Below are 288358 nucleotides of genomic sequence, written 5' to 3' on the forward strand. Positions count from 1 at the left end.
CTTGCAGCGTTTCTTAGCATTTTCCCAGAGCTTGAGCACACGCAGGTGGAATAAAGGCTCGAGTATAACCCCCCTGGAGGGGTTTCTAGAGCCTGCTGCCTTCACAGGGGAGCACTCTCTTTTCTTGGCAGTAGGTTTCCGACTGAGCCCCCCTGCAGACTGCCACACGCCAGCAGGGGAGGGTCCTAACCTCTCTGTGCACAAGTTCACAGGCAGATTTTCTTTTCTTCTCTTTTTTGAGGAATTGCATTGCCACAAAGACACTTGTCATGGCTGCACTGTTGATTTGAAAAGAAAACCCCAGAAAGTTGGTATTTTTATGTACACTTGGGAGTGAATATTTCTCTCCCTTTTATTTTTTATTTTGCTATTTAACAATCCCTGTTTGCTTTCCAAATCAGAATTCATGAGGATCCGCTGGAGAGCTTATTCTTAAAAAGCCTTCGTCACATTTTAACGCGTCCCTGTCAGAACCTTACGGCTCACGCGGAAGGGCTGTGGGAGAGAAAGTCCTGGCATCATGGGCTTCATCAAGTTCCTCTCTCATCCGGGGAGGCTGGGCTTACCTCTGGTGCAAAAGCTACGTGGGGAGGCAGGGAGGTGAGAAATCAAAGGTTGGAAAGAAAGAGCTGGGAAGGTAGAAAAAGGAAATGTGAGAACTGATTGGCTCTGGCGTGCTGGTGGGTGTATGAGGTTTTCTTGTTCTTCTCTCTCTCTTTTCCCCGCAGGAAGTGATTTGCAGCGCTCACCGAGCCTTTGTTGAGAAGGGTCTCCGCTCGCAGTGAGTCACGCTTTTGCTGTGAGAGCCCGAGCAGCAGCTGGGCGCTTAGCAGAGGAAACTATGACTTTTGCAAAGCGAGCGCGCCGCCCTCGGCAGCCGGGTCCGGGGTCCGGGCTGCGCGGCCGCGGCGGCTCGGGGCGTTAGCGGTGGGAGGCCGGCGCCCCCTCCCGCACCCCGGACCCCGCCGCCGTCTGGGCCGCCGAGTCCGCTCTGGGGACCGCGGCACGCCTGCTATGCGCGGCATCCCGCGCCCGCGCCCGCACCTGCAGCGCCCGGGCGAATGCGGCGAGCCCACGGAGGGGCATGCTTCCACGCACCAAATACAACCGCTTCAGGAATGACTCGGTGACCTCGGTCGATGACCTTCTGCACAACCTGTCGGTGAGCGGCGGCAGCAAGGTCTCGGCGGCGCGCGCGGCCCCCGCGGCGGCGGCCCCCTACCTGGTGTCCGGAGACGCGCTGCGCAGGGCGCCGGACGATGGCTCCGGCAGCCTGGGTCACCTGCTCCACAAGGTGTCCCACCTGAAACTCGCCAGCTCGGGTCTCCGCGGCCTGTCGGCGGCCAGGGAGCGGGCGGGCGCCCGGCTCTCGGGCAGCTGCAGCGCGCCCAGCCTGGCCGCCCCGGACGGCAGCGCGCCCCCCGGCCCCCGCGCCCCGGCCATGCGCGCCGCCCGGAAGGGTCGGCCCGGGGACGAGCCGCCGCCCCGCGCGCCCCCCGCCAGCGACCAGGTGCTGGGGGCCGGAGTCACCTACGTCGTCAAGGTGGGTGCGGGCGCGGGCCGCCGGGTGGGGAAGCTCGGGTGTGGGTGCGGGCGCGTCCGCTCCGGGTGGGTCGCCTTGCAGGCCGGGAGGTGCGCACTCCTTCGCAGCCAGCTCTCCTGGCAGCGGGCAGCGGGCACCACAAACGCGCCCGCTGCGAATCCGAATCCTTTGGGAGAAGGTTTAAAAACGGTGACTTCACTCTGCCCTGGTTTCCCTTGGCCGCACTTCTCTGGCATAGCTTCACCACCTCGCTTTGCCAAGTGTACGGCCAGTGCCGCTCTGGCATGGGCCCTGTGCCTGGGAACTGTGCGCCAGGCCTACCTAGGACGCGGTGGACACCCTGGGAAGAACTGGGCAGCCCGTGATGAGCATGTCGGTGGCACGGCCTCTGCTGTGCTTGCCCAGGCAGCCGGGGGCTGGTTTCGGCCAGCATCTCCAGCCCCTCGTGGCGCAGGGAATGCTGTCTCGCTTTATATAAGACAGGCTGTACTTTCTCGCCCAGCAGGCTTTTCTTTGGTGTCTGCCCTCCATTACCCCGAAAGGTTTCGGTTGGCAGCAGCAGAAGGAAAATTTGGGACTGCCCACCCCCTCCCCACCCCCACTAGCTTCCAGTTCAACAAATGAGGGGGCTGAGCTGCAGGATCTGGAAAGATTTCCCCTCCAACAAAGAATTATAAGACTGTGTCCGGTGTGGCCTATAAAACCCCTCCCTTCTGCAAGTATTTTGTGATATTTAAGTAACAAATACCCTGCAGGGACCACCTGGCCTGCCCCCCTCTTGCAAAGGGCTGGCCCACATCCGGGCAGCTCTCCAGACCACGGGTGGGGCCGGGGCTGCATTATTTCAGTCTGGTCACCCCAAGGCACCACTTTTTATTTAAAAAGAAACAGAGAAACAAATCTGTCGCCACGGTGCTGCCCACTGAGGCACCCGCAGGCACCTCTGCGTACCGGCAGCAGATTTAGTTTGAAAATTCAACAAATCACAACTGCAAGCAAAATGTTGTATCTTGGTAATTTTGGAACCAAAATGTTAAAAGAAACAGTTAACTGTGTGGATTATCTTTAACTTTCTAAAAAGCACCGAAAAGGAAGGTGATCATTAGTGTTAAAAGTGGGGCCTGAAAAGCTGCTGTTTAATTTTTCTTCATCTACTAGTAGCTCTGCAAATCGGTTAATATATTTTACAAAAGGCACGTAGATCAGCATAAAGTATGCACATCTGGTTGAATTTGTTATAGCAGAAAAGATTTTTCTTGTATTCCTTCTTTAAAATATATAACCAGGAGCCCAAACCAAACCAAACCAAAAACCAAACCAAACAAAGCACCCTGACAGCTTCGAGTTGAAGCAATGATACCGGAATATATTACTTCCAGTTATTAGTATAACTGCTATCTCAAAAAAAAAAAAAAAGCTACAGTTAAAATAGACAAATCAATCAGGCGAAGCTTTCTATACCTGTCATGTTGAATGGAGAGGGTAGTTTTCAAGTGGAGGGAAAATTCTCAAAATTTTACCTTTAAAGTTTTCCTTTAAAAAGAAATCATTAAAAAAAATCATTCATCTTGGCTAAGTGCTTTGCTCTTGCTGTATGAAGAGTGAAAGTGCCCTGCGGGCCCGTTCTGTTGCTGTAGGTTGTGACACCCCAGCAGCAGTTACTGAAACAGGTGGAGAGCTGGGTCTGCTTTGTGGGGCCTCAAGGAAAGGGTTGCAGTGACCTGGGCTGCACTGCACGACTGGGCAGCGCGTGAGTCGTCACCTGGTCGGTCCTCAGCGGGGAACAGTGGAGTCGTGGGGCGAGAGGCTCAGGTTGCCCTGGAGAGCTTTGAAATCCCACAGCAAAGGCCCAACGCGCACATGCCTGACTCATGTGATCCCGTGGCCCTCTGTCGGCGCACATTTCCATAAAACCATGAACATACTTTCTTGAAAAAAATTACAAAACTGAAAAAGAAGGTGCCTTCATTTAGTCCTCTTGCTGATGTGTGAATAGTTTTGTTGGTATCCTTGCTTGTAAAGATCTCTGGTAGATAGAAAGGGGTCATCGTTCAACATCACTGTACATCAGTTGTAAAATCTAAAGGCTTAGGATTTGGGAAAGAACTTATTATTCTTTTTAAAAAATATATTTTTATTGATTTCAGAGAGGAAGGGATAGGGAGAGATAGAAACATCAATGATGACAGAGAATCATTGACTGGGGCCTCCTGCACTGCACGCCCCACACTGGGGATCGAGCCTGCAGCCCAGGCATGTGCCCTTGGGCAGAATGGAACCTGGGACCCTTCAGTCTGAAGGACGGTGCTCTATCCACTGAGCCAAACCAGCCAAGGCTATTCATCTTGATTTAAATTTATTTCTAAATTGAGCAAAACTCCCAAATGATTTTCGGTTTCCTGGAAAATTCATGTGCTGTATAAGCGTAGTTCTCACTTATAGAAATGCCTGCCTACAATTTGACGATATTAAACACAGATTTATTATTCCAAAATATTTCAACTTAATTCAGTAAAGTAGAAACTGTGAAACACGGAGGCCTGGCAGGCTTGGAGCGTCTTTGGAAGAGCAGGTGGTATTCCACTTAGAGAGGCTGTACAGGTTTAAAGTGGACGAGGAAGGTTGGACACACACAGCCTCCAGGTTTGTACCTTTGTACCCCCCCCCCCCCCCGACACTGGCTTTTTCTTTTGGTGACATGAAAGGGAAAGAACAAGAAAATACGGCCTTGACAGGAAAGGAAAATCCAGCCACAAAGAAGAATGAATATTTTCGTTACAATTCCATTTGGGAACTATTTTAAATTTGTACCAGAAAGCTGATAGAACTATGAAGCATTGATCACGCTGCTGCTCACCTTCAAATTCTATTGCCCGAGAATCCAAGCTGGCTAGGGCCCCAAGTGCCCCTGGGGGCTGTGGCTGGTCTTTAGCAGGTTTCAAAGGCAATATTCAGGGGCACCACACACACCACGAACGCACACCCACAGGCACAGAGCAAGCGGCTGAGGAAGGAGAGCAGCTGGGGGTCAGTTCTTAAGGACGGCCACTGGCAGAGGTAAAAAGCTGTCTGAAGACGGGCATGGCTTTGAGGTTCAGCCTTGACCCTGCCTGATGGGAGGCAACACGGTGGGCTGCACAGGGGTGAGCCCTCAGTTCTGGGGGTCCCCAAAAGAAGGGCTTCTCTTTATATCACGTCACACCACAGATGCAAAACAGGGTAAGAAGTGGCCAGACTTAGGACCGACTGGAGTGCTCACGGCAGGAATCCGGAGGCCGTGTGAAAAGCACCAGCGGAGGGAGGGTGGGTCGCGCCAGGTCCACGGCCTGCGGTGCCCGCCTTCACCGACAGCCTCAGTCACGGGCTGTTTCCAGGAGAATTTACCGAAGAGCCGCTGCACTCTTCCTGGTGTGCCGAGTGCCCTTCTTTTGGAACGATGGCCTTGCTCTTACAAGAACTCTTTAAAAGTTATTATTTTTTTTATTTGTGATCTGATGATATTAGGGTGGTATAAATTACTCATTTATTTATAAGTGTTCTATTGCTCTTTATAGATGGTCTTTATAAGCTGCACTTACTCTAAAACTTATTTATTCTTCGTTTGTATTTTTATAGACACTTGCCTCTGTGTCTAGAAAAGTATCTTAAATCTTCTTTTTCTTAGCACTACATTCCTTCCGTGACTGTGAGCAGAGGCCACACTAAACAGTCGTCAGCAAATTATTTCCAAGACAGCCTGCATATAGTGTTATGGTGGGATTGATTAAAATTTATTTTAATTCTAGATTAAAAAATTATTCCTTGATGTAAAGTAGAACTTTAAGAATTGTATTTTTTCTTAAAAGTATTGAAAACTCTCATAATATGGGTGGCTTACATGTAAATATTGTCCAAATGGTTTGAAAATAGTTTAAAATATTCCTTTGCGATTAATAGACAGAATTCTTAATTTGATCTGGAAATATCACACACATACTACACCATACAAACACAGCACACACTTACCACACAATATAAACATACACACATACACACATCACATACCCACAACACACACCATATACATCACACACCATAACATACACACACTACACCTTACCCATAACACACACATACACCATACACACCCCATATATGCGACAGACCATACACATACACACACACCATGCTCCCTGCAACCCTACACTACCCCCCACATACACTCCTTCCACACACACCACACCACACACACAGGAACAACTTGTGATGACTGCACTGTCGCTATTTTCTTTCTTTTCTTTTAAAATATATTTTTATTGATTTCAGAAAAGAAGGGAGAGGGGGAGAGAAACATCAATGATGAGAATCATTGATCGGCTGCCTCCTGCATGCCCCCATGCTAAGGATGGAGCCCTTAACCTGGGCATGTGCCCTGACTGGGAATTGAACCATGACCTCCTGGTTCATAGGTCAACTCTCAATCACTGAACCACACTAGCTGGGTACTATTTTCTTTCATGTTAAAAAATCGCAAATGCCACATTAAAATACCTGATTATATCATCCATTTCTTTTATATTCAAGCTTAAGAGAAAATAATTCTGAAAGATAAGCTGCTGATAAAAGTTAATCCTCTGAAAAGTAAACTTCCTGCTCCTCTCCCTCCCCACTGTGTGGTCTTGGAGCAGATGCCCTGTGTTTGGGGAAGGTCTGATAAAGCCTGGTAGCAGGATCTGGCTGGAGAGGACCACTGGCTGCCTTTCTTGTCTGCTCAAACCCCCTGCACTGACCTCAGTGGACCCAGCAGTGCTGCGAAGAGGTGGGGATTTCTCCTGCAGAGATGAGGACTCAGGGCTCCAGGGACAGCAGCCCCAGGGAATGGGGGTGGGAGCTTCCCTTCTGGCATTTTCTCACATCTCACTTGCCCCGGCTGGAGGTAGCTAGTGCATCTGTGGAGTCTGGCCCTGGGATCTGGGCTCAGCCTGGCCTTGCTGCTGCACAGCTTGTCTGCCAGCCCGCCACCTTGCAGCGGTGTCCGGGGACTCTGGCCCTGATGCCAGGCTCCCGCAGGAAACTAGGCAACTGGGAGCCGGCAGAAGGGAGAGCTGAGGGTGGAGCTGGGCCTCACCTTGTTGTTGGGTCCCCGATGCCCTGGGCAGGATCGGAATCACTGAAACCCTCCGAGCCAAGGCTTTCTGAGAAACATGTTCAGAGCTCGCTGCTTGCATGCTGCCCGCCTGAATCCAGAGCCATCCTGGAGTGTCAGCTGAATGTGTTGTTTCCCAAAGTGGGCACCCTCAAAGGGCCTTCCCTCACTGCCGGCTCCCGAGTAGGCACAAAGAGAAGCAACAGTGTCATTCAAACCCCGAGTATCAAATCCCATTCACGCTGGTTGTTTGGCGTCTAGACCAGGGGTGGGCGAACTTTTTGACTCGAGGGCCACAATGGGTTCTTAAACTGGACCGGAGGGCCGGAACAAAAGCATGGATGGAGTGTTTGTGTGAACTAATATAAATTCAAAGTGAACATCATTCCATAAAAGGGTACGTTCTTTTTTGTTTTGTTTTAGTTTTATTCATTTCAAATGGGCCGGATCTGGCCCGCGGGCCGTAGTTTGCCCACGGCTGGTCTAGACTATGGATGATGTGTTTAATATGATTGCTTTTCGCTTTGCAAATATGAAACATTGCTCATGCCACTTGCCCAAATAAAACCTGCAAGAATCACGGCCCGGTTCTTGCCTGTTGAAGAGCTGGCCCTTAGGCTGTTTCCCAGCGGAAATAGCACGTAACCCAGCTCCCGATGTTTCACCCACAGAGCGACCCCGTGCTCACCTGTTGGGCTAAAGCCATGAAAGCAGGGCCATGCTCTTTGTGTGACGAGCCGGCCCTCAGGGACAGGTCCCCTCCGGCCAGAGGACAGTGTGTGCACACTTGGGACTGCTGGCCGTGGCACGTTGGGTCCTGAAGAGCCTTACCCTGTAGAGCTTGGCAGTCCCCCTCTCATCTCCTTTCCCTTGGTCTCAGCTGGGACCCTCTGAGCTTCCCCAGCAGCAAGCTGCTGCTCAGTCTGTCCCCACAGCCTGTCAGCAGGAAAGGAGCCTGCCTGCCCCGGGGTCCTGGGGGAGGTGTGGGGTTGAACAGGCATCATCCCCAGCATTGAATCCTTCCTATGAGGCGGGAATGGCCAGAGGAACAGCCTTGGGAGGCTGGGCCCCACGCCAGGATGGACCCACACCCCCAACTCTAACCCCGGACACTGCCTGCCCACCTTCTCTTGCTTCGCAGTCCGCATGCTTGCGATGCCACCCGCTGGTTCTTTAGTAAACCTTCCTTTATAAAATGTCAACATTTGTTATGGAGATTTTTCAAACATACATGCAGCATACAAAACATGTCAACATCAAAATCAATGAGAATGGTCTAAGGGGCCTGCAGGCACCCTGCACCCAGCTTCAACGGGGTCGCTTTATGGCCATCAGCACCCTTCTGCACCCCTGCCTCCCCAATGTGTGCAGGGCCATGGGGCCTCCTGCCTCAGTGCTCAGGCAGAACTCAAGTTTTTGATGAATACGTTGCAGATTGGGCTTAATAGCAGTTCCAAATATGGCAGCGCACGCGCAGCGCTCCCAGCAGCTAGGAGTCCTGGGAATGCTGGTAGGAGGCGGAGCACCCTGAGCCAGCGGTGGTGACACTGGGCAGCCTGAGGTGACGGGGTGGGAGCCTCACCCTCCCTCCCGGCCCAGGCGCCCCTCTAGCAACAAGGCCATCCTTTCAGAAGTGGCTGCCCTCCCGAATTACTTTACCGTTAGTGCACTCTCCGGTTCTCCAGAGAAGGGAGCAGAGAAGGGCATCTGCGTAGAAGAGATTTGCTCGGAGGGATTCTCCCATGGTTATGCAGGCGGCTGAGCCTCAGGGTGCAGGCTCAAGACCCAGGAGGAGCCCCTGTTTCCGGTTGAGCCTGGAGTCGGGGAAAGGCCGTATCTCAGCTGGAAGACCATTAGGCAGGAAGAATTCTCGTCCTTGGGGGAAGGTCAGCCTTATTCTATCCAGGCCTTCAGCTGATCGTGTGAGGCTCACCTACATGGGGAGGGTAAGCTGCGCTGCTCAGTCTATTGATTTACCTCATCCTCACAGAAACGAGTCAGGTTTCACCAAATAGTGGGCGTCTCGGGCCCAGCCACGCTGACACAAGACATGAACCTCACAAGTGAATGCACACACTCTTGAAGTCGTATCTAGAGTGACCACCAGCTGACCCCAAACACTTATGGAGATTCAGAGTCCCTGGAATAATGGAGACGAGGGAGAGAAGCTAGGAAACAGCTGGCCTGGAAGAATCTCAGATTGCCTCATCTCTCCTGTGGGCGCCCGATGGAAAACCATTTGAAAATTCCTCAGGTTTACTGTGGGTGGACATTGAATGAGGGCCCAGGGCATGAGACAGATGAACTATGACCCCTGCTCACAAGGAGACACGTGGCGGCCCCCATGCCTCCCGGAATGCAGCCCCACACCTGACCCTGTCACCCAGGTAGGAGCGAGCCCCTGGTGGCCACTGTCTGTGTCCGTGATCCGGAAGCTCAGCCAGGGACACAGGCCAGGATGGAAGACAGGTGTTTCTAGGTTCGGGTGTGTCAGCACTGAAAGGAACAGCCATGAGCTGTTTTTCTAATTTGTAAATAATAACAGTTTACAGATGCAGCTCCCTCGGTTTGAGGTTGCCCTTAGGATTTTAAAAAGGGGTTATGGTGTGTGCGTCTATTTGTTACCTAGAGCAACTTAGGAGGAGCAGTGCAGCTTCCTAGAGATGGAAGCCGCCTGGGCTGGGCCCTCCCAGGAGGCCAGGCTTTGGGTGGACAATCTGTGGTCAGGGGGCCCGGGCCCTGGGCCAGAGGAGCTGGTGCCGAGCACCCTGGCTTCCATGCTGAGAAGCTTCTGTCTGTTGTCCACGTCCACGTGACTGCTGGAAGCTGGGCCCGTTCCGCTTGGTTGCCTCTGGCCCTTCCTGCCCCCTCACCTTCTCCAGCCCTGTCCAGACCACCCTCTGGTTGGAGACACCGCCTTTTAAAGGTTTGCTGTTTGCAAGGCCGTGGTGGCTGTACTGTCTAAAGAACCGAGCTGGAGTTTTCCACTGGAAGTAGCAACCCTGAGACACATAAAACCTTGTTTGTAGAGTCTTATTTATTCACGGGGGAGGGGAAGGTAAGATTCATCAAGTGATGGTCCGGAAGGAAGGTTCTGCCCCATGGCCCCCACTCCCACTCCTGTCTGTGAACCACCTGGGCTAAGGCCCAGGGCTGGGCGCTGGCGAGCGGTTCACCCCTGGCTCTGTGGACAGAAACCGCATGCTTGGCGGCGCTGTGGTGGGAGTAACCACTGCCCCACCTCCTGGCGGGGGAGGGTGTGCAGCAACACGGCGTTAGCTCCTGGAGTGTAGATGACGGTAAAGTGCCACACGGTGGTCAGGGAGTGTTGAAGTTTTAAGTATTTATTACCTTTTTAAAATTAATAATTTATTTTGCTAGACCCCCTCCTTAGGTCTCTTGCACCTTAAACAGCCTCCCTCCACATACCCATTCTTCCCTCTCATACCCCATTCTTCCTCATTCACTTCCTCTCCTTATCCACGCCGACATGCAGCAATTGGCTTTGGATAAATGGACGGTGACTGGGAGAGATTCTTCCATGAGCCCCTAATTATAAAATCTCAACCCCATCCACTCTGCCTCTGCCTGCCCCGCCCGCAGCGCCCGCACTGCTGGCCCACAGCATCTCTCAGGCCCCAGCACCTGTCCTGGAGATGCTTCCCCCTTTGGCTCTGTGCAGCCCTCTCTTCTTCTCACTGCTGGTTCCAGATGGTTTGTGAACAGTCTTACCTCTCCAGGCCCCTACTCATTAATTTACTCCTGTTAATATGCTAATCAGTTATTTCAACTAGTGTTGGTTGAGTTTATCGAGGAGGCCTGTCCCAGGGGTGGGGACAAAGGTGAATTAAGTAGGCATGCTTCCTGCTCTTTTGGCGTCAGTGGAGGAGACAGAGGAGAGGAAAAACTGGGACCACATTGGTGGTGGGATGCGGAAGTCAGGGATGGCTTCTCCAAAGAGCTGCGGAAAGGGAATCCCAAATGACGCATGGGAATGATCCAGGATGATGGGTGGAACAGGTGTGCAGGTGTGTTAGTGAGTGAGTATGTATGTTTGGGTCCATTTCAGGAGGGGGTTGGGAACTGAGAGTGTCCAGCGTGGCTGGCTGGAGTGTATTGCATTAGGGGAAGCTTAATTGCATTAGAGGTCCTAAGAGGGAGGCCAGTGCCAAGCAAATGCAGTGGAAGCCACTGGAAACTTTGGAAAGATTATTCTATCTTCTTCATGGAGAACAGATTGGAAAGTCAGGAAAGAAAATAGAGGCAATTAGGAGACAATTAGGAGGGGTGATGGTGGCTTGGACCAGTGTCATGGCCAAAGGCCAGCGGCTTACATTGAGCCCAGATCCGTATCCCTTACTGTCTGTGCAACACACCCACCCACTGTTTCACGTGCCCTTTTTTTTTTTTTTTTTTCCTGTTCTTCATTTTATTTTTTTTTTATTTTTTTTTAATTAAATCTTTATTGTTCAGATTATTACATTTGTTCCTTTTTTTTCCCCCCATAACTCCCCTCCTCCCAGTTCCCGCCCCACCCTCCGCCCTCACTCCCCACCCACTGTCCTCATCCATAGGTGCACGATTTTTGTCCAGTCTCTTCCCACATCTCCCACACCCCTTTCCCCACCAAGAATAGTCAGTCCATTCCCTTTCTATGTCCCTGATTCTATTATAATCAACAGTTCATTTTGTTCATCAGATTATTTATTCACTTGATTCTTAGATTCACTTGTTGATAGATGCATATTTGTTGTTCATAATTTGTATCTTTACCTTTTTCTTCCTCTTCCTCTTCTTAAAGGATACCTTTCAGCATTTCATATAATCCTGGTTTGGTGGTGATGAACTCCTTTAGCTTTTCCTTATCTGTGAAGCTCTTTATCTGACCTTCAATTCTGAATGATAGCTTTGCTGGATAAAGTAATCTTGGTTGTAGGTTCTTGGTATTCATCACTTTGAATATTTCTTGCCACTCCCTTCTGGCCTGCAAAGTTTCTGTTGAGAAATCAGCTGACAGTCGTATGGGTATTCCCTTGTAGGTAACTGAGTTTCTTTCTCTTGCTGTTTTTAAGATTCTCTCTTTATCTTTTGCTCTTGGCATTTTAATGATGATGTGTCTTGGTGTGGTCCTCTTTGGATTCCTTTTGTTTGGGGTTCTTCGCGCTTCTTGGACCTGTAAGTCCATTTCTTTCACCAGGTGGGGGAAGTTTTCTGTCATTATTTCTTCAAATAGGTTTTCAATATCTTGCTCTCTCTCATCTTCTGGCACCCCTATAATTCTGATGTTGGTACGCTTGAAGCTGTCCCAGAGGCTCCTTACACTATCCTCGCATTTTTGGATTCTTTTTTCATTTTGCTTTTCTGGTTGGATGTTTTTTGCTTCCTCGCATTTCAAATCATTGACTTGATTCTTGCGCTCCTCTGGTCTGCTGTCGGGCGTCTGTATAATGTTCGTTATTTCAGTCCGTGTATGCTTAATTTCTAGTTGGTTCCCCAATATAAGATCGAGGGTCTTATTAGTTTTTGTGTAGAGCTCATTAAGTTTATCGGCAGCTTCTAAACAGTTCTTGAGAGACCTTAAAAGTGTGGTTCTGAACTCTATTTCTTCCATTGACAATTTTGTCCTGTTTCTTTGTCTCCGCATTTTGTTATGCTTCCTTGGTGCACCCCCTAGTGGTCTTTGTTCGCAGTCTTATAGATAAATCTTGATTGTTGTAGCTAATTCCAGGGAGGGTTTGACCTCCAGGCCAAGTGGCTATGAGAATCAGCTGTGTCAGTAGTGAGAGAACTTCTGTCCTCTAGGGAGGTGCTAATCTAGCCTTTGCCTGAGGCTATCCGGCAAATGCCTGTGCGCAGGGCTTGGGGGGGGGGGGGCGGGTCGAACAGGATCAACAGGGTGGGCCAGAGAGAGCAGTTATGGCGGCTCTCAGTCCTGTCCCCAGGGGCTCTGCCTCTCTGAGTCCCAGCACCGGCTGCAAAGCTCGGAGAGAAAGCTGCACTCGCTCTGACCGAAGCCAGACAGACCCGCTTCTGCCGTTTGAGTCTGGGTCCCTAAAGACTCGCCTGGATCTGGTGCTCAGAGTCTGCGACTCCCTCCCGATTGAAAACGCCAACCGCGCCCTCCGCCACCAGCCCGCTTCGCGCACTCCGCACCTCAGAATTTGACTTCAGCACTGCGCCTCCTCTGAGTGTCCGTGTGCGTTTCTCTTTCCTCCTAGTTGTAGGACTTCCACTCAGCCAGCGTTCCTGTGGTTCTGGGTGATGTCCCTTCCGTTTTTTGGTTTCACTTTTGAAGTAGTTGTTCAAAGCAGCAAACTCCGGCGTTAACCTATGCCGCCATCTTGGTTCTCGAATCTCACGTGCCCTTAAGTGAAGCACGTCTCAAAGTGAACTCACGACTTTCTCCCTGCGCCGTCTCTTAGTTCGCGGTGTCACCGTTCACCCACTTCCCACAGCTGGAACTGCAGAGCCATTATATCTCCTTTCCCTAAACCCATCACATCTGCTCAACCACTTAATTCGTTTTTAATCAACAGGGCTTCAAATCTTTCTTTTTTCCTTTTCTCTTGTCCTGATCCATACTTTCATCATTTATGACTGTGATTGTTACAGTAAACTAACTGGTTTTCAGGTGGGAAGGATTCTTCTTTTTAAATTTGAGAAAAGTATTACATGGTTTTACTGAAATGTCACAGTTTCCCCTCAACTCTGCTCCCAATATGTCTAATTTCCTTCCTTTCAGAGATAATCTTCTTCAACCATTTGCTATTTATATTTTCTTTTTCTTCCTTCCTTTTATCTTTTTTTCTCCGTTTTGTTACACAAAGCAAAATGTTCTACATATATTGCTCTGTGCCTTGCTCTTTTCACTTGGAAATCTTTCAAATTAGTACCTACTGTTCTGCTACATTCCTTTTTGGCATTTGCTTAATATTCAAATACTAGAGGCCCAATGCATGAAAATTCATGCAAGAGTAGGCCTTCCTTCCCCCTGGTGCTGGCACCGGCTTCCCTCTGGCACCTGGACTCAGGCTTCCCTCCTCCGGCCGCTGGCAGGAACCCGGAACCCAGGTTAGCTTTCCTCCAGCAGCCCGCAGGCACCCAGGACCCAGCTAGCTTTCCTCCAGCCACCTGCAGGCACCCGGTACCCAGGCTGGCTTCCCTCTGGCCCCGGTTTCGTCAGGAAGGACGTTTGAATGATGTCCAGTCTAATTAGCATATTACCCTTTTATTATTCTAGATATGGATGTGCTAATAGTTTTCAAACAGTTTCCTGTTGTTAGACATGTAGGTAGTTTCCAATTTCTCACAGTTAATAAAATAATGAATATTCTTCTTCATGCATCTTCCCTCTTGGGCACATACTTTGGCCTGTGTGTACAAGTGTGGCTAATATTAACCCTGTTCTTACGGCTTTGGAGGACCTAGAGCACAAAGATAATTTTATTGGTGAAGGTCACCTTTCCACTCCCGGCTACAGAGTGAGGCCTCCCGTGCTCACCCATTGAGGAGGGTATTTACTATGATGCACACTATCATAAGTTAAGAAAAATTCCTGCAACTCTAGTTTTCCAAATTAAAAAAAAAAAAAAAAAGCCTGGAATTGTTGTTGAATTTTTTTCAAGGGTTTTTTTTTTTCTTACATCTAGTAAGATAAATATATATTTTTCATCTTTTTTCTGTGAACGTGGTGAATCATTTGTCGATGTAAAATATGTATCTCATCTTTCTAATGAAAAGCTCTGTGTTGTCTGCTTCACTTTTGGGATGCAATTCAAACTCCTCATTATGAGGTACAAACTTTCCTGGTTTGTACTTCATCCCTGACCCCTCAATCCCCAACACTCCACTGCCTGAAACAACTTGTTCTCCTCCAACCAGTTGCTCCTCTGGCCCTTGCTCAAATCTCCCCTTCCGGGCCCCTCGCTCTGTCCCACCTTAGAAACTGTCAGCTCTCAAGACCAGGATCTGTTCCCTCCTGTCTCTCCCATGAGGGCAAGGTTAGTGGTCACTCCTCAAGGTCTCCATGGCTCTGTGGATTCATCTTTCTTTTCATCAATTCAATTCACACTAAGCGGGAACCTACAAGATGCCCAGCACTGGCGCCCCTGAGGACCCAAGATGAAGTCCGTTGTCCATCTTTTCAAGGCAATCATCCTTCAGAGGGATTGCCTGTGTGTGATAGAAGGCCACGCACTGTGGGAAAGGTGGGCAGCCCTCCTTCCTGAGACTTCCCTGGGGAAAGAGCCTGTGACAAACACTTAAGACGCAAAGCTACAGGGATACAGGTGGCTGTAGGGCACTGGTCAGCAGGGGCCTGTGGGTCTGTTTGTCCAGTATTGGGATTTAAGAACCTAACTCCAAAGAGGCACATTTCAAGCTCTCTTAAGAGCTGCTTGGTAATTGTTGTTTCTGTGACTGGTGTGTACAACGTAGCCCACTCAAAGTCTATAGGCTGCGCCCTAAGCAGTAGCGTCATTAGCAGACCCGTGAATGCTTGTTTTTCTGCCTTTTCTCATTAAAACTAATTACAGGAGAATTTCAGTAAGAAAACTTTGATTTTCAACTTTGAAAATCAACCATGAGTGAACATTATTAGTTAAAATATCGTGTAGCCAGATTTCACCAGGATGTTTCCAAACAGAAAGCCAAGCTCCTGAACACCCCCCTGCCCACCGCTAATTAAAGCCCATAGACATGTGAAATAGGACAGGGAAGGGAATGTAGCAGCAAGTATGTTCTGAGGGCTTCATTGCATGCCTGTCCTCTGGAAGGAATTGTAGATTGTGAAGGAGGTGCAGGGCAATTTTCCAAAAGGAACTTGCAATCCAGTTGAGCAGGTCAAGTTGCTCCCTAGAGAATAATAATAAAAAATGTTCAATAAGGAGGAATGACTGGGTGAGAGATTCGCGGGGGGTGGAGTTATCCGGAAAGGCTTCACAGAGGGGCGGGATATTTTCTGGGTCCTGAAAGACTGTCCAGATTCGAGTGGGTGGAGAGAGAATGTTCAAGGCAGGAGAACCGGAGAGAGAATGTTCAAGGCAGGAGAACCAGAGTGAGAATGGATTTGGAGGTGGGCGTGGGCACGGGGCTAGCCCAGGGGATGGGAAAGACATGCTACAGCAGACCAGCCACAGTCAGAAGGGAGCGCTGTCTGCTGCTGTTGGTCAGTGATATGAGCTATAGCCCCGTAGAGTAGGACTGCTCCTATGTAATGGAGGAGCCAGTCCAGTGCTGGCCCTGGTTGTGCTGTACTTGATGACCACGTGCTGTCTGGCTGAGGCTTGCAGGACTGACCTCTTCCTCACCAGGTGACAGCCCTTGAGGGAGCTGAGATGTGTTTCCCTTAGGCTTCTCCTCTCCAAGCTACACACTGTCACTCTGTCAGCTGTCTTGACTTCACTGCCTCCTGGATTCTCTTACCTGTTTGCATTCTAGTTTGTAAATTGCAATGAAGAGGCTGCCCATGTAAAGATTGTGGTGATGCCCTACCCGGTTCGGCCCAGTGGCTCGTCAGCCTGTAGACTGAAGGGTCCCTGGTTTGCTTCCAGTCAAGGACCCGTACCTCGGTTGCAGCCTCCTCCCCAGCCAGTGCTGTAGTCGGGGCGCATTAGGAGGCAAGCAATCGATGTGTTTCTCTCACATTGATATTTCTCTCTGTCTCTCCCTCTCTCTTCCACTCTCTCTAAAAATCAATGGAAAAATATCCTTGGGTGAGGATTGAAAAAAAAGAAGAAGAAGAATGTGGTGAAGTTGGAGTTCTGGCTTGGGTTGGTGTCTATTCCATTTTTAGAGTTTTGTCCTGTCCTAAGAATAATTTGGGCTTTAGTTCATAAGCCTAAACTATTAAGAGATGCATTCAACTTTGTCTAAAATACAGTTGCTCTTTTTCCAAGAAGGGATGACAGGGATTTCTTTATGGGTTGTTTGTTATGATCTGCAAAGCAGTGTTATTGATGATTTTTAGAATCACAATTCTTTATATCAAAAGGCTCAGTGTAGACTCACCTCCACCACCCATGGCCTCATGGCCTACTGCTGGCCACTCAGCTGTTGTGAGTTTCCAACCATCAGGCTTTGTCAAGCTCAGAGTTGCAATTGAGAAGGCCAGTGAAATTGTAACTGGGAACAATGCTATTAAATATAGTTAATGCCCCAAAATAGAACTGTGGAATGAGTTCTGATGCATTCACACCATGCAGTAATATGCAGCCATTAAAACAGTGAATTAGAGTCTTATTGTGATTGACTGGAATAGATTTTCACAAGACATTGTTGGGTGAGAAGAGCATGAATCAATGTGTGTGAAATATGAACCCATTCTTGTAACCAAAACAAGTGCAGAAATACTTGTAGATAGCCATACTTATAGTTGAAAACATCAACAGCCCACTGTAGGCAATTGATAGGATGTCATGCAGAAAATCAGCAAGGATATACAAACCTGAGAACATAACCAACCAACAGGATCTGGTAGACATACTAGAGTGCTTCATGAAACCACAGTAGAATATACATTCTTATAAAGTGCCCATGGAACTTCCACCAAGATAGACCATATCTTGAGCCATAAAAAAACTAACCAAATGTAAAATATAGCTGACTTTTGAATAACACAACTTTGAGCTGAGTGGGTCCACTTAATGTGAATTTTTTCAATAAATACTGTAAATGTATTACTTCTTCCTTATGATTTTCTTAGTAACATTTTCTTTTCTCTAGCTTACTTTGTTGTAAGAATAGAGTAAATAATACATATAGCATGCAAAATATGTGTAATCAACTGTTTATGTTATGGGCAAGGCTTTCTGTTCAACAGTAGGCTATTAAAATTTTGGGGAGTCAAAAGGTACATACAAATTTTCAAATGCTTAGGGGTTGATCCCTAATGCCTGTATTGTTCAAGGGTCAACTATAATTGAAATTACACAGAGTGTATTCTTTGACTACAATGTATTCAAATTAGAAATCAATAAGGAAGGACAACAGGAAAAGCTCCAAATAGTTGGAAATTAAACAACATGCCTATAAATATTGCATGGGACAAAGGAGACATTTCAAATGAATTCAAAGATACATAGAATTGAATGAAAATGAGGCTACGGCATATCAAAATACAGGGTGGGGGCAAAAGTTGGTTTACAGTTGTGAGTATGTGAAACACAGGGTTTACTCTTGTATTATTATTTATTAATTATTGTATTATTTTAATATGAACAACTGTAAACCTACTTTTGCCCAACCCTGTATGTGGGATGCAGCTAGCTAGAACGATGCTGAGAGGGAAATTTATAGCCCAAATGCTTATACTGGGAAAGAGGAAAGTTCTCTAACCAATAATCTGTTAATTTCAAGACACTAAAAAAAGAACAAAATAAAACCAAAGCAGTCAGCTGGAGAGAAATAACAAAAATAAAAGCAGAAATCAATGACATGAAACACAAAAAATTACTAGGGAAAAAAATCAATGAAGCAAAAATCAAATTTTCTGAAAAAAATATCAATAAGATGGAGAAACCAGCAAGACTGACAGAGATAAAAAGAGAGACGATACAAATCACCAATAGCAGGAATGAAACAGACGCCCATCGCAACAGATCCTGGAGCCAGGACAAGGCCTCTGAGGCAGGCTGGCCCTCTCAGTCATTCCAGTCTAGACTGCGGCTGAGGGCTGCTTCTTAACAGTGAGGAAAGCGAGGCAGGTTCCCGGCAAAGGGTTCTGACTGGTGCAAAGTGAAGCATCTAGATGCAGTCTGGACCAATCCATGGAGGCCTGCCACTGAGACTGGGGCCCGGACCCAGTGAGTCTGCAGGGAAAAAGGCGGCTGGCCTGGGACATTGCTGTTGGCACTAAGCCCGCGAGAGGTTCAGCTGCACAGAGGTTGGCTTAGCTCCATTTTGTCCCACAATTTATTAATTCTCTCAGAGGGTGAAGAGAACCAGTGCTTGAGCGGAGAGAATGCATTTCCTAAGACCGACAAGCTAGCCTTGTGTCAGAGTGAGGATGAGAGCGTGCATGGTGACACATTCGAACAATAGGTCAGCTTGGCCTTATTCACATGTTAGCTGGAGCGTGGCTTCAGCTGTAATACCACTGTGTATTTTTGGAAGATTTCTTTCCTTTTTCCCTTTGGCTTTGAATAACAGATGTGGCCTATTACATTGCTGTGATTTTCAGATGAAACGAAGCACAGTGGTTTGCTTTTAGCCAAACCCCGTTCATACTTCCTCTCTCTGACTCAGCTTCCTCGTGGTAAATGAGGCAGATGACACATGCCACAGGCAAACGCTTCTAAAGGCATCCTCGCTCTTTTGACCAGAGCCTGTATGGCATTTGTATCAATACAGTTTCACTGCTGTGAGATGAAAGGTTAAGAGGGAGCTGTCGCGCTGAGGAAACTTACACAGAGGGTTCAGATGTGACCAAATGGCTATATTCTTCCCTGTATGTCAGTTGAAAAAAACCTGACAAAGGAAGTAGGAAACTGAAAGTGGGTGCCATCTCTTTCAGTACCCAGCCCGTTTATTCCCACAAGGCCCATGGCATCCCCTCCTTGCATCCCTTTGTGCCCACTGCACTGGAAACACACTTCTGGCTGCACTCAGGTTCTCTGGACATGTGGACAACTTGACTTAACTCTTAATCTTCCACTTCTTCCGGGTGTGCCTGTTGTGTGGGAGTGCACCTGAACATCCAGTCCCCTGTCTAAAACAGGGGTGATTACAGCACCGCCCTTACGGCGTCATCAGAAGGGGTGAAGTGAATGAACATTTATAGGGCAATTGGCGCCGTGGCTGGCTGGCGCAGACCCGTACTGAAGGGTCACTCTTTGCACCATCGCGGCCCTATTGTTCAATCGAGAGCTCACCTCTCCAAAGTTCCATGAGGCAGGGCCGCCCTCCACCTCAGGCAAAGAGGTTGATTATTCATTTGCTTTATTCAAAAATGAGTACTCTCACATCAAAGATTGTGACTCCAACTCTGTGTCATGACTTGTGTGAGTCTGCTCCGGGAGACGTGCTGGAGCAGCGCCATCTTCGTGCCGCTGAGGTGGGCGTGAGTTTCGGGGCTGTAGCAGGAACAGCATGGGCCTGTCATGGAGGGTGAATGACAAGGTACGTACCAGCAACTGGTTTGAAGCCTTTTGGGAGGGAGAAGCATGGATACTGGACACAGACCTTGTTGGGGTGGAAGGTGTCTATGTGGCCACCGCCTCCAGTGTCAGTATCAAAGTTCACAGGTATTAATAGAGTTTTCCAGAGATGCCCTTATACGGAAGGGAAGCTGAGATGTTATAGGACTTCAGACAACATTTATCATAATGCAGGTTATTCTGGCAGGTTGATTAATAGTGATTTTAATTTTTTGATGTTTTTATTTTCTAAATTTTTGTATATATTTTTTTTATTGGAGAAAATATTTGCAAATCATATATCTGATAAAGGACTGCATCTAGAGTATATAAAAACTAGGACAACTTAATAACAAAGAGAAAAATAGGCCAATTAAAAATGAGCAAAGGATTAGAATGGGCATTTCTCCCAAAAAGACATACAGATTGCCAGTAATCACATGAAAAGATGCTCACATCTTTAGTCACTAGGGAAATGCACAATGAGATATCGGCTCACACCCACTAGAGTAGATAAAACAAAAAAGACAATAACAGGTGCTGTTCATGAGGATGTGAAGGAACTGCATCTTACACGTTGCTGATGGGAATGTAAAATGGAAAGAAGTTCCTCAAAATGTTAAACAGGGAGTTACCACATGACCCAGAAATTCCACTCCTAGGTGTATACTCACAAGAACGGAAAGCATCTGTCCACACAAAAACTTGTGCTTGAATGGTCATGGCCGCATTCTTCATAGAAGCTCCAAAGGGGAAACAACTCCAATGTCCGTCAGCTGCCAGCTGGATAAACAGCATGTAGCATATCTGCACAACGGAACAGTACTCAGCTATAAAAAGAGAGAAATAGTGCCCCGTGCTGCAGCGGGGATGACCGTGGAAAACATTATGCTGGGTGACAGAAGCCAGCCACAGAAGGACACAGAGTGCATGACTTCATTCTAGTCAATGTCCAGAATTGGCAATTAGAGTCAGAATGTAGGTTGCCAGGAGCTGAAGGTGGGGAGAAAATGGGGAGTGATTGCTAATGGGTTCTTGTCCGGGTTTATTTTTGGGATGATGTAAATGTTCTGGAATTAAATTGTCCTGATGGTTGTATAATGTTGTGAATGTACTAAAAATGACTGACATACACTTTAAAAGGATGAATTTTTATGGCATGTGAATCATATCTCAATAAAAAATAATTACAAAAATGTAGTATCAACACTAATAAAAGAGAAAAATGGTAATTGGCATACGAGCTACCCTTTTCATTGGCTAATCAGGGCTATATGCAAATTAACTGCCAACTAAGATTGGCAGTTAACTGCCAACTAAGATTGGCAGTTAACTGCCAACAAGATGGCGGTTAATTTGCATATGTAGGCACAATGCAGGGAGGCGAAAGGGAAAGCAGGAAGAAGCCCCCTGCCACTGACAGTGATCAGAAACCCAGGGGGGAGCTAAGAGCTGGGGGGCAGGGCAAAGGCGGCCCCAGGGTGTCAGGCTTGAGCGGGGGGTGGAGCAAGCGATCAGAGGGAGATGGGGGTCCCCTGCCCAGGCATGATTCCTGGGCCAGAGGCCTCAGGCCTGGGCGGGGGCCAGAGCCAGTGATCGGGGGGAGATGGGGGTCCCCTGTCCAAGCCTGACACCTCTGGCAGAGGCGTCAGGCCTGGGCAAGGGGCCGATCAGGCGATCGGAGGGTGATGGGGGTCTACGCCTCTGGCCGAGGCATCAGGCCTGAGCAAGGGGCAGAGCCAACAATTGGAGGGGTCTGGGGGTCCCCTGCCCAGGCCTGATGCATGGGCCAGAGGCATCAGGCCTGGGCTGGGGGCAGAACCAGTGATGGGGGGAAATGAGGGTCCCCTGCCCAGGCCTGACGCCTCTGTCAGAGGCGTCAGGCTGGGCAAGGGGTCGATCCTGCGATTGGAAGGTGATGGGGGTCAACGCCTGAGGCTCCCAGTATGTGAGAGGGGGCAGGCTGAGATGAGGGACACTCCCCCCACACACACACACCCAGTGCACGAATTTCGTGCACCAGGCCCCTAGTGTTACATAAAATGAACTGGAGGTAAGTGGAGACTTGACTTTAGCGAGAACCTGAATGTAAGCAGCACCTGTGCAGGTGACCAAGGAGGGAAGTGTTCTGGTATCAGGAGCAGGTCTTAGGGCGGGGAGTGGAGGGACCATGCATTGTCTTATCCTATGTAATAAAAGGCTAATATGCAAATCCACTGAACAGCAGAACAACCAGTTGCTATGATGTGCACTGACCACCAAGGGGCAGATGCTCAACGCAGGAGCCGCCTCCAGCCCGCAGGCCCCCATCACCTGTCAGCCAACCTCTTTGTCCCTTCCCCCAGCTGGCAGATTCCGATCTCTGGATGGGGAATGGGGAACCCGGGGTGGGTGGCAGTGGACATGGGCAGTGCCAGGCCAAGGCCCCCATTCTGCCAGTCACCCCACACACAGAGGGCGACCGGCGTTGGGGGAAGGGGCTGGTGAACAGGCAGGAACTTCCAACCTCTCAGTCCCTCCCCCTGGCTGGCAGGCTCTGATAGCCCAATGGCGAATGGGAACTGGGGGATGGGTGGTGGCGGGGGGTGGGGCTGGCTGCTGGCAGTCAGAGAAGATGGCCCTAATTGCAGGCCAGGCCTGGAGGCTGTACCTGTGCACGAATTTCATGTTCTGGGCCTCTAGTAACAAAATAAATGGAAATCATATCCTGCGCATTTGGCAAAGAGCAAGTACAAGTTTTGTTAGAAGCCAGATGGAGCTATGTATGTAGCTCAGGAATGTGTTGTCGATGGACAGTGCATATTAACTGCATTAATTATGCGGTGTGATGCCGCTTGTATAAACTCCATGCTGTCTCCCATTCTGCAGGGGGTGTGGGGGCAGAGACTCAAAAAGAGCCCTCAACTGGCTGACATGCACACAGGTGGCCAGCACGTGGGTCTGTAACCTGGGCCGTAGGGGTGCAGAGCCTGCTTTTGTCCAGCTATCAAGCAGGATGCAGAAACAAATGCAAGTTCTACAGGGCTTTGCCATTTGCCAGCCAGGGAAAGTGACACGTGTTTTTCATGCTTTTAAAAGAACAGGAGAAATTTGAGGTTAGCGGATTTCCTTGTTCACTTTTATATGTGAGTCCTTGGCATAGAGTCACTAAGTAGATGTTGATTGTGTAAGTATGGTCTACTCTGCTTAACAGTCATGGGCCGGGTAACATTGAGATTTAGAGTTAGGTCGTTCTCTTATAGAATGTACTAGAGGCCCAGTGCACAAAAATTTGTGCACTCGGCGGGGAGAGGGGGTCCCTCAGCCTGGCCTGTGCCCTCTCGCAGTCTGGGATCCCTCGGGAGATAACGACCTGCTGGCTTAGGCCCGCTCCCAGGTGGCAGAGGGCAGGCCCAATCCCTAGGTGCAGCCCCTGGTCGGGCTCAGAGCAGGGCTGATTGGGGAGTTGGGGCGCCGCCCCCTGTCACACACAGAGCAGGGTCGATCAGGGGGTTGGGGAGCTCCCCCCTGTCACACACAGAGCAGGGCTGATCAGGGGGTTGAGGAGCTCCCCCCATCACTCACAGAGTAGGGCCGATAGGGGAGTTGGGGCACCGCCCCCTGTCACACACAGAGCAGGGCGGATCAGGGGGTTGGGGTGCTGCCACTGTCACACTCAGGGCAGGGCTGATGGGGAGGTTATGGCTCTACCCCGTCACACACAGAGCAGGGCCCGTGGGGGGCAGGGGGGGGGGATTGGGGCGCCGCACCTTGTCATACACAGAGCAGGGCCGATCAGGGGGGTTTAGTTGCTGCCCCCTGTCACGCTGATCCCGGTGCCAGGAGGCCTCGCTGCTCCGCTGATCCCGGTGCTGGGAGGCATATTACCCTTTTACTATATAGCATAGAGGCCTGGTGCATGGGTGGGGGCTGGCTGGTTTGCCCTGAAAGGTGTCCTGGATCAGGGTGGGGGTCCCCACTGGGGTGCCTGGCCAGCCTGGGTGAGGGGATGATGGCTGTTTGCAGCTGGTCACACACCCTTCAGGGTGGGGGTCCCCACTGGGGTGCCTGGCCAGCCTGGGTGAGGGGCTGAAGGCCGTTTTCAGGCTGACAGGTGACTGAAGCTCCCAACCGCTCCTTTTTCCCTTTTTTTTTCATTCTGGGCCAGCTTTAGCTCTGAGGCTCGGCTCCAGCTATGAGACTTCCACTGCTGAAAGCAGGTTTCTGGCCTTTGTTTACCCTTCTGTATTTGAAACAATGTTGCAGTCCTGCTGGCTGAAGCCTGGGGTCTTGTTTAGCTTCTATTTTTGTAACATAGTTGCTTAGAGTGCAGCTGAGAGGCCGGCAAGGCAGGCGGGGAAGCTTTGGCTTCCTCCATCACTGAAGCAAGCAAGCCTCATGTTAGTTTCCAGCTGCCTGGCTGCCGGCCGCCATCTTGGCTGTCAGTTAATTTGCATATCTCGCTGATTAGCCAATGGGAAGGGTAGCGGTCATACGCCAATTACCATCTTTCTGTTTTATTAGATAGGATAGCCATCTTAAAATTGTATTAATCATTGGGAAACTCAAAGCATGTGATTCAATTTGGAAAATGACAACTTACTGATCTTTTGCACCTGTAGCTCTAATTGAAAGCTACCCGTGTCCATTTTTGGGTTACTATAGATGGGGAAAATTGGCACCCAGGTAGACTGAGAGAAATGTTGACATTTACAGTCTACTTTTCTCCTTCTCAAATTTAAAAAACTTATTTTGAAATAATTGCAGACATATTTGCTATAAAAATAAGGCACTTTGTATACCTTCTTTCCATTGCCAGGGCTAAGCCTTTTTTTTCACTGTCCTTTCACTGCAAATCCATGCTCTTTACTCACTTGGATTAATATAGCTGAGCGGAAAGACCTAACAGAGAAATATCTAAGTTCTAGAATAATTTCAGGAAAACAGTCAGAGAATGTTCAAGCATATTACATATCACAAATCAGTGCAAACTGGTGTTAATAAGTGAAATGAAAGTTAATGAAAAATTAACTTCTCAGGGGAGGTTTCTGTCATTATTTCTTCCAACAGGTTCTCTATCCCTTGCTCACATTCTTCTTCCTCCAGTTTCTTTATGATGTGGACGTTGTTTCATTTCACGTTGTCCCAAAGTTCTCTTAAACTGTCCTCAGGCTTTTTAAGTATCTTTTATTTTTGCTGCTCTGATTGAGTGTTTTTTTTCTACTTTATCTTCTAATTCACTTATTGATCTTCTGCTTCATTGAGCCTGCTTTTATTTTTTTCCAGCATATTCTTGATGTCAGATATAGTATTCTTCATTTCTGCCTGTTTTTTATTCATTATATCTATACATCTTTTTCATACTGATGTAGCTTTCACTAAGTTCCTTATAGTTCCCTCTATGTTCCTGGAAGTTATTTTTAGGTTTCTTTATCATACTTAATGATATAGTTATCATTAAGTTCCATGAACATCTTTATAACCCAGTGATGGCGAACCTATGACACGCGTGTCAGAGGTGACACGCGAACTCATTTTTTTGGTTGATTTTTCTTTGTTAAATGGCATTTTTATTTTTTTATTTTTAATTAAATGTTTATTGTTCAGATTATTACAGTTGTTCCTCTCTTTCCCCCTATAGCTCCCCTCCATCTGGTTCCCACCCCACCCTCTGCCCTCACACCCCCAATGTCCTCATCCATAGGTGCACGATTTTTGTTCAGTCTCTTCCCGCTTCCCCCACACCCCTTTCCCCCCTGATTCTATTATAATAACCAGTTCATTCTGTTCATCAGATTATTTATTCACTTGATTCTTAGATTCACTTGTTGATAGATGTGCATTTGTTGTTGATAATTTGTATCTTTACCTTTTTCTTCTTCTTCCTCTTCTTAAAGGATGCCTTTCAGCATTTCATATAATACTCGTTTGGTGGTGATGAACTCCTTTAGGTTTTTCTTATCTGTGAAGCTCTTTATCTGACCTTCAATTCTGAATGATAGCTTTGCTGGATAAAGTAATCTTGGTTGTAGATTCTTGGCATTCATCACTTTGAATATTTCTTGCCACTCCCTTCTGGCCTGCAAAGTTTCTGTTGAGAAATCAGCTGACAGTTGTATGGGTACTCCCTTGTAGGTAACTGACTGTCTTTCTCTTGCCGCTTTTAAGAGTCTCTGTTTGTCTTTTGCTCTTGGCATTTTAATTATGATGTGTCTTGGTGTGGTCCTCTTTGGATTCCTTTTGTTTGGGGTTCTCCGCGCTTCCTGGACTTGTAAGTCTCTTTCTTTCACCAGGTAGGGGAAGTTTTCTGTCATTATTTCCTCAAATAGGTTTTCAATATCTTGCTCTCTCTCATCTTCTGGCACCCCTATAATTCTGATGTTGGTACGCTTGAAGCTGTCCCAGAGGCTCCTTACACTATTTTTGTATTCTTTTTTCATTTTGCTTTTCTGGTTGGGTGTTTTTTGCTTCTTCATATTTCAAATCTTTGACTTGATTCTTCGTATTTCAAATCTTTGACTTGAGTCTGCTGTTGGGAGTCTGTATAATATTCTTTATTTCAGTCAGTGTATGCTTAATTTCTAGTTGGTCCTTTATCACAACATCGAGGGTCTCACTAGATTTCTTGAGGGTCTCATTAAGTTTATCGGCGGTTTCTTGAAAATTCTTGAAAAACCTTAAAAGTGTGGTTTTGAACTCTATATCCAGTAGTTTGCTTTCCTCCATTTCTGTCATTTGTGTCCTGTTTCTTTGTCTCCGCATTTTTTTTATGCTTCGCTGTGTCGATAGAGGGGCTTTCTGTGCTAGGTGTCCTATAGGGCCCAGTGGCTCAGCCTCCCCAATTACCTGAGGTAGACACTCTTGGTGCACCCCCTTGTGGTCTTTGTGCACAGTCTTGTTGTAGTTAAGCCTTGATTGTTGTAGGTTACACTGGGAGGGATTGACCTCCAGGCCAATTGGCTATGAGAATCAGCTGTGTCTGTAGTGGGAGAACTTCTGTGCTGGAGACACCCATCCGGGGCAAGACTTGCTTCAGTGGGGCTTTGGTGCTCACTGAGTCTGCCCCCTGAGTTTGTCCTTTATGAATCTGAGGAGCTGCAATCTGGATGGTCCCACTCTGACCACCGGGCACACTGGCTCCTGGATCTCTAAGGAGGTGCTAATCTAGCCTCTGCCTGAGGCTATCCAGCAGGAGCCAACTGTGACACAATGCAAGTTGCCCTGGGGCCTTGGGCCAGTTGCAGTTTGTTAGGTAATTATCAGATTGCAAAGGGCCAGGCCTTTCATATGCAAAAGCCTCCATGCACGGCTTGGGCGGGGTGGGGACCCAGGGGATCAACAGGGCGGAGCGAGCAGTTATGGCTGCTCTCAGTCCAGCCCTGCTTCTCAGTGTCCCGGCAATCGCTGCAAGCACCCCCGAGAGAAAGCTGCCTTCAAGTTCCGACTGATGCCAGACAGTCCAGTTTCTCCCGTATGAGTCTGGGTCCCCAGAGACTCACCTGGAACTGGAGCTCAGAGCTTGAGACTCCCTCCCAATTGAAAAAGACAACTGTGTCCTCAGCTGCCAGCCCTCTCCGCACGCGCCTCTGTACCTCTGTATTTTACTTCCGCACCACACCTCCTCTGAGTCTCGCTATGCTTTTCTCTTTCCTTCTAGTTGTAGAATTTCCACTCATCCAGCCTTCCTGTGGTTCTGGATGATGTCCATTCCATCTTTTAGTTGTATTTTTGAAGTGGTTGTGCGAGGCAGCAATCTCCGGTGTTTACCTATGCCGCCATCTTGGTTTCTCCTGTTAAGTGGCATTTAAATATATAAAAAAATATCAAAAATATAAGTCTTTGTTTTACTATGGTTTCAAATATCAAAAAATTTCTATATGTGACACGGCACCAGAATTAAGTTAGGGTTTTTCAAAATGTTGACAGGCCAAGCTCAAAAGGTTCGCCATCACTGTTATAACCATTACTCTGAATTCTATGTCTGATAATTTGTTTTCCTCCATCTCATCTAGTTCTTTTTCTTATGATTCCTTCTTTCTTTTAATTTGGGGATTGTTTCTCTTAGTAAATGTACTGGGGCACGGAAGTGTGATTTCATTGCACTACTGAGCTGTGTACTCTAGGCATGTCCCTTTTATGGGTTATTTAGACTCTCCTGCTGTGATTGGGGCATGTATATATTTTAAATTGTGTTTAAGTGTACATAACATAAAATGTACCATTTTAACTATTTTTAAGTGTACAGTTCAGTAACATTAAGTGCATTCACATTGTTGTGTCTAGTTCTTTCTTAAGTAATTGAATACTCCTGTCCTAACTCCAAAACTTCTAGAATTTTCTCATTATTGTTGTTTTGACATTACACCAAGACATGGGAGTTTCCCTGTTCATTTGTTTCTTTTTTGCCTTTTTATTGAATTTATTAGGGTGGCATTGGTTGACAAAACCTACAAGTTTCAGGTGCACAGTTTTACAATACATCATCTGTACACTGTACTGTGTGTTCACCACCCCAGTCAATGTTCATTCATTCTTTTGATCTTGTTTAGTTTAGCGCTTGGTGGGACATCTCAAAGGAGGGTTTGGGTCTTCAGTTCTGGGTAAGTTTTCTCTGTTACATCTTCTCTGTATTCTTACATCTGCTTTAAATCCAGTAGGTGTTGAAATGTCTGGATCCATCTTCCATGTCTCTTATATTTTCGTTTACTCTTCCCAGCTCTTTGAACTTTTGTGCTGCTGGTGTTTGGTGTGGTGAGTTTCCCAGTGTCCACTTGCTCCTTCCACACATATTTCAGGAAGTGTGCCAAACTCTTTTGTGTAATCACTTTTCCTGTAAATGGTTGGTTCAGGAACCATGATGAAGCCAAAACAAGGCATCCTCTTGGCAATATCCTCTTGGAGCTTGGTGCTTCCCAGGGCTCCATGTCCTCCCTCCACTGTGCTCATTGCGCATGGTGTGTGGGACTTCCTTATTCTGTCCTATTTCGATCAGCATTCCTCTTTCAGGGATCCTTAACGTGGCTGGTCCACTGACATGCCTCTTCTCCTGTTTCCCACTGCAATTAGGGATTTATTCTTCTACCACCCCTAGGGAGTTGAGTGGAAGGGGAGGGTGCTCTGTGCATGTAGACCGAATCTTTATTAGTTTTTAAGCAAAAAATTTTTTTTTCCTCAATCATAATAGAAATGTATTTCTTTCTTACTTTCCTTGGCTTAGTTAACCCTACTTGCATTTTGGGTGGATGCCCACTGTTAGGGAAAGGATATGTCCTCACCAGCCTTTGTGCCCAATAAATGGAGTGAGAGCTCTCCCAACCTAGGGAGTTGAGTGATATTCAGAGCTCAGCTCAGGTTCACACCAGGAAGTCCCTGACTCACACAGACACTTCATTGAGACAGAGGGAGTTTGTTATATAATCCTAAAAACATTTCCAAAGCAGGGAGTTCTCATAAACTTTGGTAAATACACAAAGTATAGTTTCAGGCTTCACAGGATGAATTTATGTTATATTTAAAAATCAATAAGGATATATGTAAAAAATGGCAACAAACAAACCCACCTTAATTCTACCACACAAAGATAGCTCTGGAAGCAGTTGATCAAAGTTAAGAGTTAGGGTCTTATCTGTCATGGTCTGGATTAAAATCCTGGCTCCTCCCATGACACTGTAAGCTTAGCATTCTACCTCTCCAAGGCACTGGTTCTCCAAGTGTGGCCTCTGACCAGACCACAGCATCAGTCATCCCCCCACCTCCACCTACCGAATCAGAAACTCTGGGGCAGGAGTCAGGGCGTGGGGTTTAACAAGCTCTCCAGGTGCTTCTAGTTTGAGAACCACTGCTTTAAGCAAGGATTGTTTTGTTTGCCCTTTAGCTATTTAATTATTTGTAATTGCATAAGTAATACATGGATACATTCCTACTGTAAAAAATTGACAACTGAAGACATACATATATAGAGTATCAGATTCCCTCCCAGTGTCTCATGCAGTTACCAAGTGGTGCCTGTACTTACAGACCTTTTTTCTGTGCATATACATGGACATATGTGCCACGAGAAAGATGTCGGTTTGTGCGTTTCTCTTTCTTGGTTTTGACATAAATGGTATCATAGTATGCATATTTCTTTAAGTTAGCTTTATTATTATTACTAGGGGCCCGGTGCACGAAATTCGTGCACTGGGTGTGTGTGTGGGGGGGAGTGTCCCTCAGCCCAGCCTGCCCCCTCTCACATACTGGGAGCCCTCAGGCGTTGACCCCCATCACCCTCCAATCACAGGATCGGCCCCTTGCCCAGGCCTGATGCCTCTGGCCTAGGCGTCCGGCCCGGGCAGCGGGGACCCGCAGCTGCAGCGGCCCCACGATCGTGGGCTTCGCTTTAGGCCCAGGCAAGGGACCCCTAGCTCCTGGGACTGCCAGCTTCGACCGTGCCCAGCTCCCATTGCTGGCTCCACCCCTGCTTCCTGCTATCACTGGCCAGGGCGGCAAAGGCACCTGATTCTCCGATCATGGCTGCCCCCCAGCTCTTAGCTCCCCCCTGGGTTTCTGATCACTGTCAGTGGCAGGGTGCTTCTTCCTGCTTTCCCTTTCACCTCCCTGCATTGTGCCTACATATGCAAATTAACCGCCATCTTGTTGGCAGTTAACTGCCAATCTTAGTTGGCAGTTAATTTGCATATAGCCCTGATTAGCCAATGAAAAGGGTAGCTCGTATGCCAATTACCATTTTTCTCTTTTATTAGTGTTGATTATTTTTCTTGCTTTGGAGGGTTTTAAAAAAAAGAGATCTATCTTTTTCTTTTTAATTGTTGCTTGGATCAACCACAATTTATTTAACTTCTATTTCATACAAACAACCACAGTGAAAATCTTTACACGTGTCCTTTCATAAGATGTGTGAGAATCTCCCTGGAGTAATTTCCCAGAGAGAAATGTTTGGTCGGAAGAGAAGAGTGCACATTGAAATTTGGAGCCATTCTCTGAGACGGTTGTGTCAACTATGGTTCCACCAATAGTAAATAAGAAAGTACTGTTTCATCTCACTTCCACCAACACTGATGCCATTAAACTTTTTCAATTTCTGCCAATTCTGTTTCTTATGGTGGCTTTTAATTGTGTAGCTTTGATTGCTAATGAAGTTGAGCACATCTTCATATGTTTGGTGGCACCTGAGTATCTTCAGGGAAGTTCCTCCTCATACTCAGCCTCAGTTTCCACATGCAGAATGGAGCTGGTCACAGAACTGCTACAGGGGGCCAGGGTAAGGACTCCCACCCAATATGGTCATCCCAGTCCAGCACAGTGAGTGCTGAACAAGTGTTCGCTTTTACTACCATTTGAAATACTTGGTTATCATGGATGATCTTACATCCTTTCCTCCAATAGTTATATAGTCTTCACAAATAAGTAATGATGACATAGTCTGCCGGGGCTGACCAGCAGACCCTGAGTGACGGATGAACAGATTATTCTGACACACGTTTCTGTGAAAGAGAAAGCTAAGGGGCTGTTTCACTTTAGGAACAAAGCAGCCTTGATTGCCCACCTCCTTAGGCTTTTATTGTCCTAACAGCTTGAACTAAAATGAATCTCTAGATACAATCAGCAGGGCAAGTATCCTTGAGAAAGCACATGCTTCTACAAGGTCAGGTCTTTAAAGACTAAACATAGAGATTCTAGCAAAACACCCGGGGGATCGGACTTGTTTGGAAAAGTCAAGGTAGGGGCTGCTGCCTTCGGCAAGGTCCCCCCCAGAAGCCTCCGACCTTTCAGAGAATCCTCCTCACAGACATTCCAACCCAGTCCCATGCTTCCCCACAATAGTCCATTTGGTGGCTTGACCACACTGAGCACTGTCCCCTGAGGGGTGTATGGTTTGTTTTTATGTGGTTATAAATAGCAGCTGATGAGCATCTTTGTTCATGAAACTGTTTATTAGCGGTAATTGGGGTCCATGCCTATGTTATCATTTCAGAAGTGAAGTTTCTGGAGTAAAGGAACTGTTTTGAGACTTACTATGTATAGCTAAGCTATTTTCTGTGTAGTCATACACATTTTTACAATAATACTTTTATTATAAGAGTAATGCATTTACCCTTATTGCACTTTTCCTTTATCACACACACACAAGCACAAATGCGTATTGAATCAGGCAGAGGAAACATAAAGAAAAAGTAGGAATATTTAGGTGATTATTATTTTAAATGAAAGTTAATATTGCCCTGCCTTTTTTCCCCCCAATGAACCTTACTATTTCTCAGGTTCATGGAATTCCAAGCTATATCCTGTCTTTCTTTAAATAAGACCCTTTGGGATGGATTCCCATTGTCGTGAAGAGCAAATGCTAGGGTTCAAAACACCTCCAGCATCCGCAAGGCCCCAGCAAGGGCCTGGCGCTGCTCAGACAGTCCCCGGGTTGTCAGTGGACCGAGGGCTCAGGGCTGCCTCTCTTTCCCTGAAGAGCGAGGATGGGTCTGAGGACTGTTTTGCAGTCCACGAAGCACACGGGCACACTGTCCTCCGTCCCAGAGGTCCGAGCAGAGCGGGTTCATTTTGACACCTGGCGCCAGCTCAGGTCTAGTGAGTGCGCCAGCCTCTCAGGCTTCCTCGCTCTCCTGCCTTTGAGTCCTAAATACCAGACAATTTTCTGTGGTTCTTGGACCCGGGCCTCTCTGTCCCTAACCTGCTGGACCCCATGTGGATCTTCTGCAGTTCTGGCCCCAACAGTATGTCTCCCTCTCCAACCTCCTTCTCCATGGAGACCCCTGGTAGAAGGACAGGAACGCTGCCAGGACAGTTCTGGTGTCACCTGCAGGCCACTCTCGGTCATGCTCCCAGTGGCTCCTGGTCTTCCGACCTCTGAGATGGCAGCTTGAGGTGGAGGGTGCCCACCTGTGACTAATCTTCCCCCGCGTGTGTTTGGGCTTCTTGCCCTGTCCTTTCATTTGCAGCTGCTCAGGCCCACAGTTGCAGAGAAAGTCTTTCTCAAGACTCCCTTTCAGAATAACGGCTCTTGTCTTCGCTCTGTGGGAGTTATCACTCTTTTCTTATGCATCGGAGGAGCAACATTTCTTCTTTATTTTCCTCAAGCTCTGGATAAACAGAGCTTTTTTTCAGGCTTTTTGTAAGTTGCAGCTCTTTTTGTGATGGCCCTGACTTCTTGCCTACGCACCCCACAGTTTCTTTGAATCCCAGAACAAGCCAGCTCAGTGTGTGCTCTCGGTGCATGCTCACTGCTGTCACAGGAACTCTGCCTCCACCCCTCGGGGTTTTGCATTTAACATTTGTCATTCAGAAAGCTAATTTTATTCTGCGTTCTTGAGTTTTCATTTGTATGAAAAGTGCTGTTTCCCTACGTTCCTGTGCTTCCCAAAGAAAACCTTCAGAAACTTGGTTGGAATGGTTTTAATTTAATATCACGAACTTGGGTTTCACAAAGTCCGCTTACCAATGGTATGCCATAATTTTCCTAAGATTTGGGATGTGTTGTTTTTTTTTTAAAAAATATATTTTTTTAATTGACTTTAGAGAAGAAGGGAGAGTGAGAGATAGACACATCTATGATGAGAGAGAATCATTGATTGGCTGCCTCCTGCACACCCCCCCACTGGGGATCGAGCCCGCAACCCGGGTGTGTGCCCTGACCTCCTGGTTCATAGGTCAACGCTCAACCACTGAGCCATGCCAGCCAGACAGATTTGGGAGCTGTGTGTCCAGGGATTATCACGGGAAACAGGAGGAGCCAAAAGCCATAAAGTTCTGGGACTCTCAAGGCCACCTAGAGTTTGAAGAAATAAAACCTGGTGAAATGTGTGTCCTTTTTAGCTAAGTGTGAACTGTAGCTGAGCCCTTAGCCATGTGTGTGGAGTTGCCCCTAGGAGCCTGGACTGGAGTGTTCAAATAAGCATGTTACTAGTATCTCAAGCCACGTGGAGGCCAGGAGCTGTGCGAGGTACTTCACAGGTGGGTTTTATTATCACAGCAAATCCAGGAAGTATATGTGGTCATCCCATTCAAGGAAAGCTAGGCTCTGGGAGATTTGAGTTAAAAATTATTGAAAATCAAGGTTACTACTATTAGATGGGATAACTGTTATTGAACTAAAGAGGTCTGTTGGGCTGCCGACATCAAAGCCCAATCAGACACAACAGGAGTTTGAGGCAAGGAAAGTGAAGGTTTATTTAAGGAAATGGTGCCAAACCTGGAGGCACAGGTGAGCTGTTGCTCTAATACCTGGCTCCCCTGTGACTTTTGGGGGCAGGGAAATCATCAATCACCCCATTTATGGACCATGCTCGAAAATCAGAGGCCTGACACACCGTAATTCCAAGTGAACGTTAGAAGGTGCCTGTGATAGTCACTGAGGGCAGAAATCACTAGGGTCAACTGTCAAAAAATTGTCTTAACTCCCTCTGGCTGGGAAGGAGAGGGACGGAGGGCCAGGGAACCATTACTGTGCCACTCTCAGGAGCTGCACTGCTTGTCACTCCTGAATAGCAGTTCCAGCAAAGTCCCAGGACTGCGACTCGCGGGCCGGGCTGGGTCACACACCATCCTTGACCCATAGCTGAGGCGGGGATGGAATTCAAAGAAGCTCAATGAGGAGCAGCCCGCTTGGGAGGCGTGCTTGGTCTCCGTGACCACCTCGCTCTCCACTGTGTCCTCAGAACACGGTCCTCCCAGAGGATCGAGGATGGCGGTGCCAGGGGCCTGGGAATTAGAGCCACCAGATATTGACCCGCTTTGTGATCAATTCTGCATCAGTGTGGACGTCGATGTTATTAAGTATGGTCTTCTGTGTAGGAAATACTTTATTTTAAAATTATTTTGTAGTTGTATAAGTGAAAATGAACACGTTCTTGTTATAACTGTTTAGAAATATGGGGGCATTCAGAGATAACACTCCTTTCTCACCACCCCTCCTTCCACTGCTCCTCCCAACAACACCTGCACTGTTGTTCTTCTCTGTGTTTCCAGTGGTGGACCCAGTGGCCTGGGCTTTCTCACACTCACACCCTTGGGGGCCCCTTCCTTTGAGTTTGGACTGACACTGTGACTTGCTTGAACAATAAAGTGTGGAGGAAGTAGTAGTATTTTTGGAGACTCTAAACTTAAATTACTTAAAAAGTGGCTGCAGCCCTAGCTGATTTGGCTCAGTGGATAGAGCGTTGAACTGTGGACCAAAGGGTCCCGGGTTCAATTCTGGTCAAGGGAATGTTCCTTGGTTGCATGCTCCTCTCTGGCCGGGCCCTGGTCGGGGCACGTGCAGGAGGCAACCAATCGATGTGTCTCTCTCCCATTGATGTTTCTCTTTGTCTTTCCTTCTCTCTCCCACTCTCCCTAAAAATCAATGGAAAAATATCCTCGGGTGAGGATTAACAGAAAAAAAAGTGGCTATGGATGTGCCCAAGTATGTAACCATGCATTTACTGCTAAACGTCTGAGGAGGGGGTTCAAGTTTCCCCTCTATAAAGGCAACTAAGTAGTGAATATTTTACACGTACAGTTTCATGCACTTATGTAGGATAAAGTCCTACAAACACCATCCCTGAGTCAAAGGGCAAGCAGGTTTTCCATACCCACAGATAATTCCAAGTAACCTTACTGGAGGTTTCACCAAATTACACTCTCTATGAGATGAAACAGAGTCCAATTTTCCTGCTTCCTCACCCAAGATGACCATTCTGCTGGGTGAAAAGCTGCATCTCTTCCTGGCATTTGTTTTAATTTCCCTGATTACTGCTCTTCCTACCTTTCTTCCACTGTGAATCCCCTGCTTGTATTCTTTGCCCTTTTTTCCCTATTGAGCTGATGACTTGCTTACTTGATTGCATTTTCCCAGTCTTTCCCTTGCCTTTCCATGTTATGTATGGCATGTTATTTACACACATGTTTTAACCAGTATGGAAGCTCTATGTGGAAGTTTCCTACACATGTTCATTTTCATGAGCTCATTATGGCCTTTGAGTTTTAGGTCTTGTCACAGAATGTTATTCTCTATTTTCTTGTAATGCTTCTAATTTTGTTCTTAGCTCTAGCTCTTGAATCATTTTGGGATTTATTTTTGTGCACAGTACACGGTGCACATGTTGGTGAGGACATGGCACTTATACAGCACACTGTGCCACACACACGCAGCCACGTACAGCGGGCTGGCAGGGCTGCAGCGAGGCGTTCTTTTCCTAAGGGACAGCCACTCCTTCCCTTACATGTACCGACTGGCTTGTCTTTCCTTCAGTGATTCCCACAGATTGTTCGCCCTTTTCTTCTGGGTCCATTGCAGTCCCTCTATCCCCATGTGAATATCACATCACTTTCACCAGTTCCTTTTCATTTTTATCTTCTTCGCGAATTTATTCGTGTTCTCAAGGATCTTCTTTCATGACATAAACTTTGGAGTTAAATGAATAAGGTCTGAGGTGAAAAATCCCATTGGTACTTTCATTGGCATCATAATAAAATTATAGATTAAGCCCTCGCCCGTTTGCCTCAGTGGATAGAGCGTTGGCCTGTGGACCAAAGGGTCCCGGGTTCGATTCCAATCAAAGGCACGTACCTGGGTTGCAGGCTCCTCTCCAGCCTGGTCCCTGGTCAGGGCTCCTGCAGGAGGCAACCAAATGCTGTGTTTCTCTCACATCGATGTTTCTCTCTGTCTTTCCCTCTCTCTTCCTCTCTCTCTAAAAGTCAATGGGAAAATATCCTCGGGTGAGGATTAACAAAAAAACAAAAACAAAAATTGTAGATTAATTTGGGGAGAATTGGTATGTTTTTAATATCAAATCATTCAACACAGTAACTACAGTATGTCTTGCCATATATGCAGGTTTTCTCTTATTATTTCACCCTTCATTAAGGTTTTTCTTCAGCTTGGTCGTGCACATTTCTTACATTTATTTAGTATTTTTTCTTTCTTGTGATTTTACCTGAGATTCCCGCCCACCCCCATTGTCCCCTGTTTCCTCGGCCAGCACGCGAGCACGCGATGAGCATGTGCTGTTTTGTTTTCCTGGTTTTATCCTGCCGTGTCGTTTAGCACCTGTTCTAACCGTGAGGGAGCAGAGACCTTCACTGGCAGCCGGACTCACTCATGTGATGACTGAGGTGTTCGCACCTATTACTGATGTTTCACTTTATATTCTCCCTTTGTCTCTCCCTTGTGCATTTCCTGTTTTCCCCTTCTTGCTGCCTGGACTGCTTAGTTTGGAAGTCAGTCATTCTATTCTTATTGTTACAGTGGTTTATAATTTTTACACACATATGTAAACTTACACTGTTTTACTACCAGTTCTGGACCTACCTCCACAAAACACAATAGCTTTGTCCGAGTCGGTTTAGCTCCGTGGATAGAGCGTTGGCCTGTAGTCTGAAGGGCCCAGGGTTCGATTCTGGTCAAGGGCATGTGCCTGGGTTTTGGGCTTGATCCTCAGCGTGGGGCATGCAGGAGGCAGCCAATTAATGATTCTCTCTCATCATTGATGTTTCTATCTCTCTCCCTCTCCCTTCCTCTCTGAAGTCAATAAAAATACATTAAAAAAACAACAATAAACACCCCCCCCCCACAATAGCCTCTAATATGCTCCCCTCTCCTCTCCGGTCTGTCGTTCATATCTGTCCCCTGCTAGCCACGCTGGGGTCTTCTGAGGTTGAATCCCCATCATTGTAAAAAAACATACTTAGAGTTCTGCATCAATAATTCTCAAGGCATAAGGCGCACCTGTAACGTTTGTTGGTTCTTTCCTTATCACTGTTTCTCTGAGCCCACACTCTCCTTTCTTTCTGTATTCATTCCCCCCTCCCCCCTCCCCCGCAATGATTCTTTCAGAGGGTGTCTGTGGGTGGTTAACTTTCCGAGGCCTCCCTTCTCCCTCCCACTGGAATGCTAGTACAGGTGGAACTAAGCTTTTTGGCTCCACACTTGTCTTCTTGAGACTTTCAATAACGTTGTCTTCGTGTGCTTGGAGCTGAAGGGAACTTCCTGTGTAGGCAGCCCTTTCCCCTGCTCTTCCTGGAATACCTTCAGGATGTTTCTCTCTTGATCCTTTTGTGCTGTTTCCATCATGTCCAAAAGTACACCGTTTTTCTTATTCCTTCTGGTCGCCTTAAAAATATAAACACTAAACATTTTATTGTTTTCATTCTTGAATATTTCTTTCCCCTGTATTTCCCCCCTCCCCTGCCCCCCTGGAATTCCCTTGAGGCAGATGCAGGAATTTTCTTTTTCTTTTTTTAAAATATATTTTTATTGATTTCAGAGAAGAAGGGAGAGGGAGAGAAAGAGAGAGAGAGAGAAACATCAATGATGAGAGACAATCATTGATCAGCTGCCTCCTGCACGCCCCCTACTGGGGATCGAGGCAGCAACCCGGGCATGTGCCCTTGACCAGAATCAAACCCAAGACCCTTCAGTCTGCAGGTCAGTGCTCTAGCCACTGAGCCAAAACGGCTAGGGCTGCATTTTCTTTTATATTTCAGTCCCATTGGTGCTGGAGCTCCATTGTCCAAGCTTATATAATTCTTCGTTTTGTAAATGTCTGGAGCCCATTGATTGAGTTTTCTATTTATATCTTAAGTCAATTCCTTCTCTCTCTGCTAGGAAAAACCAGGTAAACACAGGGCAGAAAAATCAAACTGTCATTTCTAGTGGCAACCGAAACTTTAAAAAAATTCCTTGGAATGTATGGAAGAAGAAAAATATATGCTATTTATATTACTAAAGACCACAAGTCTTGTTAAAGGCAACGGGTAATGTTTGAAATGGAAACAACGCTTCTGTTCATGGGTAAAAAATAAACAGCAAACCTGAGTTCTTTGCAAGGTAGCATGGGGTTTTATTGGGAATCCAGTGTTTGAGGGGTGGAGACTTCACAAAGTGATTTTAAAGTTCTTAAGTCAAAACACATACAGAAGACACAGGAGTTGACGAATGAAGTTGACAGAACAGAGTTCAGGTGCAGAAGCGGGAATGCGTCAGTCCAGGAGGACATGGACGGGTTATGAAACCAGTGGTGTGGCAGTAGTCATACCCATTTGGACACTGACAAGCTAACTTATGCCATATTCTATAGACAAACTCCAAACAGATTAAAAAGCAAAATGCAAAATATTAAATTCTTAAATAAGGGAATACATAAATGAATAATTAATAAATATTGTTAAAATAAAAGATATTGTAAGAATCTGGGGATAGGAAGACCTTCTTAAGCAAGACAGGGCATGCCAAAGCCATACAGAAAGTGGGAGACATGTGGTTGCAGTAATTACTACAATATTACTGTGGAACAATCTGTGTTAGGGGAAATGTAGAAGCCATAAAAGAAAACTAATTCAATGGAAGATTAACATGCCTTTAATCTATAAGAAAGAGATGAATAATCTAATAGAAAGCTAGGCCAAAAATATGAGCAGTCACTTAACAGAAAAGGAAGTGCAAATGGCAATACACAAGTGAGAAAATTTACATAACTTTATTAGATATCAGGAAAGTGCCAAAACAAAAAGAGAAATACTTTTGCCTCTGACAGCCAAAGATTCAAAATATTGATGCTGTACAGTGTTATGAAGGATCGAGAAATAAACATGCTTAGATATTGGTGGCGAGAGTACAAGTTGCTGCAGACCCTTGGGAGGGTAATTTAACTACACCCTCGGTGGTGGTGATCATGTACCTCCTTGAAGTTGGTCATGGTCTTCATATACCTCTGTGACGGCCATGGCGGTTGTATTCCCACAACTCAGCGACAGTAGTGGAGGTATTGGCTTGGCTGTGACAGTAGTGGTGGTGGTAATTAAATAACTCGGAGAAGTGAGTCTACACAGAGCTCTGCTACATTAGTCATGGGATTCAGCCAATGTTGTGTTGGTGGTGGTGGAGGTGGTCACATATCACAAAATTCTGTAATGTTGTCTGTGGTGGGACTCACAATTTTCTGTGACTGGTATGGTCATAACCAGATAACTCCACAAAGTCGGCCGTGCTAGTCAAATAATTCTGCAAAGTTGGTGATGATGGCATTCACATGACTGCAATGATTGAGATGGTAAGGTTCATCCAATTCTGCAGTGTTGGGATGGCATTTGTTGTTCTGTGAAGTGGGTGCCGGTGGTCTTCACATCACTGTGGTGATGGCCTTCACGTCACTGTGGTGATGGTCTGCACATCACTACGGTGGTGTGGTGGTGAGGTTTTTCACATAATGAGATAGTGTGGTGGTGATGGCATTGAAATGGTGCTATGATATTGGTTGTGGTATTTGCATAACCACGTGGTGTTCATTGTAGTAGTTATATAACTCAGTGGTCATTCTGGTGAGAGTGTTTTTATAACCAGGTCTTTGGCTATCTATCCACTTATAGCTAGTGATGTAGCTATGACACAACTATACTTCTTTGGTCATTAATTCACTCTGTAATATTGCTGGTGGTGGTATTCACATAACTCTGAGTGTTGTGACAGTGTTGGATGTGGCAATCTCATAACTGCAAAGTGGTCATGGTGTCTCATAGCCCTGTCACATAGGTAGTGTAAGCATATAAGCATACAAATAATCTGCAGCTGAGGTACTGCATTCACTTACCTTCATGACATTGTTTTTGGTGTTATTCCCATCATTCTGTGAGGCTGGTCATGACATTCACATACCACCATGATGGTGGTAGAGTTGGTATTCAAATAACTGTGTGATGGATGTTGTGTATTCACATGACATTGTAATATTGGAGGTTGTGTTCACAGATGCAATGAAATTTATCATGGTATTCCTATAACCCTGCGACATTAGTTTGTCATGGTGCTGCCATAATTGTATAACATTGGTGGTGCTATTCACATATCTTTTGACAGTGGTGAAGGTCAACTCAGATAATGCTGTGGCTTGGTCATGGTACCAGCAGTCTTCAGAGATACGACAAGTTCGGTTCCAGACCACCACAATCAAGCAAATACTGCAGTAAAGTGACTCACATGAATCTTTTGGTTTCCCAGTGTGTATAAAAGTTATGTTTACACTATACTGTAGTCTATTAAGTGTGCAATAGCATTATGTCTAAAAGAACAAGGTATATACCTTAACCAAAAAAAACTTTATTGCTAAAAATGCTAGCCATCATCCATGCCTTTAGTGAATCTTATTCTTTTTGCTGATGGAGGGTCTTGACTCAGTGTTGATGAAAACACAATTAAAACATAGCACAATAAAATGAGGTATGCTTGCATTTACACAGTTCTATAATGGTGGTGGCATTGGTGTTAACACGTCACTGCAAGGTGGTGGTATTCACCTAAATCTGTAACTTTGGTTAGGATAGTCACATAAGTCTGGCTTGTTAGGGTTATGGTATTCACAAAACTCTGCAATGGAGGTGGAAGCATTTGCATGACTATGATGGCAACCATAGTGCTAAACATACCTTTGTGACATTGGGGGTAGTATTCTCCTAGACCTGCCAGGACACTGGTGATATTCAACTAGCTCCACTTGGCTGTTGTGCTGGTCTTCACATAATTGATGGTGTTGGGTATACTAATCCTGTAACTCTGCAGTTTGTCACGATCTTCACATAACTCAGCGATGGTGGTAGCGGTATTCATATAACTCAGCAGTACTGGTGTGGTCTCCACACAGCTGTGCAAGGGTGAGCGTGGTGTTCACAACTATGAGGTTATTGGTTTTGGTCACATAACTCTGTAATGTTGTTGGTGGTATTCATATGCCTCTTCAATATGCACTGATCATACTCTCATACATGTGATATGGTATAGGTGGTGTATTCAAATGACTCTGAGATGGTGGGTGTGGTGGCACTCACATAATTCTATGATGGTCGTGGTATTTATATTTACATAATTCTGCAGTGGTGGTGTTGGGACACATAAAACAAGGCAATGCTATTCGTGTTATTCACGTAACTGTTATGATCATCGTGGTTTTCCCAGAACTGTGTGATATTGGTAGATTTGATGTTACATAGCTCTGCAATTTTGGTCATGGTAGTCACAAAACTATGAAGCTATAGGTGGCATTCAGATAATTTTGTGACAAACATGGTGGTATTAATATAACCCTGTGGTGTTGGTGACCATGGTACTCAAATATCACTGTTGCTAGTAGTAATTGCATAACTGTGACATTGTTCACGGCATTCACATTACTCTGTGGTGGTGGTATTCAATAATTCTGCAACCTGGGTCATAGTTTTCAATAGCTCTGTGATGGTGGTCGCAGTAGTCTGATAATCTGAAGTGATTGTTGTCACATTCAAACACTTGTGATGGTGGTCATGGAGCATTCCCCTGGGTTTGCAACTGTGGGTGTAAAATTTGCATAACTCTCCAAGGTGACGATGATAGTATTCGCATATCGTTGAGAGGCGGTGATGTAGCTATGACACAACTATGCTCCTCTGGTCACTAATTGCCTCACTTTGTAATATTGCTGGTGGTGGTATTCACATAACTCTGGGTGTTGTCACAGTGTTGGGTATGGCAATCTCATAACTGCAAAGTGGGTCATGGCCTTCATATATCTTAGTGATAGTGGTATCCACATAACTGTAACAGCACCTGTGGCATTCACATAACCTACACGATTGCTCATAGTTTTCATATGGCTTGTGATAGCATCACGCTACTTATATAACTCTGCCATGTTGTTCATGGTAGCCATGTAATTCTGCATGTGGAAGTGGTATTTACATGTCTGTGACTTTGGTGGTAGTGGTAATCATAGCCCTGTGACAATGGTCCTGGTGTTCAGGAGTCTGTGATGTTGGCCACTGTTGGCGGTCATCTAATTCAGTTATCTCTGCGACATTGGCCATGGTATCCTCATACTGTGATGGTGGTTATGGTATGTGAATAACTCTGTGATGTGATGGTGGAAGTTTCACGTGCCTATGCAATGGTTGGAGTAAAAACCGCATTTTATGGGCAGAGAGACTTAGGTTTAGAGAATTTTTGCTTAAAGTTACATAATAAGATATTATGGACCCAAGCTCAAATTCAGGTTTTCTGAATAGTTCAAATGCAGCCTTTTCTGTATTCCACCATGAATTCTCTTCCTGCTGAGTCTAAATTTAAAAGCATTGATATAAAACATCTGTATCTTCAAACTCTCCATGGACTTTGGAAGCTAAATATTATATCTCTACCATTCTAGTTGTTTATCTTTAGCCTTAGTTGTGTCCATATATTCATACACACACGCACGTGCTCACGCACATCCTCACCCCCCCCCACATTTTCATGTGTGAAACATAAAATAATTAACTAGAAATGTAGATGTGAAAATTAACCTTCTAAAAATTTATGTCAAATAATGCAGAAAAGAGCTTTCTGGTAAACCAAAGTAAAGCATCTTTGAAGATAATATAGTTTATTCATAGAATCCAAAATATATTTTTTTAAATAAAGAAATTTAATATTGGCAAAAAATGTCAGTATTTTAGTTTTTTTTTTGTTCTTTCTTTAGAAATTATAAACTTCTACAAGCCTTGTAAAGGACTAGAAATATGATATTGAGATGTTGGCGTCTGGGTGGTTACAGGACAGATATATGTTTAAACAATCAGTGAATTATCTGTTTAAGATTTCTGTATTTTATGGCATATAAGTTGCACCTGAACAAGAGTTTAAAAATGTATTTCCAAATTCTAGTAAAGTGACAATATTACAGATTTCAGAAAAGTTGAGTGTAGTGCCAATCTAAGCATTCAGCATAGTTTCTTAAGAGTTGTTACAATTATAGAAACAGGATAAAGTATCACCACGAATATAAAGTTAAATGTGATTAGGAAATGTGTATGGCTTCCAGAAATGCCCTTGATGTTATTTGGGGTGTCTCTTCATCTCAGGTCCCAGGGCTCATGATTTACATTTTTTCCCCTTGCAGTACTTGGGGTGCATTGAAGTTCTACGCTCAATGAGGTCTCTTGACTTCAGTACAAGAACACAAATTACCAGGTAAGCCCTTTTGAAAACGGACCCCTGTGATTTTACTTAGGAAAGGAATGTTTTCAGAGGGTACCAGCCTAGAAATGTCCAAAGGGAAATGTTGCCCCTTGAGTGCTGGTGACAGGGAGGAGTCAGGACCCCTGTGTTTCAAGACTTGATCCATATTTGTGGCATGTGTCTCTTCACCTGGCACCCTGAAAGACACGCCCCACTTCCAAGTGTTTTTTATAATTAAGCTGCAGACAAATGGAGTGTTTATGTTTGTTTCTTTAATAAATGAAACTCTAATACCAGATTGCTATTTTATTTGTTGAACTGTGTTCTTTTTAAAAAGAAAATCAAGATGTCAGGAGACAATTTTCAACAGTATACACAGAAAATAAAATGCATGGAATTGGTAATAGTAATATTAATGGGAGTAGTAGTTCTTTCAAGGTGTCAGTGACTTTGGACAGGTTTATATATTCTCCATCATCAACTAGACTGTAAACTTCCTGAGGGCCAGTTCTGTTTTTATAAAATCTGTAGCCTAATACAATTTATACATTTAGAAAAATGCCAATTCAAGTCATCTCGAACAGGAGAACCGGAAAGCTAGGAATGAGGCTGTTAAAAAGCTGTTTGGATTGCTTTGGCAGTTGTGAAATTATTTAATCTAAATTGTGGTCTCAGAAAATGCCTCATATTTATTCCATTATTCCTCTAATCACTGTGTGTATCTCTTTGGTTTAAGAAAGTCTAAAGATTGAGAATCAGAAAGAAATTATTTGTAGAATTAGCTGTTAAATATGGACACCTCAATTCTGTGTTTTAAGCACCACAAGATATATCTTCTTCCTCAATGAGGAAATTCATGTTCAAAATATTTGTCTTTTCTCTAAAGCTACTCAGGACACATGTACATAGTGGGAACACACCAACATTCATAATTTACACAGAGGGAAGAACCCATCTCCACATATTTGTAGAAAATAGTTTATGAAAATTGCCAAGGCTGAAGAGTGGTATTTTGAAGTGACAGCATTTAAAGGAAAAGTTTGAACGTTTACTTAGTTAATCATCCTGCCTACGACAAGGCATGCTCTGTGCAGCATCTGTGGGCAGAGCACTTGGCCACATGCCTGGGGTAATACTGGAACCCATGACACTGTTCAACTTCTCCTGTGTGGTGGCAGTTGTTTTAAAAGAGAATTTTCAACTAATTCCCTTTATAGATACTAGAACTTCTGAGATGACTCATGTCATTTCAATTCTCCTGATACATTCATTGAGCATTTACTGCTGACTGTGTATGTGCAGTGTGATGGCCAATGTGGGTTGTCCTGCTTTACTGTGCCTTCCAGTTTGGGGGGAAAGATGTATATGCAAATGGCTGAGGGGCCTGTGAGGGGCACAGCCACAGACTGCTCCTTGGGAGGGGTGGTGGGTAGGGGTCAGGTGAACAATCCCAGTGTTCTCCTGGATGAGGGTCTTAGCACTCTTTGAGGTAGAATCCAAATGGGTAGAAGTGAAAATAGCATTGTAGAAGGAAGCCATGGAACAGACCTCCAGTCCCATTTTGTTTAGACTTTAACAAAGATGCAGCAGTGTAATGGGCTGAGTAGAGTGCCATTCTTGGACACATGAAAGTTGGTGTTGAATTCTGGTTGTACCAGAATTGCTTTGTGTTTCTTAGACTTTGTGAAAAGTATTTTTTTCTTTTTTCCTTTTTTTACTTGTAACCCAAGGATATTTTTTCCATTGACTGTTTTATAGAGAGTGGAGGGGAGGGAAGTGGGGTAGGGGGGCGCTGGAGAGAGAGAAACATTGATGTGAGAGAGACACATCGATTGGTTGCCTCCGGCTTGCACCCCAACTGGGGGCGAGGATTGAGCCTATAATGGAGGGATGTGTGCTTGACTGGGAATCAAATATGAGGCCCTTTGGGTGACAAGCCGACCCTCTAAGCACTTAGCAAAACTTGCCAGGGCTCTTACCTCATTTTTATTACATGACCTTAGTTAATAGCTGGAGACTATTCATAGGAAACAATATGACAAATCAATGTCAGAAAGAAGCCTTTGCATCCAGGAGAAGAATACCCAGCAATATTTTCTAGATATGGTACATGGTGGAGCTTTTAAGGCCTCCTGGTAACGGAGTGTTAAACATGCCTAGGATTAAACTCTATCACTGTGGTTTATCCCATATAATAAAGGCATTCTTGAAAGGTTGTAGGGTAATATACCATTATAATTAAGTTATATTATATAGGTTCTAGGAAAACCTGTTTCCAAAATTTTTAACCATACCTTTCATAAAAAAATACATTTATAAACAAATAACCAATCTCTACTCATCTGTTCCATTATTTCAAGTTTTGTATATGTGTCTTTTGAAGGTTCTGACAGCTGAACCAAGTGTCCTTTTGTCGGTTCAGTGTAGTTTTATGCTCTGAGTTCAGATTGATTGTAATGCTTGCAACAGCATCACTCATGGATTACTGATCTCTCACAAGTAGATAACTTTAAAAACTACCCTGGAGCTGCCATTGTTGTATGCTTAGTCTTGGCTGTGGCTATTAAATGCCTTGCACCCTAACACTTTGGGTAAAGGAACTTGATAATTTGTTCACACTAATGGTGCCTGCTCTGTGGAGTCAGCCTGTATGTGGAGTCCAGCTCTACCAGTTTCTACCTCAATAACTGTTGTAAGAAACAGGACAGTTTCTACATCTGGTGCACACAGGACAGGGCCTGGCAAAGAGGCAGCCTTGTTTAAGTGTTTGCTCTGTCTCATTGCCTGAGCTTGTATTCAGCACAGTGAGTGCAAGACCTCAGTGTTCAAAGAAGGGAGTGTTTGTGAGCATGAGAGCAACTGAGGTCATATAGATGGTAGCCTCAGCAGCTGCTGCTTTTCTGGGTCAGCCTGTTGGTGGGGTACAGAGAGGAGCTGAGAGATGTATTTGTGAAAGTCTGCCTAGGGGACAGAGATGCACTCCTGAAGAAGAAATAGCTTCTGAAAAAGGAGATAGCTTCCCAACATGCCCTTGGTTGTGAAACCCAGTATGGCCTTACCCACTAATGGGTCCCCTGTCCAGTATGGCTTTGGAATGTGGTATAGAGTACTTCTCCACACCTTGTAGATTTGCAGTGACATTGCTCTATTGCAAGCTATCATAAACCCCACTGCCAAGATCCGTGAATCTTGGCTATTCTAGTGCTTCTCAGACTTGCTCCTCTGGCTGATGGAAACTGCTCTCCTTTCTCCTCACCACCAGCACCACTTCATAGACTGTGAAAATCCCTTAGAAACAGCTATTCTCCTGCCTGGATTTCACACCATGCTGTGCAGTCCCTGAGAGAAGGGGAGGGAGGGTCTTAGGTTAGCGTTGCTGAGGGTGGTGGCCCCAAGGAGAGAGGAAACAGTTCCCCAGTGGGGGAACAGTCAGACACCTCTGCTTTCACCTGAATTAGGTCATGGATTTCATCATGATGCTGTATGGCCAACAGCATTGGAAAACCACTGCTCGTGTCTGGCCTGAGCCTGACCATCAGATGATCACACCACAAATCTCTGTGAGAAGTCCTGCCATGTGACTACTCTCAACTCCAATTGGGGGATGAGTTAAATGGTATTTCCAGGAAGAGGACTCGGGGGAGACCATGCTATCTGACCCGTTGGCCCCCCTGTGCAGTGATACAAAGCCCCCAACATGCTCTTGGCCACCCGCACAGCTTACCTTCTTTGTCCTTTCCTTTGATTTCCTCATCTGCTCATTTTAATTTTATTTATTGTGTTACATTTTACCTATTATTGGAAGTCATCCTAAGCCATTTTTAGGACACAGAAGGCTATAGGTAGATACACAATTAAGTCCAGAGCACTCAGCGAGGTGGTCTTTCTCCAACAGTTAATGCAAACCGCTGGCATGTATTTCAGGTTCTGCAGGACTCCCGCTGACCCCCTGCACCACTTGGGCTAGCCAGATGCTGGCCACTCCTGCTTTCCACCAGGGTTGTGCAGAACGTGGACTTAGCGTGTGTGGCTTTGCTACACTGTCAGGGTGAGCTCGGCTAGCTGCCCGGGGCCCAACATAAACCCACTTTCCCAAATTGTAGAGAGTGAACAGTTGACTGTAGTTTAGGTACTTTTGTTTTTCTTATTTTAAAAGTTGTCATAGTTTCAACGGGCCCTGAAGACCCTGGCTGGGCCTGGCCTTCATCAGCACTGCCCGGGGGTGGTCCACTCCCCAGCAGGGCACTTGGCCTACCACTCCCGGGATTCCGCTGCAGGAGCCAGGTGTTTTGGAAATTCTCCAGGAACATGCATAAAATCCCTTTAGTTTGAAAACTAAAATCAAAACCTGTAAAAGGTAAACATCTTTCTTTTGGAACGTACTTCCCTTTTCTCCTTCTTCAGCGAATTGACGGGGCCTCTGGCGGCAGTTTCAGGTGTCGCCTGTGTGTTGAGGTTCAGAGTGGCCGTCCACGCCTCTCAGGACTCAGCACAGGGCGGAGGGTGCGGGACACAGGACCGGCCACCAGCGGAGGGAGCGGGCTGAGCGCGGACGCCCGCCGCTGAGTTCTGGCTGGTGTTGCTCCCAGGGGACGGTTAGAAGGCGGATGTGTAACCGCGCGGTGTTGGTCTGACACTGACGGGTGGTGGGAAGCTACAGGCACAGCCTCGGGGACGTGAGGGAAAAGGAGCAGAGGCTGCGCCAGGCCCGCGGGGTGGCCTCCAGCTTCCTGCGCACAGACGGACCCTTTCAGCCCTAAGGAGGCCGCCAGCCGCCGCAGCCCGCGCTCTCCTCTCCCAGCGACCTGGAAACTTGGCTGCGCTGCTCCAGTCTCTTCTGGCCTCCAACATCCATACATGCTCTGGAAAAGGTCCAGGTAAAACGGCACCCTCTCCAGCTCCATCGTGCCCGGGACACCTTCCCCGCGAGCATCCCTCAGCCCGCGTTTCCCTCGCGCAGGGAGGCCTCCCGGGACAGAGTGCCCGGCTGGACCGCCTGTGCGCCCCCCCCCCCCCCCGCCCCCAGCCGGTTTCACCATCCGCCCAGCACGCCCATCACATGCCACATCATCACCAGGTCGCGGGGGGCTGCAGCAGCGCGCACGGTGCTGCGTGGGAAAGGCCGCGCTAACGAGTTGTCTGTGTTGTTCATAGAGGCTCCCACCCTCAGGGCAGCCGGGCCTGCAGAGAAGGCGGAGGACGCGCGGAGGGCAGGTAAGGCCCTGGCTGGGGAGAACTCGGGGCCCGCAACACTACCTGCCTGGTGGGATGACGGAAGGCGGCGGGGGGTGGGAGGGTGGGGGGGTGGGGAGTGGGGGTATCTTCTGTTCAGGTGTGGGCGCATTGTTTCTTCTTGGAGAACGTGAACTCAGGCGCGCACCCCAGGGGCCGGGCTCTGGGTCTGTGGCTTCCGCACTTTGCAAGCCCAGAGGAGGGCGGCGGAAGCGCCCACGTTTGAAAACCATCACTTCGGGGGTGGGATGTGGCGGCTCCCTCTTTCCACGGCTCCACCTGACGTCCCAGAATTCCTTGCTCACTACAGACAAACACTTCTCTGCCGACATGAGTTCAGCTGCCAGAGAAAGAGCAAATCTGTAAAACCCTTCCCTGAGGCTCCTGATCAGAACCCACAAGGAGTGAGCGCCTGCCCCCCAGCGCCTCCGGCAGCGCAGGCTGGCTAGCCCGTGAGTGTCGGCCGCGGCTCCTTCTCAATTCACCTGTTCTGGGCGCAGTCGCAGCCTGCGCCTCTGCAGCTTTGGATAAAGCAGGCTCGGCCCTTCAGCTTCATTTCTACATTGTTACTTGGGTTTCAACACCAACCAGAATAGTTCCGTATCTCTTCCATCGGTGATTGCGTGCCAGAATGCGCTAGACAGAGGGGTGCATGCGTTACAGGTACCCAGGGGGCTACGACCCTGGAGAGAGGCCCGGAGTCAGTTCAGTGCTGGTGAAAGGTACCACAGGAACCTGGGGCAGGTGAGCCTGGGAGGACTTCCTGGGAGAAGGAGCAGCTAAGCCCAGGGCAGATGCCTCCTCCAGCCGCATGGTAGACGGAAGGAAACAAGACTGAGGCAGTGACCTTCACTTGGGCTACCAGGGGCGTCTGGAATGTGGGCAGACGCTCCTGACGACCCCTCAGTTGTGTCCCCCCCCCCTCCATCCCCCCCGGCTCTACCTCTCCGACTGCGCAGTATTTCTGATGCGCACTGAGGGTGGCAGGCGAGCCCGACATGGCGAGGGACACAGGCACAGGCTGCACCACCTGAGGTCTGGCCCCAGCGGTGCCTTGCGGACACGGGTGGGGGAATGGGGGGTGGGGGTGGGGGTGGGGGTTTGTGGCGTGCAGTCTGCTTCCCCAGGGCTTCACAGGGCGGAACAGGGAGCAGGGCAAGGGCTCCCAGCAGGTCTCCCACCCCCGAGGGACTTAGTCCTTGTAGGATGTGCCGCAGAGTTCTCCTGTGGAGGGTAGGGATGACCCTGGACCACCTCCCACCAAGTTAAATTCAATGGCGGAGCCCCACACTTCGGGGTGCCCTGAGCAGGCTGAGGGTGCTGGAGAAGCCTGCTTCACAGACGTGGAGGCCAGGCTCGGGCCCTGGAGGCAGCACGGCCACTTTTCCAGGCACCACCCATGCAGCTCGGAGTAGAGATGACAGATGGCTGAAGGCACGCAGCACCAGCCCTGGGCACCTGGGCCAGTGTAGCTGCCGGGGAGTTTTCAGTTGAGGCCCCCATGCAGCTGTTCTGGTCCAGACTTTGGGTAGCAGACTCCCGACCGCTCATAGCAGAGCTTATGTACACGGGGTGGGGCTCCTAACATAACAGGCTAGTGAAGGGGTCCCGGGTGCCAGCCCAGCACTTCCTCTTACCACACATCCCACCCACTCCTGCCCTCCCTGGGGTGGGGTCCTCACCCACCGAAGAGAGATGAAGCCCCCACTTGAAGCCTGTTGAGAGTTTTGGGAATGAGACCTGCCAAGTGCTGGGGCAGCACCTGGCACACAGTAGGTGTTCAGCAAATCTGCATAGGGTTGTTATCATGAATTTAATTGTGCAGTTTACTTTTTCCAAATATTTGTATAGGATAATGGTAATCGCTGACTGACATTATTACAATATCAATCAATTTGATCCAGGGTGTTTTTTTTCTAGCTGAAAAGAAAATTGGTTTGGTTACGTGTATATAATGGAATATTACTTGGCCACAAGAGAGTACAAAATCTTCCCATTTGCAGCAGCATGGATGGACCTAGAGGGTATTATGCTATGTGAAATAAATCAGAGAAAGACAAATACCACATGATTTGACTTATACGTGAAGTCTGAAGAACAATATAAATGAACAAACAAAACCAAAACAGACTCATAGATATGGAGAACAGACTGATGGTTGCTAGAGGAGCAACTGGGTGACTCAGTGAAAATGGTGAAGGAATTGAGCACAGATTAGTAATTACAAAATAGTTATGGGGATGTAAAATACAGCCTAGGAAGTATAGTCAATATACTGTAATGACTAGGTATGGTGCTAGTGGGTACTGGAAATATCAGGAGGAATACTTCGTAAAGCATATGACAGTGGTTCTCAACCTTTCTAATGACATGACCTTTTAATACAGTTTCTCATGTTGTGGTGACCCCCAATTTCATTGTTACAAATTGAACATAATTAAAGCATAGTGATTAGTCACAAAAACAATATGTAATTATATATATGTTTTCTCCGATCGTCTTAGGTGACCCCTGTGAAAGGGTCGTTTGACCCCCAAAGGGGTCACGACCCACAGGTTGAGGACCGCTGGCATATGATTATCTAACCACTTGAAACTAATACAAAATAATATTAAAAGTAATCTGTAATTGAAGAATAAAATAAAATAAATTAGTACCAAATAAAAAAAGAAAGATTGGTTTGATGCAACACACTAAAGTTACTGAAGAGGATAAAATATTTGGTAATGTGGCATTAATTTTCACTTGAGCCAATGTTGTCCAGTATTCTATGCTCCTGCTTTGCCAATTGCTAATATAATAATAACATTCATATTTAACACTTACTATGTTCTAGGCATTCATTAAACATGTCATTCATCCATTTATTCATTCGCATATTTATTGATTGCATACCATGTCTAGACACGGTTTAGATCTTAGGACAAGATACTAAACAACAGCTTGCCTCCTGTTGTGGGAGGGAGAGAGAAAATGAATACGGACATATACAAAAGGAGGATGTTGAGGTGAACCATATGAGCTTTCACTTTTGTAGTTGAAAATGATCAGCTGTTGGTAATTGCATAATAACTTGAGACAGTGATGCGAGTGTGTGGGGTCTTTCCTAGGGAGCCTGGGAGGCAGACTGTGGAGATGAGGAAACTGAGGATTGAAATGCTTATGCCAACTGAGACCTCGTGGCCAGGAAGTGGCAGGGCTGAGAACCGGCTGCATGGGGAGTCTGCGAGCTCAAACAGCCCTGCCCTGCTGCCCGAGGAAGGCCTGCGTCCTTCAGAAAGCACCCACATACACTGGGGAGGGAACCCCCTTAATCCCCCGGTGCCCTTCCTGACCACGGTGGGACGTTGGCCTTGAGCCCTGTGCAGAGGGAACGAAAGCAAACCCAGGGTCTGCTGAGGTGCTTGCCATCTGGTGGGGATAAGTGGGGAGACACACTCCCCCGAAAGGGTCAGGTACAGGCGGGTGGCCCTGCACACCGTGCTGCTCCCATCCTGTCCGTCGGGGATACTCACCTGCGTTTCAGCAACTCATCATTGAATTTCACCAAATAGAAGAGGAAATGTAATAAAAGTGCTCTTAACAAGACGTTGCATATGAATAGTTTTAGAAAGGACGAGAGGCCTTATCACTTCAACTAGCTGGAAGTGAGAGGGTGAGCTAGAGTCCGGAGAGGTGGGGTGGGGAGGGGTGCGATTGTGGGGTGAGAGGACAGATGTGATGAGGAAGAATGGGCTGAGTGGAAGTGGGGTGAAGTGGGGTGGGCTGGGGTGAGGCGGAGGGCTGGGAGGAAGGATGAGGTGCCATCTTTCTCGCCATGAGGTCTGGAACAGATCTGCCTTCCTTTTCTCGCCTCAACCATCAGAATAAACCAGTCCGATTCTCCTTGCTCTCCCCACCTGGTAAATGCAGACATTGGTCTACTTCTTTGTTTTCCCTTTCGTCTCAAGCACTGGTTAACATTATGTCAGGGTGGCCCATCATCCTAATTTTCTGACCAGCTGGTTACGGAGACCAGGTGCAAGGTACATGGCTGTCTCTACCGGAGAGGCATTTAATGCCCGAGGGCATGCCAACTTCCAACTACGGGGCCTGTTCCTGGGAATCGGGTGAGGATATCGTTCTAGTGACAGTCTCCTCGGCAGGATTGTCAGGGTCAGTGGGTATGCGTGGCTGGACAGTAGGCCCAGGGCCTGGCAAGGGCTTGGGCAGCCAGTTGGCAGCACAGGTGAGCTGGGATCTGGTAGGATGAGTGGCAAGAAAGGGCGAGGGGGCGGGATGAGTTCAGATGGCATTGAAATGCAGGGGAAGGGGTTGGACACAATGTCTAAGTTGTAGCAGAGTGAGTCAAGGAGTTTGTAGAGCCTTACATGCAAACCCTCAAGACTGGCTTGTTTATTTGGTTGTTTACTTGCTTCTTTGGCAGCCTATGAAGCTGGCTCTATCTCCTGGTGGAACTGTCCGGTTGGTTAAGAGATCTCACTCTGAAGGCCAAGGGGACAGGAAACACACTAATTGCCATGTCTTTGTCCTGGGCAGACTCTGCCGCAGGGGGTTGGGCAAAGACCCTGCTAGTACCTGTGCATGATGGCAGCAGGAGCAGAAGGCCTTTGTCGCCTCTCTTTCATATCGCAACAGAAGAAAGGACTTCTCACCTCACCTGAGCTCCACCCTAGCATGCATTCCGCTAAGAGCCCATCAGGCTGGGCAGGAGGGGCACGGGCTGTGTTCCTTCAGTGCTCTGACCTGGGGCAGGGTCCCCAAAGATTTAATACGCACACAGACCATCTCATATTCTAGAGCTGTGGCTCTTCTACTTGGGCATTCATCAGCATCACCCGGAGAGCTGGTCACAGGTGGCTGGCCCAGCCCAGAGGTTCTGAATCAGTGGGTCTGGGGTGAGGGTGAGAATTTTTATTTCTAACAAGTTTTCAAGGGCCACTGATGTTGCCTGTCCATGTGCCACTCTGAGGAGCAGTGTTCCAGAAGTTGTACTTTAAACGTCTGAATCATGTGCAGCTACATCTATGAAAAGTAGCTTTGAAAAAAAAAAAAAGCTTTGAAAAGTAGCCCATTAATTTCTTCAAGTGATCCTACTCATCCAAAAAATTTAAAAATGGAGAGTGTGGATGACTTAGTGGCTTTAAATGGTTTAAATAGAATCCATAAGGCGAACACGTGGCACTCGCTCCCTACTTTCCTTAAGGACCATCTGGCAGGGCGTGCATTTGTAATCCTCCTGCCAGAAGCACGTTGGTGTGAGAAGGTACCTCTCTGATTGCTCCTTTTCTGTCTCCTGTTCTCCCCCTCCCCCAGATACATCATTTCATAAGGATCTCTTTGTCCTTGCAGAGGGCAGCCTAGTGTTCAGATAGTCTGGGCTTCTGCTAGGCTGAACAGCTTTCCAGCTGTGTGACCTTGTATAAGTGACTTCAGTTCTCTGTGTTTCAGTTTCCCCATCTTTAAAAAGGGAGTTATAGTGGCACCTCTTTCCCTCCTTCATAGGGCTGAGAAGTAATTGAGTTAATATTGGAAAAGCACTTTAAGGTGCTGTCTACCACATGGGAGGGCTCAAGACATAGTAGCTGATAGTTATTTCTATTTTTATTATATCCTGCCCTAGAGATTGGGAACCGTAAGACCACATTGTTGGAATTGCTCTGCAGGCTTTTACCACATTATACATTGTCTTAGACTTTTAAAGTGTTCGTAATCTCTTGCTTTAAGTAACACTTCCGAGTGTGTACGTCACAAACCTGTATCTGTGCCTTTGCATCTTTGCGTAAATTCAGCCCTGTGTTCACAGCAGCCGACTGGGCCTGTGTCTCCTTGCAGATGCTCAGTCAGTTGCCAAATCCTAAGCGACCTTCCTCAGCTCTCTGTTCCATTCCCCGCCCACCAGTCTCACCTCCAGGACCATAGTCAGGTCCAGCTCACATTGCCTTGTATGCTTGTCATAACATCAATGCACGCATCTCCCAAACTCGACACCGTGAAGTCATTCTTACCTCATTTTTCTCCCTTGTTCAGTTTCCAGGGCCTGTTGCTTTTCTTTTGGAAACCTTCCATGTAACTTCCCTCTTTTCTTTCAGTCTCTCTCTCCTTTCACTCCCCTTGTACCTGCTAATCAGTTAATGTACCTGAAACATATTACTCTCCATTCAGCTTCATTATTTGTCCATTACCAGCAGACTACAATGAAAAAATTATTATTCAATGATCTGCTTGATCTGCCTCAGATACCTTTCCAATATCCTATATAATAAAAGGCCAGCAACCATAACGGCGTAACAATCAGAACGACCGATCAGTCCCTCCCCCCAGCCTGCAGGCTCCAATTGCTGGATGGCGAATGGGGAACCAGGGGGAACTGGGGTGGGTGGCGGCAGGGCGGGACTGGGGACTGGCAAGCAGGTGGAAGGCAGACCTCTTGGTCCCTCCCCCCAGCCCGCAGGCTCCGATCGTTGGATGGCGAACGGGAACCAGGGGGAACCGGGGTGGGTGGTGGCGGGGTGGGACTGGGGACTGACGAGTGGGCGGAAGAAGGCCCTGATCTCAGGCTAGGCCTAGGGACCCTACCCACACCTACACACTCCCCATTCTCCTGTCCCACTGTCCACAACTCATGGCCAAATATTCAGCCACAGAAATATTTGCTTTTGCCCTGAACTATAAGACTACTTTGTCTGAATTTCTCTGCAGGCTTTTACCACATTATACATTGTATTAGACTTTTAAAGACACAGGCTGAATTTCATCTACTTTAAAATACCATCTACTCAAAATATTTCATCCTATATAATAAAAGGCTAATATGCAAATTGACCGAATGGCAGAATGACTGGTCGTTATGACACGCCGCACTGACCACCAGGGGGCAAACACTCAATGCAGGAGCTGTGTGCTCCCACAGGGGGAGCACTGCTCAGCCAGAAGCCAGACAAATGGCTGGCAAGCACAGCGCTGGTGGCGGGAGCCTCTCCCTCCTCCGTGGCAGCGCTAGGGTTGTCCGACTGATGGCTTAGTTGTCAGTTGGACATCCCCTGAGGGCTCCCAGACTGCAAGAGGGTGCAGGCCAGGCTGAGGGACCCCCCCATGAGTTCATGAATGTCATGTACCAGGCCTCTAGTTATTTTATAAACAGTAAAAAATGAACTGCCTATTAAAATATGACACAATACTTTAATATCACTTAGAATCAGTTTTTTTTTTGTTAATTCTCACCTGAGGATATTTATTCCATTGATTTTTAGAGAGCATGGAAGGGAGGGAGGGGCAGAGAGAGAGAGACATCAATGTGAGAGAGACACATGGATTTGTTGCCTCCCCCTGGCCCTTGGTGAACCTGTGACCCAGATATGTGCCCTTGACCAGGAATTGAACCCAAGACCTTTTGGTGAGCAGGTTGATGCTCTAACGACTGAGCCACAATGGCCAGGGCAGAATCAGTTTTTATATATTGATAAAGCTATTTTGGAACTCTGCAGACAGATTCATATCATTTTTAACATTTGTACTTCTGTTAAAAGGGAAATATAAGCAATATGAGAAAGATGTTCTTAAAAATGTATTCTAATTGAGAATCTGAAAATAGTGAATCATTTAAAAAATATTTTTATTGATTTCAGAGAGAAAGGGAGAGGGATAGAGAAATAGAAACATCATTGATGAGAGAGAATCATTGATTGGCTGCCTCCTGCATGCCCCCTACTGGGTGGGATTGAGCCCAAAACCCAGGCATGTGTCCTTGGCTGGAATTGAACCTGGGACCCTTTAGTCCACAGGCTGATGCTCTATCCACTGAGCCAAACCAGCTAGGGTGTGAATCATTTCTTGACTCAAAATCATTGCTATCTATGTTTTCCCCTAAGTTTTATTATCCTTTAGGCCATTTCAAGAGCATTGGATATCAATGAAATTGGAATCAGAAAGAGAATAGAGAAAATCTTTGAAACCCAAAGGTGTTTTTTATAAAAAGATCACTAAAATTGGTAAACTGCAAGTTAGACTAATCAATAAAACAGAGAGAAAATTCAAATTACCAATTACAAGAATGAAGGAGGGGACATTAGTACATATACTACAGATGCTGAAAGGATAATAGAAGAATATTTTGAAAAATTTTATGCCAATACATTGGATAACTTAGATGAAATGTATAACTAAGATGAAATTTCTTGAAAGATAGAACTATCAAAGTGGCTTTAAAACATTATATACATATATAATGGGAGGATATTAAAAATGGGGATTCTACACTGACACACCGCCAGTTTGGTACTGGAATTACAACTAAAATACAAAAAAAAAAAAAAAAAAAAAAAAAAAAAAAAAAAAAAAAAAAAGCCCCACCCAAAAACCATCCTGAAAAATCAATTGAATACTAGTTGGAGAGGACCATGATAACCAAGAACAGAAAGTGGAGACTGCATAGAGATTGGTAGGAAGTATGGAGTGAAAGGGCTGGCCAAGCTCTCAAAAACAGCAGCTGAAGTTCTGGAGAGATAGCTCAGTTGTGGGGGTTTGCTACTGAAAACTCTGGAGTCCAAATCCCAACTGAGCCCCCTAGCTGAGAGCACCGGAACTGAGAAAGGTGCCCACATAACTTCAGGTTGTGAAAAGCAGAAGGATTGCTGTCTACCAGGGAGAGGTGGCAGGAAATGCAGACACCATCTTAAAGGGCCAACACAAAATTTTGTGTGCAGCCACTCACCTTGGGCTCCAGTAGAGGGAGGGCAGAATGGACTAGAGCTATGTGAGCAGAAGCCATAGTTGGGGGCTCTGTGGTTAGAACTAAGAAGGCAGACACCCCAGTTTCTTGCGCTGAATCATTTCCTCAAACTGCAGAGGACATCTTTCTCAGGAAGACCTTTGCTACCTAGGCAGTTTTTCCCTGCACGGGGAGGGAGCAGTTGCCCCACTCTATTGATAAATGCCTTGTCCCATTCTGTGGAGTTTTGGAGGCCCTTTAAGAGACTGAGAATAACAATTAGCCTCTAGACATAATCAAATACCCCACCCTGTTGAAAAACCTCATCCCCCACCTGTGGGCAAAAGCCCGAGACTACTGATTGAATACAATCAGTCCACAGGCAGAGGCAGGTCTCTGGAGAATTTGAGTCTTTGCCTGATCTAATTACTCAGAAATAGCCTTTGCCACTGTCCTGCACTAGAGACTGGGAGGTGTAGCAGATCTACCTAACACATAGTCACAACCCAACCGGCAGCTAAAATAGGGAGACAAAAAAAACCCCCCAAAATGAAAAAATAAGATAATTCTCCAGAAAAAAGAGCTAAATGAAATAGAGGTAAGAAATTTATTAGATAGAGTTCAGAATAATGATGGCAAAGATGTTCAACAGCATGAGAAAAGATATAGTAATTGTGAAGAATGTCTTAGCGCTAATAAAGAACACAGTGGAAGGAATACACAGCAGATTAGGGGATGCCAAGGATCGGATCAGTGAATTAGAAGACAGGATAGAAAATAATCACTCAGAAAAATTCACTCAATCAGAGAACCAAAAAGAAAAAACAATTTAAAAGCAGTAGGACAGCTTAAGGGAGCTGGGGGACAACATGAAATGTAACAATATTCACATAATAGGTGTGACAGAAGGAGCAGAAAGTGAGCAAAGGGTTAGAGAATATGTTTGAAGAAATAATAGCAGAAAACTCCCCTAACCTGGTGAAGGAAAAAGTCACACAAGTCCAGGAAACACAGAGAGTCCCAAGGAAGAAAAACTCAAACAGGCCCATGCCCAGACACATCATAATTAAAATGCCAAAAATTAAAGACAAAGAGAATCTTAAAGACAGCAAGAGAAAAGCATTTTCTTACCTACAAAGGAGCTCCCATAAGGCTGCCAGCCGATTTCTTATCAGAAACTCTACAGGCCAGAAGGGAATGGCATGAAGTATTTAAGGTAATGAAAAACAAGGATCTGAAACCAAGATTACTATATCCAGGAAGGCTGTCATTCTAAATAGATGGTGAAATAAAGAGCTCCCCAGACAAAAAAGGCTAAAGGAGTTTATCACCACCAAACCAGCACTGCAAGAAATGCTAAAGGGACTGCTGTAATGAGAAGTAGAGAGTGAAATGTAGGCATACAGAATTAAAATGACAAATAACTACCTGTCAATAATAACCTTAAATGTTAATAGATTAAATGCTCTAATCAAAAGACATAGGGTAGCTGAATGGATACAAAAACATGACCCAAATATATGCTGTCTACAAGAGTCTCACCTCAGAACAAAAGAATCACACAGAATGAGAGAGAAGGGATGGGAAAAAATTTCCCATGTAAATGGAAATGAAAAAAAAGCTGGGGTGGCAATACTCATATCTGACAAAATAAACTTCAAAATGAAGGCCATCACAAGAGACAACAAAACTCTTTACATAATGTTAAAGGGATCAATCCAACAAGAGGAGATAACTCTGGTAAACATATATGCACCCAGTATAGAAGCACCTAAATATATAAAAAAATTATAGAGAACTTTAAGGGAGAGATTAACAACAATACAGTAATAGTAGGGGACTTTAACACCCCACTGACTTCACTGGATAGTTCTTTCAGACAAAAAATTAACGAGGGAACAGTGACTCTAAATGACACACTGGATCAGATGGACTTAGTGGACATATATAGAACATTTCACCCCAAAGCTGCAGAATATACATTCTTCTCAAGTCCACATGGGTCATTCTCAAAGATAGACCATATGTTAGGACACAAAACAAGTCTCTAAAGGTCAAGAAGATTGCAATCATATCAAGCATCTCATAGCACAGTGGAATGAAATTAGAAATCAACTACAGTAAAAACACCCCAAAGCATTCAAACCCATGGAGGCTAAATTGCATGTTATCAATGAGATCAAGAAAGAAATAAAAAACTTCCTGGAAACAAATGAAAACGAACACACAACAACCCAAAATCTCTGGGACACAGCAAAAGCAGTCCTGAGAGGGAAGTTGATAGCACTACAGGCCTATCTCAAAAAAAATATATATATTAATAAACTATTTAAACCTACAACTTAAGGGATTAGAAAAAGAACAACCAGAAAGGCCCAGAGTAAGTAGAAGTGAGGAAATAGTAAGGATTACAGCAGAAATAAATGACATAGAGAGTATAAATAAATAAATACAAAAAAAATCAATGAAATCAAGAGCTGGTTCTTTGAAAAGATAAACAAGATTGATGGACCATTAGCCAGATTCATCAAGAAACAAAGAGAGAGAATCCAAATTAAAAAAATCAGAAACAGCCCTAACCGGTTTGGCTCAGTGGGTAGAGTGTTGGCCTGCGGACTGAAAGGTCCCAGGTTCGATTCCGGTCAAGGGCATGTACCTTGGTTGAGGGCACATCCCCAGTAGGAAGTGTGCAGGAGGCAGCTGATCGATGTTTCTCTTTCATTGATGTTTCTAACTCTCTATCCCTCTCCCTTCCTCTCTGTAAAAAATCAATAAAAAAAAATAAAAAAATCAGAAACAAAAGGGGAGAAGTAACCACTGACACCACAGAAATACAAAGGATTATAAGAAAATACCATGAACAACTATATACCAACAAGCTGGACAATGTGTATAAAATGGAAAAATTCCTAGAAAAATACAATCTCCAAAAACTGAATCAGGAAGAACCCCAAAACCTGAATAGACCAATAACAACTGATGAAATAGAAGCAGTAATTAAAACTCCCATCAAACAAAATTCCTGGTACAGATGGCTTCACAAGTGAGTTTTACCAAACATTCAAGGAAGAACTAACACCTATATCACTCAAACTATTCCAAAACATCCAAAGAGGAAGGAACACTTCCAAGCTCTTTTTATAAGGCCAACATTATCCTAATTCCAAAACCAGATAAAGATGTCAGGGTTCTTGTTCCGGCATCTAGAAGGGTTCAGCAATCTGGAAAAGGGGCTGTGTATAACTTAAAGAGTCCAGAGACTAAGTCTAATTTTGAAAGGCATTTGGGGGTCAGAGGAGCTTAGCTAAAAGGAACTAAGATCTCCTAGTCTCAGGACCCCATGCTTTTTATTAACACAAATTGTCCTGAGGCAAGGTGGAGATATACATTTCAAAGGGTCAGGGTTTTGTATACAGAGGCATTCTCAGATTGGAAGAATTAGCCTATGGCTGTTTAGGTGTTTGGCCAGTAGGAGGCAATAACCTATAGATTAAGATGCCCTGAGCTGTCTGGCAGCAAGATATCACTTTAATGTATCCTATTCAGGTTTGGGGAATGCCATTTGCCACTCCAAATGATTCAGCCCTGCTGAACATGCTGGAATTGGCTTCTGGGATAAAGAAACTACAAAGAAAGAGAATTACAGGCCAATATCCCTGATGACCATAGATGCTAAAATCCTCAACAAAATGTTAATATATTGGATCCAGCAACATATTAAAAAGATAATACACCACAACCAAGTGGGATTTATTCTAGGGATGCAAGGCTGGTACAATATTTGCAAATCAGTATACGTGGCATATCATATAAACAAATTGAAAGACAAAAAAAATCACATTTTCATATCAATAGATACAGAAAAAGCATTGGACATCATCCAACACCCTTTATTTTTAATGAAAAACCTCAGCAAAGTGGGAATATAGGGGGCATATCTCAACATGGTAAAGGTCATATATGACAAACTTATAGTGAACGTCATAATCAATGGGCAAAAATTAAAACCATTTGCCCTAAGAACAGGAACAAGACAGGGATGCCTGCTTTCACCACTCTTATTTAGTATGGAAAATAGTATGGAGTTTCCTCAAAAAATGAAATATGGAACTGCCATTTGACCCAGTGATTTCACTTCTAGGAATATATCCTAAGAAATCCGGAACACCAACTAGAAAGAATGTGTGGACCCCTGTGTTCATAGCAGCACAATCTACAATAGCTAAGATCTGTCTGATCTCCTAGCCACAGAGATCAGACAAGAAGAAGAAATGAAAGGCATCCAAATTGGAAAGGAGGAAGTAAAACTCTCATTATTCACAAATGACATAATATTGTACATAGAAAACCCTAAACTCCACCCAAAACCTACTATATTTAATAAATGAATTCGGCAATGTAGCAGGATACAAAATAAACACCCAGAAATTGGTGGCTTTTTTATACACCAATAATGAATTCTCAGAAAGAGAAACTAAGAAAACAATCCCATTTATTATTGCAACAAAAAAAATTAAGATTCTTAGGAATAAACTTAACCAAGGAGGTAAAAGGCGTGTACTTGGAAAACTACAGGATGTTGAAAAAATGAGAGAGAGGAAGATATAAACAAGTGAAAGACTATACCGTGCTCATGGATTGGTAGAATTAACATCCTTAAAATGTCCATACTGCCCAAAGCAACCTACAGATTCAATGCCATCCCTATTAAAATACCAATAGCATATTTCACAGACCTAGAACAAATACTCAAAAATTTATATGGAACCACAAAAGACCCCGAATAGCCACAGCAATCTTGAGAAAGAAGAACAGTTGGAGGAATCACAATACCAGATATCACTTATACTACAAAGCCACTGTACTCAAAATAGCCTGGTACTGGCACAAGAACAGGCATATAGATCAATGAAATAGAACAAAGACCCTAGAAATTGACCCAAGCCATTACACTCAATTAATATTTGACAAAGGAGGCTAGGACATACAATGGAGTCAAGAGAGTATCTTTGAAACAAAGCCTTTAAATGGTGTTGGGAAAATTGGACAAGTACATGCAAAAAATGAAACTAGATCACCAACATACCATACACAAGAATAAACTCAAACCTGATAAAAGACTTAAATGTAAGTTGGGGAACCATAAAAATCTTAGAATGTCAGAAATATCTTGTAGCAATATGTTTACAGATTCATCTAGGGCAAAGGAAACTCAGGAGAAATGAAAAAATGAGACTACATGAAAATAAAAAGATTCTGTACAGCAAAAAACAAACAAACAAAACCTATCAAAAAATAAAAAGGGAGCCCACTGTATGGGAGAACATATTTGGCAATGATATGTCTGATAAACGGTTAACACATTGTTTGCGGGTAGTTTTTATCGTGCGCTAACAGGTGGCGCGGGCCATTTTTGCTAATTTTTTGCGCAAATGGCAACGTTCAGTAAAATTACGATAACTTTAGTTTACGTATTTATACGTTACCCGCATTCTACCGCTAGTCTATAAAAAACATATTAATATGTGTCCCGCGCTCTACTACACTGGTAGAACGTATAAATACGTAAAACGTGTAAACACGTTTCCTGCATACAATGTGTTAATATCCAAAATATATAAGGATCTCATACAACTTAACAAAAGGAAGACAAACAATCCAATTAAAAAATGGACAAAGGACCTAAAGAGACACTTCTCCAAAGTGGACATCCAGATGGCCAAGAGACAGATGAAAACATGCTCCAAGCCATGATCATCAGAGAGATGCAAATTACAATGACAATGAAGCCCAGAGCGTCTATGCAGGAGGTGTTGAGCCAAGTTGTCTGGTAAACTTGGGTTTGTGTTTCCTTGAGAGCCCTCTGTGAGGCATCTCAGGCCCACGAGGGTGACAGGCAGCCCTTGGATGAGTCCTGCATGGAGCTTGTGGCCTGGCACACAGTAGGTGCTCAATCAATGTTTGTTGAAATCTTAAATTTTCAAGAATCCAGGGAAATGACTAAAAATGAAGCATCAGAAAAAGCAAATTGCTAATAGTGACAGCCTGGAACTAATAATAAAGCAGATAAACTCCACGTGGAGAAGTGATATTAAATAACTTGCACTTCTTTCCACCTGAGGGCCTTTTCTAAGGAAACTGGTGCAGCTGCACCTGCTGCGCAGCCTGGAAGCCACTCATTTCAGAAGACTTGGCATCCTCTGTGTGAGTAGCATGTTTGAGTGTAATGACCTTTCTCTTCACATTTTTATTTACTATTTACAACCTGGAAAAATAAACACTCGTTGGATAAATTTAAGATTAGCAGCTTATAACCCCTTTGAAACAAAGCCTTTAAGCACTGGGAAGTAAATTCAATTAGCCTTTCTGGAAGTCCCTGTAATTTATTTCAATGCGCTTTAATACCTAAAATATCAGACAAGAGAGAGGCGTATCACTGAACAGCGAGTCAGGCCCTGCCTCTGCCTCCAGGCAGTGTGGTCTGTGGCTGGTGGTGTTTCAGGAGAAGGAACCCTTTTTCCCCGTGTTGCCTGCTGGTCCCCTGGGCCTGCTGGGGTCCTTTCTCTGCGGCATCCCCTCAGGATCCAGGGTCCCTGCAGCGCCCGCCCCCCCCTGGTGAGCCCTAGCCTCACCTGTGCACCTGGGCCCTCCTGTGAGGCTCTGCTCACTCCTCTCGTGCTCTCTTCTGTTTCAGCAAGCAATCACTTCCTCAGGCCCGACTCTAGCAGGACCAGCCTGGCATAGGTGACTGCCAGACCCCTTGTCCCACCTCCATTCTCCCCCAGGAAGGCGGCAGGCAGGTGGCTCCCGGGGGGGTTGGTTTTCAGATCCCACGAGGGGAGGGGCGTCTGCAGTGCCAGCAAACCCTCCCTGCTGCCTCTGTCCTCGGCCGCTCCTGGACCCCTCAGGATCTGCAGGACGGCCGGGGCCACTGGCGGTGGGGTGGGGTGTTGGCACTGCAGCCTGAGGGCTAGTGCTCCCTCAGTGTGTACTGGGGGGCGGGCAGGCACTTCAGCAATTTTAACCCGAGCCCACCTTCCTTAGACACCTTTCCCTGTGTAAATGGAGCATCCATGGGCTGCTCCTGGGGGACACCTACAACTGTCACTGCTGGTGGCTGGGGGCTGCGGATGGGTCCTGGATGGGAGACAAGAAAAGCCTCTGGCTCAGGGTTCCTCAGCCTGGCCGTCATTGGCACTTGGGCTGGGTCTCGCTTTGCTGTGGGGGCTGTTCTGTGTGTTTTAGGGCCTTCAGCAGCCCCCGAATCTCTGCCCCCCAGAGGGCCCCTGCAGCATGTGACGGCCAAAACTGTCTGCAGACTTCCCCATGTCCCTGGGTGAGCACCGCTGCTCCGCACCGATCTACACGCCTGAAGACGGAATGCCACGTCACTGTGAAAGCCATATGGAATGCCCACTAGAGAAAGTCTAGAAAACAAAGTACAAACGAAGATGGGAGGTTTTCCCTTAATTTTTCACATATTTGCCATCACACTTTATGCAAAGTTTTGGGTCCTCCATTTGTTCTTAAATGTAACGTTAAGTAATCAGATTCATATATTGATTTAATGTTATGTGCGTATATTATCTCGAGGCCACTCCCCTGCAACCTATGAATCTCACAGGAAGTGAGCGGGGTCTTCCCACGTGGCGGGAGATGAGTCAGGCATAGACCTCGCCGGCGGGGATGGGGTAGGGCTCACAGTGTCTGGACCGCAGGGGTGGGAGTCATCTCCTGCCCACTTACCAGCAGGCAGCATTGTTATGTTCGGCTAAATTCTCATTGTTATCTGAATGTGACTCATCTGTAGTCAACATTAGTGCACGCGGCAGAGGGGAGCCTCTGGAACGTACGTGCACGCGGCAGAGCAGAGCGGGTCCTCTGTCTGGAACCTGCGTGCACGCGCCAGAGCAGAGCGGGTCCTCTGTCTGGAACCTGCGTGCACGCGCCAGAGCTGGGCGGGTCCTCTGGAATGCATGCGCCCTAAATATGTTACTTTCTATTTCTTAGCTGTGGCTTGTTTACCTCTGAGGCGGGCTTCCTGGCATGTGGCTAGACGCCCACAAAGCCTTTTAATAACTGCAGAGCGCAGGTTGTGCTGGGGAGGTCCCATGAGAATCTCATTGTCATCCAGGTTTGAAGGCCCTGGCTCAGTTATTTTTAGCCTCAGGCAGGGATTCTGCCATGGGGCATAATAATGCATCGAAAAATGATTCATTTGACAGGGACTACTGTAGGGTTAATTCTCAGAATAAAGGGAGAGATGAAAGGCCGTGTGAGTCGGGCGGTGGTCCGTGGTTCACCATGGGGAGACACCCGCAGGCTGCTGCAGGCCTGACTGTGCAGCGTGGGTGTGGGGGGGCGGGGCCTCACTGCGCAGCGTGGGTGTGGGGGGTGCAGGCTGCTGCGGGCCTGAGTGCGCAGCGTGGGTGTGGGGTGCAGGCTGCTGCGGGCCTGAGTGCGCAGCGTGGGTGTGGGGTGCAGGCTGCTGCGGGCCTGAGTGTGCAGCGTGGGTGTGGGGGGGCGAGGCCTCACTGCGCAGCGTGGGTGTGGGGTGCAGGCTGCTGCGGGCCTGAGTGTGCAGCGTGGGTGTGGGGGGGCGAGGCCTCACTGCGCAGCGTGGGTGTGGGGTGCAGGCTGCTGCGGGCCTGAGTGTGCAGCGTGGGTGTGGGGGGCGAGGCCTCACTGCGCAGCGTGGGTGTGGGGTGCAGGCTGCTGCGGGCCTGAGTGCGCAGCGTGGGTGTGGGGTGCAGGCTGCTGCGGGCCTGAGTGTGCAGCGTGGGTGTGGGGTGCAGGCTGCTGCGGGCCTGAGTGCGCAGCGTGGGTGAGGGGCACGGGCAGCGATGGATGGTTTTTCTTAAATTATGATTTGGCTTCTACTTCAATTGCTACTTTTTTATTGTGGTAAAATATACATAACATTTACCATTTTAGCGTACAGTTCAGTGGTAGTACCTTGTCATGCAGCCATCGGCACCCTCTATCCCCAGAACTGTTTATCTTCCCAACTGAAACTCTGTCTCCTTAAACACGAGCTCCCCCCACCCCCACCCCCACTCCCGGCTGCGGCCCCCCCCCCCCCCCCCCCCCCCCGCGCTGCGGCCCCCCCGCCGCTCTGCGGCCTGTGAATTGGGTTGTTCCGGGAAAGAGGAATCAGAAATATTGGACTTTTGTGACTGGCTCATGTCATTTAGCCGGATCCCTCCAGGCGCATCCCGGGCCTGCCAGGCGCCCCTCGGTTCCCCAGGCCGTCCTGTTGTGCGTGCGCAGCCGCATTTCATTTGTCCGTCCCGCTGGGCTAGGACGCCGGTTGTTCCACCTTCTCTCTTCCAGATCCTGGGGCGTTGCTGGGTCAGAGGGTGGTTCTCGCTTTCCTTTTCCGAGGGACCACTGCGCCGTTTCCCACGCATCTGCACATTTCACATTCCCGCCAGCAGTGGGCAGGGCTTCTCGTTTCCCCCAGCCTCGCCTACAGCGCCCTTTAAAAACATATTGGCCGTCCTTTAACAGCCCCGGGCATGAGCGAGATGCTGTCTCCTTGCTGCTAACAGGAACGACCACTTGCACTTGCGTTGTGCTTTGCTTTTTTATCCCAAGGTCCCTTTGAATGTGAGTTCACACATGACTTTCTTGGAGGTCGGGGGGTTCCAATGTGGCTTTAATGCTGGGTTCCAGTCTGAGCTTGTCCTTCTTTCAGCACACAGGACTGTATGCTGCAAACTAGACCCACTCCCCACCCTCACCTCCGAGCTCTGTGGCCTCCGACAGGCTCCTGAACCTCTGGTTTGAACACTAAAATGGCATCGTAATGATTCCTACCCTAGAAAAGATGAACTGCCGCAAAGTCATGGAGCAGGGCCAGGAACTCAGCAAGCACTCCGTGAACATTCGCTGTGGCTCTTACTCCCCTTACAGTCTTCCTGCCTCATTCTTCCTGCCTCAGGCTTCCTGCCTCGGCAATGACCCGCCAGCTCACCCGCAGAGCCACTGTCTTCAAATGGTGTGCACTCTGCTGGGAAATGCCTCGTGGGGCCAGCCTTCCTCCCATCCCAACTCGGTCCTTCCCAGGGCTCCTCACCACAGGGCTCACTCTCACCTCAGACCCCTAAGAATTTGATTTGCCCAGCAACCTTCCCCCACTAGCCTCTCCTTAAACACACCACGTTCCTGTCCCCAGGCCATGCTTGTCCGCTTTTGTCCAGCTTCAGAAGTCACAACGGCTCAATGGCTCGTAATGACAGACAGATGCCCCTGCCTCCTGCTGGCTGGCTTTCTGGCTTAGCTGTGCTCTTGTTTTTGTGTTTTCAGGTGCGTTTGTTGAGGTCTGACACCCCTGGGGAGTGACAGGTCTCCAGCGCGCAGCTCGCTGTGATCGCACACATGCACACCGAGAGGGGGCAGCTCTAGGCCCCAGGTGGCCCCCTGTGCCCCCCCAAGCCAGCAGCCACCTCACATGCTCACAGCGGGAGGACAGGTGGGCCCCTGTGCCCCACCAAGCCAGCAGCCACCTCACACGCTCACAGCGGGAGGACAGGACGCCCCCTGTGCCCTCCCAAGCCAGCAGCCACCTCACACGCTCACAGCGGGAGGACAGGGCGCCCCCTGTGCCCTCCCAAGCCAGCAGCCACCTCACACGCTCACAGCGGGAGGACAGGACGCCCCCTGTGCCCTCCCAAGCCAGCAGCCACCTCACACGCTCACAGAGGGAGGACAGGGCGCCCCCTGTGCCCTCCCAAGCCAGCAGCCACCTCACACGCTCACAGAGGGAGGACAGGACGCACCTGTGCCTGCCGTTCGTTCCTCTCCCTCAGGGTCGTGCCTGCGCAGTCCCTCTGCTGCTCCCTGTCCGGGAGCCTGCCCTCCGCACTGCTGAGTGGCGCCCAGGCTGCCGACACCACGGAGCTCCGCACGGTGTGGTGTGCGGCTCTCTCTCGTGGGCGTGGATGGGTCAGAGGGAGGCTGTTTCCTGTTTGATTACAGATGTTTTGTGCGCGTAAACTATACATTCCCCCAGCTTCAGCGACGTCTGTTACATGCACAGGACGCGCGCGTTTTAGGTGTACAGTGTGACGGCTGGTGGCAATTGTACGCCGTCATTTAATTGCCACCACAAAGAAGACAGAATATTTCTATACGCCTCCCATCCCCCAAATTCCCTGTGTCTTTCACAGGACACAGCGGTCCCCAGATCTGTCCCGGGCAACCGCGCTCCTTTCTGGCACTATAGTTTGGCCTTTTCTAGGATTTCACGTAAACAGACTCCTGCAGAAGGAGGCCTTGGGGTCAGCACGTGCTGGAAGGTCACCACGGCGTGTGGGTCTTCGCCAGGAGGGCTGCGCAGTGGCACAGAACTTTGGAAAACAGCTGGACAGCTTTTTAAAATAAAGTTAAATATAAGTGTTCCATATAGTCCAGCAATAAAAACTATGTCCCAGCCTGTCAAAGTTCACAGCAGCAGTATTCACAGGAGACCCAAGAAACACCCAAGCGCCAACCAGCCCGTGCGCAGAGAAACGAGTTCCGGTGTGTGTCTGCTGGCAGTGCCCCTCCGCATAAAACAGGGATGATTACTGGCACGTGTGACAACTTGACTAACTTTTTGTTCTATTTTTTCTTTGTAAAAATTTAATTAAAACAACAGACAAGTCAAACAACATAGAAATATAGAAAGAAAAGATAAAGCTTCTTCCTGGTTCAGTCACAATTATTTGGAGTGAGGGAACAGGTACCACATCTTTTTTAGCATTTATACACACACACACACACACACACACACATTACACAATACATGCACACACACCACCCATACACACACCACATATACCACACACACACACACACACACACTATATACCAAACACTCTGCACACCACACACACCACCCATATACCACACACACACACACACACACACACACACACACACACACACGTACCATATACCAAACACCATACACAGCACACACACAGAACTTCCTCTTTTTGTTAAACCAGGAATGCCACCACACCCACTACCTCCCCATGTGACCTCTTTGTGAACAGATTAGTAGATTGGGGTCTAGCTTTTTAATTTTTATAGCTGCAAGCCATACGGCTATATGATAATTTAGCCAACTGTGCCCACTTTTGTTTTGTTTTGCTGGGCTGAGCTGTGCTGCGGGGACACACGGCCTCTGTGCTCCCATGTGGAGCTATGGGAGGACGAGGGCCATGTGCAGCCCCCGTTGCGGGATGCGCACAGGTGGCTCTCAAGCCCTCGGTGGGAAGGACTCGCACAGCATGAAGGCGCCTGGGAGCCTTGGCGGCTCTGCCAGCGGGCTGCTGCGGGCGGCCTCCCACGCTCGCCCTGTTCGAGTGACTGGCAACGCTGCCTTCCTCACAGCCTTGCCGCACTGGGCCTAATGTTGTTCATTTTAGCTAATTTTATGGTCAGAACAATGTTGCTGTGGTTTTCCTCCGAGGATTTGTGCACCAGGAAGGTGGCACCTGGTAACATAGTTTTGTGGCTGATGTCATTCCTTTTAATGAATTACCTGTTTGCATCACCTGCCCATTTTTCTATTGGGCTTTCCTTATTTTCTTATCAATCTGTGGGAGTTTTTGCATATTTGATATGTGCTAAAATATTTTACAATACAATTAAATTTTTTTATTAGAGTACATCTGTCAGTGGTTCCTTTATGACTTGTCTTGAATTTCTCCCTCACTCTGAGATTAAACTAATGATTTTCTAATATTTTTATTTACTTTACTTCTGACTTTTGGGTTCTTTTCACATATAACAAGAGAGCCACCTCACCCACTGCGAGGTCCCTGTGCACGTGGCCCTCGTGGCCTGTGCAGCCCGGGCGGGTCTGCTCCTGTGGCGTTAGCTGTGGCTTCTGGTCCAGGCCGTGTTGCAATCAGGTGCTTTTTCTTGTTGTTCAAAAAAATTTCTTCACAAGTTTTGAACTTTCTTTGTTTTCTAATAACACTAGAGGCCCGGTGCACAAAAATTTGTGCACTCAGAGGGGAAGGGGGGGTCCCTCAGCCTGGCCTGTGCCCTCTCGCAGTCTGGGACCCCTCGGGAGATAACGCCCTGCTGGCTTAGGCCTGCTCCCGGGTGGCAGAGGGCAGGCCCAATCCCTAGGTGCAGCCCCTGGTTGGACTCAAGCAGGGCCGATTGGGGAGTTGGGGCGCTGGCCCCTGTCATGCACAGAGCAGGGCCCATCAGGGGGGTTGGGGCTCCTTACCCTGTCACGCACAGAGTAGGGTTGATCAGGGGGTTGGGAAGTTCCCCGCTGTCACGCACAGAGCAGGACCCATCAGGGGGTTGAGGAGCTCCCCCCTGTCACTCACAGAGTAGGGCCGATAGGGGAGTTGGTGCACTGCCCCCTGTCACACACAGAGCAGGGCGGATCAGGGGGTTGGGGCGCCGCCCTCTATCACCCACAGAGCAGGGCCGATCGTGGGGTTGGGGCGCCGCCACTGTCACACTCAGGGCAGGGCCGATGGGGTGGTTATGGCTCTACCCCATCACACACAGAGCAGGGCCGGTGGGGGAAGGGGGGTTGGGGCGCCGCCTTCTATCACCCACAGAGCAGGGCCGATCAGGGGGTTGGGGCGCCGCCACTCTCACACTCAGGGCAGGGCCGATGGGGAGGTTATGGCTCTACCCTGTCGCACACAGAGCAGGGCCCGTCGGGGGGAGGGGTGTTGGGGCGCTGCACCCTGTCACACACAGAGCAGGGCCGATCAGGGGCTTGGGGAGCGCCCCCCCCGTATCAGGCACAGAGCAGGGCTGATCAGGAGGTTGGGGCGCCTTCCCCTGTCACGAACAGAGCAGGGCGGATAGGGAGGTTGTGGCCCCGCCTCCTGTCACACACAGAGCCGCAGGGTGATCAGGGGGTTTGGGTGCTGCCCCCGTCACGCTGATCCCGGTGCCAGGAGGCCTCTCAGTTCCTCTGATCCTGGTGCTGGGAGGCATATTACCCTTTTACTATATAGGATAGAGGCCTGGTGCACGTGTGGGGGCCAGCTGGTTTGCCCTGAAGGGTGTCCTGGATCAGGGTGGGGGTCCTCACTGGGGTGCCTGGCCAGCCTGGGTGAGGGGATGATGGCTGTTTGCAGCTGGTCACACACCCTTCAGGGTGGGGGTCCCCACTGGGGTGCCTGGCCAGTCTGGGTGAGGGGCTGAGGGCTGTTTTCAGGCTGGCAGGTGACTGAAGCTCCCAACTGCTTCTTTTTTTCTGTTTTCTTTTTTCTTTTATTTTATTCTGGGCCAGCTTTAGCTCTGAGGCTCCAGCTCTTAGGCCTCCGCTGCTGAAAGCAGGTATCTGGTTTGTTTCAGTTCTATAATTGAAACAATGTATAACTCCAGCTCTGAGATCCCGGCTCACTGAAAGCAGGTTTCTGGGGTTTTGTTTAGCTACTATATTTATTACAATGTTTCAAACTACAGGCTCAGAGACCGGCAAGGCAGGCGGGGAACGTTGGAGTCCTCCCTCATTGAAGCAAGCAAGCCTCATGTTCGCTTCCAGCTGCCTAGCTGCCGGCTGCCATCTTGGCTGGCAGTTAATTTGCATATCGCCCTGATTAGCCAATGAGAAGGGTAGCAGTCGTATGCTAATTACCATGTTTCTCTTTTATTAGATAGGATAGTGCTCAGTGCAAAAAGATCTTAGGATTACAGTTATCAAATTAATTTAACGCTTTTGGGAGAACTGACGTTTGACAGTGCTAGGTCTTTATATGCGGCACATGGCAGAGTTTCCGTGCATTCGGCTCTTGCTCGTGTCCTTCCTTGTCATGTTAGTCTGTCCTCACGCAGGCCCTGCCGCTCGTCACGCTGCATCCAGGTGTTGCCCCGTTTTGGCCGTGATGCACATGGGGCTCCCCCCTTAACCCACCATCTTCATTCTACGTGCTCGCTGCTGTCAGAGGGGAAAGATCCTTGTCTCTCTCCATCACCAAACCCTCATGTTAGTTCCCAGTCTTTTTTTCCGTATGTCACTTCAACAATGTAATCTCTCCCAGCGTCCAGGGCCCCACCCATGTGGGGTTCCTCTTGCCTGTTTCTTTGGTTCCCTGTTATGGGTCCTGCTCTGGGTCACCCTTCTGTCCTCAGTAGCTGCCCCTTTCCCCCAGGTACCTGCTGGTCCACTCAGGAGGGAGCCTGAGTGGAGTCGCCCAAACTACCAGGGCTCAGGTGTGCTCAGGGGCGATGACTGCTCCTTCCGACCCTGCACCTTGAAGGCCCGAGATCCTGCCTTCCTCTTGTTACTGGATGGAGTCTGACCCAAGCAGGTCTGCCTCGGCTGGCCGGTAATGTGTGGGCACTTGAGTTTGTGCAGGAAAGATTTCACAGCTGGAGTCCAAGAGATTCCGAGAGGACGTTTACTAAAGCTGGGACAGTGAAACAGGGAGGGCTTAAGGTGAAGAAGCAGCAGGAGAGGGGCTAGGCAGGGCTGCTCTGGCTTTTTAGAAATGTTGTAGGAAAGAAGTGAGCCACGCTGGGCTGCATGGACTCACTGGGAAGTGAGGGTCACAGTGACAGCGTGAGCCTGGGCGGGCTGCTTTAGCTCACTGGGAAGTCAGAGAAAAAGGGGGCCTTGGAGACAGGATCAGGGGGTGAACCTGGGATGGGCTGGCGCTGCCTGCTGCTCCTGTTCCCCTGGTTGCAAGTCTGGTGGAGACCCTTCGAGTTTAGGAGAAAGGGAGTAGAGAGACATGTCTAAGAGAGAAAGGCGTGGGCATGCTATAGAGAGAGTGCCCCGTGGGCGGGTCCTTTGTCTTGAGGCTTTTTATCTCTTTAGCCAGCAGGAGTCCTGGGGGAGGTCTCAGGGGAGGGTCTTAACAGAATATTCGTTAGCTTTGTAGGTGTGTCTTGCAATATGCTGATTCATCGAAATGTGCCTATAGAGGGGTCAGGTTAGCTTCCTTTTTAAAGAACATTATTGAAGAGGGACTGGAACAGTTTGGAGTGTGTAAACCATTTGCTCCTCAGTATCCTTGGTTAGGGAAGATAAAACCTTGTGATTCATTAGCTGACTATAAATTACTCAAATCATCTGCCCTTGTTTAATTATTTTGTCTCAGTTTCCCTCATTCCACTCGCCAAGGGATTTCTTTAGCTTCTTACTATCCCGCCTCTAGCTGAGGCCTCTGCAGCGTGAACCTCCCATCACTCAGCTGGCCTCCCTTCTGGCGCTCACTGGCTGCATGGCACTGAGCCACTGGTGGAGGTGGCTCTTCTCTTTGTCCCCCTGCCCACAGGGTCAGGGCTGCTGGGCACATACTCAGCCCCCAGAAAGGGCAGGGCCGGCCCAGGCTGACCCCACTGGCTTTGTGGTCTTGGTAACTGGATGGGTGTCCCTGTGCCTCCTGAGGAGGGCGAATGGACAGGACACCGTAAGTGCTCACCTGCCTCACAACATCTGAGTGACATCCTGGTCTCATGGGCCAGGCCTAACCCTTCTCACCGGCGCTGGGCGCCCAGCCGTCAGCGTGTTTATAGGACTGTGTGTGGGTCCGATGAGGGGCTGGGCAGATTTTGAAGGCAGGCAGGGGCGTGGATCATTCTCGTGAGAGGTGACGGCAGCTCTGGGACTGTGCCCGGCGTCACCCAGCAGCCCCGGGCGGCCAGCCCGCAGGACGTGCTGCCCCTGATCGTATGGGCTTTGGTGATGGGGCAAGATCTCACCCTGCAGCTGGGCCCCTCCTTCCGGGGTGATGTCTCCTTGCTCACGGGGGTGATGGCAGAGGCGGCCCCCTTGTCACCATGTGCCTGGATGGCTTTGGGCCTGGGAGTCTAATTCTAATTTGACTCCACTAATGTGGTGCGATTCTGGGAAGAGTTCAGAACCTTCTCTGAGTTTAATTTCTTTGATCTTAGTTTGTTTTTCCCAAACGGGAAGGAATGGCACCTGCAACTCAGGATGGGATGCTGGCGCAGGGAGAGGAGGGTCCCGGGTGGAGAAGACTCACAGTGGGGGTCACGGTGCCTCACCGTGTGTGTGTGTGTGTGTGTGTGTGTGTGTGTGTGTGTGTGTGTGAGAGAGAGAGAGAGAGAGAGGGGCAGATCCCCTCCTACGCGCAGAGTCTGTTCTCAGGAGCCCCGAGACCTCCCCAGGCCCCTCTGGCGCTGCCCTGAACTCCAGGGCTACCTTTCCTCACAGCACCCACCTGAGCGCGCTCTTCGCAGGCGCATCAGTGACTTCTGATGCTTCCCTCTTGCCCTTTCTCCTCCCCAAACTCAGTCGGAGCGACTCTGCTTTCACATCCCACAGAAGCCCATAGGCAGGGGCAGTGGGTCAGGCCTGAGGGCTGAGAGGGGCCTGCCTCCCGCAATTGCTGCAGACAGAGCAGCTCACTAACTGGGGGGGGGGGGGGGGGGGCGGGGAACACTCTGTTCTGGCTCAGTAAGCACCGCCACAGCCCCCAGGACGCTGGGAAGCAGCATGGCAACCAGCAGGAATCACCTTCTCTCTTGCCTTGCAGCTGTTCGCGCAGAAGGCACTTCATGCAGGACCTGTGCCTCCGCCTCCGCCTCCACCTCTGCCCGCCCTCAGGCTGCTGTCCAGCTGCACCCGCCATGGCCCAGCCTCAGGAATGCTGCCTGCTCGGCTCCCTCCTTGCGGGGCGACTTCTGTTTGTTCCAGCAGCCTGTCGCTGCCCTTCTGACAGACGGTGTAGCAGCTTGTTGCCGGATAGTAAACACATTTTTGAAGAAACAACCTCTTGTGTCCACGGAGCATTTATTTCTAGGAGTGTGCACTTTGGGGTCCTGTATTCGACGTTGCTCGTCTTATAGGGTTAGTTTATATAATAATCTGCAGTGTCTTACTGTCAATGACATGGTGACAGGGAGGACATTTCTGGACCAGTCAAGTGGACCCCTGGCTCCCCTGCCCCTCCTCTGACTGCTGGGCTCCGGGGCGCCTCCTGGTGACCCCCAGCCCCCCGCCAGCAGCCCTGAAGGGGGAGCTCCTGAGGGGCCCCAGAGCCTGGGCTCCATGCAGTTTCCGCAGGGCCTGAGTTTTGCACTAAGTCAGGCCGAGCGCAGAGCAACACCTGCCGCGGGCGCTCTCCTTCCTTGGCGTCTGCTGGGCTGGCCGACAGCCTTTCCCTGTGCTCGCCTCTCTCCAATCCTCCTTGATTGGAAATAGGACAGTTAGTTTTAACTCTGGCTTCACCTCTGACTTGCTGAGGTTTGTGCTAGCAGTGAGCATGTCTGGAACCATGTGTCCGTGTGTGGCCGGGGGTGCTTGGCAGGAACCCGATGGCTGTGAGGGGCCAGGGTCATCCTGGCAGCCTCTTAGCACAGTCTCTTGCACATAAGAATACAAAAAAGCTGTTAATACAAATCCAAAAGTGGGCTTTTCAACGGCTTATGTTCACACATGGATCTGCTTATTTTCCTATAATTTTCTAGAGACCATATGTTTTTTGGGACCATATGTCTGTAAACGAATGAGATGACGGTCAATGTGAACATGTATCGTGTCTGGAGCCAGAATTAGCTCCCAAGACTTCACATTCTCTTTCTCCCCCTCCTTCTGACTTTCTCTCTCTCTCTGTTTATATGAGCCCACATGTAAACGTAGAGAAGTCTCTCACATCCATATGGATGTAATTGTATATAATCTATCCAGTTCATATGCCTCCATTAATTAAGGCCCCTTTTTCAGTTCTGAGGGCAGGTGTGTGCTTGTTGCTTGGAATATTGAGGATGAAAGCTTGGGTGGTGATTTTGCGTTCCCCATGCCAAGCACTAAGAATGCTGGGAGCTCGGTGGAGTCATAGAGGATCTCATTTCAGTTTTTCACAGAGATCCCATAACACAGGTGTGCTTGCTAACCCACAGGCTGGGCTCAGCGTGCATAGGGAATCTCTTTGCCAGTTTCTTACTGTTTTCTTTTTTTAATGAACTTATATGATACTGTATAATAATGAGTATTCATTGACAGCGACTGTGTCTGTGTGTCTGGGGGCATCTTGCAGACACTGAGACTGCGTGTGGTGGTGGACTGGGTGACTGTGACACTGAGGCTGTGTGTGACGGTGGACTGGGTGACTGTGACACTGAGGCTGTGTGGTGGTGGTGGACTGGGTGACTGTGACACTGAGGCTGTGTGTGACGGTGGACTGGGTGACTGTGACACTGAGGCTGTGTGTGACGGTGGACTGGGTGACTGTGACACTGAGGCTGTGTGGTGGTGGTGGACTGGGTGACTGTGACACTGAGGCTGTGTGTGGTGGTGGCCTTAGTGACTGTGACACTGAGGCTGTGTGTGGTGGTGGACTGGGTGACTGTGACACTGAGGCTGTGTGTGACGGTGGACTGGGTGACTGTGACACTGAGGCTGTGTGTGATGGTGGACTGGGTGACTGTGACACTGAGGCTGTATGGTGGTGGTGGACTGGGTGACTGTGACACTGAGGCTGTGTGGTGGTGGTGGACTGGGTGACTGTGACACTGAGGCTGTGTGGTGGTGGTGGACTGGGTGACTGTGACACTGAGGCTGTGTGTGACGGTGGACTGGGTGACTGTGACACTGAGGCTGTGTGTGACGGTGGACTGGGTGACTGTGACACTGAGGCTGTGTGGTGGTGGTGGACTGGGTGACTGTGACACTGGGGCTGTGTGTGACAGTGACCTGGGTGACTGTGACACTGAGGCTGTGTGTGATGGTAACCGTGACACTGACAATGAATTTGGGGTGTCAGTGGTGTGTGGGCATTGTCTGTAAAATCCTGGTATTCTGGGGGATAAAGACAAGTGGGCATTTGGAGGTCTGACACCTCCCCCGGCTGGGAGGGGATGGAGGTCACCGCAGAGTGAAATGGGACGGAAGTCCCAGGGGGCCTGGCTCCACATCCCTGAGCGCTATCCGGGCACCTAGGGCTGGGAGGCGCGAGGGCCGTGGGCATCTATGTTGCTGCTATTGTCCAGCAGGGAAGGTGTAACAGGAGGAGGGTGGGAGTTGTGGAGGGGATGTCTTAGGTGAGAGTCCTGTGCCTGTGATCCCTACCCCCAACTCAGACAGAGTGGGGTGTTCAGGAGATCACCCACACTTTGGCATGTCACCCAGGGCCGGGGGCCCAGTGGACCGATGCTCTTACACAGGCATTGAAGTGAAGTCTGAAGCAGAAGTGGATGTGTTTGTGGAGAAATTGCCTCCTGCCCACAGCCAGGCAAAGATGCTAGGGGCAGGGGCAGCCTGTGTGGGCCAGGAGCCCATTGGGCCCCAGGAGGGCTTTCTGCTGGAGATTGGGGCTGTGTCAGCAGCTACAGGCTGGGGCTCCCCCAAAGGTGGCCACTGCGAGGGAGAAGATGTGTGGCATAGCCCCCCCCCCCCCGAATCTGCAGGGGGCGGGGTCTTCAAAGAAGCAAGGAGAATGCCTGTGAGAGAAGTCGCTGCCAACCTCAGCCCTGGCCAGAGGGCCAGCCCCAGGCTGGCGGTGTCCTGCCTGTGCCCTGACTTCTCCCTGGGCACCCCACTCCCACCCCGGCAAAGTGTCAGCAGCTGCAGCCAGAGGGTGGGAGGCCCTCGCTTCTTGGGCCCCTGCAGGCTCCCGCCCAGCTGCTCTGAAGGGGGGACGGGGCATCTACACTGAACACAGGAAGATGGAGAAGGTTGTCAGTGGCTGAGGACGTTTCCTGGTCTGAAAGTGAATGGACTGGATTAGCTGGGACTCTCCACAGTTTAGAGGCCGAGCCACAGAGAAGGCCAGGCACTGGCCGAGGGCGGCCGGAGGGCAGAGGACGGCAGAGGCGCCTGGGGCCAGGAAGCCATGATGGGAGCGGGGACAAGGACAGAGATGGCCCATTTATTTGGTGCCGTGGAGGCTGTTGGTGAGTTTGCAGGGGCAGCTAGTGGGAATTAGAGCTGGTGTGGAGGGGAGTGGAGAGGGCGGAGAGCATCATCAACATCTCGGAGCTGGTGGTCCATTTTGTGGAGGGGCCGTCATGTCTAGGAATGGCCTGTGATATGATGGACGCTGGTCGCTCCCCGTCAGGTCAGCTGGACACTTGCTGCAGTCAGTGGAGGTGCGCACGCATCGCAGGTTCATTTGCAGGTGCACTTAGAGGGTGTGCAGGAGGCAGAGCTGCTGGCCCCGGGACTGCATTTTTCATTTTGCTCGGATTTGACCGATCTGCCCCCGTGGAGACTGCGCCGAATTACCTCCTCACCAGTGCAGAGTCCTGATACTTGGCTGAGAAACAGGAATTTTAGTGTAGGCTTTTTTCACTCAAAGATTTAAAAAATGTCCTCCTCGTTTTCATTTAGTACTTTTGCAGTTTCATTACAAATAAATGAAATTTGTGATCTATGTGTAATTTATTTGCATATAAGGCACAAGATGGGAACCCAGTTGTTTCCCTGGGATAGCTGCCAAGCCACTCAAATGTCCCTCCCTGGGCAACTCTTCCCCCTCCTGACAGGCGTCACCACATTTATTACTGTTGGGGAGGAAAGACATTTTTGCTTTGCCCTCCTAGGTTTTCTGGCTTAGGCTCTGCAAATCAGACAAAAGACAGATGAGCAAGAGAAAGACAAACGATGGATTAATGCATAATGCATGCCGTGCCCATGCAGGCAGGGAAACTTGGTGATGAGCAGCTACAAAAGTGTTTAGAACTTAGGCTTCTAAACCATCTTAACCAAAGAGCAGTCAATCCATTCAGAAGAGACAGGACGGAGGAAGAGAGTTTGGGAGCCCGGGGCAGCCCCTGTGGGAGGGTAAGCTCCTGCTATGCAGGAACTAATGGAAGCTGAGGGCTGGTAGGTTTCTCAGGCAGATCCCTCTGCTGGTCTCAGGGCTGGTCAGGGCTGGAGTTGTCTCCAGTGACTAACTTCTGTTCTTCCTGGGCGTGAAGGGCGGGGCCGCCTTTACAAATGTATGTCCTGCTTTTAGGCAAATAGAGGAGGACAGAGGGCTTTTCCGGAGTCTGCTTCTTCTCAGTTGCCTTCAGCTTAAAATAATCTTTATGCCAAAGAGGCCTATTTGAGGGTGACTGTTCTGATCCTCTTCACTACGTGTATCTCTCCTCTTTGTTTGTTCATAAAGTTGATCGCAGTTTGCTGTTCTATGTGTTTGTTTGTTGCCCCTCCCCTACTCACTCTAATCTCATGAGTGCAGAAATCACCCAGATGTTCTTTTTTAATAGCTTGATTCTGTAAAGTGTGTGTGTGTCTGTGTGTGTGTGTGTGTGTGTGTGTGTGTGTGTGTGTGTGTAGATCAGGTTGGTAGGAGTGAGATGGATGATTAGGGAGAAAGATGATGCTACGACTTGAAAGATTCCAGTTCAAAAATCCTACATTCCAATGAGAAAGTTATGAAAGGCGAACGGTACTGGCTGTAATGGTGAGAATTTTGGCTGAATAGAGGAAGATGCTGATGTTATGAGAAAGTGGGCTCAGCATTTGGGATTACTTCCAGATAACCATGAAGGTGCCAAATGTTTCATTTTCCTATTACCTTGCTCTGAGCTCATGGTTTGGCTTACTGAAATGGGAATGCACTGAACAGAATGCTAAGAAGCAATCGCTATTATTAAAAACAGGGCAAAATTGCTACCTGAGACTCACATTGGGATTAAATGGAAGGACACAAAGCTAAATAGTTATTGCTAAATGAACAAATTGAAATAGAATGCTCACCAAAATGCAGAGTACTAAACAGTAAGGAGGGTCGATGAGAATTGTGACATTTAAAATTAGACCTTGGAGTTAAGTTACTAATTTCATTCATGTAACTATTGCAATTACTTTAAAAAATATTTTTATTGATTTCAGAGAGGAAGGGAGAGAAAGAGAGAGAAACCTATCTCTATTGACCTTCCTCAGGAGGCATGTGCCCTGACTGGGAATCAAACTGTGACTTCCTGGTTCATTGGTCAGTGCTCAACCTCTGAGCCACACCAGCTGGGCTAAGTATTGCAATTATAATAGTCATGTTACATTTCTATTTCAAATAGAAATAGTTACCATCAGCCTGATTAAAATGATAATCACACACACATACTATCATATGAACATTAGTAACAAATTTATGCCAATGAGAAAGGAGGACATTTTTCTGAAAAGCAGCTTGATTTGCAAACCTCTTTGGGGCTTCTGAAGGCTGCCTCTCAAGGGGATCCTAGGACTTTCCCGAGTCCATGAGCCCTGAGAACTTTCCGGAATTTTTCATGCTGCACATTTTTAAAAAAAATATATTTTATTGATTTTTTACAGAGAGGAAAGGAGAGAGACAGAGAGTTAGAACCATCGATCAGCTGCCTCCTGCACATCTCCTACTGGGGATGTGCCCACAACCCAAGTACATGCCCTTGGCCGGAATCGAACCTGGGACCTTTCAGTCCGCAGGCCTACACTCTATCCACTAAGCCAAACCAGTTTGGGCTCCATGCTGCACATTTTAAAGACAAAAGATTGAGTCTCTAACTCTGCCCTGAAGTGCTTGCCTGCCCTGTGGGGGGCTTGTTGCTAGAACATGCTCATCGTTTGCAGTGCCTTCCCCACAACCCTATTCTTAAGGCTCACTGTTCCACCTCCCTCTCCCAGACACATTAGCAGTGCAAGCTCTGCGTGGCCTCACTAGAGTGGACCACAGCACAGGTTAGCTGTCATCCAACTGGCTTCCCCCTCGGACCTCCAGGTCTGTGGGTGGAGAAGGAAATCCGATGCCTGCTGGGGAATTTAAGAAATGACTATGGAAGACTTTCCTCCATAAAACGCGTTTCCAGCTGCTGGGGCCAGCAGAGAATCCGCTGCTTTGTTTAGCTACATATATCACTTAATGTACCAAGTACAGTGCGGGGACACATCCAGTTTTAAAGGAACAAAACAGGTACCATGTAGATGCTGGGGTTCGTGCAGTTGTTTAAGAGAGACTTCAGTAGGAATGTGCTTTTAGAAAGTACTTAGGATGGTCATTTTGATGGAACCACAGCAAGAATATTATTATAAAATAAATGACTACATATAAACATCCAAGTCATTTATTTATTTTAAATGGACTTTTTGCGAGTCATGGTGATTTCATTGTCTACAGTTTCCATGGTCTCTGACCTTTTAGAATAGCACTTCTTTCTCCGCTCTCTACAATAAATTCAATGGCAAATGTGAAGCTTATCTTCGTGGTCTCTCACCTAATTTGACAAGGCTGTATTTCTCTTAAAAGCAATGCATTGTGATGGCAATTCTGTTTCCAGATGAGAGAAAATAGTTCCAAGACGTGCTCAGCTGAGAAGCTTGTGGATGTTTCTGAGGACCCACTGTCTTCTCCACCATTCAGCGCATCTCCGATCCCGTCGTGTACCTTGTCCAGGGTTCTCTGACTAATTTGTCCTTCCTCACGTGGGAGCTGGGAGGCTGACCAGCCTCTCTCTGGCTCTTGACATCAGCAGATCTCCCATTATTATCTCTGAGGCTGAGTCACAACGTTGAGCTTTGTTTGCTCTCAAGTGGCTATGCAGCCACATCCTCCTGGCCTGAGGCCCCGCCTCCAGCATGCGGTCTGTAGCTGCCTCCTTCTGGGCTCATGTGTGCACTTTCCCCTCTGCTTCTGCCCCATATGGCCCTGGGGTCAGACCCCCTGCAGCCTGTCCTCCTGTCAGGCCCCTCCCCCCAGGACCTAGGACACTCACTGACTCCTTCAGGACAGTGCCTGGCACATAGGAGCTGCTCCATAAATGCCTGCTCCATGGCACTGACCTGCACGGAACCTCATTTCTGGCTCATTTATATACCCCTGGAGTTCCTCTCCTTCAAACCCCTTCAGATTATATGATTTACTAACTACAGAGCTGTTGCTAAATAAAAAACATGGGGGATAAAAGTTTTTCTGAAATAAAGGGTTTGTTGAGCTGTATTCTAGCCAGGAAAAGGACCAGGTCCTGGAGCAAGCAGCCTGAGCCGCCAGCGGCGGGTGGCCGGGAAGATGAGCGTGTGTGCCCTGGGATTCATGGGTCTCATGTACAGTGAGTGTGGAGAGGGAGATGTCACTTATTTGGAAAGAACTTACTTTGGCTACAGATAAAGGGGGTGGGAGGAAGGAAGTGGGGCGCAGAGTCCTCTGGATGGGTGTGGGCGGGGGCGGTGGGGTCTGGTCATCGCCGTTCTCGCCAGATAAGAGCCGAAATAGTCACCAAGGTTGACCCAAAGCTTCAGCACATTCAGGAATGTGAGCGCTTCAGCTGGGTTGGCCTGAGGCTGTTAACCGATTAGCCTCTTACCTCTCTCTCCCACCCTGCGCTGCTGCTGCTGCTGCTGCTGCTGCGATGGATGCAGGACATCTGCGGGTCTCTCTCCTGTCACGGGGAGGGGAGGGACACTCCGAGGACCGCGTGTCCTCGAATCCCTTCTGACTCACTCGGAGGGGAGGCCCTTGCTCGGGGACAGCGCTTGGTAGCAGTGGGCCCTGGGCCATCCCCATGAGCGCAACCTCCGGGAGAGTCCATTGCAGGGAACCCCGTCCCCGACACGGAATCTGAACCCAACATAAAAACAAACAGAAACTAAAGCTATGAGCGCATTGACATGTGCATCGCACGTTAGGAGGCAAGCCCCGTGACAGCACGGGAGCCCGAGGGGCAGGGCCGTCCCCTGGGGCACCTGCAGGGCTGGGCTGGGCGGGCCTGGCCGCCCTGTGAACGCTCTCTCCCTGTCCTCGCAGGGAAGCCATCAGCCGCGTGTGTGAAGCCGTCCCGGGCGCCAAGGGAGCCTTCAGGAAGAGAAAGGTACCGTCCTCAGCGCTGCGTCTGCCCGCCTCTCCCTCCTCTGTCCCCTCGCAGCTCCCTCACACACATGGCTCAGGCCTCTCTGCCCAGGGCCTAGCGCTCAGCACTGTTTTTGTTTGTTTGTGTTTTTGCCCAGGGAGAACCAAAAGGTACCCCTGTTGAAAGGGCTCTTGTCACTTTAAAAACAGAAAGAGCTTAGGTCCCCGCTCTGCCACGCGGTTGACGAGATCAGTTAGCTGCTGCTGCCAACCCAGGCGCCACACCCTGGTTCCTCGCTGTGGCCTCAACGGACAGACAGAGATGGCAACAGCCGCGTAGAACAGCCCGCCTTCTCCCAAGCTTCGGGTCACCCATTCACTCCATGGCACCGCTCTTGTGGCAGACCCCTCAGCGCTGGGCTGGCGCAAGTTCAACAACGACTCTCAGGCCTGGGGGACCGAGAAGCACCAAGTTGGTGGCGTTGCCAGTTTTTGTGGCCATTTTCAAGCTCTAACATGACACCCTAAAAGGGAGCTGGGAAGAGGGGTGCAGACACCATTATACAGTCTCCACGCAGTTCACACAGGCACACCGGACGCAGACAACCTGAACTGCAGGGGTAACAGCTGATGCAGCAAAAAGTAGGAAGTGATGAGTTTTGAGTATTTATTGTTTTTTAAATGTAATGTATTTAATTGCAAGTTTACATAATTAATTTTTAATAGCAGCTGTTTTTAATGGCCAGCTCATAATATTCCTAAACATTTGATCATTGTCGCTCATTCACGAGCATGAGTGGCTCTAGAACGCCGCTGCATGTCCCCATTATACAGAAATAAAAACTGAGGCACTGAGAGGAGAGCCCATGAGGCCAGCAGGTGGTGGAGCCAAGCTCCAGCCCGACTACTTCGCTCTAGGGGCTGTGTGTTCAACCCCTGTACTCGACCTTTTCATCTTGAGGTGTTTGGACCAAAAGAAAAAACAACTGGATTAAGAGAAAGCTCAGAAAAACTCTGAACTTAAGTGCCTAGTAAACACAGAATACCCGCCATCAGGACCTGTCTGCACCTGGCCTGAATGTGGGGGCGCCCCTCTGTGTATCTCTGAGTCTGTCCTGATGCAGGCGGGCGGGCGGGGGGGCGGAGGGCGCGGGGGTGGGGGGGAGGGAGCAGACTGGTGCTTGCCTCTGCTGCTCCTCGGGCTGTGAGTTGCTTGTGTCTTTGTAGCTTGGGGACATTGGTGACCAAAAGGGCAACCGAGTGTCAGAGACAGAACTTTGGATGAAGGCGCAGATGTGCTGGCCTGTGTTCTGGTCATCCCACAGGGGACTTGGGAAGCAAGATGCCCCCAGAATCTTGAATATGGGAACTAGGAGGGTGTCTGAGAACAGCCAGGTGGCGCCTGAGCGGCAAGTCTTGGGGTCCCTCTTGGTTCTCTGGGTGCAGGTGATGGAAACAAAGCCGACTTCTAGGCTCCGCGCCAGGCTCTGAATCAGGGCCTGGCAGCTCTGCCTTTCACTAGCTCAGGCAGGGGATTCACATGGGGGCCAGCCTGGTTAAGAACTAGGTTGGTTGGGATATCGAAGCGGGTGAGCTCTAATCTGAAGAGGAAGGTTGGGGGGTTAGCAATGGACAAGTGTTGGTGGTGCCCACGCAGGGACCCAGGAGGAGGTGCCTGGCTGAAGCATGCAGCCGCGGTCCCTGTGCCAAGAGCAATTATGGTCTGATGGGTACACCTGTTGGAGCCGAAAGGAGTCTGTCACTCCTCCGTGGTGCCCCAGACCCGTGTGTTCTGACTGGACCAGAGGATGTGCCGGCTAGAGCATTCATGCTCCAGTCCTCCAGCAATGAGCACTCTCACGGCTCAATGGGATTGCTCATGACCCCCGAGTGAACCCACTTATTCTGGCCTGACTAACATGGCTCCTGGTGGATGAAGCTGGTTTCTGAGTGCAAAGCTGCAGGCCCTGGCCTGCGGCCCTTTCCCCAGGCTTCCAAGTCACTCTCTCAGAAGCATCCCAACATGAGCTGCCCAGGACCCTGACCCCACCTTTCCCTCATCTCAGTGTGTGCATAGATGTTCATAATCCCCACACACTGCGCATTCTAGAATCTTTGTGTTAGTGTCAGACGCGCCCCCCACTCCCCCGCCAGCTTATTCGAAGCACAATTTTCTTCACGTGCCTAATGAGGGTAGGAGATGGAGGTTTGGGGGTGTGGCAAATAGGAACAACAGAGAGGCCCCAGCAGTGAGGCCTCCAGTCACTCAAATCGAAACTAAAGCTGCTTGATTTCACAGCCTCCAAGCAAAATGCTGTCCAGCATCTTGGGCAAGAGCAACCTCCAGTTCGCGGGGATGAGCATCTCCCTCACCATATCCACCGCCAGCCTGAACCTGCGGACCTCCGACTCAAAACAGGTCTGTTGGGGGGCTCAGGCCCCTGCCCCGCTCAGGGCCCCCCACACAATGGGTGTTCCACGGGCTCCCCACTTCCAGCTTTACCAGGTCTGTGTGGTGCACATTGTGTAAAACCTTCACACACTTCAAACTTTGATTGGCTACATGAAGGGTCACCAACAGGGTGACAGATGGCATTGGCTCTTTAATTCTCCCATAAATCACCTCTGCTTGAGGACAGTGCATGAAGCCATTGATTTACTTACAATGTAGAAAGGAGGTGTGGGTATGTGCAAACGTCTCCCCTTAATGTCCTTGCCCCATTTTGTTTTCTCTTACACCATATTCCACTGGTTCCACAGCCCACATTTTATTATCTATTCTAATAAAAAGGTCATATGCTAATTAGACTGGGTCAGCTGGACATCTTCTGGTTGTCCGGTCCTCCTTCCAGACAAAGCCCCAGTGGTGGGGGCTGAGGCAGAGGTGGTTAGGGGCGATCAGGCTGGCAGGCAGAGGCAGTTAAGGGTGATCAGGCAGGCAGGCGGGTGAGCGGTTAGGAGCCAGCAGTCCTGGATTACAAGAGGGATGTCCCCCGAGGGGTCCCGGATTGGAGAGGGTGCAGGCCAGTCTGAGAGACCTTCCCACCCCATGCACAAATTTTGTGCACTGGGCCTCTAGTCTGAAATGAATGGCATGTTGTGGTTTAACATTATTTTTTTTTCTTAGCCAGTCATTATTTTGGAGCCTCTCACATTTGATAGTGTCTAAGGGTTCATGTGATGTGGTGTATTCATGTCTTCCCAGTGTGCAAGGAGTGTGTTGCTGATGGAGGCAGCACAGCAGGGATGTTTATGGAGGCGAATTCTGTTCAGGATGGTTGCATTTCTCTGCAGAGTTTCTTTCAGGTTCCTCGAGTCCTTAGCTCCTTCAGCTAGAAAAATGGTTATATGAGATCATTACATGACCTGCTTGGTCATTCCCTGAAGATCTTAGTGTCAATGTTGCTGGTGGAGATGAGGTACCTGCGGTGTCTCGAGAAAAACGGTTCAGTGATCAAGCATTGGGAGGGTGAGGTATCGGGGTAGGAATAAGACTGCCCCAGGTCCCAGTGCCCCCCACCCCCGGGCCCACCGTGGAAGAAGTCCAGCCTTGTCTGCCTCCAGCCCAGAAGCAAGGCCAGGGCCCAGAAACTGCGGCATCGGTTCCGTCCATGCAAAGCTTAGCCCACCTCAGTCTGTCCCCATTCAACTGGCCAAGTCTCCTCGCTGGGGTGCACCGCAGCTGGTCGCACTGCAGCAGCGCTGTGCTGGCGCCCGCAGGCTTGCTCTGAGGCCGTCCTTGGAGCCCTGATGCTGCCGGGCCCACATGGCTGCTGCTCGCAAACGGACAGGTGAATGAATGCACGAGGCCTTGGTTAAGCTTGATTAGATCACCTGGGCTTGGGCAGGGGCCAGTCCTCTTCTAAGCTAACCAGTCAATAGCCCAATCCTCCCAGGCTTGCGCTGGGCCCTCTCCACAACCAATCACTTTCCTAGATCTTCTGGGTTCTGTTCCCTTATCCAATCCGATCCTTTTCCCAGGCTTGGCTCCACCCCTCATGGCCACCATCTTAGTTCCTACTGTGCATGCCTCACAGTACACGCTCCTCCTCCCGTGCCCGCTTGGCTTCTGCTGGGTGTGCACTGAGCAAAGTGCTTTCTCCTTTACTGTTTTCTCTCTTTCATCCTGGGTAGTGGCTGCCTGTTGGGGGGTGGGGAAGCCTGCTTCAGGGGGTTAAGTCCCCTGGGGAGCTGGGAACATTACATTGTCCTAGTAAGTGAGGTTTAATGTCTCACTCAGCTCCCGTTGATGAGGCTCAGTACCTTATTTCCTTTGCTCCCTACCTTTATTAATACTAACTAGTGACCGGTGCATAGTTTCGTGCACATCGTGCACATTGAAAGGAAATTAGAATGTGGCTGGAGGGGCAAGACTGGGTGAGGTAGGCCAGACATGCCCTGGAGCCAACCTCCTGCAGTCCCTCCCCGGCGTCTGCAGAGTGAGCGGGGTCCCTCTGGCAGGTGGGGTCCCTCGGCCTGGCCTGCGGAGATTGGGACTAAACCAGCTCTCCAACATCCCGGATTGCAAGAGGGCGCAGGCCAGGCCGAGGGACCCCACTGGTGCATGATCAGGGCTGGGGAGGGACTGTGGGAGGGCCCAGGCCAAGTCCCGATCAGCCGGACCCCAGCAGCAAGCTAACCTACTGGTCAGAGCACCTGCCCCCTGGTGGTCAGTGCACGTCATAGAGACTGGTTGAATGGTCGAACAGTCAGACATTTAGCATATTAGGCTTTTATTATATAGGACTAGCCACCTATACTAACATCAAGGCTGTCTGTATTTGACCCGATTTAGAGCTTGCCAAGGGAAAATGCCTCTTCCCCAGGGATGCTTGCAGAAAAAAAATTAGAGGGAACTGTTTAACATCATGGCCCAAATGTGTATACAAGTAGCCGCCCTGGATACCAGCAGGTGGAAATGCTGCAAACCATGAGTCCCTTCACCCGCTGTGCTCAGCCTGGGCCCCATGCTGTCAGTGTGAGCTGGAGACCAGGTGTCTCCACACTGCAGACTCTGGGCCACCCCAGTCTATGGGGACCATGGCAGCAGGGCACCAGGATACCTAGGGCACCTTTAGGTCGCTACACATATTCTTATGTATGAATTTTCAAATTCCCCAGGTAAGCAAGCAGCATTTCCAGCTCCATATTTTCTTCTACCCTACATACCCCACCCGAGATGCTGAAATAAATTCTAGATCCAGAATAGAAGCAAGAGGCAATGTCTGGGCCTTGTTTTGACACAGTGGGTGCCGCTTCTCACTCTATTCCTGGAGTGCTGGATGAGCCTTTTCTTTTCTCATAGGCACTTCTGAGGGATGGGTGAACCTTCATTTAAGTGGATTAAGTAGCTTGAACAGGCTCAGACTCTTTCTGGAGCTGCCTCCAGGCTGAGCACCCACTGTGGCTAATGAGGGTTGGTCCCCTCAGCTCTGCTCTCAGATGCCCACATCCACTCTTATCCTATGTGGCTGTTGCACCTTTCGTTTCTAGGAACCCTGGGCCTCAATTCTGCGGGATCTCACCTCCTAATTCTCCTTTTACTTAATTCCCCACCTCACAATACAGAGAAGCAAACTCAGAGCAGAAAGCATGAGGCCGTCATGGTTGGCCCTCTCCATCCTGGGAGAGGGGCTGGTTGGGTGTGCCAGCTCTCATTGGCCTGCCCTTGGTTTAGGTGGGTGGGAGTGAGTCCTGAGGGTTGCCGGTACGGACTTCAGAAGCATGAGCTGAGGAAGGTCTGCTGGGAGCTGAAGCTTGCATCCCTCTGGCTCTCCCTCCGGCCAAGTTCAGGGCCTCGCTGGAGCAAACTGAGAGCAAGCTGAGAGGACACTCCCTCCCAATGCAGAGAGAGCAAGAGGCAGTGCCCGCTCCCCTCTGCAGAGCTCTCAAGGAGAAGAAAAAGATGATACAGCCTTAGAGCAAAAATGCATGCTTTCAGTTAGTTAGCTCTCCTCTTCAATTCTCTTAGCCAACGGGATAGCATGCACTCACACATAATGGTTAGGCACTGCGCTGACCGAATATGATTTCTATTTTCCCCTCAATCTTAGTGCCCACTTTGATTTCCAAACCCCAGTTTGTTAAGAAGATTAAGCTAGTAAAAATTAAATAAGCAAAAGTTAAATAAGCAAAATGTAATTTTAGAAGTTGTAGCTTTATCATCATTTGGGGGTTACTGTGTCCTCATTGCTCCCCGGAGCCCTCCACCCCTGGACTCCAGGCAGGATTCCGGAGAGCTGCAAAAGCCAACTAGTAGTTTGATCCCCCTGGGCTTGGGCACAGGCTACAGAGCTGGACTCATGTTTTTATTTGTTTACAGTTTACCTTTGAACAGTGCCTGGGTTAGGGGAGCCGCCCCTATGCAGTCAAAAATCTGTGGTTAACTTTTGACTCTCCCTCAAATGTAAGCACTATATGCTCCGATTTTTCTAGATCCTGAGTAGTATTGCGTGTCCTGAAAACTGAAGTAGGCATTTAAAAATATTTTATCTTACACTTCATTTATGGTTCTGCTTCGGTTTTATAGGAGCATGGCTGGAAAAATCCCAGGACGGTAGGATTACAGCTCTGTAAGCTCTGACTGCCTGCCCGCCAGGGCCTGAGGGGGCCCAGCAGAAATAAACCTGATTATGATGGGAGGGAGGATTGTTCCCACCCCCAGGAATTTCCTTCAATGTCATTACATTGTCTTTAAAAAGATAAAAGTAGCGTGGAAGACTTATATTTTAAATTCAGTGCAGCTTCTAATTTACTCAGCGTCCGCTAAATTCCACTGTACCCTGCAGTCTATAATGCTAATGGAAATTTCCCATTTAAAGATGAACTTGGAATGTCTTTGCTGGCTCTTAAATTGATAAATTACAAGAGTGCCTGAAAGGGCGCCAATTTTGATCTTGGATGAGGACTTCGCAATGTATGCGCACATGATGTAAATGGGCTGAACTGGGGCAGACACACTTCCCTCCACTACAGCTACGAGTCTACACTGAGGACCCCACGTGTCCTTGGGAACTGACACTGCACAGCTGAATGTTTTGGTGTGTGGGTGAGACATTTTCCTTCTCAAAGACGCATGGTCGCGAAGACCCTCTGTGTTCGGCCACGGCCCTGGCCATTACTGGCTGTGGTACTTTGAGAAACCACTTGGCCCCTCTGGGCCGCAGACTCCCCATCTGTGAAATGGGCTTCAGTAGCTCCTTCCGGGGTACCGTGGAGCTTATAGGAGCTCATTTTGGCAAAGCTGCTAGATGAGCAGCGGACGTGCTGCGCTATTGCTTTTCTAGTAGTTATGTTCATTGGGGAACAGCGTTACCGAGTTTTGGGAAGCCTTGCTGATTCGTACTGCCTGTCAACGGTTGGTTTTCCAAGACGTGGGAAGAGCACTGATGGCACGTCTCGTTTCTTGTCTTGGGCCTGACAGATTATAGCGAATCACCACATGCAGTCCATCTCCTTCGCCTCTGGGGGTGACCCGGTAAGTGCCCTTGGCGTTGTTTTCTCTTCGTCTTGCTGAGAGTGGCTGGGAAGGGGCCCTGCTTCCGAGGTGCGCTTCTTAGGGTGCTATCAAGAAAGCTTAAACTTTCACTTCGTTAGCCAAGCACCATTGACAACCCTTGAGGCACTGGTTTTCTTACCAGTAAGAGGTAATGAGAGTCGCCACGTGTCAGCCTCACGACTGTCTGCCCTGCTTGGTTCCTGTTTCTCCACTGGGCCTCCACCAGGTCCTCTGTTTTTAAATATAAGTCTACTTGAAGGCTATGAATTTACTTAGTCTAGTTCAGGGGTGGGCAACCTTTTTGTGAGTGTGTGCCAAAACCAGCAAAATCTCTGACTCAAAATTCTTCTGCATGCCAACCCTAATTTTTTGAGAACACGTTACGCCTACTTGATATCTCTTAAGGTGTACGTATGTGAAGAACCTTGAAGAAATTATAAAATTCATTCAAGCGACAAAAACACAGTATATGATGATGAAAAATACATTTATTTTTTAGTGTATACATGTACACTGATAGTCCGATAGAAAACTTAATGACTCCACTTGATATTATCAGTGGGACTTTTGCTGCTGCATCACTGATGACAGAGATTTTACATCAGGTTTATATTTCATGACCTTTAGAGAGATGCACGAGCTACTACTTTCATCCGTCAGGCTACTCCTATTATGAGACTTAACAAAATTCATCACTGAGAACAAAGATTCACAAGCGCATGTGGATGAAACCAAAACACTGGTCGGATCTAGGCAGGCAGGGAGAGTTAAGGCAGAGGCATAGAAATTGCTCTTCCCCTCTCTCGTCAATCCATGTCTATGGTATTTAAGATAACTTGTTATGTAAAATTATTTATTTATCTAAGATGCATCTACACTGAATTTATCTAAAAAATAAAAAATGTCAATATTAAGAAAAAAATTGTAAATGGAAGATTATAAGAGCGGTTTCGCGTGCCAGCAAAAGTTACTGGCATGGCATGTTTGGCACGCGTGTCAGGGGTTGCCCACCCCTGGTCTAGTTTGTTCATAAATATTTGAAATTGGCATTTTTTTCCTCCAAATCTAACACTGTAGCCCAGCTGTGGGCAAACTACGGCCTGCGGGCCGGATCCGGCCCGTTTGAAATGAATAAAACTAAAAAAAAAAAAAAGACCGTACCCTTTTATGTAATGATGTTTACTTTGAATTTATATTAGTTCACACAAACACTCCATCCATGCTTTTGTTCCGGACCTCCGGTCCAGTTTAAGAACCCATTGTGGCCCTTGAGTCAAAAAGTTTGCCCACCCCTGCTGTAGCCTCTTAATGGTTTGTTTAGCCAACAGGGAAGGAGTTGCAGAGACCAAGAGGGAGACAGGATAAAATGTCCTGTTTTTGCATCATTTATTTTATGAAGAAGGTGCAATAACAAGGGGTTTGCTCCCCACGTGTGGTCAGGAATGTGACGCTCCGGTGTTAGCGGTCACTGTCAGTGTCAGGAGAGGCAGGACGCAGGGCCACGCCTGCACACTCACTGCCGTCACCGTTCACCGTGGACCGTCCAGCCCTTTGAAGAAGCCCGGGCAGGAATGGGCCACGAGGAGGGAGGTGCAGAGGGAGCCGGTAGAAAACACACACAGCCCCGCCAGCAGTGAGCGGGGAAAGGCTCCCCAAATGTTCTCACTTACTTTTCATTGGTCTGCTTAAAGTTATCACTCCAGGGAAACATCTAAAAATTAGGACAAAAGAGTGAGCTTTTCTTGGAGCTAAGTTTAATCAATTAAATTGTTCAATATCCTGGGAAGATGTCCTTTTGCTGTTAAAATTGTTTTATAATAAAAGAATGGTGGCTTATAGCGGTATTTTTGCTATAATTGTTGTTTTGTATTATTTTGTCCAATTATCAGTAGGCAATGCTCAGATTTTAAATAAAATTTACTGGCCCAAGGTCGCCTGAGTAATTGGTGGATATATTACTCCTGATCCAAGACAGGGAATTCTTCCCAGCCCATGTTTACCGGACAGCCCTGTCCTCCCAGCCCCTTCCCCCTGGGCAGCCTGACTGCTGAACTGCTGCTGGCACATGGACAGCCGAAGCAAGGGAGTGCTTTCCACTGCTGGCTCCAGTCTCTGCGTCTGCAAAGGGCGTGTGATCACGGTGGAGTGTCTTCCTACAGGGGAACCGGCACCCCCCCCCCCCCCAGCTCCTGCAGCACCTGGGGGCATCACACATGCATCAGCATTGCTTTGTGTTTTACTATAAAGTATGTTTAGAAGGTGACGTCTTCCATAGTCGAACCCACCATTGGTGCACTCTTGAGGGTCATGCCCCAAGGTGCATGCGCACCTGCTCTCTGCCTGCACGGCCGGCCCGCATCCGCACTGATGCCTGCACCTGTGCTGTGTCTGGCTCTCCTGAACTGCCAGTGGCCTTCTACTGGGTTGCCGCATGTGACGCTTGGAACCACAGCTTCTTAAATTTGGCAGTTGGCCCAGTTTGAAACATAAAAGGCAGAAACGCTGCCACCTGCACTGACAGTCCTCTCCGGAGCCCGTCTCAGTCCTCATCCCGCGATGATGGAGCAACCGGGAAGCCAAACACATTGTCCTGTGTGGGAACCAGTGTATCCCTAGGGTGCACATAGGCCTGTGAGCTTTCCTCAGCTTCCCCATCACTTCTTCCTCGGAAAGGGAAGCCTTCAGGGACCCTTAAAGTAATTCATACGCTTTTATGTTCTTGCTGATTTTTTCTGTCAGACAGACCGAGAGAGAAACATCTATCAGAAAAAATCGGCAAGAACATGAAAGAGTATGAATTACTTTCCACTGCCCCTGTAACCAGTCCAAGTATACATCACATTGTCCATGAATTCCATACCAACTTGGTTGATAGTTATTACAGTTGGTGGGTGTTTTAAACAAACCCAAAAGTTCTAGGCTCTAGTCATTGTTCTGTTGCCACGTGTATATCTACTAATTGCTCTGTGCCTCAGTTTACCAGGTTAGAAAGTAATATTTTGAAATGTTAAATAAGACAAGTTGGAAAACACTGTTAATCCCTCCAAGAAAAAAGGGTACACATGCATTATAATCTACATGATTAGCAGTGTTAAAAGACCACGAAAGAATGAATGCCGGCCAGGCTCAGAGACTCTCGGCGAGTGAGAGCAGAGATGGTAAACTCTGAACACGTTCTGGGCCCACCTCTGGGACTCCATGTGCTCACGGTGTGATGTCAGGAACATTGTTTTGAACAGTCATACACCCCCCCCCCCCCGCTGTGCTACAGAAATAGTATTGGATCAGGAAAGCTATGTCCTGGCTTGACCACTGGCCATCGGAGTGACAGGGACACCTCACATCTGAGCAGACTTTCTCAGGTTGGAATAAGAATTTCAAAAGAAGAATTTTCTTGTGTATTCCACTAGTGTTGACTCAAATTAAGTTTGTTACCCAAATATGTACAAAAATAAAATATAGACTCCCATGCTATACATTTTATTTCTTGTTAATCCTCACTTGAGCGTATTTTTCCATTGATTTTTAGTGAGAGAGAGTGCAAGGGAGGGGGACAGACAGAGAGAAACATTGATGTGAGAGAGACCTATCGATTGGTTGCCTCCTGCACACGACCAACCAGGGCTGGGATCTAGCCTGCAACTGAGGTACATGCTCTTGACAGGGATTCACAGGCTGATGCTCTATCCATTGAGCCAAACTGGCGAGTGCAATGTTATACTTTTTATTGAACTGCAAACCCCAATCAAACTGGGGAGATTACTAACAAACACAGGAAAAGCCAATAGCGTTAATTTACTGTGATGGCTAACGTTTTGCTGACACGAAGTCTCTGCTCTCAGCGTGAAGCCAGACCGGCCACTGTGGCCCCTCAGAATCTTGAGGTCGGCATCTCTCCTCAGTGCCAGAGACTCAGTTCTCCCACTAATTTCTTCCACTCAAGCAAACCCTTACTGGCACATCCTTGTGTATAAATGTGACAGTAATTTGCTTCGGGGGGGCAACGGCATCTAGTCTTTATGATTAGATGATGTCCTTTCCTACCTAATTTTTTAAGAATGTGGTACCCATGATGTTGGAAACCCAACTGAAAATCTTGGCACTAAAACTGCATGCCACACATGATGCCCTGGTGATCATCCAGATGATCCCGAATATTCTTATATTAACTTGACGATTATCATGGGAATGAAAATACAAAATTAAAAGGAAATTCTGGTGACGTCTCAAATGCAGGGGGAGATACCTGCCCAGCCCTAGGTTTCGTGGATCTCAGTTTGAGAAACATGAGTGCTCCCTGAGGAGCCTCCTGACAGTGACTCTCCTGGATCCAGGAACAGGGTCTCTGACTGCAAGCGACAAGCCTTATTTTTGCCAATGGCTTCAGAGTCTTACCAGGTCTTCCTAATGGAAATGACCGGAAGCAGGTGGACTGGTTTGACTGTCTCTTACTCCCTTCCCCAGGTCAGTCTGTGAATATACCGATGGCCAGTGCTCTGAGTGGGAAGAGCACACGGCTGAGCTGGGCTGCACACGGGAGAAGGGCCCTGGTGCCACAGCCCATTGCTGGGGGAGCTCTTCTCCCCTGCATGGTCGTACTGTGTCATTGTGAGCTCTGGGGCAAGGGTATGAGGCAATGTCTTCACCACCCACCACCCTGCAGGGAGTGCTCCATAGCCTTGTACGCCCACCCGCAGGCATGCTCCCTCTGCCACCCCCTCACTGAGGGTTTCCGGGAGCCCCATGGAAAGAGAAGGACCTAACAGTGAAGGCGCTCACCACAGACTCTCCCAGCTGCTAACACCAGGGCCCTGAGCCATGCCGTGCAGCTCTGTGGAGCAGGAGCCCTGGGGAGTTGTCTGCACCAATGGTGGGAGCTGTCTTTCTGCACCGATGGTGGGAGCTGTCTGTACTAATGGGACAGACCTTTCCAGGCCCCCCACCCCTGCAGAGAAGTCTCCTCTGCTTGCATGAAATGAGAGGATTATTGGTCCCTGTGACTGTTTAGAAACTAAAATCCACGTGGCCACCAGGGCCCACTGCTGAGGCTGTAGAGTCTGTGCCCTGCTTAAATGGGAGGTAGGCAAGGAGGCACAGGTTTCATGCGTAGGGATCCAGCTCATATATTCGAAACAATTAAAATGACTACTTATAGAGAGAACCAAGATGGTGGCATAGGTAAGCACCTATACTTGCTGCCTCTCACAACCACATCAAAATTACAACTAAAAGGCAGAACAACGACCCCCCAGAACCACAGGAAGGCTGGCTGAGTGGACGTTCCACAACCAGAGGTGAAGAAAGCGCACTGAGACCGGTAAGAGGTGTGGAGGCGCGAAAAGTGCCGGCACCTGGATGCGCTGCCTTTTTAATAGGGAGGGAGATACAAGCTCCCGCTTGCTCTGAACTCCAGTTCCGGGCGAGACTCTGGGGACTCAGACAGGGAGAAACTGGACTGTCTGGCATCGGGACAGGAACGCGAGGGCGGCTTTCTCTCAGAGGTGCTCAAAGCGATCGTTGTTCCTGCATAGAAGTGCAGGACGCAGACCTGGGGACCTCTCCAGTGCAGGGCTGACTGTCTGCCATTGCTGTTTGCTCTGCCCTGGTGATTCCCAGAGACCCTGCCCCACCCAATTTACAACCCCACCCAAGCTGTGCGCATCGGCTTTTGCATATGAATGGCCTGTCCTTACTCTGCCTAAAACCTGTCAAACTCCAGCTGGGTCAGAGAGCCCCAGAGCTTCCAAAAGGAGGCCCAAGGCCTGGCAGCAACAGCCTGCCTTGCTTCCCAGCTGGGCACCTCCAAACCCCATACAAAGAGGAGGAATCTGCAGATCTCTCTGTAGCTCCTGCTGGGCGGCCCTCCTTGGAGATCCAAGGGCCAGTGTACCCAGTGGTCAGAGTGAGACCATCCAGATTACAACTCTTCACATCCATAAGAGACATACTCAAGGGGCAGACTCAGTGAGCACCAAAGCCCCACTAAGCAAGTCCTGCTCCATAAGGGTGTCTCCTGTGCAACTGATCTTCTGGTATAGACACAGCTGGTCATCATAGCCAATTGATCTGGAGGTCATATCCTCCTAGTGATACCAACAGCAATCAAGGGTTAACTACAACAAGACTGTGCAAACAGCCCACAAAGGGGTGCACCAAGAGCATCCACCTCAGGTGACTGGGGAGGCTGAGCCACTGGGCCCTATAGGACATCTACCACACAAAGCCACTCTATCAATTCAAGGAGACTCAGCAGCTACCCAGTACATAGAAACAAACACAGGGAAGCAACCAAAATGTGGAGACAAAGAAACAAGTCACAAATGAAAGAAATGGATGGAAGCAAAATACTGGATATAGAGTTAACCACGGTTATAAGGTTACTCAAGAATCTTCTAGAAACATCCAAGAAATTTAGTGAGAACCTCAAGGATATGAAAAAGGACCAATCAGAAATTAAGTATACACTGACTGAAATAAAAAATAATATACAGAGATTCAACAGCAGACCAGAGGATCCCAGAATCAAGTAAAAGATTTGAAATATGAAGGAGCAAAAAACACCCAACTGGAAAAGCAAAAAGAAAAAAGAATCCAAAAATACAAAGATAGTGTAAGGAACCTCTGGGACAACTTCAAGCGTATCAACATCCGAATTATGGGGGTGCCAGAAGAAGAGAGAGAGCAAGATATTGAAAACCTATTAAAAGAAATAATGACAGAAAACTTCCCCTACCTGGTGAAAGAAATAGACTTACAAGTCCAGGAAGCACAGAGAACCCCAAACAAGCAGAATCCAAAGAGGACCACACCAAGACACATCATAATTAAAATGCCAAGGGCAAAAGACAAAGAGAGAATCTTAAAAGACAAAGAGAGAATCTTAAAAGCAGCAAGAGCAAAACAGTTAGTTACCTACAAGGGAGTACCCATACAACTATCATCTGATTTCTCAACAGAAACTATGCAGGCCAGAAGGGAGTGGCAAGAAATATTCAAAGTGATGAATAGCAAGAACCTACAACCAAGATTACTCTACCCAGCAAAGCTATCATTTAGAATTGAAGGACAGATAAAGAGCTTCACAGACAAGAAAAAGCTAAAGGAGTTCATCACCACCAAACCAGCATTATATGAAATGCTGAGAGGTAGTCTCGAAGAAGAAAAAGGTAAAGAGAAAAAATTATGAACAACAAAGTGACAACAAATACATATCTATCAACAAGTGAACCTAAAAATCAAATGAATAAAAAACCTGATGAACAGAACAGACTGGTGAAGGTAATAGAATCAGGGGTATGGAAAGGGAGCAGACTGACAATTCTCAGGGGGAAGGGGAAGTGGGGGGTGAGGGAAGAGACTGGACAAAGAGCTTACCTATGAACGAGGTCAGTGGGGGGTGGGGGAGGCCTGGAGTGGGGTGGGAACCGGGTGGAGGGGAGCTAGGGGGGGATAAAAGAGGAACATCTATAATAATCTGAATAATAAAGATTTTTTAAAAAATAAATGACTACTTATGCCCCCCCAAAAAAGAACCATGGAGCACCGCCTGCTGAGTGTCCCCTACCAGCAGCTCTCAGGGAGGCCCAGGCCAGCGGCAGCAGCAGCACCTGCGGACTTGCCAAAAGCACACTTTGTGGCCTCCCCTCGGGCCCAGCGCATGGAAGCCCTGGGCGGGACTGTGCAGTCTGTGTTCCAGCCCCGCAAGGGCTCTGACACCAGCTCCAATGACAGGGGGAAAATAAACATTTGCTGAGTACCCACGAGTATGTAAGATTTGCATAAGGCCCTTGATCACAAAATCAGTAAGTGGCCTATCTGAACCTTAAACTGTCAGATGCTGATGCCATTGAGAAATAGGAAAGTTTTGGAGTTGAACAACACTGTCACCAGGGGGTGTCATATCCCACAGTGGAGAGCAGGTAGGAGAGTGCAGGGCCCTGAGGCACTCAGCTTCCTGTTGGGGAGGAGTTCGGGGACAGCTGGTGCTTACACAGGCGAAGGGGCACTTGGCACGGGGTGGTCATGGTAACAGAGCTGCGGGCGCTGTCGGACTGGAGGTAGAGGCTCGCTGAGCAGACAGAGCTGATGGAGTGCTCTCAGCCTCGGTTCACATTGGGATCATCCGGGCAGCTTTCAAACATCCCCATCCCCAGGCCTCACGCCCAATTCATAAATCAGGTTTCCTGGGAGCTGAGACTGTTCTTAAAGCTCCTCAGTGATCCGCGCCCTCCCCCACCCGAATCTGCAATTCACCAGGTGCCCGTGATCCCCGCCCTGCCAAGGTGCGGTGTGAGAAAGGCAGCCCGGGGCCTGTTTGGCCGGCATGTCGCCCTGAGCTGGTCTGTGCACGGTAGTGACGTGGATGTCTGATTTTTTTGACAGGACACAACGGACTACGTTGCGTACGTAGCGAAGGACCCTGTTAACCGCAGAGGTAAGCAATGCCTGACCCTTGGCATCTCCTCAGACACACAGGCTCGACCCGGAGGTTCACACAGACGTGCCCCTCAGCTCAGCCCTTTCGCCGTGAGCCAGCGCACCTCGCACTGCTCATGGTCATTGAGGGTCGCAGGCGGCGATGCGCGCGGCACACCTGGCTGGGCCTGTGAGCTCCAAACGCACACCTGCATCGGCCAGCGTGCTCGCGGCACCTGCCCCCCAGGCTGCTGCCCTCAGACCTTGAAAGTGGCCCCGTTGCGCACAGAAGACTACAGATCAGCCGCCCGGGCGGGCTGAGCTCCGTGTCCTCTGCCGAGTCTCCCAGGAGCCGGGTGCTGCCCCGCACAGGGCCGGTGTCCAGGCTTAGGTCTGTCACCCCCTGCCCCTCGGAGCTGCCCCGGTGGGGTGTGGGGCCCGAGGCATTCCAGCGCTTTCTCTCCTCACGGGCCCCTACTCCTAGACTCTCCTTGCACACCACCACCCCGATTTACCACTAAAACCAAGCCCCACTCACCGAGGCTCACAAGCCTGGGGGTGGGCTGACGAAGGGTGCCTCCCTGAAATACCAGGCGGCCACTGGTTCGCCAGCAACTCCAATGCCGACCTCCCCCCACCATCACCAGAGGCGTCGACACAGCACAAAGCGATGCTTCCCTCGCCCACCCACTGGCTGCCTCTCTCCCACCCAGCACCCGGTACCGACGTTTTTCTAGTGGGCAGCAGTTTATTCAGGTACTTACACACATACTTTCTTCTTTTTACATTTCAATACAAATGAGATCTTAGCATTCCGTTTTCAAGCCAGCCTAGAGAGACCAGGCTACCCGGTGCAGGACGCGGCTTCACCGCCATCTGCCCTCAGGTCTATGGAGCCCCGGGGCTGCGTTTCCTGTGGCCCCAATGAGGCGTGTGCAGGGGAAAGGCCGGGTGATTGACGCATCAGTGCACCTTGCAAATGACCACGCAGACTGGCGGGACGTTTGCGGTGCCTTGTAAGTGAGTGAGGGCGCTTTCCATTGGAGACTTTCCCAGCCCTGGGCTGGAAAGCAGTGGTTGGTGGGGCGGCCTTTTCTGTCTTGGGAATGAAGGTGCGATCTTACAGAGTGTTGGCTGTCATTCTTCTCCAGGTATGTTGGGGCTCCCCTAGAAGCTGGCATTGGGGTGTCTGGGGGTTCATAGATGAGGCGTTCTAATGCAGATAACATCCTCTAATCGCCACATTGTCACTCCTAACCCAGAGCCAGGATAAGGACAAAGATTTCAGGGACAAGAGGGTCTGGGTGAGTTGAGGACTGTCCCCAGCCCCCCTTGCTAACATGCTGTGGCTGACCACGTCTGAACTGAAGCAGCCCTTACGTAACGGGTCTGAGGAGAGATGCCAAGGGCCTTACATAACATGCACGTGACTGTCTGAGAGGGCAGGCTAGGGCAGCTCAGCGCCAGCTCCTCTGCCCAGGTGGAGGCCGTGTTCTTGGTTTGCTGGGGCTGCTGTACAAATGCCACAAGCCAGGAGCCTCACAGCAACAGGACCCCTGTCTCCCAGCTCCGGAGGCGGAACTCTGAGGTCAGCTGCCGACCTGGAGGCTGCAGGGCAGAGTCCTTCCTGCCTCTTCCAGCTTCCAGGCGGGTGCCTGACCCCTGGGCACGCGAGTGTCTCCCCATGCCCTCAGCCCTCGCGTGGCCAGAGCCTGAATGTGCCTCTGGCTTCCCGGGGCCACCTCACAGGGACCAGATGTGCTGGGTCAGACCCACCCGTCCAGCTGACCTCGCCCTAGCTAGTCAGTCTGCAGCAGCCCTGTTTCCGATGAAGGGCACATCTCTCACTGAGGACACTAACCCATGACAGAAGCCAACTCTTCAACAACCCCGAAGTCCCACGAGGTCGGGAAGGGGAGGGGCAGACTGCATCTCCCTGGCACAGAATTCCATTTCCACCCAGGGTTAACGGTTGTTGAAGTCAACTTTGATCAGTCCTATGCGCTTCTGACGTCCTCAGGGACCCCTCGGTCAGTGGCTCTCAGTGAGCTACACTTTAGAGCAGGAGTGGGCAAACTTTTTGACTCGAGGGCCACAATGTGTTCTTAAACTGGACCGGAGGGCCGGAACAAAAGCATGGATGGAGTGTTTGTGTGAACTAATATAAATTCAAAGTAAACATCATTACATAAAAGGGGTACGGTCTTTTTTTTTTTTTTAGTTTTATTCATTTCAAACGATCTGGCCCGCGGGCCCTAGTTTGCCCACGGCTGCTTTAGAGTCACGTAGGGGAGCTTTGGCAGCTCAGGGCTCAGGCCTCCAAGAGCCAGCCCTCCAGGGAGCCTTTTCACAGCCCTCCAGGTGGCCCCACGCACCGTGGCAGGAACCAGGCTCCGGAGGGAGGGGCTGGGCCCAGTGCAGTTGGACTTGGGGCCATGGAAGTGTGCAGGCTGCTGTCTGGTTTCAGAGCCACACCCAGGAGTGCCTTCGCCCACAGGGCCTTTTCAGTCATGGAAATCAGATTCCACTCCACATCCCATGGGCGCTGTGCCCGGCTCCCCCAGGGGCAGTGTGCAGTGCCAGTGAGGCAGATACTGGCCCTGCGCACGGCAGTGCTGGGGCACCCTGTCACGGGGCCCTTTGAGATACCTGGTGGGGGACACACACTCCTTCCTGCCAATTACTATCACCTGTCACTTCAGATTAAGTGTCAGGATCCCACAGGGCTCAGCCGGCCGACTCTCCTGCTCCATGTGGCGTTAGTGGCGGCACGGGGTGGACTTGGGCTGGTGGCTGGCCTGGTCCAGAGGGTCCAAGTTTACTTCGCTTCCACGCCTGACACCTTGTAGGGATGACCAGACGGCCAAGGTGTCTGAGCCTTTCCTTCCCCAGGGAGCGCAGGACTTCTCACCTGGCAGCTTTCGGCTCTGAGACACCAAAGGGGAAGCTTCCAGGTCTCTGAAAGGCCAGGCACAGCCCCAGTCCGGCCACGTGTACTGTCAGCAGCCACAGCTCCGGTCCAGGGAGGGCCCAGACCCACCCTCCGCGGGAGTTTGCAGCCTTCCCTGCACCAGGGCTCTGTCCCCACAGCAGGCACAGCCTCGGTGCAGGGAGGGGCTCACGGTTTCGCCATGAACATGATCTCGGAGCATGCTTTGCCTCAGCTCATGTGTCCAGCCCAGTTACCCCCTTCTAGTGAGGAGCTGCTGTTCTCCGCCCCCCACCCCCCACCCACCCCCCGGGCCAGGCAGCGAGGTTAATGCAGCAAGAATGGCCTCTGCTGCCGTAACCGGTTTGGCTCAGTGGATAGAGCATCGGCCTGCGGACTGAAGGGTCCCGGGTTCGATTCTGGTCAAAGGCATGTACCTTGGTTGCGGGCACATCCCCAGTGGGGGGTGTGCCGGAGGCAGCTGATTGATGTTTCTCTCTCATAGATGTTTCTAACTCTCTATCCCTCTTCCTTCCTCTCTGTAAAAAATCAATAAAATATATTGAAAAAAAAAAAGAATGGCCTCTGCCATTCGGAGTCAGATTAGCAAGATATGCTGGGAGTAAATAGTAAATGTCTTGTCTGGGCTCTTAGATAGCTCACTCTCCAGCAGAGCCCCCGTGGATGTGCCGGCGTGGTCCCGTGGCTGCAGGCACAGCTCCTCAAGGCGGGCAGGTGTTAATACACATCTGGGTCCTAGAAAGTCTTCTGTCAAAATCCCTCAGAGTTGGGTCAGAGTTTCCATGATGATTCCTGCCTATGCATTTTTGCATGTCTTTGGGTTTAGCTAGAAGTTATTTACAGTGAGAACCTGGTGTCAAGAATCCATGCTTCTGTAGTTAACCTGGTGGAAGGCGAAAGACCTCTGACCCACGCCATCGAGTTGTATGGGAACCTTGGTGGCGCATGGGGATGCTGCCTCCAGTGGCCATGCCTGCCCACTCCCTGCTTCTCTAACAGCAGGGGACTGTTTCAACAGAGTTCGGGCTGCTCTAGCCTTGGGCAGTGGTAGGGCCCAGGAGGTGACTTCCCGGGAAAGGCCTACATGCTCTGATGTCACCGGGGGCAAACAGCACAGCACCTGCTCTAACTCCCACTCCTGCGTAGACAAGACCTCACCTGCACGGGGTGGCGGGGTGGGAGAGGGGGAGCGACGGTGTGTTCGTTGTTTTTAAGCTGGGAGGAGGTGGGTTTCCTGTGAGTGCACATTTAGGCTGCTCCACACTTGGCTGTTGTCAACAGCGACTGTACAAACAAGCCGGGCCCTGGGCTTTCGACATCCTGTGCCAGACACTCTGAATGCCCGTCCCGCTGGGCTCTGGCTGAGAGCCGGCGCCGGCGCACTCCGCACGCAGAAGTCTCACAGCCCCACACACCGACACGCCACAGGTCTGCCTTTCCTCCCTCCACGTGGTGCTAGTCTCATCACCGTGCACAGGGCCCGAGCGAGCTCAGTCCTGCTCTCACCTGTCTCATTCCCCACCACTCCCGCCCGCCTCCAGCTCCTCAGACTGCTGGCTCTTCCTTGAACAGCAAGACAGCACCTGCCTCAGGGCCTTGGCACCTGCTGGGCCCTTGCCTTTGACTTTCTTACCCCAGAGGGTCACATGGTCCCCTTCCGGTCTGTATTCTGGTTTTCCAAAGGACGGCCAGCCACTCCGGTGGCTGCTGCCGATGTTGGGGGTGGGGTGCGGGGCTGGAAATTGGGGTGTGGGGGGGACCAGCTGTCTTTCCCTCACCAGCCTCGGCTCCTCCTTCCCTTCAGCTGGAAAGACATGGACGTTCCTGTCAGCCGGCCGGTAACTGGCACCCTAACAGCTGTGTCACAGGCGCTGCTTGTGCCCACGTGGGCGGATACTTAAAAGCTAATCTCAATGGTCAATAACAAAAATACAGCTGGGACGTGGTCTCCTGGGACCATCCCTTGTCAGGCCTAGTTGTCCGAGGACTGCATGGCAGCCACAGCGCAGGGCAGCCCCTTTCCTCCTGGCGCTCGGTGGGATGCCACGGGCAGTCACTACCTCGAGAGCAAAGGCGGGGCCTTCTCTTGCCTTTCCCCACGCGACCCTCCTTTCTCTGAAGGTTCCACTGGATGTGCCGCAGCCGGGTCACAGGACAGTGTGTCCTGGAGGGATGGCGGGCTCCTGTCACAAGGGATTGATTTTTAATTTTAGCGAGAACAGGCTGTTGAGGAATGCATCCGATGGCGGCCCTGGGGTTCAGCTGCAGGTGGAGCCCCGGGACACATTAAGAAGGACACACGCACCCCCTGACCCCTTTCCTCACTGGGGCTGACGGTTCCACCCTCAGGAGGGCTGCTGGGCAGGGGCTGGCGCTCCGTGTGCCTCTAACGGGCCTGCGCGCTGCTCCCACAGCCTGCCACATCCTGGAGTGCTGCGACGGGCTGGCCCAGGACGTCATCGGCGCCATCGGACAAGCCTTTGAGCTCCGGTTCAAGCAGTATTTGCGCTGTCCTTCCAAGGTCCCTGCCCTCCACGACCGGTGAGTAGTGCTGCTCTTTGCAGTGGCCTTGCTGCAATGTAGCCCCTTTCCTCCCTGAAAACAAAGCTCTCAACAGGAGAAAACCACGCCGGCTCCCCGAGGTGCGCTCTCCGCGAGGCAGGGCTTCCTGGGCTCCGAGACACCCGGGCGCGGGGGGCGGGGCGTGGGGTGCGGCGCGGAGGAAGCTGGCAGATGGAAGCGGACACACGGGCGATGCTCTGAAGGTTTAGAAAAACATTTTTTTCTGGAAACTATAGTGATAGTAGCCAAGGTTACAAAAAAGCATTGTAATACGTTTTTGCTCTGCTTCTGGTGCAACCATGTGAGGTTTCCCCATGCCACCTCCTCTGGGCGCACCCTCAGGCTCTGCATGTCCACTGTCCGTGGCATCGTGGTCCAGCAGCCTCCTGCCCAGAGGCTCTCTGTGAGGCCCCGTGCCTGGAATGACCAGTGTCAGTCGGCTGTACTGGCCTTTGCAGCTCGGAAACTCAATGTGGCCCTGGTCAAGTTCTTTACCCAGTCTGGGTCTCTTCATGTGGATATGTATTTCTCTGTAAAATAAGAAGAATAGTGCCTTGGCAGTACTATTATTTTAAGTGTTAAATATAATAGTAAATGTGAACAGGAATTGTGAGAGATTTAATTTATTATAAAAAACTAGAGGCCCAGTACAAGACATTCGTGCACTGAAGGCGGAGGGGAGGTTCCCTTCAGCCTGGCCTGTGCCCTTTCACAGTCCGGGAGCCCTCGGGGGATGTCCAACTGATGGCTTAGGTCAGCCGTGGGCAAACTACGGCCCGCGGGCCGGATCCGGCCCGTTTGAAATGAATAAAACTAAAAAAAAAAAAAGACCGTACCCTTTAATGTAATGATGTTTACTTTGAATTGATATTAGTTCACACAAACACTCCATCCATGCTTTTGTTCCGGCCCTCCGGTCCAGTTTAAGAACCCATTGTGGCCCTCGAGTCAGAAAGTTTGCCCACCTCTGGCTTAAGTCCACGCGGGACTAAGCCATCAGTTGGACATCCTAGTGCTGCCGCAGAGGTGGGAGAGGCTCCCGCCACCACCGCTGCGCTAGCCAGCCGTCAGCCCGGCTTTTGGCTGAGTGGCGCTCCCCCTGTGTGAGCACACTGACCACCAGGGGGCAGCTCCTGCATTGAGTGTCTGCCCCCTGGTGGTCAATGCGCATCATAGCAACTGGTCATTCTGCTGTTTGGTCGATTTGCATATTAGCCTTTTATTATATAGGACTAGAGGCCCGGTGCACAAAAATTTGTGCACTCGGGGGGGTGGGAGGGGGTCCCTCAGCCCGGCCTGTGCCCTCTCACAGTCTGGGACCCCTCAGGGGATGACAACCTGCTGGCTTAGGCCTGCTCCCCAGGGGATTGGGTCTAAGATGGCAATCAGACATCCCTCTGGCAGCCTGGCAGCCCTCAGGGGATGCCCACTTGTCAGCAGGGAGCAGACATAAGCTGCAGTTGGACATCCTTAGTGCTGCTGAGGAGGCAGGAGAGGCTCCCCGCCACCACCACTATACTGGCAGCATCAGCCTGGCTTGTGGCTGAGCAGAGCTCCTCCCATGTAAGAGCACCCTGACCACCAGGGGGCAGCTCCTGCATTAAGCGTCTGCCCCCTGGTGGTCAGTGTGTGTCATAGTGACCAGTCATTCCCAGTCCTTCTGCTGTTAGGGTCAGTTTGCATATTACCCTTTTACTATATAGGATAGAGGCCTGGTACACGGGTGGGGGCCGGCTGGTTTGCCCTGAATGGTGTCCCGGATCAGGGTGGGGATCCCGCTTGGGTTCCTAGCCAGCCTGGATGATGGGATGATGGCTGTTTGCAGCTGGTCACACCCCCTTCAGGGTGGAGGTCCCACTTGGGTGCCTGGCCAGCCTGGATGAGGGGATGATGGCTGTTTGCAGCTGGTCACACCCCCTTCAGGGTGGGGGCCCCCACTGGGGTGCCTGGCCAGTCTGGATGAGGGGCTGAGGGCCGTTTTCAGGCTGGCAGGTGACTGAAGCTCCCAGCCTCTCCTTATTTTCTTTTTTTTTTATTCCGGAATTTATTTACCTCCTATGGCTGTCACTGGAACTGAGAGCCGGCTTTAGCTCTGTGGCTCGGCTCCAGCTCTGAGACCTCGGCTGCTGAAAGCAGGTATCTGGGTTTGTTTGGGTTCTATAATTGTAACACTGTTGCGGTCCTGCTAGCTCCAGCTCTGACAGCTGAAAGCAGGTTTCTGGGGTTTATTTAACTTCTGTAATTCAACATTGTTTCTTAGACTGCAGCTTAGAGGCCGGCAGCAGCAGGCAGGGAACGTTGGCTTCCTCCTTCACTGGAGAAAGCAAGCCTCCTGTTCACTTCAGCTGCCTGGCTGCCAGCCGCCATCTTAGTTGGGTTAATTTGCATATCTTGCTGATTAGCCAATGGGAAGGGTGTCGGGGTTATGGTCAATTTGCATGTTTCTCTTTTATTAGATAGGATGTTCAGGATTGACCATTGAATACCTTTAGGACATAAGGATATTCCATGCAGCATAAAAAAAGGTAACCCAGGGCATAGTGGTCACTCGGTAGGCTGTCCTTACCGACCTTTCATACTGAAGGCCTATCTATCACCGTGGTGTGTTCACTGCCAGTAAAACTTTGCTTTGTTTCTCCCAAGTCTACTTTGCATGCCTTTTCCAACTCCTGCAGCCACATTCGGGACTTAGTCATGGAGGCGGTGTCCCCTTGCCTTCATTCTTTTGAAGATTTTTGTCATCTCTATGAAGCTTTCACCTTTTTCGAAAGAGACTTTTAATTTTTTTCTCCCATCCACTGGAACATTTCTCTAAGACGTTCCTTTTGGAGGTGCCTGTGAAGGCCCCACTTTCCCCATTGCCAGAAGCTCTCACAAGCTCAGGCGAGCTGCATGTGTAAGGAGAGTTAGAGTGAGAAAGTGACAGGGCCCCAGGGCAGATGGCCTTGCAGGGAACGAATGAACAAACTTTCAGATTCTATATATAATGGGATATAGTCATTACAAAGAATACATTGGCATATGTGTTATTATCAGAAAAGAATGGCAGAATTTTTTAATGGAGTGAAAAAAATATGAACCATTTATGAAAAACTTAAAGACACAAACAGTTCTATACAGTTTATGTATAAATGCATGTATATAAAAACATGCAGAAATATTACACCAACTCTAGGACATGCAAGGATGGAGTGGGCGTGGAGTGGGTTTTCACCTGGTCCAGTGCATTTCCTCCCTACCATTTCATAAAGAAAAGGTACCAATATACAAAAATAATGTGCAGTGAACACCTTTATGCCCATCATCTAGCTTCCTCATGAACATTTTACTGTTAGTTTCACATATCTATTCATCCAAAGTCAGTTTGACAAATTTTTTTCCCTCTGAAAAAAAAAGGAAGCAAATACAGCAACATGTTCACGCTGTTTCGTTTCAGTGGTGGATGTGTAAGTATCTTTTACATTAATTATAATTTTCTGTACTTTTGAAATGTTATGTAAAAGTCAAATAAACACTATTTAAACAATGTGTATAAAAATGGGTGCTCGGAGTTGACTGAACTACCATGCTTCCCTGGGAAAAAACATAAGGCATGAAGTCCCATATGTGTTTCTATATATTAAAGTTTAAAGAAATTTAATTTTGTGCTACCATCCTCTGTTTCCTCATGTGGATATGTATTACCATCTGGTGTTCTTTCATTTCAGCCTGAAGTACTTCCTTTCATATTAATTGCAGGGCAGACCTAGTAGTGATGAATTTTTCAGTTTTTGTTTATCTGGAAATGTCTTATTTCTTGTTTCATTTTGGAAGGGTAGTTTTACTGGACATAGAGTAGTTGGTAGACAGTCTTTTTCCTTCAGTACTTGAATATACCACCCCACTGCTTACTGGCTTTCATTGTTTCTGAGAATAAAGTCAGCTGTGAATATTATTGAAGATCCTTTGTCCAAAATCTGAGTTTCCGCAGGGGCAATTTCTACCGATTGCTTTTAATCCTTGTGTTTCTTTGCATGTCTCATAAAATGTTTGTTGTTGAAGCTAGAGATTTTAAATAATATAATGTGCTAACTCTGCAAATCAGATTTCTCCCCTCCTCAGGATTTGTTGCTGCTTTTTTAGTGGTTGTTCTTTTCTAAACTTTTCTAAACTAAATCCATAACTCTGTACTCTTTGTCAGATATGGCCACTGACAACTCTGTTCAGTTCAATTATTAGGAAACTAATGATTAGAGATTTCCTTAAATTCCTAGAACTCTTTGAGTGTGGGGGCACCCTTTCAACATTCAGCTAGGCAGTTGGCAATTCCGCCGTAACTTTCACTTCCTGTTTGCACATAGCTTCAAGGTAAGCCAGAGCTGAGTCTAGGGCCTTTTGTAATCATTCCTGAGGAGGCATACATCCTTGGATAAGAACAGAGTCCTAAGAATACACGTGGCCTTCTAGATTCCCGGAAACATGTTGAAATTTATCAAAGTTCTTACAGACATTCTATTTTCTAGCCTTTTTTTTTAAAGCTTTTGATTAGCCTATTTTTTGCCCCAAATGTTATACTGCCTCAGGGTGCCATGTTGTTAAACAATTGCCTCTAATTGTTTTTGACAAATGTCCCAGGGTAAGAGGCATTTTCCCCCTGGGCAAGCTCTGAACCCGCTCAAATAGGCAGCCTTAGGAGTGACCTCTTCCAAGGAGTTAGACAGTGTAGATAATGATTGTGCGCTGGGAATGGGGCTTTGAAAGAGACTCAGTGCTGTTTTGCCCCCTCCTATGGTTATCAGGCTACTGGTTTTCTCTGTGACTGTAAGCTGTTTGTTTTCAAGACTACTGTGGAGATGGGAATAAGGCAAGTTAAAATGCCCCAAAGCTGCTGTTCTTACAGCTTTTTTTTATTTGCTTAAAAAGCAAAATAAACACTCCCTAGGTTGTTGCAAGCCTCTGGTTAATTACTAGGGTTTAAAATAGTTATTACATATATAACTAGTTTAAATAGTTATTATATATATATATAATATTTATTTATTTATTTATTTATTTATTTATTACCAGTTATGTTTTGCTTTCATGGAAGAGAAAATTTTCAGAGGTCTTACCCTGTCGTTTTCCACGATGTCACTAAATGTTTAATTTTTAGTTGCTTTTGCTTTGGGTAAATTTTTTAATTTACTAAAATGTGTGTCTGTGCTTTGAGGAACTTGTTGTCTTTACATGCAAACTTTTTCTTTCCAATTAAAATGTACTTTAAAACAATGATTTTTTTCTTGTTTCAAATATGATTGGAATTTTCCAAAGGATAGATCTGTGAATAGGCAGAGATATTTGACTAAACCACTAATATACTTTTCATATATATGCCTGAGACCTACACGGTTGAAGGGGCAGTGACTAAATTCACTTTCCTGGGGTGACAGGTATTAATTAACATTAGATTTGATGGTTTTGACTAGAAGCTCAACTTCGGCTAACGCTCTGGAAAATTCTCTTTTAACAGAATGCAGAGTCTGGATGAGCCCTGGACCGAGGAGGAGGGCGATGGCTCCGACCACCCGTACTACAACAGCATCCCAAACAAGGCGCCCCCCGCTGGGGGGTTTGTGGATGCCCGCCTGAAGGCCAGGCCGCATGGCCCTGACTCAGCCCCGGTTAGCTTTGTACCTTTTTCTTGGGATGCTGGCTAATTGAACTTTATAGTAAACCCTCGATTTTGCAGACCTCGATTTAACAGACTTTGATTTAATGGACAAAATTTCCAGTCCATATCTCATATGTGAAAATTAACACCCTATTCATTTTAACATGCTTTAAAACAATATTTGCTTATAATTAAATTAACAGGTTATTTTTTTGTTATCAATTCACTGTTATTTTAAACAAATTTCAGCAAATAAGACATACGTTGGAAAAAACACTGTAGTAATCTCGCCAACATAGATAAATATTGCATATCTACAACCGTAGTCTACATATTTACATCCAAGAGTCACCGCTGGTAACGTGTTTGGCTAATGATTACCACGTAATCGCGCCATGGCACACGGTAATGGGTTCTGTTGTCACCCGGCGTCACTCTGCAGCAGTTTTAAAGTGTGTGGGCCCATGTGCCCATGTGGCTAAGCATTTGTTTACTCTCAGGGACTGGTGAATGCCTGCATTTCCTATAATACATGTAGAAAACTTTCTGTGAAGTTAAACTTTTCGTACATACTTAATTTTAATTACAAATGTGTCTACGTAAGTAAAAACAGGTAAACTAATTTGTCAACTTTTAAAATATATATATTTTTATTGATTTCAGAGAGGAAGGGAGAGGGAGAGAGAGAGAGAAACATCAATAATGAGAGAGAATCATTGATTGGCTACCTCCTACACGCCCCCTACTGGGGATTGAGCCCACGACCTGGACATGTGCCCTGACCCCCAGAAATTGAACTGTGACCTCTTAGTTCATAGACACTCAACCACTGAGTCACACTGGCTGGGCTAATTTATCATTTTTAAACATACACATTCAGAAAACCTACTTTATTAGATGACGGATTTTTTTCTTTAACGCACACCCTCTCACCCAGATTAGTCCATTACATCGAGGTTTTACTGTATTTCCTTTTAGATTTCTCAGCTTTATTTTCAGGTTGCTGTTCTGTTCAGTCTTTGACAGAATAACACACATGCTTCCCCCCTTGGATTTCACGAAGCAGACAAATAGGGGAGGCTTTTGTTTTAACATCACAGGGTCTTAGTCAAATACCTTGAGACTATACTGTGATTCCTGAGCTGGGAGGCTGGGTCCTTTACTCCCCCCCCCCCCCCGCCCCCACCCAGGACACAGCTCATTACACTGCAGTTTTCATGAGGAGAGGAGAGGATTCAAGGCTTTTAAGAAGCCTGGGTGCTTTGGTTTCTCTGAAAAGACAGTGGACATAGGTGAGAATTTTATGATTTTTTTCTATTTTAGTCATTTCCCTGATTTTACCTCCAAATAAACATTCTAGGAAGGCAATTGTTTTGTAGAGGTAATGCATCTCTGTAGAGAGTTTTTGATGTCACCTACCTTAGTGAATAATGATGACACTAATAACAGTGTCAAAATAACATTGAAATGCAGTGTCCGTAGTTCTGCCACTGAGTGGGAATGGGCTGGGTGGAAGGGGACTTAGGGAATGAAAACGGGGGGGGGGGGGGAATGTGTAGTTTTTTGAGATGCAGTCTCTTCCTCACACCCACACACATTTATTTCCTAATTCTTCATGCCAAATGTGAGGCATGGAGGGAAGATGGTGTGCGATCGGGATGCAGCTGCCTGGCCACTGCTGTTCCTTCTACTGGACCGTGGCTTTTGGAGACGGGGACAGAAGAAGAGCATAATTTTGTTCTCTTTGTGCTTACAGTTTTCAGGAAAAGAGCAAACTTATTACCAGGGAAGACATGTAGGAGAGCCGTTTGGCGAAGACTGGCAGCCAACACCTGCCAGGCAAGGTGAGAGGCAAGGCAATGAGGGCCGCAACATGAAAACACGCCCAAGTCACGCGCTGCCTCCTGGTCCTCCCTGCCCCTCCTCCGCCCTGCTTTATATGTTTGTATAGATTCGTTTGCATTTTCTAGAGTTTTATGTACATATCATTTATACATATGCATTCTTTTTCATCTGGCTTCTTTTCACTCAACAAACTATTTATAGATTCACTCCTGTCGCTGCACGTATCCATAGTTCTTTCCTTTTTCTTGATGACTGGTATTCCATTGTGTGAATAGCCTACACTGTGTTTACTTGTTGACTGATATTTGTTTCCAGTTTGTGGGCATTACATATAAAGTTGGTTTGCACTTCCCTGTTAAAAAAACCCAAGACAAAAGTAACCTCTCCCTGGTGGCACTTCATCTCCCGTGGAGGGGCAGAAAAACGTACTGCAAAAGCCTGCTGAGCGGGGCAGGGCTGCAGATTCCTGCCCAGGTCACAGGAAGATATAAAGTGAGGGCTGTGGGGGTGCCACACATCAGTGATGGCTCCCCTGGCAACAGGACTGGTTCCTATCCTTCAGCACGTACTTTCTCAAGCATTTGGAGACTCATCTGCCAGGAGGGCTGAGGAACTGACCTCTCCAAGGGCACCCCCACCCATTTCAAAAGGGAGTTGGCTGGGAGACTCAAGTGTTTCATGCTGTCCCTGAGCTCCCCAGCGGGGCTGAGCCCAGTGGATCATCACAGGAGCAAGTAGCAGTGTTCTCTTCCTCCCTCCCCACACCCCACCTGCTCCAGGGTCAACTTCAGGAGGAGAGTGGCAGCTACTGGAGGCAGAGAGGGCTCCAGATGCATCCCTCCGGGCCCAGGCTACATGTAGAGAACACTGCCACCTCTTATCAAATCAGTGAGCATGCTCCTGCACCCACATTAAAAATAATTCACTCACAACTGATAACTAATTGCTAATGTAAGTCCCCATTCTATAGTCAGCTCTGTACACACACACACACACACACACACACACACACACACACACACACACATATATATATACTAGAGGCCCAGTGCACGAAATTTGTGCATTGGGGGGTTCGGGGGGGGGGTGTCCCTCAGCCCGACCTGTTCCCTCTCACAGTCCGGGACCCCTCAGGTAGGGTCCCTAGGCCTGGCCAGTGATCAGGGCCTATCAGGGCTTTCCTTCCCCTGGCTGCCATGTCATAGTGTGGTCTTCCGGAAGGTTGTCCAGACGGTCATTCTGTTGTTCAATCATTCAGTCAATTTGCATATTACACTTTTATTATTATAGTTTGTGTGTGTGTGTATTTTGTGTGTTTTAAAGGTTTCTTTTCATTTTAAACTTCTCCCCCTTCAGGCACTTCTATAACTCCTTCACTAGCTCCAGGCCTCTGGCTACTCACTCTGTGGGGTCTAAAGGAGGTGGAGTGACAAATGAATTAAGATCCAATTTATGCTTCTATGTATATAAATTTAACCATTTCTTGGTTTAATGTTAAGGTTTTTCCCTTGTATCCATTTCTTCTGGGAGTAAATTACAATACATTTTAAAAATTATATTTTTCAATTATGGTTCACATTCAGTGTTATTTTAAGTATATAGCATAGTGGTTAGACAAGTACATGATCTATAAAGTGTTTCCTTCGATAAGTCTAGTACCCGCCTGGCACCATAAGCTAGTTGTTATAATATTATTGACTGTGCTATGCTTAATATCCCCTTGGCTATTGTGTAACTACCAGTTTGTACTTAATCCCTTCCCCTCTTTCACCCAGCTCTCCAACTCCCATCTCCTCTGGCAACCAACAGTCTGTTCTCTGTACCTATGAGTCTGTTTCTGTTTTGTTCTTTAGATTCCACATATAAGTGAAATTATATGGTATTTGTCTTTCTCTGTCTGACTTATTTCACTCAGTATAATACTCTCTAGATCCATTCATGTGATTGCAAATGGTAGATTTCATTCTTTTTTATGGCTGAGTAATATTCCATTGGTAATAACTTTTTTATCCACTCATGTATTGGTGATTACTCGGGTGGCTTCCAATTCTTGGCTATTGTAAATTGTGCTGAAAATACATATGCTGCACATATATTTTTGAATTAGTGCTTTGGATTCTTCAGATAGCTACCCAGAAGTAGAATTGCTGGGTCATAAGGTAGTTCTATTTTTGATTTTTTTGAGGAACATTCATACTGTTGTCCATAGTGACTGCACCAATTTGCAATCCCACCAATAGTACAATTTTCTCCTCATCCTTGCCAACACTTGTTTCTTGATTTATTGATGACAGCCATTCTGACAGGTGTGAGGTGATAACTCATTTGGTTTTAATTTGCATTTCTATTATTGATGTTGAGCATCTTTTCATTTGTCTGTTGACCATCTGTATGTCCTCTTTGGAGAAGTGTCTATTTTGGTCCTCTGTCCATTTTTTAATTGAATTGTTTATTGTTTGGTGTTGAGTTGTATGAGTTCTTTATAAATTTTGGCCATTAACTCCTTATCAGATGTATCATTAGCAAATATCTTCTCCCATTCAGTAGGTTGTCTTTTTGTTTTGTTCATGAATTCCTTTCTGTGCAAAAACTTGTCCCATTTGTTTATTTTTTCTTTTGTTTTCCTCGCCTGAGGAGATATATCAGAAAAAATACTACTAGAGCAATGTCAGTGTTTTCTTTAGGAGTTTTATGGTTTTGAGTCTTACATTTAAATCCCTAATTCATTTTGAGTTTATTCTTGTATACGGTATAAAAAGGTAGTCTCATTTCATTTTTTGCATGTATCGGTCCAACTTTCCCAACATCATTTATTGAGTAGATTGTCTTTACCTCTTTGTATGTTCTTGCCTCCTTTGTCATATGTTTATTGACCATATAGGCGTGGGTTTATTTTTTGGGCTCTCTATTCTGTCCCATTGATCTGTATGGCTGATTTCATGCCAGTATCAAGCTTTTTTGGTTACTAAAGCCTTGTAGTATAGTTTGATACCAGGTAACATGATACCTCCAACTTCGTTCTTCTTTCTCAAGATTGCTGTGGCTATTCAGAGTCCTTTGTGATTCCATATAAATTTTAGGATTTTTTTGTTCTAGTTCTGTGAAAAATGTCATTAGAATTTTGATAGGGATTGCATTGAATCCATAGATTGCTTTGAGTAGTATGGACATTTTAACAATGTTAATTTTTTTCTATCCATGAGTATGGTACTTGCTTCTATATATTTGTATCCAATTCAAAAATCTTTCTTCAATGCCTTATAATTTTCTAACTATAGGTTTTTTTTACCTCCTTGGTTAAATTTATTCCTAGGTATTTTAAAATGCAACTGTAAATGTGATTGTTTTCTTAGTTTCTTTTTCTGATAGTTCATTATTGGTATATAAAATACAACTTATTTCTGAATATTAATTTTGTATCCTGCTACTTTACTGAGTTTATTTATCAGCTCTAATAGTTTTTTGGTAGGATCTTTAGGGTTTTCTATATGTAGCAACATGTCATCTGTAAATAGTGACAGTTTTATTTCTTCCTTTCCAATTTGGATGCCTTTTATTTCTTTTTCTTATCCAATTGTTGTGGCTAGAACTTCTGATAGTATGTTGAATAAAAGTGGTGAAAGTGGACAACCCTGTCTTGTTCCTGATCTTAAGGAAGATACTTTTTGCTTTTTCCCATTGAGTATGATGTTAGTTATGGGTTTGTCATATATGGCCTTTATTATGTTGAGGTATACGCCCTTGATTTCCATTTTGCTGAGAGTTTTTGTCATAAATGGATGCCAGATTTTGTCAAATGCTTTTTCTGCATGTACTGATATGGTTTTATGATTTTTACCCTTCATTTTGTTTATGTGGTGTATTAAATTAATTGATTTCCAGATATTGAGCCAAACATTGTATCCCGGAAAAATCCCACTTGATCTTTTTATTGTATTGCTGAATTTGGTTTGCTGATATTTTATTGAGAATTTTTGCATCTATGTTCATCAGGGATATGGCTCTATAATTTTCTTCTTTTGTAATATTTTTGGTCTGGTTTTAGAATCAGGATAATGGTGGCCTCATAAAATGAGCTTGGGAACCTTCCCTCCTTTTGAATTTTTTTGGGATAGTTTGAGAAAATTAGTTGTTAATTCTCCTTTGAATATTTGGTAACATTCATCATTGAAGCCATAGGTCTAGTACTTTTGTTTGTAGGGAGTATTTTTAATTACTGTTTTGATTTTGTTGGAAGTAGTTGGTCTGTTCAGATTTTCTGTTTCTTTTTTATTCAGTCTTGGAAATTGTATGTTTTTAGGAATTTATCCATTTCTTCCAGGTTGTCCAACTTGTGGGCATATAATTGTTCATAATATTTTCTTATAATCCTTTTTTATTTCTATGATGTCTGCTGTCACTTTTCCTCCTTTATTTCTGATTTTATGTATTTGGGTCCTCTCTCTTTTTTCTTTATGAGTCTGGCTTAAGGTTTATAAATCTTGTTTATCTTTGCAAAGAGCCAGCTCTTGGTTTCATTGATCTTTATTATTGTTTTTTTAGACCCTATTTTGTTTATTTCTGATATGATCTTTATTATTTCCTTCCTTCTGCTCACTTTGGGCTTTGTTTGTTGTTGTTCTAGTTCCTGTAGGTATAAGAGTAGATTGTTTATTTGAGATTGTTTGCTTCTTGTGTTAGGCCTGTATTCCTATGAATTTCCATCTTAGGGCTGCTTTTGCTGCATTCCATGGACTTTGGGTTGTTATGTTTCCATTTTTATTTGTCGCCAGGTGTCTTTTGATTTCCTCCTTGATTTCACTGTTAACCCTTTATTGTTTAGTAACATGTTATTTAGCCTCCATGTGTTTGTGTGTTTTTCAGTTTTTTTCTTTTAATTGATTTCTGATTTCTTACCATTGTGGTCAGAGAAGGTACTTGATAGGATTACAGTTTTCTTTTCTTTTTAAAAAAATACATTTATTGATTTTTTACAGAGAGGAAGTGAGAGGGATAGAGAGTTAGAAACATTGATGAGAGAGAAACATCGATTCAGCTGCCTCCTGCACACTCCCTACCGGGGATGTGCCCACAACCAAGGTACATGCCCTTGACCGGAATCGAACCTGGGACTCTTTAGTCCGCAGGCCGACGCTCCATCCACTGAGCCAAACCGGTCAGGGCAGATTACAGTTTTCTTAAATTTACTGTGACTTATTTTGTTGCCTATCATGTGGCCTATCCTGGAAACTGTTTTATGTGCACTTGAAAAGAGTGTCTATTCTGCTGCCTTGGAGTGAAATGCTCTAGAAAACATAATTTAAATCAATTTGATCTAGTGTGTCATTTAAGGCCACTGTTTCTTTGTTGGTTTTCCACATGGAAGACCTGTCCATTGATGTCAGTGGGGTGTTAAATTCTCCTACTATGACTGTATAACTGTCAATCTCTCCCTTTCTGTCCGCACGTTGAACCTCTTTGCCATCAGCTTAGATGTCCTCTTAATTCTCTCCTATTATTACTGTTATTTAGTTACCAGCACAATAACCTTCTCTGCACGTTTTTAAAATGTTGGAGGAGGAGCTGTCCAGTGATCTCAAGGCATACGTTTTTTATTCTGATAAGATTATGGATACCAAAGAATAAAAATGGAAATCACTACTGCCAAGATATGACAGAAAGCTTGCATAGTAAAATAATTTAAACCCAATAAGGCAAATGGAATATTTTTCCACATTTCTGGAAAATGCACGTTTTCTTCACATTAAGTGGTACCAATAAGAAATAATGATTAAAAGATATTTGCTTTATATTTTTAGGTGCTCATGCATTGGGTGAATAATTGCTTACAAGGGTTATATCCTCTTGTTGGATTGATCCATTTATCATTGTGTAATGACAATAACGCTTTAAAATTCCCTACTTGTGAGAGAATTTCACATGTTGCATGCCCCAGCTGAAAGATGACCCATCGTGCTGGCCTGGTCAGTTGAACATGACACCTGTCAGTAGCCACCACATGGCTCTGTGTCAGAATAGGAAGTATATCGCAAATTAAAGTCATAATTTTGTCAGAGGCAGTTTTTTACTGTGTTTCATCTTTGTTCCACAGACATTTAAAATAAATAAGCCACTCAGAGAAAAACAAGTATCACATGATCTCACTCATATGTGGAATCTAATGAACTGAACTGAACTGATGAATAAAATAGATCCAGAGACATGGAACCATGGAACAGACTGTAGAATCTCCGAGGGAAGGGAAGGCAGGAAGAGATTAACCAAAGAACTGATATGAACATATGCATAACCCATGGACATAGACTATAGTGCAGTAGGCCCGTGGGGGGTTGACAAGGACGGCTGGAGGTGGTCACTGGGGGGGAGGAGAGGGACATCTGTAATACTTTCAACAATAAAGACACATTTTTTTGAAAGGCTTCTTCTCTTACAAAAAGTAAAGTAAAACAATAATTCGCTTGATAGTTTTTAAAAAAGCATTTACATAACATGTATACACCTAGACATGTAAGGAGACACATTATTTATGTTAGATATTTACTTTATTGAAAAAAGTTAGGCTTATTTAGAAAACGAGGTCTCTTTCTGTGTGTTACTCTGGCCAGATCAAGAACAGACCACGCAAGAGGTTCATCAGGGCAGATCAGCCGTACGTAAGTTCCTGGCCTACAACTTGAGACTCATTATTCTTAATAAATTTCAAGTTCTCATTTGAAAGCAATAAATACCTTTTTTCATGAAACAGTTAAGAATGTTTCTTGTTAGTTTGCTAGCAGCTATTCCCCTAAAATGAACTTTCAGTGCCGCCATGGCGTGCGCGTCCACGCCCCGGCTCCGCACCTGCCACCGTGCGAGTCGCAAAGGGTCGCGGTCAGGAAGGCTGTTCAGTGGGCTTTTCATCTCCTCCTTTTAAAAAGTAGTTTGTAAAATTCGTTTTACAGGCTGATCTGTTTGCAACGCCCACACACGTGTGGGCGGCACGGAGCCCCGGCTGGAGCAGGACATGCACCCAGGGCCAGCCTGTGGCGCGGGAGCCGGTGCAGAACAGGAGCAGACGGGGCAGTTCAGACTTTCTGGGGCGCCCGCCCTGAGGGAAGCGGAGGGACACCTGCGTTCTCAGCATGAGGCAGACGGCGACGTGCTGCCGAAAGCCCAGCAGCAGGCTCTGGGGAGCGCTTCTTCCAGAGCCCTGAGCTGACCGCTGGCTGGGCTGACTGCCCCCAGGCTGTGGAAGGTGACCTCTCCCAGGGGACGGGAGCGCCCAGAAGCCATCGGGAGAGCATGCGTGTAAATGTGCGAGAGTCAGGGATCCCGTAGGAAGAATTAGGCAGTGACCCAAGCGGGTGTGATCGGGCGACGTCCTTCAGCTCTCCTCCGGTGCCAACAGCAGGGACGCTGGCCCAGCGTGGGCGCGGTCGTGGGCCACGTAGGAAGCACACACCGGCCCTCCCTGCCTGCGGCGCGGGCTCAATCACATGCCTGCTCTGGGCTGTTTTGGAAGAACGCACCTCAGTTCCTTAGGTAGTAACTTTCTAAGACGGTGGCAGCGCCTGCCTTGCCTAACCGGAATGGAGTTAATTTACAAAACGTTCACTTACACTGAACAGGAACAAAAGACAATTACAATGAAGCTTGTTGCTCTTCTGCTCAGTTGTTCGATCTCGGGCCTCTGTAACCGGGATGAGCAGACCCACGCCTGGGGCTCCACTCCGCCCTGTCACAGGCCAGAGTCGGGGGCAGGTGTCCCGGTCACGGGGCCAGCGTCGGGGGCAGGCGTCGGCATGGGCTGGCAGCTCGCATCCTGACAGGCGGGTGTGGATGTGTCCTGGCCAGAGCACAGCAGTGCCTGTGACGGGGTCAGAGGGGAGATGTGAACTGTGGGAGCTGCCGGGAGACTTCCCTGCGTTAACCTGGAGGACCTTCTGTGTGAGACCGGGTGGCGTGACTGTCAGCGCGTGGGCAGCATTAGCATCAGAAGAAAGAGGCTCGCTTTCTGTTGCAGGGTCCCTGGACACGGCCAGCCTGCCGGGAGGGACGGCGCCGGCGGCCCTGACGGGAGAAGCCCCCACCTACGTGAACGCCCCGCACTTCGCGCCGCAGGCCGGGCCGGCCGCGGGCAGCAGCGCCGAGAGCAGCCCGAGGAAGGACCTCTTCGACATGAGTGCGTTTCCATTCGCCTCGCTTTTCTTTTCTTTAGAGGTTGCTTTCTACTCGTTTATTGGAAATCTGTGCGGTCACGGGATTTGCTGCACTTTTCTGGGTATGACAGGCTCCTCAAGGCTTTCAACTTCCGCCAACCTCTGCTTTGGGATTCCATCCCTTTCTTTTGTCCAGAGACAAAGCAATTTCCCCCTCTTTTTGGCATTGACTTAGCACTTGAAGAACTGCACATGTATTGAGACAAACAATATACATAAATAACTGCACTCATTTATGTATTCACTTCAATAGCCATTGGCTATTGTGTACCAAGTATTGTCTCAGTTGCTAAGGATGCCAAAGGGTAAAGGCATGGCCATGTCCTCACAGAGTTCTCCGTCTGTTGAACAAGAAATTGCAGCAGACCCTTCTCGTCTGCAGGCACATGCCTGCCTTCCCTCTCATTTTCCTCTGTTCTCCCTCTTTCTCTACCACTACAAGCCTCCCCCCTGCTCTATTGGACACCTAACATGTGTCAAATGCCATTCTACTCACTTTGCCTATATACACAAAAACAAAATAGGCCACGTCTCTATTCTGTGGAGCTGAAATCACCACTATGTATTAGCAGTTGGTAACAAGTGCACGGGTCACACATAAACCAGAGAGAGAGGCAGGAAACTACTCAGATAGCAGTGCAGTAGGGTGTGTGCCAAGGACTTTCTGTTTGTCATAAACATCGTGAAATTAAATCATCCATGAACCGATTAATGGAAGTGGAAGCCGTTCTTAAGGAATTTTGAAAGAACTTCCTTAGCTCACAAGTTTTATATTATCCCGCCCTAGCTGGTTTGGCTCAGTGGATAAAGCGTTGGCCTGCAAACTGAAGGGTCCCAGGTTCAATTCCAATCAAGGGCATATGCCCGGGTTGTGGGCTCGATCCCCAGTGGGGGCCTTGCAGGAGGCAGCCGATCAATGATTCTCTCTCATCGTGGATGTTTCTATCTCTCTCTCCCTCTTCCTTCCTCCCAGAAATCAATAAAAATATATTTGAAAAAGAAGTTTTGTATCCCAAAATTTCTTTTTCAAATTCCTTGAGAATTTAAAGGCTAAAGAGGGGAGGAGATTAACATTTAACAACTTTCTACCACCGGCTATGCACTTATTATTTAATTTAATTTTGCAATGATACTACAGGCAGGTATTATTACTACAGTCATGTGCCACAGAATGACACTTGGATCAACTACCGGCTGCATTTGTGATGGTGGCCCCACAAGACTACAATGCAGTTGGAAAATTTCTGTCACCTAGTGATGTCATTGGTGTCCCATAGCGCAGCACATTACTTATGTGTTTGTGGTGATGCAGTGGGTTGTAAACAAAGCTGCTGCACTGCCAATTGTATGAAAGTACCAGCTGCATTGGGTGAGTGCCCTCTATGATATTCGTACAATGACAACATAGCCTCGTGACACATTTCTCAGAGTATCTCCATCATTCAGTGACACATGACTGTATTATCATCACTATTGCTGCTATTATCCTTTACAGAGGAGAGAACAGAGAACCCTAGAGGTTAAGTGACTTTCCCGCTGGTAAAAGGCAACCTTGCTGGCTTGACACCTGCTGTCCGTGATGGTGCATGTGATGAGGACAGGACTGAGTGCGCTTATGATTAGGCGGCACCATGGTAACAGAAGTCTAATTCTCCCCGCCACTTTGGTTCCACAGATAGTGGACTCCCATTCCGACTTAAAGATGACCAGAACCAGAAGAACTAGAATCTCAGTGCTTGCGGCGCCTTCACAGTCACCTAGTCTGATCCCTTCACTTTAGTAACGTGAGGCGTGAGGTGGCTTTCCCAAGATGCAGAGCCAAGTGGAGCCGCTGAGCCCCTGCCCCAGTGTTCACAATGCTCACAACTGCACTTTAGTGGCTGTACTTGTTTGTTTTTTTTTTTTTTTTTTTTCCTTATGGGAGGCCTCTGCATTTTACTTTATTGCCTTTGAATTTTACATCATGTTAAATTCCCACTCCAAGATTGCCGGGGTCCAACCCCAGCAGGTCCAGGGGTTCCCAAAGGTGTAGACGGAGTCGGCGAAGAAGGAAGGACACGGAGACAGCGTTCAGTTGATCAGCAGCCTAGCCAGGATCTCCAGACAAGTTCTGGTCTGGATCTCCAGAGAAGTTCTGGTTAGGATCTCCAGCCAGGTTCTGTCCAGGTTTTCCAGCCAGGTTCAGTCACCAGGTTCTAGTCAGGTTCTCTTGCCAATTTCTGTAGTCAGGTTCAGTCCAGGATCTTTTGCCATGTTCTCTCCAGCGAAGTTCTTCTGTCTCTAGAGAACGTTCTGTGTAGGTTCTGTCTTCTTTTTTTTTTTTTTTCTCTCCTGCCCCCCAACCCTCCCCGGCCTTCCCGCTGCAGTTTGACAATCTGTTTGAGGCAGCTCTGCCTCTGTATCTATTATTGTTCAAAAGTTTATAATGGTCTCTATTGTCCATGAATGAGTGAGATCATGTGGTATTTTTCCTTTATTGACTGGCTTATTTCACTTAGCATAATGCTCTCCAGTTCCATCCATGCCGTTGCAAATGGTAGGAGTTCCTTCCTTTTTACAGCAGCATAGTATTCCATCGTGTAGATGTACCACAGTTTTCTAATCCATTCATCTACTGATGGGCACTTAGGCTGTTTCCAGATCTTAGCTATGGTGAATTGTGCTGCTATGAACATAGGGGTGCATATATCCTTTCTGATTGGTGTTTCTGGTTTCTTGGGATATATTCCTAGAAGTGGGATCACAGGGTCAAATGGGAGTTCCATTTTCAGTTTTTTAAGGAAACTCCATACTGTCTTCCATAGTGGCTGCACCAGTCTGCATTCCCACCAGCAGTGCACAAGTGTTCCTTTTTCTCCACATCCTCTCCAGCACTTGTCGTTTGTTGATTTGTTGATGATAGCCAGTCTGACAGGTGTGAGATGGTACCTCATTGCTGTTTTGATTTGCATCTCTCGGATGATTAGTGACTTTGAGCATGTTTTCATATGTCTCTTGGCTTTCTGGATGTCCTCTTTTGAAAGGTGTCTATTTAGGTCCTTTGCCCATTTTTTGATTGGATTGTTTATCTTTCTTTTGTTAAGTTGTATGAGTTCCCTATAAATTTTGGAGATTAGGCCCTTATCAGATATGTCATTGGCAAATATGTTTTCCCACACAGTGGGTTTTCTTGTTGTTTTGTTGATGGTTTCTTTTGCTGTGCAGAAGCTTTTTATTTTGATGTAGTCCCATTTGTTCATTTTTTCTTTAGTTTCAAGTGCCCTAGGAGCTGTATCAGTGAAGAAATTGATTCGGCATATGCCTGAGATTTTGTTGCCTTTGGATTCTTCTAGAATTTTTATGGTTTCCCGTCGTACATTTAAGTCCTGTATCCATTTTGAGTTTATTTTTGTGTATGGTGTAAGTTGGTGGTCTAGTTTCATTTTCTTGCATATATCTGTCCAATTTTCCCAGCACCATTTATTGAAGAGACTATCTTGGCTCCATTGTATGTTCTTGCCTCCTTTGTCAAATATTAATTGAGCATATTGGTTCGGGCCGATTGTACTTGTTTAATGTAGTCAGTTCACCAGTGATTCCTGGACCCAGATCTGGGTAGTTAGGTTGGCCTGGGGTTTGAGATGGGAACTATGAGAACCAGAGCTAACGTTTTCTCATCTATCTATTTCTACTCCTGCTCCCGGCAAAAACAAGAGAGGGCCCTGGAAGGCTAGTATCTATTGAAAAGTGTGGAAAAATAAAAGCAGCACTCTGTTGTTTACTTTTAACCACTAGAGCTGAATAACAATGGCGATGATGGTGGTGATGGTGGTGGTGATGGTGATGGTAAATGGTGATGATAATGAGATAATGGTGATGATGGTGATGGTGGAGATGATGATAAATGGTGATGATGACAATAGGATAATGGTGGTGATGGTGGTGATGGTGGTGGTGATGATGATAAATGGTGATAACAGGATAATGGTGATGGTGGTGGCGGTGGTGGTGATGATGATGGTGTAGAAAGAGTATAATACAAATTTTCAACAATCCAGGTAATCAGGAAAAAGATAGGGTAAAAAATAAAAACTTAATCAATAGTTTTAACTTCTTTTCTGCTCCAAAAATATAAATGACTTAATGAGTGCCCAAATGACCTAATTTTGGTTTCATTTATTCACCTCACTCCTGCCCATCCTCTAAGTTGGTCTTATTTTACAGCATTTGTTAACTGTTTGTGGAGCAGGAACCATGTCCCAGGAATAATGTTGGGCTTTGGGTGCAGCTGTGCCCAGGAGGATGCTGTTCTTGCAGTGCTTGCATTGACTGGGTTGGCCATGTGGCCCCACAGTCATTATAACACCAAACATTCGTGTAGCACTCCCCTCATTTTTTCAGAGTGCGTTTATCCAATTACTTATTTGAAAATCAAACCCTGAAATTAACTTAGGCGTGCCTGCTGACTTGCTTGCTGCTGCTATTTGTTGATGTTAGAGCAGAAGTCTTGCCATTGACGGATGCCCTGCAGTGAGAGGTTTGTTCTGAAGGGCTGAAGTCAGACTCACTCTCAGACACTCACACAGAGCCTTTTCCCACAAGGACAAGTGAAGGTCAAGGGAAGGTAGGGCTCCTGGCCTGGGACAAGTCACACAAAAGGCATCCAATTAAACGTCAGTTTTATTTTCTTTTAAAAATTCACCTGATACAAAGATTTTGAAATAAACGTTCGATGGGTTGGGTTTAGGTCTCGCACAAAATAAAAATCTTGCAAATTGTCTTTTTCTTTGCATATTTCCTTCGGTTTGGCAGGTTTCTTTCCAGAAGAGAACATGTTTGTTGGAGGCTAGCCAACGTTCCAGAGAAAGTAGACGGCGTGTAATATGCGTGGCCTTCTGCGGCGTGCAAAGCCACAGGCATTCTAACCAGCTAGACCTGCGTGTGCTTGAACCCTTGGCACAAGGCCTGGTGCCCAGCTGCCTCGGGAAAGCAGGCTTACCAGAGTCCCGCCAGGATTTGGGCTGTACTTTCAAATGCTTGTTATGACTCGTCTCGTTAGATTATCGGCTGTCATTCGTCTCTGGTCCTTTCTTCCGGGGGCGGTGCCTTTGCCTTCTCAGCCCTCACATTGTATTGTTTATCCTTTGCTCTTCCTGGGTCCACCCGTTGCTGGCAAATGCCGTTGGCAGAACCTTTTGAAGATGCTCTGAAGAACCAGTCCCTGGGGCCCGTGCTGAGCAAGGCGGCCTCCGTGGAGTGCATCAGCCCCGTCTCCCCCAGAGCCCCGGAGGCCAGGATGCTGGAGGAGCTGAAAGCCGAGCTGTGGTACCAAGGCCAGATGAGCAGGAAGGAGGCGGAGGGGCTGCTGAAGCGAGACGGGGACTTCCTGGTCAGGAAGAGCACCACCAGCCCGGGCTCCTTCGTCCTCACTGGCATGCACGACGGCCAGGCCAAGCACCTGCTGCTCGTGGACCCGGAAGGCACGGTGAGCACGGGGTGGCTGCTTTCCCTCCTCCACTCACAGGCGCCCGCGGAAGCCCCGATGGCCACCCTCCGGGCCCCCGAGCCAGGCCCAGGGCCAGAGCTTTCCCGCCCGAGAGGTAATGCTCCTGACAGCCCTTCTGTGGTCTCACTACTATCCCATCGTCCAGCCAGCACGTCTGACCCCGCCCTGCACAGTGCAGGGACTGCTAAGTTTAATAAATGGAATTACATGAGCTAACCATGGACTAAGCTCCAGGCTTGTTGTGTGAAAACAGAGAAGCAGGCGGAGTTAGCTGAGCAGTTAGATTAAGCACGTTGCATGTTTTACTGGGAGGCAGGGACGAAGGCTTGGTCTTCAGCTGCATGCGGTGACCTCCTGGTTCATAGGTCAGTGCTCAACCACTGGGCCATGCTGGCCGGGCCTGGAATTACTTTTGAAGATGATTTAAGGTAGAGACCCAACATTTTAAATATCTCCATGTAGTGAGCCAATCTTTTTGGTCACCGTTTGCCAAATAATTCACCTGTTCTCTGTGGTGCTGATGCTCTGCCTGTTAACACTGAGTCCCTGTGTCCTGGGCTGTTTCTGCACCATCAGCTCTGTCCTATTGACCTCGCTATTTAGTGTTTCTTGTATAAGAAACTGTGCTAGTTATTACGGCTTTGAAACTGTCCTAACCTCTGGTGGGGTGAGCCTTTCCTCTTGATTCTCCTGTTGGTAAGTTGCCTCACCTATTCTCACATCCTCATTCTTCTTTGTTCAGATTTTAGATTCACTTTATCAAGGAGGGAGGGAGGGAGAGAGAGAGAGAGAGAGAATATGCTGGGGTTTTGATAAGATTTGCATTGAATTTATAGATTAATTTGGGGAGAGCTGACATTTTTTAATATTAAATCATCATATCCATGAGCATGGCATAAGGCTCCATTTACTTAGTTTTAAAGAGGTCCTTGGTTAGAATTTTAAAATTCTCTTTAGAAAGCCCTTCTGTTTCCTGCGTTAGGTTGCTTTCTAGTGTCTAGTTTTAGTTCCTGTTGTAAGTGGTATGTAATTTTAGGTTACTTTTTCTCTATAGTTATTGCCGCAGGGAGAGGAATGTGGTTGCAATCGCTTTACTGGAACTGCGTTGCAAACACTGACAGTTTTGTTGCGTGCCTTCCAGTCCCTGTCCTCAGTGTTCTAATCCCACCTTGCCGGCTGGGGCATCTTTGGGCATTGGCCAGGAGAGGGCGCCCTCGTCTTGTTCCGAACCTGAAAGGGAATGTTTGAGGTTTTGTTCCATTACCGATGATGTAAGCTTTGGGTAGACTGCCCTTGTCAGTCTAAAGAATTTTCCTCCCCTCCCCTCCCCTCCCCTCCCCTCCCCTCCCCTCCCCTCCCCTCCCCTCCCCTCCCCTCCCTCCCTCCCTCCTTTCCTTCCTTCCTCCCTCCCTCCCTCCCTTCCTTCCTTCCTTCCTTCCTTCCTTCCTTCCTTCCTTCCTTCCTTCCTTCCTTCCTTCCTTCCTTCCTTCCTTCCTTCTGTTGTTCATTCACTAAGCAAATGTGTACCTAATGGCTACTAAATTCAGGCATTGTTTTTATCATCTGGGATATGTCCATGAATCAGTTAAAAGAACAAGTCTCTGCCCTATTGGAATTGGTGCATATTAATTACCTAATTACTTTTATCGTGTGTAGGTATTGAACTTTATCAAATGCTTCGTCAGTGTCTTTTGAGATAATTCTGTGGTTTTTTTCTTAAGTCCATTATTGTGGGGTAGTACCTAGGCAGATGTTTCCGATGTTATGTCTTGGCATGAACCTTCTTTGGTCTTGACATGGGAATTGTGAAATGCATTGTTGGGTTTGGGCACCTAGTTTTTTTAGGGTTCTTCAGTCACTGCTCCTAAGTGAAGTGTCTTTGTTGTGTTTGCTGCTGTCATTTGCGTGTGCTCACCTGGTTCGGGTATCAGGATTATAGGGTTACATTCATCCCTTCCAATGAGCTAGATTTACTCCAAATAAGACAACCTTCCACCATTTTATCTCAGATAGAATCCCCTGGATATTCCCTGACTTATTTTTACTCTCAAGCACTTATCACACACAAGCACTTGTTTACTTGCTAGTTTGTTTATTTTTTTCCCTTTTTTTTTTATTGCTTAAAGTATTACAAAGGGTATTTATTACATATGTGTCCTTGTTTATTATTTGACCCCCTCCCCAACCTGGACTATAATCGCATGGAGGTAGCCGTTTTGCTCACTGCACTGTCCCTGAGCACCTAGATTTACTCATTGTTGCTACTTCATGATATTTGACAAGATTTTGTCTTAGTTTTTCTAGAGTTTGTTTTGTGCCTTGCACATAGTAGGTATTCAATAAGCATTAGACTAGTAAATTCATAAATTAACCTCAAGCTTTTTTAGGAATTGAGAGCCCAAGAAGGTGACGTGGGGTGCTAAGGAACACCAGCTACTGGCAGTCATAGAATCACAAGTAAGGTTTTTCTAAACAGAATCAGTCCAGAGTTCTTTTCATTTGCATAGGCTGTCTGTTAATTCATTTATTTTTATCCAAAGAAAACAGGAGAGAAAATGTCTCAGCAATTCAATGAGAATATAGTATTTCAGTTGAAAATTTTAGGTATTTTTTAAAAATAAAAAGTTAGCCTGACCAGTGTGGCTCAGTGGTTGAATGTCAACCCATGAACCAAGAAGTCACAGTTCGATTCTGATCAGGTCACATGTCCAGGTTGTAGGCTCAATCCCCAGTAGGGGGTGTGCAGAAGGCAGCTGATTGATGATGTTTCTCTTTCCATGATGTTTCTCTCTAAAAAATAAATTTAAAAAAAAATCCACAAAAACATTTTAAAAATCTAAAGTTAAAATTTAGCTGAATTATACCATCTTATAGTCCTACTAGGGGCCCAGTGCACGAAATTCGTGCACTGGGTGTGTGTGTGTGGGGGGAGTGTCCCTCAGCCCATCCTGCCCCCTCTCACATACTGGGAGCCCTCAGGCGTTGACCCCCATCACCCTCCAATCGCAGGATCGGCCCCTTGCCCAGGCCTGACACCTCTGGCTGAGGTGTCCGGCCCGGGCAGCGGGGACCCGCAGCTGCAGCGGCCCCACAATCGTGGGCTCCGCTTTAGGCCCAGGCAAGGGACCCCTAGCTCCCGGGACTGCCAGCTTCGACCATGTCCAGCTCCCATCGCTGGCTCCACCCCTACTTCCTGCTATCACTGGCCAGGGTGGAAAAGGCACCTGATTCTCCGATCATGGCTGGGGGGCAGGGCAAAGGTGGCCCCAGGGCCGCCTTTGCCCTGACCCCCAGCTCTTAGCTCCCCCCTGGGTTTCCGATCACTGTCAGTGGCAGGGGGCTTCTTCCTGCTTTCCCATTCGCCTCCCTGCATTGTGCCTACATATGCAAATTAACCGCCATCTTGTTGTCAGTTAACTGCCAATCTTAGTTGGCAGTTAATTTGCATATAGCCCTGATTAGCCAATGAAAAGGGTAGCTCGTACGCCAATTACCATTTTTCTCTTTTATTAGTGTTGATACATTTATGTCTAAAAACATAAACTAATATTTTTAATGGATTAGACTCTTAAAGTATGTAGAAAACAACATTTAGAATTACAAACCAAATATTTAATAATAGTAGTTTTCATAATCACCTATATATTTAACTTTACTGTGCTCTTTATTTCTTCATACAGCTTCTAGTTACTTTCTAATCTCCTTTCCTGTCAACCTGCAGAACCCCCTTTAGCAATTCTTATTGGGCAAGTCTAGTGGAAATGAACTCTCTCAGCTTTTGTTTACCTGGGATTGCCTTGATTTCTTCTTCACTTTTGAAGGACAGATTCTTAGTTGACATGTTTTTTCTCTCTTAGCTTTTTAAATGTATAAATCCACTGCCATCTAGCCTCTAAAGTTTCTGATGAGAAATCTGCTGATAATCTTACTAAGGATCTCTTGAATATGACGAGTCACTCTTTTTTACTGCTTTCAAACTTCTTTCTTTGTCATTGTCTTTTGACAGTTTGATTAGAATGAGTCTTGGTGTGGGTGTCTTTGTATTCATCCTGCTTGACATTCATTGAGCTTCTTGGATGTTTATACATTAATATCCTCCATAAAATTTGGAAATTTTCTGTTGTTTTTCCTTCAAACATTCTGTCTTCCCCTTTCTCTCTGTCTTCTCCCTCTAGGACTCTCACAATGTGTATGTTGTTCTGCTTAATGGTATCCCACAGATCCTGTAGGCTCTGTTCACTTTTCTTCCATCTTTTTTCTTTCTGTTTCTCAGAACTTGATAACCAAATCCCCCAATTTTGTCTGCTTAAATATGCCTTTTAAGTACTCTAGTGAATTTTTCATTTCAGTTATTGTCATTTTCAGCTTCAGGGTTTCTCTTCAGTTTCCATTTAGTAGGCTTTATTGATTTTCCATTTTGTTCATACATCTTTCTTATTTATTTATTTTTTTTCAGTTCACATCTTCAGTTCTTTGCAGATCTCTAAGACAGTGTTTTAAAGCCTTTGTCTATTAGATGTGCTACTAGGTCCTTTTCAGAGACAATTTCTGCTGGTTTATTTTTGCCTTTGAATGGTACATACTTTTTTGTTTCTTTTATATGCCTTGTGATGTTTTCTGTTGAAAACTGAATAGTGAATCTAATATCTAATTTGACTTTGGGAATCACATTTTTCCCCCTCCCCCTAGTCCTGAGGGTTTTCTTTTTATTTTGTTTTTCTTAGTTGATGTAGGCTATGTCTGTGCTGAGAATCAGCCTGAGCTTAAATTTAAGGTCTTTCAGGTATTTTCTGATTCTGCATAGTTCCTTGGGCCTGTACAATGATTTTCTAATTTTTCTTGTATATGAATTACTTTTGGATGTCCTAGTCTTTACTATTTGTCTACCTAAGGAGGGAAAAGAAATTAATGAAATGGAGGAAAAGAAAACAAACTAACCCCTTCAATTCCTTCTTTTTCAGATATATTTGTATTGATTTCAGAGAGAGAGAGAGAGAGAGAGAGAGAGAGAGAGAGAGAGAGAGACATCAATGATGAGAGAGAGTCACCAATGGGCTGACTCCTGCACACCCGACACTGGGGATCAAGCCCACAACCCAGGCATATGCCCTGACCAAGAATGAAACTGTTACCGTAGGTCAATGTTCAGTTTGTTTGTGTGTTTTTTTCTTTTGTTGCTCAGGCTTTTGGTATTATATCTTAGAATTCTTTTTAAAAATCCATTAAGCTTTAGCTGCATGCTTTTCTGGCAGCTTTATAGTTTTAGTGTTACATTTAAGTCTTTGATCCACCTTGTATATATAGAGTAAGGAAATGGTTCAACCTCATTTTTTTGCATGTGTATGTCCAGTTTTCACCGCATTATTTGTTGAAAACACAATTGTTTTCCTCATTGAATGAGTTTGACATCATTGTTAAAAACCAATTGACTATGTGTGTGTGTGTGTGTGTGTGTGTGTGTGTGTGTGTGTGTGTGTTTCTGAATTCTCAATTCTTTTTCATGGATCTCAAAGTCTATCTTTGTGTCAGTACCACACTGTTTTGATTACTGTTGCTTTGTAGTAAGTTTCTAAGTAAGAAAGTGAGTCCTCGACTTTTTTTTTTCGGGATTGTTTTGGTCATTCAAGGCCCCTTGCAACTCCATATGAATTTTAGAATCAGCTTGTCAATTTCAAAAGAAAAGCCATTTGGGACTTTATAGGGATTGTGTTGGATGCAGACCAATTGGTGTTCAGATGGGGGGAATATAGCCATCTTAACAATGTAAGTCTTCTGATTCATAAACACGCATGTTTTTCCACTTATTTAGATTGTCTTTAATTTCTTTCAACAATGTTTTGTACTTTTCAGAGTAGGTTTTTCACTTCTGTTGAATTTATTTTAAAATATTTAATTTGTTGGATGCTCTTGTGAATGCAATTATTTTCTCAATTTCATTCTCATAGTGTGCATTGAAAGTATAGATAAATACAATGGACTTTTGTATAGTGATTTTGTATCCTGCAAATTTGCTGAACTCTATTAGTTCTAATAGTTTTTTTAGTGGGTTCCTGGGGGTTTTCTATATATAGATTATGTTATCTGTGAATACAGTCAGTTTTACATTTCCTTTCAAATCTGATGGCTTTTATTTCTTTCTATTAACTAATTGCCTGGCTAGAACAGTGTTAGTAGAAGTGGCAAGAGTTAACATCCTTGTTACTGATTTTAAGGGAAAGAATCCAGTCTCTTGAATTAAGTATGATGTTAACTGCGGGTTTTATGTGGATGTCCTTCATCAGGCTACAAAAATTTCCTTCTTCTCCTAATATTTTTTTAACATGAAAGGGTATTGGATTTTGTCAAGTGCTTTTTATGTATCTATTGAGATAATTTTAAAATTCTATTGACATGTATTACATTGATTTTCAGATGTTGAACTTACCTTGCATTCCTGGGAAAATTTCCACTTGGTCATAATGTATGATTCTTTTTATCTGTGGATAGATTTGTGTTGCTAGTGTTTTTTGTTGAGAATTTTTATATAATATTAATAAGAGATATTAATCTATAGATTTTTTTATGGCTTCTTTGTCTGGCTTTGGCATCAGGGTAATACTAGTCTTATAGAAGAGTTTGAAAGCATCAGTTTGGAAGCATTCTCTCCTTTTCTACTTTCTTGGAAGAGTTTCTGAACAATTGGTGTAATTCTATAAATATTTGGTAGGATTCAGGAGTCAAGTCATTTGGTCCTGGACTTTTCTGTATAAGTAGTTCGCCCCGCCCCTGCTTTGGTCAGCATAGCTAAATGTTTGTCAATGTTATTGATCTTTTCAAAGAACCAGCTTCTGGTTTCATTTATTTTTTCCCTATTTTCTGTTTTGTTTTATCTCTGACCTAATCTTTATGATTTTCTTTCTTCTGCTTGTTTTAGGTTTATTTTGCTCTTCTTTTTTTCCAGTATCTTAAGGTGGGAGGTTAAGTTATTGATTTGAGACCATTCTTTTTTCTTAATATAGGCTTTTATAGGTATAAAATTCTCAGCATTGGCTGCATCCCATAAGTTTGGTCTGCTGTGTCTTCATTTTCATTCATTTTAAATATTTTATAAGTTTTCTGATGAATTCTCCTTTGACCCATTGGTTATGTAGGAGCTTACTAGTATTGTTTAATTTTTACATATTTGCGAATTTTTTTCCTGCTTTTGATTCTTGATTTCATTCCATTTGGGTCAGAGAAAATAATTTGTATTAGTTCTATCATTTTAAATTTATTTTATTTATTTTATGGACCAGCATATGGTGTGTCCTGGTGATAGTCAATATACACTTGAGAAGACTGTATATTTTGATGTTTTTGAGTGGAGTGTTCTATAAATGTTTGTTAGGTTTGTAATATTGAGCAAATCTTCTTTTTCCTTATTGATCTTCTGTCTTGTTGCTCTATCTACTATTAAAAGTGGGATATCTAGTTCTCTAACTGTTATTGTTGAATTTGTCTATTTCTCTCTTGATTTTTGTCAGTTTTGCTTGATGTATTTTGGTGCTCTGTTATTATGTTTTATGTTTATAATTATACTAGAGGCCTGATGCACAAATTCATGCATGGGTAGGATCCCTCGGTCTGGCCAGTGATCAGGGCCAATCGGGGCTGGTCAGGGGGAAGGATAGCGAGAAGTTGGCCGGTCAGTGGGAGGGACCACTGGAGGTTGGCTGTGGGAGCACACTGACCACCAGGGGGCAGCTCCTTCCTTGAACATCTGCCCCTTGGTGGTCAGTGTGCATCATAACAGTTGCTTAGGCATATATATATATATATATATATATATATATATATATATATATATATGTGTATAGATCACTAATCTTGTTGGTTTGACCTTTTATCTATATGAAATGTCCCTCTTTATCTCTAGTAACATTTTGTTTGTTTTGAAGTCTATTTTCTGATATTTGTATAGCTTTCTTGTGATTGCTGTTTGCATGATATATATTTTTTTCCGTTCTTTACTTTCAACTTTCCTGGATGTCTGAATCTAAAGTATGTCTTCTCTAGACAGCATTTAGGTAGATCATGTTTTATCTACTCTGACAGCCTATGCCTTTTGATTGAATTATTTAATTTGTTTATATTTGATGTTATAATTGATATAGTTGGATTTGCATCTGCATTTACTTTTTGTTTTATATATTACTCTTCATTTTTTACTGCTTTCTTTTACATTAGGTAGATTTTTATAAGGTAGTATTTTAATTTCTTTAATAACTTTTCAATATTTTTGACATTATTTTTAGTGGTTTACCATATACATCTGAATTTACCAGAATCAGCTTCAGATTTATACTATCTTATTTCCTGTGATAAATAGAAATGCTATCCTATCTAATAATAGGCAAACATGGTAATTAACCATACCTCCGCTATGCTTCCCATTGGCTAATCAGCAGGATATGCAAATTAACTGCCAACCAAGATGGCAGCCAGCAGCCAGGCAGCTGAAGCAAACATGAGGCTTGCTTGCTCCAGTGATGGAGGAAGCCAAGGTTCCCCGCCTGCCGCAGCCCGGCTCTGAGCTCCAGATGCAACAATGTTGCAATTATAGAAGCTAAACAAACAAAGAAACCTGCTTTCAGCTGGTTGCGGGCTCAGAGCTTAGAGCGCCAGTGATGGTAACAGAGTTTCAATTATAGAAGCTAAACAAACTCCAGAATAAAAAAAAAAAGAGGCTGGGAGCTTCAGTCACCCGCCAGCTTGAAAACAGCCCTCAGCCCCTGACCCAGACTGGCCAGGCACCCCAGTGGGGACCCTCACCCTGAAGGGGGTGCGACCAGCTGCAAACAGCCATCAGCCTGTCATTCAGGCTGGCCAGGCACCCCAGTGGGGACCCCCACCCTGAAGGGGGTGCGACCAGCTGCAAACAGCCATCAGCCCATCATCCAGGCTGGCCAGGCACCCAAGCGGGACCCCCAACCTGATCAGGGATACCCTTCAGGGCAAACCAGCCGGCCCCCACCCGTGCACCAGGCCTCTATCCTATGTAGTAAAAGGGTAATATGCAAACTGACCCTAACAGCAGAAAGACTGGGAATGACTGGTCACTATGACACACACTGACCACCAGGGGGCAGATGCTCAATGCAGGAGCTTCCCTCTGGTGGTCAGTGTGCTCTCACAGGGAGGAGCTCTGCTCAGCCACAAGCCAGGCTGATGGCTGCCAGTACAGCGGTGGTGGTGGGAGCCTCTCCTGCCTCCTCAGCAGCACTAAGGATGTCTGACTGCAGCTTAGGTCTGCTCCCCGCTGGCAAATGGACATCCCCTGAGGACTGCCGGGATGCCAGAGGGATGTCTGATTGCCATCTTAGGCCAAACTCCCCCGGGGAGCAGGCCTAAGCCAGCAAGTGGTCACCCCTGAGGGGTCCCAGACTGTGAGAGGACACAGGCTGGGCTGAGGAACTCCCTACCCCTGAGTGCACAAGTTTTTGTGCACCAGGCTTCTAGTTCCTATATAACTCTATTTCCTTCTCTCTTTGTGTGACATTATTGTTATACACACTACATGCATTGTTACAAACCCAACCATACATTGTTATAATGATTATTTTGCCATTTGAAATTATTTCCTCAGCCCAGTGCAGCTTGGCTCCTTCCCACCTCCTTGGTGCAGTTATAGGCAAATTTGTTATCCATACACTACATTTCCATTTAGTCCCAACATTACATTATATACATCCTATTTTATACATTGCTTTTAATGTTAACCTCAAAGTTTCCCATTGCCTTCTTTTGCTTTCCTCACCATTTCATTACTGTTATCTAGTTCATTCCATCTATTTTTGGAACACACCTGAAGACAGTCTTATTCTCTGACTAATAGATTTCTAGAGCAAATCCATCACTCCAGGAAAATATTGTGATTGCACTCCTGGTAAGTTCCAGCCTGTTGTGTATACTGTATCTTCTTCCTTTTAGGTTTTCACTCAGTTTTCATTGGAGTGGTTCATCAGGCCTTCCTCAGAACAGGTTCGTGGGCATGAACTCTCTCATCTATCCCTGTCTGGAAAATGCATTTGGAAGTCACTTTTGTTTCATAGTATGGTTGGTTGTAGTATGACTGGTCAGATTCCTGATTTTTTGTAGGTTACTTTTTTCCCTCTAGAAATGTTAGACTCTTTTTTCTCTTTTCTTTTCCTTCTGTAATGATATGATCATGAATGATGAGCTGTTTCAATCTGAAAACTTTTATTATTCATTTAAGTCAGAGCAATTTTCTTATAATATTTCTTTGCTAATTTCTCCCATATTCTGTCTTCTTTGAACACCTCATTGAGGGGCTAAGTCTCTTGCACTGACCTTCTTTCTCTTTTTTTTCTGTAGTTTCCAGTTCTTTGAAAATTTGCTCTATGTTCTAGAAGCTTTCTTTGACTGTCTTTCAAACTTTATGGATATAGAAACTACACATATACTTTTCCAGATTGTATATTTAACTTCTAAAAGAAAACTTGTTCTTCTCTGATTGTTTTTCCCCCATGCATCTTCTTTTTAATGGCTCAAGTATCTTTTTGGCTTTTTGATGCTATTAATGAGTTTTTATCTATTTTTCAGATTATCTTCTGGGGTCAGGTGTTTTATTGGCTCATCACAGTTTTTCTCTTCATGACCTTGGTGTTCTTAAGATGCCCAGCACATTTCCCTGAGATACATGAGAGCAGGGGCTGGGCCGATGCTCCTCAGTGGGGCTCTTCTGCTGTAACGCACGCTGGTCTGTTTCCCTCTGGCCTTCCCCAGGCCGGGCATGGAAGATGGACTGAGGCTATGTGTGTGGTAGGGCATGGGGGAAAGAAGAGGATGGTGGCAATAGGTATGGGGTGGGGAGCTGTTGCCTGACAGGTTAGAGGACTGAAGGAGAGGACAGGGCCTTGGCCCCTCAGGCTGGGGCTCCCAGAAACACTTTGGTGCCACCATCACTCTCCTACAGCCTAGCCACCCCCCAGCCTGTTTTGTTTCTTTGGATAAACATTCTCTGGCTTCTTCCTGAAAGTAAACGCTAGTTTGGACGTAAGGAGGTGAGCGGGAAGGAGGGGCTGTGGAGCTGTAGGAATCGCCCAGGGGCCCAGCTGCTCTTGCTTCCACTGTGGCCGGCATCCCCCTCGCCCACAGGCCCTCTCCCTCCTCCCCCACTCTAGGCTCTCCTCTTTCTTGCTGTTTAATTCAACAGCCTCCTGTCTTTTCATGCTGAGGCCATCATGTGCTCTGGCCGTCCATCTTCTCTTTTGTTTCAGACATTTCTTCCATTGCGGTTGGGGTAGGTGGGATGGGACAATGCTTACACTCGCCTCACGTTTTAACTTATAATTCCTTTTCTCATGCCTTTCCTATAAAAATAGAATTATTTAATAATATAAAGTATCAGCTGTTTACCAATCTCTACTTTCTATCAAGGATTGCAAAGTTAAGCCAAATTAAAGAAATAAAAACACATAGGTACATTTTAGCATCTCCCTCACTTGATAATTAGCAAGGAACTTCCATCCTTCTCTCTGGAAAATGCCAATGGCCGGAGCTCATGAGTCTTTCCCGGGGGAGTGGGCGCTCAGGTGCCCACAGTTTCCCTGCACATCTCCAGCGAAGAAACCCTGGTGGGTGCCCTTTTCCTATGAATTTCCTCTTGGCCACATGGTCAGCTTTCCATCTTGTTTTCATTTCTATTGTCAGAAATAAGACTTTTCTGACTCTTGGGCAAACTTGGAGATGACTGGGGCTCCTCAGTTCCTTGGAACTAGGAGAGGAAGGGGAGTAAAACCCAGAAGGAGCAGGGGCCAGGGGGCACACGAGTGTCCTCCTCATTCTGACATGGTGGCCACAGGCTGACAGGGAGACGTGGCCACAGCACCCCAGCTGTGCAGAGATTCAAGTTCAGTTTCACTCTTTGGAAGGGAATTGAGTGCTCATGTGCAGTAAGGCGTTGACTGGAGGAGTGTAAGCAATTGGTGTACAAGATCCCAAGCCTGACTCTTGGCTTAGCATTCTGGAGGCTGGCATGGCCTGGCATGGTGGGCTTTGTGTCTAGGGAAAGCCTGGATCTTGTCTGAATTTCAAATGTGGGAGAGGCCAGGCAATATGGCTGTGGTGGCTGCATCCCGCTGGGGTGGGCTGTGCTGAGCACAAGCCTTAGGGGTGAGGTCTCCGTGGGTCCAGCCAGTGCTGAGACAGGAGCCGAAGGGCAGCGGCTCCATGCTCAGCCTGTTCCCGCAGAACCAGAGTTGTCATCCAGAAGCATCAGAATGAAGGCTTTGCCTGTTCCAGTCTGACTTTTGGAAGGAGTTGGGTGCAATCATTTTGTCATTGATCAAATGTCCTGGTTAATGCACAGTCTTTAAAGAGTATCTAACTCCCACAGGGCAACTCCACTTAAACATTCCCTAGGCAACACAAGCCCACCCGTCTAAGTGGAAGGCAGCTTGCCATCATCCCTCCTCCTCACCCACCTGCCCTCTGGATTCCTCCTACCACTGGCCCAGTCACCAAGCCTCAGCCTCCAGCACCTCCCCTCACACTGCCCATTCCACACCCCTCAATATCTGTGAAAGCGCCCCTTTTCCCCACCCACCTGCACTGTCAGTAGCTAATCAAATGACCACAGCAGCTAGTGGTAGATTCGAACCCAAGACGCACGGTTTCTTGGCCAGTGGTGTTTCCCACCCGCAGCAGCACCTTCTGGTTCTGTTCTGTGTGCACAGCCCCTGAGACACAGAGGTGGTCACCGAGGAGCCTGGATGAATACATTTTGAGAAATTAATTTCCACTGAATTTCGGGAGGTGTATAAGAACAGACAGGAGAAAAGGAGAACTGACCCAGAAGGCTGTCCACCTTCCCCATGCCACTTCGGATTTCTGGAGGTTGTGGCAGAGAACAGACAAAGGGATTGTCACAGCCTCACTGCGATTGAGAAATCGGAATACGCTCTGTGTTTGTTACTTACTGTACTTTCCACCGCCTTTGAGCTGTTTCTCAGGCTCCCTAATAAGACCAGCCCTTCTGGAAGCTGGGAGCAGCATTCCTTCCCACCTTTGGGATCTCATTTTCTTCTACTTCCAGACTCTGTGTGAAATGATTAAAAATACTGTCAGCAACTCAAAGATACCTTACAGAGAAGCCTTATCAAGCTGGCCTCTGGGTTTATGCCTGGCTGCTGACCCTGAGGCCTATCAGTTTTCATGCTGTGATCAGCGTGGGCACCTGAGCCCCACGCACCTCAGTCTCCGGACACCTGAGCCCGGGGCACCTGAGCCCCTTCTCTTGCTGCAATGTGATCAGATGAAGAAAGCCAGTGCCTGCCCTCCCTCCTGCAGAGATCAAGGCCAGGAGGGGCCAACTCTCTGAAGCCATCATGTGCCTTGGAAAACCCTTGAGGCCACAGATGACCTTGGCCAGGCCAGAAGCAGGCTGTGAGTGGAGGGGTGAGGGGAGGGAGCGCTCCCTGTTGTGTGGCTCAGGTCTGAGTAGGCAGCGGGGCAGGAGAGACCCTCCCTACACTGAAGACTCCCTGGCATCCCTTTCGGGCTTCCGGAACTCGGGGGGGGAATGTCAAGGTGCTTGAGCAATGGCTGGCTTCAGCTAGGAACGAGGATTCTGCTGGGGTTTGGGGTGGGGGCAGAGGCCCCTGCTGAGGAGGGGACCCAGGTCTGCCCAGATTGCTAGATGACCTCCTGATCCCCATCATTGGCATTGTGCCTTCATTCTGTACAAATTTGTTCAATAGAAATTACACTGCCAGTTTGGTCAAGGTCACCTGTGGTCTTGGGTAAGTCATGTGACCTGTTGCCTTGCCATCAAGTGAGGATGGTCTTCCAGGCCCCTTCTCACAGCCCCTGGGACAAGACGGGGCCCTGGTGTGCTCTGGACCTGCCTCTTCCTGCCTCGTTCCTGGGTGTGCGTTTTGGTGCTTTAGTCACAGGGTTGTTCCATGGCAACACCATGCTGTTGTGTTCCGCTGGCCACCAGGGGGCGCCGGAGGCACACACTTCCACCCTAGCCAGGGGAGGGCATCCAGCCACTGCTTTCACCACTCTGCTTCTCTTCAGTTTCCTCTGTGCTCAGATTTTTGAAAAGGTATCAGGTTAGCTTTGCCAGATGAATGTCCTCCTTGGGCTGGCATCCAGGGCCAGGCCCCTCGCTGTATGGGCCATTTGGGGTGCCTCTAGTCTTGGAGGCCGTTGCCGGGGCAGGCAGCTTTGGGGACAATTGAGTGCATGGGTCCAGCCCCGCTCCTTTAGCAGCTGAATTAGGACTTCCTGCAGTTTTCTGAGCAGTGACTTATCCTGCAGCCCGCAGAGGTGAGCCCCTAGTGGCCGACCAGCAGGCCCAGAGCGGGTTTTCCTGGGCCGAGAGTGCTGCACTTGGAGACACTACGTTCTGTTCTATCAGCGGCAGAGCTCCTAAAAAGTCATCTTGGAGCTGGATTCCTTGTGTTTGTTACACTTTCTTGACAGAACAAAAGGTTAAAGCCCGCCCCTGCTGGAGTTCCAAAGGGCTGGTCCAGCTGCCCCACGTCTGGGAGGGAATTGAGGTTCATATGTGATATGATTGTGCGAGGTCCAACCAGGCCTACAAGTCTGTTCTGCCCCGCTCTGCCCTCCTGGATAACCAGCCCCTGCACCACCCAGACCTCACCGCATCGTCGCGATGCTCACGGGCGCCACTTCTCCCACCGCTGTGTGGAAAGCACAGACTGGGCACCAGCCGCCCAACGTCCCTTTCGACAGATGTCCATGCTCTACTTACTCAATCTTTTTTTAAAAAATATATTTTATTGACTTTTTTTACAGAGAGGAAAGGAGAGGGATAGAGAGCTAGAAACATCGATGAGAGAGAAACATCAATCAGCCGCCTCCTGCACACCCCCTACTGGGATGTGCCTGCAATCAAGGTATATGCCTTGGCCGGAATCAAACCTGGGACCCTTCAGTCTGCAGGCCGACGCTCTATCCACTGAGCCAAACCGGTTAGGGCATGCTTACTCAATCTTGATGGAGGAAAAGTCCAGAATGAATGAGGGGGTAGAGGTGTGGGAAGCTCAGATACTTCGCTTGGTCTCTTTTGTGCCCCCAACCTGGACATTCTACTCAAAACTGAGGTTGACCGCTGCCTCCCACCTCCATCCCTGCCTCCCATTGTGGACACTGAGGGGATGGTGCCAGCTGACCAGACACCTGTGAAGCTGCGCAGGCCTTTCGGTCCCTGCCTGGGGAGGAAGCTGCTGTAGGACCTGGGGATCTCTGCCTTAACCAGGTAACACACTTTTAGGAATGGTGGTTTCAACATCAAACCAAAGTGGAAACGCCTTACAATGAACAGTTTCAGGAGCCCTAAGGTGCCTTGCTTAAAGATGGTGCCTTCCCTCCTTCGTGAAACTTTATTGTCTCCCAAGCTGCTCCCCTTGAAAGCCTTATCCCATCTGACACTATCAACTTGAATATTTACTCTACTCTTTTAAAAAAGATACTTTAATTTTTAGAGAAGTTTTATGTTCACAGCAAAATTCAGAGGAAGGTACAGAGATTTCCCCCATGCACAGCCCCGCCACCACCAGCACTCCTGCTGATGAGCCTGCATTGGCGTGTCCTCCTCACCCGGAGCCCATAGTTTACATGAGGCTCATCTTGGTGTTGGACATTCTATGGGTTTGGATAATGTATAACGACACGTAGCCACCGTTACTATATTATACAAAACAGTTTTGCCGCCCTGAAAACCATCCTGGCTGCTCTGCCTGTTCCCTCCCCTCACCCTTGAAACCACTGATCTTTTCCTGTCTCCATAGTCTTACCTTTCCCAAGGATATAGTTGGAGTCACACAGTACGTAGACTTTTCAGATGGGCTCCTTTCACTTAGTGATATGCATTTAAGGTTCCTCCATCCTTTTCATAGCTTCAAAGCTCATTTCTTTTTAGCACTGAATAACATTCAATTGTCTGGGGGGACCACAGATTATTTATCATTCATCTACTGAAGGGCAACTTGGTTGCTTCCAAATTTTGGCAATTATTACTAAACTTGTTGTAAATATTCATGGACATACGTTTGCAACTCCTTTGGGTAAATACCAAAGAGAGCTATTGCTCCATCATATGATAAGATTGTAAGTTTAGTTTTATAAAAAACCATCAAATGATCTTCCAAAGTGACTGTACGTTTTGCATTCCCACCAGCAATGGATGAGAGACTGCTGCTCCATGTCCTCGCCGGCATTTGTCAGTGCTCAGGAGTTGGGCCATTCTAATAGGTGTGTGGTGGTGTCTCACTGGCTTACTCACATTCCCTGTGACAGGCATGTGCAGCTCCTTTTCATGTTTATTTGCCATGCATACATCTTCTTTCCTGAGTTGTCTGGTAAGGTCTTTGGCCCATTTTTAAAACTGGTTGCTGTTTTTTATTGTTAGTTTTAAGAGATCTTTGTATTTTTTGGATAAAAGTTCTTTATCAGATGTGCCTTTTGCAGATATTTTCTCCCCGTCTGTAGCTTGTCTTCTCATTCTCTTGACAGTGTGATTTGTAGAGCAGAAATTTTTAATTTTAATGAAGTCCAGCCTATTATTCCTTTTATTAATTATGTCATTGATGTCATATTTAAAGCTCATCACCAAACCCATTGTCATCTAGTTGTTTCCTATGTTATCTTGTAAGAGTTTTATAGTTTTGTGTCTTACATTTAAGTCCTTTATCCATTTTGAGTTTATTTTTGTGCATGGTGTAAGTTGGTGGTCTAGTTTCATTTTTTTGGATGTATCTGTCCAATTTTCCCACCACCATTTATTGAAGAGACTATCTTGACTCCTTGTATGCTCTTGCCTCCTTTGTCAAATATTAATTGAGCATAGTGGCTTGGGTTGAACTCTGGGTTCTCTATTCTTTTCCATTGGTCTATATGTCTGTTCTTGTGCCAGTATCAGGCAGTTTTGAGAACAGTGGCTTTGTAATGTAGTTTGATAACTGGTATTGTGGTCCCTCCAACTTTGTTCTTCTTTCTCAGGATTGCAGCGGCTATTCGGGGTCTTTTTTTTTTATTATTCTATATCAATTGTTGGAGAGTTTGTTCTAAGTCTGTGAAATATTCTGTTGGTATCTTAATGAGGATTGCATTGAATCTATAGATTGCTTTGGGTAGTATGGACATTTTAATGATGTTGATTCTACCAATCCATAAACATGGTATATTCTTCCATTTGTTTATGTTTTCCTCTATCTCTTTTTTCAGTGCCCTGTAGTTTTCTGAGTATAGGTCTTTTACGTCCTTAGTTAAGTTTATTCCTAGGTATCTTAATTTTTTTGTTGCCATGGTAAATGGGATTTTTTTTTTTTTAGTTTCTCTTTCTGTGAGTTCATTATCCTGCATAATAAATGCATAGTATGCAAATTGTCCCCTCAACGGGGAGTTGTCTGGGAGTTTGACCAGGGGGCAGGGCTGGCTGGGGGAAGGGAGGGAGGCCCCGGCTGGCAGCTGGCAGCCACTAGGGACCCTACCAGTGCATGAATTTCATGCACTGGGCCTCTAGTTGATGTATAAAAACGCCATAGATTTCTGGATGCTAATTTTGTATCCTGCTACATTACTGAATTCATGTATTAAATCTAGTAGTTTTTTAATGGATTCTTTGGGGTTTTCTAAGTACAATATCATGTCATCTGTGAATAAGGACAGTTTTACTTCTTCTTTTCCAATTTGGATGCTTTTTATTTCTTCTTCTTGTCTGATCGCTATGATTAGCACTTCCAGTACTATGTTGAACAGGAGTGGTGAAAGTGGGCATCCCTGTCTTGTTCCTGTTCTTAGGGGAAATGGTTTTAGTTTTTGCCCATTGAGTATGATGTTAACTGTAGATTTGTCATATATGGCCTTTATCATGTTGAGGTATGATCCTTCTACACCCACCTTACTGAGAGTTTTTATCAAAAATGGGTGTTGGATTTTGTTGAATGCTTTTTCTATATCTATTGATATGATCCTGTGATTTTTGTCTTTCAATTTGTTTATGTGATGTATCATGTTTATTGATTTGCGAATATTGTACCAGCCTTGCATCCCTGGAATAAATCCCACTTGATCATGGTGTATGATCTTTTTAATATATTGCTGGATGTGACTTGCTAATATTTTGTTGAGGATTTCAGCACCTGTGGTCACCAGGGATATTGGCCTATAATTTTCTTTTTTTGCAGTATCTTCATCTGGTTTGGGAATTAGGATAATGATGGCCTCATAAAAAGAGTTTGGAAGTGTTCCTTCCTCTTGGATTTTCTCAAATAGTTTGAGGAGTATAGGTGTTAGTTCTTTGAATGTTTGGTAAAACTCCCCTATAAAGCAGCCTGGACCTGGGCTTTTGTTTGCTGGGAGTTTTTTTTCTTACTGCTTCTATTTCATCGATTGTTATTGGCCTATTCAGATTTTCTTATTTTTCCTGATTCCATTTTGGGAGATTGTATTTTTCTAGGAATTTGTCTATTTCATCCACATTGTCCAGCTTGTTGGCATATAGTTGTTCATAGTGTTTCCTTACAATTCTTTGTATTTCTGTGGTATCAGTGGTTACATCTCCACTTTCATTTTCTGATTTTATTTATTTGGTTTCTCTCTCTTTGTTTCTTGATGAGTCTGGCTAATGGTTCATCAATCTTGTTTATCCTTTCAAAGATCCAGCTCTTGGTTTCATTGATTTTTTTTGGTAATATTTTTTAGTGGCTATGTCTTTTATTTCTGCTCTCATCTTTATTATTTCCTTCCTCCGCTTACTCTGGGCTTTTTTGGTTGCTCTCTTTCTAATCCCTTAAGTTGTAGGGTTAAATAGTTTATTGTTAATTTTTAAGGTAGGCTTGTAGTACTATGAACTTCCCTCTCAGGACTGCTTTTTCTGTGTCCCAGAGATTTTGATTTGTTGTGTATTCATTTGTTTCCAGGATGTTTTTTATTTCTTTCTTAATCTTGTTGGTAACCCATTCATTGTTTAATAACTTGTGTTCGAATGTTTTGGGGTGTTTTCACTGTAGTTGATTTCTAATTTCATTCAACTGTGATCAAAGAAGATGCTTGATATGATTTCACTCTTCTTGAACTTGTAGATACTTGTTTTGTGTCCTAACAAGTGGTCTATCTTTGTGAATGACCCATGTGGACTTGAGAAGAATGTATATTCTGCAGCTTTGGGGTGACATGTTCTATAAATGTCAATTAAATCCATCTGATCCAGTGTGTCCTTTAGAGTCACTGTGTTCTTGTTAATTTTTTGTCTGGAAGATCTATCCAGTGAAGTCAGAGGGGTCTTAAAGTCCCCTACTATGACTGTATTGTTGTCAATCTCTCCCTTAAAGTCCTCTAGAAGTTTTTTTTATACACTTAGGTGCTCCTATATTGGGTGCATATATGTTTACCTGGGTTATATCTTCTTGTTGGATTGATCCCTTTAGTATTATGTAGTGAGCTTTGTTGTCTCTTGTGATGGCCTTCATTTTGAAGTCTATTTTGTCAGATATGAGTATTGCTACTCCAGCTTTTTTTTTTTTTAATTTGCATGGAAATTTTTTTTCCATCCTTTCATTCTCATCCTGTGTGCGTCTTTTGTTCTGAGGTTGGTCTCTTGTACGAAGCATATAGTTGGGTCATGTTTTTGTATCCATTCAGCTACCCTATGCCTTTTGACTGGAGAATTTAATCCATTTACACTTAAGGTTATTATTGATAGGTCCATAATTATTGCCATTTTAATTTTGTATGCCTAGGCTTCTCTCTCTTTCTTCTATTACAGCAGTCCCTTTAGCATTTCTTATAATGCTGACTTGGTGGTGATGTACTCCTGTTATGTATTTTTGTCCAGGAATTTCTTTATTTTACCATCTATTTAGAATGGCAGCCTTGCTGGATATAGTAATCTTGGTCTCAGATCCTTGTTTTCTATTATATTGAGTACTGCATGCCATTCCCTTCTGGCCTGTAGAGTTTCTGATGAGAAATCAGGTGTCAGCCTTATGGGGGCTCCTTTGTAGGTAACAGTTTGCTTTTCTCTTTGTCTTTAACTTTTGGCATTTTATTTATGATGTGTCTGGGTGTGTGCCCATTTGGGGTCTTCTTGCTTGGGGTTCTCTGTGCCTCCTAAACTTGTGTGACTTTTTCCTTTACCAGGTTAGGGAAGTTTTCTGCCATTATTTCTTCAAACATGTTCTCTATCCCTTTCAACCTTTCTGCCTCTCCTAGCACACCTGCTATTTGAATATTGTTATGTTTCATGCTGTCCCACAGCTCCCTTAAGCTGTCCTCCTGTTTTTAATTGTTTTTTTTCTTTTTGGTTCTCTGGTTGAGTGTTTTTTTCAACCCTGTCTTCTAATTCACTGATTCGATCCTCAGCTTCCCCTAATCTGCTGTGTATTCCTTCTAATATGTTCTTTATTTATGCCATGTCGTTCTTTATTTCTGCTTTCAGAGTTACTATATTTTTTCTCATGCTGTTGAACATCTTTACCATCATTATTCTGAACTCTATGTCTGATAAATTTCTTATCTCCATTCTATTTATCTCTTTTTCTGGAGAATTCTCTTGTTCTTTCATTTGGGGGTTGTTTCTTTGCCTCCTCATTTTGGCTTTCTGTTTGGGTTTGTGACTATGTATTAGGTGGATCTGCTACCCCTCTCAATCTCTAGTGCAGGACAGTGTCAAATGCTGTTTCTGACTAATTAGCTCAGGTAAAGACTCATAGCCAGAGACCATCTCTGCCTACAGAATAATAGGATTCTGTTTTGAATTGCCCTCAGGCAATGATCCACAGGTATGGTGACCATTTTTTCAACAAGGTGGTGCAATTGCTTCTGCGCGGAGGCTAATTGTTATTCTCAGTCTTTAATGGGCCTTGGAGACTACACTATGGAGCAAGGCGTTTTCCAATAGGGTGGGTCAGCTGTCTTCCCCCCCCTCCCACCCCCCAGGTGAAGCTACCTGTATAATAAATGTCTGCATGAGAAAGATATCCTCAATGGCCTGAAGAAATGACTCAGCATAGGAAACTGATGTGTCTGCCTTCTGATCTCTAACCCCCAGTGCCCCAATCCTGGCTTCTGTTCACACAACTCCAGTCCACTCTGCTCTCCCTCTGCCAGAGCACAAGATGAGTGGCTCCACAGGGAATTTTGTGTGTTGGCCCTTTAAGAGGGCACCTGAATTTCCAGCTCTCTCCCGGGCAGGAAGCAACCCTGCTGCTTATCACAGCCAGATGTTATGTGGGCACACTTCTCAGTTCTGGTGCTCTCTGTTGGGGGGCCCAGCTTGGGGATTAGACCCCAGAGTTCTCAGTGGCAACCCCCCACAGCTGAGATATCCTTCCAGAACTTCAGTTGCTGTCAGTGGGAGCCCAACCAGCCCCTTTGCACCTCTGCCCCTCCTACCAGTCTCTATGCAGTCTCCATTTTCCGTTCTTGGAAGCTTTTCTGTATTTTAGTTGTAATTCCAGTTTGGTTCTAGGAGCGTGTCCGTGCAGCATCCACTTACTCTGCCGTCATTTTTTAAATTTTATTATTGTCCTTTTAATGCCCATGAGATCTATAGTGATGACCCTCTTTTTCATTTCTGATATTGATAATTTGTGTCCTCTCTTTTCCTTAGTTTGCCTGAAGGCTTGTTGAGTTTATCTCTTCTGAAAACTGACTTTATGGATCATTAGTTTTCTCTATTGGTTTCTCATTTCAATTTCATTGATTTCTGCTCTAACCTTTATTATTTGTTTTCTCTATTTACTTTGGACTTAATTTGCTTTTTTTTTTTTTTCTAGTTTCCCAGGGTGGAAGTTTAGATTATTGACTTCAGATCTTTCTTCTTCCAACATATGCATATTTATTCTGGTCTCCTATTGCCTTCATGTTTGCTTCCTGTTTGCTATGCAGAACTTCACACAGCTGCCTGGGGTAACATTCCACATGTCATAGCTGCAGCAGAATCCTTCTAGGTACCTGGGGAAGTTTTCTGAGTGGCTAAGTGCTCTTAACCAGCCCTTGCACTTCAGGCACATGGCAGTTGGGTCCACACAGATAGCTCTGTGGGTTCCAAGTTCTCGGGGCAGGAGCCAGACTCAGGTTTGGGTAAATATTCATGAGAATGAAGTGAACTGGCCTTTTTTTTTTTTTTTTTTTTTAATGCGGTAAATTTATGACTTACCTCTTTTCTGTGCCTTTGTTTAAATGTGCCTTTATATTAGCCAGGCCATATATTCCAAAGCACTGATCAGTGGTCCTCAGTTTGGGTAGCAAGTTAGAATCATAGATGTAGCATAAAATACATCAGTGCCTGGGCCCCACCTCCAGTTCCTGATACAGTCGGTCTGGGTTTGGAGTTAGCAATGCTCCTTGGGTGATTTTGACATGAGCCCAGGTTGAGACCACTGTCTCAGACACTTCCTGTCATAATCCTCCTTAAACCACCCTCATTGCCCCAGACTTACATGAGTGTTAATTGGTAAGAAGTGGGAATAAGAAGTCAATGTCAAGGCAACATGCTGACAACACTAGCTTCAAGCTGAGCTCCTGAGCGCTCCTGGCTTCCAAGGAAGGGTCTGCCCATGTCACCCAGGTGGTCCCTCTGGGCGGGGAATTCTAGGAGCTCCAGGAGGGCTGAACCTCAATGGAAAGATGCCAGAAGTCCTACAGAAAGGTCCTTTTCCGAATGTGTCCATGAGAGGTCTCTGCCTCTGGTGCTTACAGAGATGGGTGCGGAGGGGCCCGCCTCAGAATTGGATCCCAGGAGGTGAAAACATCCTAATTTAAAGTTCCTTTGGCCGCTAATTGGTAGAGCTCGGAGCAGACGGCCTGAACAGGGGTGCCTGATGTGCACACCTGGAGCATAGATTTGGGGCGGAAGTGAGATGGGGGCTGAAACCCAGAGAGCAATGTCCCGTTGGTGAGATGATGGAGGGGAGACAGTGGCTACCTAGGGAAGGGGAGAGATTAAGAACTTGGGGAACGGAGAGGGGTGAGAGACAGCAGGTTGCCATCAGGAAGGGGTGGGCTCCCAGCAATAAGGTGGAGAGACAGGTGGGGCACCCAGGCCTCCCAGCCCCACCATGAGGGCCCTCTGAGGGCCTGGAGGGTGAATGGTGTAGCCAGGTACCCGCTCCTTGACCTGTCTCCAACTCCCTCTCAGAAGAGCAGCCCCAGCGGGCTGTGTCCGGAGTATATATTGAGAGAGTGCTCTTGGCCAGGCCGCATAGGGCTTTCTTCAGGTGTGGTCTGTACCTGGAAGTGCCAGCTCAGTGTGTGTGTGGGGGCGGGGCGGGGGGGGGGGCGGGGAGGGGAGTGGTGGTGAGGGGTTGGGCCCAGGGACTGCCATGCAAAGGCCTGCAGGTGGGAGGGGCATGGAAGCCTGCAGACCTCAGTGAGACAGGTTTCTGTGATGGATCCTATGAGGGCAGGAGGGAGCAGGGAAGAGAAGGCTGGCAGGGGGCAGGGGAGCTCACCATGGCGCCTGGTTGCCAAAGGTGGGGGAGGCCATGGCTCAGTCCTGGAGGGGTGGATAGATGAGCAGACTGAATAGACTGGCCAGCAACAGTGACCAGGGACCTTGCAGACCATGTCTGAGAGGGAGGAAGTGACCCTCCAGTTCAGATGGCCTGGCTGACACCAAGCAGGGCCTGTTCTTTCCTTTCTGCCTGTGGGCGATGCTGACTTCCCTCCGTGCCCTTCACAGATCCGGACGAGGGACAGGATCTTTGACAGCATCAGCCACCTCATCAACCACCACCTGGCCAACAGGCTGCCCATCGTCTCCGCCGGGAGCGAGCTCTGCCTGCAGCAGCCGGTGGAGAGGAACCCGTGACCTGTCGGCTGCCTTTCCTGACGCTGCGCCGTGTCAGGGGGATCGGTTCTCCCCGGCAGATGGGTGCCCGGCACAGGGACTCAGGCAGCTGCCTTGGTCCAGAGCCCCAGGAGGAAAGCGTTTGTAAAGTGCAGGTTTTGTAAACGTGTCTGCTTTCTCACGTGCATAGTAAAGGTGTACATACCTATACATCCTGTACAGATGATCCCTCTAAATTTCTATTTTTTAAGACTAAGAAAGAGGTAAGACTAATGTTCTGTGCTGTATGTTTTTAATGAAAAAATGTTTGACTGTAGTTGTCTGGGCAAAATTTAATTCAACTGACCCATTCCCCTGGGCAAGTCCACCAGGAAAGTGCTACCGGAAGTCTACCCAGGAAGCACAACCTGGGGAGTAGACGCACGCAGGGGCGTGGGTAATGGACAGCGTTGTAATAGAGTCAGGCAAGATGCCACCGCAAGAGGCCCAGGCCTGATAGAGAGCAGTGTGGGCGCTGGTTCTGACGGCGCCCTCCTCCAGGCTCCGCTGGGCTGTCTGCCTCACGCCTGTGTGCCGGGTCCAGCACCCGGGGCTCCTTGGCTGCCCGGAGCAGGCAACTTCTGTTGTGCCGGGCCACGCTGAGCTCAGGAATGCTGTCCCCCACGACCTCTGTTGTCAGTTCTTGGGGATGCATTCTGCTGCCAAACAGGCACAAAACAAGCCTCACTAGTGAATATCTTCACTGGCTACTGCTTCCCTTGTTTCATCGAGTAATGACCAAGAGTGAGTGTGGAGGGGCAGTTGGACAAAGCCTTGGATGGATGTCCTTCGTGGCGCCCGGTTGATTCCAGGCTGCTCCGGGGCTGCCGGTGAACGGGCCCCACCCCTCTGTTCAGTGGAGAAGCCACGTGGATGAGCTGTGCCAAAGGCAGTGGAACACGTGCCCACAGTCCTGTCCCGGGGACATGGGCAGCAGCCGTTCCCCTGGGTCCAGGCCGGCCTGACGCCGGGGACTTCTGAGAATCTGTGTGAGTTTCTGCTCCTGGAGCGACTGGTGTGTAAAGTGACTGGTTGTCTCTGTAGCAGGGTTCCCAGTCGCTGCCGGGAAAGGCCTTCTGAGGAGGGGAAGCACGCAGTTCCGGCTGGCTGTCTGGCGTTGGAAGCTGACAGTGTGTATGACGTCAGAACACATCTGGGATGAGACTGCGAGATTGGGGGTGTGTTTTAGAGACAGAGGACTCACGGTGCACTGGCAGCTCCTTGCGGTGCTGCGAGCCGCGGGGGTGGGGGTGGGGCTCCTGAGGGCGCCCACCTCCGCATCAGCGCACGCAAGACCCTCCCTACATACCTAGACTTAAATCATGTTAACTTCGGGGCTTCAGGACTGAGGAGCTAAGGAGAGATTTTTAAAATTCCGATAAGCACTAATTTGGCAAAATTCCTAAGTGTGTGAACCCCATTTCTACTTTTGGGGGTTCGTGGCCAGGATGGGAGAGGGGGATATATCTGATGGGCTGAGGGTGGGTCGGAGCAGGTCCAAGGGTTCGTGTGTAGCCTTCTTTGGAGTTTTGGTTCTTTGAGGGTCCAGTGAATCCAAGCTGACAGTGGCTTCAATCTTCTAGAATGTTCTGCACTGGATTGGAGCTAATCTAGGCCATCCTGCGCTCCCTGGCTTCAGGTGCAGTGCGGATGCCCCACTCTGAGTCAGCCAGCAGCTGGCCCTGCCTCCTGCCCTGCACGGGCGGACTGGGGGTGGGGTGAGACTTCCCTGCGCCTGTCTCCTGGAGGCCTGCAGCCCGGGCCACACGCGCACGCCTGCGCTCTGTGAGAAGCGTGTGCTCCCTCTGGGTGGTGTGACACAGTGACTAGACACAGACAGAATGGCTTTTCTTTCTGTGGCCTCCGGCCCCGCCTGCGCTCTTTCCCTCTTGGGGACCTGCAGTCCGAGTGGCTCTCTGCTCTGAAGTCAGTGCTTCGCTCAGTGATAAGCTCTATACATATGATGTGCTTTTGCATGAGGATCAATTTAGAAAATTGAAAGTATTTGGGGATCAAATTTTGTTTCAATATGAATTCAAAATACGCATTCTAAAGCTCAGGTCCCACGACCACACACAGTGGAACGGCCGTGCGGCTGGCGGGGCTGAGGTTTCCTGCCTGCGCTCCCTCCACTGTGAAGCCGAGCTCACAGGAGCCAGCTCGCCTCCCCCTTCGGCACGTGGTGGGCATAGCTGTGAGCCTCACTCAGGCGGGAGCCCGAGGCGCCTCTTGCTGAAGGCCCCACGCTGTGGGGCTGCAGGGCTGGTCTGCACATCCCTCCTTCCCCCGCTCCGATGCGCATGGAGCTCAGGGCTGGAGGCAGATCCATGGGGCCTCCTGGCTGCCCAGATGGCGCCCCTCCTCCAGCAGTTTCTCCCGCGTGTCCCAGCACTAGGCGTGGCTCCAGGGCCCCTGCCACCCGGGACACACATGCTGTGGCCGCACAGAGCCACTCGGGCCCACGGAACACTCCAGGCCTGCTGCCCTCTCCTGGGTCCCTGGCCGCTGGGCCCAGCCTCCGTGTGTGCAGGGGGCACTGGGCAGGCGGGCAGTCCTGCAGTGCCCAGGTGCGGAGTGGCTCTGGAACCCACCCTCCCGCCTGCACCAGCCTAGGGTAGGAACTCATGGGCTTCAGATGGCATCCTGTCCTGCTGGGGGCCGGCAGCCTCCGAGGAGCCACGCACCCCTGGCTTGTCAGCTTTGATGCTCGTCTCCCAGGGAGCCCCCGGGGCTCCGTGGACAGTCTGATAAACAGGCACTGAGACAACTGCCAGTGCACATCCTGGGCCTAAAGCCACCATGTCCGCCTTTTTAAAAACTATTGTCTGAGCGGCCAAAGCACTGGTTTGCACCCAGCCTCGAGCCATGTCTCATTTCAGCACAATTCTGTTCCCGGCTGACTCGGTGTTGGGGTCGAGGGGCAAGGACCCAACGGGGCGCATGTGGTGTCCTGAGAGCTTCCTGTGGCGGAGGTCGCCACCCGTCATTCCCACTGAGGACAAAGTGACAAGCCAGGTGTGCGGCCAAGGCCTGTGGCAGAGGCAGCTGGGGAGGATGACGGAGCAGCACGCTGTGCCCCAGCTCGGGACACTGTTGACACGTTTTCTGACCCCATGCCTGTCCGGGGTCCTAAGGACCCACTCCCCCCCACCCCCCTCCCCCCACTCCCCACCCCCACCCCCGCTCCTAATATGAAGCTCCCCCTGCAGTAGGGTCAGTGCTCGATGGCTCCCTCATGCCGGAATGCGTTAAAGCGAGTGGCCCTGCCCAGCGTCCCTCATCAGCCACCACCCTCGGGCCAGCCAGGTTCCCCCCGACCGCAGTTCCAGCGAAGAGGCCCCCATCCAGCCTGGGCTGTGCACACGCAGAGCCCCGCGGCCTTGTGCTGGTCGCTGCGCTTCTGAGCCCTGGCCGCCTGTGTCGCGGGCTGTGAGGTCCCGGGGCCTGTGGGGGTGGGGACTCCGTGTGGCAGGCAGGACAGTTTCCTCAGATGCTCCGCCAGAATGAGCATGGCTCCTCTCACACGCCTCCCTCCGCCTCCGGGAGTGCTGGCCGAGGTGGGAGTGCAGAGGCGAGCTGGGGGAGATGGCCGGTAGGGCGCTGCAGGACACAGACGAATCTGGGCCTTGGGTTTCAGAATGATGCTCTGGTTCTGTAGTGAAACTTACAAAATTGGTCCCCAGAAAGAGCAGCGGGAAAACTGCGGGGCTGTCCTGCTCCCCATGGCAGGGGTGCTCTGGGGGTGCGGCCGGAGGAACCCATTTTCCAGTGAGCGACTGGAGCCAGGAGACTGTGGGAGGCGGCCGCGGGCTGAATCTAGGACAGAGCACAGGACCTGCTAGGGTCCTTCAGGGCTGGAGAGGGAAGCTCGCCCCCATGGAAGTGGACGTAGTTCCTCCCTCCTCGGGCTCACATTTGTCCAGCTTTTTTCCAAAATGCGTAACGGCAAGCGCGAGTCATTCACACGGACATGCTGCCTTGCCTCCGTGTCATTGGGGTGGCTTCCGAAGCAGACCCTCAGAGAGGAACTGGGTGTCTGTGGTTTCTCCGGGGGGTGACCCAGTGGTGCGGGAGGGAAGGAAGCTGACAAGAGCACACAGGATCAGGCAGATCCCGGGAGGCAGATAACTAACCGCATGGGGGACTGGACACACCTCAGACTGAGCCACGGGGCGGCCTGTGCACCACGGAGTCCTCTGGCAGGGACAGGCCTTCCTGCTAAGCAGCGTGAGGAGGGATTTCAGTATCAGAGCCGTGGGCCACCCAAGAGCTCCTGACTCAGTAGGTCTGGACGGGCCTGAGAACTTGCATTTCTCATAAACCGCGAGCGAGCTGGCGGGCAGCGTAGATGCTGAGAACCACCCTCAGGTGTGAGTTGCCAGCCCTCAGATGCCCCTTATTGCCGGCTGCCCTCCTCTGTGATTGCACAGGGTGGGGCAAAGGCAGGTTTACAGTTGTTCCTATGGAAATTAACACAATAATCCATAAATAATGATACAAGAATAAACTGTTTTGCATACTCACAACAGTAAACCTACTTTTGCCCACCCTGTGTTTTCATGCTCCTTCCTGTCACGGGTCCCGGGGTGAGGTTAATAACATCTAGAACTCCGTGCAACCATCGCTGGAAGATGAACTGCCAGCGACCAGCCACCATTTATTCAAATGGGGTTTATACGTTCGCACGGTTTAAAACTGGCACATTTTATCGCAGCCAGAAAACTTGAACGTCATATGAGAACTTTCGAATGCCAGAGATGTGTCTGCACACACATGCGCCCGCACTGGTTATGATGCGTGTGCGTCTGTCCGTGTGCCACGAAGCTGACTGTACAAATCGCACCTTGGACTCCTCCCGGGGTGTTGATATTTTGACTAATGAGGACAACTAGACAAAAAGGGAAACAAATGTTGAGTCTGGAGACGGATGCGTCCTGGCATCAGACATCTGGAGGAGGGTCCTGCATGGTGCAGACACAGACCGGAGGGCCTCAGGGTCCGCGGTGGGGAATGGCAGAGGGGCACGAGGGCGGGCAGGCCAGCCGGGGCAGGTGGGGGGAAGAGGAAAGGGGGGATGGAGGAGCCTAAGGAGAGAAGGGGCGCCCGTCCTGTGGTCATCAGTACGCAGTGTCTGCGAGAGGCCAGGCGTGGCAGAGGCCCACCCATCAGCTGCCATGGGGGGCGAGGCACGGTGCCCTCCCTCAGCCGCTGCGTCCCTGGCACTTCCCAGCGTCTAACCAGCCTTCTTGTGTTCTGGTCCGTACACTAGTTCCCCCGGGGCAGGCGCTGTCGGGGCTCCCGGGATAGAGACGTGCGGGATGGGGGAGCTGCCGGCCTGTGAGGAAACCCAGGAGGACCACAGGGTGTGGGTGTGATGAGCTGGATGGGGCTGTGGCCAAGAGCAAGAGGACTGTGGCGGCCGGAGCTCCTGGGTGGGCCTGAAGGCTGTGGCAACTGAAGGGCAGGAGACACGCAGACAGACGAGGCAGGAAGGCCCAGGAGGAGGCGGGGCCCTGTGCAGGCATGAGCTGCTGCTAGCAGGGGTGCGGGGTGCAGGTGATGCAGCTTCCTCACTTCTCTCTTCCTTCCTGCGTTCACAGGGCCCCAAATAAGTGAGCCCCTGAGGCCCCTAAACACAGGGCTCCCTCACGTGGGAACTGAAATCTCAAAGTTCCTGTTTGGCTGAGTCACCTCAAGATGCTGTAGGTAGAAAACTGTGCACGTGGGAGGGCCCGCTGTGGTCCTGAGGTTTAGTGGTTCAGTTAAGTGACAATTAACAAAGCCAAAAATAATGGGAAAACCCATCCTTAAAACAGAATTGCCTGTGACAACTATGTGTTGATTGCACATGGAATGTTCTCTGTTTCTTTGACTATGACTTGTTCTAGAATAAATATTGTAAATTATGTGAATGTTCTTTGTATTCAGATTTAAGCAAGAATTAAACAGTTCATCTTTAAAGCCAAGGATTAGGCAAGAACTCTACATAACTTTAATGTGTAACAATAAGATTTCCTTTTCTAAAAAGCATTTGGATGACAAATTATACATATTGAAAAATATTATTTTAAAATGTTGTGTTTGGTTTTCCATTAACTTTTGTGAAACAGGAAAGCTTTCCTGTGAAGTTCTGTGTCTGGATTTATTGCCCACTCACCACTTCCTGCTGTGGCCCGCAGAGTGGGAATACAGCCTGATGCAAGTTCTCTCCTCTCCGCTCCATGACAGGGTAACGCCACAGTCATTTGGCTGACAGCTGGGAGCTCTGGCAATGCGACAGGGAAGGAAATTGGCTTCAATGCCCTCCTCACCCTCCGAGAACCCACATCCCTCCGTCAGGAGATGCCGTGGCCCCAGCTGCAAGCCCTTGACGCACCTGGCACGTCCCTGTGCCTCTGGGGTGGCCAGTGCAGGGGCTGCTTGGCTCCCGAGGGTCACCACTGGCCCAGGAGGGAGGCTGTCACCCACGCAGGCAATGCTGCACTTCCCACTGGTTATCAGAAAACGTGCCTTCATTTTCAGAATAGTGCATTTCCGACTCTGGGCAAACCCTTTGATATCTGACTTAGCACTCAATCACTGGGTTGAGGTTTTGCCCTCCGAGAGACCATTTAAAGCATGGACTTGATAAGGTAGTTTTCTATAAAATGCACCTTGTTTTCTATTTCGTCCTTTGTTTAAATGACTGTCGTTGTAACTCTGTGAGCAATAAAGAACATCATGAAAAGTCTCGCATTTGGATGGTGGATCTTGTGTTGCCTCAACAGAGGGGAAGGGAGTTTGAAACCCTCCCACCGGAAGCAGGCTCTCTCGGCCACTCTCCAGTCTCTACAGCACGAGCACAGCCACGCCTGCCCGTGGCCAAGGGTGTGGGTGAGCACGGCAGACGCGTTCTGAGGGGCCTGTGTCAGCTCACTGACCTGTGCAGAAGCTAAGGCAGCAGAAGGCGGGGTGCTTGGCTGTGTTAGGGATTTCTTCATGCCTGTGGCCACCATCCTAGTCATGCCAAATGCTGGCCTCATTCTCTGTAGAACATAACACACACACACACACACACACACACACACACGAACTTACCGCTTGTAAAGGAGAAAGTCGGGAAAGGGCCAGTTCCGACCTCTTCTCTCCTTTTGCAAATGGAGAGAACCAAACATCCTGTCTCTTGGCCCCACCTTGACTGCCACGCTCTCACCGCCTTCTCTGTCAAAAGGCAGTCTACTGACCTTCAAACAGCCTGGCCTAGCAACATGGGGACAGCCCACTGTACCCGGCTTCACGGAGCCCAAGAAGCACCAGAGGGAAGTATAGGTGGGAAGGTTTCGGGGTTCTGCATGGTTTCATTCCTGAAGAATCACTGGGACCAGCTGAGAGGCCAAGCTACCGTCTTGCATTCCTCCAGTCGTCGCCCCGGCGTGCACCCCCACATGGACTCCCAACAGCGGTTTACGCAAAGGCTTTTGGTTTTATTTTTTAACACACATACATGGGACATAACACAGGTTACTAACTGAAGGAGACCTCTGGGCAGGCTGTCTGTGGCTGAGCACTCAGACCTCTGGGCTGGCTAGTTAGGAGTGCACATGGCATGTTACAGTTGATTATTTTTTGCACATATCAAATGAACACAATTACTCTTGTACTTTTCATTCAGATTGTTTGAACGTCTTGTGTTATTTCAAAGGGAAGTTGTGGCTATGGTGCAAAGTGTTACTATTATTAGCACCCGAGACCTGGGCCCCAAACCAACTCAAACTATGACAGGCACGCCATGACCTCAGCGAAAGGGAATGCCCACCGTTTTGGCTCTCTGATGCCTTTTTTTCTGAACCCCGTACTTTAATGCTTAACTTTGCAAGAAATGCCCTGGGTTTTCTCATGTTACAGGGTAAAGGAATAAGTTCTTTTTCAGTGATGTAAGAAGGTAACAAAAAATGCCACTGAGGAACCTCTCCTTACGAACAGGATGTATGTCGTCAGTAATAACATGAGGACAGTCTCTGGTCACTCCATAGAGATGCCCCAGGACCACAGAAATGTCCCTTAATGAGAGGAACTCGTGTCAGAAAAACAGGAGTCAATTTCTCTGCAGAGAAGTTAACGTGTTAATACTACTCTTTCCGTCTTTACTCAGGTAACATTCGCACCGAAACTAAAACTTCATGAAGGTTTCCCCAAGTAAGAATCCTTTTGAAGGTTGTTTGCTTTGATTTTTCAAGAACTCAACACGTCAACCGTGTGCTTACGAGAGCTCTACAGACGTGGCTCTGGTCTGTGCTCACGTAGAACCCCTGGGGTCGAGCCGCACGAGAGCGCCTGGCGCACCCCCGTAAGGCAGACCGTGACACAGCCGGCCTGCGCCGGAAGGAAGGTTGTGATGGTACACTTCCTGGAAGAGGGCGCAGCCCCCAGCTCACGTCTGCCCCCTGACAATGCAGCTGCTGGAACAGTGACTGTCAGGGCAGCTTTCCGGAAGTGGTGACAGGGCGGCTGGCCCAGCTCCTCAGCTGTGACAACACGGGGTTCTGACGTGGTGCTTTCCTGATACAGAACCAAACTTTACACAGGATCAAAGCGATGCCTCGTAACCTGTCCTAATTCAGTAGAAATTTCCCATTCAGCAGGTGGGTGCTGCCGGCCACTTGATGAGGCGGCCCCGGGGTCTGTCCTGGGTCCTCCGGTTAGGTGCCTTTCTTAGTTGGTCTGGGGCTCAGGCTCCTGAAGGGCCTTGGTTGACTTTTTTTGTGACTTGGGGAAACCCATGAATAATCATGTAATTTGGCTAATTTGGCTCCGGATGTCCTTAACACTGTGCAGGGACATGAGGCAGGTCCGCGGGGAACGTGGCTGTTCTTGCCAGGATCCTTCAAACACTGACCTGCTCCTGGGCACGTGCCAGGACTGTGTGAGGTCAGATCCAGGCTCCTGGGACAGCCTTGGACAGGGCTTTCTGAGAATTTTGGCATCAACACCTGCTCAACTCCAGACTTCACGTCTGTCTGAGGCTGGGACTGGTGTCACCTGTTCCCAGTCAGGTCCTAACAGCGCGGTCAGAACATGTCCGTGTGACCTGTGAACCGCACTGCGTGCGGCAGCTGCTGCGCGTGCCACAGTGGCCCCGTGAAGCCCCGTGCAGCTTGGTACCCTTGGAAGGCTTTTGACCGGAAACGGACAAAGAGCACTGTCTACGCTGAAATGGGTTGGCGAGCCCTTGAGTCCCAGCCTGGAGAGACAGCCTCACCCAGCAGGCTGCTGGCAAAACAGATTTCCCGAGTCTCAGCTCCAGTAAAGCCCTGGCGAGGCTGCTATGCATAAGTGGTTGCGTCAACCTATGACCCAGGAGGTCACGGTCCATTCCCGGTCAGGGCACATGCCTGGGCTGCAGGCTTGATCCCTAGTGGGGGTTGCGCAGGAGGCAGCTGATCAATGATTCTCAGGCAGCAATTCTCTCTCATCATTGATGTTTCTGTCTCGCTCCCTCCCCCTTCCTCTCTGAAATCAATAAAAATATATTTTTAAAAAATAAGCCGGTGCCGCAGGGCTGGGTGCTGCTCCTCCCGTGAGCCCCGCCCTCACTTGCAGAGGAGCCCGTTCTGCAGGGTTCTGTTTCTGTCCGTTATGCAGGGTGAGGGGGCCGATTGGGTGATGTCTTCCTTGCTCTTCGGGGAGGGGCTGCTGTTGCTGCCACTGGACTTGCTCTTGCTCGGGTCGAGAGTGAGCTGGATGGGCAAGGAGCGGGTGCCCTGGGCCCTGACCAGGCAGTGGCAGACCAGCCGGAAAAAGGCCCGCCGCATCTCCTTGCTGGCCAGCGTGTAGATGACGGGGTTCATGGCGGAGTTGAGCACGGCCAGCACAATGAACCACTTGTCCTTGAACAGGACGGCACACTCCTTCACTTTGCAGGCCACGTCGGCGAGGAAGAGGATGAAGAGTGGGGACCAACAGGCGATGAACACGCTCACCACGATCACCACGGTGCGGAGCAGGGCCATGGACCGCTCCGAGTGCTGGGGGTTGGCCACCCTGCGGCTGCTGGACTTCACCAGGCAGTAGATGCGCGCGTACAGGATCACGATGGCCACCAGGATGGCGGTGAAGATGCTGATGCAGAAGGCGATGTACTTCTTGGAATAGAGGGGCAGGATGGTGGAGCAGTCGGGGAGGTTTTGCAGGCAGTTCCAGCCCAGGATGGGCAGGGCTCCCAGCGAGAGCGCGATGAGCCAGCACATCCCGATGAGAAGGAAGACTCGGTACTTCTTGTTGGCGTTGTACGGCCTCATTTTGATCATGGTCAGGTGCCGCTCGATGGCGATGGCCAGCAAGCTGCAGGTGGATGCCCCGAGGGCCACGAACATGCTGCCTTCTCGCAGGAACCAGACCGTGGGAGACAGGCTGAGCGTCCTCTTGCCTGACATCAGGATGTTGACCTTGTAGGCGATGCCGGCCAGCAGGTCGCAGAGGGCCAGGTTGCTGATGAAGAAGTACATGCGGTTGTGAAGCTTCTTGTTTTTCCAGATGGCAATGAGAACCATCAGGTTCTCCAGGACGATGAAGCAGCAGATGACCAGGAACAGCACGGTGGTGAGCGTGCTGCTCTCGGGGGCGTCCGTCAGCCGGCCGGCCAGCTTGCCCACGTAGTTGTAATGCTCGTACAGAGTCCCGTTTCCCGGGGAGGGGCTGGGCCGCGGCGTGAGGACTCTGGACATCACTTGGAATTTACAGACCGTCAGATCCACCAGAGGGCGCCTCAGGAACGTCCATTTCTAGCAAAGACCAGCTCAGGCTTCCGGCGTGATCCTGGCCAGACGCCTGCTGGGGTGTTGGGAACGGGCTCCTGCAAACAGAAAAAGGAGGGGCCCAGTGCAAGGGTGGCAGCAAAGCTGGAGGAAGGCACCAAAACTGCTGAAGCACCGGGACGGCTGGGCCTAGGGGCTCAGAGAGGGCCTCTCAACGCAGGCCAAGTTCCCGGTGACGGAGGAGGGCTGGGAGAGCTTGGTGTCTGGTTGCCAGGAAGGGCGTTCGGGGAGGAGCCCTGGTCATTCACAGACCCAAAGAGAACTTCCCTCTGGAAACGCTATCGGTTATTCCTCACCTGCTGCACGGGAGCCGGCACACCATTATTCTCAGTTAGCAGGAGAAACTGAGGAGTATCTGAGGCTGAAAACAATAGGATGGACTAGGGAAGGTGCCCACCTGGTTTCTGAGAGCTCTCTGGTGAGTCTTAGAGTGACATCACAGGACAGCCCACACTGCCCGACTGCCTTCCCTGGAGCCCAGCAGGGCCCAGGACAGAAGCCAGATCCTGATGGCCCTTAGGTCTGCAGGGCCCAGAGCCCTGACCTCAGACCACGCTGCCCCTAGGGAAGGACGGCGTGAGAACTCGAAGCTGCTTCGCTGGTGAGCAGCTGAGCTGGATTTGAGCTGGTGGCCCTGGATTTGAGCGTGGAGCTGGGGAGGGAGGAATATGCACCTGTCCAAGTGGAGTCAACTTCCACTGAGCTTAAAGGGAGAAAGAGAAGGCAAGGCCAAGCACACGGACTTGGAGTTGGACTTAAAATAGCAGCTGTAACCACCCACCCCACCCACCCCTCCCCCGCCCAAACTAAATCAAATCAGTGCACGTGAGCCCAAAGACACAACCAACTTGGGGGGCTAGTGAGCCGGTGAAGGTGGTGAGCCCACGAGCCAGGCCCTGGGTGGCCCTGGATTTTAATGCCTCCCCCACCCGACCTGGACCCTCCCCACCCGGCCTGCGGCCTCCTGGGATGTCCGGGGGACCCAGCTACCAAGGAAGAAAGGGCTTTCAGTGGGCTCACTGACTTTACCTTTAAGTTATTTGAATAATAAATGCATAACTAAGATCAGATGGCGTTAATCTAAAACAGCCCACCATATGTATTCGGTGAAGTTTTTTTGTACTTTTTAACATTTAATTCACAACCTTAGATTTGGATTGAGGGCAAATGGGCTGCCCTCCAATGACGTGGGGCTCTGCATTTTGGGGTGTGATGGGCTCTGAAGGCCTCACCTACCCACTGAGCTCATCCCAGGCCCAGACAGGCCTTGGCGCCTGGAAGGACACAGGGATCAGCGTGGGCAGCTGCTGTGAGGGGGAGGCAGAGGAGACCCCAGCAGGGCGCCCTGCCCAAGGGACCCTGCTTTCCCGCCCTCAGGTGCTGGTCCCAGGGACCTGCAAATACTTCAGGCCCTCCCGCCCGCCCTTTGTTGGCCTGGGGGACCTTGTCCTCTGAGCCTGGGCAGAGGGGCCCCACTGTGTCTTCCTGGGTTTCTCCCAGTGTCCAGGAGCCTCACTGTGCTGCTTGTTCTGGGAACCCCGCAGGTCCTGGCACCTGAGCTGCTGCCTGCGCTCAGCCTGGAACTGCCCCTGGCCCTTCCCTGGCCCCTCCATGACAGCTAAGGCCACGGAGGACTTGGAGGTCAGCTTGAAGGCCAAGTGTGGCGGAAACCTCTCCTAACTTCAAAAGGGAATCGTGGGCAGTTCTGTGGCTGGACTAGCAGTGGGGCCTGCAGGGGGCCCGGGCGGGTCTCCTCCGTTGCCCAGCAGCCCAGGCTGCCTCCCTGGCAGTGGCCCACTCAGGCCAGGGGCCTTGCTGCCTTGGGCAGAAGGCAAGGCTGCCCGGTGCCCCAAGCCCCGGAACCCTGCCCCCATCGGACAACAGACCTGTATTGCTTCTTCCAGAGTTAACAGGGCAAGTCACCTGGTGTCACCTCCTTTCCTGTCCCTCCCTCATTTTCACTTAAATCTTGTCAGTCCTTCAAGCCTGAGTCAAATGCTCCCTGCTCTGCGGCATTTTCTAGAATCAGCACAGCCCGTGCTGACTTTTTTCTGAGGCTGTGCACCACTTTTTAAAACAAATCCCAAGCTGTGTTTTTAAAAGTAGAAATGGCAGCTGGCAGGCTCTGAGCCCTCTGCCTGCAGGGCCTGACCTGACCCTCACTGGCATCCTCACAGCGTCCCCCACAGCACCTGGCACATTCAGGGGCACCCAACAATGTGTGCACCCTCTTCATGGCTTCTCTTTATCTGTGAGCGGTGAACGCGGCGTCCCACGCCCCCTCGCTGGACCCCACGACCAGGAGAACTCGGCCCCAAGGGCGCCCCTGAGTGAGCGCTCATGTGGCCCACACAGAGGAAGGTGCCGCCAAGGACACCACCAATAGAGGTCCTTGTTCATGGGAAAGGCCCAGCATCAGGGCAGGGGAGAGGAACTGTTGACTGGTTTTCAGAGAGAGAGGAAGGGGAAAGGAGAGGGAGAAACATCGACGTGAGAGCCTAAAATCCATCGGCTGCCTTCTACTTGCCCCAGGCCGGGGATTGAGCCCACACCGTATGTGCCCTGACCAGGAATCGAACTGGCAACCCCTGGTGCCTGGGACAACCAGCTGAGCCCACAGGTCAGGATGAGGAGCATATTTTATCAAGAACACTTTTTGGTTAAATGTGAGTCTCCACATTTTGTGTAACTGGAAGACATCCGGTTGTCCTTGGAATTTAGAAGCATATTTTCTTTGGATTACAACATTAGAGAGTAGACCCAGCCTGAGAGTTGAGTGCCGGCTAAGGGCCAGCCTGACTTTATATGCGTCTGAACATTGCTGTGCCTGTTCAACGGCACCTTGTGGGAGGCCAGCTACCTCACCCCAGAAACGGGTCCCAACCCAGCGCCCCTGAGGCTGGCCCCTCGGGGCCCCAAGCCCCTCCCAAATGGGACCACTGTGTGGGCTTCTCATCCCGTAGTTCAGCCTGTGGCTGACCTTCGCATGGAGGAGCCCAGCAGGAAGCAGCCGTGCTGGGGGAGGGTGCTCCTGCCACCCATGGGGGTGGATGCTGATCAGACAGATGCACTGTTTGTTGCCTGTGGACACGGGTGGTCTTCCTGTGCTCTGCATGCCCACGTCCTGTGTGAGCACGTGCCTGGATGTCGCGGTACCACTGATGCGTGAGCATGTGGTGTTGGTGCCGAGTGTGGGCTCTGACGCCGGGGGTCCCTGGAGAGGCTTCCTGGGCTCGGCCAGCGCCCGGCAGTGAGAGTGTGGGTGTGCGGAGCAGGGGAGAGCCCCCAGAGGGCGAGATTTACACATTTCACATTTTGTCTTATTTTAAAAATTAGTGTCTGGGGCTGGCAGAGACAATGTACGAGTTTGATCGCTGCTTAAATTCCACCTGAACACGCAAAGCCCAGCGCTGACAACCGTGTGCTGGCTGGTCCCGTACATCCTTAGAAAGCTGGGCATGTTGTAATAGGGACACGGCTCGTCAGCAGAGGTCTTCCAAGGACTCTACGTTCCCATGGCGCTGCGGCCTGGAGCAGGCCTGGTGACGCCCACTGGAGAGCCTGGGTCCCTCAGGCTCCTCCTCACCTGGAGGAGGCACACTGCCCAGGCCTGAGGCCCTCACCTACTCACGGAGGCGGTTCCCGAGGGTCTCACTGCGAACTCGTAGGCTGGGATCTTCCGGGCCACCTCCAGGCGTTTCAATACCAACACTTTTCACAGAGAAGGAATAAATTGCCTCTGGAAGGTGGTTCCCAGCTGGTCACCCAGGTTCCCAGCCAGGGGTGCTCCCCTTCCCTGCATTCCCAAGGGGCACATCCATGGGGGGAGCGGAGAAGAGAGCACGGGCGGCCAATGGGTTCCAGATGTGGTTTCTACGCTAACGAGTCACTTTCTCTACGGGTCAATTTGAAAAATAAACAAACTATAAGAAGAAGAAAGAGAAAAAAGTTCAGGAAAATACGTCCACAAGGTCTGGGGTCTCTTCTCACGGCAGAAAAGCACAACAGGACAGTGAGGAGTTTCTCCCGGTCAGACGAGACGTCTCGCAGGGTGCAGTGCTTCCAATAGGCGTGTCTCCCAGGGAATCAACTAGCTCAGTGGTCGGCAAACTGCGGCTCAGCAAACTGTGGCCTGAGAGCCACATGCGGCTCTTTGGCCCCTTGAGTGTGGCTCTTCCACAAAATACCGACTTCTGCGCATGGGCCACGAAGTTTCAATCGCACTGTAGTGCATGCCCGCACGTGGTATTTTGTGGAAGAGCCACACTCAAGGGGCCAAAGAGCCGCATGTGGCTCGCGAGCCGCGGTTTGCCAACCACTGAACTAGCTCATCCTCCAAACGAAATGAAAACACCACGCATTTGCCAACAAGCAAAATCCCTTGGAAAGCAAGGCTTTTTTCTTTCAAAAGGAAAGAATGAGTTGGCCGTTCATGGCCCCAGAAAATCCCTTTGCTGGTGAGTAGTCCCCTCGCTCTGGTTTTCTCAGGCGGCCCCTCTGCTTTCAGAAGTAGCTCACAGCAGGGGCTTTGTGCACACGGCCTCGCAGGCTGCACTGTGCTCCCAGCCAACAGGGAGCTTCCGGCGAGAAAACCACTGCTGTCCAGGATCCAGGTGAGGGTTTCACGGTCAGTGCTCGTTCCCCTGGGCACCTAGGCCTGTCCCTCGGGGGACAAATGCTTTTGATGCAAGAGGTCTTACTCTCTTTGTTTCTCAACTAAGCTTTCCAAACTTTCTCTCCCCTGCTTGCTCTAAGTAAGACACAGGACTGAATTCCTACCAAGATCGTCACAGGACCAATAGGGGTGTGGACCTGAGCTCCTCAAAGCAGCTAAAGGTATATGCAAACAAGAGGTGTTCTGCCTAAGAAGTCCTAAGGGTGGGATCCCTCCCATCCTTTCCCCAAACCATGCTCTCACTCGGTGACATGGCCTGTGCAATGCACATTGCAGCTCGCAGGGACCACGTCTGGTCTCCCATCTGCCTTCTGAATGCACACAGGAGGAAACTGAGGCTGGGGGGTGGGGAGGAGGCGGAGACTTGGAAGAGGCCAAGCTGGGCTGGATGTCTGTGCCCAGGTCACCACATTAACCATAAGCTTTTCTGGAGGTGCCCACCTTTCCACGTGTCCTTCACCTCCATGGTGATAAGAGCATCCCTAGCATGCTTCCGAGCCAAGTCGCCTCTAGCTACTGTGCTAGCGAGTCCTGGAATGCCGGCTTTACTGGAGCAGATGGAAAACTCTGCCTCCAGGAAATGGAGCGGCAGCATCAGGGCCAAAGAGCCCCATCAGCTGCCCGGAACTCCCACTCCAGCTCACCGTGCCGATGGGACGCCAGATGCACCACCAGGTGCCACACTCTCCACCAAGCAATCTTGTCACTGATTTGACCCCACTGGCCTGATGTCTGGTCTCTCACAGACAAAGCTTCAATTCCTCAAAATTGGGATAAAGCAAAAAACAAACAAAAGAGGCAACTTTATGTCCAGTAACTGTAACAGCAATAACTGAAATGTACTATTAATTGACACTAGATAGGATTCCACACAGTATTATCTCCAAAAGCTTATGGAAAACCTCTTAAGGCAATTAATTACTTGAGCAGAAAATATGTGGCAAAGAAATAATAGGAAATAACTCCAAAACTGGTGAAAGGGTTAGGGAGCTGAGTGTGAGGCAATGGGCCCAGCGCGAAGGTGAAGTCCTGGCTCGCGGCGCCCAGGCCCGAGGTGCCTCATCAGCTGTGTCAGCACTCAGGTCATGTCCTAAGTCCTGGCAGACAAAATGGGGTTCCACAAGATGGTACCCCTAACTTTTCAAGATTATGACATGCTCAAATTCTCAATTTTTTTGTAATAAAAATATATGCATACACTGCAGATACTGAATCATCTTTAGGGGATGGAAGAAATACAATGGAATCAGAAGTGTGTCATAGCCCTGGCCGGTTTGGCTCAGTGGATGGAGCGTCGGCCTGGGGACTGAAAGGTCCCAGGTTCGATTCCGGTCAAGGGCATGTACCTGGGTTGCGGGCACATCCCCAGGGAGTGTGCAGGAGGCAGCTGGTCGATGCTTCTCTCTCATCGATGTTTCTAACTCTCTATCCCTCTCCCTTCCTCTCTGTAAAAAATCAATAAAATACATATTTTTTTTAAAAAAAGTGTGTCATAATTCCCAGAGAAAGGAAAATCAATTCCGCATTTTGAGAAAGAAAGCCATTAGTCAATATGTAAAGCTCCTTCCGCAGCAGGCGTGGGGGACGTCCCGCCCACAGGCTGTGTAAGGCCCGCGGGGTCATTTGGTTTGGCCCTGCCAAGGCATTAGGGGTGAGTTAATTAATGTTTGACAAACTATAGCATGCTAATTTTTAAGTTGGTAATTTGGTATGGCCCACACATGATGTTATAAATATCCAAATGGCCCTGGGCAGAAAAAAGGTTCCCCACCCCCGATCTACAGGAAAACGGGAGTTTCATCTATCCACTGCGTATAAAATTAGGAGTGTCGTGCACTTAAGGAAATTCACAAACATTAAAGAAGAAGGGCCTTTTCAAAAATGAAAACTGGATGAGAAATCGTTGGGCCTATATCTCAGAGGAGGCTCTTAAGGGCTGACTTTGCATTTTAGATCTTGTCCCCGTGCCCAGTGACAAGAGCGGCCGGACTAGCAGGCCCAGTGTGAACATCTGCTGACGAGAACATACAATGTGTGGCTCCTCTGTGACAACAAGAACTATTCCTACTGGCACCGAGCTCTGCATCCATTAGGTGAGAAATTGTACAGATCCAGGCACTCCCACAACTGGAGCACCACCCACCCCAGCCACCACCTCCTGCACCACCCCCGCCACAGGCAGGGCCACCTTGTCAGGCACAGCCCGGCAGAACCGAATCCTGCCCCTGCATTTCTAGGAGCTACATTTTTCTTCGTCATGCCTGCAGGATGCTCACCAGCGAAGAAAGGAATTCTGGAAAGGTGAAGTATGAACACGTGACTGAGGGAAAGGTCTCAGCCCCTGATGTCCAGAAGTTCCCGGTTCTGGAAGCGCCCAGAGCTTCAGCTGGGAGGACACTGCCTGCAGGGTGGACTCTGCATTTTTTAAATAATCTCCCAAAAGAGCCTCTGTCATGCTGCTGTCCCTCCTTTATCTCCACAGCAAATCGTGTTCTTCTGAAAAAAAGTCTAGCAAGAAGTCCCTCTTTTACATCTAAATATAAAAACACCACAAAGACTATGTCATTGGTAGTGTCCGGTGTCGGGAAGGGAGAGAGGGAGAGTCAGGGCGGGAGAGAGCGAGCTTTCAGAGGCTGGCGGCGAACAGTGGGAAGCCGGCCAGGCTCCGGCAGTAGAGCCCTGCGGCCCCTTCCCCGGCTTATCTGCCCGTGTGCAGCGCACGGGCTCCTGTGGGCGCCTCCCTACCGCACCCGGACTTGACCCTCAGGCCCTAATCTGACAGCCCTGATTGCCTTGTTTGAGAACCAGAAAGAAAAAAGGAATTTTGGGGAGAACATAACTTTAGAAAATGATTTCACCAGGAGAAGGACCACAGCCACACACTTCCAGAGTCCCCCGGTCCTCTTTCTGGGAGCGCACCTAACGCTGCTTTAATTGTCCAAGTTAAACGACCGGTGGAATTTCTCCAAGAAAAGCCGCTTCTCCTTCATTCGGGCTGTTGAGAAGCGGCTGAGTTTAAAGGCTCCAAATGTAGTGTATAGGGAAGCGCCCCCTCCCCCTGCCGCGGCTCGGTGGCCGGATGGATGGTTTGGGGGACGGGGTGCTGTCGTGGAGTGCACGTCCGCCCAGGTCCCTGTTGCGCCCGGAATCGGCGGGGATTTCATGAGAAAAGTGGACCCAGTGGCTCCCACCTTCCCCGGAGTCCGCGACCCCGGCCCCGCCGGCTCACCTCCGTCAGGGTAGGGCGCCTGGGCCCCCGGCATCCTGGAGAACCCTCCGCTCAGACGCAAGCTGGGTTGGCCCACCGGGATAGTCTTGGGGCTCAGGGGCTCGCACCCAGGCCTGGAGGTTTCGCTTGGGCTCGTCCTGCCACCACGTTCAGCTCCGGATCCCAGTCGCGCGTCCCCGGACCGGCTCCCTCGGCCTCTGCGCGCGCCAGCCGAGCGCAAACTTGCCCAGCTCCCCGGGGGCGGGGCCCGGCCGCATCCCGCCTCCATGCCCACCTCCAGCTCCCAGCGCCGCGCCCCCGGCTCCTCCGTTCCTCCTCCACCCCCTACCCTTCCCCGCCGCCCCGGGGTCCCGCTGGCCGCCCGCAGCCGCCCGCCGTCTCCCGGCCACCCTGGCCCCCAGCGCCCCGCCGCAGGGCTCTAGGGGCCGCTCGCCTCCCGCCCCGGCCCCAGGGCGACTTCCAGACCTCGCGCCTGCCAGGCTAGCTCCCGGACCCACCGGGCCCAAGACCCAGCGGGGACCGGTCCGAACTGGACCCGGGGCTGGGAACGGGGGATCGAGCCGACGGCGAGTTTGGGCCAATGATGACTATTAACGACCATTATTGCGACCACGGCCATTTCCGTTCGAAACGGACAAACCCCAGCTGGTATGGGAGCGCCTGGCAGGCTGCGCCTGGGGCCCGACGCGCGGCTCCCCTTCGGAGCCCGGGTGCAAGGCGGGCGCCTGGCCCACGCGCCCCGCGTCCGCATCCTGCGCTGGACACGGGGGCCGCCCGGCCGCGAGCCGCCGCGGGGACCTCAGCGACCCCCGCCCACGCACGCACGGGCCGTCTTTGGTGATTGAGTAAGATGCTCCTGGCGAAGCGCTCCCGAAAGGAGCAGGCCAGCAGGCGACTGCGAATCTTCTCTTGGAAACGGAACGCGGCGGCCCCGGAGTGAGCGAGCGCCGCAGCCGGCCTGGACCTTCCGGCGGCGGAGCGGGAGGAGAGGCGTGAAGCAGCCGGGCACCCGGCCGCCGGCGGCCCGCGCGGCTGTGCAGTCCGGGGCGGAAGGACTGGAGCCGCAGGCGGCGCGGAGCGAGGTGGGGACCCTGGGGAGGGGCCGCCCTCAGATACCTGCCCCTCGCGTGCGCTCTGCTCCAGAGGAGGCTCCCAGAGCAGCCTTTCCCTGGCGCCGGGGTCTGGGCGCTGAGGGCACGTGCCATGTCCGGCACCGAGTCCCAGCTGGGCTCCGCACCGCTCGCCGCGCCGAGAAACCCGAGCCTGGGCAGGTCGGCTGGAGGGCGGAGCGGCGCCAGCCCTGGCCTGCCCCCAGGGCTCCGGGGAGGCGGCCCCTGCCCTGCCCTGCCCCTTAGTCCACCTGCCTGTCCGCCCCCAGCACTGGCCTTCTGGACTCACTCATGGTGTCTTGTACAAGCTCCGAGAAGCCGTATCCGTCCCAAATGGCAAGTGAGACCGAAAGTGTCTCCATTTTCCACTCCCACAGCATCAAGTCAGGAAAAGGCGAGGGGGGTCGGGGGGGACTGTGACTTGGGCCACTTGCCATCAGCAGGGCAACAAGATACTGTCCTAGCCCCGGTGTCTGCGACCCCAGAAGCCCTAGAAAATGACGGGGCTCCTCACCGCCGGTGGCCCAAGGGCGCCGGAGCGGACACAGCGGCCTTGCTGAAACTCCTCTCTGACAAGGCTGTTTCCCCAAAGATTCCCAGTCCTGGGAACCCTCCCCTCACAAGTCCCGCCCCCCCCCCCCCCTCACTCCCTGCTCCCTGGCCTAAAGCTCAGTCACTGGAGCCTGACAGGGGCCCCTCTGAGCGCCCACACCGACCTCAGACCAGGTTCCCAGGCTCCCAGACTTTCCTCGGGAGGCCAGCCCTCATGGAAAGTCTCTGAATACAAGTCTCCGCCGCACCCCTGCTCAGCAGGCAGCGCTCTGCACAGCACAATGCCCGCCTGTACCTGCAGACAGAGTGGGAGTTAGCCAGTTCCCAGCCTGCAGCCCTGGAGGACAGTCAGACCAAGTGACTTCCGTGCCTGCCCCGTGGAGAACTGGCTAACCGCACCGTGCTAACTGGTGAAAGAAAACATTTCCCAGTTGCAATGGCCACGCCTGGCTTGCAGCACCTTACCGGGATCAAGTATGTAGTGGGATCCAGTACGTAACAGGATCAAGTATGTAAGTGTGTAACGAGGGCCACGCATGCTGGATCAAGCTGGCAGCGCGGGGTGATGCGGAATCCAGCGCACAGCAGCACCCATGCTCTGTTCTTGCTAAAATGCTTAACCTGAATCAGAGGTCAGGTGTGGAGCCTGCACTTCCTTTACAGGATGGAGAAGGGAGGGGGCAACAAGGGGAATGACACCAGGCAGAGCGGTTCTGAGCGTGGCCGTCCTAGAGTCAGTCATTGGCCTGGGCTCCTCAGACAGGTCAGTGTCAGAAAAGGGGTGACAATGGTCCTGGTACAAACACAGCTAACGTGATGCACCATTCATAACCACAAGCTGGAGCCTGACAGCGCCTGCATCAACTGACCGTCACGGAAGACAAGCGGAGGGCGTGCCGGTGTGACGGTATTGAATGCTGTCACAGGGGTCTGTTGAAGTTATTGGGTGCCATAATAGCACGCTGCTTCTCTAGGAGAATAGCCTTATTTGGGGGATATTTCACCCTGTTAAAGGGTGACATGGGTTGATGTCTGAAACTTGCTTATAAATTATTCTGCAAAAACAATACATACACATAAAGCTGATACAACAAAGTGTTAGCAGTCTTGGAAATGGGGAGTTGTGGAATGTGTTCCCTTTCCGTATATGTTAAAAAATTTCATAGTAAAAGTTGGAGAAAACTCAAATATTTCTCCACCTCTGAACTCAGGCTATCAAGCCAAACCTAGGCTTATGGCATAAAATAAAAAGATGGTATGATTTATATCTGTATACTCTTGAAAGCCACATGGTCCCAACACTGAATAACATTTGAACAAATATATTATTTATTTGTAATTTTTAAAATAATATATATTTTATTGATTTTTTTACAGAGAGGAAGGGAGAGGAACAGAGAGCCAGAAACATAAATGAGAGAGAAACATCGATTAGCTGCCTCCTGCACACCTCCCTCTGGGGATGTGCCTGCAACCAAGGTACATGCCCCTGACCAGAACCGAACCCGGGACCCTTCAGTCCGCAGGCTGATGCTCCATCCACTGAGCCAAACCGGTCAGGACTATTTGTAATTTTTAAAAAGGAAATGGATTCACTTTCCCTGCACGAGTGCCTGCAGCCTGGCACACAGGTGCAGTGTGAAGACCCTCAGCACAGGGAAGAGGCCGGCGCCGAGACGGGGACTGCAGGGCTGAGGACTGAGGGCTGGGACGGCAGACCCTCCTCCTGTAAATGTCCTTATTGCCCCCATCCTCCTCCCTCCAGGCCTCTGCCTCCTGCTCCCAGGACACCCTTCTCAGTCCCTCGGTCAGAACTAATCTGTTGTGTCCATTCTTAGCTCTGTTTTAGCTCTCATCTTGAGTAAATGTGCGTGCTGTCTTTTTATTTCAGAGGCAGCGCTTCTAGGGTGCACTCAGGACAATGTGGGGTGAGCCACAGCCGGGAGGGAGCTCTGGAGCTGGGGGAGGGCGGGGGCAGGGGAGGGCACCGGGTGGAAAGGAGCCCTGGGTTGGGATGCGGTGTGGCTCTCTGACAGATCACCCTGAGTGAGGTCGCTCACACAGGGCCGGGGAGAAATGACCTGGGTGTGGATTTGCGAAGGGAAACTTGGCCCTGTGTGCAGTGACCCCGTCTGGGCTCGAAGCCCCTGACTGGCCGCCAGAACTCTTTCACAGGAAATACTCATTCGTTCACAGACACCGCCAAAGCTGAACTTCACAGCTTTAATCGTGACTTCATTACTATAGCGCCTGTGCCATCTTCATGCCTCATGCACCCCTTTCTCCACCCTGAATGGCAGCCAGGAACCAACAGAGATTCCAAGAATTATTCGATTTACATTTCATGTTTTGTAAGGATGTTTATGATATTCAGACACCTAACTAGTGAGTGTGTGTTCATGTAAGGATGTAACTGTGTGCATGTATGTGTATGTATGTACACAAGTGCACATGTGTGCTTGTGTGTATATGAGTCTATGTACAATGTGTGTAGATATGGACATGTGCGTGCATGTGTGCTTATGGGCATGTGTGTGGGTGTATGTGGGTGTTTGGGTGCGCATGCGTGATGCCCGGGAACTGTACTTTTGTGAGGGTGGTAATGTGCCCGCCCCTTCATGGAACATGAGCACCCGGACCCTGTGGTATAAGACAAAATAAATGTTTGGTCTCCTGTTCCTAGTCCTTGGCCCAGATCTCCTAAAACCAGTCAGGACTGGGGCTGAAGCAGGAAGGGCTGGAGATGGAGTTAGTCACCAATGGCCAATGAGTTCATCAATGCAGCCTGCATCATGAAGCCTCCACAGAACTCCTACACAGCAGTGTTTGGGGCGATTCCAGGTTGGAGCGCACATCCGTGTGCTGGAGGGGGGCGCCCCCAGAGAGGGCGCGGAGCTCCAGGGCCCTCTTCCCCATACCTTGCCGGATGCAGGCCTTCCGTCTGACTGTTCCAAGTGGTGGCCTTTACAATAACCCGGTAACATCAGTGAGGTGCTCCCCGAGTTCTGTGAGCTTCTAGCACAGGACCAAGTGGGGAAGGGCAGGAGCCTCCCAGTGTGTAGTCGGCCTGGCAGCAGACCCAGCGGGAGCAGACTCAGCCGGGGCCAGGGGACTGCGTGTTTGTGAGTGCGCGCAGGGTGTGTTCTCTGGGAAACCGCGTACTCTGAAAGCTGGAGGAGAAAGGACGGTGCTCTTGATCCTCTCCATTATGCTGACAGACGAGAGTTGTCAGGGCTTATGGTGATGCCTGCATCTGAATCCCACAGGCTGGGCGGGTAGCTCAGTCTTCAGCAGCCCCGATGCTTTGAGTTAAGTTAGCCCCCAATGTGCCTGCCTTGCTGGCTGCCACGGCTGGGAAATTGGGGGTGGGGGGTGAGGGGGGTGTGGAGGGTTGGCGGGTGGGCCAGTGCCCCCTGTCTCCAGAAGACGTTGATACACACTGTCTGCGGTGTGATTCCAGCGGCTGCCGCGCAGCGTGTGCCCAGGCCTGCCTGCGCTCTGCTGGGACCTGTTCTGTGTACTCCGCCGGCCGCCGCGGCGTTTTGAACGAGCGGCTGCAGCATTGTTGGAGTCGGCTTTTTCTTGGCTGCAGAAGGGCTTCCTGGGCGCGGGGGTGGAGTAAACATAATAGCACTTGTGGATGTTCTCACGCCGCCAGCGTCAAAGGCCTGTGGGTTTTACGCAGAAAAGGCTGAGGCGTCTTGATGGGAAAGAAAGCCAATCTCAGGCCTGACGGGTGCATGCCCAGGAGCTTCACACACACTCCCGGAGCCTCACAGCAACCCGAGACCGACAGCAGCAGCACCCATTCCGCAGAGAGGTCTCAGGCCCAGCGCTGACTGCACACCGCCCAGCGTCACACAGCTGGCAAGCGCAGGCTGGATAGCTTAGCCCACTTGGAGTTCGTTGGTTTTAGCTCTTTGGAAACTGCACGCCCCCCCCACCAAAGACATTGGACTAAACTTTATGTGTGGATCCCTGGACCCCCCTTGGCAGGCACCGAGGGCAGAAAGGGGAGGCGGATGACCATCCGCTGACCCTCACTCCTGCCAGCCCCCACATCTGCTCTTGGTTCTGGACTGTGTGTGGCTGGTTTGGGGGGCCGGATGGAAGCTGCCCGGATCCTACGGAACAGTCCTGTCAAACCCATTAGGACCACTAGCCCGGCTAGAGCGCTGTGGTGAGGAGAAGTATGGGACGCTGAGTCCACCATCACGCCTATTTTATAAAGAAACTGTTGACCTTCTGAGCTTCAGTGTCTGGTATATTGTACCATGTTCAATGGGTAAAACGTTAAGTGCCCTGGCATTTGAGTGGGTCACAGAAATTCTGCAACGTTACACAATACAGACAGTCCGCGGGTTACAACGTACATCGTTTCTTGGTTAGGTGGCCATCTCCATTTATTTATAAAAAAAAAGTTCCGTCATTTCGATGTATATGCATATGTGCTTTATGTTTTTTATTATTTATTTACCACAAGTAAAGGTCAGGACTTGTTATCTTTCTTTTAATTTTTTTTTTTTTACTGTTTCACTTCATTACTGCTGTGTATGTGCTCCATGTGAGTGACGTAGGTGCTTGTGTAGGTGGGTTCCGACTTACGGCAAATATCGCGTTACCCTGCGCTGAAGAAACGGATCTCCGACGTAGCCCAAGGACCTACTGTATGCACACATGTGAAGCTTTCCACACTGATTGAATGGAAGCCACCCACAAGCCTTTCTTCTGCTTCCTTTTTTTACAGTGAAAATATTTTTATTTTATTATTTTTTATTATATTTTAGTGGCTCTGGGATTTTTAAAAAAATCTTTATTGTTAAAAGTATTACATAGATCCTCCTTTCCCCCCCATTAACCTCTTCCAGCCCCTCCCCTCCTCCCCTCCCACCAGGCCCTCACTACCCCCTTGTCTGTGTCCACAGGTTATGTATATGGGCATACAAGTTCATTGGTTGATCTCTTCCCACCCACCCTCCCCTGCCTTCCCTCTGAGGTTCAACAGTCTGTTCATGCTTCTATAACGCTGGGTCTATTTTTGATCATCAGTTCATTTTGTTGATTAGATTCCACATGTGAGTGAGATCATGTGATACTTATCTTTCTCTGACTGGCCTATTTCACTTAGCATAATACTCTACAGGTCCCTCCATGCTGTTGCAAATGATGAGAGTTCTTTTTTATTGCTGTGTAGTATACCATTGTGTAAATGTATCATAGTTTTTTTTAAAAAAAATCTTTATTGTTGTGATTATTACAGATGTCCCTCTTTCTCCCCCCCATTGCCTTCCTCCACCCGGTTCCTGCCTTGCCCCTGGCCTTTGACACCCTATTGTCTGTGTCCATAGGTAATGCATATATGCATATAAGATTTTTGTTTAATCTCTCCCTGTCCCCTCCCACCCTCCTTTTCTCTGAGAATCATCATTCTGTTCCATCTCCATGACGTTGATTCTATTTGATTCACCAGTTTATTCTGTTCATTAGATTTCTTATTGGTTTACTTTGATTTTTAGATTCAATTGTTGATAGGTATGAATTTGTGGCCATTTTGTTGTTTATATTTGTTATCTTTTTCTTCTTCTTCCTATTCTTAAAGAATACCCTTCAACATTTCATATAATACTGGTTTGGTGGTGATGAACTCCTTTAGCTTTTTCGTATCTGTGAAGCTCTTTATCTGACCTTCAATTCTAAATGATAGCTTTTCTGGGTAGAGTAATCTTGATTGTAGATCCTTGCTATTCATCACTTTGAATATTTCTTGCCACTCCCTTTTGGCCTGCATAGTTTCTGTTGAGAAATCAGCTGACAGTCATATGGGTACTCCCTTGTAGGTAACCAACTGCTTTTCTCTTGCTGCTTTTAAGATTCTCTCTTTATCTTTAGCCCTTGGCATTTTAATTATGTTGTGTCTTGGTGTGGTCTTCTTTAGGTTCCTCTTACTTGGGACTCTCTGTGCTTCCTGGACTTGTAAGTCAATTTCTTTCACCAGGTAGGGGAAGTTTTCTGTCACTATTTCTTCAAATAGGTTTTCAATATCTTGCTCTCTCTCTTATTCTGGCACCCCCATAATGCAAATGTTGGTATGCTTGAAGTTGTCCCAAAGGCTCCTTACACTATCTTCATATTTTTAGATTCTTTTTTCTTTTTGCTTTTCTGGTTGTGTGTTTTTTGCTTCCTCAAATTTCACATCATTGATTTGATTCTCAGAATCCTCTACTCTACTGTTGAATCCCTGTAAATTATTCTTTATTTAGTTAGTGTATGCTTAATTTCTGACTGGCCCTTTTCCATGTGTTTGGCATGCTCACTAAGATCCTTGAAAGTCCCATTAAGTCGCTTGGAGGTTTCTAGAAAATTCTTGAGTGACCTTATAACTGTGGTTTTGAATTCTATATTCAATAGTTTGCTTTCTTCCATTTCTTTTATTTGTGACACTAGAGGCCCAATGCACGTAGATTCAAGCAAGAATAGGCCTTCCTTCTCCTGGCTGCCAGTACCATCTTCGCTCTGGCCCGGAGCTGCCTTCTGCCTTCACGTGCTGCCCAGAGGCCCGGAGCAGTCAGGGTGGGGTGGAACACCTGTGTTGATGCAAGCATCCTAGCCTGGCCACCGCCATCTTTGTCACGTCAATTTTCATATTCCTTCCTTATTGGCTGTGGGCACTGCCATCTTTGTAGTGAAGTGATGGTCAATTTGCATATGGGAGTTTAATTTTTAATGTTTTGAGGAAACTCCATACTGTTTCCCACAGTGGCTGCACCAGTCTGCATTCCCACCAGCAGTGTACTAGGGTTCCCATTTCTCTATGACCTCACCAATACTTGTCATTGGTTAATTTGTTATGATAGCCATTCCGACAAGTGTGAGGTGATATCTCCTTGTTGTTTTGATTTGCATCTCTCGGATGATTAGTGACTTTGAGCCTTTTTTCATATGTCTCTTTGCTTTCTACGTGTCCACTTTGGAGAAGTGTCTATTTAGGTCTTTTGCCCATTTTTTAAAAATATATATATTTTATTGATTTTTTACAGAGAGGCAGGGAGAGGGCTAGAGAGTTAGAAACATCGATGAGAGAAACATCGATCAGCTGCCTCCTGCAAATTCCCTACTGGGGATGTGTCCGCAACCAAGGTACATGCCCTTGACCGGAATCGAACCTGGGACCCTTGAGTCTGCAGGCTGACGCTCTAGCCACGTGAGCCAAACCGGTTAGGGTGCCCATTTTTAAAAATTGGATTGTTTGTCTTCCATTTGTTAAGTTGTATTAGTTCCCTGTATATTTTGCAGGTTAACCTATTGTCAGATGCAACATTGGCAAATATGTTCTCCTATAGGTGGGCTCTCTTGTTATTTTGTTGATGGTTTCTTTTGCTGTGCAGAAGCTTTTTATTTTGATGTAGTCACATTTGTTTATTTTCTCCTTAGTTTCCATTGTCCTAGGAGATGTATTAGTAAACATATTGCTATGAGGGATGTCTGAGATTTGGATGCCTATGGTTTGTTTGAGGACTTTTATGGTTTCACATCTTACATTTAAGTCTTTTATACATTTTGAGTTTACTCTTCTGTATGGTGTAAGTTGTTGGTCTAGTTTTATTTTTTGCATGTATTTGTCCAATTTTCCCAACACCATTTTTTGAAGAGACTGTCTTGACTCCACTGTAGAAGTGTCAAGACTACACTTGACTCTTTGAAAAATATTAATTAAGAATAGTGGATTGGGTTGATTTCTGGGTTCTCTGTTCTGTTCCATTGGTCTAAATGACTGTTCTTGTGCCAGTACCACATTGTTTTGAGTACAGTGGCTTTGTAGTATAATTTAATATCTGGCATTGTGATTCCTCCAACTTTGTTCTTCTTTCTCAAGATTGCTACAGCTATTCAAGGTCTTATTTTGTTCTATATAAATTTTTGGAGTATTTGTTCTAGGTCTGTGAAATATGAGATTGGTATTTTAATAGGAATTGCACTGAATCTGTAGATTGCTTTGGGTAGTATGGATATTTTAACGATGTCAATTCTATCAATCCATGAACATGGTATATTCTTCCACTTGTTTATATCCTCTTCTATCTCCTTTTTCAATGTCCTGTAGTTTTCAGAGTACGGGTCTTTTACCTCCTTGGTTAAGTTTATTCCTAAGTATCTTATTTTTTTGTTGCAGTGGTAAATGGGTTTTGTTTTGTTTTGTTTTGTTTTGTTTTGTTTTAGTTTCTCTTTCTGAGAGATCACTATTGGTGTATAAAAATGCCATGGATTTGGGGGTGTTAATTTTGTATCCTGCTACATTTCTGAATTTATTTCTTAAGTCCAGAAGTTTTTTGATGGAGTTTTAGGATTTTCTATGTACAGTATCATGACATCTGTGAAAAAGAGAGTTTTACTTTCTCCTTTCCAATTTGGACGCCTGTTATTTCTTTTTCTTATCTAATTGCTGTGGCTAGTACTTCCAGTACTATGTTGAACAGGAGTGGTGAGAATGGGCATCCCTGTCTTGTTCCTGTTTTTAAGGGAAATGATTTAGTTTTTGTCCATTGAGTATGATGTTGGCTGTAGGTTTGTCACATATGGTCTTTATTACGTTGAGGTATGTTCCTTCTACTCCTACTTTGCTGAGAGTTTTTATCAAAAAAGGGTGTTGGATTTTGTTGAATGCTTTTTCTGCATCAATTGTGATCATGTGATTTTTGTCTTGCAACTGTTTATGTGATGTGTTACATTAATTGAATATTGGACCAGCCTTGAATCCCTGGAATAAATCCCACTTGGTCATGATGTATAATCTTTTTAATGTATTACTGGATCCAGTTTGTTAGAATGTTGTTGAGGATTTTAGCATCTATGTTCATCAGGGATATTGGCCTGTAGTTCTCTTTCTTTGTTATGTCTTTATTTGGTTTTGGAATTAGGGAGATGCTGGTCTCATAGAAAGAGTTTGGAAGTATTCCTTCCTCTTGAATTTTTTGGAATAGTTTGAGGAGTACAGGTGTTAGTTCTTTGAATATTTGGTAGACTCCCTTGTGAATCCTTCTTGCCCAGTGATTTTGTTTGCTGTGAGTTTTATTACTGCTTCAATTTCATCAGTAGTTATCAGCCTATTCAGGTTTTCTGATTCTTCCTGCTTGAGTTTTGGAAGATTGTATTTTTCTAGGAATATGTCCATTTCATCCAGATTGTCCCGTTGGTTGGAAAAAAGTCATTCATAATATTTTATTATACTCCTTTGTATTTCCGAGGGATCGGTTGTTACTTTACCTCTTTTGTTTCTGATTTTGTTTACTTTCTAACTCTTTAAGTTGTAGTGTTAGATAACTTATTACCAGTTTTTGTTTTTGTTTTTGAGGTAGGCCTGTATTGCTAAGAACTTCCCTCTCGGGACTGCTTTCACTGTATCCCATAGGGTTTGGATAGTTGTGTGCTCATTTTCATTTGTTTCCAGGATGTTTTTTATTTCTTCTTTGATCTCTTTGGTAACCCATTCATTCTATAATAACATGCTGTTTAGCCTCCATGTATTTGATTGTTTTTGAGCGTTTTTATTGCAGCTGATTTCTAATTTCATGTTACTGTGGTCTGAGAAGATGCTTGATATGATTTCAGTCTTCTTGAATTTGTAGAGACTTAGCTTGTGTCCTAACATGTGGTCTATCTTTGAAAACGTCCCATGTGGACTTGAGAAGAATGTATATTTCATAGCTTTGTGGTGGAATGTTCTGAAGATGTCAATTAGTTCCATCTGTTCTAGAGTGTCATTAGGATTGCTGTTTCCTTGTTGATTTTTTGTCTAAAGCAGTAGTTCTCAACCTTCCTAATGCCGCGACCCTTTAATACAGTTCCTCATGTTGTGGTGACCCCCAATTTCATTGTTACAAATTGAACATAATTAAAGCATAGTGATTAATCACAAAAACAATATGTCATTATATATGTGTTTTCCAATGGTCTTAGGCGACCCCTATGGGGTCGCGACCCACAGGTTGAGAACCTCTGGTCTAAAGGATTTACCCAGTGACGTCAGTGGGGTATTAAAGTCCCCTACTATGATTGTATGGCTGTTGATCTCTCCCTTGACATCCTCCAGACGTTTTTTTTATAACATTAGATGCTCCTGTATTGGGTGCATATATGTGTACCAGAGTTATAGCCTTTTGTTGTGTCAATCTCTTTAGTATTATGAAGTGGCCTTCCTTATCTCTTGTTATGGCCTTCATTTTGAGGTCTATTTTGTCAGATATAAATTTTGCTACCCCAGCTTTTTTTTTTTTAATTTCCATTTGCCTGAAAAAAGAATTTCAGTCTATGTGAATCCTTTGTTCTAATGTGGGACTACTAGACAGAATATATATGGGTCATGTTTTCTTCTCCATTCAGCAATGCTATGTCTTTTGATTGGAGCACCTAATCCATTTACGTTTAAGGTTATTATTGACTAGAAGCCCGGTGCACAAAATTCGTGCACTGGGATGGTCCCTCAGCCCAGCCTGCACCTTCTCACAGTCCGGGAGCCCTCAGGGGATATCCAACTGATGGCAGTCATACATCCTTAGTGCTGCTACAGAGGCAGGAGAGGCTCCCACCACTGCCGCTGTGCCCACCAGCCATGAGCCTGGCTTCTGGCTGAGCGGCACTCCCCCTGTGGGAGTGCACTGATCACCTGGGAAAGCTCCTGCATTGAGCGTCTGTCCCCTGGAGGTCAGTGCATATCATAGTGATTGGTCGTTCTGGCATTCAGTCGATTTGCATATTAGCCTTTTATTATATAGGATTGGTACTTGTTTATTGCCATTTTTATTCTTTATGCTTTTGTTCCTTCTTCATTTCTATTTTTTTTACAACAGTCCCTTTAGCATTTCTTGCATTGCTGGCTTGGTGGTAACAAACTCTCTCAGCCTTTTATTTGTCTGTGAAGCTCCTAATTTCTCCTTCATTTTGAATGATAGCCTTGCTGGATAGAGTATTCTTGGATTCAGTCCCTTACTTTGCATCACTTTGTACACTTCATTCCATTCCCTTCTGGCCTGATGTATTTCTATTGAGAAATTAGTTGATAGTCTAGTGGGAGATCTCTTGTGGGTAACTTTCTGTCCCTCTCTGGCAGCCTTTAAGATTCTTACTTTGTCATTGACATTTGCCAATTTAATTATGATGTGTATTGGTGTTGATCTTTTTGGGTTCATCTTGTTTGGCACTCTCTGTACTTCTTGGACTTGTGACTTTTTTCTTCCCCAAATCAGGGAAGTTTTCTGTCATTATTTCTTCTGACAGGTTTTCTATTCCTTGCTCAGCTTTCTCTCCTTCTGGCACCCTTATTATGCAGATGTTGTTTTGTTTCGTGTTGTCCCGAAGCTCCCTTAAACTCTCCTACTTTTTAATGTTTTTTTCCAGTTGCTGCTCTCCTGGGTGTTGTTGTTTTTTTCTACCTTGTGTTCTAACTCACTGATGTGGTCCTCAGCTTCTTCTAGTCGACTGTTGTAACCTTCCATTGTGTTCTTTATTTCAGCTATGCCATTCTTTATTTCCTCTTGATTCTTACACATGGTGAATTTCTCATCCTGATGTTTGAGCATCCTTATAACCATTACTTTGAGTTCTTTCTCTGACAAATTGCTTGCCTGCATTTAATTTAGTTCCTTTTCTGGTGATTCCCCCTTTCCTTTCATTGGGGGCTTGTTTCTTTGTCTCCCTATTTTTGCGGTTCCTTTGTGATTGTTTTTATGTATTAGATGAAACTGCTATGCCGCCCAGATTTTTTTAAGTGGCCATATTTAGTAGATGTTCTGTGGAATCCAGCGGTGCAGTCTCTCAGGCCTCCCGAGCTGGGCGTTCTAGGGAGGCTCCCTAATTTAGATATTTGGGTTCTCCTGAGGTAGTTGGGTCTTGAATGTTATTGTCCCATTCGTGGATAGCGTCTTCTCTCAGGGAGTCTGATTATGTGGTTTGCTCCCTGCCACGTCATGCCAGCCGTTGTGGAGGTGCTGACTGAACAGCACAAAATACAACATAACAAGACACAACACAGAAGGAACAGAACACGAATGTACACAAGACACCTATAATCCCAAGAAAAGTGACCACAAGAGAAAAGAGAGCAAGAATGATAGTGAGGGAGAAAAGAAAAGAAAGAACATGGGACGAAAACACAACATAATGAACAAATAAACCAAAAAGCACAAACAAAAAACACCCAGAAAAAAAGGGAGGGGGCAGAATCTAAGCTGAAATAGAGAAAATAAGGTTAAGGAATTGGATGAATGGAGGAAGTACCATGGTTTAGAATAGAGGAAGGAGAAAAGAAATGAGAAGACAAAAAGAAATTTTTTAAAAAATCTTTTTTTTGGAAAGGAGAATAAGAGAGAGCAGATAGGTTTAAATTTAGGAAGCGAACCAAGTTAAAAAATTAGAAGAAAAGAGCAAGAGAAGAGTTTACCAAAAAAATGGTAGTGAAGAAAAAAAAAAGAGAAGGGGAAATGTTGTCAGAGCAGGGAAGAGGAACTTAGATATATGAATAAACCAACAAAGACTAGAATAATAACACATCAATAAATCAGCTAAAGAAGATCAATTTTTAAAAAGGGGGGAAAAGAAAGAGAAAAATTAAAATAGGGAAAGGAGAAGAAAAATAGGAGGAAAAAGAGAATAGAGGAAGAAAATGGTGCAAAAAATTAATTAAAAAATAAAAGTGAAGCTTTGTTTACTGCAGCCCAGTTTTAATGCCCCAGGGGAGCTGGTTTAGGACCCCGCTCTTCTGCTCTGTCTGCCAGTTCTGGGCGTCCTGCGAGGTACTTAGGTGCTGGCCACTGTCAGGCACTGTCTTTGGCTTTTAGCACCTGCTTGGAGCTCCAGGTGACCCACCGGTCTCCTGCTTGTGTCTGCCTCCACCGCCCTCGGCTGCCAGCAGGAGGGTCAGTCTGCCCTCTTTGCCTGCTTGCCAGCTGTCGATCTTAGTCACTTAAGTGTCTGTTTCTGACAGGGCTTTAGGGGCGGTTGGTGCTGTTTCCTTTCAGGGAATAAGATGGGTGCTTTTTTCCTGACCCATAAAAGGTGAGGGACCCAAACTGTTACTCTGGCCTTGGTTGGTCAGAGGTCCTTGTATAGAGACCAAGGAGCTTGGCTGCCCACCTGGAGTTTTTATCAGTCTGGCTCCCAGATAGCAGGGTGGAGGGCCCCTCTCCCACTTCAGTCACCGAAGGGTCCTGGAGACTGTTCGGACCGTGAGCTTGGCCTCCGCCTGTCTCCTTAGTGAAGCTCAAAGGCAGGGCGTGGCAGCTGTATCGCCTGTCCGAGGCTCCTGGGAGGGGCTCGCTCTTCTGGGGAGAAATGGCCGCTTAGGTTTAGAAGCTTAAGAATGCCCCAGTGCTGGACGCCTGCCACACCCCCTGCCCTGCTTCCCTTCCCAGCCTCTCCTCAGGCACCTCAAGACCAAGCCTCCTTCCCCGCGCCAACGCCTGGGATGGGTGATTGCAACGGAAAGTCCTTTGTTCTGGGTTTAGAGACTAACAACAACAACAACAAAACAAAACAACAAAAACAACAACAACAAAACGGTGGCTTTCTGTCCCCCCAGCACCGGCTGCTTTCCCCTCGCAGGCCTGCCTGTCACGGCTGTGGTCTCGGTCCAGACTGCCCTGTGGCTTTTCCTGTTCTCAGGTGGATGTTACGCTTGCTGCCAAGGGGCGAGGCTTTGGTGCAGCTTCCTCCTCTCCCTCTTAGCTCTCCGTCCGGCCCATCGCCCCTTTTGACCCACGCCACCATCCCTCTAGGTCTCCAGGCGTCTTCTGCCCTTCCTTATTGTAAGTTGTCTCCTCATCTGTGCCTGCTTGTTAACTCCAGGTGGGTGTTCTCCGATTAGTTGTATTTCCAGTCTGGCCCCGGGTCGACGTGCACAACACATCTGCCTACTCGGCCGCCATTTTTTCTCCTCGAAGACTTTCTTCTTGATTAAAAATCCTTTAAAAGTTGAGTTTAGAAAAGGGAAAATGTCTCAAATTAATTACCTAAGTTCTCGCCTCAAGGAACAAGGAAAAGAAGAACAAAATAAACCCAAAGCAGGTAGAAGGAAGGATACAAGAAACTTAAGAACAGAAATTGATTAAATTAAATGAGAAAATAATCAATGAAATAAAAGGTGGTTCTTTGAAAGATCAATAAATTGGCAGACCTCTAGCCAGACTGACAAAGAAAAAAGGGGAGAAGAAAGAAATTACTACCATCTGGCATGGAACAGAGGCTGGCACTGCATGCCCTGAAGCCAGCAGAAGGGCAATAAAAAATTAGGATCAACTTCACACACATACACTTGACAACTCAACTTAGATGTAACAGCCCAATCCCGGAAGGACACGAACTACAACAACTCTTTCAATATGAAGTAAGCATTTTGAATGGGAAGTGGAGTTTATGAGTTCATAAACAATAAATCTCCAGGCCCAGATGGTTTCACTGGAAAATTCTACCAAGCCATATAAAAAAGATTAGCAGCAATTCTACATGATCTCTTTCAGAAAAATAGAAATGCTTCCCAAATCATTTTATAAAGCAAGTATTATTCTTATACCAAAACCAGACAAAGAGGATACAAGAAAAAAGATTACAGACCAATATTTCTCATAAATATCGACACATACATTCCTAACAAGACATTAACAAGTAGAATTCAACAATACATGAGAATAAGTATTACCATGACCAAGTTGGGTTTATTCCAGTAATGAAATGCTGGTTTAATATTAAAAAATTAAGCAATGTAATCCATAATACTAATAGCCTATGAAAGGAGAGCCATATAATCATATCAATTGATGTAAAAAATGTATTTGACAAAATTAACATTCATTCATGATACAATTGTCAGCAAATTAGGAACAGAGTGGACTTTCCTCAACTTGTCAAATAGCATCTGAAAAAATTCTACAACTAACGTCTTACTTGGTGGTGAAAGACTGGATGCTTTCTCCTAAGCTTGGGTGCAAGACAAGGAGGCCCATTTTTACCACTTCTGTTCAGCACAGTACTGAAAGTCCTATCTAGCACAATGCAGAAAAGAAAGGAAATAAAAGGCATATATGTATGGAAGGAATAAAACTGTTCTTATTTACAGATGGTATGATGGTCCTCGTAAAAATCCTAAGGAATTTAAAAAAAAAAAAAGTAAAAACACCTAGAACTAATATGAAACTTGCAGGATATAATACAAATTAATACAAAATCAATTGTAGTTCTATATACTTATAAAAAACTCTTTGGTGGAAACCTAACAAATATGCACAGGACTCGCATGCTGAAAACTACAAAGTATTAAAAAGAGAAATCAAAGATCTCAATAAACAGAGAGACATACCATGTTCATGGATTAGAAGAGTCAATATATTAAAGTGGTTAATTCTCTAAAATTGACATATATGTAGTTTTAACAGAATTTCTAACAAAATCCCAGCAAATTTTTGGTAGAAATAGACAAAATTATTTTAAATTTATATGAAAAACCAAAGTAAATAGCATCACTAGAACAATTATAAAAACAAAGAATAAAATAGGAAGAGTCACTTTACCAAATGTCAAGATTTATAATGTAACTACCTTAATCAATGGTGTTCTTGGCAGAAAGAGAGACACATAGATCAATGGAACAGAATAGAAGACCCAGAAATAGCCACACATGGGCATCAACAGATATTTGATATAAGTGCAAAGCAATGCAGTGAAGGGACGGTGGCCTTTTCAAAAAAATGGTGCTGGAGCAATCGATATCTAAAAGCAAAAAAACAAAAAACAAAGGTCTTGACCTTATACAAACACTAAATCAAAGTGGATCACACATTTAAATGTAAAGTGTAAAACTACAAACTATTTAAAAGATACCATAGGAGCCCTCCTTTGGGACCTGGGGCTTGGTGAAGAGTTCTTAGACATGACGGCAGAGCATGATCTATAAAAGCAAAAGGTCAATAAATAGACCTCATCGAAATGAAAACTTTTGCTCTGCAAATGACCCAGCGAAGCGGGCGAAAAGACACACTGTACGCTGGAAGCAAATATTTGCAAACTATTCATCTGGTAAAGGACTCATATCTAGAGCACACAAAGAACTCTGAAAACCCAATATTTTAAAAAATCAAATAGAAAATGGGCAGAAGGCATGAAAAAGAATGCGGATGGAAAACAGGCACATGACTAGCCATTAGGAACAAGAAAATTAAGGCCACAATGAATTTTCCTTACGTACCTATGGGAACAACTGAAAGAAAATGCTGGTGAGGGTGGTGGAGAACGGGATCGCTCTAGTGGGAATGTAAAATGCATAACCACTGTGGGAAACAGTTGCCTAAAAAGTTAAACACGCAATACCATGTGACCTGGCAACCACTCCTAGGCATTCATCCCACCGGGATGAAAGCTTTGTCCACCGAAAACTTGGTTATGATTGTTCACGGCTACTTTACTTGTGATTGACAAAAACTGGGAACAACCCTAGCATTCCTGGGTGAATTGTGAATTGTTAAACTGCAGCACATCTGTACCAAAGGGGTTCACTCCGCAATTGAAAGGAATCACTGTTCATGCTGCTGAATGAAATAAGTCTCTAAAGGTCACACTGTGTGGCTCCATTTATATCCCACAAATGGAGACAGAGGACAGGTTAGGGAGGCCAGGGGTTAGGCACTGGGGGGGGCTGGTGAGTGGGGGGCGGGTGTGGGTACAAAGGAGTGTCATGAGAGACATCTTCTTGGAGAGGAAACAGATCTTTGAGGTCATAAAAATATCAAAACAAATTTCACAGCCACACAGAAAATATTTTATCAATCAAAGAAGAACAGAATCTATAGAAAAGGAGCAGTCAGAGGAAGAGCCTGGGTGGGAGTGGGAGAGAAGATAGATCTATAAAACTTTTAAAACTGCATCAGATGGGCTTGGAAGATAAAGTAAAATAAAAATCATTAAAAAAAATTAGAGTTAAAAAGACAAAGAGGAGTAGAGAGTATATAAGGAATAAAAAAGAATACAATTATAGAATAAATCTGAGGAATTTGACATTCAGAATGAGGACATAGAATGCGAAGGAAGGAGCCCGCCCTGGCCTCCCTCCCTGACTCTCTTGCTCCCGTCTCTGTGACAAACGACAGGGAAGCGACCCGTCCCCCGCCCCGGACTGTGAAGGCCTCAGAACACTTGCTTCAGGGCTGCAGGCCCCTAAGTAGTAACAGCAACCAGAGGGCCCTGCGACCCCAGCTCCATGGGCTGTGTGGCCTTAGGATCTTGCAAAGTCAGACAAAAGCAGAGGTAAGCCACACAGCAGGAGAGAAACCTGCCTGCAAGGAGCCCACAGGTAGTCAAGAGTCCTCGCTAACTGGCTCATGGAGAGCACAGCTAATTCCACTCAATTAAAGGCGTGGGGAATGTGCCAGAGCCTCACGGACTATCATGCCGCTCAGGTACTTGAAGAGAAATAAAGGGGACAGGAGAGGGAAACGTGTTTGGACTTGGGGCATTCTGATGTGCAATCTGGAGGCTCAGGTTCAGCCGGAGGGGAGCCGTAGGTCAGCAGGAAAACACACTGAGCTGTGAGTGACGGGTGATCCGAAAAGCTGAGTCAAGGCGGTGAGTAACTTGAGAACCTGCAGGAAGGCAGGGCTGGCTTTGGGCACTTCTCCCCGAGCACCAGGCCTGCAGCCCACGGCCTTCCTCCCGCCTCCCGTTAGCCTGGGACCCCGGACTCGCTGGCCAAGGGTTTTTCGTGCTGTGAACTCTGTGGCGCTGTCCAGAAAGAGGCTATCTTGGAAAAAACCCACTCCCCATTCAGACCACAGCTCGAGGGATAACAAGTCCCCGGGCCTTCCAGGTGGGGTCTTTCTTCATGACAGAGTAACCCACTCTTCCTCACAGGGGTCCACACCCCAGTTCTTGTCGTGGTCATTAGAGCACACCACCCTTCACTTTCCCACTGGGACACAACGTCACGTGTTAAATCTTTTACCAGAAAAAAAAAAAAAAAAAAAAGGACTTGCTGATTTTTAGTTATTTAAAATGTTGACTTTTTATTTTGAAATAATTATAGATTCGTGGGAATCTGCAAAGTTGGCGCAGAGCCCCATGGAGCCTTCACGCACCCTCCTGCTGGTTACATCTTACCTCGCTGTGGAGCACAGCTCAGACCAGAGGCTGGCAGGCACAGCGGTGTGCGGTTCTGGGCCATTTCATGACGCGTGTAGGTTCTGTAACCAGCCCCAGGCTGTGCTCCGAGAGCAGGCAGGAGGGGGAACGGGCCCTCGCTCCCTGGGGCTCCCCGGTTTCAGCCCAGCCCGCAGGCTCAAGGGCTCCCAGGGTCCCCACGGTCCGCACCCGCTGCAGGTCCAGGGAGCAGCTCCTTCCACGTTGCTCAGGCAGCGTCCGCCTCTCCCCAGGCTTCCTCTCCAGAAAGTTTCCTGAAGGTCTTTCCCTGAGTCTCCAGTCCATTCCTTTGTCCCTTGGCCTCCAAACCTGCGCACTGATTGCCGCTCTAGTGGGTTTTCGGGAAGGAGCCTGTGTCTATGCAATGTCTCAGCGGGAGAGCACTGGCATTTACACGCGGAAAGCTTTCTCCGTTTAACAGTAACGGCAGCAAAGCCAACCCTTCCTCAGCCACTTCCTCCTCCCGACCTGCCGTTTTCCTCTTTCCTAAAGTTTCTATTTCCTCTCTCTCCCCAGTCCACTCCCATTTGGCGTGAATCCACTGCTCCAACCAGAACGTCTCTGGCTACCATCCCCAAGGCCTCCAAGCTGCTAAGCCACCGCCCTTTGCTCTCACTGTGGCCCCTCTGCGGACTGAGCGTGCTGACCACACTGCCTGGAAGGCCTTCCCTGGCCGCCGTCCCTCCTCTCCATGCTCCCTCGCTCCCCTTTGTAGGTGCCCCTGGCTCTCAAGCGACTCACCTTCCCCTGGACACAGACAGCGCTGTGGTGATGGCCAGAGGGAAGGGGTGGGGCGGGTGGAAGTGGGCAAAGGGAGGGAAAACGGAGAATCTGTAATAGAGTCAACAATAAAACTAAAGTTAAAAAAAGAGAGAGGCTGGCCCTTGGCTTCCCCTGGCTGGACCCGGGCCTTCTCCATCTTAATTTCCATGACGATAGCACACAACGCCCCTCCTCCTCCCTTCACACTGCGGCCTGGAGGACCTTTTCAAAGTACAGACATGACTGCATCTCTTCCCCCTTCCTGGCTCCTCAGCTCCGGGGCAGAGCGCACTCTTTCGTGGCCTCGTGCCCTGCGGATCCTGGCTCCAGCTCACACCCAGCTCACACCCAGCTCACACCCAGGTCTCTCAGCTCTCTCCTCTTCACACGGCAGCCTCTTCCTGTCACGCTGCTGCCTCTCCCGGGGCCTGAGCACATGCACGACCCCCGCAGTGTCCACCGTCCTCCCCGTCTCATGAGACCCTACATACACCTTGGCTTCCACGAAGGGGCCCTTCCTGCAAGAGGCCCTCCTTGCGCACCTCATTCACTCCTCCTGGCAATCGAAGGGATAAACCCTCCTCTAATCCCTCCCCTGACGCCCCCCCTCACTCCACACCTGCCCCCCCCCCACTCCGCACCTGCCCCCCACCCCCACCCTGAGCCTGGCCATCCAGAGGCTTGGGCCTCTGGGGATCGAGCAGCATGTGCTGTGGTTCTGCCCCGGAGCGGAGGTGCTCTCTTCTCCGGCGGAGCATAGGCACAATCTACGGTCCCTCTCGCAACTGCTTGGAGCGGAGTCAGTTTCTCACTCCCTTTGGGGGATTTCTACTTTTTCCAAGAAGTGATATTTTTATTTTTCATTTTGCATACGTCAGACGCACATGTCTTGGCAGTGCACGCTCAGGATGAGTGCTGTGGATCTACCCTGGCTGCCACGGCCCCCCCCCACGCTGGAGCCTGGCACCCCACAGCTGGGCCTGGTGCTCACCTGGGGCGAAGCCGGGGGCACAGAGGAGCTCCGCTTGAATTTACAGCCTTCCAGGGGCGGGAGGGTTTTTCTCACCAAGTTGGAGTGCTGGCAGTTCACTGCCAGTATAGGCGGTGTGGGGAAGGGATTGCGGAGGAGGGGTCTGCGCCTGGAGGCCCCTTGGACGCTGGGGAAACGCTGGCTCAGCAACTCTGTGGTCCTGAAGCTCAGTGTCCCCTGAGAGAAGCATGGAGTGTGCACGCATGCATGCGCGTCTGCATGTGTATAACTGTGTGCACCTGTGTTCATGCATGTGCATGTGTCTGCGTGTGTGTCTGTGTGTGTTTGCATATGTGTCAAGCATGCATGGAGCAGAGTTCCCAGGTGCAGACCACTCTGCCCTCCACGGGCTGAGTTTGAAGAGCCGCCCCGTTGCCCTCCTTGGTTAGCAGTTGTCTCAGACGCCGGGGAGGCCTGACAATGATTTCTGAATGGCTTATGCTAATTACCACTTTGGTCTCTAATACGTTCACCCCATTTTCTATTAACTGTGTTATAAGACAATTTGAGAGGAAACCTGTCTTATCTTTCTCACTTTCAATCTCATCTGGTTTGGTTCAAGGAAGCACAGTATTTTCTGTGTTGACCTAGAGTTTTTCAATATTCCCGTCGGCGTTTGTATGGCACAGCCTGAGCTTGCGGGGCAGTGACCGGGCTCACCAGGCTGAAGACTGGGCCCCCTGGGCACTGTGGACCATCGGTTTCCACTCCAGCTCCTGCGCCAGTCCCCGCGAGCTGACTCTCTTAGAGACACACACCGCCTTAAAGACGCACACCGCCTTAAAGACGCACACCGCCTTAAAGACGCACACCGCCTTAAAGACACACACCGCCTTAAAGACACACACCGCCTTAAAGACACACACCGCCTTAGAGACACACACCGCCTTAAAGACACACACCGCCTTAGAGACGCACACCGCCTTAGAGACACACACCGCCTTAGAGACGCACACCGCCACAGCCTCCAGGCCTGGTTTGCTGCTCCGTCAGGGCCGTAGAAAGAACCAGTAGAAAGGTCTTGTACAAAATGCTCCTGCTCACTCCTTTTCTCCCTCCCACTCATCTGTAGTGGTGCCAAGCCCAGAACTGGCACTGGGGACCCAGAGAACAGAACCCAGAGTGTCCCCTCACCTAGTGGGGAGGCTCAGAGAGGAGGCCCCGGAGAGCTGCCTCAGGGGGAGCGCAGCAGGCCCAGGGGTGAGGCTGCCAGCAGCCTGGGACTTGGGGCTCCAAAGGGTCCTTGCAGGATGGTCAGAAGGGCAGACATTTAGTAAATGGAAAGTTTCCCTGCCCTACGGATGGCAGTTAAAGGGAGGAGCCACGTTTCTCTTCAGCCTGAAGTTGAAATTGCTTTTAGCTCAGAGTAACCTGCACCCCACTGAGGCACAGCTCATTCTGAACCCCAAAGTTCCCTCCTCCAAAACCTCCCTGGCAGCTTCCTATTCCAAAAACTGGCCCGTGGAGCTTTCTATCATCAACCCAGTCTCAGCCTTGAGAAAAGTTCGGTGCGATGAAACAGTTGTCTCTCCCGGCGGGCGGCAATGACACTGGATATGGCCAGGGAGCAGGCACCCAAGTGTTTCCCGGGAGGCTAAGAGACCAAAGCTTCCCCCCCCCCCCACCACCCCCGCGACGCTGCCTCTAGGAGGTATTGACTTTAAGCTGTTGTTTAGAAACAAGGCTCAGAGATCAATGTTGACCCTTCCCCCTTCCTGCCCAAGAGACTCAGGAAGAGAAATCTGTTTCAGGAAGGAGGTTTCAGGATGGACGGATGGACGCTGCCTTACCCGAATTTGCAGTAAGTCTGGTAAAAAGAGAGAAGGCTCCAGGCAGGCCCAGGAGCTGACACCCACTGTGTCCCGTTGCTTCTAAGTCTCCTGCAGGGCTTTCCTGCCTTGTGTGCCATTCTCCCTTCTGAAGTCTGATACCCCACCCTCCTTTCTTCTTTGTCCGAAAATGCCTTCTATACCCAATTTTGCCTTGTCTTTGGCATTTTCATGGATGTATCGTATCTTTGTGAATTCTCGCATACAGGTATGAAACTTTGATTTTTCTCCTGCTAATCTGTCTCTGTTAATTTGATAATTAGCCCAGCAAGAGGACTTAGAAGGTAGGAGAGAAAGTATTAATATGTTTTTAGCCCCCACATGGAGGCATCTCTAGGGAAAAAAATTAGAACAGAGGTGACCATTATTGCAGTGTTTGAGCTCTGAAGGCAGGCAGTCTAGGAGATTGCTAGGTGTCTGTCCACCGCCTTCTGAGGGAGTGTGGCAGGCAGTGCAGCCTTCAGTCCTCCTGGCCTGCAGTGTGACTGCCTCTGCAGCTACAAGAGGAGTGGCCACCAGGAGCTGCTGGGGCGACTTCTGAGGTCGCAAATAGAACATTCACTAGGCAGCTCAGGAGCCACTTTAGCTTGCCTGGGCTTGGGGAATAGTCCGTGTAGTTCCCAATGACTTCAAGTCCATGGGTGATAACATACAAATGTTAGTTTGGAGGGTTCAGCCAAATATTGAAGAAAACTAGAAACATTCAGGATACAGTTCAGCTTATAGGTATAAAATTTAAACACACACACAAAACTCAGAAGATGATGAGCCTAATATCCCCAATGTATTGTGGGGGCTAAAAAATAGTAGTAATTTTCCTCCCACCTTCTAAGTTCTTCAGCTGAGCCAATCATCAAATTAACAGAGACTGATTAACAGGAGAAAGTCAAAGTTTTAATACAGGTGCACGGGGAAATCACATAAGCATGAAAATTCCAAAGACAGTGAGGCGAAGTTGGGTGCATAAAATATTTGTGGACAAAGGAGAAAAGGAAGGGAGAGGTATCAGATTCAAGAAGCGAGAATGGGAATTCGCAGGGAGTTGACAAAGAGCAGGACCTGCGTGGCAGGAATGCTTTTGCCAGGCAACTCAGAAACGTAGGACCCGGCTTATCCAGCTACTGCTGGAGTCTTCCCGCCGGGGCGGGGGGGGGGGGGGGGCAGGTGCTTACGCCAAAGCTCCCTGTTACAGCAGGTTTCTCCTCTGAGTCCCTGCGGCAGGAAAGGAGAGAGGGCCAAAGGTTCTTTCTGAGTCTTGCTTCTTAAAAAGCAGCTTGAAATCAGTATCCCAAAGGACAGCTTCGGGTGGCAAACCTTGGGTTCCCTTCGGTCCTACCTATGAAACGAAAGTAAGTTTTCCATTCCAGAAGCTGAACTGGCAGACTGCTCCGTATTTCATTGATTCAGTCATTCAGTGCTGAGACTAAGTCAGTTCAGCTCATCTGTAGAGTCTCATTTCAGGAGGCAGTGAAGTGAGGCCTGTAACGTGTAGGCAAGCAGGCAGGTGTTGCATCAGAGGTCTGACTATGAAAACAGACATAACCAGAGGTTAGTGGTCAGAGCAAAGGAGAAACCAGCTTCTGAGCCTGGAAGGCCGTCCGTGGAGGAGATTTCTAGATGGAAAGCTGAGCTTCTTTTGCTGGAACGAAGGAGGCGGGAGAGACTATCAGCTTCTCCTGGTCTGTGGCTTTCGTCTCTCTGATGACGTCATCGGGTGCCGGGCAAATTCTCTGTGTGGCTTACCCAGCATCACCCTGAGGTTGTTTAAGCATAAGTTGTTGTGACTTCTTTGAAGTTTATATTATGTTGATTCAGAAAAAAAAGTGCTAGTTCTCAATAATTTCAAGTCAAAGGACGGGAGAAAAATGAAACATTCGTTTGAAGGGTTATAGCCAAATACGTAAGAAAACTAGAAATATTCAAGACCCAGTCCAGTTTCTAGATTTTAAAAAAAAAGCTTTACAAACAATTGATAACTGGAATCTAATATCCACAACTGCACATTACAATTTCTCCCTAAAGTCACCCTCAGTTTTAGCACGGAGAGCTAAATTAACACTAACTTACTTAATTTACTGTAGAAGTCTAGTTCCAATAAATTTGGCCTGATTACCTGCATAAATACAAGAACAGCAATGCACCATATAGGCTTCTCCAAATCTGCTTTGCTGGAATTCTGTAAGGAACCGCCGATTGAACTGTAATTAGCTTCGTGCAGCTAAGAAGCCAAGCGCCGGGTTGCCATCAGCCTTTGTCTGCAAGGCGATAGGCTTGGGTGAGTTCCTCAGGGTCTCAAGCTCCCCAGGACGCGCTGAGGTCCTGTCTTTGCCGTCTCCCGGGAAGCAGCTTGGGTTCCTCCCCGGGAACGACTTCTGTGAACCATGTAAGCGAGGCATCAGGCTGTTTTCCAAGGGCTTTTACTGGCTTCCAAAACCAGTCTTTTTTAAAAAATTTTAAAATTGATTTTAGAGAGGATGGGAGAGGGAGAAAGAGACAGAAACATCAATGATGAGAGAAAATCATTGCGTGGCTGCCTCCTGCACGCCTTCTACTGGGGATTGAGCCTGCAACCGGGGCATGTGCCCTTGACCGGATCGAACCCGGGACCCTTCAGTCCACAGGCCAATGCTCTATCCACTGAGTCAAACGGTCTAGGGCCAAAGTCAATGCTAATTCCTTCAAGCTTTTTGGCGACATCAAAGTCTATGCATGTCTCTTTCAACATTACATTTAATCAAACCTTTTAAAATAATGTCAGTTTCCAATTCTGTCCTGTTATAATGAGAACAGATTCGTATTGAATTTATGCAAATAACCATATTGACATGACAATAATAATATTCATTAAGAATTTCCAAATTCTATAGAGATCAGATACGGAGAAAAATGTAAATGTTTCAATATTGCCCACAAAGATATAATTTATCAAATTTCTCTACAATAAACAAGTTTTCTTATATTTGAAAACAAAACAAAAAATTTCAAATCAGCAATAGTTCGAATAGAAGTTATAAAGATTAAAATCATCCTCAGTTCGTTCAGTCCCATACAGTTCTTGTTTGTCTTGATCATCGGCCAGCATTTCCACGAACCCAGTTATTCCTTAGAGTTCTATAAATCTTCATATACTTTAAAGTTATGATCTGAAAGTTTATTCTCAGAAAATTCTATTTTAGAATAAGACAGAGTCCTTTCCATGAATCTTTCTGAAGAGAAAACATTTTCAAAGCATCAGAGTAAAACAATAACTGTCTGTAAATGATAAAACTTAAAATGACACAGTTATAGATATGATTATTATACAATTAGCAGAGAACTTTGCTTTTTTATAACATTTTAAGATAACAATCAGAATTACAAATGAAAACATATCATGACTTTGTAGACTCTTAAAGATCTTTATATAATCTCTAGATCATTTTAGTATTAATATATGCATACAAATACAACATAAGCATTATTTTTTTATTTGACAAAGCTTTCCATGTAATTTAAGCACATCAAATAGGCCTTGTTAGTTTAAATTTTCTCTTCTATAAGGAGAGAGAACAAATCGTTGAGATATTCCATAAGCTCATTGGAATAGCTCAAAGACATTTACAGGTTACAAAAATGTCTCCTTTTAATGAACGTTGGGAAGGTTATCAAACATATTTGACCAAAAAGATCTGATATCATCATGAAACAATATTTAATTATCTCACACAAAGTGAAACAAAACGTATCAAACATAAACACTGGTTTGCTACTGTCAGCCCAGCTTCAGTTCCCAGGACTGAGAAGACGGTTCCCTTAGGAAATGAAGGAACTCATTAGGACAATGAGACAGTCTATTTTAATAAAACACAATCTTCACTTTCTGAGTAGAAAACTTCTCATACTGTCTTTTTTAAATAGAATTTTAAAAAATATCTATTTTTTTAAACTGATTTTAGAGAGGAAGGGAGAGGGAGAGACAGAAACATCAGTGATGAGAGCGATTCATTGATCAGCCGCCTCCTGCTTGCCTCTTACTGGGGATCGAGCCTGCAACCCAGGCATGTGCCCTTGACTGAGATCAAACGCAGGACCCTTCAGTCCACAGGTGGATGCTCCATCCACTGAGCCAAACCAGCCAGGGCTCACAATATCTTATCTGGAGAAGGACAATACATACGGGAAAAGCTCTCCTCTTAACAGAGTGGGAAAGAACCAAACTCTGGTTTTGCATTAGCTTCCTTTTGATATTTAAATTCATTTATTTAGCCTTGGCCAGTCTTACTCAGTGGTTAGAGCAACAGACTGCGCACCAAAAGGTCACAGGTTCAATTCCTGGTCAAGGGCACCCACCTCTGCTCCAGTCTGGGTGCACGCAGGAGGCAACCAATTGCTGTGTCTCTCTCACATTGATGTTTCTTTCTCCTCCTTCTTCTCTCTCCCTCACCCTCCTTTTCAACTTCTCTGAAAAGCAATGGGAAAAATATCCTCAAGTGAGGATTAACAAAATAAATAAATAAATAGATAAATAAAATTCATTAATTTAATTATAATTATTCCCACATTATTCTGCATAACCATATATAAAATCTTCTTTTTAAGATTGCTGTTCACAGACTTTCTACAACTTTCCTTGTCCCTTTTAGTTTGCTCCTTCTTAACTCATTCAGAAATAACCAACTTCAGGACTAATTATTTTCCTTTAATTTCCTTCAAATAATATCTTCATACCTTATACCTTCTATTACCAAAAACATAGTATTTTTGTAATTTAATTAAAATTCTTAACTCCTTGAAACCCTACTTTCTAGTGACAATTAAAGGTAAGCATTCTTTCATTGTCAAATACATTTATACTTTTAAAGAAACATATATATATATATTAATAAATTACAAGACATTTATTTACAGATCCAAATTTATCTTTTAATTTTTCTGTAATATGAAGCCAAAAGTAGGTAAACTTAGACTAATCTAATAATGTTTCAGAATTTTATTTTATTTTGAAATATCTAGATAGTCAATAATTTATTTCATTTAACTTAACTCAGTAAAACTCTAAATGTTAAATTTGGAAAACTGTGGTTAAGTATATATATGCTTAAATATGTTATATATGTAATATAATAGGTATTAGAGGCCAGGTGCAAGGGACTTGGGCACTGGTGGGGGCGTGGCCTGCGGGGATTGGCCTGCTGTGGGAGCAGCTGCTCATCCCGGTCAGCTGAGCATCCCTCCCATTGTGGGAGCGCACTGATCACCAGGGGGCAGCTCCTGCGTTAAGTGCCTGCCCCCTAGGCGGTCAGTGCGCGTTATAGCAATTGGTCTTCTGGTCGTTCTGGCCATTCTGCTGTTTGGTTGATGGGCTTTTATTATATAGGCTTATATATGCTTATGTCATATAATATATTGTATATCACATATAATATGTATTGTTATATATCATATAACAATTATTGTTGGAAAGTTTTATCTGAGACCTTTTATTTTAGTTGAACTCTGATATTTCAAAGTTTATGATTACCCAAGCTATTTTCTTGACACATTTTGTAACAAAGATAACAGGAACTTATTTTTGTAAATCCAGCTTGCACTCAAGGGAGGGGAAGGACGCTCCGCCTCCGGGAGGCTGACCACCACTTTGCGGAAATACGTTAAAACCAGCATGGGAACTGGTAAACATGGGCGGCAGATGCGTTGTGGCCACACTAGTATCCTGCACCTGTTTGGTCCCCCTGGGCCGCGCCTGCCCCTGGCCCCCAGGCCTCTGCACTGGCGGCTTGGAATTCTTGAAGGAAGACTTCTCCTGTTTCCCCATTAATTTATTTATTTCTCAGCCACCGATTTATACCCGGACTCACAGATAATTTATTTTCTCTGGGTCGCAATCTGATATTCTCCTTATTTACTCTGTTGCTCAATTTGTTCCAGTTTTGGCGGCTGGGAGTGTTTCCCGGTTGGATCCTGATGCTCTTTCAAAACGCCCCCAACTTGTTATCGTTTCCTTCCCTTCGTGAGTACTTTTTAAATTTCTGGCACAATAAGATGTCCCTGGCTCGTCTTGTATTTTCCTTGCCCCTGTCCCAGAACCAGCCATTTCCCTGGGGAGCTGTGGTCCCCTTGCTTTTGGAAATCGCATTCAGAAACGGAGATATGGAGCTGGATCTGCCTGGTGCTCCCTGGGTGTCACTGCTGAGGCCGCGTGGTGGGGGGAGCTGGTGACCGCGTGTGCGACGCTAACCTGTGTATGCACACAATCTACATGTAGTGCAGTGGTTCTCAACCTCCTGGCCCTTTAAATTCAGTTCCTCATGTTGTGACCCAACCATAACATTATTTTCATTGCTACTTCATAACTGTCATGTTGCTACTGTTATGGATCATCATGTAAATATCTGATATGCAGGATGGTCTTAGGCGACCCCTGTGAAAGGGTCGTTCGACGGCCACAGTGGTCGCAACCCACAGGTTGAGAACCGCCAATGTAGGGGAATCTACATTAAACACGGGTTCATACCAATGTGTTCAGTTTTATTCCATCATCAGTCTATTGGTTTTGTACTTAGATTAGAATAGGGAAGTAAAAAATACATTTTTGATGTATTATTACTGTTGCTCACAAATCCTCCTGTTTCAGCCTGTTTTCTAAAGCGTCACCAACACCAGACCACCACGGTAATGCAAGTCCAGTCCATGGCCGCAGCAGGAGCCTCACGCCGCCGGCGCACACGGGCACAGCACCCAGTTCCGCCCTGTCCGGACGCCTGACTCTGTCTGTGCTGCGAGGCTGATGGAGAAGTGGATCCCAGACAACCGTGGGCTCTCGTGTCCTGACAGGCGGCCCTGCTGGGGCGGCGCCTCTGATGGCAGGGCTTCTGAGCTGACATCCATCCTGCTGGCTGCAGTACCCCATTTTCTCAGTGGCCATGGCCCAGTGAGCCCGGGAGCTCTCTGCTCCAGCGGGAAACAGCTGCAGGGCATGGGGCCAGCTCTCTCAGTCTTCCCTCCTCTGGGTCCCTTCTTCCTACTCCCAGTCCTCCTACCTGCTTTCCACAAAGGCTCTTAGGACAGTGTCTTTAACGCACTCGGGCTGGAGACAGACAAAGGCCAGCACGTGGAGCCCTGCTGGCCCTCAGCCCTGACAGCCTGGCTGCCTCCCAGAAAGGGACAGTGAGGAATAGGCAGGGAAGAGAGAGAAAAATGGTGCCAACACTCTGTACGTCCGAAATCGCTCCGTCCCAGACGTTGCTGGTGTACCCAGGCTTGTCCCCATCCGCTCTTCGGCAGTTTCTCCTGCGTCACGGGGGACTGACCGGGAGTATCTGTGTGTCTGGTTTTTGTCCCCTGCATGGCTGAGCTTCCAGATGTCCTGGTGACCTGTCCACTGGTCCCCATAATGAAGTACCATTTTTTGAGATTGTTCTTTTAGTATTCACATTCTGGCCTGCTCACATTTAAATTTTGTGCAGATTTTTAAAGTTTATGTTCTTGGTTTTTCATATTACCCTAACATATCCTTTTCATGACAACATTGCTATTGCTTCATTAGTTTAAAACTCAGCTGGTTGCATGCAAAACTTTTGCAGCTTTTGCATACGAACGTTGTTTTAGGGAGAAATCTACTGTTAATTTCTGCTAGAAGAATTAATCTAGCGGAGGTAATGTAGGGGAGGAAAAGGAAAGTTGGAAACAAAGAAATTATTCTTGTGTAATAGCTCCTGTATCTGTTGGGATGGTTTGAGCTGCAAATCACAGAGAACGCAAATCACCTGCCTGAAACAGTAGGGATGGGGTTCAGGTAGGGGCTGATCCAGAAGCTCTGTGATGGCATCAAGAGCGCAGACCATAGCGGGTGGCATTTCTCTTACCTGTTATTCTTGGTGATACTTTCTGAAGGTGTGGGTCCTCAGGAATCAACACTAATAAAAGAGAAAAATGGTAATTGGCGTACGACGATACCCTTTTCATTGGCTAATCAGGGCTATATGCAAATTAACTGCCAACTAAGATTGGCAGTTAACTGCCAACAAGATGGCGGCTAATTTGCATATGTAGACACAAAGCAGGGAGGCGAAAGGGAAAGCAGGAAGAAGCCCCCTGTCACTGACAGTGATCAGAAACCCAGGGGGGAGCTAAGAGCTGCCCCCCAGCCATGATCGGAGAATCAGGTGCCTTTTCCGCCCTGGCCAGTGATAGCAGGAAGTAGGGGTGGAGCCAGCGATGGGAGCTGGGCACGGTTGAAGCTGGCAGTCCCGGGAGCTAGGGGTCCCTTGCCTGGGCCTAAAGCGGAGCCCACGATTGCGGGGCCACTGCAGCTGTGGGTCCCCGCTGCCCGGGCCGGACACCTAGGCCAGAGGCGTTAGGCCTGGGCAGTGGCAGAGCCTGCAACCACGGGGAGCTGGGGGTCCCCTGGCCAGGCTTGACACCTCTGCCAGAGGCCTCAGGCCTGGTCAAGGGGCCGATCCGGTGATTGGTGATCGGAGGGTGATGAGGGTCAACTCCTCTGGCCGAGGCATCAGGCCTGGGTGGGGGGCAGAGCCGGGGATTGGGGGGATATGATGGTCCCCTTGCCCAGGCCTGAAGCCTGGGTCAGAGGGGTCAGGCTTGGGCGGGGGCCAGAGCCAGTGATCGGGGGGAGATGGGGGTCCCCTGTCCAAGCCTGACACCTCTGGCGGAGGCGTCAGTCCTGGGCAAGGGGCCGATCCTGCGATCGGAGAGTGATGGGGGTCAACGCCTGAGGGCTCCCAGTATGTGAGAGGGGGCAGGCTGGGCTGAGGGACACTCCCCCCCCCCCAAACACACCCAGTGCACGAATTTTGTGCACCAGGCCCCTAGTAATATTATAAGAGAAGCAGCTTGATGATCTTCATCTTGCTTTCGAATTTTGAATTAATTCCACATTAAACATAATTCTCCCACCAGTCCCGGACACTCCTGCCAGCATCTTGGATCACTCAGGCGTCTGTGAACAGCCAGTACTCAAAGGAAATGGGTTGTTCTCCATTCCCCCCCCCCCCCCCCCCCCGCGGCATCTATGCGACATGGCCATCTTGTCATTGTCTGAGCATCTCCCCTTCCGACTCCCTGAGCATAGCCCTCCCTATGTACCCCCCTGTCTGGGAGGGTTCCCGGACTGCAGGGGTTTCCAGGGCCACTGACTCCCTGCCCAAGCTCTCCTCCGACACTATTCTACCTTCTTCTACACCTCTACACCTCTCCCTGCCCTCTGTCCCTCGCCACCGCTGTCCCCCCGGGATCCATCCAGCCCCCGGCCTTCTCTCTCTGCAGGGCTGCATCCTGCAGGTGGGCACTCCCACAGCCCGGCCCTCGGAGCTGTGAGCTGTGCATTTCTCCCTCTTCCACATCCCTCCCCTTCCCCTACATGCCCCCACAGGCCTCTCTCAAGATGCCTGCCCTTGCACTGCCTGACGCACGCCCCTGTCCTCTGACGCACTTTCTCAAGGATCTTCACCTCGCATTTCCACGCCCTGTCGGACCAGCCTCCTCCCTCCCGTCCTCTCCGCTGGCTCCTTCTCACCCCGTGCGCCTCGTCTCATAGGAAAGCGGTCCTGGGAACCCACTGGCGAGGCCCGCCTCCTGCCCTCACTGCCCAGAGCCCACCCCAGAGGCTCCGCTCACCCCACGCCTCGGCCCCTCTGCCAGGCTCCTGCACCCCCGCCTCTGCCAAGACATCCCCGCCCTCTGGCCTCTCCTCCTTCCACTCCGGTCTCCTTTCTGCAAAAGAGAGAGCAGGGAGGAGGGGCCGGTTGCTCTGCCCTGTGCGCTCTTCCCAGGGGCGTGGGTGACGCAGCCCTGGCTGAGGAAGAGGTCCTCCTGGGCCAGGTCCTCAGTTAGGGCTGGAATTCCCTCCCTCCCGCCGGGGGCGCTCAGCAGGCCGCCTGCTCCTGTGTCGGGTGAGAACTCACCAGGACGCGTGTCATGCCCAGACAGGGGTACATCTCAACGCTGCGGGGAGGCGCCGCGTGTGCAGCTGGGGCCCAGTAACTTCTCAAGGCACAAGGGGTGGCCTGTGAGGCCTTCTCTTTAGCCGGCACTGAGAGTCGGGGTCACTATAACGGAAGAATCCCCTCAGACTGTGACACATGGAGCCACAGCCAGGAGGCCCCTCCCCACGCGGGGGCCCGAGCAGACCCCTCTCATGCCCCCCCCCCAGCCCCCATCCACGCCTCTCCCCCGACGGCCGGCCCTCGGATAGCATCCCCCATGGAGACGGGCTCTCTGAGAAAGGACAGAATGGCTCGCCTGGGTGTTGTGGCCGAAAGAAAGAGAAAGCGATCCCTGTTCAATAGCCTTGAGAAGGAAATACCCATCGCCGTGTACAAGACGTGCCCACGCCACAACTCCCCCAATCCCACATCCCACACCCGGGACAGGCTGGTCTCAAAGGTGCCCGCCAGCGAATAAAAGCGGAAATGACACGTTTCTTTGTGGAGAAACATGCCTGGGGCAAGGCACTGCCTGCACTGCCCTTTGCTGCTGCCGCCGGGCCCCCCAAGGAGCACCCCCGGAGGACCACCTCCTGGAGGAGCACCCCCTGGAGGACCACCCCCCGGAGGACCACCCCCTGGAGGACCACCCCCCTGAGGACCACCCCCGGAGGAGCACCCCCTGGAGGATCACCCCCGGAGGAGCACCCCCCGGAGGACCACCCCCCTGAGGACCACCCCCGGAGGAGCACCCCCGGAGGAGCACTCCCCGGAGGACCGCCCCCTGGAGGAGCACCCCCCGGAGGACCACCCCCTGGAGGACCACCCCCAGAGGACCACCCCCTGGAAGACCACCCCCGGAGGAGCACCCCCCGGAGGACCACCCCCGGAGGAGCACCCCCTGGAGGACTACCCCCTGGAGGAGCACCCCCGGAGGAGCACCCCCTGGAGGGCCACCCCTGGAGGAGCACCCCCCGGAGGACCACCCCCTGGAGGACCACCCCCGGAGGAGCACCCCCCGGAGGACCACCCCTGGAGGAGCACCCCCTGGAGGACCACCCCCCAGAGGACCACCCCCTGGAGGACCACCCCCGGAGGAGCACCCCCTGGAGGACTACCCCCCGGAGGAGCACCCCCGGAGGAGCACCCCCCGGAGGAGCACCCCCTGGAGGACCACCCCCCGGAGGACCACCCCCCGGAGGACCACACCCTGGAGGACCACCCCCTGGAGGACCACCCCCGGAGGAGCACCCCCTGGAGGAGCACCCCCCAGAGGACCACCCCCCGGAGGAGCACCCCCCGGAGGAGCACCCCCCGGAGGACTACCCCCCGGAGGAGCACCCCCCAGAGGACCACCCCCCGGAAGACCACCCCCGGAGGAGCACCCCCCTGAGGAGCACCCCCCGGAGGAGCACCGAGGCGGGTGAAGGGGCAGCGGCGTTGGCTTCTTCAAGAACGGCATTTACTGTCGTGGACTTTGTGCTGATCAGGCCTCACTTCCCGCCAAGTGTTCCCAGCACCTGGCGTCACTGCGCCATTTTACAGATGGGAGACTGGAGGCTCAGAAAGACCAAGTGTCGCCCAGAGGTCACACCACTGGGAAGAGGCTGGGCTCCCGGAGGAAACCCACAGTGAGTAAGAGCCCCTTCAGATCGCTGCACAGCCTGGCGGTTTCCAGCTCTGCCCTGGGCACCAGCCCGGGTCATCCTGGCATTGCCTGGCTTGGCTGCAGCCGTGGTGCTGCTGCTGCTGGGCCTGAACCGTGCAGCTGCTCCGTCAGCGCCCCTGTGAGCTCCCCTGAGGAGCCGTTCCTCCTGCCGTCCTCTCCATGGCTCCTCCTGACCCGCAGCCTCGCCCGCCCCGCCCCGCGGCGTGGTCCTCACAGGCCCACCGAGCACAGGGCTCTGCTGTCTTCCTCGCATCCCCCAGTCCAGGGGCTGGCGAGAGCGCGTGCAGCACAGGCCCGCAGAGGGAGAGCTGCAGAAATGAGCGCGTTTCTGCCTCCCAGGGACCAGCCCAGCTGCCACAGAGCAGGCCCAGCCAATCCCCCGGCGCAGGCCCCAGATGCAGTGCGGTCTCTATTGACATTCCAGTGCATCTCACAGACCCAACAGCCAGTGGCTCTGCTCCTGGCGACCGCGCCCTTCTGTCATCCCCAGGTGTTCTCTGTCCTTCCTTGATCTGTCCCCTCAGCTGGGCCTCCTGGTAATTCCAGGCGAATGTTCTCTCACTTAGTTCCATGCCCAGTCCGGCCCTGGGATGAGGTGCACGACAGGTCTGCCTATTGGGCCGCCACTTCTCTCCCCTGATGACTTATTTATGTGCCTGAACTTTACGAGGACTCCACACTGCATCATCCCGTCCTCCGGGCCTTGCTTGCCGTATGTCGTGCAGAGCGGTGGCCCAGGCGCTCACGGCTGTCTGACACCCCATTTCCAGCAGAGAGGGTGCATCCTCTCCTAGGATGGGCTGCCCGTTGCCTCGGAGTGGGAGCTGAGGCCTGCGAAGGGCCTTCTCCTGGACATGCACTCAGGAGCAGAGTTGCTGAGTCATGTGCATGGTTTAAGAGACAGTGGCCAGTTCACTTCCAAAGTGGTCACTCTGATTGGCATCCCAGGACTGAGTCCGAGAACTGGTCCATCCACAGCCTTCTCCACTGTGGGGGTTCCCAGGATCCTTACCCTTTTGCCAATCAAATGTGAGCATATTGGTATCACCTTGTGGTCTTAATTTTCATTTTATAAGTGACATCCTCTAATTTTCTGATACCATCTGGGTGTCCAACCATTAATTCAGCTCAAACCTGACCTTATCTACCCCGAATGAGCGCAGACCTCGCAGGTTAAGGGCTCAGTCCCACAAGATGGTCCCCACTTCTGACACCAGCTGTAGGGGGCCAGGCCATCCATACTTTTCCCAGCCAACTGCAAATTTGGGGGCTCCCACAGCCCTTTAAGTTTGATAATTTGTTAGAATGACTCACAGGACTCAGGAAAGCAGTTTACTTACGGGTTTACTGGAAAGGGTATAAATGAAAAGCCCAATGGAAGAGGCTGAGGGCAAGGTATGCGGGGGGAGGGAGCGTGCTCGCCCGCTCCAGGCACCCCATCCTTCCAGCACCTCCGCGTCGTCACCAGCCCCAAGGTCCCCACGCCCCATTGCTTTGGGGTTTTTATCAAAGTCTCATGACATAGACGTGATTGATTAAATCGTGGTCTTTGCTGACTGACATCCATCTCCAGTCTCCAGCCCTCCTGCTGCCCAGGAGGTGGGGAGTGGGACTGGGGATCCCGGCGGTCTGATCAGGCCGTGGTCCTCTGCACAGCAGCCCCTTCCTGACGCGCCCATCACATACAAGAGGCACTGATCTCCAGGGGCCAGGGCGTCGGGAGCTGAGTGCCAGGGGCTGGGAGCGAACCGTCTCTTTTCTGACTCTCCCTCAGACAGTAAGTTCACTTGCTTATCCACTGTATCTTTGAAGTGTCTCTTCCTTTATTTCGCCCATTTTCCTGTCAGATTGTCATTAGGCCACATTTTCTTCATTCCTATTCTTACACTTTCATGTTGGAATTTTTATAAAATACTTTTCAATCCCATTTCCTGATTTCAACATTTATAATTGAATCTCTGTGTATTAGGAACCATAAAAGCATTAAATAATTGTTTCCCCAAAATGTTTCAGGCACCAATTTTCTCTTCCCACGTATCAGTATGAAACTGTCAAAACTTCACCCTCTCCTCCATTTATCCCTACTGCCCCCGACTCCCAGTTTGCCAAGAGTTTAAAACTTGTAGCTCTAGCCACCACTGGATTTTAAAATACAGTATGGCTCTTCCTTTCAAACCATTCCCAGTACCTACACCCCCAAACTCAGCCACAGTATCGCCATCACTGGCCTCGACTTAGCAGAGTCACTGTGCACTGTCCGAGCACACCCTCACTGTGCCTGGGTCTGAGGCACATCCTCCCGTCAGACCGCTTCCTCAGGCTTTCCGCAGCAGGGCCACGTGCACGGACACAGAGGGCCACATGCACGGACACAGAGGGCCACATGCATGGACACAGAGGGCCACATGCACGGTCACAGAGGACCATGTGCGCGGACACAGAGGGCCACGTGCATGGAAACAGTGACCCTGTCAGTCTTGGCTGGAGGCAGAAGAAGGAGCAGTGGTTTTCCTGGTCTTGGTGGGAGGGGGAAGAAGGCTGTTTTCTCCTGCCCTTGAGGACACACAGCCATCAGCCTCAGCATGCCTCCTGAAGGCCAGCCATGGCACGTGGTTCTCTAGGGCCCAGGCCTCAGTGGGATGGGCTGCACTTCCATCTGGAAATCCCACCAGCGCTAAGGCAGAGTCTAACACAGAGGCGGCCGGAGGCGAAGCCACTCAACTGGCTGGAGGGCTTTCTCCCAGGGAGGACATCACTGCTGCTTCTGGATTTAATGTCAGCCCAGCTCCCTGAAGCAGCGGCTGGAAGGGAAAGGTGAGAAGGAAGTCCTTCACCTGTGACCCAGTCTTACCTGGCTTGGGGCCATAATTCTCCAATAACCGTTTTTCTCTTTGATTATAAATATTATATATTATATATGATATTCATTCACTATAAAAACTAGAAAGTACAAATAAGTACAATGAAGAAAATTGAAACACCTATTGCTCAGCTACCCCAAATAAATGCTGGCTTGTTTAAAAGTTTATTTTCTGCATAATTTACCAAATTCTGGGAGGCTGTGCAGCCTGAGGTCCCCAGTTCCCAGGCATCACTTTACCTGCATTTGAATTCTGTCACCACAGTTATTAACTGTTAAGCCTTAGGTAGCTTTCTTAATTCTACTGATTCTAATAGTCTTGATGTATCGAATGGGGATACATTTATCTTGCATGAATTTCCTGGGGCTGCTCTAACAAAGGACCACTAAACAGATGGCTTAAAACAACAGAAATGTATTCTTTCACAATTCCGGATGCAGGCAGCAAATCAAAGTGCTGTCAGGGCCTCACTCCCTCTGAAGGCACTAAGACGTCCTTTCTTGCTTTCTCTGGCTTCAGTGGTTGCTGACGATCCTTGCCTTGTAAGCACATCACTCCAGTCTCTGCCTCTGCCTTCACACAGCCTTCCCCACACACCCCAGGGTGTCCCAACTTGCCAGCTTTTTCTAGGGTGGATTTAAGACCACCCTAATCCAATACGAGTTCATCTCAATGTGATTCCATCTGTAAAGACCCTGTTTCTGAATAATATCACATCCACAAATTCCAGGTGTGTATACATTTTGGGGGACACTACTCAACTCAGTATATATCCCTCAGTTGTAGCAATGAAGAAATGAGATGATGTTTCTAAAGCACTTAGCATGGAAGGGCACATAGTAGGCCCTCATGTAGTACATGTGTATAGTGTAATATATATATATATGCCTACTGTATCATGTATACAATACCTAGGCATGCAATGTGTAGAAAGGACAATGTACTATCTGTGTTTGTGTGTGCGATATATATGTGTGTGAAATCTACAGGGAGCTACTATGTATTATATAGTAACATTAGGGTTGCATGACATAGTCTCTGCCCTACTTGCCAGAATAACTGGTATTTTTCCCTTGTGCCATTTAAACATGACAAAGTGTCGAAAGCATGATTTCCAATGGCTGTTTCCCACCATTTGGATGCGTAATCACTTATTGAAGTTACGCTCCGCTCCCCTGACGTCTGTGTCCTGACTCTTCACGGTGTCCATGCTCCTGAGCTCTGGGCCTGGTCGGGGCCTCGACTCCGTTTCCTCCCATCGCCTGTGATGTCTGCTTCACCTGAAGGGCTAGGTCACATCACCTCTCCGGAGCCCGCTGATTCCTCCCGAAGGCGGACAGCTGCAGTTCACGGCTTGCCTGTTGGCACATGACAGTCCCTAGAAAGAAGGTTGTATAACTCTTTTCCAGTGGTTGCGTTACTGGTCAGAAGTAATCTGCTTCTGACAGAAGGAGGTCAGAGTTGCCTCAGGTCAGATGTTGGTCCATGGCGCTCTCCAGCCCTCCTGTGCTCTGAGCAGGAGGAAGGGGAAGCCCTGCGCTCCGGGGCCCCTGCCGCACCTGTGCTGCACCCCACCCCCTGGCTTACCAGCAAAGGGCGGGGCATCAGGGATGCACGCCCTCAGCCTCTCTGCTCCCCGGTGGTGGCCGCCCTCAGCCTCTCTGCTCCCCGGTGGTGGCCGCCCTCAGCCTCTCTGCTCCCCAGTGGTGGCCGGGATGGGGGAAATCTTCAGGAGAGACATTTTTTTCTACACTTTCCTGCAGCTGCTTTTCCATTTTCAATAGAAGTGGGCGTGTTACTCCCAGAGAAGCGGGGAGGCCCCAGCTCTGTTGCAGTGATGCAGAGGTTTAGTCCAGAGAACAGGCAGACCAAAGGGTAGCTCTGTATCTCTGTATCACCCTCAAGTACGGGACAGACAGAATCCATGCTTGAGGGTGTTGGGGGAATGGTTCGCATCTGAGTGAAGATGAATCAAGAGGAGGGTGGTAACTCTAAGATACAGCAAAAGGAATAGAACTGCAGAGAAACGTGGGATAGCAATACTAGTATACAGATAAAGAGAGCACAAGAAAGAGGAGAAAACGGAGCAGACAAAAATATGAAGAGCCAATGGCTGTAAACTTCCCGAAGTTGATGAAAAACATTTTTATGTGTCCAATAAACAAAAAAATAAAACTGTAAGTAGGATAAGCACAAAGAGACACACACTCAGACACACACATGATAGTAAAAAATGTTGAAAAAAGAAAAATCTTGAAAGTAGTAAGAGAAAAATGACTCATTGCGTATAAGGGAACCCCAATATAATTAACAGCTGACTTCTCAGCAGAAACCAGGGTGGGAAGAAAGCAGTGGGATAGCTACCTAAATGCCAAAAGAAAACACTCAAACCATCAAACCAGAATCTCATGTCCAGCAAAACGTACCCTTCAAAACGAAGGCGAAATTAAGACATTACCGGAGAAGCAGAACAGAACATTTACGGCTTAAAGACCCATCTTATAAAAAATACTAAAGGAAATTCTTTAGGCTGAAAACAAGAGATACCAGACAATAATTCAAATTCTCATAAAAACGAAGTGTGTCATGAGAGGTAAACATGCAGGTAATTATAAAAGACAGTAAATTTTCTATTTTTTCTCCTGTCTCAAAACTAATTTAAAAAGCAATTGTATAAATTACTGCATATATATATATATATATATATATATATATATATGTTACTGTATACATATTATACAAGTACATATAACTTGTAAGGTTGGATCTGTAACATATAAAATGCAATTTATTTAAAAATAACAGCAAAAAACAGGTGGTTGAACGAACATTGCACTAGAATTTATAGAAATATAAACTTGCTCATTTTTTTCTAAACTTTTAAAAAGATACAAAAACATTTAAAATAATAATTATAGCAATGTATTGTTGCGTTTGTAACATGTACAGATATAATATTTATAATAACAACAAAATACATATTTGATATATATAAATATATCTACTAATATTTCACTGGAATTAAGTTGATGTCACTCTGAAGTAGGTTATGATATTTTAGGATGTATATTGTAAACCCTAGAGCTACCACTAAGAAAATAACTTTAATAATAGTGAAAAATCATTAAAAGGATTAAAAATGTTACATTAGAAAATATTCACTAACTGCAAAGAAAGTAAAGAAGGAAGAGAGGAACAAAAAAATGAGACACATAGAAAACAAAAAATAAAACTTCAGATGCACTAAACAATCAATCATAGGCAGAGATTGTTCAGGAGAATTAGAAAAGATCAAATGATATGCTGTCTACTGGAGACACACTTTAGATTCAAAAGTTTAAATTGGCTCAATATAAAAGAATGGGAAAGCATGTATCTTAAAAACAGTAACTATAAGAGAAGTGGAATATCTCCAAAATAAACTTTAAATTAAAAAAAAATATTGCTAAGATAAAGTGGGACATTTTATAACGATAAAAGGGTCAATCCATCAGGAAGATATAACAATTAAAAACATAATGCATATGACAGTAGAACTCTAAAACACATGAAGCAGAAATTGAAATAATTGAAGGGAGAAGTAGTCAATTCAACAATAAAAGTTGGAGACTTTAATATTCCATTTTCACTGATGGGTAGAAAACTCGGGCATGATCGTAAGGTGAACAGAAGACTTGAACACGCTCTAGTCAATGCGGCCTAATGGACACATAGAGAGGATTCCAGCCACAAGCGTGAGATGCACGTTCTCCTCACGCAACATGAAACGTCCTCCTGGATGGACCATGTGCTGGGCCATAGCACAAGCCTCAATAAATTAAAAGAACTGAAATCATACAAAGTATGTTTTTTGACCACAGTGCATGCAATGGAATAAAGTTAAAACAAAATTATGGGTAATTCATAAATAATGTAGAAAGTAAACAATACATTCCTAAATAACCAATGATCCAAAGAAGAAAATCACAGGGGATATTAGGAAAGTCTTTGAAATGAATGAAAATGAAGACATAATATACTAAAACTTATGGGGATTCAACTAAGGTAAGGCTTAGAGGAATTTATACTTTTAAATGTTTATATTTAAAAAAGAATAACAATCTCTAATAAATAACCTAAACTTCCCCTTTAAGACAGGGGAAAAACATGAGCAAACTAAAATAAACCTAAAGTGAAAAAGAGGAAAAAAGTAAAGATTAGAGCAGAAATTAATGAAATAGAGAAAAGTAAAACAATTAATAAAATCAACAAAATGACAAAACTTTGTCTACACTGATAGAGAAAAAAAAGAAAAATCAAATAGTGTAATGCAGTATATAATAGAATAAAAAAATGATCATCTCAATAGATGCAGAAAAATTACTTTACAAAAACTAAAAACTATTTTATACTAAAACCACTCAACAAACAAGAAGTAGAAGGAAACTTCTTAAGTCTGATAAAAAAAAACATTTATTTTAAAAAACAATAAAAACCCACAACTAACATAACCTTAATAGTGAAAATCTGAATGCTTTCTCTCAAAGATCAGGCACAAGACAGGGATGTTTGCTCTTGCCACCTTTACTCACTCTTGCACTGGAAGTTCTAGCCAGGACAATGAGGCAAGAAAATAAAAGACATCCAGATTGGAGAAGAGATAAAACTATAATCACAGATGCCATGACAAGTGGTATATAAAAAATCCTAAGGAATCTACCATAAAATTCACCATTAGAACTAATAAATGAGTTTAGCAACATCTCAGAACATAAGACCATTATACAAAAGGCAATTGTACTTCTATATACTGGCAATGAACATTTTGGAAAAGAAATAAGTAAACAATTCCATTTTCAATAGCATCAAAAAGAATAAGATAACTAGGAATAAATTTACCAAAAGAAGTACAAAACTTTTACACTGAAAAACTATAAAACATTGTTGAAAGTCAATTAAGTAGATCAAAATAAATGAAAAGACATTCCATGTTCATGGTTTATAAGAGTTAACAGTGTTAAGATGATCATACTCCCCCAAATCATCTACAAATTCAACATGTTCCCTGTTAAAATCCCAGCTGGAATTGACAAGCAGATACAATTCGCATAAAAATGCAAGAGACCCAGAAAAGCCAAAACAATCTTGAAAATGAAGAACAAAGTTGGAGGACTCATATATCCCAATTTTAAAACTTAATATAAAGCTGCAGTAGTCAAGGTACAAGGATAGACAAACAGATCAACAGAATAGAATTGAGAGCTTAAAAAAATCTTTACATTTATGGTCAATTGATTTTTTATAAAGGTGCCACGATAATTCAATAGTCTTTTCAACAAATAGTGTTGGGGCAACTGGCTGTCCACATGCTAAATAATGAAACTGGTTCCATACCTCACTCCACACACAAACATGAATGCAAAATGAATTATCATCCTAAATGTAAAAGCTAACTCTTTAAAGCTCTTAGAACAAAGTGTAGAAGTCAGTCTTCATGATGTTGGCCTCGCCAATGACTTCTTAGAAGACACCTGCAGCACAAATGACAAAATAAAAAAATTAGACTATTAACATTAAAAACTTTTGTACTGCAGATGATACATCAGAAAGGTGAAAAGACAACCTACAGCGTGGGAGAAGGTATTTGAAAATCATATATCTGGAAAGAGACTTCTATCTAGAACATATAAAGACTCTTACAATTCAGGCTTAAAGAGACAACCCAATTAAAAATGGGCAAAGGATTTGAACAGATATTTCTCTCTTATAACAACTGGCATATCACACAGCATGTTAATGGCAGTCGTCATGCTGAACACCACATCTCTAGTACTTATTTATGTTGAAACTGAAAATGTGTGTCTTTCCACCACCTTTCTCCTAGTCTCCCTCCCCAGAGACCCAACCTCTGGTAAATCTAATCCCTTTTTCTATGAGTTTTTATTATTTTATTTTTAGACTAGGGACCTGGTTCATGAAATTCATGCACTGGGGGAGGGGGGGTCCCTCAGCCCAGCCTGCCCCCTCTCACATACTGGGAGCCCTCAGGGGATGTTCTACTGATGGCTTAGGCCCGCTCCCTGCTCCCCCTGGGGAGCGGGCCTAAGCCGCAGTCTGGCCTCCCTTTGTGGGAGGCGACCGGGCTGATCAGGGGAAGGCACCAGCCCCATCACCCCGCTGCTGCAGCCACTGCCAGTCACCGCAGCCACCAAGGTGTTTTCAGCAACATGGACTCCAGTCCCTTCACCATGAAAAAATGACAACTTTCTTTAGGCATTTTCAAGATGTGTCTGTCATAGGATATGACATTTCTTTATTATTTTTTTTTATCCTCACCTGAGGATATGTTTCCATTGATTTTTAGAGAATGTGGAAGAGGAAGGGAAAGACAGAGAGAAACATCAAAGTGAGAGGAACACTTTGATTGGTTGCCTCCTTCATGAGCCTTGACCTGGGCCCCAGCCAGGGAGTAGCCTGCAACCTAGGTACATGCCCTTGGTCAGAATTGACCCCAGACCCTGTGGTAGGCAGGCCGAGGCATTACCTACTGAGCCAAACCAGCTAGGGCAGGATATGATATTTCTTAGCCCCTCCAGCAGCAGACCTCCGTTTTTTTCTCCAGGAGTGAGGTGGAAAAACCCTAGATCACCTTTTTGGATTCTTATTACCCAAGTTACTAAGAATATTACCAGTGGCATACAGGGAGCTTAACCAATGAGCGGTCAGAAAAGGTGTTTCCTCTGTAGTTCACACCGATCCCCGGCTCGGCCCCTGCCCAGGCCTAAGGCCTCTGGCTGGGGCGTTAGGCCTGAGCAGGGGACCCCCAGCCTGCTCTGATCACAGGCGCCATGCCTTCCCAGGCCAGAGGGGCAGGGGACCCCCAGCCCTGTGCAATTGCAGGCTCCACCCCTGCCCAGGCCTCAGGCCTCTGGCTGAGGCATTAGGCCTGGGCAGGGGACCCCCAGCCCTGTGCGATTGCCGGCTCCACCCTTGCCAAGGCCTCAGTCTTCTGGCCGGGTGATCGCCAGCTCCACTTCCCCGGGTGGCATCTGGCGCTGCCCGCTCCACCTTCCCAGTCCCTGATCTGTGTCCTGGATCCTGTGGGCGGCATCTGGCGCTGCCTGCCCCACCTGCAGTATGCAAATTTAACAGCCATCTTTGTTGGTTAATTTGCATACTCTTCTGATTGGCTGGTGGGCATAACGAAGGTACGGTCAATTAACATCTTTGTCTTTTATTAGTGTAGATTCCACATATAAGTGAGATCATATGGTATTTGTCTTTTTCTGTTAGACTTATTTCATTTAGCATTATTCCATCAAGGTGTATCCATGTTGTTGCAAATGGCAGGATTTCCCTTCTTTTTATGGCTGAATAATCAGCTTCTTTTTCCATTCATATGTTGATGGATACTTAGGTTGTTACTATGGCTATTATAAATAACTAGAGGCCTGGTGCACAAAATTCGTGCACTGGGGGGTGGTCCCTCAGCCTGGCCTGTGCCCTCTTGCAGTCCAGGGCCCCTCGCTCCTTACCGCCCACCTGCTCACTGTTCCTTACCACCTTGGCCCGCTGCTCCTTAGCGCTGCCGTGGAGACAGGAGAGGCTCCCGCCACTGCTGCTGCACTTGCCAGCCATGAGCCTGGCTTCTGGCTGAGCGGTGCTCCCCCTGTGGGAGCGCACTGACCACCAGCAGGCAGCTCCTGCCATGAGTGTCTGTCCCCTGGTGGTCAGTGCGCATCATAGCAACAGGTCATTCTGGTCATTCGTGATAATGCTCACTTAGGCTTTTATTATATAGATGCTGCAATGAACATGGGGGTACAGATATCTTTTCAAGTAGTATTTTTGTTTCTCTTGAATATATTCCCAGAAGTGGAATTACTGAGTCATATTACAGCTCATTTTTTTCATTTTTTGAGGAACCTCCATACTGTTTTCCATAGTAACTATACCAATTTAAATTCCCACCAACAGCCTATAAGAGTTACCTTTTCCCAACATCCTTTCTAGCACTTGCTATTTCTTGTCTTTTTGATGATGTACATTATAACTGTCATGAAGTATTATCTCATTGTGGTTTGGAGTTACATTTCCTTAATGACTAATGATGCTGAGCCTTTACCTGTACCTTTTGTATATCTTTTTTGGGGAAATGTTTATTTAAGTCTTTTGCCCTTTTTTAAAAATTATTTAGTTTTGTGCTATAAGTTGTATGAGTTCTTTATATACTTTGGATATTAACCCTTTATCAAATATATGATTTGCAAATATTTTTCCCATTCCACAAACTGTCTTTTCACTTCGTTGGTGGTTTCCTTTGCTGTGTAGAAGCTATTTATTTATTTACTAGTGGCCCGGTGCACGAAATTCATGCACGGGGGAGGGTGTGTTCCTCAGCCTGGCCTGCAACCTCTCCAATTTGGGACCCCTCGAAAAATGTCCTACCAGTTTACAGGAATTGGGCCTAAACCAGCAGTCGGACATCCCTCTCATAATCCGGGACTGCTGGCTCCTAACCGCTCACCTGCCTGCCTGCTGGCCTGTTCGCCCCCAACTGCCCTCCTCCCCGCTGCTGACCTGCTTGCCTCCAAATACCCACCCTGCCAGCCTGATCACCCCAAACTGCCCCCCCTGCTGGCCTGCTCACCCCTACCTTCCATTCCCACTGGCCTGCTCATCCCCAACTGTCCCCCTGCTGGCCTGCTCACTCCAAACTACCCCTCCCCGCCGCTATCCTGATCACTTCCAACTGACCCCCACTGATGGCCTGCTTGCCCCCAGCTGGCCCCCCTGCTGGTCTGCTTACCCCCAATGGCCCCAGCCCCCACCAGCCTGATCACCCACAACTGCACTCCCCTCTTGGCCTCAAACTGCCTCTACCTCGGCCCCACCACCATGGCTTTGTCCAGAAGAACATCTGGAAGGTCTCCTGAAAGGTCTCCCAGTCTAATTAGCATATTACTCTTTTATTAGTATAGATATATTTGTCTGTAAATATGGTTATGATTGCAGATATGAGTAGGACCAGGTAAATTTTATAGAAGGGGCCTTTTATTACAGATGGTTTGCCATGTATGCATTTTTTCTAAAGAAGTAAAAATTACTTTAAAAAATGTTTCAGGAAGACTTTGAGAAATTTACAGTATCTGTTTTTCTTCCAAGAAAGTTGTCACTTTTATGCCAAGGTGAGAATTATTTGTATGCTTTGTATGTCAGCATTGGGCCACTGTGACTGGGGGGCACTTAGCTTGACTTGAGGGTAATTATCTTGCTCATTGGCTGGGAGGGAGAGTTGTGGCAGAGGAGATAAATACTGGGTTCTGGATTATTCAGATTGCTGACTTTCTGGATCGATTGTGCAAGCCCCTCCTTTTATTGATGTCCACCTTCTGCTGACAGACATCTACCCTGAGAGAGAAATGAGATGAAACTCTCTTGTCATTGTAAAAAGCATTTGAATTCCTAAGGTGTGATAAGGCCTCCCAGCCATCCACAGTCAAGGCACACATTTTCATGGGGATGTTCCCACTCTTGAATAAATTAAAACAATTTTTTCTTTTAATTTAAACTTTCTTCTATAACCGTTTTCTTGTAAGTTAAAAGCTAGTTTTTTGAAAGTACTTCCAAAGCTTTTTCAACCTGTATATGTCCTTGGAATGAATTTATAAATAAAAATTGAGCCCGGCCAGTGTGACTCAGTGGTTTAGCATAGAACTATGAACCAGGAAGTCACAGTTTGATTCCAGGTCAGGCCACATGCCCGGGTTTTGGCCTGATCCCCAGTACGGGGTGTGTAGGAGGCAGCCGATCAATGATTCTCTCTCATCATTGATGTTTCTATCTCTCTCCCTCTCCCTTCCTCTCTGAATCAGTAAGAATATATTTTAAAGAGAGAGAAGAGTGTATATGTTTGTAAATAAGAAAACATGTATTTGATCTTTTAAAAAGTCTTATTTTCTTTCATTAAAACTTGTGCAGTATAGGGAACTCCATAGATTCTCTCAATTTGAAGAAAGTTAGAGGGAAAGGTACTAATTCAGAGTTCCTTGGGAAAATGTGTCACTTATATATTTTTTTATGTTTTTCTTTTAAATCAAAAACTGAAATATTTTCTATTCAGAAAATATATTTGGATCTAAATATCTTCTATAATTTTAACCCTAAAATATCAATTTAAATATTTTAAAAATGGTTGGGATGTTTGTTTTTTTAAATAAGTTAGGTTACTGGAGTTCTACATGTTACTGGATCACCTGGGGTAATTTTCTGATTGGAAAACTAAGAATTATAGTCAGAGGGAAGGACATTAGAATTTTAAAAGAACATATTCAATTTACTTTAGAAGCCGAACCTCTCTTATCATGTGACTTGTTTTGTATGTTTGTTATCACATAAGCATTGCTGCTATTGAGACAAACAGTGACAGTTGACTCAGGTCATTTGAATGTCCACTGTCTGTTTTAATTTGTATGTTCGTTTTGACTCTGTCATATGCTCAAACTTCAGTGGAAGTCATGAGAACCTATTATTTTTGCCTGCTCCCTCCTTTACGTTGGAAATATTCTTTTTTACCCAGAGGGACCTTAACTTAGATGTAAGGGATTGTTTCCATTGCCAACTTTTTTCTTCCTTGCCAAGTAAGAGAGTTGTGAACTCTTCAGTGATGCCTTCCGCAGGGTATTGCAGATGTGGTTGGGAAAAGTCATTCCATCCCTGACCTTTGCATGTCAGGTGCTGGGGTGCCTGGGTGCCACCTGGCCTGCGCCCCGGCTCTCCCGCCCTTCGATCACCATGGCGATCACAGGGCTGCAGAGTTTTATTTTTTTTTTTTTAGAGGAGTATAAATTATTTAAGAATTAAAGCTATGTGCACACAGCCAAAAAAAAAAAAAAATGGCTCCACCAGTCCCACCTGTCCCACCCGTCCCGGCAGGGACTGACAGCAAAGCCCCTCTCCATCCCGAGCCCTCCAGCCCCGTGCAGACGGAGCAGAGCAGCGTGGGCCTGAGGGCTGTGCACCTGAGCGACTGCAGAGGGAGAGGGGCAGGCAGGAGCAGCGAGCCAAGGAGGGCCCACGGGCCGCAGAAGTTACCAGAAAAGAAAAAGAAGAAAGATGCCAAAGGACCCACAGCCCTGGATCTGCCCTCCACGGAGGACTTCGATGCCCTGGTCTCGGCCGCCATGAAGGCTGATAACACCTGTGGCCTCGCCAAGTGCCGGGCCAGCATTGTGACTCTGGGCCAGCTCTGCCCACACTGCAGCCACCGCTACTGCCTCAGCCGCTGCCTGCCCGAGATCCATGGCTCAGCCGGGAGGAAGTGCTGTACGCTGGCAGTGGGGCCAAGGACAGGTCCCTGGACCCCGCCAAGAGGGCCCAGCTGCAGAGGAGCCTGGATAAGAAGCTGGGCAAGCTGAGCAGCCAGAGGAGGAGCAAAGGAGGGAGAAGGAGATGTGAGCCGGCCCTCACACCCTCCGGCCTTGTCTTTGCAAATGCGGGTGGGGGCAAGCGGCCGTCCCTGGTGCTTTCTGTGCCTTGTAGCTGCTCCGGTGACATGACCAGGGCTGCGTGAGCGAGCGAGGGGCCTCTGGGAGGGGGTGGGTCCTCGGGCCCAGCGCGCCCTGCCTTGCACTGGGGTGGGGGCGGGCTGCAGTGGCTGTTCCCTGCACCTTCCTGGGGAGAGCCGCCCCAGGTCTCAGCTTTGCTGGCACCAGGGCCCCCTGGGGCTCTCCGAGGTCCCTCGCCAACTGCTTTAAGAGAACCTTTAAGAGAGGTTCTGGGGCCCGGCTCTCTCACCCTCCGATCGCCATGGCGATCATGGGGCCGCAGGCCAGGCGCAACCCCGGCCCCCGAGGTTTCGGGGTTGCCGCGGGCTTTCTGATGGCGATCACCGGCTGGGGGATGGGGAAAGGCGGCCTTTGCCCACCCGCCAGCTCTTGCCTGCTGCCTGGGTTACCGATCACCCTTCTTCCTCTTTCCCCTTTTGCCTCCCATCATTGCACGTATGCAAATTAACCACCATCTTTCTTAGCAGTTAATTTGCATATCGCCCTGATTAGCCAATGAAAAGAGTAGCGGAGGTATGGTTAATTACCCTTTTTGTCCTTTATTAGATAGGATTTCTCTTTTGTTAATCCTCACCCAAGGATATTCTTCCCATTGACTTTTCAGAGAGAGTGGAAGGGAGAGAGGAAAGGAACGAGGAAGGGAGAGAGAAAGAGAAAGAGAGAGAGATCAGTTGTTTGCCTCCCAAGCGTGCCCCAACCGGGTGATCAACCCAGGTACGTGCCCTTGACCAGACCCCACACCAGCCAGGGCTGTGCAGAGCCTTCTGGTTTGGTGTCTTACCACTTGTTTATTTTTTACTTTTATTTTGTTGCTTGTGCTTTAAGTGTCATATCCAAAAAATAAAGGTTCATGTCAAGTAGCTTTTTTGCTGTTTTCTTCTAGGAGTTTTATGGTTTTAGGTCTTACTTTTAAGCCTTCAATCCATTTCTAGTTAATTTTTTGGAATAGCGTAAGATAGAGGTCCAATTTAATTCCTTTACATGTGAACATAAAATTACCCCACCCCCATTTACTGAAAAGACGGTCTGTCCTCCACTGAGTAACCTTGGCTCTAGTATCAGGTCGCCGTGTGTGTCTGGGTTTATTTCTGGGCTCTTGGCTCTGTGCCATTGGTTGCTTTGTTTTTATGTCAGCACCGCGCTCTGATTACTGCGGCGTTGTGTACGGCTTAGCATCAGAGAGGGTGATGCCGCCTGCCTTGCTCTTCTTTCTCGGGGCTGCTCAGGCCCTGCGTGGTCTCCCATGCGGCCCCGCAGGCACTGGACAAGCGGCAGTCTGCCTCGTCAAGGACACTGTGGGCACAGCAGGGCGGTCTGACCACCGTATATAACCTACTCAGGGCAGTGACAGCCAGCACCTCTGCCGTCCCTCTTGGTTAGCAGCAACAGCCACCTACACTCACAGAGCAGGAGGCAGAAGCGGAGGAGCATGGGAAGGAGTGGGGGGGGGAGCCATCTCCATCTCCACATGCCACCTGTCCCACAGGCCGGCCTTCCCTCCCCTGACAGATGCCCATTCCACGGAGGTATTTTTTTGCCTGAACTGAGCAATTTATGTTTGAACTGGATTTTCAGTCCAAAACATGTGAAAAGGCCAGTTTATATCTCGCTTTCCCCCACTCTCTCCCTTTCCTCATTAGCTCTTACTTTCTACATTTAACCCTTCAGTAAGGTAGACTAGCCTTAAGAGCTACATCCCAAGCCCTCCTGCTCAGCCAAGTGAGCACGCTTAGAGCATTATGCGGATTGCAGTGAAGGCACTGCTGAGAGACCGGGGCGTTCAAAGTGTTAAGAGCTGCCGGGAACCAGGTATCCATGAAGAATTCCCGTCTGGGCTCCTGGAAAATATCCCCAAAGCCTTTTAACGACTCCTTGTAATTAATTTGGAAATGCTTTTATGGGAGTCATTTCAAGTGTATGACGCCATGAAATGGCTGTGTTGGTTTCGGGAGAATTATAGGAAAGCCTTGTTTTGTGCCTTTTCTCATCACACACTGACACGCTGCCTACAGCACCTCCTCATCCCACCCACATCCACACCTCCCTCCGACCCACCTCTCCTGCACACTCCCTTACACACGCCCTTGCACCCCCTCTACACACTCCCTCTACACACACCCTCTAGTGCTCTCTCTACACACACCCTCTACACGCTTTCTTTATACACACTCTCTATACACTGTCTCTACCCAAACCCTCACACACCCTGCACACACACCCTCTACACACTCTCTCTACACACACCTTTACACACTCCCTTACACAACCTCCACACACCCTCTACATACTCCTACACACTTCCTGTATACACACCTTTACACTTCCTGCACACACTCCCTTATACACACCGTCTCCACACTCCCTGTACACACCCCTTCTGCAGACACCCTTTACACACAGCTCTCTACACACGCCTTCTGTGAACATTCTCTATGTGCCCCTATCGCCCTGCGCATATGCTTTCCCTTTGGGCATCTGCAGCTGACCCGCACGCCCTGGGTCAGCAGTTTTTGTCTTGGCCCCTGCTGTCTTGGGGAGGGCGAGCTTCCGGAATTCGCAGCTTTAGATCCGCGCAGCCTCTGGGTTGAGCTGTGTTAGGTCAGTGTGTGGCTGGAGGGAGCCCAGGAGGATAGGCCCTCTGAACCTCTTGTCCCGCCCTCTGCCTCTGCCTCTGCTTCTGCTTCTGCTGGGCAGGACCGAGAGCCCGCGGCCTGCTCCCGGGTGCTGGCACGGGCAGGTCCCCCCCCCACCCCACCCCCGGCCCTGGGCACATCTGGGGAAGGACTGGAAGCTGGGTTCAGGTGGCTCCAGGAACAAAGCTCTCACTTGGAGGCTGCAGCCCTTTGGCCAAGGGCCCCGCAGGTGCAAGGGCCGGAGTTTCTGCAGGAGGAGCCACTCCTGGTCCCGCACCTCCCACCAAGAAAACAGCTAAGCTGCGGGTGCGGGGGGGGGGGGGGGGGGGAGGGGCCATGGGGAGCGGTCTGTGTGTCAGGGCTGGGTGCTGCTCAGATGCAGTTATGCCGCCTGGGGGTTGCTAAATAAACAGTCTCATCTTCAGAGAGCCAGTCAGCTGGCTGCCCTCCTCCCAATGGAAGACTTACGTGCACGTGGCCGTGTGACTGAAGATGTTGGCTTCAAATACAGGACAGACAGGGCAGGGCCAGCGGGTGTGCACCCCCGAGCATGACCCCCCACCCCTTCCTCTTCCAAGGCCGCTCCGGTGAGCGCCTCCCTGAGCCCACGGAAGTGTCTCTCACGAGCGCTTGGCCACAGGAAACTTGAGGGTTTATATCCTAAGTGTTTCAAAAGGTTCTATTAACCAAGGTATGACTGACCTGGGCAGACATGCTCAAACCTGAAACAAAAATGCACCCTGGCTGATGGGCTCTGCACAGGTTCCCCCTCTCCCGGCAGCTCTGGCTGCAGGCCCGGGCAGCTGGGCAGGTGCTGCTGGGCCATTCCCCAGGGCCAGGGAGGGGGCCCCTCTCCCAGGGTGCAGGGGCCTGACCTGTAGTCCACGGGCACTTACCGGCTCTGGTTTTTGGGAAGGAAGCCACAGCCGCTGAGGGTGTGAGCTCCCACGAGTGATCATCTGTGTGTTCTCTGTAAACTCACACTCCTCCCCCTGCTCCTCTGTGGAGCGCCCGGAACGCCCGCAGCCATGGACGGAGCTGCAGGGCACCCGGCTGGGTGGTGGTGGTGGGGGGGGGAACAAGGTGTCCCTGGGGCGGGTTTTCAGAAATGCAAGCCTCCTGCTCCCAGGTGATGACTCAGCCGGGAGGCGCCAGCGGACAGCTGCGTGGGAACTTCTTGTCTAACTAGAAGCTCGTTGCACGAAGATTCGCTCAATAGGCCTTCCTTCCCCTGGCTGCCGGCACTGGTTTTCCTCTGGCACCCGGGACCCAGGCCTTTGGTCCGGCCACAGCGAAGAAGCCAAGCCTCGAGGCAAGGCTCCTCCCCTCCAGCCGCAGTGAGGCTTGGCTTCTCCGCTGCTGCTGCTTCAGTCTTCAGTCTTCACTCCGGCCAGAGCCTTCAGTCTTCGCTCTGTGCCTCCGTATGCAAATTAACCGCCATCTTTGTTGGGATAATTTGCATAGTAGCTCTGATTGGCTGGTGGGCGTAGCGGAGTGACACCAATTTCTGCATGTTTCTCTTTTATTAGTGTAGATAACGGAACGACCAGCGAGTGACCCAGCCTGGTCCCTGGAAGGGTGAGCCTGCTGTCCAAATGGTCACCTTGCTTCCCTGTCTGCTCTCACCTGCACCAGCGGGGACACCATGTGATCGGAGGGTGGCTTCCAAAGCCATGGGCCAGGTCCCGCAGGGCAGAGCACAGCACAGCCACGCAGCACGGCCCGGAGCCGCACTGCGCTGGGGGAGGGCGCCTGCGGCGCAGGGAGCAGAGCAGGAGGAGCCGCAGCGAGGCCGCCCGGCGCTTGCTCCTCACCAGCGAGAAGGGTCCGCGTTCAGACTCGGATGATGCTGACATTCCTGCGGATGAACTGTCTTCTGCAAATGACCAAAGCGTGGAAGAGGGAGGAGTGACGGTCCGAGGGGAGGGGAAAGCAACACGCCTGCTTTGAAGCTCTGGGTTGGTAAGTGAGACGCAACCTGCGTGTAAACCACCGGGAACACGGAGCGGAGAGCCTCCTCGTGAGCCAGGCCTCGGGACTGGGCATCCCGTGGCGCTGAGCAGGGCGACCACCGCGAGTGTGAGCACCGCATGCAGACGGGAGGGACTTAGCTCAGCCCGTCTCCACGCGTCACCTTGTCACCGTGAGTGACCTGTGCCTAGTCACCACACCCAGTATGTCCGCGTTCATATTCCATGAGGGGGACAGGCAAAGTAACCAAAAGGAGGAAGGGAACAGCTCCCCCTGCTCTGAGTGTTAACAGCCAGTGCTTCGTCAGAACAGGTAAACACTGAAGCTAAGAATCAAGCAAGTCCTAGCTGGTGTGGCTCAGTGGATAGAGCGTCGGCCTGTGGACTGAAGGGTCCCAGTTTCATTTGCGGTCCAGGGCACATGCATGGGTTGCAGGCTGATCCCCAGCAGGGGGTGTGCAGGTGGCAGCCGATCAATGATTCTCTCTCATCATTGATGTTTCTATCTCTCTCTCCCTCTCCCTTCCTCTCTGAAATCAATTTTTTAAAAAAGAATCAAGGGAAAGAAAAAGGGAGACATAAAGGACAAAAAAAGCTCTGACCATTAAAAAAAATTCCCAGGCATCGCAGCGAGGTCTCATGTGTACATACAAAAACGTCAACGAGCCACATCTAACCATGCGTACTTGAAAAAAATGTCAGTTTTCAGTTCTTCTATTGGGCAAATTAAGTTCGGGGTTCTCAGAGTTCCACCCTACGATCTGAGGTATAAGATTGAAAAACTCTGTATGATTTTGCTTAGGGGATTAATTAGATTCAAGTGAGACAGCTGGTCAGAAGATTAAGGTTTTAATATTTTAATAAGTCTCCCAGGTGAAAGGTGGTGAAACAGGTGTGAGATGGATAAAAAGCAGGAAGTGAAAGTGAACGGGTCCTGACGAGGAAGCTTGCTGGTGAATTGTCGAGGCCCGTGGCCGGCAAACTGCGGCTTGCGAGCCACATGCGGCTCTTTGGGCCCTCGAGTGTGGCTCTCCCTAAGCCTTAGGAGTACCCTAATTAAGTTAATAACAATGTACCTACCTATATAATTTAAGTTAAAAAAATTTGGCTCTCAAAAGAAATTTCAATCGTTGTACTGTTGATATTTGGATCTGTTGACTAATGAGTTTGCCAACCACTGGTCTAGGCTATCATGTCACAGGTCAACGTCAAAGGTCAAGGTGCAGCCCTTTCTGGTTTGGCTCAGTGGATAGAGCATCGGCCTGCGGACTGAAAGGTCCCAGGTTCGATTCCAGTCAAGGGCATGTACCTTGGTTGCAGGCACAACCCCAGTAGGAGATGTGCAGGAGGCAGCTGATCGATGTTTCTCTCTCATCGATGTTTCTAACTCTCTATCTCTCTCCCTTCCTCTCTGTAAAAAATAAAATATATTAAAATAATAATAATAATTCTCTCTCATCATTGTTGTATCTATCTCTCTCTCCCTTTCCCTTCCTCTCTGAAAGCAATAAAAATATATTTAAAAAAAAAAAAGGTCAAGGTGCAGGGCCCATAAAATGTTTGCCCCCGGAAAGTTATTGAGAGTCTCCGATCCGAGGAAGGCTTGTGGTTCCCTTGTTCCAGGGCAGCAGTGGAGAAAGACGGGGTCTGGTTCTACGAAGGGTCCAGGGCGCACAGGGCAGATCTGCCCCCGTCTTTTAGCGCTGGTGGCCTGCGATGTCTCCAGTGCCCTGGACCCCACTTCCTGGGGCTGTGGGCCAAACAGTGTCCCCTGCCCCAGTTCATGCGCTGAGGGGCTCCAGCTTGAGTTGGAAGTGGGCCTCGTCTTACTCTTGACATCCCTGTACATGTGGCTACTTTCCGTGGCTGGACCACATACGTGGTCATTTTGTTGATTTCCTCTACATGGTGCAATTGTAAAAAAGTTTGTGGGCTTGTCTGGAAGCCACCTGCCCCTTGCAAGACAGTTCACATGAGAACAGAGGTTCTGTGGTTCCCTTCGTAGGGACAGCAGGCAGCATCTCACACAGCGCCCCCTCTACTACCTCCCCCCACCCGTGGGGACAGCAGGCAGCATCTCACACACCACGCCCCCCCCACTGCCTCCCACCTGTGGGGACAGCAGGCAGCATCTCACACAGTGCCCCCCACTACCTCCCCCACCTGTGGGGACAGCAGGCAGCATCTCACACAGCGCCCCCACTACCTCCCCCACCTGTGGGGACAGCAGGCAGCATCTTCCCACAGCGCCCCCCTCTCCTCCCACCTGTGGGGACAGCAGGCAGCATCTTCCCACAGCGACTGCACTCCCCACCTCTTCCCGCCCGTGCTCACTGGCTTTCCGTGGGCTGGGCCCGGCAGGCGTGGACTTGAAGCCTGCCTTGGCCTCCTTCCCCAGCGCCTTTGAACCTCCCTCTCCCCGTAAGCGGAGGGAACAAGGAAACAGAGGGCTTTCCCAGGCCTCCTCCTGGGAAGAGCATCTTGCGGCCGGGGGTGGGGTGGGCCTGCTCTCCACCTGAGGAGGCAGCCCTCTGGCCGACGTCCTTCAGGCTCTGGGGGTTTTATCCACCCCCAGGGCCTGTGGAGGGGGCTGGGGTGTCCACTGTGCCCAGCGTGGCTCAGTCCAGACCTCTCAGGCTGTGTTTGAAACTTGGCATCACTGTGAACTCTGACTGCCCAGTGGAGTTAAAGTGTGAATTCCCCAGGCTTTGTCTCCTCAAACTGAATTATTTGAAGTCTTTTTTTAAGGTGTGAAAATTACTGAACACTGAGGGTTTGCTTCAAATTTTTACATTAAAATCAGTTATATATGCCCAAAGCGGAATATACCCAGTTCCATGTGCACGCGACATGGCCCCTGCCTCCCTCCCCCCTCCCCCCGCCACACACATACTTAGCAGCGCTCATGGTGGAAATACTTTTTCTTCACTATATTTGATAATTTTTCAACAAAGCACGTGTGTACCTGTCATTTCAAGTAAACAACGATCTCGTGCAGAACAAAGTAGGGCCTTTGCCACCTGGAGGGGGAACGTAAGCCAACTCCAGCCTCCCCTCCGCGAGGATCGCAGTATCTGCCGGAAAGGGCCTTTATGTGCTGGAGTGGAAGCATTTTTAGATAACCAAAACTGCAGAAAGTAAATTATTCTGAGATCGCCAACTTCTTTATTTTTTTATTATCTTTGTTGTTGAAAATATTACAGAAGTCCCCCCTCCCCCTTTTTTTACCCCATTGGCCCCCCTCCTCCCCCCCTGCCCCACCCTGGCTTCACAGCACTATTGTCTGTGTTTTTGGGTCATGCATGTGTGCATATAAGCTCTTTGGTTGATCTCTTCCCACCCACGCCTCCCCCACCTTCCCGCTGAGATTCCACAGTCCATGCCATGCTCCCATGCCTCTGAATCTATTTTGTTTGTCGGTTTATCCTATACAATAAAAGCCTAATCTGCTAATTGTCCGACCATTCCTTTGACCATTCAACCAGTCGCTATGATGCGCACTGACCACTAGGGGGCAGATGCTCCAACCTGTAGGTTAGCTTGCTGCTGGGGTCCGGCTGATGGGGACTGGGAGGGTCGGGCAGGACACGCCCTGGACGAATCCGTGCACCGGGCCTCTAGGCTTGTTCGCAAGATTCCACGAATGAGTGAGAGCATGTGATACTTTCCTTTCTCCCACCAGCTTACTTGGCTTAGCATAACGCTCTCACTTTGGATGGAGGCAAGATGGAAACTTGCGCTTGCTTTTCCCACAGGCCAACCAGGAGGCCTGTCTCTGCCCCCAGCATCAAGCACTGGGTTTCTCGCTTCTTTGGCTTGGGAGTCCGGGATTCGCGTCCTGCTGGCTCTGCCTACGGCCACGGTGGCTCTAGGCTCGCGTTGTTCTGCACAGGGCAGCAGGCCTCACAAGAGACTTGAGTGGATGGTCGGGCCTGGCGTGCAGCTGGGTCCTGAGGGTTCGGTGGGTCCACAACGTCAGGGAGGCAGGGAGGCCTTTCGCGAGGCTCTCTGCGGGCCACGCTCCGCAGAGGGCTGGCCTCTCCTGCACACCGTCCCGGCCGCCGGCTCCCCGGCAGGAGCGGCCCCTGACAGCGACATTGATGGCCTTCAGCAGATACACAAACTGTGGTACATTCCCACGGCGGGATATTTATTATTCGGCACTAAAAGAAGAGAGATTAAAACATGGAAAGCCGTGGAGGGAACTTACGTGCCCATTGCTGTGTGAACGAAGCCCATCTATTCCGTCAAGAGGCTGGAGAGCGCATGTCCCAACGGAAAGGTTCTGGAAAAGGCTGCTGTGGAGACGGTGCCGGTGAGCGGCTGGTGGGGCCGGGATGGGGAGGGATTACCCAGTGAGCATCGGCCTTTCTAGGGCAGGGAAACGGCTCTGTGTGATACTGCAATGGCGGGAACAGGCCATCACACAGCTGTCCAGACCACGGAAGGCCCAACACCAAGAGGGGACGAATGTGAACCACGGGCTCCGTGAGGGTGTTGGGTCATGTAGGTTCGCTGATGGGAACAAAGTTCCACTCGGGAGGGATGTGGGCGGTGGGTGGGGCGGTGGGTGCTCGGGGCAGGCGTATACGGGAAGTCTCCCACCTGCCCTCCGCTTTGCTCTGGATCTGAAGCTGCTCTAAAATAAAGCCTACTTATGGGAAAAGGGATTGGGAAAGATTCGTGGGAATGGGAGGCCCTCTGCACCTGACCGGCTTCCTCTGGTGGAAACAAGGATGTGTCCAAGTCCCTGAGCATCTGCAGCGCTGCAGGGACTGGCTGCCAGTGACAGGGAGGCGGCGGCACCCCTGGGCCAGCCCCCCAACCCCCCCCCCCCCCACCCGGCAATCCTTTCCCTCCCCTGCGAGGAGCTGGAGCTGCTCCCTTTCCTGTGGCAGGCAGGTCTGTGCGGCTCCGCAAGGCCTGTTCTTCTTCTCTTTAGGCTGCAGGTCTGTTTACTTCACAACAGTGTCTTGTTTGCCAGGTTGCTGTGAACAGAAACAAAATAGTCGCGATGAAATGTCTTTAGATCTTCAGAAGAAACCACCCTGTAAACGCAAGGCATTATTCCTGACGGAATGGTTCGGGACTTCCGTCTCCTCCTGGCCCACCTCATCAATTAAAACACCTCCACTCTTTCCTCGCCAACACTCTCCCACACCTCTCTCCTGCCAGCTTCCCTCGGGAAAACAAATCTCTGGTTTGGGTTATTTACGGACACCGTTTCTATTTGCGCCGATAGGACCGGAGTCCCTCACTGTAAACCACTCCGCAGCTCCGCAGAGAGCAGTGAAGGAGGACAGGGACCCGGTACCCACACTCCCCTTTCCTGCACATTCAGCACCACGGCACTCAGTGCTGTGAAGTGCATGCATTTTCTGACGGCTCTCCATACAATTGCAGTGTTTCCCCCAAATACTGAACCAGGTTTTTTATCTAGTCATTATCATTTTATAACTCTTAAACAGTCTGGCTATGAAGTGATTTCTAATATTTCAGGGTATATGGTGGGGCCTTGGAAATTGTGGCGTGGGATCTGGGGGTGCTTAGAGACCCGCCCGTGACTGCTGTGGGGGGGGCGAGGGGGGCAAGTCCGGGCTCCGTGTGCCCGTGGCTCAACCGTGCTGTGCTCTTCACCGCAGAGGCTGGCGGACCCTGTGATCAGGGGACCCTCCCCGAGGGCTGCAGCTGCTGGGGGTTCAGGGGGCCGCGCAGGGCGTGAGGCTGCTTCTGAGTAAAACGGGGAGAAGAGCCCCTTCCTTTGGAACTTGGCTAGTGAACCAGCTAGTTGTTAGGAGTGCATGGCATCTGAGGCCATTTCTGAAATACAGATTGTGCCAGGAACAGGGTGGCTGAAAGCAGGTGCCAGCGCTCCCTGCCGTCCTGCCTGACCTCCGGGTGAGTCCAGGCCACACTCTGCAGGGGGCTCTGCGGGCGCCCGGCATGTGCGCTGCTGAACGGAGCGCCTGCAGACCCTTCGGAAAGCGAGCTGTGAGGCCTGGGTCATGCCCACATGGTCACAACTTTCCCTCCGTTTTATCAACAACCCTCAACGGAACTGCCCTCAGTTCCGGTAGTTCTTCGAATCTTGATAAACCACAAGCCTCCCATTTCCCTTGCATATTTATGACATCTGATACAAACCTCGGAAAATAGTTATTTTGAAACTGAAGCCTTTTTATCTTTTTATTATCACTCCTCTGTGTTTCTCCTTTATTTATGGCAACCTCATAGCGCCAGGTTGTCTTGGTAGCTAATGATCCTTTCTACCCCTCATTCTGGCCATCATTTTGCTTTGTAAAGCAAAAGAGTGTTTTTTACTTTAAAGGGAAATTTATCTCCATTTGTAATATCGCAACAGGTTACCAAAAAAACCCCCAGAGCTCAAGTCATCTTGTTAAGTATAGCTAGTCAATTGCTGCAGCACCTTGTAATGGAAAGACTATCATTTCTCCATCAAGTTGCTTTTGAAAGTTGGTTAAAATCAATTGTCCATAGAGTGTGGATACATTTCTGGACTCTCTATTCCATTCCGCTGATATTTTGGGTCTATATTTTCAACAAAATTATACTATCTTGATTACTGTAAGTTTATTATAATCTGGAAATCAGATAGTGTTAGCTTCCTAAATTTGTTCTTATTTTTAAATATTGTTTTGGGTATTGTAAGTATTTGCATTTCTGTATAAGTTTTAGATTTAATTATAACATTTTATAAAAGACTGCTGGAGTTTCTATAGGGATTGCATTGATTCTATAGAGCAATTTGTGGTGAATCAACATCTTAACAATATTGAGTCTTTCAACCCATGAACACACAGCATATTTATTCATTTATTTAGGTCTTCCTCAATTTTGTCAATAATATTTTATAGTTTTTAGTGGGCAGTTCTTTCATTTCTTTTGACAGATTAACCACTAAATATCTCATGTGTTTATGTGAATGCAAATGGTATTGTTAAATTCCAATGTCCTATTGTTTGACGTGAGTACATAAAAATAAAATGATTTCTGTCTATTGAACGTGTATTCTGGAACCTTGCTAAACTCATTTGCTAGTTCTATTAGCTTTTAGATTCCTGCATAGATGATCATGTCATATGCAAATAAAGACAATCATGCTGTTTTCTTTCCAATCTGAATGCCTTTAGCTTCTTTTTCCTGTCTGTTTGCAGGCCTGAGCCCACAGCGCCATGTCGAGTAGAAGTATATTATTGTGATCTCAGGAGGAAAGCATCATTCTTTACTAGTAAGTTTCATGTCATCTGTGGATTTTGGGTAGAAACCTTTCTAATCTTTGTTTCCTAAGGGCTTTCATCTTAAGCATGTGTTGGATTTCATCAAATGCATTCTCTGTGTCTATTGAGATGATATGATTTTTCGTTTCCAGTTACATTGATTAATTTCTGAATGTTAATCCAACCAGGCATTCTGGGGATACATCCCACTTACGCAAAATGTCTTTTGCTTTTTATACATTGACAGATAGATTAGTATAAAAAAATTTGAGAATTTTTCCATCTATGTTCATGAGAGATATTGGTCTATACTGTCTTTTATTTAATATTATGTCTAGTTCTTGAGTCAGCATAAGTAGCAGGTCTCAGAATGCGTAGGGAAGAGTCTTTCCTTTTAAGTTTCTGGAAAACTTTTTGTAGAACTGTACTTTTTTTCTTCTTTAAATTTTTCATAGAATTCACCAGGGAAGCTATCTGGGAGTAGAGTTTGTGTGTGTGTAATAAGACTTTTAATTACAAATTAAATTTATTTATTTTTGGATTATTAAGTTTATCTCTCTTCTTGAGTGAACATTAGTAGTTTGTGTCTTTCAAAGACTTTACCCATTTCATCTAGTCACCAAATTAATTGGCATAAAATTGTTCATAATATTCCCTTATTGTCCTATTGTCTTTTGATTCTGAGGTGATATCACTTTTATCCCTTTTGATTTTGATAGCTTGTGACTTCTCTCTTTTCTTTCTCCTGAACAATCTAACTTAATGTCTGTCAATTTAACAATCTTCTTTAAAAACACAACAGTTTTTGATGTTATTGATTTTTGTCTATTGTCTTCCCACTTTCTGGTTCATTAATTCCCACTCTGATCTTTGTTACTTCGTTTTTTCTACTTACTTTGGGGTTTAAGTTGCTATTTTTCTACTCTTAATGTGGAAGCTGAGATTCTAAGTTTGAGACTTGTTTTCCAATATTGATGCTTAGTGCTCCGTATTTCTCCTTGGATGCTGCAGTGAAAGCGCATAAACTTTGATTTGTCATGTTTCTGTTTTCATTCAGCTCAAATCATTGTCTAGTTTAATTTCTTCTCCGAGCCATGGCTTATGTAGAAATGTGCTGCTAAGGTTTCCACATGTTTGAAGGATTTTCTGGAGATCTTTTTGTTACTGATTTTAAATTTAACTCCTCTTTGAGTAGAACAGAGACTGTGTATGGCTTGGAACACTGCACATTCTTTGAGACTTGTTTTATGGCCCCAATGTGACCTATCCTGGTACATAGTATGTGTACACCTGCAAATACTGTGTCTTATGCTGTTGTTGGGTGGAGTGCCCCATAAATACTGGTTAGGTCAAGCCAGGTGACAGTGTTGTTCAAATATCCTATATCCTTCCTGAGTTTTTGTCTACCTGTTCTGTCAATTATTGAGAGGGTTACTGAATTCTCTAACCATAACTGTGAATCTATATATTTTTCCTTGCAGTTATATCAGTTTCTGCATCAGTTATTTTGATTTTCTCTTGTTAGGTGATATTTAGGATTATTATGTCCTCCTGATGAACTGACCCCACTGTCATTATAAAATCTCTTTCTTTGTGAGTATTAAATGCTGTTAACTCCTGGAGACCCTATGAATGAGTGACATCCCATTGTCTTATTCAAACAGCCCTGCTCAGCTCTGGTAGAATTAATGTTTTTGTTCTCTTTGATTTGTTGACTTTATTTGCTATAACTTTTTTGTTATTTAGTGGTTGCTTTAACTTTTTGTATACATCTTTTAATTATTACAGACTAGGTTTTAGTGCTATTATACCACCTCACATACTGTATAAGAACCTAGCAATTGTATAGTTCTATTTTTCTTATCCCAAACTTTATTCTATTATTGTCATACATTTTTTAAAATTAAGTACAGAATTAATAAACCTCATAGAACATTGTTATTCTAGTCAATTTCTTTTAAATATACGGGTGCCCCAAAAATGTATACACACTTGAACAGCTGATAGCTCCATTTTGAAAATGAAGTGTATTTTAATAAACACTTGCTTTTATAATGATTCAAAGTGTGTATATACATTTTGGGGAATGACCTATATTTAAATAATAAGAACAAAATATTTTATCTCTACCTATTGAGTTCTGGTACTTTTCATCCCTTTGTACAGATGCATATTTCCTCTGGTGTCATGTTCCTTCTACCTGAACCATTTTACTGTTCCTTATAGTGCAGAGCTGCTATGGGTGAATTCTTTAAGCTTTTATGGGTCTGAAAATGTCTTTATTTTGTCTTACTTTTTGAAAGACATTCTCATGAAGCATAGAATTTTGAGTTGACAGATTTTTTTTTCCAGTTCTTTAAAGATGTTACTTTCTTGATTTCTCACTTGCATTATTTCTGACAAGAAATGCTGTTATTCTTATTTTAGTTATTCTTTACATAATGTATCTCTTTTTCCCTGGCTGATTTTAATATATTCCTTTTATAACTGGTTTCGAGCTATTTCATATTAATGTAACTTTGCCAAAGGCTAAGACCAACAAGTAGTTAGCATAATTATGTGAGAAGTCCTTAGAAGGCTAATGGACTTTGATATTCAGCAAGGGCTGAAAATCAGCACTGTATTACCCTGATGCTGGCTGAATGGCTGAAGGCAACCCCCTAACATGATAATCCTTTTTCATTTACCAAACCTTACCATTGATATGTCTGTTTGCTTTGCTAAAGGGCAAATGTGTATTCTAGTAAATAAAAAGCTAATAGGTCCGGGCATTTGGAGGAACCTCTCCGCTAGAGAGTAAGGTCTCCGCCTGGATCCCCCCATGCCTTCTAAATTTATATTTCTTGTCTAGTATATCCATTTGTGCGTCAGCCCCTTCTCCAGAACTTGAACCCTAGCCCTGCTGGTCATGGCTTCACATGACTTGTATTCTATGTTTCTTGTGATGGGGCTTCAATCAAGCTTCTTGAATCCATGGGTTTACAGGTTTCATCAAATTTGGTAAATTTTGGTCATTATGTCATCAAATTTTTTTTGTGTCCCTACCCTCTTTTACAGGGACTCCATTTACCTATATTTTTGCAGCTCGAACTTTTCCTACAGAACTGATGATCTGTTCGTTTAAACATTATCTGTTCTCTGTGTTTCAGTCTTCATGAGAAATAAGACTGTCCAGCAGTGCTGACAGAAGCAGGCTCTGCTCTTCGACATGATGAGTGCTCTGGGTCCTGTTCCCTCTAACCCTCTCTGGTGGCTCTTCCCTTCTTCCCTGACCTCAGGCAGCTTTCCCCGCATCCCTGGAAATGAGCCCTCAGCTAAACCCTGGAGGGAAGCCAGGGTTCTCTCTCTGTGCACTTCTCCTCCAGGACTCTGTCCTCTCAGCCCCATCTCCTCAACTGGGGAGCTTGTGGGGTTCTCCCTGGATTGCTCCTTCCTGAGCCCAGCCTGGAAACTATTCCATCAATAGGCTGGGCGATGTTGGGCTTGCTTCATTTGTTCCCTGACTCTTGGGGATTACTGTCTTTTGCTACCTGATGCCCAGTGTCTGAAAAACAATTGTTTCATATATTGTTTTAGTTCGGGGGGGGGGGGGGGTAAAATATGGTATCTATTATTTTATCTTGATTAGAAACTTTGTCTTCTCAACACTTTTATTTAAATACCTGGATAAAATATGTAATTTTAAGAAATATAAATTTTCTTAAATAGACGTGAAAAATATAAAGAGACTGACTACCAGAGAGGAAATAGAAAAGGTTTCCAGCTAAATCTCCAGAAATCACTAAGTTCAGTTGTTTTTGCAAGGGATTCTACCAAACCTATACAGAATAACAATCCCAATGCTATTAAATGGTTCTATTCTAGAACTTACCAAAAGGACTGCTTCCAGTCATTTATGTGAAAACAAAGATGACACAAAAGAATATTATAGACCACGCTTAGAAATATTGATTTAAAATGAATAAATAAAATATTACTAAATAAAACCCGCAGCAAATAAAAATGGTTATTCACCATGACCAAGCATGTTTACTCCAGGAATCTAAGAGTGACCCAAGGATGGAAGTTATTGATATGGTTAATATGTTAGTGAAGCTAAGTTGGAAAGTGTGTGCTTATTTTCAAGGATGTTTTTAAGGCATTCAATAAAATGTACTAGTCATTCATGATAAAAACTGCTTAAAAATAGAAATATGGGTATATATGCTACATTAGTAAAATAAAATATAGCTATTTTATCCTCAAGGCAAAAATTTATTTTTATTGGAAAGTACTTCTGTTAAATTTAAAAAGACAAGAATGCCCATTGTTATCATTATTATTTGGATTTGTTTTGGAAGTACCAGTCAACACAATTAGAACTACTAATAAAAATTGGAGGTAAAAAAATTGAAAACGTGGAAGTAAAATTATGAGTAGTTTTACATACCATATAAATTATATTTTATGTATTAATTGATTATACCTGAGAAAATCAGAATATTTTCTGGAGAAAATTATTATAAACAATAAGAGAATTCAATAACATGCTTAGTACAAAAATACAGTTTTATAACCTTTGTGTGTAAAAGCATCAAATTAATTGGAAGAGCTAAATGGAAGGAAAGAACCCACCTAAAATATAAGGAAAAATATGACTCTACTAAAAGTGTAGAGAATCTATAAGAAAAACTGTAAAATCATTAACAAAAAACACCCACCTGTACAAGTGGAAAGACTGCCTACATACCCGACCAAAAGGCTCAACGTGACAAAGATTAATTCCCCCAGTGAGTTAAATGTTAACATTATTAGGAGCCCAATAAAAATATTGTTAAAATATGTTTTTTAAACTAGCCGAAGTTCTTAAGGAAAAATAAACAGTAGAAAAGGAAATGATATGAAAAACTAAAATATGAATAAGGACTAACCTCTTAGAAGTTCAAACATAGTATGAAGCTTCAATAATTAAAAGGGCTCGATATTGATGCCTGGATTTATGGATCAATACCACAGAATAGAATGTCCAGAGATAGTTTCATGGACTAGAGAAAATTCATTAGATTGTAGACTGGCATTTCATTGGTGGAGGAAGAGGATGGATTATTTAAGAAATGCTTTTGGACATATGGGGGCGGGGGCCTTGGAAAGCATAAAGCTCTATCCATACCTCACAGTTTACACTAGGAGTCTAGGTAGATCAAATCTTTTAATTTCTTACATTGTTAAAAATGCTAGAAGAGATGGCCTCACATGTAAGGAGCTTGGAAGTCACTATTCCCATCCCCACACCAAGAAAAAAGCTGAAAAACTGAAAACCAACAACCTTTGTAAAATCCAGCAGAGAGCTAAGGTCACAGGACAAAACACCACCTAAAAGCCAGAGGGGCAGGCACATACAAAGAATGACAGCTCGCGTGGAGCAGGTACAACCCAGCAACCACGCTGTAGCTGGCACGGGTACAAATGCATTATTCAAGTGTGATTGCCTAATGGTTGGGGCTGCTGAAGGACTAGCTTGAGAGATAAAAGCTCCTGGCACTGAACCTGCGGCAGGAGGGTGGGGTCCGGGGAGGGAGGGGGTACACAGTTTCCTGAGTTGTAACTCTAGGAGCCTCTTGGGGTTCTCGGGTGGAGATCAGAGGAAAGTCCCCTTATGTTTCCAGCAGGAGGAATGGAAAAGTAACCATTTTGAAATAGCCCAGAGCATTCTGTTCTTCACAAAGGAACTATTTCATCAGAGCCTAACCCATTGGGTTTTTCCTGATCCTCACAACCAAGGGAAAAGAAATACCCAACTTCAGCCCCTCCAGCCTTCCCCGTGGGAGAAGGGGAATACCAGCCCAGCTCCTCTAGCTGTCCTGACTCACTGAACAGGGAAGGGTCGGGAAGCGGAGCAGCACGGTGAGGTTGCAGCCAGGGACACCCGCTCACAAGAGACTGTGGCTGATCTCATTATAGAACTCAAGAACACTGCCCCTTGCCCCATATCTCACCGTCACATAATAAGTGCCAGTTTACCACAGTTCCTGTTACCTAGTACGGTAGTCAGCAAACTGCGGCTCGCAAGCCACATGCGGCTCTTTGGCCCCTTGAGTGTGGCTCTTCCACAAAATACCACGTGCGGGCGTGCACATACAGTGCGATTGAAACTTTGTGGCCCATGCGCAGAAGTCGGTATTTTGTGGAAGAGCCACACTCAAGGGGCCAAAGAGCTGCATGTGGCTCGCGAGCTGCAGTTTGCCAACCATTGACCTAGTACATCATGCCCTGCTTCCAACAAAAAATTACAAGGCATACTAAAAAGCAGAAAACACTTTGAAGAGATAAGTAGGCCATTAGAACCAGGTTCAGACATGGCAGGGAGGTTGGGACTATCAGGGATTCATTAGAGATTTAAGAGAAATATAATGTATACACTGTGGGCTTTCATAGAACAAGTAAACAACATGTAAAACAGAGGGATAATGTAAATAGAGAGAAGGAAATCCTAAGAAAGACTCAAAAATAAATGATAGGAAAAAAAACTATAATGAAGATTGCCTTTGATGGGGACATAAGGTGACTGGACACAGCTGAGGAAAGAATCTGTGAACTTGAGGATATGTTAATGATAATTTTCCAAACTAAAAAAAAAGAAAAGGGACTGGAAAAAAAAGAGCAAAATACCCAAGAACTGTGTAACAGTTACCAGAAAGAAAAGAGAGAAAAGAAAACAGAAGAAATACTTAAAGCAGTAATGACTATTTTCCAAAATCAATTTCAGACATCAATTCACAGATCCAGGAAGCTCAGAAGGATATATGCTTTAAAAAAGCCTACACTTGATGGGGAAAATGAGACATTTTGGGGGGGGCTAGCAATCTGAATCTAGTCACTGCCCCTTTAATTATCTGGCCCTGCAAGACCTGTTTACCCAAAATACTACTCCTGTTTTAGAGGAGCCATAAACCATCCCTAAGACGGAGTTATCAGTGCTGGCGTCAGGCCAGGCCTTGAGATGTGGTCCCAGTGCCCCCATCCCAGCACATGGGGCTTTCTGTAAAGCCAGTGAAAGGTCCGGAAGTATAATCCATATTTGGGGGACAAAGAAACCAAAGGGGTATAAAGGGAAAGCTTCCTCCATATTGGGGGTTGGGGGGCTCAGGATTTGGAGAGGGACAGACTCCCCTAAGTCACTGCCCCGGTACATGTGAAGTGTCTGGAAATAAATGGGTCTTTCCTGTGCCTCCAGCACTCCTGCGTATTTTTCCGATTGCCTGGTAAATTCTGTAACACACACATACTGTAATTAAAAACAAAGACAAAAACTTGTAAAAAAGAGAACACCTTCTTACAGAGGAGCAGGGATAAGAATTACATTAGACTTCTCTTCAAAAACCACGCAAGCAAGAGGAGAACGCGGTGCAGTATTTGTAGTGTCGAACAACAAAAATCTTAGTGGCCTAAATTTTTGTATCCAGTGAAATTACCTTTCAAAAGTGAAGGAGGAATAAACAAAATTTGAAGAAATGTATTTCCAGGCCACCTGCTTGGTAAGAAATACATAAAAGAAGTTCTTCGGGGAGAAGGAAAATGATGTGGGCCAGAAACTTGGATCTATATAAAGTTTTATTAATTTCAGACCAAGCTGACTTCGGAAGGAGGAAACGTACCAGGTAAGCAGAGGAGCATTACGTAATAATAAAGGGGCCAGTTCTCCAAGAAGACATCACAGTCCTCAAAGTGCAAGTGCTCAACAACAGAGTTTCAAAACACATGGGACAAAAACTAGTAGAACTTCAAGAAGAAATAGTTGAATTCACTCCTATAGTTGGAAACTTTAAGCCCCGTGTACCTGACAGAGCCAGCAGGCAGACAATCAGTAAAGACAACACTGAACTGAACAATGTGATCAATCAATGGTATCTGGTTGACATTTATAGACTATTTCATCCAACAACAGAATACACATTCTTCTAAAGCTCATAGAACATTCACCAAGACAGATATCAGTCTGGGCCACAAAACACACATTAATGGACCTGGAAGAATTGAAATCATACAACGTCTGCAATAAAATTAAACTAGAATTCAAGAACAGAAAGGTAGCTGAAAAATTCCCCAAATATTTGGCTTTAAACAACACACTTCTAAATAAAACACCAGGAAATAAAAAATCTCAAGAGAAATTTTATAATATTTTGAACTAAATGAAAATAAAAATTCAACTTCCCATAATTAATGGGATGCAGCAAAATTGGCGCTTAGAAAGTATTGCATTGAATGCATATATTTAAAAATATATATTTAGACCCCACAAACACCTAAGCTTCCATATTAAGAAACATGAAAAAGTGGAGCAAATTATATCCAAAACAAGCAAAAGAAAAGAAATAATGACATTTGGAGCAGAAATCAGTAAAAGAAAAAATTGAGATAAAAAAATAACAAAATTAAAAGTTGGTTCTTTGAAATGACCAATAAAATAAATTGATAAACAGCTAGCCAATCTAAAGAAAAGAGAAAACACAAATAACTAATATCACAAATGAAAGAGGGGCCATCACCATTGATCATATGGACTTTAAAAGAACAAAAGAATAGTATGAACATCCTATGTCCATAAATTTGATAACCTAGATGAAATGGACCAATTCCTTGAAAGACATAACCTTCCAAAATACATACAAGAAGAAATAGATATCTGAATAGGTCTATGTCTATTAAAGAAATGGAATCAATAACAAATCATCTCCAAAGAGATTCACTAGTAAATTCTGCTAAACTCTCAAGGAAGCAATTTTACCTGTTCCCTATAATCTATTCCAGACATTAGAAGCAGGGGGAATACTTCCTCACTCATTCTAGGAGGCCAGAATTACCTTAATATTAAACCGAGACAAAGACATTACAACAACAACAAAACTACAGAGCAATATTTCCCATGAACATAGATACCAAAAATCCTCAACTAAATAATATCAAGTTGAATTCAACAATGTATAAAAAGAATTAAACATTGTGACCAAGTGGGATTTATTCCAGGTATGCAAGGCAGGTTTGATATTTGCACATCAATCACATCAACAAGCTAAGCAAGAAAAATTTTCTGATCAAAGAAATATATGACAAACTTCAACACCACTTATGATCAAAATTCTCAGCAAAAGGAGAAGAAGAATTCAACTTGATAAAGAACATCTGTTAAAAAGAAAACACCATACAGCTAACATTATACTTAATAAGAAGAAACTAGATGCTTTCCCCCTAAAATCAGGAACAAAATAAGAATGTTCCCTTTCACCACTCCTATTCAATATTGTACTGGAAGACATAGATAATGCAATAAGACAAAAAATAAAAAGGAGATAAAAGTTATACAGATTGGGAGAAGGAGGATATAAAACTGTCATTCCTAGATTATATGAAGATTGTTGTAAAAAATTCCACAGGTACAAATAAACAAATAAAAAAACAAAAACATTTTGAACTAATAAGAGACTATAGCAAGATTGTAGGGTCCAAGGTTAAACTACAAAAGTCAATTGTTTTCCTATATACCAGCAATGAACAATTGAAATTTGAAATAAAAGCATATCATTGGCATTAACATTGAAAAAATAAAAGTTATTATAAATCTAAGAAAATATATATAAGATTTGCATGATGAATACTACAAAACTTTGATGAAAGAAATCAAAAAGTAAATAAATGGAGAGATATTTCATATTCATGGATAGGAAGACTTAAAATTGTTAAGATAATTCTTTCCAAATTGATCTACAGATTCAATGCAATCCCAATCAAGATCCCAATGAGTTACTTTGTGGATATCAATAAACTCATTGTAATTTTTTTATGTAAAGGCAAGAGACCTAGCATAGACAATACAATGTTGAAGGAGAAGGAAGTTGGAGGACTGACAGACTGACTTTAAGTCTTACTTTAAAGCTATAACAGGAAGCCAGTGTGTACTGGTGAAAGGACTAATAGTCAATGAGTCAGAATAGAAAGCCCAGAAATAGACCCACACACACAGTCATCTGTTCTTTGACAAGCGGCAAAGGCCAGGAGAAAGGAGAGGCTTTAAACAAACCTTCTTGGAACCACTGGCCATACACATGTGAAAATGACCTGGACACAGGCCTTCAATCCTTCACAAAAAATTTATCCAAAATGGGCCAGAGATCTAAATGTAAAATGCAAAACTATAAAACTCCTAGAATATAACATAGGAGGAAATCTAGGTAAATCTGGTTTTGGTGTCTTTTTATACACAATCCCAAAGGCACGAGCCATGAAAAAAATTTGATATAAAAGAAAAAACTGCTTTGCCCAAGACACTGCTAAGAAAATGAGATGACTAGAAGACTGGGAGAAAATCTTTGTAAAACACATACGTGATCAAGATTAGTTATACAAAATATGAAAGAACTCTAAAATTCAACAGTAAGAAAATAATTAAAAAATTAAAAACAGGCAAAAGATGTGAACAGACACCCCACTAAAGAAGATATACAGGTGGCAACTAAGCAGATGAAAATATGCTGCACGCCACGTATCGCTAGGGGATGACAAATTAAAGCAATAATAAGCCCCCACGGCACCCATCGGGGTGCTGAAATCCGGAACTCGACACCCAGTGCGCAGCAGCAGGGACTCACACTCACTGCGGACGGGATGCACAGTGGTGCAGCCACTTGGGGAAACAATTTGCACTCACTGGTGTTTAGTCAAATGAGCTGAAAATATGTCCACACAGAAACCTGCACCCGGATGTTCATAGTAGCGTTGGTCATAACTGCCCATACTGGGAAGCACCAAGATGTCCTTCAGTAGGTGACGGAGAAATAAACTCGGGTCCATCCAGACAATGGAATATTATTCAGCGCTAAAAAGAAATGAGCTGCCCTAGCTGGTGTGGCTCAGTGAATAGAGCACCGGCCTGCGGATTGAAGGGCCCTGGGTTCGATTCCGGTCAAGGGCACAAGCCGGGTTGTGGGCTCGGTCCCCAGTAGGAGGTGTGCAGGAGGCAGCCAATCAATGATTCTCTCTCATTATTGATGTTTCTATTTCTCCCTCTTCCTTCCGCTTGGAAATCAATAAAAATATATTTTAAAGAAAGAGTGAGCTATGAAGCCGTGAAAGCGCATGGAGGAAACTTAAATGTACACTGAGTGAAAGAAGCCGATCTGGAAAGCCTTCGTCCTGTGGGGCTCCGACTATGCGGCATTCTGGAAAAGGCACATCTATGCAGTCAGCAAAGAGATGAGTGGTTGCCAGGGCTCATCGAGGGAGGGATGAATGGTCAGAGCACAGAGGGTTTTCAGGGCAGTGGAACTGCTCTGTGTAACACTACAGTGGTAGCTCACATGTCCTTTTTCCTTTGTCCAAACTCATGGAATGTACACGCCAAGAGTTACTCTAACGCACACTGTGGACTTTAGATAATTGATTATAACAAATGTACCACCTGGTGAGGGATGTTGACGGGCAGGGAGGGTTGGTGTGGGGAGGGTCGGTGAGGGTCGGCCAGGGGGTGTGGTGTGTGCAGACAGTGTATGGAAAACCTCTCTAGTTTCCTCCCAAATTTTCTGTGAACCTAAAAGTGTTTCTAAAATATAAAGTCTTCTAATTAAACAAAAATACTGGAAGGAGAATTAAGGAATTTTCGAAGTTATTGTAGGATACAGAAAGTGTGACCAAAGATTCCAGAGGTCATAACCAATAAATCTGACATTTTAAAAATGACATATGACACCTGAGAAGTGAGTTGAGGATACTGTGGCTTTTAATAGCACAGGATCAATGAAAACATTAGTTGGTGGGTGTGGTATGCACAGTCATGGAGTATTACTTGGTCTTTTAAAAGAATAAGGAAATTCTTTGCTTCTTTTTGTGGAACAATCTTGAGGGCATATTTTTTAAAAAACAAAATCCAGAGCATTTCTATTAAATCATGAAGTCTTCTATGTCAAATTAACCAGCACCTGCCCTGTTAGCCACCTCTCAGCCCCGCTGCGACAGGCAGGCTATAATTGACCTGGCTGATCGCTACTGACGTAATGCTGGGCCTGCTTCTCATTGATGTCTTGGTGTGGATCTGACCCTGCTTTTCTCTTTCATACAACCACCAATGCATTTTTACATAATTGAATTACTTTAAAAGTTATCACCTGGAACCACCTCTTTAAACCAACATAATATTATCCTTTTTAAGTTAAAATAATTATTTTTTCATGTCGGACACCAGTGTAGTTTAATGTGATTATTGTTCACAGTTTCTCAAACAAGAGCTACAAGATATCATACGTGCAACATCAAGGTTTAAGATTATTTGCAAAATAAAATACTGTTGACTGACAGCTATTAATGTGAATCAGAATTCATGTTCAGGATGAATATTCTTTTTTTGTAATCCTCACTCAAGGGTATGTTTTTATTGATTTTTACAGAGAGAGAAAAAGGGAAAGAGAGAAACATCGATGTGAGAGAGGACCCATTGGTTGACTCCCATATGCTCCCTGATTGGGGATGGAAACCACAACCTAGATATGTGCGCTGACTGGGAACTGAACCTCTGACCTTTTTGGTACTCTTAACAGAGCCACCCAGCCAGGGCGAAGAATAATCTTGTAAACTTCCAGATTTGCGGGCACATTTCTTACCGCTGAGTTTTTACGGAAAAACCTTTTTCTTTCTAATGATGACCCTGATTTTCCAAAGCCTGCCTCTTGGACGCGAGGTCAGAATGCTTCAGAGAACGCATTCATTTGTCCCCATAAAGGTTACTGTTTCTTGACACATGCGTCTCCGCTGCCTGCGGGATGTGGGGGTTAACGCTTCCCGGCACGTCTTGCGGCCTGAGGCCGAGGGAGGAATGTCAAGAAGCCTCAGCAGTTTTGTAACCAGGATCTACCCAGGGGCCTGTGAAGTATGCACACAGGAAACCCAAAATCTGACGTGCGTCTGGCCCCGGGATCATCCCAGCATCATGGCTCTGTGAACGCTGACAGTGCCCGGAGCTACTCCAGCGCAGCCGTACTGAGCGGGGTCCGGGCACGGGTCTGCCCCTCACAGGCCCACGGGGAACGGGGCTGGGCAGTGGTGTGGGCTTTTCCACAGTAAAGGTGCACTCATTCGTGGTACAAAGTGCTCCCACAATTTTCAGAAACAATAGGATTTGCTACTAGAGAATAACTCCATGGACAAAACAAAATACCAAGATGTCAGCTGTTAAGACAGGGATGTGTTTTCACCGAGAAAGGAAAGTATCTCCTGGTGAATCTGGTGCTCCCCCCGCGTTGGTCCGGAGGGAGGCCTTCCTGCTGCGATTGGCGCACTGTCCCTGTCTTGGGAGGGGGCTCCAGCAACACGTGGCTTGCAGCTGCTTCACACCCTCGCCAACACTTGGTATAGTCAGTCTTCACTCTTAGCCATTGAGTGGGTTTGCAGTGGTTGCTTGTTATAATGACTTTCCATGTCTTTATTGGCCATTCACACACATGGTTTCCAGATTGAAACATTTGACAGGAAAGCATATACCCTCACTTCTGAGAAACTACGGGTAAAATTATTTCTTGATTCTTTTTCTGTAGTTTTAAAAATATAAGAGAGAGAAGAGAATGGGCCTCACTCAATGAGGCAGAGCAAATGCCAACAAATTGGCAGAATGGGTTAAAACATTGTGGGATTTACTTTTTTTCCATTTTGATTATCTGCCCCTCAGGTTGGGTGTCGTAGGCCTCGTGGTGATGTTTATCCTTATCTACCTCCCTCGCCAGAGACAAACTCTGCCCTCCACGACTTTGAAGACTTAGCAACCTGTCTACATTTCTCTCACGGCCTTGCCAAAATAGCTGTCTGTCAAATGCAGTCACAAATTTGGGCCAAGATAATGACAAGTTATGAAGGATCACACTGGTAACTCTACACCGACTTTCCTGCGGGGTACACGCACCCCCACATACACACACACAAACCATGTGTTCACCAAGAAAATTCATATAAAGTGAACACACTCAGATCAAAGTATAAACCATTTTAACACTATGAAAATTTCCTTCCACTCCCTCTCAATCATTACAACCACAAGGATAATTGCTATTCTGATTTTCATTAAAACAGATTGGTTCCCTCTTGTTTTTCAAGTATAAAAATCTGATTATCCAATAGAAGTCTTTGTGACTGGCTTCTTTCCCTCAACATTATGTCCATGAGCCTGACCCATGTTGCTGCAGAACAGCTGTAGCTTATTTTTCTCCCTGTGTAGTATGTCAGTACACAAATATGCTTCACTTATCCATGCTATACTTGGGCAGTAGGGTTATTTTTGACTTTTGGCTTTTACAAATAATGTATTATTAAATTCACATGTATGCTTCAGGTGCACATACATGTATGTGTGCATCTCGGGTGGGTATTGGTGTGTGTGGGTTCTGCTTTAGTAAAGCTGCCGTTTTCTAACGTGGTTGCACCGTCTGGGCCTCTGCAGCTGCGCGCTCCCTTTCTGTTTGCTCTGCATCTGCACGGACACCTGGTGTGCTGGGGGGAAGGGGGTGGTATGTTAGTCACCCTGGTGGGCGTAGTGCTATCTTACTGTGGTTTTAACTTGCATATTCCTGGTGACCGATGGGGTGGCGAGCAGATGCGTTATCATTAACTAAAGTCCATAGTTGGCACTCTCGGTGGTGTGCATCGTATGGGCTTTGACTAACGCCAGGGGCGTGTCTCCACTGTGGCATCTAATACGGAACAGTGTCACTGCCTGAGGACCCTCCGTGCCCTGTCTACTCCTCCCCCCCCCCCCCTAAGCCCCAGCCGCTGGAGACCATGGATCTTCCCACTGTCTCCATAGTTTTTCCTTTTCCAGAATGACGAGGTCGCAGTCATACAAAATGAAGCTTCAAACACTCTGTTACAGACCCACCCTCTCTTTTCATCAATAGCACAATTTTTTCTGGTTATGAAAGCAATGCATGCTTATTGGAGAACATTTAGACCACAAGAGAAAGGGTAAAGTAAAGCCATAACCTCAGAACAAGAGAAAGCATCCAAGACTGAGTGTAAAGAACCCCAACTCTGTAGCAGAACCAGAGCAGCCCTGTGAGTGGAAGGGAGAATGGAACGGCCTGTCCCCCACCTCACCAGCCGGGTGGAGAGTGAGGTGCTAAGGGCTCTCCTTTCACCTAGTGAAGGTGGCTCGGGGCCCTCACTGTGGAGGGAGTATCCGACCGGATGGCCTCATTCCCCCACTGGTTGTGGGCATGTCCATGAAGCACTAGTGTGTCCGCAGGAAGGCGGTCCACAGTTCCCTGGCCTGCTCGAGGCCTTGCACTACTCCCCACCCCTGAACGCCCACCCGGCAGCACCCTGGAGGGTGCGGACAAGGGGCCTGCGGTCCCAGCACTGTGGCCAGAGCAGAGCAGTGTCTGGGCTTGTTGGAAGGGAGGCCCATCCTTCCATTCTTTCCCACCCCTAACAGGGCCCGACTCCTCCCCGGACCAAATGCAGCCCTCCTGCACGTGGTCCCTGCAAATGAATGCCCAGAGGCCACAGTGCAACGCTATGCAAAGGGAAAGTGAGGGACCCCCCACCCCCGTGGGTGCTGAGAGTACGCCGATCACTGCGTTCCTCTTTTCTCTCTCTCAGCGTTTCCTAAGCGTTCTACAACCCACATTTAAAATCACAATAAAAAACAAATCAAGAACCAACGCGTCTTAACCAATGGACATGGACAACAGGGGGATGGGAGCATGAGTGTGCGGGGCGGGGCGGGGGGGAGGTTGAGGGTTAATGGGGGCGATGAGGACGCATTTGTAATACCTTAACTAAAAAAATAAAAAAAAAAAGAACCAACGCGTCTTAGCAGGCTGCATTCATTCGGTGGGATGGTTGGTGAAAAGCTGCATTCCAGAAATGTCCTATTCATGCAGCTCTGTCAGAACCCCGCGGAGGGCTCAGGGAATGAGGTTTATAAAACTTGGATGCGCCCGGCCCGGCTCTCAGAAGCTGTCTGAGTGGCGTGGGCCGAGGCCCTGCTCGCTGCCCTGCAGAGCCCGGGCACCACAGGGCTCTCCGCTCCTGCCCCCGGCTCTCCCCCTCTCCCGGTGCCTGGTGATGGCGACGCCAGCGCGGGGTCCAAGGGGGAGTGGAGGCTGCTTGTCTGTGTTCCGGCCAGAGACCTGACTTTGGGGGTGATGGGGGCGCCCGCTCTGCCTCAGAGTCCCAGGGACAGGGCGTGGGCACCGTCCCACCCTTAGACTCTGTCTGCGCCACCCCCACCGCCTCTTCCAGGACTTTCCCACCGGCCCACAGAGTAAGCGCTTTGGCTCTCCGCAGCCTTGGCCAGGCGGGTGCCAGCGGGGCCCATTTCCTTTTCACACAGGAAAACCCGAGGCTTTGTCGGGTTCAGTGACTAGAGGCAGGGCCGCGGGACCGGAGTCCTGGCAATGACGGGGGGACGGCAGCGGGCTCCATGCGGCCCTGACCCCCGGGTGGACCGTGTGCCCGCTGTGCAGAGGGGCTGGCGGCTGCTGGCGCTGCGCGGGGACTGTCCAGCAGTGACTGCCACACGCGGGGAGAGGGCGCCTGCGGCCGGGGCGGGGAGCCCCACGGCCTCCCCCGCATCCTGCTCGGCCATCACGGGCCATTGTCCAGCTCACGGACCGCGCACTCTCGCGGCTTTGGCTCCCTGGCTCCTTCCCAGCTGTGACCTGCTTGGCTGTCAGCTGTGGGGCAGCTGTTGCGTGTGTCCCTGAAAGTCCCGGGCCGTCCTGCTGATGAGGGGCGGCTGCCCCCTTTTGTATTTGAGCCGCAGGACACTCACCCCCACAGCGGGCTTCCTTCTCAGGGGCGCCCCCCATCCTCCCAGGACACACATGATGTGTGGGCAGGAAACCCGCATCCGGCGCCTCGCCCCTTGCCCTGGGACCTCACTGAAGCGCGGGGTTATGCAGGGAGATGAGCCGCAGCAAGCAGCCCACAGGGAGGCCCCGAGCCTGACTGGCAGGAGACCTCTGCCTCCGGGGCATTCGCCAGCACCGGGTGCTCCTGGGCCTGTGCAGGGCGAGTCCTGTCCGCCCTTCGATGCCGAGACACGTGAGGAACAGGCATGGAGGCATTCGCATCTTTCACGGATTTAGCCATACTTCCTGGGAAACATTAAAAACATTTCTCAGCTGAAGGCCCAGCTTCTCAAAGCCCTTCGAATGCCTTAGCAGTGAGGTGGTTCCCTCATAACTGTGGGCGGGGCGGCCACGGGGCCTGGAGAGCCACCGCTCCCACAGGAGCGCCCTTCCCGGTAGGAGCAGCCAAAATGGGGCAGAGAGGAGGGGGGGCAGAAGGCTGAGCTCTGGGCAGGAGCGGGCTGCAGCCAGCGGCACACTTGGAGGGCATAGGGAAGGGGGCACAGAGAGGGGGCATAGGGAAGGGGGCACAGGGAAGGGGGACATAGGGAAGGGGGCACAGGGAAGGGGGACATAGGGAAGGGGGCACAGGGAGGGGGCATAGGGAAGGGGGGCACAGGGAGAGGGCATAGGGAAGGGGGCACAGGGAGGGGGTACAGGGAGGGGGCACAGGGAGGGGGCACAGGGAGGGGGCACAGGGAGGGGGCATAGGGAGGGGGCACAGGGAAGGGGGGCAGAGGAAAGGCACTGGATCGGGTGGGACTCCCAGCTGGAGGGCCAGTGTCCACCCTGATTTGCGGCCTATTCGGTTGCGGCTTTGGGTAGGTGGCTTCATCTTCCTAATAATCAGTGTCCCTGTCTGTAGAGCTGCAACAACAAAAGAGTGATTTCATGCCCAGCAGGCCCCCGGGAGGATGCCATGGTGGTGTCATTAGATCCCGTGACGCAGTGGCTGGAGGTGGCGAGGGAATAGGAACTGGAACCTGTGACTGGCCTTGACGGGTTGGCTCTTCCAACTTCCTGAGCCTGTCGCCTCAACTGTGAGGCAGGAGTCACCACTGGAAACACACCAGACCCCCGTCTGTGACAGAGATCTCTGGTGCCCCTCGTCTGTGGGACGAGGAGACTCGGGGTTTACAAGGTCCTGGTGAGGGGGCTCCCCATGTTCTGTCAGAGGCACTTCTGATTCTCACCACATCCCCCAAATCCAGGGCCCCTTCCAACCACATTCACTCCCAAAGCAGTGACCCTGCTTCTGACTGTCAGGCCACCGCAGGCTGGATTCCTGCCCTGAGGCAGTCGAGGGAGGTGGCACGTTCTGTGAAGACCTCTCAGAAGACGGTTGGAGCAGTGGCAGCCTTCTCGACACAAGCATGGCCTCTAGGTGAGCACTTCGAAGGTGGCACCACTTACTAAGATCCAGGAATGGTTTCCTTGGTGGGGGTAGGTCATAACTTATTTCCCTGCTGAGGAAACAGCGGAGAGAATAGATGAGTTGGGGTGACCCAGGAGGTAAGCGGTGATGAGGCTTTTAAGGAAAGAGGATGTGAGCCCCGAGAGGGGCCTTTCCAGCGAGAGGCAGGGGAGTAGCCTGGGCAGGAGGCTGGCGCTGGGCAGGCCTGGGGGCAAAGCTCGGGGTGAGGACCAGTGGCTAAAGCTCATGCTTGCGAAGATGTATCAGTCAGCTCAGGCTGCCATAACAAACACCACACAAGGGCATCTTAGACAATAAGAATTTACTGTCTCACAGCCTGGAGGCTGGAAGTCCGAGAGCAGCGTGCAGCAGGGTAGGTCTCCTCTGAAGCGCTCTCCTGGCTTGTAGATCGCCATCTTCCCCCTGTGTCCTTCAGAGGTCATCTCTAATCTGTCTGTGTCCTAACTCCTCTCTTGTGAGGACTCCAGTCATGTTGGATTAGGGCCCACTCTGATGACCTCATCTCCAACTCCAGTCCCATTCTGAGGCGCTGGGGTTAGAACTTCAACAGACAGATTTTGGGGGAACACAGCAGCCCATAATAGAAGCCAAGTTCGAGCCACGGGCCTGCAGCTTTCTGGGACAGGGAAGTGAATGGGGAAGGACTGGGGACCAAGGCAGACACCTTTGCCGCAGTTCCGCTTGTTGCCACGCCATGACACCCTGATTCCTGCTGCCCTGACCCATCCTGGTCAGAGCTAGTGCAGGAGGCAACCAATCGATGTGTCTCTCTCATATCGATGTTTCTCTCTGTGTGTCTCTCCCCCTTCCGCTCTCTCTAAAAATCAATGGAAAAATAACCTCAAGTGAGGTTAATTTTTGAAAATTAAAACATTTCATTTTTCTATAATGAAAGGATGTATCTCTTGAACGTACCCATTGATTAAATCACCCAGCATGGGCCAGGGAGTGGGGTTTGTTTACAAAATTGACCAGGAATTTTGCTTCTTTATGGTGGGTTGAACTCTCAACGAACTGAAACTCTTGCAGAAAACTATACACTTTGTATAAAATATAAACAAACAAGCAAGAAAACAACAACAACAACAAAAAAACACCCCACACTTACCTGAAGTGTCTGAGGGGGAATCAGGAGACAAATAACCTATTTTTAAAAAATCAGGAAAAAAATCTGAGCAAACATTTATCAAAAGCAGAGATGTGGTGGCCAATAGGCACGTGAAGAGATGCTCAAGGTTATTAATCACGGGAGATGCAGATCAAAGTCAGGGTGACGAGGAGGAAAGGCGACACACCGAGTCCTGGCAACGATGGAGGCCGCTGGACTGTGCAGCTGTGCTGGGCAACAGGGGCCTTATGGGAATGTAACTGAACGGTGACATGTAACCCAGCCATTCCATTAGTAGGTGTCTCTCCATGAAAAATGTCTACACAACCTCATACACAGATCTTCATAGCAGCTTTACTCATAATATCCTAAAACTGGGGCCACCCCATGTCCATCCACAGGCGGGTGGATAAACAAATGAGGTTCGCCCACATGACGGGTAATGCTCACCATCAAAAGGTCAAACTGCTTCCCGATAGATGCCCAAGTGCAGGTGGCTCAGTCATTGTGCTGAGCGCGAGCAGCCAGTTCACCGGAGGCTGACACTGCGCACCCTGTCCTCATATAAAACCCGAGGAAGTGCAGGCTGAGTCAGTGACAAAACAGATCACCAGTGGCCTGGGCAGGCAGCAGGTGGAGGGCAGCAGAGAGGGGAGGGGTCCGCAGGAGGGGCGCTGGGAGCGCTGTCTTGCTCACTCCGAGGGCAGCTGTCACACTCACTGGCCGGTGATTCACTGTGCGCAGGACGTTGTCAGTGATCACACCTCCCTCCGTTAAGTGGGTTTAAGTGTCCTGGGCTCCTGCTTAACCCAACGAACCAAAGGCGTGAGGAGGCCTGTTCCTGTTTCGGTGGAAGTGGAGCCGGGAGGCTTCTGAGTCACTGAGTTGTGAGCAGTGGAACCGGTGACGTCATTGTCAGGGCGTCCCGGATCCAGAGTAAAACTCCCCCCGGGACTTTTAGGGTGCAGACAGGACCTCAGGCCGCCTCAGGCCGCAGTCTCTGTGTGGGCTGAGACAGGAGACAGATTCCAGTCTAAAAAGTAAGCTCTTTCCCCCCAAAAGAGAATAGGGCCTGAAACAGCATATAGCCTCAGAGGGGACGCCCCTGTTGGCAGATGGCACCCACAGACCTCTGGGCTCTCCGTCACCATGGCAACGTCCCCTCCTGTCCAGCCATGCCGGCACTCACAGGCAGTCTCCAACTTGCTCCTGCCGGGAAAGAGAGTGCATTGCGGGCGATCCTTCCACCTGCTCTACATCCGGCCCTTTGTGGTGGAAAGCGGGCGCCTTGCAAGAGAAACTGTCCGAGCCTGGGAAAGTGGTGCCACTGGCGACCGTGGGACTGTAGTTGCCCATCAGCTCCTGGCCTTGTGCCCACCCTGAAGGCCCCTCACTGCTCCTGAGTCAGTGCCGAAAACAAACAGCACATTAATTAGAAAACTATTATCCGGTTCATCATAAACTGCAGTAAGGACAGACTGGGGTTCATACCTTCTACTTCATTCCTGAGCGCCTCTACTACCCACAAGGTGAGAGCAGCAACGCATATTTATCATTAAAGAATGAAAATCATAACGGGCCTCCCAGAGCAGCATAGAGAGAGAACAAAGAGCTCTTCAGCCATGAACCAGCCATCCTGAATGGCTAAGGATGTCCTGAATGGGCTCTGTTCTGCTCCTGCCGGGCCGTCTCCCCCCCCCCCCCCCCCACCCCACCACTTCCCCCCTCCCTCCTCTCTGTCTCTCACTCTCTGGGAGCTCAGACAAGGGTGGGGAGGAGAGTAATGAAAGGTCACTGAGGACTGGGGAGCAGGACCAGCTCCGAAAGACCACATTCCAGGCCCCGAGGACGCCACATTGTGTCAGATCAAGGTTGGGGACAAGAATTGGGCTGACGTTTGAAAGGGTCGATGGGGTGAGACTGGGGAAAGGAAAGTGCAGAGAGACAGTTTTCATACTTTCTGCTTATTTGCTTGACTCAACATATTATCTGTAAAAAAGAATAAAATGAAAGCTCAGATGTACGGTCACCGACTTCTGATTCCCTTGAGCGTGCGCAGAGGAGGCGGGCCAGCGCTCTAATGCCGGTTGGCTCTGGAATGCTGGCAGGGGCAAGGCGGGAGGAATGCGTTTTCCACATCAGAGTAGAATTTACGCTCAGTTCAGGAGCCCTCAGAGGAATTCCCTGCCTCATTTGGCCTCATGACTTTTCTGGCTGAGAATACCTCTGAGCACATGCAAATGTCAACAGTGAGGACATCTGGATGAGGAAGAAAAGCCGCCTTTGTATCTACTGCAGTTTAAAAAGTCAGATTCCTAGTTTCATGGGCAAGACTGCACTTTAATCAAAATCTGGGCTTGGGGTCAGGCTGGGGGTTGAGTGGAGTGGGATCTTCATTCAAAAAGGCCTCATTTGGTGGCGTGGCCGAGACGCACGCGGGGGGAGGGGGGACGGGGGGCGGTGGAGCATGGGGGGATGGGAGGGGAGGCACACGCTGTGCAGGTTGTCCCTGCCAGGAGGGGCGAGGCCTGCTGAAACTTTGTCCTGCCTCCCCTCCTGAGGGAACAGGAGGGAACGTGGTGAGGGAAGGAGGCTTGTCTGAGCACCAGCTCACAGCTCAGTGAAGGGAAAGCCGGGCTGCCTGCGTGGGACACCCTCTGGCGGCCCCTCCGCCCGGGGCCAGGCTGCAGGAGGGTCGGGTGCTCCGTGGCCTCTGCTGCGCAGGGCCCTGCAGCTTCGGCAGGTCCCAGCTCCTCACGCGGTCATGCCCGCGGAGGTCTGGCATTCCACCCAAGGGAAGAGAAATGCATGTTTCAAAGTCAGGGTCATGGGCACATTCCTCGGCCACTCCTGCTCTGGGTGGTGCTCCGTGAAGGCCGCCCAGGCCTCGGTCTCCGCCTTGGGCTGCGGCCCTTGTGGTTAGAGAGCAGGGCTTTTAAAACAAGGGCGGGGCCCTGGCCAGTTTGGCTCAGTGGATAGAGCATTGACCTGCCCACTGAAGGGTCCCGGGTGCGATGAAGGTCAAGGGCATATACCTCAGCTGCAGGCTTCTCCAGAGCCCTGCCCCTGGTTGGGCACCTGCAGGAGGCAACCAACCAATGTGTTTCTCTCACATCGATGTTTCTCTCTGTCTTTCCCTCTCTCTTCCACTCTCTCTAAAAATCAGTGGAAAAATATCCTCAGGTGAGGATTAACAAATAATGAATGAATGAATGAATGAATGAATAAATAAATAAAACAAGGGCGGGGGCAGCCTATTCTTGTAGATGTGTGTGCATGTACATCTACACTTGAAGTACGTAATATAAATACGAGGACACAAAGCATGAGCTATATGTGCTTGTGTGTATAAAGTCTCGTTCAGAAAATGAAATTGGAAAGTTTTTCCTTAATTATTGACTTGGCTCTTTAGACGAGTTATTTCACAGCATGAATTCTACTAAATCCTAAAAGTCTGAATTCAAAAACTCGAAATGTCTCTAGGAGAACGGAACTGGCCGGCAGTAAGCGTGTGTTCAGGGCCTGAGGCCACCGTGAGAGGCATCGTGGCCGCCGCTCCCGACAGCTCTCCCCACGGAGAGCGGCCACCCCAGCCAGCTCCTCCCTCACCAGCGGAGCCCTGGCCCTGAGTGTCCCACTCAGTCTGGCAGAGAGAGGAAGTGCCTTACCTGGATGCTCAAGGCCGAACCAGGTCTGTCAGCACAGGACGCAGGTGCTGCTGGAGGCAGCCTGTCCCGGGCGTGCGTCTGCTGACAACTTAGAGGTCACGGCTGTCCGCCTCAAGGGTGGCCTTCTCCCGAAGCCAGCGTTTTAAGCTCTGGCCTAAACACACCTGGAGGGGACCCCTATGCACTGCAGTGGACAGGCTGGTACGGGTTACTGCGGCTGAGTATCCCACCGGCCCACTGGGCAGACGGGAGGGTTTGTCTCCTCCCCACAGCCCGGCCTTTCCGCCCTGCCCAGCCTTCCTCAGGCAGCACGGCCAGAGGTCTGTCGGCCCCCGCTCTGCCACCAGGACCTGTTACTACCCCAGAATCTCTGCTCACGCAGTTATAGCCGCACGTGATGACTCGGGAGATGGGGGCTGGGTGGGAGTTCGGGACTCCTGTGTCTGCAGTGGACTATGGAGCCAAGCCGTGCATTCCTAATGCGCAATGGCTAGTTCTCACCTCAGTTTAATTTTGTTCAAGTCAACAGCAATTAAAAAAAAAAAAAAAAAAAAAGCTCACACATTGTGTTATTTTTAAAAATCCTCAAGGCCCTAGACTGGGGCTTGGCGGCCCTAACCCCTGAGCAGGCAGCTGTCTGCAAACCTGTTTTCCGTCAGCGTCAGTGTTTCTCCCGCACACAGACCACATGCCATTGGTGCTGACGCCGGTGGACTCCGGGGGGCTGGTGTCAGACCCGTTCCCAGCCCTGCAGGGTAGCTAACAACGCCTGCTCAAAGCCACCACCAGAGCGGTGCCGGCCGCTGCCTGCTGGCATGAGGAGAAGCGATGGGAAGAGAAGCCCCACAGGATCGTCCCATTGAAATAACCAAAAGGCAGTGGCCGCGCCCACGCACAGCCCGCACGCACGACAGCGCCCAGTAAAGAGTCTGCAACCCCTCAGGGAGGACCTGAGGAAGCATAGTGTGCACACATCGGTGGGGCAAGGTCGCTCAGGTGTCTCCATGCCAACACACACAGTGTTTTCCTCTCTCTTGGATGAAATCATTGGGAATTCGTCAGTCTCGTATGTAATTAACATCTAACCTTGCAAAGTCTGCAGTACATACTAGTAAACAGTAAGTGTGCCGGTTATCAGTCCCTAGAACAGTGGTTCTCAACCTTCCTAACGCCGCGGCCCTTTAATACAGTTCCTCATGTTGTGGTGACCCCCAATTTCATTGTTACAAATTGAACATAAGTAAAGCATAGTGATTAATCACAAAAACAATATGTAATTATAGATGTGTTTTCCGATGGTCTTAGGCGACCCCTGTGAAAGGGTTGTTCGACCCCCAAAGGGGTCGCGGCCCAGAGGTTGAGAACCGCTGCCCTAGACCATCACATGACGCTCAGGTGGGCCTATTGGACAGATTGAATTATGACATTTGCCACTTATGCCAGGTTTCCTCTTTTCTAATTTTTTTTCTTAATCCGAGCATACGGGATACCTCCTGACTCTTAGACGGCTCCAGAAGGATGACCTTAGGCCAGCCGTGGGCAAACTACGGCCCGCGGGCCGGATCCGGCCCGTTTGAAATGAATAAAACTAAAAAAAAAAAAAAAGACCGTACCCTTTTATGTAATGATGTTTACTTTGAATTGATATTAGTTCACACAAACACTCCATCCATGCTTTTGTTCCGGCCCTCCGGTCCAGTTTAAGAACCCATCGTGGCCCTCGAGTCAAAAAGTTTGCCCACCCCTGCCTTAGGCTGAGCAAAGTGAAATGACCCATCATCTTAGTTCACTTAGGATTTACCACCAACAGGATGGTCACATTTGATCTTCCCCAAACCCTTGGATTTACTCCGCATCACAGCCAATCATTTTCCTGAATCTAGGAACTTATAATAAAAACATACTTTGTAAACGCATTTCTCCTACTGTATATGTTTGCATAACATATACCATTTATTAAGGAAACAATTTGCATTTAATATATGGTTACAATAGAACATTATTAAAATCTGTTACCTGTATCCGGAGGAAAAGAAGATGATGCCATAGTCGATTTGGCTCAGTGGATAGAGGGTCGTTCTGGGGACTGAAGAGTCTCAGCTTCAATTCTGGTCCAGGGCACGTACCTCAGTTGCAGGCTGGATCCCTGGCCCTGGTTGGGGTGAGAACAGGAGGCAACCAATTGATGTGTCTCTCACATCAATGCTTCTCTCTCCCTGTCTCTTCCCCTCCCCCTCCCGTCCACGCTCTAAAAATCAATGGAAAAGTCCCCTTGGGTGAGGGTTAACAAACAAACAAAGAAGGTAAGAACACATGCCGGGGTCCAACCCCAGCGGGTCCAGGGGTTCCCAAAGGCGTAGACGGAGTCGGTGAAGAAGGAATGACCGGGAGACAGCGTTCAGTTAATCAGCAGCCTAGCCAGGATCTCCAGCCAGGATCTCCAGCCAAGTTCTGGTCTGGATCTCCAGCCAGGTTCTGTGTCCATATTCTCTTGCTAGGTTCTCCAGCCAGGTTCTGTCCAGGTTCTCCAGCCAGATTCAGTCACCAGGTTCTAGTCAGGTTCTCTTGCCAATTTCTGTAGTCAGGTTCAGTCCAGGATCTTTTGCCATGTTCTCTCCAGCAAAGTCCTTCTGTCTGTAGGTTCTGTGTAGGTTCTGTCTTCTTGGTTCTCTTCTAAGTTCTGTCTCTTGCTGTCTTGTTACATCTGTATTTATACCAGTTGATTCAATCCTATCAATCTCTATTACAAAGGTTAGGGCGTTTCTTGTCTCCATTCCAGGGAGTAAAGATTATGTAGCTTAAGCATGATTGTTCATAGTTAAAGTGATTAATTACCCGCCTGGCACTTAGTTGAGGGGTTTTATTCCCTCCCTAACTTCAGGGGAAAATCCCTACCTGGGGATTCAACCTTTCTCGGAGAGGTGACCTTGGTTAAAACACAGCGCCAAGAAGGTGAGCAAACATATTAAGAACCGTATGCCATATATGCCAGGTCCCTTGAAACAGCAAGGATGGACCGGCTCCCGGCAAACACAGGTCCCTTATTGGAAGGGTCCTGGGCTTTGTGTATTGGCAGAGGTGTCAGAGGCCCCTGCTAAGGGCAGGGTGCTGGTCCTGGGAAAAGGGCCTCTTGCTTGGGTGGGAGGCACCCAGTCGTTCACTATGTTCATCATGGATGTCCTTTGTCAAATAGAGGAAGCTCCCTTTCTCCCCAGATTGTGAGGTGTTTTATCCTGAATGGATGTTGCATTTTGCTTAAAGGCTTTTTCTGTGTTAAATGTATTGATCTTTGTAAAAGTCAACCATTTGTTTTACTGATAGTCTTATCATTTTACTGTTTTCAATTGAACTAATTTCTGTTCTTATCTTTTTCTTTCTTTCCTTCTGCTTGCTTAGAGCTGACTTGCCTCTTCTTTTGCTATGTTTAGGGGTAGGAGGCAATTCCTCTTTTCTAATGTATGCATTTAGTGCTATAACGCTTCCTCTCACCATGCTTTAACTGTAGTACCCTGAGTTCTTGGTATGTTGCATATTTTATTTTCATTCAAGTATATGTATTCTTTTATTTTCCTTCAAACTTCCTCTTTGAGGAAATTTGCTTGGTTTCTAAGTGTTTGAAGATTTCCTTATTATCTTTCTATTACTGATTTCTAAGGACAGAAAACACACTCTGTATAATTTCAATATTTTTAAATTTCTCAAGGTTTGTTTCATGGCCCAGAATATGATCTGCCTGAGTATATGGTCCATGGGTGCTTAAATAAAATGTGTATTCTGTGTTGTTGGGTGGAGTGTCTTATAATGTCAATTAGATACCGTTGATTGATGGTGTTGTTGAATTCCTCTCTATCATTGCTGATTTTATGTCTAATATTAATTGTGAAGAGAGGGGTGCTGACTTCCACTTGTCTCGTCTTACTAGCCTGTCTCAGTATCTTGCTTTATACCTACTTACTTCTGTGAGGTTGAATTATTGTTAGTGTTTACTCTGGTAAACATTTTTTACCCAAATAATGGATTCTAAAAGTTAACTACTAAAGAAAAAGACAATATTCTGTTCTATTCTATACCATTGTATTTTTTTAATGCCGATTATCTATAAATTGACCTCACAGTCCACTAGTGGAATATAACCCATAGTTTGAAAACATTGTCTTAAATCATTCATAAAATAGCTGATATTATCAGTTCCCCTAACTCTATCACTGTTTCTCTGTGTGTAGCTGATATTATCAGTTCCTCTAATTCTATCACTGTTTCTCCGTGTGTCATAATTATTTCTTCTGCTTACTTCTTTAAGACAAAACCATTCCAACCCACTTTGTAGGACCATCTGCACAATACTCTACATTGCCTGTGATATATACTAGTATTTATTGTGAGGAATAATAGAGTTGAATCACCTTTCTTGAAAATTTGCCTTCAGATTTGCATAAATCAAACTTAACTATGATTTTTATTTATTTTTTGTTGATCCTCACCAGATGCCGGGAGCCGGTCCATCCTTGCTGTTTCAAGGGACCTGGCATATATGGCATACGGTTCTTAATATGTTTGCTCACCTTCTTGGCGCTGTGTTTTAACCAAGGTCACCTCTCCGAGAAAGGTTGAATCCCCAGGTAGGGATTTTCCCCTGAAGTTAGGGAGGGAATAAAACCCCTCAACTAAGTGCCAGGCGGGTAATTAATCACTTTAACTATGAACAATCATGCTTAAGCTACATAATCTTTACTCCCTGGAATGGAGATAAGAAACGCCCTAACCTTTGTAATAGAGATTGATAGGATTGAATCAACTGGTATAAATACAGATGTAACTAGACAGCAAGACACAGAACTTAGGAGACAGGGCTTGGAAGACAGGACCAAGAGAGACAGAGCCTAGGCACAGAACCTACACAGAACGTTCTCTAGAGACAGAAGGACTTTGCTGGAGAGAACATGGCAAAAGATCCTGGACTGAACCTGACTACAGAAATTGGCAAGAGAACCTGACTAGAACCTGGTGACCGAACCTGGCTGGAGATCTCAGCCTGAACCTGACTGAAGAACCTAGAGACAGAACCTGGCCAGAACCTAGATGGAGAATCCAACTATGCTGATCAACTGAACGCTGTCTCCGTGTCATTCCTTCTTCGCCGACTCCGTCCACACCTTTGGGAACCCCTGGACCTGCTGGGGTTGGACCCTGGCAACCAGAAGATATTTTTCCATTGATTTTTAGACAGAGTGGAGGGATGGGGAGATACAGAGAGAGAGAAGCATTGATGTGAGAGAGAGATTGATGTGGTTGCCCCAAGCAGAGCAGGGGGTCAAGCCTGCAATTGAGGTAAAAAAAAAGAGAGAGAGAGAGAGAGAGAGAGAGAGAAAGAGAGAATCCTTACATGTTTTCTTGCTTCTTATTTAGTGCATACATATTTAAGATTACTGTATTCTTGGTGATTGACCTTTTATCTATAATAATAAAAGTGCAATATGCTAATTAGACCAGATAGCCGAACAATCTTCAGGACGTCATTTCGGATGTCCTTCTGGATGAAGCCGTGGCAGCAGGGGCTGAGGCAGAGGCAGTTAGGGGCGATCAGGCAGGCAGGCGAGTGATTAGGAGCCAGCAGTCCTGGATTGCGAGAGGGTTGTCCAACTGCCGATTTAGATTAGGCCCGATCGGACCTAAACTGGCAGTTGGACATCCCCTGAGGGGTCCCAAATTGCGAGAGGGTGCAGGCCGGGCTGAGGGATCCTGCCAGCTCCCCCCCCCCCCCCCCCGCATGAATTTCGTGCACTGGGCCTCTAGTCATTATATAAGTCTTCTCTGCCGCTGGTAATTTTATTTACTCTAAAGTCTACTTTGTCTGATATTGATATAGCCAATAGTTTGTTTCTTTTTAATTAATGGTGCATAATATATTTGTTCACCCTTTTACTTTCACCCAGACTACAATTTTATTTGTAGTGAGTTTTTGTAGACAGCATGAGTCATGTTTTTAAATCCATTCTGTCAACTTCTGTTTTTAAATTGGTATATATAGACCATTTATATTAAATATAATTTCTGATACATTAGGGTTTAAGTAAGCCATTTTATTTTTTTCTTTGTTCCTTGTTTTATATTCCTACAGGTACCAAAAAATGTATAATATTATACATTTACTAATGTGTGCTAATTAATTTAAAGGTCGATTAAATAGTTGATTTTCTAGGAAAATATGTCATAAAATTTGACTTAATAAGAGATTAAAACCAAAAAAAAGAAAAAGAAAAAAGGAATTGTAAAAATTCTCAAAGTGTTAGTGCCCAAGTTCTTTCCTGCTTTCAAATAAAATATGATTCTGATGATATTTATATGTTTGGAGCTTATAGAAACACAGGAAGCTTCCAAATTTATTTAATGAAACTGACATAACAGTGGTTTCAAGACTTCACAAAGAAAACAGAAAAAAATGCAAAACAAAGAATTTGGCAATATTCATATCCCCATTTAACAGATAAAGAACTGAAGGTTTAGAAATGTTAAGAAATTAGTTCCAAGTCACATATCAGGTTAGAAATAGAGTAAAGCAATTAGCAAACATAAACTCTCAACTGCTGGTTAGTAGTAAAAACCAAAAGTATTCCCTTTAAAGTCAGGATAAGACAAGGACATCCACTTGGCCCTTTCTTTCTTTATGTTTTATGCATTCCAAATACTTAACCAAAGCTATCATCCTATATAATAAAGCTTAATATGCAAATCGAACAGCTGAACGGCCTGCGGAAGGACTGGTCACTATGACATGCACTGACCACCAAGGAACATACGCTCAATGCAGGAGCTGCCCCCAGCCCGCAGGCCCCCCGCCAGCCAAGGTGGGTGTCAGCGGCACCCCCCCCCCCATTACCCCACTGGTCGCCCCACAGAGGGAGGGAACCAGTGGCAGTGGCAGGGGGGGCAGGGCCAGCGAGTGGGCAGCTCCAGGCCGGCCAATGCAGGTGCCAGCGGGGCCCACCAGTCGCCCCACAGATTGGCCCTAGGCCAGGCCTAGGGACCCTACCTGTGCACTGGGTTTCTAGTAAAAAATAAAAATAAGATGAAAGTGAAAGTGAAAATATAAAATACATATAATTAATCGAGGTGACTTTATGCCTGGAAAACAGTGCTGGCCACTGTGCAGTCCCAGGGGTTTGGCAAAGATAATAATGACGACGATGGTAGTAAAATGTCCTGAGGGGCGTGTGGGACTGGCCAGGAAATTATGAGGGAAAAGTGAACGATGTGAGCCTAGCCATATCTGTTGGTTACGATATATTAAATACTATCATGACAGTACAGTCATAATAGAATGTGGCCCAGGTTTTATTCCTGAACATCACAGTCTGCCATGTTCCCGTGAAGTGAAGATCACTCGCATTATGTATGACAGAAAGAGAATTCCTCAATCTGTAAAAGGCCCGGACTGTCAGGTAGGCAGGCAGATATCAGTAAAGAAAGGGAGCCAAGGGCCTCGGACCCTGCGCCTGGCAACGAGGGCGCTGAACCCAGTGTCCCTCCACTTCACTAGAAAGCTACAGCTCCACACAGCCCCCAGGGGAGCCGCATCCCGCCCCTCACACCCACCCCCACGCGGCGGGAAGGATGCTTGCTGGAGGAATAGAAGCAGCAGGAGAATTCCCTCTGCTGGGCTCAGGCGCAGAAGCCAAGAGGGTGCAGGGGGGAGCTTCTACTGTGAGGCATGAAGGTGACCATGAGGGGCGGGGCCTAGCCTGGGAAAATGATCAGATTGGATAAGAGACAGGTAACCCAGAAGATCTTGGCAAAGGATTGGTTGCAGGGGGGAGAACCCAACAACCAGCCCCTGGAAGATTGGGAAAATGACTGGTCACTTCGAAGAAGCACCTGGTCCTTCCCAAGCCTGAGCTCCTATCATCCCAGTTCACCATCGCTCCTTCTCTCTCCCTCCCTCTCCCTCGCAGTAACAGCTGCTCACCCCATACATGTCCCTCCATAGCAGCCCGTGGGCCTGGCAGCTGCCTGGGGCCCAGCCAGCCTGCAGGCTCCAAGCACGGGTAGCATGGACTCCAAGAGCAGGCCTGAACACAGTCGGCTGGAGCCCAGCCAGGAGCAGACTACATAGCCAACAGGGACAGGCCTGGACTAAACTGGCCTGGGCTTCCGCACGGCACAGAACTTTTGGACACTGGCCTTTGTACTGGGCCTGATGAAGACAAGGCTGGACTTTCCCCACAGTGGGACAGACAAAAACGAGATATCAGGACCTGGGGGCAGCCATTTATTTCAACTCCAATAAAAATCTTGCCACTAAATTTTATCCTCCCATATGTGTCCCCAGAAATACTTTTATCACAACTCCATGAAAGGACCCCATTTCCACCAGCAACAAAACAATCAGAAGAAAAAGATGAACAATCCAACTGAAAGTGACCTGCAAAGGACTTGGACGAGTAGTTCACAGAAAAGGAAATTGCAGAACATAAATATATGACTTGAGGCTCAGCTGCATCTCTCATTTAAAAAAATGCAAATCTAAATAATGATGCGATGCCATTTCTTATCAGATCAAAGTGTGATGTTAGTCAGTGCTGGCAAGAGGGTAACCTTTTCAGTGAGAATGTCAACTGGCATCACCTTCGTTGGAAAGTCATTTAGCAACACCTTTCAAAATCTTAAATATGTGTGGCCTTCCTTGGCCCCAGCAACTCCACTTCTCAGGAATTTATCCAACAGATATACAGTATTGGCATGACTATGCAAAACACACAGGCACACCTGGTTGTGGTAAATATGTCTACTTCAGGAGCTATCGTGGGACATTATTTTCCTTAGGTATAATGCTTTTGGGGAGAATTCTGAAAGGAAACTGAATGCAAGCTGCCCGCGTGTCCCTAAAGGTGTAGCTGCTTTAAAATAATGCCTTGTTTCCCTACAATCTGTTGACTTTACCAGAGACTGGTGATGGCCAACTTCTTGGGTGCAAACGGAGAAAACCACCAGGGCTTCCTGGTCAGAGAGAGGACACTATTAATTTCTGGGAAAGGAAAGACGCGGCATTTTGTAACTGCTTGCCCAGGGACCACAGACAGAGGAATGCCTTTGTGAAACTCCTCCCGAGAGCCGGCAGCAGCTGTGTGGGCTCGGTGCCTGGGGAAGAAAGCAGACTCCGAGAAAGGGAAAACATGAGACAAGGACTAGCGAATGTCTAATGGGCTGGTGCTCACACTCAAAGCCCTGAGTATTTTTCTGGAAAGAGCACTCCTACAGCCACAGCCTGAGTTCATCAGCAAAATCACCTGGGAAATCTGACTCCGGGTGAGAGGTCTGTCTCCCGCCGCCAACGTGTGTAGGGAAATAAGAGAGCCCTGCATATGCAGGGAGAGTAAAATATGTTCTCCCTTTGGTTATCTGTGTAAAGGAAAATGAAATGTGAAATGCAGTAACTATGGTCTTTAGAAGAATTCAAAATAGGGGCCTGTTGAATTTGCTAGAACTTGGTTTTGTCTGGACATTAAATAAATACTAATCAATATAAATGGATATGTCTCAGGGTTGTGATATTGGTCAAAGCAAGGGTCTGGCATTTAACACAGATGCCATCATATTTTTCACAAAATAAATCCTTGCCTACCATGAGCCTTTGCTGCTGTTCTGGGGGGTCCTTTCCATCAACACAGGACAACGAGTGGGCTTCTTTGATTATTTATCAAGAGTCATTCAATTCTGAACAAAACACCATCATTGCATCCCATGTGGGAGGGGTTCTTCCTTAGGCACTGAAACGATCATCATGTGGACTCATGGAGAGAAATTATTATGATTATTATTATCACCACGGGACCCCAGCTCTTTTTATAATCACTAATTATTTACTGACGGTATGTAAGCTTTGACTATGACAGGGCCACCCATCTGAGGATGGCAAGTGTGAAGCATTGTAAGACTAAAATATCTGGGACTCATTCAACCAAGTGAAACGCTCAGCCTCTCTCACCCACTCTGCCCAGCCTGCCTGCCCCCATGCCTTCAGGCTAGTAGCTCCTGTTTAGTTTTGCATATAAACGTGGGGATTCTGCTGTGGCGTGAGCTTTACAGAAACAGCCCCTCCTATTACAGAAGCCTGAACCCTGTACTTTTGGAAGATGGATTTGAGGCACCTTCAAGTCTCCCGCCTTCTCTGTTGGCTCCTTCTCGATCAATAAGCCTTTCCTTACTCCAAATTCTGACATTTTCAGCTGTGGCCGTTCAAAGTATCAGCACGTGGACTTTGGATGGCAATACCCAACACCCTTCTCCCATTTTTAGAACAGTGTCCCAGCACCCACCCCTCACCAGCACGCAACCACTCCACGCCAGAGCCCTGGGCTACCTGCGGGTCTCCGGCCCAGGCTTCTTCTGAGGGCATCAAGGACACGGAACAGAGCAAAGCCCCCAGGAACCCTCTTCCGGCACTTCTGTCTCGGGCCCCATTGCTTTATCCCTCGCCCCCAAACACCAGTGGCCCAGCCTCCTCCACTCTGCACTGGACCTGTGAGCACCCCTTCCCGACTCGCTCCTTCAGCCCCCCACTCACTCTCTCCCAGGCGGCTCCAGCCGTTTCTCCCATAGGAGCCCTGCTTCATTTCTTTGTCAAACAGAAACTTGATGATGCGGAATAAACAAAGTGTGTCCCATAGAGGCTGGAAGGGACAAGGTTACACAGGTAAGTAATTTAATTTTTCCTTGTCAAACACTAAAATGTTTCTTGCCTCCCTTTAACTGTTTGAGCACTTGCTACATGGCAGGCACTTGGAGGCAGCACTGAAGGAAACACACTTCCCATCCCCAAGGAGCTCACCGTTTGCAGCTTTAACGAGAAGGACTTCTCTAGGACAGAAAAGAGGAAGAAACCAGCTGCTGGTCTCAATATGGTTGGTTTCTGCCCCACGCAGCAGGCCCTGACTTTTCAGTACCCGGCTGAGCACACATCTTGGTGAGCGCTCTAAGAAGACGATTCTATTTCCAGTTGCTGCTCGGCCTTTCAAAAGTTTCCCACCAAGAGACTCTCCCTACCTCGGCAACCTTGGGAGCACTTTCGGCATTTCCTTTAGAAGCCTTTGCCTTAACCTGAAGACAGGGATCTCTGTGCTCCTCCCGTGACCTCTGTGTGCAATGCCGCAACAGGTTTCTGCTGCTATAAGTTACCTGTAAATCAGCCAGTATAGACGGTAAATTCTAGGGGATTTCTTCTGTTCCATGACTTTCCATCAAGCAAAAACTTTCCAAACAAAAAATTTTATCTTCTCATCTGCTAGTAAGCTTTTGGCTTATAAATAGAATCTCAAGATTTTACACAAACAATGAATTGAAGGTCTGGTGCTCATAACACTTGAACTTCCGTTGTCTCCCTTTTTAATATGATTCACACATTTCTTTAGAAGTTGTCACTTGTTCCCTGTACACTTACATATTTTGCAGATCAAGAAGCACCCGTGAGTAACTGGGAAGAGTCCTAGACAGGAGGCAATATGAGGCCACACCCATGCACTGCTCACGGCAGTACCCCCAGCTCCCAGCATGGCCGTGGCACAGGCGATGTATTCAGTAATTACTTTCTAAGTAAATGAATAAATGAGAGGAAAGGAACCTGGCATTTCTACTCTGTTTCCTTGCTTTTCATAATCCCAGCACACTCTGTGCCAAGATAAATCCTTTCGGATATAAAAAGAAAACTACGATTTTTTGTTCCTCTTACATAGCTTCTTAGACATTGTCACTGAAGACACAGGCTGGCCTGGAGAAACCTCTGTGGAATGAATTGCATGCTGGCTGCTGCGGCTTAGCCACAAATACCATGGTTAGAATGCTCTTCCTGTGGATAATATGTCAAAGGATGATGTTGATAAAAAGGAGGTCGGGGAGTTCTTCCCACAAAATACGTGGCCTAATCTTGCCAGTCTTTCCCCTGGAACAGGGCACTGGTGCCCGGGTCACTAACGCTGTGTTTCCTTGCGCGGTACTAGGTTTGGTCTTTGTTGATGTGCGCTGGTGAAGACTGCGCAATGTGTAGTTGTTATGGTTGACATTGTAAATATTATAGCCCCAAACATTTACTGCACTGCTTTGTTCATAGGAATGCTCCCCAAGATTTCACAGCTTATGTAAATTTTGTGATGAGTCATTATGTTTCCTGTGTATACATTTTAACATTCTGGAGATTGTCCAGGTCGGGGTGTCCGCTTGGCTATACTCTCTCAAAAGCATCAGTAAAAAGACCCCAGCAACACCAAACAAAAGGAGAAGCTTGGTCTTTGCTCAAAAAAGAAAGAACTATTAGCAGTAACTTAAATCTTTTGGTTAGCCACCTTCAGTTAATAAATATTTCTCTTAAAAACTCAGAACTGATTCTAAGCTCTGGTTATGGATTGGTTAACCTAGGAATTAGGCTCAAGATTGGTGGTGATGGTAGTGTTCTTGACATTTTATCTAAACTACCTACTGCATGGCCGCTTATGTGGAATTTGACAACTTTCAATAATTTCTATTTCTTGCATTTGTAATTGACGAATGAAAAGAAAGTTATTACTAGTGGAAGTGTCTTCGTTTCTTTTTACTGTGTACTTTGTATGTTTTAAACATGAGGTAAAGCAATTGGAAACTTGGAAGCTTAAAACCTTAAAGCTAAAGCCCCCCTCAGCAGAGGGGTGTAGCTTGGTGGGGGGTGAGGGGTGGGGGGAGGGGGGGGGAGGTGGGAGCTGGACAGGGGTCCCCAGGAAGAGACGTGGGGAGCTTCTCCCTGTAAAGTGGGAAGCAGAGAAAAGAGACTTTTCTCGCATCGGTAGCCTTATTGCTGCCAAAGTGCAAGTCACAGACCAGATGCTCCCACAATGTTGAACAGACAAAGGAATGCAGAATGAATGAATGAAAACCAATTGTGGGGGATATTCAGGCTTTAGAAAATGTTGTTCAAAATTCCCCACGGGAATGATTTCCTTCCGGTTCTGACTGGCCTCCTTTCTGTCCTGCTCACTTCAGAGGAAGGCCCTGCTACTCGGGAGAGTCCAGCTTTTAAAATTCACTTTAAAATGCTTGTAAGTTAGCTCAGATCTTTACTTTCCATTATTTTATTTCAGAAGCAAATTCAAAACCCAGCACAGCCAGGTCGATCATCCGTGAGCTTCCCGGAAGCACAGAAAGGCCTGTACAGCAGGCCGGCTCCGAACCGAGTGAAACCTTGTTACTTTCCAAATGCAGTTATTTCACCTGCAGGCTGCTCCCTGACCACTCATCCCAGACTTAGCCTTTTCCCTTCTTTTCGTGGTCTCTGAGCCAAAACCACCAGCCCCGTGTAGCTGCCCATGTCCTTCCTGATTCTGTCATTGTACATGGACTAAACTATCTGGTGAGCATTAGAATTCTATGTTCGAAGGATACACCCTCAGAACGTTGTAGGCCTTGCTCTGCTGCCGTCAACATCCAGGCAAATGCCATTCGAAATTGGGTTCCTTTCAATGTGTTTTTTTAATTAAAATGTTTTTAATTTTGAGGTAAAACCAATATATATTATGTGCATTTCATGTGTACAACATAATGACTCAATATTTGTATGTGTTGTAAAATAATCAGCACAAAAATCTATCCGTTTTTTACTTTTAAACATTTTCTCTATGAGTTTATGTCCTAAAGCTCCATCATTATGTACCTTTGCCTGTCTTTGCTTTTTAAATTCATTGTGTTGACCTTTTGGAAGGTATGTTCAAACTAGAGACGCGTGTTCTGCAGTTCTCAGACATCTTCATGTGTGTGTGTGTGTGTGTGTGCGTGTGTGTGTGTGTGTGTGTGTGTGTGTGTGTGTTTATAACTCCCCCCTCACTCTTCTCCTGCTTTTTCCATCCAGAACTCCTGTTAGTTGGTGTTTGACCCCCAGGTTTGTCCTCCAGGTCTTTTGTCCCCTCTCCCTTATTTCTCTCTCTTTGGGGAGAGCTCCCAGCACACTTGGGTGAACTTTTACAATAACTGGCAGCTTTCATTCCAGAATGCTAGCATGCAAGGCTCTGCAGACCTGCTCTACGACAGCCTTAGCGGGTGAAAAGTATTTGAAAAACTCAACCACTTAAAGACTGGAAATTGTCCAAAGGGCGCACAGAAAATGAAGACATATTCACGCAAGAAAAGCCACCAGGCTTTGGCGGGAGCAGGAGGAGCTGTGGCACTAGTGCTCCCTGGGGCCCAGGGCAGCATGACGACAGCTTTCCTGGCCGGGAGGGAAACAGGGCTCCTTCCCCCTCTGTCCTCCAGTCAAAAATGATGCTGTTTTCCTTGGGGGGGCCGGGGGGGGGGGGGCACCAGCATCGCACACCTTCCCGTAGTTCTGTGTTTCAGAGGTTAAATTCCCGGGAGCGCAGCTAAGAGGTCACCAGCTCATTTCCCAGCCCAGCCCCCACTTAGAGGGTGAAGGCGCTACTCCAAGCCTGACAGAAAGGCCATGAGATTCCTGTCGCCCTCCTAGCAGCTCGCCATTATGGCCAAGGCTCCACGCAGGCAGGAGCACGTGGAGAAAACCACAGGCCACAACCCCGCCCAGTGCCCTGCCTAGCAACCAGTTCCAGGGTAAAGATTTGGCTCAGCAGAAGAGCAGGCTATAAGAACAGAGAACTCCAGCACTCTCGTCAAAGAAACGGATTTTTTTGGAACAGAATGTGGAGAAGTTCAAGCCTAAGGGACCTTGCAAATACAGTGGCGGTTGTGACAGTGAGCCGTGAAGAAGAGATGGTGGCTTCCTGATGCAGCAAGCAAAGCCAGCGGTCATGTGAGTCACAGGGAACAGGAGGAAGAGACGCGATGGACGCTCTCCCAAAGCCAGCACAAACGGGACAGCCTGCCTCAAAACCACCGGCAAGGAGCCTAACTGGAATATTTCAGACAGGGGAGAAGGATGCCTCAGAATATTCTTCAAGGCAATGCAGCAATCAGCTGGCAATGAAATGATTACAATTATTAGCATAATAGCTGGGGTGACAACAGAGAAAGTTAGCTTTACGGAGACCTGAGAGGGACGTGTGGAAAACGGCAGCCAAACAGGCAGACCTTTCCCGCACCTCCTCCGAGGGCCCGACTGGAAATAAAACTAAATTGGGGAACGTTGGCCCAGAATTAGCCACCGAGGTCCTGCTGAGGAGGAGACATATCAGGAAGGACGGGAAACACCTGCAGGCCGGTAGGAAGGGCGAGGTGCCAGCGGGGCTGCCCGGCTCCCCAGGCAGCAGGTGACAGTGAAGAGGGCTCTGGGCTATGGAGGGTCTTTCCCCTGAGAGGGAGGCCCAGAGCCGAGCCCAGCGCCCACGTCACATCCTGTCCTGAAAGGCGCAGGGCTTCTGGCAGCCGGGAGTCCAGAGCCGGTCTGAGATAAAGCCTCAGATTTTGTTTTGTTTTGTGTTTGATAAACCCAGAGCACAGGATTTTCGCTTGCAGCTACTCAACCAAGGGTTCAGTGGAGGGAAGGCAGTGCGGACATCGCCGGTGCCTAAGGAAAGGCTGGGGTGGGAGGCTTTGGGGAGGACGTGGAAAAGTAGCAGCAGGGAGGCCTGCATTCAATCAGACACCCACCCGCAGATAGAAATTACCGGTTTTTCCTGAGCGCCGCTGGCCCCTCCCAGAGCCACAGCTCAGGAAAAGGAATACTGCTCCCCCAGGCGACACCGCACACGGACCCTCAGCAGCCCCGCTGGCCACACCTGCACCTTAACCTGTGCAGAGGAGAAGCCGCAGGCCAGCCTGTGGCTGTGCACCCAGTACAGCAGCACCTAAGCATATGAAAAAGCTCCTGAGGACTTCAAGGGCCTGAAAGACAGTAATAGAGTCACAGCAGGAGACTTTAACACCCGCCCACATCCCTGATAGATTCTCCAGACAGAAAATTAACAAGGAAACGGTGACCCTAAATGACACACTAGATCGGATGGATGTATTGACATTTATAGAACATTCCACCCCAAAGCGCTGAATATACATTCTTCTCAAGTGCATATGGAATATTTTCAAAGACAGACCACATGTTAGGACACAATCTGAGTCTCTACAAGTTCAAGAGATTGAAATCATATCAAGCATCTTCTCAGATCACAATGGCATGAAATTAGAAATCAACTACAATAAAAACACTCAAATATATTCAAACACACAGAGGCTAAATCACACATTATTAAACAATGAGTGGGTTACCAATGAAATCAAAGAAGAAATAAAAAAAAAAAAACAACAACAGCCTAAAGATCTATGGGACACAGGGAAAGTACTCTTGAGAGGGACATTCATAGCCTTACAGGCCTACATCAAGAAAAAAGGGAAAACTCTAATAAACTATCTAACACTACAACTAAAAGAACTAGAAAGAGAACAATAAGGAAAGTCCAGAGTAAGTAGAAGGCAGGAAATAATAAAGATCAGAGCAGAAATAAATGACATAGAGACTAAAAAAATACAAAAGATCAATAAATGTAAGAGGTGGTTCTTTGAAAAGATAAATAAGTTTAATGAACCTTTAGCCAGATTCATCAAGAAACAAAGAGAGGAGATCCAAATAAATAAAATAAAAACCAAAGAGGTGAAGTAACAACTGACACCACAGAAATACAAAGGATTGTAAGAAAATACTGTGAACAATATACCAACAAGATGGACAACCTAAATGAAATGGACAAATTCTTAGAAAAAGACAATCTTCCAAAATTGAATCAGCAAGAATAAAAAAACATGAATAGGACAATATCAACTGATGAAATTGAAACGATAATATAAAAAATAAAAAATTAAAAAAAAAACCCTCCCAGCAAACAAAAGCCCTGGTCTGGATGGCTTCATGGGGGAATTTACTAAACATTCAAAGAAGAACTAATACCAATCCTCCCCAAAATATTCCAAGAAATCCAGGAGGAAGGAACACGTCCAAACTCTTTTTCCAAGGGCAGCATTATCCTAATTCCAAACCAAAGACAGACACTACAAAGAAAGAGAGAATTACAGACCAATATCCCTGATGAAAATAATTACTAAAATCCTCAACAAAACATAAGAAGATATACACAAGTGGAAGAATATACCATTCAGGATTGGTAGAATTAACATAATTACCAGTTAACTGCCACACATCCAAAAAGGAAACCATCCCCACACATCATGATATTTTGAATTTAATTTTAAAAAATTAATTTGCAATGAATATTATAAAAATAAACATATTACTCACAATTCAGGTGTTCTTGAATATTTTCAGCTGAAAATTCTCACTAAAAATGATTTTAAAGTTGGCCAGGGCTGCCACTTAGGGAAAACATTTTTATTTTTATAGATGCCCCTGGCATGTGGGGAAGGTCCACTGCTTGCATCTACAGATGCTTATGGCATACAGTGGGTTAAAATGTCCATACCACCAAGCAATCTATAGATTCAATGCAATCCCTATTAAAATACCAATGGCATATTTCACAGATTTAGATCAAACACTCCCAAGATTGATATGGAACCAAAAAACAAAACAAACAAACAAACCCCACAAAACCAAATAGTCACAGCAATGTTGAGAAAGAAGAACAAACTTGGAGGGATCACAATACCGGATATCAACTTTATACTACAAAGCCGTTGTAATCAAAACAGACTGGTACTGGCACAAAAACAGGAATATAAATTAATGGACCAGAACAAAGAACCCATAAATTGATCCATGTCAAATTTAGCAGATGAATCTATATAGATTGGGCTATCTTGAATTTTTCAGAGAAATGGAATTGTACAATATGTAGACCTTTGTAACTAGCTTCTTGCATTTAACATAATATTTTTAAGGTCCATTTATGTTGTAACATGTATTTATACTTCATTACATATTCTTTTATGCACTTTTTCCTTAAATAAATTGACAGAAGAAAAGCACTGCATTTATACTGCATTTTATGATTACCTAATTACCTTGAAAGGCTAAAGAAAAGCTTACATAAAGAAGTAATGAAAAGTACAATAACAATGTATTACCAAATAAAGAACAAGAGATCAAAGGATCAAATTAAGAGACAGAAACTAGAAAAAGAACTTAAGGTAAATTCTGAAACTGACATGAACACCTCACTAGAGGGACTCAACAATAAGTTTGAAATAGCAGAAGAAAGAATCAGTGAACTTGAAGATATATTTGTAGATATTATGAAGAACAGAGAGAACAAAGAAGCAAGAAAAAATAAACAGCCTTAAGGAAAGGTGGAACACATAGTAGAGGAGAGAAAGGAGCATAGAAAATATTCAAAGAAGTAATGACTGAAAATGTTTCAAATTTGATGAAAAACAATCTTATAAAATAAAAGGGTAATATGCAAATTGACTGAATGATGGAATGACCTGTCACTATGACGCGAACTGACCACCAGGGGGCAGACGCTCAACTCAGGCTGACATCTGACAAGCACAGCGGCAGTGGTGGGAGCCTCTCCCATCTCCCACCTCCATGGCAGTGCTAAGGATGTCTGACTGTGGCTCCCTGTGGCGAGCAGGCCTAAGCCATCAGTTGGACATCCCCCAAGGGCTCCCAGACTGTGAGAGGGCACAGGCCAGGCAGAGGGATGCCCCCCCAACTCCCAGTGCACAAATGTCATGCACCAGGCCTCTAGTGTTGATATAATTGTATTATTGGGTATGTAGCTTACAGAAATGTAATATATTTTTCTTTTTTAAATCCTCACCCAAGGAGTGAGGATATTTTTCCCATTGATTTTCAGAGAGAGTGAAAAGGACTGAGAAGAAGGAAAGAGAGAGAGGGAGTGAGGGTTGGGGAGAGAGAGAGAAAGAAAGAGAGAAATATGGATGTGCTAGAGACACATTGATTGGTTGACTCCTGATTAGGCCTGGAATTGAACCTGCAACCAAGGTGTGTGCCCTTGCTAACATAAAAAAACACACATTGAAACCTGTAAAGAATTGTTGTGAGTTTATTTGAGCCAAACTGTCGACATATGCCGGGAAGCAGAACCTCAACGAATTGAGATAATGCTCCGGAGAATGGCGGGTTACATTTGTATTTATACATTTGCAATCAAAGGAGGGACATAGGTGGGTTACATGAAATTCATTGGTGATAGATTAAGGAGGTGGGATAAAGCAAAACGGGAGGGTGGGGGGAACCCCTGGGATTGGATAAAAGTAAAATGATGGACACATACTTAGGTGGGTGCAGGAACAATTAACATGATAATGAAGGAATTTGTGGTATCTGTCCTGGCGCCCAGCACATTAGGTCATGCCCCAAGGGCTCCAGAAAAAGAGAAGTTACAAGTTACGCAGACATTTCAAGGGTGTGTTATCATAGATGCAAAAAGACAGATAGCTCCATTAAGGTAAAGGTTGACCTTGTCATTGAAGATACCGGCTTAGGACCTAACTGCCCACCATAACTGCTTTTAAGGTTTAATTTCAGACCATCTTTTGTGATTACTTTAGGTCTCTGAGTTTGCAAAACTGTCATGCAGGCCTCCCCTGAGCTTGTCAGGTCAGCATGTGGCCCCTTTCGTCCACACCCTTGACTGGGTTCGAAACTGTGACCCTTTGGTCTGTGGGCTGACTCTCTAGCCACTGAGCCAAATCGGCCAGTGCTACTTTCCTTTTTTAAATAATGTTGTTTTTTTCATGCATTTAGGAGCAGAGAGAGAAGGAAGTATCACTTTTTATTCTATTTTTTAAATCTTTATTATTGAAAGTATTACAGATGTCCCCTCCCCCACATTTTCCATCCCATACCCATGCCCCTCAGACCTACCGCACTACTGTCTGTGTCCAAGGGTTATGAATATCTGCATATAAGTTCTTTAATCACTTCCCATCCTCCCTACCCCCTTCCCTCTGAGACTTGTCAGTCTGTTCCATGCTTCCAAGGCTCTGCAGCTATTTTGTTTGTCAGTTTATTTCGTTCAATAGATTCCACATATGAGTGAGATCATGTGATACTTGTCTTTCTCTGACTGGCTTATTTCACTCAGAATAATAATCTCCAGGTCCCTCCACACTGTCTCAAAGGGTAAGAGATCCTTTTTTTTTTTTACTGCTGCATAGTATTCCATGCTGTAAATGTACCACACTTTTTTATCCACTCGTCTACGGATGGGCACTTGGGCGGTTTCCAGATCTTAGCTATTGTAAATAGCACTGCTATGAACATAGAGGTGCACATATGCTTTCTGATTGGTGTTTCAGATTTATTAGGCTATATTCCTAAAAGTGGGATCACTGGGTCAAATGGCAGTTCCATATTTAATTTTTTGAGGAAACTCCATACTGTTTTCCACAGTGGCTGCATCAGTCTGTGTTCCCACAAGCAGTGTACTAGGGTTCCCTTTCCTCCACATCCTCTCCACACTCGCTGTTTGTTAATTTGTTGATAGACACTCTGGCAGGTGTGAGGTGTAGTTTTAATTTACGTCTCTCTGATGATTCGTGACTTTGAGCATTTTTTCTTGTGTCTCTTGGCGAGCTGTATGTCCTCTTTGGAGACGTGTCTATTTTAGGGACTGTGCCTATTTTTTATTGGGTTGTTTGTCTTCCTTTTATTAAGTTGTATGAGTTCTTTACATATTTTTGAAATTATTCTCTTATATGATGTATTACTGGCAAATACGTTCTCCCATACAGTTTTCCCTTTGCCTTTTGTTGATGGTTTCTTTAGATGTACAAAAGTTTTGATTCTTATAGAGTCCCATTTGTTTATTTTCTCTTTTGTTTCCCTTCCCCTAGGACAGTGGTCGGCAAACTGTGGCTCACAAGCCACATGCGGCTCTTTGGCCCCCTGCGTGTGGCTCTTCCTAAGTCTTAGGAGTACCCTAATTAAGTTAATAACAATGTACCTACCTATATAGTTTAGGTTTAAAAAATTTGGCTCTCAAAAGAAATTTCAATCGTTGTACTGTTGATATTTGGCTCTGTTGACTAATGAGTTTGCCGACCACTGCCCTAGGAGATGTATCAGCTAACATACAGCTACAAGAGATGTCTGAGATTTTGCTGCCTATGTTTTCTTCTAGGATTTTTATGGTTTCTGGATGTACATTTAAGTTTTTTATCCATTTTGAGTTTATTCTTGTGTGTTGTGTAAGCTGGTGGTCTAATTTAATTTTTTGCATGTATCTGTCCAATTTCCCCAGCACCATTTATTGAAGAGACTGTCTTTACTTCATTGTATGCTCTTGCCTCCTTTGTCAAATATTAACTGAGCATAATGGCTTGGATCAATTTCTGGATTCTCTGCTCTGTTCTATTGATCTATATGCCTAGTCTTGTGCCAGTACCAAGCTGTTTTGATTACAGTGGCTTTGTAGTATCAACACTAATAAAAGAGAAAAATGGTAATTGGCGTACGAGCTACCCTTTTCATTGGCTAATCAGGGCTATATGCAAATTAACTGCCAACTAAGATTGGCAGTTAACTGCCAACAAGATGGCGGTTAATTTGCATATGTAGGCACAATGCAGGGAGGGGAAAGGGAAAGCAGGAAGAAGCCCCCTGCCACTGACAGTGATCGGAAACCCAGGGGGGAGCTAAGAGCTGGGGGGCAAGGCAAAGGCCTTTGCCCTGCCCCCCAGCCATGATCAGAGAATCAGGTGCCTTTTCCGCCCTGGCCAGTGATAGCAGGCAGTAGGGGTGGAGCCAGCGATGGGAGCGGGGCACGGTCGAAGCTGGCAGTCCCGGGAGCTAGGGGTCCCTTGCCTGGGCCTAAAGCGGAGCCCACGATCGTGGGGCCGCTGCAGCTGCGGGTCCCCGCTGCCCGGGCCGGACGCCTAGGCCAGAGGCGTTAGGCCTGGGTAGGGGCGGAGCCTGCAACCGCGGGGAGCTGGGGGTCCCCTGCCCAGGCCTGACACCTCTGCCAGAGGCCTCAGACCTGGTCAAGGGGCCGATCCGGTGATTGATGATAGGAGGGTGATGAGGGTCAACTCCTCTGGCCAAGGCATCAGGCCTGGGCAGGGGGCGGAGCCGGGGATTGGGGGGATATGATGGTCCCCTTGCCCAGGCCTGAAGCCTGGGTCAGAGGCGTCAGGCTTGGGTGGGGGGTGGAGCAAGCGATCAGAGGGAGATGGGGGTCCCCTGCCCAGGCATGATTCCTGGGCCAGAGGCCTCAGGCCTGGGTGGGGGCCAGAGCCAGTGATGGGGGGAAATGAGGGTCCCCTGCCCAGGCCTGACACCTCTGTCAGAGGCGTCAGGCCTGGGCAAGGGTCTGATCCTGCGATTGGAGGGTGATGGGGGTCAACGCCTGAGGGCTCCCAGTATGTGAGAGGGGGCAGGCTGGGCTAAGGGACACCCCCCCCCCCAACACCCAGTGCACGAATTTCGTGCACCGGGCCCCTAGTAATTTGATAATTGGTATTGTGATCTGACCTACTTTGTTTTTCTTTCTCAAGATTGCTGCAGTAATTTGGGGTCTTTATTGGTTCCATATAAATTTTGGGAGTAATTGTTCCAGATCTCTGAGATATGCCATTGATATTTTAATAGGGGTTGTGTTGAATCTATAGCTTGCTTGGATAGTACATACATTTTAACAATGTTAATTCTTCCAATACAGGAACACAGTATATCATTCCATTTGTTTGTATCTTCCTCTATTTCTTTTTTCAATGTCCTGTAGTTTTCTGAGTACAGGTCTTTTACCTCCTTAGTTAAGGTTATTCCAAGATATCATTTAAAAAAAATTTATCTTTAGTATTGAAAGTATTACAGATGTCTCTTTTCTCTGCCACGGACCTTCTCATAGGTTTTTTTTATTTTTATTGCAATGGTAGATGGGATTTCTTTCTATTTTTTCTTTCTGAGAGTTCATTATTGATGTATAGAAATACCATCAATTTCTGGATGTTAATTTTATATCCTGCTAATTTGCCAAATTCATTTATTAAATCCAGTAGTTTTTTGGCTAAATCTTCAGGATATACTATGTACAATATCATGTCATCTGTGAGTAATGACAGTTTTACTTCCTCTTTTCCAATTTTGCATGCTTTTTATTTTTTCTTCTTGTGTGGTAACTGTGGCTAAGACTCTCAGTGCAATGTTGAATAAAAGTGGTGAAAGCCAACATCCCTGTCTTGTTTCTGTTCTTAGAGGAATGGCTTTAGTTTTTGCCCATTGAGTATGATGTTAACTGTAGGTTTGTCATATAAGGCCTTTATTATGTGGAAGTGTGGTCCCTTATTCCCACTTTGCTGGAAGTTTTTATCAAAAATGGGTGTTGGATTTTGTCAAAATCTTTTTTTTTTGCATTGAATTATATGATCATATGATTTTTATCTTTCATTTTGTTTATGTGATGTAGCACATTTATTGATTTGTGAATATTGTACCAGCCTTGCATCCATGGGATAAATCCCACTTGGTCATGGCATATAATCTTTGTTATATAAGGATGAACCCGATTTGCTAATATTTGTTGAGGATTTTGGCATCTATGTTCATCAGAAATATTGGACTGTAATTGGTCTTTCTTTGTAGTGTCTTTATCTGGTTTTGAAATTAGGATAATGCTGGACTCATGCTGTTGAGCATGTTTGCCATCATTATTCTGAACTCTATATCAGACCAATTTCTTATCTCCATTTCCTTTATCTCTTCTTCTGGAGAATTTTCTTATTCTTTCATTTGGGGGTTGTTTCTTTATCTCCTCATTCAGGCTTCCTGTTTGGGTTTGTGACTATGTATTAGGTAACTACGCTTTTCAATCTCTAGTGCAGGACATTGTCAAATGCTGTTTCTGACTACTTAGAGTAGGCAAAGACTCAAAGCTTCCAGAGACCACCTCTGCTTGCACACTGGTTGGATTTAGTCTTAAATAGCCCTCAGGCAATCTCCACAGGTGTGGTGAGAGTTTTTCCCACCTGCCTGGAGGCTAATTGTTATTCTCAGTCTCTTAATGGGCTTCAGAAACACCACAGCATGGGGTAAGGTATTTTCCAATAGGGTAGGTCAACTGTCCTCCCCCCAGGCAAAACCGCTTAGATAGTAATTGTCTGAATGAGAAAGATGACCTCTGCAGCATGAGGGAATGACTCAGCACAGGAAACCAGGGAGTCTGCCTTCTGAGCTCTAACCCCAGAGTTCCCAAACTTGGCTTCAGCTCACACAACTCCAGTCCACTCGGCCCTCCCTCTGCTGGAGCACAAGGTGAGTGGCTGCACAGGGAATTTTGCATGTTGCCCCCTTTGAGGCCTGAATTTCCAGCCATCTCTCCCTGGCAGACAGCAACCCTGCTGCTTTTCACAGCCAGATGTTATGTGGGCACCTTTCTCAATTCTGCTCTCTTCTGGGCAGCCCAGCTTGGGGATTAGACCCCAGAGTTCTCAATGGCAATCCCCCCTTCACCACCACCACCCCCCACCACCAGCTGAGATATCTCTCTGGAACTTCAGTCACTGTCTGTATGAGCCTGGCCAGTCCTTTGCACCTCTGCCTCTCCTACCAGTCTCTATCTGGTCTCCACTTTCAGTCCTCGGGTATCAGAGTTCTCTCCTGTGAGTTTTCTGTTGATTAATCAGGAAGCCTTTCCAAATTTCAGTTGTAATTCCAGCTTGTTCCTGGGAGCATGTCCATGCAGCATCTACCTACTCTGCCGCCATTTTTAATCTCTTAGAGATGACGCTGTTTTAATGGCTTTTGCAGAAGGTCAGTCACCTTCTGAGAATCTGATAACCTCCAATGCAGGATTCAAGACTTCCTCAAGATAAGATGGGAATAACTGCCTTTGGACTTTCCCTAAGGAATTTAGTGGGGGATATTTTTCTCTTACTAAATTTTTAAAAAAGAAAAGAGAACTTGCAGCCTGGGTTGTGCTTAGAAAGGAGAGAGAACCCCAGATGTTCTTTGTTCTCTCTTTCAATGAAGTAAATACAACCTCCTTCGGGCTGTTCTTGGGGTGTTGCTTAGTGTGGAGGAGAACTTAGAGAGGGTATGTGGGGCCTGGCCTGCTATCCACGGTGAGGAATGGGGCGCTGTGACTTTGCTCCCTCCGTGGCTACATGGCCCATTGGGTGATTACAAATACCTTCCCAAATAAATAAGACCAAAACATTTATTAGTGTTTGCTGTGAATTAGACATTTAATTCTTGTTCCTGTGGGAACTTATTGTGGGTAATTGCCCAAGGCCCCAGTTTCTTCATCTGCACAGTGGGCAAAGCAGGAGAACCGAGCCCTTTGTTTTCTTGTGAGAAAAATAAATTGCCGTCATCTAACAGTCAGTAAGCACTAAGTAAATGTTTTGCTTTTGCCATGTGGATGCACCAGATCCGTGCCTCTACGTTTGAGGGTTGGCGTGCCCCCCTTTTGTCTTCTATTGGCCACCACCCTCCTCAGCAGCACAGACATGGAGTGTGAGTGACAAGTGTGAGCCAGGCTCCATGCTGGGCACTGAGGACCCTGAACATGAGAGGGCTGGTGAAGGGGAAGAGAGGTGAACAATGCGGGGAGCATGTGTATGACTCTGGCTCCTGGAGTGGCCAACTTTTGCCATGTGCTGTGCTAGGGGCCTGCCTATATTACCGACTCAAATATATGTTTGTTGCACCTGCTGTAGGCATCCGGCCTGGTTCAGGTGCAAGAGAGATGCAGAGCACAGATGTGCGTCTCTCATCCACCCCGAGCAGTGGTGCAGGGAGTGTTCACCCATGACAGCACTGAGCAGCAGCAGCAGCTCCATTCACACAAGAACTACCAGACAGAAGCTCCCAGGGAGCCTGGGGGCGCTGGTTCTGGCCTGCTGCGTGGGTGTGAACTCAGCAACGCTAATCGCTAATCGCAGGGTCTGTAACCTGCAAAGTCCCTAGCTGAGCCCTGGTGACCTGGAGACAAAAGCACCTCTTCAAAAAGTAGGCTCGGTGTTGCAAAATCTCAACGAATGAGAGCCCTAAAGACAATAACCTAGACACATAATGACTGCCGTATGGCGGGGCTGGGATTACAGCCCAGCTCTGGCTCCCCCTCTGTGGGTCCCAGCTCCAGCACCACAGCTCCCAATGTGCGTGCCATGCCACGTGGTTGCATAAGGAGTGATGAGCACAAACACCACAGGGCAGGATTCTGGGAGAGGTCTCAGAGGAAAAGGCAGGTGAGGAGGCTCAGGAATCTCCTGGGAAGCAAAATCAGGCATGTCACTGCCAGGACAGTGCCGAGAAGAAAGAAGCCCAGAGGCATTTGCTCAGCCTGACCAGAGGCCAAGGGAGCAGAGACTGGAGGAAGCAGAAATGAGGATGAGGTTTGGGCACGGCACGGAGATGAGAACAAACACAGCAAAAGGGAACAGTGTGTGCCCGCACTTGGGGGCCAGGCCACAGTACCAGCTCCCAGGTACTGTCTTACACAAGGTCCGACCAGAATCAGGGTATCAAGTATGCATTACTGAGCCATAATTTCCTGTTAGTGAGCCTTACATTCTACAAGAGAAATAAATGCTTGATGTTGCTTGTTTCCTGACAAAGAAAAGAGATCTGGAAATAGAGATGGCCCAGGACCCCCGAGTCCTTCTCCTGTGGTCACCTCCATCAGTGATGGAGGGGAGGTGGCCCAGGACCCCCGAGTCCTTCTCCTGTGGTCACCTCCATCAATGACAGAGAGGAGGTGGCCCAGGACCCCCGAGTCCTTCTCCTGTGGTCACCTCCATCAATGACAGAGAGGAGGTGGCCCAGGACCCCCTAGTCCTTCTCCTGTGGTCACCTCCATCAGTGATGGAGGGGAGGTGGCCCAGGACCCCCGAGTCCTTCTCCTGTGGTCATCCATTAGTGATAAGGGGGAAGAGCAGTTGGGACTTCAAGCAGGTGATCCTGTGGGAGCTTTTGGGGGTGTTCTGAGTGCACTAGAGACAGGTGGTAAGAGTCCCTGCACACAAAGTCCCAAGGGGGGGCTGTGCTTGGAGGATGTTCGGAGCGAGCTCCGGGGCTCATGCAGGCCCAGCACTGTCCAAGCTGCGAGTGCTGCCCTCCTCCTAGTTCTGTGGTGACTGTACGTTTCAGTGTCTCATTGCTGACACTTGTGGAACTAGAGAAGGTCCGTCACTGATCCTGGGCGGTGTTTCCACACTCCAGGTGGAATGTGTGCCCCGCTGTGCATGCGCATGCGTGCGGCCCGATGGAGGATAAAGTGCTTCCGTGCTCATTCCCTCAGTTCATCCTGCAGAAGCCTGCTGAGCGGGGAGCCCAGGTGCTGTTAGACCCTCTCACAGGTGCAGTCGCCACACCTGCCTGGGCTAGGGTGGGATTTCAAGTCCCGGGACCTCAATGTCATTCCCCAGCAGTGACATGGGTTTCGTGAAGTTTTCTTCCTTTTAGCAATAATGATATCCCAGACTGGAAAATGCTAAGGAAAAAGAACTAACACAATGGCTAATATTATTGACCTCTGTGCCAGGCTGCGCTGTAGCCTCGAAGGCCTGATCACATCTGAAGAGGCGTCAGCCCCAGGAGTGACCTACTATCAGGGGACACTGAGTCAGTCACTGAAGCCAGAGCCGCCCTGGGAAACCTGGCTGGGAGCCCGCGCCTGCCAGCCTGCCAGGCCATCACTCCCCCAGGCCCCGCGGGTTTTAGCGGAACCAACAGTGTGTGCCTCGCTGCCTCCCTCCCCCCGTCAGTCCAGAGCCCACAGGACCGGATGCTGGAATCCCTGTTCCAGCAGAGAGGGCGCACTGCGTCCCCTGTGCTCACACTAGTAAATGGCCCTGCAGGCCCTGCGTGCTGGCGGGCTGGTGAGGAGCCCTGCTGGGCTTAATGAAAGGCTGCCAGGACCAGCATGTCCTCAGCCCTGTACACATCTGACATTAATTTTAAAAGGAAATGGCTTGCTGAGCATTTGAAGTACCGAGGGAATAAAATACTTCATTTTGATATATATTTTTTAAAAACTAAGTGAGCCTGTCAGGTTTTATAAAAGCAGCGTGTTGCGGGGATTGGTCCTCGGGTCACGAAGCAGTGCACACCCACGTCACTGCGTCCGGGCGCCTTCTCCACGACAGTCAGGCTCAGTGACCTCACGCCCTGGCCTTGCCAACTTGCCTCCATCTGAGCAAGAAAGTCAGTGACGCTCGCCAAGTCCTGTCTGCTCTGCAGAAGGTCCTCGCTCCAGGTGAGCAGACTTCCCACTGAGCTCTGACCGCCCCCCCCCCCGCCCCCCTCCGCGTCCCTTTCTGTTTCTCTGCAACTATCCACGGAGTCGCCTCCTGGGCTCTCCGCCCACAGCAAGCGCCTCTGCGGGTGGATCCCCCTGTGCGGTGGTCCCTCCGCACACACTACACCCCCCCTCCCCAAGGTGCAGCCATGCCCCCTCCCGCGGCCTCCGCAGGGCCCTCACCTCTGCACTGCCCTCGGGCACCAGGGTACCCACCTGGCCTCCAGCTCTCCTGCGCCCTCCCGGCGAGCAGCACCTACGTGGGGACTCCGGTTCCTCAGGATGGGCCACCATGGCCTCCCCAGCCTCCGCCTCGGCCCGGGCAGAGCCTACCCTGGGCGGCCGCCCCGCAGCCTCAGGCACCAGCCGCCCCGCCCCGGCCCCTCCGCCCACCCACTGCTCACTGCCCACCTGCGCCCAGTCTGCTCAGCCTGGACTCCGCAGTCGCTTGCAGGCCCACTGACCCACCACTTCTCCCAGCTGCTGGGCACGGCCCCCACCAGCCCCGGCCCCCACACCCACCCGCAGACCTCCCAGCCTCCCGCCACAGCAGATGGAGGGCCGCGGGCTGGACAGGAGGTGGAGGCCTGTGTGTGCTGTGCGCCCCTCCGGCCTGGCGAGTCCCGCATGCTTGGCACCCCCCCGCGCGGCCACGCTGCCCTGCACCAGGGCGGCCCGCGGCACCCCGCTCTCCCTCTGTCCACGGAGGACAGGCTCGTTTGCCTTGAAAAAGCCCCTGAAGCCCCACTCCTCCTTGCGGGGTCCCGTCGTAGCTGCCTGGCTGCCGCAGTCACAGCCCGACCCGGTGAAATCCCTCCGCAAGGCCACGTGGGCGCGGCCTCTGCTCCCTCCACCGCAGGCCCCTGTGCGAGTGCCCGCACCCCGGAGCCTGCGAGCCCAGCAGACACCCACCAACACTGGGAAGTGTTTGCTGGGCCAGAGAGCGGGAAGGAGGTGTCTCTTAGCTCTGCCCTGCGCCCTGCTTCCCTCCCGCCCTCCTCCTCGGTCCTGGCTGCGCTCTCCAGCCTCTTAGGAACCCGCGGCTCAGAGAGAACCAGGGGTGTCCAGGGTGCTCCTCCTGGAAGGGCTGTGGGTGCTCCAGACAGCGCTGGGCTGCTCAGCCCCCCCGCCCGCAGGGCCCCCCTGCACCCCGGGGCCCACACCCCTCCGGCAGCCTGGCAGTGGGGGAGCCAGCTGTCTCCTTCTTAGATTGTGGCTCCCAAATCCTTATTTTGTCAACATACACTTTTCTGAAAAACAAACAAAAGTAGCCACAGCCTATAACCTAGCCCGTGCCTGGGCAATCCCTCCTGCTCTTACTCTAGCGGAAACACAGACCAAGGGCTATGGGCGCCCCATTGCTGCTCTCACCTGGGGAGTCACCTGTCGCTCAGGAGGGGGTGAGTGTGGGCCTGGGACAGTGCCCCGGCTCCGTGCCTTGACCCCCTGGCCTTCCCGGGAAAGCCTGGCTTGTTTGTTTTGGTTTTGTAACTGTGGTTTCAGATATGTACACACTGCAAGGCTGCACCCCACAACCCCTGTTTCCAAGGACACGGTCTTCCCGAAGAGCATCTCTCAGTGCAGCAGAGGGAGCGGCTTAGAGCTGGGCGTGCACTGGGCAGCACCCGGGCGCCAGCCCCTGAATCTGAGATCCCCCCGCGCCCCGGGTGGGGGGGAGGCTCAGAGGAAGAGCCAGTTTTCTGGCCCTGCGGCCCCCACTCACCTCCCCAGCTCTGATCTCCCCCTCCTGGTTGTCAGAGAGGTGTGGGTGTCCCTGGCCTAGGGACTGGTCCCTCCTCCTCCCCTTGCACCAGGGACCTGGGGGCCTGGTCCCCAGTAGCCCTCGATGCCCCTGGAGACCACCCTGCCATCTTCACACTCAAAGCCACTCCATGGTGACTCTGTCCCTGGAGACCCTGCGCACCTGGGCACTGAGTGGCGGGGCAGCTGCCCTGCTCGGCCAGAGCCCAGCCCGGGCGCCTGAGGGGCCAGCACAGCTGGTGCAAAGCTTGGTGCTCAGTTGTTACCATGTTCGCTCCAACATGAAACGACCTGAAAACTCTTGAGAAGGGCAGTGGGTTGTATTTACCTAAGTTCTGCTCTTGGCGTCTCCCCCGTACTTCTGGATGCCGGGTCCCTTCTCTGCTGGTGCCTTGGGTCGCTCTTTAAGGGCAGCCTTCTCCACACCAGCATGGAGCTTGGCGCCACCCTGGTTCTGAGCATCCATAGAGCGAGCTACGCCCCAGCAATCCAGCCTCCTCCGGCAGCCTCTGCTCGGAGGTCCTCCCTGCGTAGACGTCCTTCCTGCCTGCCCACCCGCTGAGTGCAGATGGCCTGCCCCGTCCACACGCTAGAAGTGGCCGGTGCACCAGCCACTCCAGTCTGCTGCTCCGGCAGCTCCTCCTGGTGCTGCCACACCACACCTTCTCCGTGTCGTCCTCCCCTGGGTTTCTCTTCAGGCGTAGGATTCCTTAGAGATTCCTGTCTGTCCTGTAGCCATTCCTTTATTATCGCCGATGGTTCTTGTATTAAACGTCCACCTGTGGGGGTCCTGGCTCCAGCACCTCTGCTGGGCAGCTGTCCTTCCTCCACGCAGCCCGTCACCAATCCTGTGGGTCCGGGCACCAGCCGGGTCTAACAGGAGATGGAAGCCACGCAGTTAGCTATGTTTCTCCCTTATTTATTGATTCTGCTATTGGTATATGTTTATGAGGCTGTGATCTCTGCCCGTTAAGAAGGGGAAGACGAACGCTCGTTGCTTTAATCTGCATTTCCGCTTGTGATTTCCTTCAGTTACATTAGTGCCTGTGTATTAGTATTTACCTGCATAGTATAAGGCCATTAACATTTTTTTCAAAATGGTTAGTAAATTTCCCAATTACCCCCTTTTAAATAAAAAAAAAGTTTTTTTAAATGCTTTCTTTCTCCTATATTAAATTTTGATATAGATTTTGATCTGTTCCTGGAATTTGTCTGTTTAATTCATCTATCTACCCATTCCTTGGCCATTGTCCTGGTTTTAAAATACTGTCGTTTTCAAATATGACTCCACTCTTGTACACAAAGTGGTCCCTTCTTTCATGACGTTAATAGCATATATTAGCTCCTCACAAGCACTTTTTCTCCAGATAAAGTTCCAGGTAAAAGGCACCGCTGTGGACGCTGATTTCCAGCACTGTTCTCCCTCGGCCCACACACCCGGATCCTGGGAGAGGTCAGCTCATTGCCCTGCTGCCAATCACGATGCCAAGGGCAGGCCCAGCCTTCTTCCTGGGGTGTGACTTCCTCCTCCACCTGACAGAGCTGGGACCCTGTAAAGGAGGAAAGAGCAGACGGGGCCTCAAGCCAGGGAGTGCAGCCTGGGGCTGAGAGCCTGCTCAGAGCCAGTCACAGCTCAGCGGGAGGGAGCCATGGGAGTTCCTGTGAGGAGAGAACTAATGGCGGCCAGGTGGTGGCGATTTCCTGGAATACCATCCGCAGGGGCTGTCCCAGGGCTGCAGAGGGCCCTCCAGGGGCCTCATCAGGAGTCCTGCCAGGTCTGAATGCAGGAAATTGCGCTCTGCGGGCCAGGTGCCAGGTGAAACGAGGCAGCCTCAAGACCAATTTGCAAGGCAGACAGAGGCGGAGATGGGAGAGGGCCCCTCCATTTCCTCCCATGGCCTCTGGTCCTTGGAGGGCAGATAGGATCCCTCCTTCTCAGCAGCTTCCCAGGGGCTAGAATAAGGTTCGCAAAGACCACAGATTTCTCACGTGAGGAAAAGCAGCAGAAAGAGCGGAGAACAAGCAGCGGGTGGCGTCTCTGGCGAGTGACCCTGCGGGCGCACTGCCCTGTGCTCCCAGTGGACCTCGCTGGCTTTATGCTCTGCTGTCGCCACCTTGAAATGCAGATTAGTTGTGAACAAGAGGCCCCGCGCTCTCGTGTGGCACTGGCCCCACAGATCCTGTAGCGGATGTAATCTTCCACTTCTCTCTCTGGCCTCTGCTCTCTTTTCTTCTTCATTTTCTTCAGCGACTTTTCTTCTCTAATTTGCTCCTGGCCTGCCTGGCTCTCCTTGTAGCCCTGGGTGAGCACGCTGCCCATGCCCCGAACGTGGGAGTCCGCGCTGTTTGAGACTGAGCCTCTTGGCAAGTGCGTTCTCAGCCATCACAGGAGAGGAAGGTAATGATCTCCACTCTTCCCATAAAGCCCTTGACCAAGTGACTCTCGTTGCTTTAATTGGGGGCCCAAAGCTCTTGAAAACGAATGCGGATCAAGGAGGCGGAATTGCCTTACAGACATGTCATTGAGAAGTCGAGGTGACATCTTGTCTAAAAAGCAACCAGAGAGGTGACCATCCAGATGTGCTTAGGGCCATGGGCTTAGATGGCACCCGAGACACAGACCTGAGGGTCACTGGGGAAGGGTCGGCGTGAGAGGCTAGGAGGCTCGCCCATTAGGAAAGGAGACTGGGACGGGAGTTGAGAAGTAGGGGGTCAGTCCGGGACTTTGAAGGGCATGCTGTTTGCCACCACAAACGCCCAAGCAGACAGGAATGATGGGAAGGTGAGTGGTGGACCTGAAAGTCCTCCTGGGAGCTGAGGGTGGAGCCGTGGCGCGAGCAGGAGGAGGAGGGAATCCAGGGGAAGAAGCACTGTGACCTGACACTAGTGGAGATGCTGGGCTGCCTCCTCGGTGCGTCTCACCGTGCACGGCCCCTCTGTGGCCTCCTGGGACACGTGATCTGGACATGAAGGAGGGGAAGGGCATTTCCCTGGGCCCAGCCCTGCGGGGCCTCGGCCTCTGCTGCCTGAGTGTGTGCTGAGGCCTGTGAGGGGGCGGTGGGCCATCAGAACAGCCTCCTCAGCTGAGCCGCACCCGCCACAACCTCAGGTGAGCACTGCCAGGTGCCCGCACCTGCCGCCAGCACCAGGGGACAGACTATGACTAGGATGGCCCCAAGGCATGAGCGGGACGAATCCGTTGCCCTGAATTAAAACTACCTTTGCAGGGAACAAACTATGGGAGGCCATGTAGACCTCCTCCCAGATCACGGACAAGGGTGGGGATCACTTTTCTGATGTACCAGGTTTTATATACTTTTCACCTAAATCTAAAAGCCGACCCCTCCTTTGTAAGAATATGGTCATTAGGTCGCCAGAGAATGCCCCAAGCAGGGACCGCTCCAACAGAGCAGCGGGCGGCAGGGCAGGTGGGACTGCGACAGGGCAGTGGGGGCTGCATGCACCCGCTCACCCCCAGGTTCAGAGCCCGGAAAAGGCTCTGCTCCCGTCTCCAGACGTTTGCACACTCAGGTTGTGTTGCTTGTCAAAGAGAATTCTACATCTCACCGCTTCATGTCACTCACACTTTCAATGGAAATAACTCATTTCCAGACATAGAGAGAGGGGACAGTGGGTGCACCCGGGCGTTAGGATGTAGCTGCCATCTGAACCCAGTGGCGCTGATGCTGCATTCTTTGTCTGTTAAAGCCACTTGATTGAGCATGACTGGCAAGGAGAAAGCTGCACGTATGTAATGTACACAGCCCGATGAGCTGGCTAAGTATACACCTGTCACCATCACAAGGCCATAGCAAACCCATCACCCCCCAAGGCATCCTCCCACCTCCTTTATCAGTGTGCGTGTGTGCATGTGTGTGTGTGCGCATGTGTGCATGTGTGCATGTGTGCTAACACTCACATAAGATCTACCATCTCGGGACATGTTAAGTGGACAATACAGTACTGTTGGCCATAGGCACTCCACCGTGCAGCTCTTCAGAAGGTATTCATCTTGCTTAGCTGAAACTTTGCACCCTCCAGTCATCACCTGTGCAGGTCCCCTCTCTCCAGACCCTGGCAGTCACCATTCTAATCTCTGCTTCTATGGATTTGACTATTTTAAATCCAATATGCAAGACTAGTGGTTCGGTGCATGAAATTCGTGCACACTAAAGGGGAATTAATTAGAGGAAATATTTTGATGTTGCTATTTGCCCTTTCTCTATAATAGAAGTGACAGAGATGAAAAAAAAATTAGTAAAAAATATATGAAAATCTTCCTCCTGTCAGAGTCTGGGGCGCACCACGGGACCCAGAGTCAAGTCTCTGCCCACCCACATGTGCCTCAAAATCACACAAGACCCAGACCCAGCCGGCCCCACCCCCATTGGGCTAGATCCAGACCCAGCCAGCCCCACTTCCATCAAGTTTGGTCCGGCGCCGGGGCGGGGGGGCGTGGCCTGAGGTCCGCCCTGCCAGGAAGGGTGTGAGGCCTCAGGTCCCCCGGCCCAGCACCGGGGTGGGGGGGCACGGCCTAAGGTTCCCCTGCCAGGCAGGGGGCATGGCCTCAGGTCCCACTGCCTGGCCCAGAGCCACGCAGCCTCAGGTCCCTGCTGATTGCTTGTTAAGGCTCGTTATGGAACTCAGCCTCTGCTGTGGGCGCAGCCATCTTGTGTTATGGAATCCCTACCTCTGCTGTGAGCACAGCCATCTTGACCATTAGGTGTGATGGTCAATTTTCATATTCCCTCTTTATTAGATAAGATTATACAACATTTGTCTTTAAGTGTCTGGCTTATTTCACTTAGCATAATAAACTCCAGGCCCATCCATGTTGTCCCAATTGGCATGATTTCTTCGTTTTATGGTTGAGTAATATTCCATTGCATACATGTACCACATTTTTCTTATCCATTCATCCAAAGGGCATTTAGGTTGTTTTACATCTTGGCTATTGCGAATAATGGTGCAAAAACTTGGGAATTCGGGTATTTCTTCAAGATTCTAACTTAACTTCCTTTGGATAGATACCCAGAAGTGAGATTGATGGTTCATATGATAGTTCCATTTTTTATTATTTGAGGAACCTCCATACTGTTTCCCGGAGTGGCTGCACGAATTTACATTCCCACAACTGCCCCGGCACTTACCTCCTGTCTGCCTGATGACAGCCATTCTAACCGGGGGAGAGACAGTGCATGGTGGTTTTGATTTGCATTTCCCTGGTGATTAGTGATAGCCAGCACCTTTTCACGTATCCATTAGCCATCCATTAGTCTTCTACGGCAAGGGGTCTATTTAGTTCCTTTGCCCATTTTTAAAAAATCCTCACCTGAAGATATGTTGAGAGAGAGAGAGAAGATAAACATTGATTTGATGACCTGACCAGGAATCGAATCTGCGAACTTTTGGTGTACAGGATGACACTCCAATGCAGCCAGCCAGCCATTTTTTAAATCAAATATTTTGTGGGGTTTTGCTATTGAGTTGCATTAATCCTTATATATTTTGGATATTAACCTCTTAGCAGATACATGGTTTGCAAATATTTTCTCCCAGTGTCTCCATGAGGGGGTGCATACTGGAACCT

The 288358-nt window shown here is 48.0% G+C and overlaps 2 protein-coding genes across 3 annotated transcripts; one reads left to right on the forward strand and one right to left on the reverse strand.

Annotated features, from left to right (window-relative positions):
* The first annotated feature begins 580 nt into the window (after nt 1-580).
* On the forward strand, nt 581-150174 carry SHC3 (SHC adaptor protein 3). The gene is made up of 12 exons (XM_059656370.1): nt 581-1543; nt 43666-43736; nt 83331-83394; nt 85672-85791; nt 90796-90849; nt 99253-99304; nt 104650-104776; nt 110286-110436; nt 112183-112270; nt 120274-120432; nt 125638-125933; nt 149650-150174. The coding sequence occupies exons 1-12, from the start codon at nt 1085-1087 to the stop codon at nt 149776-149778; spliced, it is 1770 nt and encodes a 589-aa protein (XP_059512353.1). The 5' UTR covers nt 581-1084; the 3' UTR covers nt 149779-150174.
* A 4689-nt stretch (nt 150175-154863) lies between these two features.
* Nucleotides 154864-168789, reverse strand: S1PR3 (sphingosine-1-phosphate receptor 3). 2 transcript variants are annotated; one of them, XM_059656371.1, is made up of 2 exons: nt 168494-168789; nt 154864-160627 (listed from the first exon to the last, which is right to left on the reverse strand). In XM_059656371.1, the coding sequence occupies exon 2, from the start codon at nt 160497-160499 to the stop codon at nt 159366-159368; it is 1134 nt and encodes a 377-aa protein (XP_059512354.1). In that variant the 5' UTR covers nt 160500-160627; nt 168494-168789; the 3' UTR covers nt 154864-159365. The 2 variants fall into 2 exon arrangements, with proteins under 2 accessions (XP_059512354.1, XP_059512355.1); XM_059656372.1 differs by lacking the exon at nt 168494-168789 and adding an exon at nt 160987-161352.
* Between the last annotated feature and the right edge of the window lie 119569 nt (nt 168790-288358).

The sequence above is a fragment of the Myotis daubentonii genome, chromosome 11 (genome assembly GCF_963259705.1).
Source record: "Myotis daubentonii chromosome 11, mMyoDau2.1, whole genome shotgun sequence".
NCBI classification, from domain to species: domain Eukaryota; kingdom Metazoa; phylum Chordata; class Mammalia; order Chiroptera; family Vespertilionidae; genus Myotis; species Myotis daubentonii.

Bases quoted from the DNA above. Each gene is read 5' to 3' on its own strand.
- SHC3 (XM_059656370.1), top strand. From the start codon at position 1,085: ATGCTTCCACGCACCAAATACAACCGCTTCAGGAATGACTCGGTGACC. The intron at 104,777-110,285 runs GTGAGTAGTGCT...CTCTTTTAACAG, and splicing joins GTCCCTGCCCTCCACGACCG to AATGCAGAGTCTGGATGAGC. The intron at 120,433-125,637 runs GTGCGTTTCCAT...TGCCGTTGGCAG, and splicing joins GAAGGACCTCTTCGACATGA to AACCTTTTGAAGATGCTCTG.
- S1PR3 (XM_059656371.1), bottom strand. From the start codon at position 160,499: ATGTCCAGAGTCCTCACGCCGCGGCCCAGCCCCTCCCCGGGAAACGGG.